The 204,939-nt window shown below is 46.1% G+C and overlaps 5 protein-coding genes, 2 long non-coding RNA genes and 1 other non-coding gene across 18 annotated transcripts; 4 read left to right on the top strand and 4 right to left on the bottom strand.

Moving 5' to 3' along the window:
• Window positions 1-9,479: 9,479 nt before the first annotated feature.
• CALB2 (calbindin 2) lies at window positions 9,480-42,561 on the top strand. Its single transcript, XM_003829487.4, has 11 exons — window positions 9,480-9,661; window positions 22,971-23,047; window positions 25,566-25,655; window positions 28,490-28,570; window positions 33,513-33,569; window positions 34,161-34,238; window positions 34,766-34,821; window positions 35,138-35,177; window positions 36,905-36,958; window positions 37,701-37,772; window positions 41,877-42,561. Exons 1-11 carry the CDS (start codon window positions 9,568-9,570, stop codon window positions 41,991-41,993), a joined length of 816 nt encoding a protein of 271 aa, XP_003829535.1. The 5' UTR covers window positions 9,480-9,567; the 3' UTR covers window positions 41,994-42,561.
• Window positions 42,562-51,062: 8,501 nt separating this feature from the next.
• LOC117976291 (uncharacterized) lies at window positions 51,063-68,166 on the bottom strand. Its single transcript, XR_008621425.2, has 3 exons — window positions 67,757-68,166; window positions 66,701-66,831; window positions 51,063-62,360 (listed from the first exon to the last, which is right to left on the bottom strand). It is a non-coding gene; the product is annotated as an uncharacterized LOC117976291 (long non-coding RNA).
• Window positions 68,167-78,345: 10,179 nt separating this feature from the next.
• On the top strand, window positions 78,346-78,418 carry TRNAM-CAU (transfer RNA methionine (anticodon CAU)). The gene has a single exon. It is a non-coding gene; the product is annotated as a tRNA-Met (tRNA).
• Window positions 78,419-81,841: 3,423 nt separating this feature from the next.
• TLE7 (TLE family member 7) lies at window positions 81,842-94,058 on the bottom strand. Its single transcript, XM_034940647.2, has 10 exons — window positions 93,808-94,058; window positions 84,872-85,278; window positions 84,729-84,751; window positions 84,524-84,582; window positions 83,969-84,184; window positions 83,620-83,861; window positions 83,280-83,421; window positions 82,980-83,133; window positions 82,527-82,600; window positions 81,842-82,225 (listed from the first exon to the last, which is right to left on the bottom strand). Exons 2-10 carry the CDS (start codon window positions 85,180-85,182, stop codon window positions 82,121-82,123), a joined length of 1,326 nt encoding a protein of 441 aa, XP_034796538.2. The 5' UTR covers window positions 85,183-85,278; window positions 93,808-94,058; the 3' UTR covers window positions 81,842-82,120.
• A 5,353-nt stretch (window positions 94,059-99,411) lies between these two features.
• On the bottom strand, window positions 99,412-114,135 carry ZNF23 (zinc finger protein 23). Of its 5 annotated transcripts, XM_057300070.2 has the most exons (5): window positions 114,060-114,135; window positions 108,593-108,657; window positions 105,873-105,999; window positions 105,071-105,178; window positions 99,412-101,705 (listed from the first exon to the last, which is right to left on the bottom strand). In XM_057300070.2, exons 2-5 carry the CDS (start codon window positions 108,623-108,625, stop codon window positions 99,913-99,915), a joined length of 2,061 nt encoding a protein of 686 aa, XP_057156053.1. In that variant the 5' UTR covers window positions 108,626-108,657; window positions 114,060-114,135; the 3' UTR covers window positions 99,412-99,912. The 5 variants fall into 5 exon arrangements, with proteins under 5 accessions (XP_057156053.1, XP_034796535.1, XP_034796534.1 ...); XM_034940644.3 differs by lacking the exons at window positions 108,593-108,657; window positions 114,060-114,135 and adding an exon at window positions 102,421-102,542 and having other exon boundaries at window positions 105,873-105,895; XM_034940643.3 differs by lacking the exons at window positions 108,593-108,657; window positions 114,060-114,135 and adding an exon at window positions 102,421-102,542 and having other exon boundaries at window positions 99,412-101,702; window positions 105,873-105,895.
• On the bottom strand, window positions 112,537-136,544 carry ZNF19 (zinc finger protein 19). 5 transcript variants are annotated; one of them, XR_010110291.1, is made up of 9 exons: window positions 136,385-136,522; window positions 133,902-133,963; window positions 130,712-130,838; window positions 130,061-130,174; window positions 126,884-128,105; window positions 115,396-115,498; window positions 114,060-114,998; window positions 113,719-113,854; window positions 112,537-113,118 (listed from the first exon to the last, which is right to left on the bottom strand). XR_010110291.1 is itself a non-coding variant. In XM_063597735.1 (5 exons), the coding sequence occupies exons 2-5, from the start codon at window positions 133,932-133,934 to the stop codon at window positions 127,003-127,005; spliced, it is 1,377 nt and encodes a 458-aa protein (XP_063453805.1). In that variant the 5' UTR covers window positions 133,935-133,963; window positions 136,385-136,544; the 3' UTR covers window positions 125,417-127,002. The 5 variants fall into 5 exon arrangements, 2 of the variants coding, with proteins under 2 accessions (XP_063453805.1, XP_054956230.1); XR_008954933.2 differs by having other exon boundaries at window positions 112,537-113,854; XR_008954934.2 differs by lacking the exons at window positions 112,537-113,118; window positions 113,719-113,854; window positions 114,060-114,998; window positions 136,385-136,522 and adding an exon at window positions 134,062-134,173 and having other exon boundaries at window positions 115,395-115,498.
• A 28,985-nt stretch (window positions 136,545-165,529) lies between these two features.
• LOC130540900 (uncharacterized) lies at window positions 165,530-169,727 on the top strand. Its single transcript, XR_008954935.1, has 3 exons — window positions 165,530-165,824; window positions 166,590-166,711; window positions 169,486-169,727. It is a non-coding gene; the product is annotated as an uncharacterized LOC130540900 (long non-coding RNA).
• Window positions 169,728-177,238: 7,511 nt separating this feature from the next.
• CHST4 (carbohydrate sulfotransferase 4) lies at window positions 177,239-190,413 on the top strand. Of its 3 annotated transcripts, none has more exons than XR_010110292.1 (2): window positions 177,239-178,153; window positions 178,939-185,110. XR_010110292.1 is itself a non-coding variant. In XM_003829489.6 (2 exons), the coding sequence occupies exon 2, from the start codon at window positions 188,501-188,503 to the stop codon at window positions 189,659-189,661; it is 1,161 nt and encodes a 386-aa protein (XP_003829537.2). In that variant the 5' UTR covers window positions 177,239-178,153; window positions 188,483-188,500; the 3' UTR covers window positions 189,662-190,413. The 3 variants fall into 3 exon arrangements, 2 of the variants coding, with proteins under 2 accessions (XP_003829537.2, XP_003829538.2); XM_003829489.6 differs by lacking the exon at window positions 178,939-185,110 and adding an exon at window positions 188,483-190,413; XM_003829490.6 differs by lacking the exon at window positions 178,939-185,110 and adding an exon at window positions 188,483-190,413 and having other exon boundaries at window positions 177,239-178,336.
• Window positions 190,414-204,939: the final 14,526 nt, after the last annotated feature.

The following is a 204,939-nucleotide window of genomic DNA, read 5'->3' as shown; positions in this document are numbered from 1 at the left end:
CCAACATGGTGAAACCCCGTCCCTACTAAAAGTACAAAAAATTAGCTGGACGTGGTGGCACAAACCTGTAGTCCCAGCTACTTGGGAGGCTGAGGCAGGAGGATCACTTGAACCCAGGAGGCAGAGGTTGCAGTGAGCCAAGATCGCACCACTGCACTCCAGCCTGGCGACAATGCAAGACTCCATCTCAAAAAAAAAACAAAACAAAACAAAAACAAAACAAAACAATTATCCCTTGAGTGCATATGGGCCATGAATGGTGCTGCAAGCTGAGAAGAAAAGTGATGAGCAAAATAGACAAGGTAGACAAGGTCCTACATACCTCCATTCTAGCTGGGGAGACAAATAAGACTGGGCACAGTAGGGTCACAGATTCACTCCGTTAGACGTGCAAAGAAAAGATCGTTCCTTTGTTTTACTGTAATTGATCTGATCTTCCTCAAGGGAAGGGCAGATGGGGTGAAGAAATATCTTAAACTTACCCATTTATGTTTCTAGCCAACATGTCCATCTTAGAAGGAACTACTTTCTCTTTTAGTGAGACTCATGGATCTGAAACTTGAAGAGCAAAGCTACGGACACCTTCAACCTTGGAGCCATTGCCTCTGCCCTGAGTGGCTACTGAGCATGGGAGCAGTGGGAAATGGGCTTGGAGATAGCACCCGAGGACCCCCGAGGTAAAACCAGCCAAGTGTGTAAGGCTAGGCCAGGTGCAGTTTCAACACCCAGGGGTTCTCAAATTTACCTCTCTAGCCCAGACCTCTCCTCCAAACTCTGGGTCCATAAATCCCCCTGCCTGGTCTATGCATTCCCTTAGATGATGTTGTAGTCAGCTCAGACTTCTATAACAAATATACCATAGACTGGGTAGCTCAAACAACACAAACTTATTTCCCCCAATTTTGGAGGCTGGGAAGTCCAATTTCAAGATGCCAGCAGATCCAGTGTCTGGTGAATATCCACTTCCTAGTTTGCAGATGACCGTCTTCATGTATCTTCATATGGCAGAGGGCACAGAAAGAGATCCCGTGTTTCTTCCTTTTTTTTTTTTTTTGAGACGGAATCTAGCTCTGTCACCAGGTTTGAGGGCAGTGGCATGATCTCAGCTCACTGCAACCTCCGCCTCCCAGCTTCAAGCGATTCACCTGCCTCAGCCTCCTGAGTAGCTGGGACTATAGGCGTGCACCAACAAGCCCAGCTAATTTTTGTATTTTTAGTAGAGATGGGATTTCACCATGTTGGCCAGGCTGGTCTTGAACTCCTGACCTTGTGATCCGCCCACCTCGGCCTCCCAAAGTGCTGGGATTACAGGCGTGAGCCACCACGCCCGGCCTTTTCCTCTTTTTATAAGGGCATTAAGCCTATTCATGAGGGCTCCACCCTCATGATCTAATCATGCCCCAAAGACCCCACTCTGAATACCATCGTATCAGGGGTTAGGCTTTCAACATCTGAATTTTGAAGGGATACAAACATTTGTCCACAGTAGATTGATTCAAAGACAACTCAAACTCAACACATCCAACAAACGCAGGGTGTATCCTTCTCAAATCTAGTCCTCTGCCAGCATCGCCCATCTCAGTCAGTGTCTGCTTTTCTCCCAGGTGCCAATACCAACTGGGAATCGCCCTCTCCCTCACTGTCCATATCCAACTCATGGCCAAATCCTATTTTCTGCCTACAAAGTTCCTGATCACTTTGCTCCATGACCACTGCCCCTCTGGAGGCCCAGGTACGGCCGTGTTTCCCAGACAGCCTCAGGAGTCACCTGATAGGTTTCCCTGTGTCCACTTAGACTCCTCGCTAGTCACCCCCTACACAGGAGCCAGAGGGAGACCATAATCCTGGTTATGTTTGTTGCTGGCAGAAAGCCCTTTGATAGCTCCCAGTGCTCTAGCGTCTGGCCCTGCCAACCTCTCCAGGGTCACCTCCACCATGCACCCCCTCGTCCCACTGATCTCCCATCCCTCTGGCTTTCTTACAGCTCTGCCAGCACGGAGCCTTGGTGCATGGGGTTTAAATCCAGGAATGCTCACCTCCTCCCTCCTCCTGGTTAGTTCACTCTCAGGATGGCTTCCTACTCATGCTAGATACGGTCGCTCCCTGATATTCACTCTGTTTTCACTTATATGTGTGATTGTGTGGTTTGATCAATGTCTGTCTCCCTCACTGGACTTTAAACTCCTGAAAGGAGGAATCATTTCTGTTTTGCTAACCACCGAATCTCTAGGCCCTAGCACAGTGCCTGGCACAAAGTAGCTGGCTAATCAATATTTTTTACACAGCATGAATGAATAAAATTTGTAATGAATTCATGAGTGAATGAAATGCAGCCCTTATCTTTGAACATCTCATTCTCACATTCCTGCTGCATTCTGGCGAATCCTGGAAGTGGGACACTGTCCCTCTAGGGACATTTTTCCCATCCTTAGTAAAGGAGTCCAAATTCCTGGCCACCTGGAAGTCCTGTTCTGGCAGGAAATAGAGCAAATTTGTTTGCAAATCAAGCCCAGGGCTCCCTGCCAGGCCCCCAGGCAGAGCCAAGCCCGCCTCACACGGACGCCCTGTGGATCTGGACTCATGCACGCTACATTTCCTTTTGTCCTCCTTGCCTGCACCTTTCTCTTCCTCCTCCACCTCCTTTCCTTAGAAATCCCATCTCACTATATGGAGTGATGTGATCAACTTCCAGCTCAGCTCAGAGAAGATGAAGGGACTCTTCTAGATTAGCCAAGCACATTGGTGGATCTGGAACCCAGTTATTCCGAGAGCCCACTCGACAAAAAAGAGAACAAAAACAGCCAACACCATCGACCCTGTGCCAATCACTGTGCTAGGTAATTTGCATAGATTATTTTATGGAATCATTACAACAATCCTTCTACATAGGTTTCATTAAGATTAGAGAGAACCTAGAATTCATTTACTAGATGAGGGCCAGTAAACTATGTCCCACAGGCCAAATTAGGCCCACCAAGTTTTTATTATTATTATTATTACTACTACTACTACTAAAAGAAGTATTATTGGAACAGAGTCATATTGCTCTGTTTACATATTATCTATAGCTGCTTTTGCACTATAATACCAGGGTTGAGTAGTTGAGACAGAGAACCTACGGCCCACGAAGCACCCCCCCTCAAAAAAAATTCCTATTTAGCCCATTACAAAAAAAAAGTTTGCCAACTCCTGTTTTAGATGACACCCTTCCCCCAGACTCTCCCTTTTATATTTGAATTCGTTTGGCCGAATGTTTTTTTTTCACCCAATGTTAAAGCAAACATGTTCCGCAGCTTGTTTGAATTTTCTGTGTTGAGCACCCAACACTAGAGGTGTCAGTTACTTTCACCATGCCCACAGATGTCCCTAAGGGAAATAGGCCCCTATCTGTGCTGCCCACTGCCCTTCTGAGACTTGTCCCCAGCCACAGCTGATTGGACTAAGAGATGGGTGTCCAACCCTAGGCGGCCTTGCAAGGCAGGACAGCAGCCGATGATTTGAATGGCTTCACATGAAAAGATAAGCTAGACCAACCAGATTCTTCTCTCGGGAGTCTGGAATATGGAAACAGAGGCGAGGCTGTCAGGGGAAATGGAAGGTAGAGGAGTCTTGGGGACAAGTTGTGGCTGGTGACTGTAAAGGGCAAGGTTGTAAGGATGCCTGCTGGGAGGGAGAGAAGAAAATAGAGGCACAGTGCACACAGAGACAATCTGTGAAGGAGTGGCCCTGTGCTCTAAGAGAAAGAGGGACAGAGAAATTTGGTTCCAAAAGGTTGCCTGTTTCCAGCTCCCATGAGGACAACTGTCCTCTTCATGGATTATCAGTCAGGTCTTTTAGGTTGCAAATGAAAGAAAACCTACCATAAATGGGCTTGAACACTAAAGGGTATATATTGACTCATGCAACTGAGAAGTCCAAAGGTACTTCAGGCTCAGCTTGATCCAGCAGTTCAAATGATGTCACTTGTGACCTGACTTCTTGCAGTCTCTCTGCTCTGCCTTTTGCAACATTGGCTTCAACCTCAGTGTCTACTCTGTGCTCTCTCCAATTTCCCTCACTCCAGGCTCTGCACTCATGGTGTCAAGATAGCTGCAGTGATTCCAGACCTCACAGCTTCACACCAGACTGTCTGCAAATAGACAGGAGGTCCCAGTAGCTCCTTTGCATTCTGGGATATGATGTCTCATTGCCTATCCCTGAACCAGTTGCTTTGGCCAGGGTGGAGATGGGTTGCATTCATTTGGATTAAACTCACCATCACTTGCCTTCGGTTTTCTCCCCTGTAATAACATTTGAATGCTTATTTTGTTCCAGGCCTTGCATCACCCTTAACATGCATTACCTCTCTTAATGCTCACAAAGCCTGTGAGGCAGTTACTAGGATTATTCCCATTTTACCAATGAGGAAATACAAGCTCAGAGAGCGTAGACACCTTACCCAGGATTACAAAGCCAACACATAGTAGAACTGCCGATAAACAGCAGATCCAGGAGCTGAAAGGGGCCTGTGGAATTCTGGAGCCTGAGCCCCCAGCCCCTGTGTCCCTGCTTGCGGAGGATCACCCGACAGCCCCCAGCTACTGCTATTTCACCTCCTGTTGCTATCCTGGTGACCCAAATCCTTTGCACAGAGGGAGCTGTCCATAGATCTCAAGTTTCAGACCGGGTTATTCACAAGTCCTGCTTCCACCTCTGGGTTCCTCTGGTTTCTCTATTTTCTCCACCACCTCAGTCCGTTTCCATGGAAACTGCTGGGCTCCTGCATCCCTTTCATCCTCCTTTCTGGGAAGCAAGGCCAGCTCTCCGGCACTCCGGTAGCCAGGCCTGACCATTATAAAAACCAAAGAAGCAATATCTGGAAGAAACACTTCTAGGCATAGGGAGGTACCAGGTCAGGCTTCGTATTTTTTCCTTTGAAGTGCTCCAAAATAACACCAGGTGCTCCAAGGAGCTCAGCCAATTACCGAAGCCCAGTGGATCCTGGTTGGAAAGTTGTTTGTCATCTGTCCTCTGACATCTCACCACTTCAGTCACCAAGCCTCCCTCCCTTCTTGAGGGAGTGATTCTAGGGTCCTGGGGCAGAGGGACAGTTGGGCAAGTCTCCCTGCCAATCCTTGGTGTCAGATCACAGCACTCAAATGAGCTGGTGGGCTGGGGATGCAAAAGTGAAGGTGGTCCCCAATTTGCCCTTCTGGTGGAGGGAGGAACCAGCCATCAGAGAACTGGTGGGTAAACAGTGGGCTTGGCATTACTCCTTAACGCTGGGAGGGGCCCTGTGGCTCCAGTGGCCAGGGTCCGGGAAGAACTTTATACATAGTGCCCAGGAGCTTGGCACCTGGTCCACAAAGACTCCATATACCATGGAAACTGGAGGGGACAAAGTGTTCTTGATACCCCACCCCTCCCAGGTCTTGGTTGGGTGTTAATCTCTCTGAGCCTTGATTTCCCTATCTTTGGAATGGGTCAAATTCTTGCATTGCACACCTGATAGGGGAGTTGTGAGGACCAAACAAAGCAAGACACATCAAAACCCTCTGTAAAGGCATTTAAAGGTATCCTCATGGTTATCGCCATCATTGTCGTCATCATCGTCATTATCATTATTGTAATAAAACTCGAGGGGAAGTCCTGGAAGGGAAGCAGAACCCCAGACATCTGAAATTACTTACAAGAGCCTTAATTTACGGAAATGTGCTCATAAATGTTCCGTCTTTACCGACACTGCTTTAAAATACGCTCATCGAACCTCTCTTTCCTATCTCTGAATGATTTCTTATCTGAGTCCATGTTTCTCCTCACACATTTGGTTATTGAAACTTGGACCAGTCCAGCTAAGACTCCAGTCTCTTCTCCAATGCAAAGCTCTTCTCCTTTCCCATTGCAAACTGGACAAGGAGCTTGGGTCTGGAGCTGAGCCTGGAGAGAAGGGATGGCTGGCTCTAAGACATCCCCTCCTGGTAGGGCAGAGGGAGCTGCAAGGAGAGATGAGGGGTGGGAGGTCTTCCTACCTCTCTGGTCGCTTGCAGGTTGTAGGAGCATCACAGGGCTTTGGCTCCCGCTGCTGGTCTCTGAGGAATTTGAGGGCCTGTGCATAGTGGAGTGAAGGTTTTTTGGAGCGGTCTTCAGCTCCGCACTAGCTTCCTAAACACCGAGGATATCATAAACACCAGCAGGTATCTGGCTTCGGCCCCCTCTTTAAACTATATGCACCTTTCCCAGGAGCCATAGCAACCCCCAAGGGCTGCAGAGAACCATGGTGGCTCCCATCTTCCTTCTAGATGCAGGACAGGGCAGTCTAAGCTGCTTTCATAGGCCATCAGACAGCTCTGAGTCAGAAGCAAGCGCCAGTCCCAACTCCATATGTGGCCCAAACTCCAGAACACTGCTTACCCCAGCCCACTCTGGAGCCAGGTGACATCTCCAGTTCCTCCTTGCTGCTGAAATCCCCCACAACCTGGAGAGGATTTCTGGGGGTTCCTCCAACAAAACTTGACTTCAGGACAGCCACAAATGCTGCACTCCCAGAAGGCCAATGCTCCTCTCTCCCGCACCCAGACATCTCCCCTGATAATCCCTGGCCTTGGTGGGTGGTGGTGGGCAGGCTGAGCAAGCCAGGAAGACACAAGGCATCTGATTGCTGTGATTCCAGATGTGGCCTAACTGCCACTATTTCAGAACAACAAGAAAAATCCCTCCTCACATCCTTGCATTGGTAAGAATACCTGCCTATTAATTAAGCACTTACGGCTGCTGGGGTTCTTGCTAGCTAACCCCTTGATTACATTCTTTTTGGTCCTTCCACTGACTTTGTGAAACTAATTACCTTGATTTTTAGAAAGGTTCAAAGAGGTTAAATAGCTTTGCCCAAGGCCTCACAACCAGCAAGAGGGTTTTGAGCCCATATCTATCTGACTCCAGGGCAGGAACTTGTAACTGCTCAATGTGGCTGTTTCTGCAGGACTCAACTTGGAGATAAACCACAAATGCACCAGCTTGGGCTCCTCAGTCCTCCAGGAATGGGCCTCCCAGAAACAGACCAACTGTGCATCTGAAATGAACGAGGCAAGACTGTCCCAGTAGACAGTTTAAAGGTCACTGTGGCCACCCTACTGTCATACCCAGAACCATGTCCCCCTGATCTCAACAGCTCTGGAAAGCAGGAAGTAGGAGCTTCACTCTTTACTCCTCACCAGGAAAACCAAAGTAGCACAGGGACACTGGCTTTGCTTCTTGGAGAAGCAGGGATGAGCTCTCTCACCCAACACAGATTTGGGACAGGGGCCTGAATGACAGGTGTCAGAGCCCACAGGGCTGAGCCTGGCCCCGTGGGGGGCTGTGCAGCGCAGTGGTTAAGAACTTGTGTTCTGGAGACAGTATCTGTCTTAGCCTTTCCCGTTGGCCTCCCGTTGGGGTCAGCCCCTCCAGGATCCATTCATTAGCTACCCCAGGGGAGGTGATGCTGACTGAGAAATTTCTTGCCAAGCCAACCACTGATCGCTGGCTCCATGAAGGGCAGCAGGAGCCCTAACTCATTTAACCCTCAGAACAATTATATTATTATTATTATTACTATTATTAGAGACAGAGTCTCGCTCTGTCGCCCAGGCTGGGGTGCAGTGGTGCGATCTTGGCTCACTGCAACCTTTCCGCCTCCCGGGTTCAAGCGATTCTCCTGCCTCAGCCTCCCAAGTAGCTGGGATTACAAGCATGCACCACCACACCTGGCTAATTTTGTTTTTTTTTTTTTTTTTTTTAGTAGAGACTGGGTTTCACCATGTTGGCCAGGATGATCTCAATCTCTTAACCTCGTGATCTGCCCACCTCGGCCTCCCAAAGTGCTAGGATTACAGGCATGAGCCACCGCACCCAGCCAATAATTCTAAAAGGCGTATGCCCACATGCCCATTTTGCAGAAGAGAAAAACTGAGGCAGAGACAGGTTATATAATTTGCTCAAGGTCACACAGCTTATTCTGGGATTCGCACCCAAGCAGCCTGATTCTTCAGTGCCTACTCTTAACCACTGAGTCATCCTGCCTCCCTAGGGGCTTTGGTGAATCTCTCAGCAAGGTGGATGGGTACCTCTAAAGCTAGCTTTTGATGACTTCTCTCCCCAGTCTGTTCCTGCAAGTAACTCTAAACACATTCACCCTAGGCAAAGAACAAGTGGTTTTGGAACCTGCATTCTCTATTGCCCCTTTGAGACTTGCTCTGGGCTTGGCCCTCTCTCCAAGGGACAACCCTCTCTCTGTCTCCTCCTGGGTTCCCCTCTCCCCCAGCGACCTCCTTTTCATTCTCACTTACCTCCTTGCCTTTCACTCTCCTCTTGGAAGGTGGTTCAGCTAACACTCATTAGCACATGTTAAAGATCGCCAATTCATGTCTCAGTCACTCCGTGGCAGGAGAGGGGAGAAAGGAGGGATGATGCTGTCACTCTGTGGGTAAGGTGTCTTACCTTACCACAAGGCCAGGACAGACCCCTAAGGGCTCAGACCGCAGGAGAGAATGGGGAGAGGGCCCAGCTCCCTGCTGGGGAGTCCTGTCTGCTGCCCTCGGGATGTGCGCTCAGTAGCTGCGTCTATTTTCTCTGAGACCAGCTCAGAACATCCCCAAGACAGAGTTGGACGTTGTTCTCTGTCCACTGGAGCAGGCACATTCCCACGATGTCCCTAGGTGGGCGTGGTTAAGACCTGGTACGGGTTGATCTAGTTCTGCCACCCCCTGGCCAAATGTCTAAAAGACCCCCAGAGCATGGCCAGCGTGAGGCAGGTACCAGGGGTGGAGGGAGGCTCCGAGGGGACGGATATACCAGGACCCAAACAGACAGTGGAAGCCCCCCACCCCCACCCCACGCCACTTCCATCGGAATCCTCCCGGGGCACTGCTGATTCCAGCTGCTCCCCACTAAAGCCTTGAGAACTCTTGGCTGCTCTGCAAGACTGAGCCCCATGAAGGAGCCACGTGCTGCGTGTAAAGAGTGCTGAGTTCAAATTCTAGCCCTGCCACTAATTTGCTGGGCCAGTCACTTAATCATCTTAAGTCACAAGTACCTCATCAGAAAAGTGGTCCCAGCTCTTCCTGCTGTGGAAGGATCAGAAGAGAGGAGGCACAACAGAGACCTAGTGAACTCCGAAGCCCGAGTGCTAAATATTTGTCAAGTTTGTGTTAGTATTACTATTAGTGTTGTTACTGCTGTTATTATTATTGCTATTGCCAACAATAATAAGTGGTGGATGTACTCGAGACGGTCGGGAGGGAAGGCAAGGGCAGCCTCTCCCTCATTTTCACCGAAAATCCTCCGGGTGTCCCTGGCCCGGCGCCGAGGGGTCTCAGCGCAGAGGTAAGGGCCCTCTAGGAGTCCGGGCCGAGCCTCTCGCGCCGCCGCCCCCGCCGCGCCGCGCCCCGGTCGGATTCCCTGAGCGCGCGCGCCCCCTGCTGGCGGCCGGGCGCAGGCGCAGGCTCCAGAGCGTATATAAGGGCAGCGTGGCGCACAGCCACAGAGCGAGTGCCAGAGCCCAGCCGGCGCGGAGCGGGAGCGGTGCAGGCTGAGGTCTCCGAGCGGCTCGCCATGGCTGGCCCGCAGCAGCAGCCCCCTTACCTGCACCTGGCCGAGCTGACGGCGTCCCAGTTCCTGGAAATATGGAAGCACTTTGACGCAGACGGTCAGTAAAGCTCCCAACTTCTGTGCCCATTGGCACCCAGGGGATCTGCGGTGAAGGGGACAGGGGGCGGCGCTGAATGCGGGCAGGTGTACGTTTGCCCTCAGGAGGTGGTCTGGTCGCAGAGCCTGCTGGGGTAGGGGTCCCGGGTTTGGGAGACATCCGGCTGCTCTGGGCACAACTGTCAGTAACTTTCTTCCCTAACATAGATGACCCAGAGCCCACCCGCATTTGCACCTTTATTCTGAGCAAGTGGGAGCTTTCTCAGAGAGGTGGCCTGGGCTGGGAAGGCCTCCAGGTTCCCCCTGCCATCTCCCCCACCTCCCCTGCCTTCAGCTGCTCCAGCCACAGGTCTCAGAAGACCACTCATTTCTTTCCTCCTCTTCCCCTTTTGTTGAATGCTAGGTTAGCCCCCTTACCCTGCTGGAGGCTGGGATAAATTAGGGGATCCTGAAGGGAAACGTGGCCTCCCCAGCTTGATTGGCTGGGAGCAGGAGTGGAAAATGGCACTGGGGGCCCTGAACACCCCCCTGCTTCCTTTGTCCATTTTCCAGCCGCCGTGGGCATGTAGGTTTCCCAATACAGCAGCAGTGGGTGTGGTGGCGGGCAGCGTTGGGGTGCCAGTCCCAGACCTGTTCCCTCATAGTGATAATCCTGGGTACTCTTGGTGACTTCATCTCTGGGTAGGGGGAGGCACCACCCTAAGTGCCTCAGTGACTAACCCTCTGCTCTGTGTGGTCTGGACACTGACTCACCCAAAAAGCAAGGGCCAGACCAAATGACCTTTGGAGGTAGCCCCCAGCACTGGGATTCCAAGTGTCTGTGGTGGTCTGACTCAGGCATAAAGGGTGGTCCCCCTTTAGAGGCTTTTGATATCACTAGAGACTCTGTTTCTGTTACTCCGAAAAAATAAGTGATCGGATTTCCCTCTCTATGCACAGACCTGGCTAAGACGAGCATCCAAAATATCCTGGCATCTCAGACATTTTGTGGTGTCTGTAGCTACCCTCCCCTCGGGTAGCTAATGGCTCCTGGAGGGGCTGACCCCAAAGGGAGGCCAACGGGAAAGGCTAAGACAGATGCTGTCTCCAGAAGACAAGTTCTTAACCACTGCACTGCACAGCCCCCCAGGGGGCCAGGCTCAGCCTTGTGGGCTCTGACACCTGTCATTCAGGCCCCTGTCCCAGATCTGTGTGGGATGACAGGAAGTTTATCCTGGGGTCTGAGAGCAAGGGGGATGGAAAACAGAGGGGCATCAGGTGTGCCTCACTCCATTCTTCCCTCCTCCCTTCCTCGCCTTGGCAGGGTGTGGAGGTGGCTGAACAGAGATCCTCTGCCCAGAGTGCTATGGGGAGGCAGGGGTTAATGTCTGGGGATGCTAATGGGTGAAATTTTGTTTCCTTGGAGCCAACTGAGAAAGCTAGAGCGGTAGGGGACTAGGCATTTGAATACCTGAGTTAGGACTGTGCTCTGCCTATGAATTACTGACGGAAGTGGGTAGATGGTTAAATCTGTAAAATGGGGCTAAGGAGGGATTGTGTTTCCAATCCCCAGCTCCTGCCATAAAATTCCCTTGGTACAAAGTGCTCTCCTCAGAGAAGTGCAGGCTTTTAGTATTCCAGATGACATGCACATTCCCTAAGGAGGCTCCTGCCAGTTTATCTGCACCAGACTTGCATGATTCAAGGAAAGTTACCAAGCAGCCAAGGTTACACCACTGGCTTCCTGGTAGATGAGTCAGCTATAAACAGAGGACTCTATAGTTCTACTTTCCCCCATTCTCAGAGGGACAAGCAAGAGCACTGTCCATAACCACGCAGATCCTTACGTTGATCTGAGACATTGTACTTAAGCACAATGGCACTTTCTCAAGGTGTGAGGCTGCTGGGCAGACCATGACTCCCCTTATACAGATGAGGAAACAGACACAGGGGTTGACTTTTCCGAGGTCATGGAGCAAGTTACTGGTGGGGCTGGTTCCTGGCCAGCGTTTATTCTCCCACTCTGGTTCCTGAACACCTGCTTGGTTTGGAAGAGGGTTTTTTTCCATGATGATAGGTATAAGTCTCCCTCCCATTCCCCCAAAGAAAAGCCCCCAACCCACCCTTGGGGGTGATGGGCAGTTTCGTGTATCCCAAAATGGGGTCCTTGGCTTGGCTAGAGTGTAGTTAAGCTACCACCAAACCCATGATCTTCAAAGCCTCCTAAAGCCATTGTGCCTCTGGCCCCTCCTGCTCCGGGGTGAAGGGGGAGCTTGATGCTTGCACCTTCTTCCTTGTCCATCAGACTTCCACTGCCATCTCTACATCACAGCCTCAGGGAAGTCCCAAGGAAAGGCCATGGACCCGACAGAGAAGGAGGGCAATGAGGATTAAAATACCAGAGATGAGAGAGAGGTGACTTAGGAAGATATGTATACAGCCAAATCGGAATTCCACAAAAGGATCCAGAATTAGGCTTTGGGTGATCTTCCTCCCCTCCTGAACACCCAAAGGCTGCAGGTGAGCCCAACACCGCAGTGCCTGAGGCACTCCCAGCCCTGTTTAGGCCTCTCTCCTACCAATTCTGGTTTCCATTTTCAACATGGGGTTTCTTCCCAATTCTAAGAGTACCCCCTACCACTCACAATCTTAAAAACACCTGAGAGAACTCTCCCTTGCAGCTCTCCAGGTCCCTGGAGTGGGCTCGCTGGAGCCCAATTAACCACAGCCCCCAGAGAGTTGGAGCCACCTCCCCACCCCTTCTGGATGCTGGCTGGTAGTAAACAAAGACAAAGAGATCTTAGGAGGCAGCTGAATCCCAACGAGAGGGAGGATGGGGGCAGGAGGACCCTTAGCCCATTCCAAAACAGAAAAAGCCACCATCACCCTAAAGAGTTGGATTATTTTCAAAATTCTTATTAGCTTTGTGGTAGAGAAAGGAAGAAGTGTATGTTTGGAGAGTGAGAAACTAGGACTCAAAGAGGCAAAATTCTTTTCACAAGATCACACAGCAAAGCAGGAAGAGGTGAAGGGGGAACCAGGAATCTGGTCTCCTAGTCCGCAATACCACTCCACCAACTCTGCCTCAGCAGTCAGCCAAGAGCATGCGTTTGGGAGGGTTCCAACGTTGTCTCTCAAAGGCTGAGGTAGGGAAGATGACAGCCAAGCCCACCCAATGACCCTGGTGGGGTCTAGGGCTCTTCCGAACATCACCTCCATGCTCCGAGTGGCCCTGACATGGCCTTACGTATCTGAGCCCATTGCTCTGTTGCTTCCTGGACACTTCTGTATCAGGAACTTTCCCCCTCTAAAGGATCCAGGTGGCTGAGGGATGCACAGTTCAGAGTTCACACTGTCCTTTATCTGTGGTTCTGATTAGACAGGCCACCAGGCTCCTATTTTACTGACCATCTGCGAGCAGCAAAGTTGTGGCTCCAAAGAGAAATGCCTTAGCTTTTGCTACCCCTTTGAAAGCAACTAAGAATGTAAAGATAAGATGAGTTCTCTTCCAGGGGCAAGCGGACATTCATGGGGCCAAGGTGAACATCCTACTCCCTTCCAAGAATCTAGCCTACATAGATATACTCGTATGTGCGCAGAAAGTTATATGAACAAACATGTCTATTACAGTGTTCTTTGGAAATACTAACAATTTCAGTGGGTGGAGGGGAGAATGTGCTTCACTGGGGGACAGAAAAATAAATATGGTCATCCCTATGATGGAGTATGATAGAGCGAAGTGAAGCTTTTGTAGTGACATGGAAAAATGTCCAAGATGTATTATTAAGATATTGTTTAAAACTGTAGCAGAACGCTATTATGATATAAGCCCATTTTTATTATGAATGATATATGTATGTTGCAGGATATTTAGAAAAATACAACTGAATAATAGTGGCTCTCTCTGAAGAGTGGATGAGCCAAATGAAAGGGGATTTTCTTTTACTAAGTTAATTTCCATAGCACTTGAAAATTTTACAAGAGCATCTATTTCCTGTGTAGTCAGCAAAACAATAAAGATATAAGAAGGGAGGCCAGGCACAGTGGCTCAGGCCTATAATCCCAGCACCTTGGGAGGCCGAGGCAGGAAGATCACTTGAAGCCGGGAGTTCGAGACCAGCTTGCGCAATACAGTGAGACCCCCCTCCCCTGACTACAAATTTAAAAATTAACCAGGTGTGGTGGCGCATGCCTGTAGTCCCAGCTACTTGAGAGGCTGAGGCAGAAGATGGCTTGAGCCCAGGAAGTCCAAGGCTGCAGTGAGCTATGATTGCACCACTGCACTCCAGCCTGGGCAACAGAGCCAGACCCTATCTTTAAAAAAATAACTAACTAAATAAATAAAGATATAAGAAGAAAACAATGTGATAGACACCTTTTCTTCCCTTGTAAGAAATACGTATATGTCTCCAGGTGGGGGGATCTGCCTATACTCTTCTGGGCTTCTGTCCACCTCCAAGTGGCCCAGGTGACGTAGGGGGTGCTCAAAGCCTCTCACAGGGACTGAGTCCTGTTCCTTATCTATGTGGACCCTGAGGATTTTGAAAATAACAACAGAGGCCACAAAGGGCTGAGGATGGCTCTACGCAGGCTCCCATCCTCGCCCTCTGAAACCCAGTGACCTGGCAGAAGTCTTCTCCAAGCCCACACAACACTGAGGACCACTCAGGGCCAGACTGCAGTGCCCAGGCAGGCTCTTCCAGGGCACGGGTCACTGCTCGTTTGTTTGTCCCTGGTTTAGGGAATGGGGAGGAAAGTTAGAACAGCAGCACCTCTCAGAGATGAACGGGAACCTGGGCAACTGGCCTTGGGCGGCTGCATGAGAGGTCCTGCAATACCAAAGTGAAACACATGCTGAAATAGGGTCACAAAATATGTGATGTATATTAAGTGTTTATATAAATGACACAACAGTTACAATGCTATAAGGTAATCATAGGATTTCTCAAAACGATTGGGTCTTGGCCCATTAAAATCAACAGGGTCTGACACTGGGAACCAAGATTAAAGTTGTCAGAGGAGAGCTTTCTCTGAACCCTGTTAGTGAACCTCTGGGGGTCTGTATACCTCTCAGCTGGGCGTGGCGTGATGTCAGGATATGAGGCTCTCAGGGAACAGCCGCCTGACCCATCTGGGGTAGGCCCTGGAAAATGTCCCCCACTCCTGCCTCTGCTCCCACCCCCAACTCCCCAGTTGTTTCACTAACAGCGTCCTTGGGTTGTGGAGTGTCCACTTGCAGCAGCTCTACGCTGGGTACCTCCAGGTGGGCTCTTGCCTGCTATGGCTCTGCTTCTCAGACTGATTGCACCAGCCGGCAGCGGGGAGCAGCCGGTCTGTGAAGAGCTGGGGCTCCCCGGGGAAGCCCGCCTAAGGGACCCGTTTCACAAACAAGATGCCAGCCCTGCATTGCCAGGGCAGCTACCAGCCCAGCCGGGCCGGCTGTCCGTGCCCTCTTCAGCTTGTATATTCCCCTCCAGACTTCAGCAGCTTTACCAGCCAAGCCCCTGAGGGAGGTTTTCAGGGCTAAGGAGACCCCTCAGGGAAATCAATTCCAAAACCAAAGGAGCCAGAATTAATAGAGCAGGCCTGAGGCTCTTCAAGAACAGTGCCTCTCCAGCCCCAGCCTGCCGGCGGATTGCATCCCAGGCCCTCCTTTGCCAAGCCGGCCCATCTGGGGCCTCTGGCTTCAGCCCTCCCCCTGTCCTTGTTGGCTCTCCACTATCTCCCCTCTCACCCAATCTGCCCTATCCTTCTGGCCTCCCTCATGCCTGGGACTCAGCCCAGCATTAGGCTGCCAGATGTCCACAGGTTCAGGGGACCCAGCCCAGCTCCAGAGCCACGGGTCCAAAGCAGCACAGCCCAGAAACACAGATTGAAATTCAAGTGCCCAAGCATTCAGCTGGTGGCTGGTAGCTCTTCACTCTGGGGCTTATTCTTTTTTCCAGAAGCCACTGGAAGAAGCGTGTGTGTGTGTGTGTGTGTGTGTGTGTGTGTGTGTGTGTGTGTGTGTGTGTGTGTGTGTGACAGAGAGAGAAGCCAGGACAAATGCAGATATGGACAGACATTGTCCCTGGGACAAATAGAAGGAGGCCAGGACCTCTGTCAGCTGTGGCTGAATCTCCTTCCCCCTCCGATTCCTCCTTTCTAAGATGGGGTTGATAACTGCTTACCTGGCAGGGTCGTAAAGAACAGATGAGGTGGGAAGCAGAAAGCTTTTTGGGAATGGTGCGCACCATGCAAAGCAGGATTAATACTGGGGCAGAGCCTGGGGAAGCCAATTTCTTACCCCAAAGGGTAGGATTTGACTGTCCCAGAGGGTGCTCCAGATGGAGGTTAGAGGACTGTTTGCCTTCGATAAATCTGAACTCCAGATAGACCGACAAGTGGCCTGGCCTCCTGGATGCCTTCTGGTGCAGCTTAACGAGGAAATTCCTTAACGAGGAAATTCTGGTGCAGCTTAACGAGGAAGGTGCGAACCTTCCCTCCTTTGACCTCTCTAATCTATGGACTGCGAGTGCTACACAGACTGGTGCACTAGAAGCGACTGGACGCAACATCTTGAGTGTGCTGAAGGGCTGGTTAGAACACAGGCTTCTGCACCCCATCCCCAGAGACTCAGATTCTGTAGTCCTTAGAATTTGCATTTCTAAGAAGCCCCCAAGTGACACTCATATGTCTGGCCTAGACCAAAATTTGAAAACCACTGAGCAAATGCGTCTCAGATTTTAGCACACTGATGAATCACCAAGACAGTGTGATCAATAGATTGTTGGGCACCACCCCCCAGAGAAAGATTCAGTAGGTCCAAGGTGGGCCTGGGATTCTGCATTCCTAACAAGCACCCAGGTAGTTCTAATGCTACTGGTCCACAGACTGCACTTTGAAAAGCACGCCGTTATGCTCCAATCCTACTGAATTAGGATCTCCACTTTAATAAGATCCCTGGGTACTTTTTATGTACCCTAAAGTTTGAGACATGCTGCTCTGAAGCGGTTCCAAGCCTTGACTGTTCTGAGCTTTAGAATCACCTGCAGCGCTTTGAAAACACCCCCTTCCCCCCATCCATTAAATCAGAAATTCTGGGGATGGGGCCAAGGCAACAACGTTGTTTTCAAATATTCCCAGGTGATCCTAATACACAGCCTCAACTGAGAACCGGTATTCTTTTTTCTTTCTTTCTTTGTTTTTTTCCCTCTCTCTCTTTTTTTTTTTTTTTTTTTTTTGAGATGGAGTCTCACTCTGTCACCCAGGCTGGAGTGCAGTGGCACGATCTTGGCTCACTGCAAGCTCCACCTCCCAGGTTCACGCCATTCTCCTGCCTCAGCCTCCCAAGTAGTTGGGACTACGGGTGCCCGCTACCACGCCCGGCTAATTTTTTGTATTTTTAGTAGAGACGGGATTTCACCGTGTTAGCCAGGATGGTCTCAATCTCCTAACCTGTGATCCACCCACCTCAGCCTCCCAAAGTGCTGTGATTACAGGCGTGAGCCACAGTGCCTGGCCTTTTTTTTTTTTTTTTTTTTTTTGAGAGAGAGAGTCTCGCCTTGTCACCCAGGCTGGAGTACAGTGGCACAATCTCACCTCACTGCAACCTCCGCCTCCTGGGTTCAAGCAATTCTCGTGCCTCAGCCTCCCAAGTAGCTGGGACTACAGGCAGATACCACCACACCCAGCTGATTTTTGTATTTTTAGTAGAGATGGGGTTTCACCATGTTGGCCAGGCTGGTCTTGAACTCCTGGCCTCAAGCAGTCCACCCACCTCAGCCTCCCAAAGTGCTGGGATTACAGGTGTGAGCCACCACACCTGGCTTGAGAACCAGTATTCTAAGGAAAGCAGTGGTGCTGGAACTCTTCAGGCTAACAGGTTTTCATCTATAAATTGATTTAGAGGAACTTAAGAGGAGGGAGTATAAATGGAAGGCAATATTTGTTCCTTCCATTTATGTGAGATTTTACATCTTCCAGAATGCTTCCACAACATTACCTTGTACAGCTCTCACCATAACTCTGTAAAGTAGAGAGGGCATAAATAGTTATGCCCATTTTAGAGATAAAGAAACTGAGGCTCAGAGAGATTGACTTGCCCAACATCACATGGACAGTCATAGAGCAGGCGGTAGAATTATTAATATTATACCTCTTACTCAGGTACCTCTTACCTGTTCAACTCCTAGAAAATCTGAATGTATAAGGCTCAGGGAGAACAAGGTCTCCCTGAGGTCTCTTTTCACTGAGGGGTGAAGCCTCCTCTAGGCATGGCTTCCCAAGTGTCTGTGGTCAGATGAAAGGTAAAGAAGTATTGTCTCACTTTAAATTGGGGGAAACTGAGGCACGGTAGTGGTGCGAAATGGTAGCAAGAGTAGAATAAGGAAGGATGCAGGGTCTCTCGCTCTCACTTCGGCTCTGCTCCCTCATGTTCACAGGACGTGGTTTGATAAGAAGTTAGAAGTGATGGTTGCCATGGTAACCACGTCTTTATCGATGTCTTTATCGATGCCCATCCGCATGAGCCTTGCTTGGTGACCAGTCACCCCACCCACTGCAAGAGGGTCATAGAAACATCAGATCATTCACTCAGTGCCGATGTCATCCTAGAAGGGTGTGCACCAGCCTTCCTCTACCCCAGCCTCTAGTGATAAGGGCTTCCTGCAGATGGATGGGGAGTTGCTTTGAGGGAAGCCAGAGCAGCGAAGGCCATTTTCCATCCACAATCGAGAGCTGGGTGTGGAGTGTCCCTTCTGGGCCCTGCAGTGCCACCTGCCGATCTCTCCTGTGTTCCTCACTGTCTGCCATCAGCTGCCTGTCTGCCTGCCTCTCCCAGGCTGACAACTGATGCTCTTGGGAAATGGGCCCACATCTAAAACTTGGTGATAGCTCCCTGAGCACCAGGCACAAAGTGGAACAGTGGCTCAGTTCAAAACATCAAGGCTCACTGCATTGAACCACATTTCTGCCTTTTGTTGAGGTGCCCAGAGGGAGGTAGTGGAATTCCTAGTGTGGGGAGGGGGGTTCCTCCTGCCCCGGGAACCTCCTGCTGCCTGTGCTGCACAAGCTGAATTCAGAGAGGCGGCTTCTCTCCACAGGGCTGCCCTTCTAGCTCCTGGACCCCTTTCCCTGCCTCCAGTTTTCCTCCTTCCTTTCTCTGCCCCCTTCCCAGAGGCTGAGGCTTCTTGGGAGGTCTTCCCTGCTCATCCTTTCCAAGAAGCCCTGGAAGTCGATCTCTACTCTATGACACCATCATTCTTTCATTGCTCTCGACACTGGAAACACCATGTTTAAATTCATTTCCTTGCTTATTATCTGTCCCCTGCCCCACCCACACCCCATTACAGCATAAGCCCCACCATGGCAGGACCTAGCTGGCCTTTGCACCTCCAGTGCCTGCACAATGCAGATGCTCAATAAAGATTCCTCCAATGGTCCAGGCACGGTGGCTCACGCCTGTAATCCCAGCACTTTGGGAGGCCAAGACAGGTGGAGGATTTAAAGACCAGCCTGGGCAACACGGCAAAACCCTGTCTCTACCAAAAACAAACAAACAAAAAATTATTCAGGCATGTGCCCGTCGTCCAAGCTACTTGGGAGGCTGAGGTGGGAGGACGGCTTGAACCCAGGACATTAGGCTGCACTGAGCCGTGATCCAGCCACTGCACTCCAACCTGAGTGACAGAGCAGACCCTGTCTAAAAATAAAATAAAATAAAAATTAAAAAATTCCTCAAATGAATGAATGAGTGAATTAAGCCTGGATCAGGAATTAGGACACTTCCGTTCTGGTCCTCCCTGGCTGTGTGGTCCTGAGCAAGTTGCTTGCCTTCTGTGTCCTGTGCCTCAGTGTCTTCTGTCACCAGAAAAGGATTCTACTCTGCCATGCCCGTGTGTCTGGAAAGATTATGTGTGGGTTCATTTCCCCCACAGCAACCCACACAGGCCTTACCCATAGTGAGGGCTCAAATTATCTGCTGGAGCAAAGAAAGACGGCAAAAGCGCTTTGAAAAGTTAAAGACATTCCACTGACCTTCAGCACTTTCCTGCTGGGCGAGGCACTGGATGATTGTCTGAGTTTCTTGAGGTTGTTAAACCTCCTTCAAACCTTTCTAGAAAAAAAGATGGAGTAAAAATAAATACTTATTCTAAGTTCCAGAAAAACTCCAAGGAAAAGATGGCCCCTAGAGATCTGTACTTTACTTCTTTGGGTTCAGAGCATTCAGTGGGGCGGGGCTCCGTGCTAGCCTTGCCTGCTCTAGCCTCCCTCTGCGCCCCTAAATCTTTCCAACCTGAAGCAAGCAGCCCAGGGCCAAGGTGTTTGCAGCATGGGCGGGAAGCACAAACAGCAGCCATAATGGCAGTGTCCGCCGGCATGTTTGAGGCTCGCTGCAGGCCAGCGCTGCGAGTGTATTATTATCCTCTTTAATCTTCATGGCAGCTGCATGAGGAGGGTGCTATCATTGTCCCCATTTCATAGGAGAAGAAACTGAAGTTCACAGAGGTGGTGTCCTCTAATCTGGGTACGACAGAGGGAGGAGAAGAACCAGGTGTCGGTGCCTCAGCAAGAAAGGCCAGTCACTCTGCCGCCCCCCAAATGGTAGGTGAAGGGGCCAGAGAAGAAATGGCAGAATATGAAGGACCTGGTGCAAAACAGGGCTCCACAGAGGGATGACGGACCCTGTTCAGAGCTAAGTGGAGGCGGCTCTTGGAAACATACCATGCTGCTCTGCGGGCTTCCCCTACCCAGTTCCTTTCAGCCACCTCCCGATACACTCATGAAACATATACTCGCTCCTGTGTCCGCCCAGCCCTGGCTCCAGTGGCCTCTGCTTCACTGAACCATGACATGCACTCGTGGTGCCAGCTCTGAGCCCCCACCTCCTGCCCTAGCCTCGGGCTTCTGGAAGCTGCAGATGCACCCAGGGCTGAGCTCAGCTTTCCACCTCCCCGTCTGACTCTACAAAGCCTCCGAGGAGAAGAATGTGACTTTGCCTTCTCAGTTGAGAAGAAATTGCACCTCAGCGATAGGAGAATAGCCAGATCGCTGCAGGGAGTAACCAGGAAGAGAAAAATTACTCATTCTTCCAACTCAGAGCATCATCAACTAGACGATGTCTTTTTGCCTAGAAAGCCCATCTCCCTCTCCCTCACTCCCCTACTTTAGCCGGCCTCACAGGAACCACACTCTTCTGAAATTCCAGTTCTCCTAAGAAGCTTTACAAACATCCTAGAAGGAAGATAACCACCCCATCCTAGGATAAAAGGGAACTCAAATCTCACTCTGCGAGCCCATTGCAATCATGTCTTTTCCCTGCAGACAAAAATACATAATTTATCTCATGTGATTCTTGCCATACAATATTTATTGTGGCATATTCTTCACTCGAGAGTGCCTCTAAGTTTATTCAGAATTTAAATTCTCAGGGGGCCCTAGGAGGAGAGGCTGGGAAAAGCCTCCCCCCACAACCCCTCACAGAGGCTGGGGTAAATGCTCCTTTATTTTCTCTGTTGCGTTTGTAATTCCATTTGCCCTTGGTGAAAGCTACCACCTCCCTTCCCATTCGAGTTGAATCTCCTCTATGGGAATCTTGCTCAAGGGCTTTAGATCAAATTTGGAACTTGATGTTAGGTCAGTGGTTTTCAAACTTTGCTGCACAGGAAATCACCTGGGAGTGTTAAAAAAAAAAAAATCATGGTGCTTAGTTCACACCCCAAACAAATTGCATCAGAAAATCTAGAGGTGGGGGCCAGCTATCCATTTTTTTTTTAAGATCCCTGGGGGCCAGGTACCTGTAGTCCCAGCTACTTGGGAGGCTGAGGCAGGAGGATCACTTGAGCCCAGGAGTTTGGGGCGGTAGTATGTTATGATCACACTTATGAATAGTGCTGAACTCTAGCCTGGGCAACAGAGCAAGACCCTGTCTCAAAAAAAAGGAAAAATCCCCAGGAGATTCTTTGCCACAGCAAAGTCTAGGAGGCACGGCCTGAGCCCTGCCTGATTTCCCACCCACAAATGCCTCCTTCCCCATCACAGCACTGACCAGTGACCTTGACCATGCATTCAGCTCAGTCCTGGTCTCTAGACCATCCGGGCTCAAGGCATGAGAGCCTAAAAGACCTCTCACTACTTATGTGATCTCGCAAGTGAGGCTGTGACCTCGGGACCTGGTTCTGATCACTGCACTTTTCCCACAGATTCATTCCCACCTTAGGCACGGGTTCTGGTAATGGAACTCAGTAACAACATTTATGCTGCACTCATAATGACTAGAGGATGGGCTTTCCATTCAAAATCCTGTTTAATTATAATAACCCACTTTGCAGATGAGATGGGTTCAATAACTGTCTCAAAGTCACACTATTGGTAAGCACAGCAGAACCAGGCTTTAAATCTGCATCCACAGGCCTCAGAGCCTCCTCTCTTCATTACCAGGTGGGATGCCTCTCCTACCCTTGATCCCTGTGACCAAGTCTCAGGTAGGGCAGGGGGTGGGAGGTGACATCCCATAGGACAGATGCCCTGTGGTTCTCTCTTTTCTGGGCCCTTCTGTTTTTGTTTCCTAGGACTGTTATAGCAAGGCACTACAAACTGGGTGACTTAACACAACAGAAATGTATTCTCTCACATTTCTAGAGGCTAGAAGTGTGAAATAAATGTGTCGGCAGGCTCTGCTAGAGCTCTGAGGGTGAATCTGCTCCCTGCCTCCCTCCTGGCTTCTAGTGGTTGCTGGCAGCCCACAGCGTTCCTTGGCTTGTACACACATCACACTGGCCTCTGCCTCCATCTTCACATGGTCTTCTTCCTGGGTCTCTGTGTCTCCACGAGGCCTTCTTACAAGGACACTGACCACTGGATTTAGGGCCCACCCCAATCCAGTATGACTCATCTTAACTAATGACATCTGCAATGACCCTGTTTCCAAATAAGGTCCCATTCTGGGGGAGCACTCCAACCCGCTACACCTTCTGAACTCCAGGGACCCCAGTTCTGCCTCTGACCAGGTCCCGCCACTTGCTGATGACCTGTCACACCTCTGCCACCTCGTGCTTGCCCAGACATTAACGACAGATTCGGAAGCTGCCAACTTCTGCTCTCCTCTGTCCTCTCGGACCCTGTGCTAGTTCCTCCCAGTATTTTCTAGCTGCTGAATGTATGTTGTTCATCTTGGATCTCTAGGTGCAAATGCCCTGAGGGCTGGACCCACACCCCTAGCTCCACTGGCCTAGACACCTGCCTGTTGGCCAGCTGGGAGAAGACATTCTCCACGAAGCCCCCAACATGCCCACCCCGTGCCCCCCTTACTATTTAGTGCTGAGATTGATTTTTTCTCTCTCTTTTTACAGGAAATGGGTATATTGAAGGTAAAGAGCTAGAAAACTTTTTCCAAGAGCTGGAGAAGGCAAGAAAAGGCTCTGGCATGGTAAGCCCAGCCCTGTCTCCGATTGTTTGGGATTTTCCTGACCTATGCCTTTCAGCATGCTGTGTCCCAGTTATGTATGCCATAAGCAGGCCTCATATCGCTGGTCTTGACACAGCATTTTATTTATAAGGATAAAAAATAGACTGTCCCCTAAGAGTACCCTATCTCAATATCCTTGGGTGTCTGGGATTGAGGGGTATTCATGAGTGGACACCAGGGGTTGATGAACCCTCCTGCAAAGCTGCAAAGCTTTGTCTGCGTATGCGTATATTAATATATATGTAGTATTTTTTTTTCCCTAGGGACAGAGTCCATAGCTTCCCTAAGGTGCTTAGGGGTCATGATTCCAGATTGGATGCCCAGGAGGTTTCAAGTGCCCTGATTCTAGACCAGAGTTTCTCAGCCTCAGCACTGTTGGCATTTGAAGCTGAATAATTTGTTGTAGGGGCTGCCCTGTGCGTTGTAGGAGTTTAGCAGCATCCCTGGATCTACCCATGAGATGCCACTATCATCCTCCTTCAAGCTGTGACAATCAAAAATGTCTCCAAACATTGCCAAATGTCCCCTTGGTGGGAGACTGGGGGCAGAATCGTCCTCAGAAGAGAACCACTGTTCTAGAGCAACACGGGCTAGAATCCCCAGCAAGGAACTAGAGGAAAATTGAGGATTGCTCTCAGCCAGTATCTGAACCAGACGGCACTGGCTGGCCTCATTTGTGGTGGTGTCACGACCTTCTGAGCCTGCCCAAAGTGACTCCAGATCACATCCCAGCCCCTTAGTGACAGGAGTGTTGCTTTCCCTGGTGCCAACATGGCACTACTGAGTTTGCTAAAGCCTTTTGGGGGAGGTATTTGAAATACTGCAAAGCTCAGGTGATTGGAACTAGTCTGCTGTGATTCCCGTGTCTGGTTCTGGAGTACATGGAGTCAGCCTCACACCCTCCCATCATCTCCCTCGGGTCCTCTGGAGGCGTCTCTACTCTCCCCTGCTGCGTGTCTGTTGGCCAATCCACTGTTTATTTGCAGCTCTTCAGGGAGCATTTGGGAGATGAGTCACAAATCCACCGGTGAGCTCCTGGTTCAAAGCTTGGCAGAGCGCCCCAATGAGGAGGTCAAAGTGATGGGCTTAAAGGGTTGGAGGCGATTCATGGGTTTGTTTATCAACAGTTCTCCCATCAATTCCTAGGATAATGAAGCCTGGATCACAGAAAGCATGGGCTTCAGGACTGACTCTGGGATCATGGGCTAGTCGGAGAAATGTGTTTTTATGAAGTGCTTTGCATCTAGAATCCTTCTCTTAGTCATTCCCTTCCTCAGATGTCATCCGGGTAATTTTCAAGTCTGTCAACAATCCCAACTGATGCCATCCAGGACTGGTTCTCAGAGCAGCTGTTATATGGTAGAAAGAATATTGGCCTTGAAAGCAAAAGCCATCAGTTCAAATTCTGGCTTTACTTACTGGGTGCCCTCTAGAGAAGTCATCTCGGCCTCCATTAGTGTGTCAAATGGAAGGGCTACTAACTTCACAGGAGCTACTGTACAACTTAAATAAGATGGCCACATTTGTGACAAGTGCCTGGGATCAGACTATGTACCTTTGTAAATATAAATAAATACTGATAAACAAATAAATATTGACAAATTGATACTAATTCCAAAAGTAAAAAGCAATCAGAGGGATTCAGGAAACTCTCAGAAGTGGCAGGATTTCCCTTGGCCCAATCCTGGGGAGCACACAATTCATGTGGAAGTCATCAGCTGAGTGAGGCAGAAACATCAGCCATGCAAGGTGGGCTCATCATTGATTAGGGAGAAGGAAGAGCTCCTTAATGCAAATAATTAATCAGCACTATCTCAAATCAGGGGAAGGTTCAAGAGCTTCAAGTCTATATTTAAGATAGGCAGCTGTGGGCTTGAAGGAATGTTTTAAGTTCTTTGCTTTCTAGTAGTCAGAATAATTGGGTGGACTGTTTAAATTACCCTTCGGCTACATGATGACCTCCTCCGCATGTTCCTCCTGATATGAAAATCAAGAGTGAAAATATTGTGGAATTGCCAGGTAGTCTTTAAAGAAGAAAATGAGCAATCTACCTTGCTGTAATGAAGTGCTTAGAACCTATTAGGGGGCACTGGATTAAGTTCAGTTTGATTACAACCTGCTTCAGTAAAATGTTGAGGCCTTAATTCTCACATCTGAGTGATGGGAACAAGTCCAAACCCTTCCTATAGAGTTGTAGCTTAATCCATCTCAAAGGCAGCAGGGCATGTTTGATTACCTGGTATGGAGCATGGCCACGTGTCCTTTGAAATTTATATGACTGAGCCTTGAAGAAGAGATGACTTAATTTGAAGGGGACCTGGAAAGGAAAACAACACAGCTCTGATCAATCAGAGCATCAGCACAACTTGGTTCTGCACCCACTTACCCAGGATGCAAATGATTTCCAAGCTTCCTGCTCTGAGATCATGGTTCACATGAGATACAGCAGCAAAAATCAGCCCCCTTTGTCTTTCCACAGATGTCAAAGAGTGACAACTTTGGAGAAAAGATGAAGGAGTTCATGCAGAAGTATGATAAAAACTCAGATGGGAAAATCGAGATGGCAGAGGTGAGCCCTGCCTCGCTGGTAAAGAGCTGTGTGGGAGGGGCCCTGGGTCCCTGTGCCTCTCCCAGGCATGAGCATCCTGCTGAGGATTGGAGTGAGGTGGGGGCCTCAAAGCTCCTGCACCCCCAGCACTTGGGCTGACCAAAGAGAACAGCAGGGACTTTTCTTGTGTGTCACCCAAGGAAGAAGGAAGTGACAAACAATGACCAAAGATAGGGGTGGAGACCTTAAATGCCCACAGGGGCCAACAGGTATTGTAACCAAGTGGCAAGGCCAGCTGAAGACACTAGGGAGGCTGAACACAGGTGAACAGGAGACTCCATGCCCCACCTAAAGCCATCCAAAGGCATAATTTTTAAAAGTTATATACATAATTTACACATATATATACATGATTCACATCAGTAATTTACATATATAAACATACATAATTTGCATATAACATAATTTACACGTATCCATGTATACATATATACATTCATATATGCACACATATATACACATACACACATACACTCACACATACTCATATACAGGTGCATGTCAAACACCTCTGGTAATCAGTGACCACAGTCAAGGGCTCAAGAGTGCTGGCCGGACTCTGTGGCCCATGCCTGTAATCCCAGCACTTTGGGAGGCTGAGGCGGAGGACCCTTGAGGTCAGGAGTTTGAGACCAGCCTGGGCAATATAACAAGACCCCATCTTTACAAACCATATAAATAAATAAATAAGAATGATGATGGCGGCACAGGCATTAGGGCACAGCTCCACCCAGGGTATATTGTTGGGATGCTGCTTTAGGTTGGGTGCCTGAGACAGAGATTTGAGTGGAAGTGGCTTACTGAGGCAGAACTCTCCAGAGAAGGACAGCAGGAAAAGGCAGGGGATAGTGCTGTGCAAGGATGCGGTCTCAACTGGAGCCTCGCCTTGGCTAGGCTTATAGGGACTCTGGAGTGTGGACTGTGCCACAGAGTGGGTCCCACCTTGAGGCAAGGGGGCTGGTCTGTTGTACTCCTGTGTCAATCAGTCAGTGGATGCAGGCTGCCCCTCTTTGGGCAAGGAGGGGACCTGTGGAACTTCCCCAGCGGGGCAGCTCTGGTCTGGCTGAGGGCAGTTCTTGTGCAGGGGCAGGGCTGAGCTGTTAGCAGTCTGACTTCATAGCAGCTGAGGGATGGCCAACAGCCTAGTTACAGAGGAGCAGGGAGAGGCACCAAGAATGGCCACTATAGATGCCCATGCTGATTCAAAGGGGCTTAAACCAAGGGTTGACAGGCTTTTTCTCTAAAAATACAGATTAAGGTAAGTGTGTTAGGGTTTGTGGGCCATCCAGTCTCTGCCACAGCTCTTCAGCTCTGCCACTGTAGCACAAAAGCAGCCACGGGTGGTATGTCAATGAGTGGGTGTGGCCACGTCTTATAAAACTTTACAAACAACTTCTGAGCCATACTTGGCCTGAGGGCCATAGCTTACCATGAGAGGCTTCTAACAGAAAGGCCAGGGTTAGGGTTTGTTCCAGGTGGAAGCCAGGGCTCCCGCTCTGCCTCCCTGCAGTTCTCTTGGTTCTGTTCTCTGCCCTCAAAATACCTTCATCCTCAGGCGGCTAGCAAGATGGCTGCCACAGCGCCAGGCATCACATCCACATACACCCACATGCATCCACATACATCCACATATACCCACATACAACCACATGCATCCACATTCAACCACACACACCCACGTACATCTACATGCACCCACATACATCCACATCCAATCACATGTACCCACATCCATCCACATGCACCCACATACAACATGTGCCCACATACAGCCACATACACCCACATACAACCACATACATTCACATGCAACCACATGCACCCACATACAACCACATACATCCACATTCAACCACACACACCCACATACAACCATATATCTACATGCAACCACATGTACCCACATACACCCACAAACATCCACATGCATCCACATACAACCACATGCACCCAAATACAACCATATCCAACTACATACATCCACATACATCCATATACAACCACTGTCTAGCTGCAGAAAGGACCCCTTTTAAGTGCAAGGAAATGTTCCCAGAAGTACCCACAGCAGCCCTTCCCCGACATTGCATTGGGCAAAACTGGGTCACGTGCCTACCTGTAAGCCAATCACTGGCAAGAAGAATGGGAGGCTCACACTTCACCAACGTAGACTCATCAGGATTGGCCTGTGACACAAGAGTTCCAGGAGCAAAAAAGGGGGTAAGGGCGGTTGGGTGGGCAGCCAGCAGTGCTTACTGCAAGAGGGTACCTGCATTTTTCAAAAATTGAATTATTGCAGTATCAATTTACATGCAATAACTGCATCCATTTGAAGTGTAAAATTCCTTGAGTTTAGATTTTAGGCCATGAAATTGCCACCCCAATGGAAATATAGCTTTTCTATTACCCCCTCCAAAAGGTTCCTCTAGCCTGGTGCAGGCCCTCTTACCCCAGGCAACCACCCATCTACTTAGATTAGTTTGCATTTTTCAGAATTTTACATACATGGAATCATCTATTAAGTATTCTTTTGAGTCTGGGTGCTTGCATTTTAAAGCAGCACCACTTTATCCCCCTCCAATTGCTCATCCCTTAAGGTTGGGACGACTCAAAAGCACTTCTCTGAACATCCTTCTTTCCCTTTGAAGGACTGCCAGCACCCGTTCTCAAGGAAGGAAGAAAACGCAATTCCCACACTGCCTCGCCACTGGCCCTTTCCATCCTTCTTAGGGGAAAATCTGCTCTGCTCCCTGGCAAGTCCCTCCATAACGTTAGTGTCGCTCTCTGTATCTTCACAGCTGGCACAGATCCTGCCAACCGAAGAGAACTTCCTTCTGTGCTTCAGGCAGCACGTGGGCTCCAGCGCCGAGTTTATGGAGGTGAGGCCAAGGCACCACCTTCTTTCTAAGCACTGGGACCTGCGTTCCTCCTGTGTTCAGAGCCAGGCCCACCCTCCTGCCTGGTAATGGTCCCTGGGAGATGCTAAACCCCTTAGAGCTCTGCTACTCAAAGTGTGGTCCGTGGACTGGCAGCATCAGTATCACCTGGGTGCCTGTTAGAAAAGAGAAAGGGGCCAGGAGTGGTGGCTCACGCCTTGTAACCCCAGCACTTTGGGAGGCCGAGGCAGGCGGATCACCTGAGGTCAGGGGTTCGAGACCAGCCTGGCCAACATGGCAAAACCCCATCTCTACCAAAATACAAAAAAGTTAGCCTGGCGTGGTGGCAGGCACCTGTAGTCCCAGCTATTCGGTAAGCTGAGGCAGGAGAATCACTTGAACTCGAGAGGCAGAGGTTGCAGTGAGCCGAGATAGCACCACTGCACTCTCAGCTTGGGTGACAGAGAGAGACTCCATCTCAAAAAAAGAAAGAAAGGGAGAAAGGCCTGTAATCCCTACTCAAGGAGGCTAAGGCGGGAGGATCTTTTGAGGCCAGGGTTTCAAGACCAGCCTGGGCAACACAGTGAGACCTTGTCTCTACAAAAATAAAAAGCTACCATAGTGAACAGGAATTAAAAAAAAAAAAAAAAAAAAAAAGATAAAAAACTTAGTGGGATATGGTGGTGCACGCCTGTAGTCCCAGCTTCTCAGGAAGGCTAAGGCAGGAAGATCAGGAATTTGAGGCTGAAGATCACACCACTGCCCTCCAGGCCGGGCCACAGAGCAAGACCCTATCTCAAATTAAAAACAAAAACAAAAAAAAGGTAGACAGACTCCCTGATCCAGTGACTCAGAAGCTCCATTTTAACAAGATCCCCAGATGATGTGTATGCACATTAAAATGTAGGGAATAAGATGAGAAGTAAGCTTGGGTCAAGTACGCTTGGGAAACACTGTGTACATGCATCTCTCATTTCGGGATTTGTTGTGGTCATTTGCATATCACAGGCTCTGAGAAATCAAGCAATAAAGAAAACTGTGCCACTCAGTTTGGCTCCAGGATCTCATGCCACTCAATAATAATGTTGTGTCTCTCGAAGTCAGAGTTCCAAGAAGCAGGCTAGAGAAGGATGGACTTATGTACGATTCTATAGCTACAAAAGTCCAGTGAGGATTCCAGTTTTTGGTATCTTCCACGTTTCATCTTTGACTATGATAAGGTTTCGGTTTTCCTTTTTAAAATTAGCATTCCCGGCTGGTCACTGTGCCTTATGCCTGTAATCCCAGCACTTTGGGAGGCCAAGGCAGGTGGATCACTTGAGGTCAGGAGTTCGAGGCCAGCCTGGGCAACATGGAAAAACCCCATCTTTACTACAGATGCAAAAATTAGCTGGGCATGGTGGTGCATGCCTGTAATCCCAGCTACTCAGGAGGTTGAGGCAGGAGAATCGCTTGAACCAGGCAGGCAGAGGTTGCAGTGAGCCAAGATCGTGCCACTGCACTCCAGCCTGGGCGACAAAGACTCTGTCAAATAAATAAATAAATAAATAAATAAATAAATAAATAAATAAATAAATAAAATTAGCATTCCCCTCTTGGCAATATAATTTCCTTGAGATCTTCATGTAAAATATGATGTTCAAATTCATGTCTCTTGAGTAATATTCATCTGATAAATTGAACCATATGAAATTGCTGATATTTAACGATTTTTTACTTACAAAAAGTGGAAATTCTATGTGGTTCAACCAAATATATTACTAATCCTGATGTCCAGCAAACTACCAATTATTTCTTGCTCTCTTTCTGGGACTCCACACTCTAACCATTCAGCATATGCATCCCTCAGAGTGAAATTCAACCCATACCCACCTCACGAACTGCCTGCTCTGATAAATAATAACTGGCCTTCGACGTGACTCTCTTTGCCATTCATTGGGGTTAAATCCATTTCCAGCCACCGGTAATCCCCTCTCTGTGATCCACTGCCTGTAACAACTGGAGAGCTGGCCCAGAAGCCTGTGTGGCAGCAAGCTCCCCTCCTGGGCAGACAGTCAGTGAGAAAGAACCAGTTCTCAGGGTGGAACAGTCATTTTTTAAGTGACAGCTTGCCGGAGCATCAGAGATGGATTTAATTTTATGGTGCCTTAAAAGATTTTTCTCCAGTTTTTTTCAAGATGGCAAGATTCCACAAGCTGATAATTGACATTCTAGCTTCTGTTCTTAGTCCTTCTCTAGCCTGCCTGGGAGAAAAAAAGTTCTGCGTATCCTTATAACTTGTCAGGGTGTTGCTTTTGTATCAAGTTTTCCAACTATAGAAAAGGGAGCATCATGCCTGACTCCTTTCCTGATAGAGAGACAGCCAAAAATTGGCCTCTATTCCACCTCTGGTCTGGAAACAGGGATGGTGGCAGCTTGTAGGGGGGCAGGGATGCTTACAGAGGAGCTAAAAGCATCTCCCCGGACCCTTTTCTCTTTCTCAAAATCATCAGTGGCTTCTCTCTGTGCAGCTGACAGATTTCTTTCTTTTCTTTCTTCTTTCCTTCCTTCTTTTTCTTTTTTTTTTTTGAGACGGAGTTTCGCTCGTTGCCCAGGCTGGAGTGCAATGGCGCGATCTCAGCTCACTGCAACCTCCGCCTCCCGGGTTCAAGCGATTCTCCTGCCTCAGCCTCCCGCCGAGCTCGGATTACAGGCAGGCACCACCACTTCCGGTGAATTTTGTACTTTTAATAGAGACGGGGTTTCTCCATGCTGGTCAGGCTGGTCTCAAACTCCCGACCTCAGGTGGTCTGCCCACCTTGGCCTCCCAAAGTGCTGGGATTACAGGCATGAGCCACCATGCCCAGCCTCAGGATTTCATATTCTTACATGTATTTGTCCTTCTAAGTCCCAGCATAACTGCAGAGGAGACATGCCCGCCAAGGTTTCTGGGACCCCCCCCTCCCACAGTACTGTCCCACTGTCCCCTCCTGGGGTCTGTTCCATTTGTTCCATTTTTACCAGCCAGAAGCCTGAAATGGTCCCTCAGTAGCCCTGAAAGGCTTGTGCTCTCAGGTAGCTCCCATCCCAGCACTCAGCACAACAACTCCTAATTTTAGTGATGCCTCGGGATTTCTTTGAGATTTCACAAAGCCCAGGTCTCTTGAACTCTTTTCCTTGAATGAGAAGAGAAAGGATGCACTGATGATGATGAGCACAAGTGCTGCATGGGGAGAGGAGGCACGTGGGGGAGCCCAGAGCTGGCATCCTGGGGGGGGTGCATGGTCGGAAGTGGACCCGCTGGCAAGATGGCTTGGGAAAGCAGCCGCTGGTGCTTTGCTCTGTGCAGGGACTGGGGTTCCTTCAGGTTATTGCCCTTTTAGGCAACTTGGAGGGGGTGTCTTCCTCTTCTCAGTAAAGACTCAACTTAGACAAACTAAACTGTAATGCACTAAGTGCCTGCGAGTTGTTGGTGAAGTCATATTTGGAAATCCTCACATATATTTTAGTGCCTTTTCAAGGGCAGACTTTCTGGCTATGGGAAGGAGTATTTCAAAGAGTCTAAGGCATTTTTCTGCAGAGAAAAGACACTCTTGTAATCAAATACCATCGACCTGAGTTGCATATAGTACAAATCTACCCTTTTCTTGGGATTTGCTCCTGTCTTGTAACAAAAAAAAAAAAAAAAAAAAATCAGGACCAAAATTTCTGAGCCCTGTCACCATGAAAATTACATAACATTGTTTGCTGGTGTTTAAGAAGAGACATTTTCCGTAAAATATAACTAAACTCTAAATGTCCATAAACTGTAACACTCCTGACAATAAAGGGGCACATGCAGTGGAGAAGTGGGGGAGGCAGGGGATAAGCTGTAGGAAAAGGATTAGTGGTTGCTGGCTCCCAGAAAATCAAGTGTTGCTGGTCTTCAGGTGTGTAGTTTGGAGCTGGGGGAGAAGCAAAGAAAAGTCAGGAGAACAAAACTTGAAAGAAAATCTAGGAGCCAGGCATGGTGGCTCATGCCTGTAATCCCAGCACTATGGGAGGCTGAGGTAGGAGGATCACTTGAACTCAGGAGTTTGGAGATCAGTCTGGGCAACATAGTGAGACCCCATCTCTACAAAAAAATAAAAAATTAGTTGCGTGTGGTGGTGCACGCCTGTAGTCCAAGGCACTTGGGAGGTTAAGCTGGGAGGATCACTTGAGCTTGGGAGGTAGAGGCTACAGTAAGCTTTGGACGCCACTGCACCACAGCCTGGGTGACAGAGTGAGACCCTGTCTCAAAAAAGAAGGAGGAGGAGGAGGAGGAGCAGGAGGAGGAGGAGAGGGGGAGGGGGAGGAAGAAAGAAAAAAGAAAGAGAGAGGAAGGAAGGGAAGAAAGGAAGAAAGAAAAAGGAAGGAAGGAAAGAAGGAAGGAAGGAAGGAAAGAAAGAAAAAAGAAAAAAAAACTTAGAACTATGTGGTGCCAAATAGAGCAAAGATATAGCGGAACATGGTTCTCCGGGCATCTTTGCCCCAGATGTGGGCAGTCCCCTCCCCTGCACCACTGCCCCTCCTGTGGCTTTCTCTCTTCTCCACCAGATGATGTGGTAAAAGGCAGGGAAGTCAGAGCAGTTGTATACAGGACCATTGGATGAGTTACTTATTGCTGTATAATAAACTGCCCCTAAAACTTAGCAGCCTGAAGCAACAAACATTGATTACATCCCACTTTCTATGGTCAAGAATTTGGAAACAGCTTAGCTGCGTGGTTCTGGCCCAGGCGCTCATGAGATCACCGTCGAGATACTTCCCTTCATTTCCTTCTCTGTGACCTTGAAGGGTCTGGGCTACATCATCTCCATGTCTCCATCCCATTCCGATATTCTTGAAGATCAAGACCCTGGGTGGCCCATTAAAGGGGAATGGAAGGGAGGTGGGTAGATTTTGATACGTCTTTGCAAAGAGGTTGACATTCCCGTTGTTGCAGGCTTGGCGGAAGTACGACACAGACAGGAGTGGCTACATCGAAGCCAATGAGCTCAAGGTAGGATGGGCCTTGGGGAGGGTGTGAGGCCAGAGTGGCGGTAGGCTTAAGGTGCCTGGGGAGGGAGGAGATGTTGGATGAGGGGCATGAGTTTGCGGGCTGCTTAGGAATACTCAGACCTGGCACTGAATTGTTGGACTTGTTTAGAGAAGTCAGGGGAAATCAGTAACATAGAGCTGCCAGGCTATAGATTTCAATGAAACCCAGCTCTTCTGCACCTCCATGCTCGGGACAGGCGTCCTCCAGGCAATTCCAGAAGATTGGCCTCTGGCTCCTAGGTCCACCTCCAAATTCCTCTGGCTATCACCCAGTGATTCCCCAGGCACTGCTTAGCTCCGTATACTGGGCTCCCAGGAGGCAGAGCCAATCTCTAGCACCTATTCTGTGAGGCAGGGTTGCACCACCAGCTAGTACAGCCTTTAAAGTCACTCCCCAAGAGTTAGGAATTATGAGGGCCCTGAGTCATAGAATTGGTAGACCTGAAAAACACACACACACACATTGAGAGACTGTCTGAATGAGCAAGTAAGGAAATGAATGAGGGACCGAATGCACGAGTCAGGAGTACTAAAGAGGCCTTTTGTGTTGCAGGGATTCCTGTCAGACCTGCTGAAGAAGGCGAACCGGCCGTACGATGAGCCCAAGCTCCAGGAATACACCCAAACCATAGTGAGTGAACAGAAGTGTCCCTCTCCCCCAGGGTGCAGGACTTGCGCCCCAAGCCACTGGGGCTCTGGTGTGCAGGGTCTCTTGTTTGCTGATTCTTCAGGCCCAGGGGAAGTGACTCACAGTGGCAGCTGGCAAAAAGGGATGCTACTTCGTGGCTTCACATACCCTTTGAAGTCCTGGGGGTGAGCTGACTCGTGGGCCAATGTGATTGTCTGTCTCCATGGCAACCTCTGCAGCTCTAGGAGAGGATGATCTTGGAGAGAGTGGGCCTTTAGTGCCGGCCTGCTGTGGCCCAGCTGCCCCTGTCCCTGAGGAGGGGAGAGATGAGCAATGAACGAGTCCCTGTGGTCCACCCAGGGGACCCCCGTGACTGATTTAGGCCATGTTGGTTCTTGGCCCCTACGGACCTCAGAGGAAGCATGAGCACGTGTCACCTGTCCTCCTTCCCATCCTCTCCAGTAAAAGGGGATGTCAGGTCAGAGAAATTCACAGCAAATAACCCAGGCACCTCTTTCTGTCCCCAACAGCTACGGATGTTTGACTTGAACGGGGATGGCAAATTGGGCCTCTCAGAGATGTCCCGGTAAGCACCTCACCCCCGGGGTCACTGATACTGGCTCCCACAGGTCATTCCTGTGTTATCTGTCTCTGAGATCCATTGGTGGGAAAGTGACAGGTGCGGGTGTCAAGAAGCTCAAGACAAAGCAAGATAGAATTGTGACCGTCAACACCTCACCTTGTCTGTCTCCCTCGTTTTTGAACTTCCCACTGATTCCTTATTATGTGTGAAGTGCTCGGAAATCATTTCTGTAACTGCAGGCACCGCCTCTGCCTTCCCCTCTCCCGCTTGCCCTTGCCTGTGCAGTCTCCTCATCTCTGCTCTAACATTTTCTCCCCAGACTCTTGCCTGTCCAGGAAAACTTCCTGCTTAAATTTCAGGTAAAACTTTGCTTTCCTTCCTTCCCCCTTCCCTCATCCCTCTGAGCCTGGCCCTGTACCCTCCTTCCCCCAACGCACCACTACACACACCCACACACACCACACACACACAAAACACACCACACACACAACACACACAGATCACACACACAAAACACACACAGACCACACACACCACATACACAACACACGCAGACCACACACACTACATATCACACACACACCCCACACACATACACAGAGACATCACACACACCACAGACCACACACCACACACACAACACACACATCACACATGCACACACCACACATACACAGATCACACACCAAAGACCACACACCACACACACATCACACACACACCACACACACAGACCATATACCACACACACAGACCACACACCACACACGTATACAGACACCCCACGCACACACCACACAGACACCACACACCACACACACCACATACCACACACACAACACACACAGACCACACACCACACACACCACATACACACCACACACACACAACACACACACCACACACAGACCACACACCACACACACCACATACACACCACACACACAACACACACACCACACACACACCACACACACAGACCATGTACCACACATACACAACACACAGACCACACAACACACAGACCACACACACATACACATCACACACACACCACACACATACACAAACACCTCATGCACACACCAGAGGCCACACACCACATACACACCACACACATTACACACATACCACACAACACACACAAACACCCTACACACAACACACACACAATGCACACCAAATACACATATCACATACACACAGGACACACACACCATGACACACACCCTACACCCACACACAACACATACACACAGACCACACACCACACAGACCACACAACACACACACAACACACAAATACCACACACAGACACCACACACACATCATACACACATCACACACACATCATACCCCACACACCACACATCATACATACCACTCACCACACATCATACATACCACTCACCACACATACCACACACAGAACACACAACACACAACACACCACACACACCGCACACACACCACACCACACATATGCACACCACACATCACACATACCACACACATGACACACACAACACACATGCCACACACACCACATGCCCACACACCACACAAATACCACACGCAGACCACACCACACACATCACACACACACCACACATCACACATATCACACACACACCACACATACACACAACGCATAACCACACACACACCACACTACACACACATCACACCACACCAAACACATACCACCCACACACACCATACCAAACACACCACACATATATACAACACACAACACATATAACCCTACACACACCATACACACCACACAACACAAACACCACACACACCACACACCACACATACCATACACACCACACACACACCAGCACACACACAGACCACACACACACCATACATACACACCATTCACCACAGACACACACCACACATAGACACCACATACACACCACACATCACACACCACACATCACACATATACACATACCACACACACACCACAAACACCACACACACACCACACACATAAACACACACACACAAACGCACACCCACACACACACCACTGCGCTTCTGCTTCTGTCTTTAATACCCTGGTTCTTGCAGGGCATGAAGCTGACCTCAGAGGAGTTTAACGCGATCTTCACATTTTACGACAAGGTAAGAGAGGGAGTTGGCATGGCAGGGAAAATCAGAAGCCCATCAGCCCGTCCAGAAGGGCTCAGCTTCATCCCTGGGAAGAGACAGCTTTCCAGGGGTGGCCTGGGCCGTGTGGTTTCTTCCTGCCGCATCTTCTGCTGTGTGAGAAGGCAAATGTCATTCTCCACCAGTGGCCTATGGAGCCCAAGGGGTTGGTTTCTGCAGAGTGCAGCCGAGAATCGTTGGGGGAGGACTATGCTTAGAACTAGGGTGTGACCACGCTGTCGGGAGCCAAAGGGAAGAGACACTCAGAACTGCCCTGGTGCCAGATCACAATTCTGCCCAGGGCCAAGTCTTTCTCTGGGAAGTTGGAAGTTAGATGACCTCCATACCCACCCCTCCCTGGGCTGTCCCCTGCCCACATGACTCAGGTGGTCTTCTTCATAACCAAAGTGTTGGAGGTAAACTTTAAATAGCCCCCAGACTCAGGGAGTTAACCAAATGCTTCTTGAACCTCACTTAAATTTTCAACGCACATGAAAAGCACCACAATGAAAGGCTACCCAAAGCTTGCACCCACTGCCACCTTCCTGCCATGACTGGTTAAAGCAGAAGGGACACATTATTTTGTCATTACACGATCTGAACACCCCCTTTTGCACAGAGTAATGGAGAGGCTAGACTCTTAGACATCCCTGGAATGGGTCGGGACAGCAGGGGCCCAGGCTTTAGAGCTCTGGGTTGACTCTGCTCCCATCCCCAGGATGGAAGCGGCTACATTGACGAGCATGAGCTGGATGCCCTTTTGAAGGATCTGTACGAGAAAAACAAAAAGGTGAGCAGCCAAGCCTGAGGCCCGGCCACTGTCCCCAGGGCACGGGAGAGGCTTCTGCGGGAGAGGAGGGGAGAGGTGCCTGGTCCTGCTCTCTACTCCCCTCTGATCTGCCACAGCAAGGCAATAGACATTTTGTGGGTTTGCTTTTGGTTTTTTGATTTCTGGTTGGTTGGTTAATTGATGTTTCTTTTTAAAATTTAATTGTGGCAAAAAACACAGGACAGAAAGCTTACCATCTTCACATTTTTAGTGTACAGTCCAGTGGCATTGAACATATTCATAATATTGCACATGCGTGGCCACCTTCTCATCCTGCAGCGCCAAAACCTGTACCCATTAAAAAATAACTCTCCATTCCCCTGTCCCCCATCTCCTGCCAACCACTCTACTTTCTGCCTCTGTAAATTTGACTGCTCTAGGTACCTCATGTAAAGAAAATAGTATAATCTTTCTGTGCCTGGCTTATTTCACTTTGCATAATGTCCTTGCAAGCTTATCCATGTTGTGGCATGTGTCAGAATTCCCTTCCTTTTTAAAGCTGAATAATGCTGCATCGTATAAATATACCACATTTTGTTTACCCATTCTCTTCTGTGGACGCTTGGGTTGCACCCATCTGCTGGCTGTTGTGGGGGATGCTGCTGTGAGGCCATGACAGTGTTGACGTGTGAAAGTGTTAGCCAAATTGCCAACCAAAAAAACACTTTCCACACAAAGAGAGATTTTGGAGGACAGAGGCCAGTGAGAGGTGAAGGGCTATTCTGGATTGATGAACTGCAGAATCGGGAGCTGGGGGAGGGGTTAAAAGGAGCCACTGAAGAGTTTGTTCCTCTCAAAGAAAAGGCAAAGAAGTGAACTCCATTATTTTGCCTGATGTTGCCTCCTGGGAATACCCTGGGAGACCCTCCCATGGGCTCAGTTTGGTGCACTGGGTGGAGGAGTCAGGTGGAACGGCAGCCAGGAGCCAAACCTTTGCAGCTGTCTTTGTTCACCGCCTGGAAAATGTCTTTCTCTGAGCAACTGGTTTTGCTGCTTTCTTTAATTAGACAATGAAAGCTCTACAATTCCTTGAGTTGTCTCACCGCCTTGGCTGACAAGCAAGAGCTAAATTTAATGCTCAATTTCAGGAAAAAATTATCTGCAGTCTCTATTCATCTCCCTTTCCAAGTGCTTTCTGATCTCTTTATCTTAAATATCATCCTTCATTTATTTCATCTTTTTTATTTAAATGTTACCTACAATTACTCTTGAAAGAGGCAGAAAATAAATGATAAGGAAGCAAATACTTCCTGGGAAGAAGGAAGTACTCACCAGGTGTTTGAACTTTTTTCTTGGCACTAAATTCTAGGAGAAAATTATGTATGTGCCCGTATGTATCCAAGGAATGTTGGGCACCATAGTGGAAAATACCTTTACGTGTAATTGTATGAATGAGGCATAGTTTGTCTTCATGAGACTCTGTCTTATACCTGAGGTGGATAAACCCTGAAGACATGCATTAAATCTCAGAGTGACCTGAATTTCCTGGTCATCAACTCACTAAGCTCTTCCTTGGTTCACACAAAGGACAGCTTGTGGTGCTGCACAGCTTGACTCCAAGTATGGAAACAAAAGTAAAGATTCTGCTGTTGGGATTCAGAAGCCACTCTGAAGGTCAGAGAGTAAGAATATTAACAAAGCTGTTTACCTGAGAGCCTTCCACCTGGACCAAGTTTCAGATTTGGCGCCTGAGGATTGAGAGAGTGAATGAGTAGAAAGGGAGAGCCGCGTGACTCTAAATCACAGCACCTATGCTGGAACGGAAGGGCCATTTTTTTTTTTTTTTTTTTTGTAAACCCACATAGATGCACGCATTCCATTTGGATGGTGCCTGCATGGAGTGTGATAAGGTTTCTGAGCAGATTAATGTTTGAGGCTCCTCGAGGGGACAGGCTGATGGGATTGAACTTCAGTATTTCTTAGCACTCCCAAGGCCATGGCAACTCGCTAGAGCCTTCCCCAGTTTTAAGTGAAACTTATAGGAAGTAAGCAGCCCCTCCCCCATGCTGCTAAGTCTCTCGCTGCCACAGATCACTGTGGAAGTTGTCCCAAGCTTGGGGTTGATAGATGAGGTCCCTTCCTTGGCTTCTGATAACTGGCAGATATCTCAGGTGCACGCCAGTGTTATGTGACATTTCCAAGAACATCACAACTTAGGGAAGGTGCCTCTCAAAGCTAGACATGCTTGCAAAGTGCCCTTGGGTTTTCATGGCACCAAACCAGAAATTAATGGCATAAAAAGAGAAGCCCCGGCACAATGGGAAAAAAAGACTGGCCCTTGAGCCCTGAGAAAGAGGTGACAGAATAGTGCACCAGTGAAATCATTAGACTTCAGGGCTCATGCTTGGATTACAGATATTCATGATTAGATTACAGATATTCATGAGCATGACTGTACCTCAGTTTTCTTATTAGCAGAATGGAGATAATGACCCATCAGCCTAGGAGGGAAAAAAATTTTAAGTATCTGCTAACATTTTCAATACAAAAGAATAAAAGTAAGAATAACTGGATGTAGTGGCGCCCACCTATAGTCCTAGCTACTTGGGAGGCTGAGGCAAAAGGATCGCTTGAGCCCAGGAGATCAAGGGTGCAGTGAGCTGTGATCACGCCATTGCATTCCAGCCTGGGTGACAAGAGCAAGACCTTGTCTCAAAAAAAAAAAAGAAAGAAAAAGAAAAAAGAGGGATGGAGTGGGGGAGAAGGAAAGAAAGAAAAGGTTGTTTAAGTGATTTTCCAGTGTTGATGATGACCTTGCTATATTTCAGACCCATTGGTTATTTGTATCCGAAGCAATCATTGTAAAGCATGTATTTAACATCAGGCATATCAGGTGTTGGTATTTAATATGGGTCTCCATTTATATGAGACAATGGGCATATGTTCATGGCTCACCTGTCTCAGTGGCCCCTGAACACAAGAAGCCAGTGAACAACAAGTAGGCTGGCGAGCTTTATTGCTGGAGAAGCTGGGATTTAGAATTCCTTGCTTAAATAGGGGCTGGGTGCAGTGGTTCACACCTGTAATCACAGCACTTTGGGAGGTGGAGGCGGGCAGATCACCTGAGGTCAGGAGTTCGAAACCAGCCTGGCCAACATGGTGAAACCCCTGTCTCTACTAAAAAAAAAAAAAAAAAAAAAAAAAGTGCAAACATTAGCTGGGCATAGTGACAGGTGCCTGTAATCCCAGCCCAGCTATTCGGGAGGCTAAGGCATGAGAATAGCTTGAACCCGGGAGGCAGAGGTTGCAGTGAGCCAAGATCACGTCACTTCCCTCCAGCCTGGGCCACAGAGCAAGACTCCATCTCAAAAAAAAAAAAAAAAAAGCAGACTTCCTTGCTTAAATAGGGGCCAGGTGCGGTGGCTCACACCTGTAATCCCAGCTACTTAGGAGGCTGAGGCAGGAGAATCGCTTGAACCCGGGAGGCAGAGGTTGCAGTGAGCCGAGATCGTGTCACTTCACTCCCGTCTAGGCCACAGAGCAAGACTCCGCCTCAAAATAAAAAAAATAAAAAAAATTAAAAAAATTCCTTGCTTAAATAGATGAGACTTAGGAAAGAGTGGTCCAGGAGGCTGGAAGGCAAGACCAGGGAGCTTTCCTGGCATTCTCTTCATCACCTGCAGGGAGCCAGTTTGGCCTTGAGTTAACGGAGGCCCAGTGAGGTCGAGGAAATATATACAAGTCATACATAGATCATGACTGTCACAATAGCTACCTTTTATTTTTCAAGTGCTTGCTGATGTGGCTTATATTCATTCCCTCACGTAATCATTGCAACACCTCCATGAGGCATGAACTTTTAGTGTACCCATTTTACAGGTGAGGCAGCTGAGTCTCAGGAAGGTTGACTACCTTCCCCAAAGCAATGCAGCCAGTAAGTGAAAGAGAGGCTTTAACCTCCGTCTGTCTGACTCCAAAATCCGTGCTTTGCATTCGTCTAAGCCACTTATCCTGGGATGAGATGAGAGAAAGGTGTGGGTGTTTGTGTTTGTGAATGTGGACGTGGGCTCCTTGCGTCGGGACCATCCCCTGAACCTGCTCTTACCCTCTCCCTGTATTTCCTAGGAAATGAATATTCAACAGCTCACCAACTACAGAAAGAGCGTCATGTCCTTGGCAGAGGCAGGGAAGCTCTACCGCAAGGACCTGGAGATTGTGCTCTGCAGCGAGCCCCCCATGTAAAGTGGGGACGGGGGCTGCTTCTCCACCTCCCCCAAACCCTGCTCCTGCTGCCCTGATGCGTCTACCCAGACCCAGAGACCGTGAGCGCCCCGCCCCCACCCCTGCAGCCTGCACACACCTGCCTGTAGAGCAGGAAACGAGAGATGGAGGATGGGCCGCTGGGGGGCCGTCCTGAGCCCCCTGCACCCACCCTTGCCCAGGCAGTCTATGCTCAGTGGATCACACACATGGAAGGTGATGGGGGCATGGGTGGAGGGTCCCTAATTCTCTTCGCTGTGATGCATGAGCTCCCTCGCTGTATGATTTAGGCTTCTATGTCCAACAGAGTGGACTCTTCCCTCTCGCTCCCCTCTGCCGGTCCCCCATGCCACCACCCACCCCAAACTTCCAGGTTCCATCCACCACCTTGCCAATGGTGTAGCTGTCCTCTCAGAACTCCTGTGTGTGGAAGGCACCGGCCCTTTCCTTGCCTTCTTTACTCGGCGTGCTCCTTTTCTCTTTGGGTTTCTTGTTTACCAAAGAAGAGTTTACAGACAATAAAATGGAAAGGTCCTGCTGTGGAAACTTACCCAATCTTGTCTAGTGGTCAACTTCTCTCTACAGTTAGCAGCTCTGCCTGACAAAGGGAGGGCCTATTCTCACGTGGATGGAGGAGGGTAATGGGACCCACCCAAGTGGGGCATAGGACCCCCAAGACTCTATGGCTTTCACTCACCATTCATTGCCTATCTCTTCACCAACCTGAGTCACTTCTTAGTTTCATGTTTCTTTCTATATCTCTGAGATTATAACATAGCTGACAAGTTCAATGAAGTCTTACTAAGGGTAGTATTAGTATTGTGCTCAACAGTTGACCTGGAGCATCTTTCTTAATCCTTTGAGAGGTGCTGTGATTGTCTCCACTGTCCAGGAAAGAAAACTGAAGATTAAAAAGGTTTTGGGCCTGGCATGGTGGTTCATGCCTGTAATTCCAACACTTTGGGAGGCCAAGGTGGGTGGCTCACCTGAGGTCAAGAGTTCAAGACCAGTTTGGCCAACATGGTGAATCGCCATCTCTATTAAAAATACAAAAATTAGGCTGGGTGCGGTGGCTCACAACTGTAATCCCAGCACTTGGGAGGCTGAGGTGGGCGGATCAAAAGGTCAGGAGATCAAGACCATCCTGGCTAACACAGTGAAACCCCGTCTCTACTAAAAATACGAAAAATTAGCCAGGCGTGGTGGCAGGCGCCTGTAGTCCCAGCTACTCGGGAGGCTGAGGCAGAAGAATGGCGTGAACCCGGGAGGCGGAGCTTGCAGATCGCACCACTGCACTCCAGCCTGGGCGACAGAGTGAGACTCCGTCTCAAAAAAAAAAAAAAAAAAGCAAAAATCAGCCAAGTGTGGTAGCACGCACCTGCAATCCCAGCTACTTGGGAGGCTGAGGCATGAGAATCGCTTGAACTCGCGAGGCAGAGGTTGCAGTGAGCCAAGACTGCACCACTGCACTCCAGCCTGGGCAACAGACTGAGACTCTGTCTCAAAAAGTAATTTAAACAAAATAGATAAGTAAATAAATACATAAATAAAAAGGTTTAGTAACAAGCCCTGGCCAGTTGGGGCAGAGCCAGGGTATGAATCCAGCAGATTGGATCCACTTTATACCAATGGGGTCCCTACCACTGGGACTAGGTGATCTCCACCAAGCAGGAAGGACCTCCAGCCAGAAGCTCTAGACCACCAGAACTTAACTTCTCCTCCTCAAAGTGCAAGTTACCCAACACCCGATCGCATGCCTCTTGGTGTAGGGCCAGCTTGGCCTTTGGGTTCACAGAGCTCTTAGATCCTACAATAGAGAGATGACAGATTTTTTTTCATGCTGTCACATATTGATTGTCTACAAGATGTATTTTAACAACACTACCTCATTTAATCTCACAACAATCCTACCAGACGGATACTATTTTCAGATAAAGCAACTAAGGCTCAAAGACATTAGGGGATGGGGTCGGGGGAAATTAGGGACTCAAATTTACTTGCCTCCCTCATGTCTCAGGGCCCTATGCTTTCTCCCACTGGCACCCTTACCTTGGGGCAGGAGCTTTGCCTCTGCAAACTTGCAGCCCTTTTCAGTTCAGCCATATCTGCCGTTGGACCACAGGAGACGAGGAACTCCTTCCAGGCCATCCTAGAGGTCTTCTTAATCTTCATGTATGCTCTTAATTGTATATTTGTAGTTTTAAAAATTCTCAGTTGGCCAAGGTGTCTCACATCTGTAATCCCAGCACTTTGGGAGGCCAAGGTGGGTAGATGGCTTGAGCTCAGGAGTTTGAGACCAGCCTGGGAAACATAGTGAAACCCCATCTCTACAAAATATACAAAAAATTAGCTGGGTATGATGGCATGCGCATGTGCTCCCAGCTACTCAGGAGGTTGAGGGTGGGAGGATTGCTTGACCTGGGAGGTCGAGGCGCTGCAGTGAGCCAAGATCACGCCATTGCACTCAGCCTGGGTGACACAGTGAGACCCTATTTCAAAAAATGTTTTTCCTTATGTGTACTCTCTAGAGCCACAAGAATGATCCAGATGACCCCAAAATCTTTACATTCCTTTTGCTTGCCATAGGAACTAAGTACCACAGCCATCTGAAGCCTCGGTCAGTGCTTTATCCTCTACCCACCTATTGTCCCTGTCCCTACCAGTGATCATTTGAGGATTTGTGATGCCACCACCTGTGATGAAAAAAATCCATGTTCTGTTTCCCTCTGACAAACAGGCAATCCCTGTCTTTCTTGAATAATTTATCAACCCAACCCCAGAATATCCAGATCTTGTTTCCTAGGGCCATCTCCAGTACCAGTTACTAATTCAGTATAGATCCCAATAGAAAACAGACAGCACCTTCCATTCATATCATTCAAGGAGGATTTGTTCACAAACATCTTTTATATGCATGTGAGTGAAATACAAGGGACTCATAAGGGATAGTGGTGAACCAGGGACTAGTGACAGGGAAGTTGCTGTTACCACACTTAGGCCCAAAGGAATGAGAGGAACCCAGAAAGGAAGAGTTGTGCAGGGAATGTCACATGTTCTGTTCAAGCACACAGCCAAGCCCAGATTAGCTCTTATGGAGTAAACACATGCCCCCTCCTCCCTGCTTCCTTCCTATCTCCTTCTAGGGTTCCACATTGCCTGAAGCCAGAGGGCCAGGAGCCTACTAATGGAATCCACACAGGCCAGGCTCAAGGGCAGAAAACAAGCGGGGAAGGGTGGGGAGTGATGAAGAGGTACAGCAAGGACACACCCAACACACTCAGAAACTAGAGACACCAGTGGGCACTGAATATGTGAACCTGAAGTTCTGGAAGATGTCGGGGCTAGAAATATGAATTTGTAAAACATCTGTGCAAAGATGGGTTTTAAGGTGGTGGGAATGGCATGAGATTCCCCCAGGAGATACTAGAAAGGAGGTCTGAGATAGGATCTCTGGGCCCTCCCATAGTGAGAGCTCTGGAAGGGAAGAGGGCATGGCCAGGCAGGCAGAGAGAAACCAGGAGGGTATGGTTTCCTGAAAGACAAGTGAAAAGTGGTGTCTGAAAATGAGGTAAGTGATCAAAGGTATCAGATACTGCTGAGATGTATGAGGGCTGAGATTTCAATGCCTGCTTATCTCCTTATCCAAGTCCTCCAAAAGGATAATGGGAACTCCTAGAGGTGGGGGCTGTGTTTTTTGAGGAGTGCATGGCCACAAGAGTGCACAAATGAATGAATGAGTGACTCCACCGTCAGGGAAAGAGGGCGGGTGTGAGTCTGAACTTAACTTGAGAAACCCTTTAGGGAATGATAAAATAATAACAGCTCCAAGAACCTCAGGACATGAGCCAGTCAGAATGTGTTACCTTTGCAGTAGTCAGGTCTTTGGAAAGTGACAGAAATCCAGGTACAACTGGCTCAGGCAAAACAGAGAATTAGTGGATAGAAGCTGGACTATCTCATATGTCTGGAAGGGCCTCCTGGACAACCTGAACTGGGAACACACATACTGCCAGGAGTCTTCTCTCTCTTATTTCTGCTTTGCTGTAACTGATGGCTTTATTTTCTCAGACTGATGTCTTCCATATGGCAGGAAACATGACCTTAGCTGGCTATATCCCCACCATCTAGAACGATGCCAAGCACACAGTAGGTGCTCAATAAACATTTGTCACATGAATTCATTGGCTCCAAGCTACACATTTGGCAAAGGACTGTTTCTCTTCCCTTAGTTCTAGTTCAAAATGCCACAGAGGAGGAGCTGTAATTGACCCACCTTTGGTCACGTGCTCACCTCTGACCAATCACTCATGGCCAGCAGGTGGGGTGACCCTCTTAGAATCAGACATGTGGGACAGGGGATGGGAATTCCAAAGAGTAGATGAGTGATCCAGTCCCCAGCAGGGAACAGTGGTCACCCAACAAATCCCCATTTTACAACTGAAAAAAATCGAGGCCATAAAGTTCTGGGGAAAGTATCTTTCCCCAGATCACAAGACCACCCAGAAGGAAAAAGTTGTACAGAGAATGCCACATGTTTAGCTCAAGCATTGGAGCCCAGGTCTTCTTCACTCTTGGCCCACTGACAGTAGGAAAGGATTGAAGGAAGAAAGGGCAAGACAACAGGAATTAACATGTTAGAACTTGAAAACTTGGGGGAATGGATGTTGGATGCATATGGAAGATGGGGTGCATATGTCAACACATGGACATGTATGTTAGTGAACCTGCAGGAAGGGACAGGATGCCTATGTCAACATGTTGGCATGTATGTAAGTGAACCTGCAAGAAAGGACAGGATGCATATGTCAACACGTGGGCATATATGTAAACGAACCTGCAAGAGGGCCCGGGACGCATATGTCAACGCGTGCACAGGTACACAAGTAGCCAACAAGGGGTCTGGGAGACCACGCAGGACTGACGGTGGATGTGGAGGGGCACGGGATTGGGTGTGACACATAGAGTGAGACTGGAACTTCATCCAGAAGAAACCCTTCTTCCCAAGGCATATTTGCATCCTGTTGGAGTCATAACAAATTAGAAACTTCTCAGCCCTCCTTCTTCTAGTTCTCGGTAAGGGTGAAGAGAGAAAGAGAGGGAACGGGGCTGTGTTTTCACTCTTATGGGCCCTGGGCACTTTTGCTTTGGTGAACACCTTCCTCCATAAAAAGTATTGTAACATATACTGTATGACTGCATTGGTATAAAGACGAATATGTTGATATTCTTTACTAAAACATTTTATTCAACCTAAGATGTCATCTTTCCTCAGCTTTTAAAAAGAAATTAGGACATTTTTGTGTGTTCCTTAAAGTGGCCTGGGTGCTGAGCACTGCACTGACTAGATCTGATGGAGAAGACAGACCAGAGAGGGAGTGGCCATCACATTTTCGGGTGGGCTTTGGGTCAGGAGCCACACACACATATAGGCAGGGGCTCTTGTTGTTTTGAAGGTATAGTGGCTAGATGTAGTTCCTAGCTAAAGCCAAGAAGAATATGTGGGGTGACGGCGTCTCCAAGTGTCGTATCAGGAAAACTGGTCAGGAAATAGAAAATGGCCCAGCACAGAGAACCATGGAATCCCTGAACAGGGCTCCTCTTCTGATGATCAAAGTATTTTGGACCTTGACTTCATGCCCTGTTTTGTTTTGTTTCAGGGTAATTGGTGGCTAAAAGTTGAGCAGGTAAAAGCACACACAAAAAATATTAAAAGACCAGTACAAGGTGATACCATTAAAACAGGTTTTGGGGTCACATACCCTGTGTTGGGTTCTCTCCTAAGCATATTCCTGGGGTTAGCTAGCTTGATCCTCATACCAGTCCTGTGGGAAAGGTACTACTATTGTCTCCTCTTTATAGAAACAGTGGCACAGATCAGCAAAGCAACTTACCTAAAGTAACACAGCAAGTCAGTGGTAGAGTCAGAATTCAACCAGAAGCAGTTTGATCCCATGACTTGTGTTCACAATGGCTATACTTTTCAGTACAGGGGCTGAATAAATAGTAGAGAGTGTTCATTCACCTCAGATATTCATTGAACATCTGCCACCATCTAGGCCCCAGGCTAGATGCTAGGGACACAGTAGTGAATGCAACAATCTCTGGCTGCTGGAAGCTTAAAGACTGAGAAGAGGAAACTAGAAACTCAGTGTGATGATACTAGTGGGTTCAAAGAAAGCCCAGGAAGAGAGCCCTAACCTAGATTTGGAGTTGGGCTGAAGTCTGGACGAGGTGAGGAATAACCAGAGACCTGGAAGTAATGTAGGATTTGGTCAGGAGAAGGGGTAAAAGGAAAGAAAACCATCTCAGGCAGTGATATGGTTTGGCAATGTTGCCACCCAAATCTCATCTTGAATTGTAGTTCCTATAATCCCCATGTGTCGTGGGAGGGACCCAATGGGAGGTAATTGAATCATGGGAGCGGTCACCCTCATGCTGTTCTGACGATAGTGAGTTCTCCCAAGATCTGATATTTTACAAGGGGCTTTTCCCCCTTTTGCTCAGCACTTCTCCTTGATTCTGCCATGTGAAGAAGGACATGTTTGCTTCCCCTTCTGCCATGATTCTAAGTTTCCTGAGGCCTCCCCAGCCACGACGAACTGTGAGTCAATTAAATCTCTTTCCTTTATAAATTACCCAGTCTCTCAGGTATGTCTTTGCTAGCAGCGTGAGAACAGACTAAATACAAGCAGGAAAAAAAAAAATAGCATCAACAGTGGCACCAAGGCCAGAGGTAGCCTGGCTCATGTCGGGGAACTGCAAGCCGCTCAACTGAGAGTAAGCTCGGAGGGAGAAGCAAGAAATAAAACTCAAAGGGTAGCCAGGACCAGCTCACGAAGGGCCCTGCAGGCCTGCTGGGTCTTTGGACTTTACTCTTTTCCCAGCCTGCAGCGTGGCTCCTTTTCTCCTTCCAGGCTTGGCTCAAATGTCACCTCTCTCATTGAAACCCGATTAGGCTGCAGCCTTCCACCACCCCCTACACTCTACAACCTCCCCGGCCATATTTTTCTCCACAGGACGTTGACCATGTGAGACAGGTTTTGGCGGCTCCCCCAGTAGAAGCCCACAAGGGTGGCTGACTCATGTATTGCTCTTTCCGCCTACATCCACTGAACCCACACGCCTAGGGGTACCTGCCCCTTTCAGGGCTCCTTCTCACCGAGTACCCCTCTCCTCTCCAGAACAATCAAGTCTCAGGGGCCAAGCAAGCTGTGGAGGGCTGAATAATCCCCACCAAAGCTGTCCGTGTCCTAATCCTGGGGCATGGTGAATACGTGATCTCACGTGGCAGAAGGGAATTAAGGTTGCTAATCAGATGACCATAAAATAGGGGGATATCCTGGCTTGTTTGGGTGGGCCAATGTAATCACAGGGGCCCTTCTGTGTGAGGGAGGGAGGCAGAATTGTCAGGGTCAGAGTGACGCAATGCAAGAAATCCTCCACCGGCCATAACAGGCTTTGAAGATGGAAGAGGTGGCGTCTAGAAGCTGGAAAAGGCAGGGAAAGAGATCCTCCTCTGGAGCCGCCGGAGGGAACACAGCCCTGCCAAGACCTTGATTTTAGCCAAGTGAGATCCAGTTTGGACTTCTGACCTCCGGATCAGAAGATGCTGCCTCTACTTCTGGGTGTATGTTCTGCAGCTGCCCCAGGGCTCACAGGAACTCAGGTACTTCCATGTTTGGAAGTCCTTAGACAAGGTGCCTACTAGGTACACTCTTTCCTGCTTAGCAGGTGTGAATCCTCCGAACTGTATGCCAAGGGAGCAGCTGTGCTGAGCTGACCTGCACATACCAATCCCACAGTGAGGCAGAAGAAAAGCCGAAGAGACGGGGGCTCCAGAGACTGCCCAGAGGCCTGGCTCAATGTGCTCCGTCCTCCCCACATCTGTCCTTGGTTTCCACTCAGAGACCACAGCTGGCTGTGGGAAAATGGCCAGACATCTCATTTTGGATCTCAAGTCCCCCATCTGTAGAATGGGGAGCTTGGAACAGATGGCATCAAAGTGCCCTTCAGAATCTTACTTCCTAGACCGTGCACGGTGGCTCACGCCTGTAATCCCAGCAGTTTGGGAGTCCCAAGGCGTGGATAACCCGAGGTCAGGAGTTCGAGACCAGCCTGGCCAACATGGCGAAATCCTCTCTCTACTAAAAATACAAAAAATTAGCCGGGTGTGGTGGCTCGTGCCTGTAGTCCCAGCTACTCAGGAGGCTGAAACAGGAGGATCACTTGAGCCTGGGAGGTGGAGGCTGCAGCGAGCCGACATCACACCACTGCGCTCCAGCCTAGGCAATAGAGCGAGACTCTGTCTCAAAAAAAAAAAAAAAAAAAAAAAAAGAATCTTACTTCCTAACCCTTCGATGAAGAAGATACATGAGTGGCAAACAAACACATAAAATATGATGAACATCAACAGCCATTAGGGAAATGCAAATTAAAACCGCAATGAGGTACCCCTGCATACCAGCCCGAGCCAAGTCTCATTTTAAAATGCTGTATTGCAGTATATAAAAGCAGAGTCCACTAAATTGTGGTGGGTTACAGAGAGCCAAAGAAGAGAAAAGGTTTCCTCTTAGAGCCTGAAAATAGAACATTGAAACAACATTAACAAGAGTTTAAAGAAATAACTACGATGAAATTCCCACAGCACCTCATGCAGTCCCGTGAAATAAATTCTTGTTCCACTGGATCTTGGATCTGCATTCTCTGCTTTCATGAAGTCGTCTGCTTGTGGATTAAAAAAGAGTCCTAGAACTTAGATCTTCGGTGGCCTCATGTAAACCCAGCAGCCAGCCTCTTCTAGAACCCCAGCCCAGGGACTGGAGCAGGAAAGGGACCTTCAAAGTGAAGACTGCCTTGTCCCGCAGCTCCTTCTGGCTTAGATTGAAAAACGGGCTTCCTAATGGGTTAAATCCTTTAAAACAAGGAGTTGTGGGGGAAGGGTGTCGTGCACTCCTAGAGAAAGGTACACAGTTGCCCGGCTGGGAATGTGCTTGGCGATGACCCTGTGGGCATCCAACTGGTCTTCCAGCTCAGGAAAAAGAATTTGAAAGAGGCTTAGCATGAAGGGGAATCAAACAGGAGGTTGTGATTTGGTCGAAGGTGCCTGGTTTAGTGCTGTAATTGTCTTATTATTTATATATATATATATATTTCTTGGAGTAAACATTTTAAATAAACGACATCATTGTCAAAAAAAAAAAAAAAAAGAGTCCTAGAAATCCTGATTCAGTCCACTGTTAAATCTGAGAGCTGCTTAAGTGATATCAGTTCAGATGCCTGTGCTCACGAGTCTATAAAATGCAGACAGTTGGAAGTATCTGGTCCAGTCATTTACCACCAGGCTCTAAAACTGTTCTTTTTTGTTGATGACACCAACTGCAGCCTGTAGCTTAGAGGAGAACCTTCAAGCAAGCATCAGAGAAAAGCAAACACTATCTGTAGATGACAGAGACTTCATAGCTGTGGTTTTCTTTTGTTTTTTGTTTTTTGTTTTTTTGAGATGGAGTCTGTCTCTGTCGCCCAGGCTGGAGTGCAGTGGTGCGATCTCGGCTCACTGCAAGCTCCGCCTCCTGGGTTCACACCACTCTCTGCCCCAGCCTCCCGAGTAGCTGGGTTACAGGCGCCCGCCACCATGCCTGGCTAATCTTTTGTATTTTTAGTAGAGACAGGGTTTCACCGTGTTAGCCAGGATGGTCTCGATCTCCTGACCTTGTGATTCGCCTGCATCAGCCTCCCAAAGTGCTGGGATTACAGGCGTGAGCCACCGCACCCGGCAGCTGTGGTTAATTGATTACTATAACCAATAATGTCAGAATGGAGGAGAGTAAACTTCTCTCTCAGGTGGTATCCATCAGTAAACAAGGAGGCAAGCAGATTTTACTAAAATGTAATACATTTCATAGTTTCTTTCCAGAATCAGGTATCATAAAACAACATCAATAAAATTCACTTTCCAAATTTTGTCCTTCACAGTGCCCTTTCATATTCTAAAACAAACTGACAATTAGGACAGGAATTCTGGGAGGTTGAAACAATTTTCATAATAATGCCAAAATATTACTTATGTTACCATGCAATGGGTCCATCACTGCTATTTTCAAAAGAATTCTTTTAAACTATTTCACAACAGTCTGGATCTGTGTTTTTCCTGAGGGTGAAGTTCTGGGCGGTGAGGGCATTGACAAATCGCCAGGGACTTCCCATAAAACACACATTTTCTAAAATATTTAATAATTCATTAATAACATTTTGTCTATATAACTTTAACCTGGGGAAGGCTGAGCATCTCTTCCAATCTGACAATTCTTCTCATGTAAATCTTATAATAGGAACGCAATCAAAGAAACCTAGCATCTCTCTTCTCATAAGGTGGAAGAACAAATCTTGGCGATTTTCCAAGGCTCCTCTGGGAAATTATTGTAGGTGTAAAAGATATCCCAAAAATTCCTTTTCATTTTTTTTTCCTGTCTAATTTCACAAGGCAACATCTAAAGAGTTGTCAGAGATTTAGATGCTTGATTAATATGTGCTCCTGGGTGGCTGAGAAACAATCTTTGGTGACTCATTTAATTAAGTGATAAGAAAGCATTTAAAAATGAACAGACCCAAGAGTATTGAAGATATACGTCCCCATAAAAACTCACACACCAATGTTCCTAGCATCATTCATGATAGCTACAAGTGGGAGCAATCTAAATGCTAATCACCTGATGAATGGAAAAACAAAATGTGGTATACCCGTACAATGGAGTGTCAATCAGCCCTAAGTGGAACGAAGCCCTGATACATGCTCCAACATGGATGAACCTTGAAAGCATTATGCTAAGTCAAAGAAGCCAGACATAAAAGGCCACGTATTGTACAATTCCATTTATATGAAATGGCCAGAATGGGAAAATCTATAGAAACAGAAAGTAGATCAGGGGTTGTCAAGGGGTTAGGGGTGGCGAGAGAGTAACAGGAAGTGTATGCTAATGAGCGTGGGCTTTCCTTTTGTAATGTTCTAGAAGTAAATGGTGGTGCTGTTTGCAAACCCTAGCGATATACTAAAAACCATTGACCTGTACTCTTTAAAAAGGCGAACAAGATCTCAATTTCTTAAAAAGCCTATGAACGCATGAACTGCAAAATAAGTAAAATAAACAAAGAAGCATACATATAGCTTGTTCATGAGCAAGGAAGTTTTGTTGTGTCCTATTCTAGGGCATTACAAATTAAACATAAAACACTATAAAGTATTCTGGTATGACACAGAATCTTTGCTATCCAGAATAACCGTTCCTGTTCTAGGCAGTGGTATCCATCAGTAACCAAGGAGGCAAGCTCATGAAACCACAGCAGATTTTACTAAAATGTAATACCTTTCATAGTTTCTTTCCAGAATCAGGTATTATAAAACAACAAGAATAAAATTCACTTTCCAATTTTTGTCCTTCACAGTGCCCTTTCATATTCTAAAACAAACAGTTAACTAGGACAGGAATTCTGCGAGGTCAAAACAATTTTCATAATAATGCCAAAATGTTACTTATGTTAACATGCAATGAGTCCATCACTGCTTTCTTTTCTTTTCTTTTCTTTTTTTTTTTTTTTTTTTTGAGACGGAGTCTCAATCTGTCACCCAGGCTGGAGTGCAGTGGCGTGATCTCGGCTCACTGCAAGCTCCACCTCCCCGGTTCACGCCATTCTCCTGCTTCAGCCTCCTGAGTAGCCAGGATTACAGGCATGCGCCACCACCCCCGGCTAATTTTGTATTTTGTATTTTTAGTAGAGATGGGGTTTCTCCATGTTGGCCAGGCTGGTCTCGAACTCCTGACCTCAGGTGATCCACCCGCCTCGGCCTCCCAAAGTGCTGGGATTACAGGCATGAGCCACCGCACCGGGCCCATCACTGCTATTTTCAAATGAATTCTTTTAAGTGTCTCCTTTCAATTTCTAATGCAGTAAACATCAATAGCATTAGCCCACATAAACAAAAGCTCTTTGGGTAATCTCAGTAAGTTTTTAAGACCGTAGAAAGGAAGGTCATACCTTAAAATGTAGCATTGATTGAGAAAGGAAGGAGGAGAATAAATAGCAGAATGATACCATCTATGTGAATTAAAAGTGCCTACATGCAAAACAGCCACAGTGCTTTGTTAGAGCATTTTTCTAAAGGCACCCAAGACAAAGAGGAACGACACCTGCAGTGGGAGAGGGAGGCCTAGGAGTGAGAAATCTCATTCAAAGGGAATAAAACAAGAGAGGGACCTCACAGAGACCCCCCGATCGTGACCTACCATGTACTGCGGAGTGTGCTTAACTCACCCTCTGCATCAGAGGCTTCCACCCTCCCTCCCACAGAACAACAGCCCCCTTGGTCCCCTGCCCTGCTGCAGCTGCAGTTCCCCAGGACAGAGCTGACGCCATCCAGAGACCCTCCCCTGGGCTCCCAGCATCATCTGGGAGGATTTTCTCCAGCAAACCCACTCAAGGTGAGGAGCAGGGGCGAGTCTGTCACCAAAGGAGCAGCACTGCAGGATAGGGAAGGCCAGTGGCGAGGCGAGCACACTGATCAGAGGCCACTGACATTGACTAAAGGACTGGGTCAGTTGCAGGCACAGAGCGGGAGCGCTGGCCAAATGGGAAGCACAACAAGCAATGCAGACACAGGCAGAAGGAGACAGAAGTGGATGGCAGGACTCACAACACCCTCTTCCTGGTAAGGGCACATGTTCAAGGTGCATGCGTTAGACAGCCCTGTACCCAGGGTGATGGGGAGGGAGGAACAATGAACTCAGCAGCAACACACGAAGAAGCCAGCATGAGGGGCCAGGAGCCCAGAGAAGAAGGTTCTCCAAAGGCACAGAGCAGTCACAGGGTCCAATCCCACCGACACTGACCGAAGGGCACATGCTCCTTCACTTTAAGCCAGCAATGGAGATAGACACTCGTCATCAACACCAAACGACTTCCCTGGTTTCTGTGTAACCAGCACTCCTGTCCAGAAACTTGCTGCTTGTCAAAGAAACACACCTTACTGTCATACGGTGTAGCTGTGACATTGCTCAGATGACATTTTTTTGTCACGAGCTGTCATATGACAACTTCTTTTTTTTTTTTGAGCGTTAGTACAGGCTGTGCATTGTGCTGTACTCACACCCAGGGGTAAGGTGAGGAACAAAGGCAGCCCAACCCCTGCCCGCACACATGAGCCCCGTCTGGCGAGATGGCAAAAAATCACAGCAATGCTCCTGCCCTCTGGAATCCCACCCAAAACGCCGGCCTCTCATCCTATCCATCCCCTTTGGTAAGCAAGCGCCTCTGTCTCCACTTTGTCATCTTCCCTCTATCCCCCTCTGCTCTCTCCTCAAGTCCAGCCTCTGTCTCAGCCAAGCTGGTCCCCGTGGCCTTCATGGCCCCCAGCAATTGGCCCAGGACAGGCTTCTGCCTTGGGACTGTCCTCTTTGGGACCAGGGAAATGATTTGCAAGTCCCAGTGCTGAGAGAAGATATGGGGCCTTCTTCTTCAAAAGTCATTAGACATTAAATGATTAATAATCATTTAATTAATAATTAAGGCAGCAGCAGAGCATTAAACCAAGCTCAGGGCCTGAAGCCAGCCCTGCCCCATCTTGAATGTGGAGACAAGAGTTTATCTCCAACCTGGGACCCATTAACATGTCCTGTTGTGAGCAGGGGATGTCGTCAGCCTCATCACTAACTGCTCTGAAAGCAACCCAGAATCTCATCAGCTTCCCCAAACAGCTTGCTGAAATTCATCAGAACAGAAATTGCAAACTGAAATGCAAGGTGAAGGAAAAGCAAGGGTTTTAGATATGAGTTTTAAAAATTAAAGTTTTAAAGAGTCCTGCCTGACCACAGAGCTACACCCTAAATCCCAAGAGCCCTTGGCCCTGCTGCAGTTGTCCTCGGTCACTCAAGGCAGGGACGGTGGGACAGGATGGAGGGTCAGCCAGGGCTTGCTGTGGCCACCCAGAGGGCAGAGGCCTAAGGGCTGTGAGCTGTGCCCAGAGACACCACCTTGGGGAGAGACGCCTCACTCACCAGGCGGCCCTGGGAGTCCTGGAGGAGGAGGCCGCAATGGACTCCCTTTCCACTGTGACTTTCCTTAACCTCTGGTTTTATGAAAATCACAGAAGTCAGGATATTTGCTCAGAAAACAGGATATTTAATCAAGAACCAAGTAGTTCAAAGCATGGCCACAGTCATTGTTAAGAAGCTGCAGAGACACAGGCAAAAGTATGGCAGGGGAAAGAGATGGCCCAAGAGGGCAGGGAGGCCACACATCCTGAAGAGGAGGCCCCCTCACCCAGAGCATGTCTCAACTGTAAGATACAATAAATCTTTCTGAGTTTCTCTTCAAAAGGTTTAGCCTGTTAACTTCCTTATCCTTTGTTCTCAAACTCAACTTTGTTTTTCCTTGGCCCTAGTTACCGTAAACAGCCTAATCCTTCCCATCAGCTCTAATCAATAACTCACATCTGTTCCTTTGGTTACCTGTACCAATTGTTCCCCAGAAACTGCACGTCTCACACGCTCCACCTCTGTACCTCATGTCCCCCTCCTCTGCTATATTTAGGAAAATATGTACAAGTAGCCAGTCGGGTCAGCTCAGATTGTGTGGTCCAACCCCAGCTCCTGGGGGAGTGACACAGAGATAGGGACTGTGTTAAAGATAAAAATCCCCTGGTCTTCTTTGTTCTGTGTGCACTTGGGATCTTGATTGACATAAGTGACACCCTTCTGCAGAAGTAAATTGCCTTGCTGAGAGGATTAAACTTTTGCCTGCGTGTGGTTTTACTTCCCGGCACTGAACATTTATTCCTGGAGTATTTTATATCCAACACAACCAATGAGAGACAGGAGCTGGTGGGTCAATACCCTAATTTTTGGTGCCATTTGCTATCACTCACTGCCCTCATCTTGCCTGCCTCACCCCCCCCCAGCATCCAAAGCACCACAAGTCAGAAAGCAGTTGAATCTCAGGGTGAGAACAAAGTCTGACACATCCATTCATGATGAACCCAGAGGGCAAAACACTGTCCACCGTGGTTTAAAAGAGGCAGTCCTCTTCCCTTCCAGATGGAAAGAAGAGGTGTCACTGAGCCACAGCCGGGAGAACAAGGGGAGGCCCAGGTACAGCCAACACTCTCCTGAAAATTCAAGAGGAACCTCACACAAGCCTTCAGGACGCCGTCTACAGCAAGTCATGGTTCTGCAATGCAAACAAAGTCAGGAAGAAAGAGGGAGGTTTGAAAACAATGCGGCCTTCCAGGCCCGAGTGAGAGGATGGGTCAGCCGGGCAGGAGTGACCGTGTAAGTATCGCAGCAAAGGAGGCTGAGTGCTCCCTGCATCAAATCAATTGCTCATCTGGATAATGAAAGTACACCCTCACAGGCCTCCAAGAAGGTCACTGGCAAAACGTCCCACTGGTGGACAGACACCTGATCAGCAAGGAGCAAGAGCAGAGGCTGCTTGAAGAATCTAAAGCAAACAAACAGAAAATCCATGACCTGGATAAAAAGTGAGAAATACAAGAAAGGCCTGACACAATTCCAAGTTGCATTCTGAACAAGAACGCCACAAACCCCTCTTCATGGCACAGGGTGTTAAAAGAGCTCTTGCCACAGAGTCACTTGAGACACATTTCTGGGCAAATACACAAAGGAAGAGAGACTCTTCAACCAACCATGTCCCTCCAAACAGCCCTGAGAAGTAACAGTCATCAGAGACTTCCCAGAAGATACCCTCGACCACCAGAGTTCTGGCCCTACACCCACATGGGTGAGGTCTTCCTCCCACCACAACAGCCAACCTGTGGGGTCTTTCTCTTTTTGCTGAAAGGGCCCAGTGTAGACTGGAGGCCTCAAGACTAGTTCCTAGGGCCATCTGAGGCCTCCAGTGCAGTACCTACCTCCTATTAGATACAGCTGAGGCCCCACCAATACATACAAGAGACCCTTCTCCTCTATAGAGCTGGGCATCAGAGGCTGCCCATGGTTTCCATGATTTCCATGATCACACCATGACAAGGGAGACCACCACCCACCAGGAGGAATTCCTAAGCCTCCTCTTCTTCCCACTTAGGGTTCTTCTTAAACCTTCTTGAAAAAAACACAATCTGTGCTTTCCCTAAATAAGGACTTCCTTTTGCCTGAGCAGGTATATGCAGACAATAATCTGAGGTTTGAGATAAAAAAAAAAAAAATCTTTTTGACCACTGTAAAAGACTGCCACCAAACTATTTCCTCCCACCACCAATCACGAGCCAAGCCACAAAGTCCTCATCCCTCACTGGGGAGCTCAACCTCAACTGGGGACTGCGCCTGCTGGGGAAGCCCCTCCACTTTGTCCCAGGGCTCACCTGGGGTCTCTCCTGACCTTGCATCTCTGCTTTGCTGCAACCTTCACTTCTGCAGGTAAGTACACAAAAGGTACCGTGTCAAAGTATCAAAGAGGAACCAACCCGGTTCCCAAAATGATGGCCAATCCAGCGTCAGCCCAATCAACAGCTCCTCAGCCTCCCTCCCTGGTTCTCCTGAGTTAGATTCAGGAGACTGGGGTCCCATCTGTGGAGGCTGGAGGCTGGACGTGCTTCAACATTGGCTATGCTGTCTGTATACATAGCAAATGAGAGGACTCAACACTGCTAGGATAATCCACACCACAATCCTCCGTGCAGTGTGCCTGGCTTTAAGAGAGGTATCCTTGGAGGCGTGTTTGCAATTGACTCCAAATCTGAAACCCCAGCACTGTGACCACAACACTCACAGGAAACCAGAATATCTGAAACGGTGATGACTTTCCACACTGATTTGGTCTCATCATGCTGCAACCGACATTCTAGTATCATTATTTAGAGAGTCCGGGGATAATAGCCACCTCTGCAGAGAGCTTCTTCAATGCCTTGAAAACAGCCAGCAGCATTTCTACGGTGCACACACCTCGCCCAATTCTGGACATCTCCACCTATGTTACCTTTTTCTGTGGCACACCCATGCTATCGCAAGGTGCTAATTGGAATCTTAAGCACCGAGTTCACAGGACCAGCTGCGCAAATGATGGCCCAGGTCTACATGATCAGAAAGGAGGCTCCGATGGCCATGCCCAACACCATTGAGACGTTTGTCCTAGAGCTCAACTCCATGCTGATTCTTGTAATAGAAAGATATTCCATGTGATACCTGGGGCCATCAACCAACTCAGGGCAAAAACTAGAACCTGCTTCTCTATGCCAAGGCATAGAGGCGCTCCTTGTTGTACCAGCTGTGTTTCCAAAGCTTGCTTCTGGTGCTCTGTGTCATTCCTGGGACAACCTCAGCAAGGAGGAATTATGATGCTGCTAAACTTGTGACTGAAGGGCTGCTCCGAAGCAAGCTCTGGAGACATTCAGAAAGAAAGTTTCTCCAAAATCTGGAGGAACATTTCTCACTCCAGAGCAGCAACACTTCTGTGAATTGTATGGAATTCCTGGGGAGATTTTAGAGCAGGTGTATAAGAAGTCAAACAAGAGAAGAGCCGAACCATCCATAGAGGATGGTGCAACAAAGCAGCAGCCAAAATCAGTGTTGGAGACCCTCCTCACATCCGGGGTGCCAAAAGGAGGTGCCCACCCACTCCCCAGGATCTTTTAGGCCACCTCCTAAATAGTGGATGCTTCAAATGCATCCAACTCTTCCACCTCTGTCTCCTGCTGGTCCTTCTCCATAAGACCCTTCTCTGATCTTTCCTCTGAATGAGGAACTACTAATTCTGAGGCTTGTGGTTAAACAGAAATGTATTCACCACAAATGAAGATTATCTCAAGATCTTGCTCCCCACAAAATTAACTGTTTCATTTTAATTGTAGCTCATATTTTAATAGTAAAGGACTGAAAGGTTTATGTTGCACTTAATGCTCTCAAAAACCTTTAGGGTGTTTGTTTGTTTGTTTGTTTAGAGACAGGATCTCACTCTGTCACCCAGGCTGGAGTGCAGTGGCACAATTATAGCTCACTGCAACCTTGAACTCCTGGGCTCAAGTGATCCTCCCACCTCAGCTTCCTGCGTAGCTGAGACTACAGGGGCATGCCACCGGGCTCTGCTGAATTTTGTTTCTTTTTTTTTTTTTTTTTTTTGTAGAGACAGGGTCTCACTATGTTGCCCAGGCTGGAATCCTTAAGGTTTGCATAACGAGAAACACAGTAAGAACCAAGTTCCAGTTGATCAGGCTGCCCCACCAGATTAAGGAACTAGTACTTTATATCCAATGGGGCTGGAGTTTGGAAGCCCTGTAGTCATCGACTTTCCCTTTAAGCAGTGCACAGAAATAGGAAGAGATCAACAAGGCCCAGAAGAGAAATCTTGCCAAACTTCAACACAGCAAATAACAACCACTTATCGAGGGCTCACTCCACTAGGAACATCACAAAGCAGCAGTTCTCAGTTGGGGGCAATTTTGTCCCACTCTCACCTCCCCAAAGACATTGAGCAATGTCTGAAGACATTTTTTATTGGTGAAACTAGGTGGGGATGGGGTGGAGGGTGCTACTGGTATCTAGTGGGTAAAGCCAGAGATGCTGCTAATCACCCTGCAATGCACAAGTCAGTCTACAACAACAAGGAATGATTTGGCCCCACATGGCAAGATTCCCCAGGTTGGGAAACTCTGGTATAAAATAAAGGCACCTGAAACACGCCCCTGACCCCAACCCCAGGCATCCAGTCTTTTTGTCATGATCCCTCTGAACATCTTAGTTAAGCTATTGCCTTTGCTCCTAAGGGAAAAAAGAATATTTATACATGCATACACAGAAACAAAGCTTTGCAATTTTGGGGGGCAAGGTGACAGAGCAGGGGCCTTGCCATTGTGGACAAGCACCTTATTTTAAAATTCATCTTAATCAAAAACCGCCTAAAGCCAAAAGGCATCAGCCTAATGGCTAAGGTCAGCATGACCAGAAACTACAAATAACATCTCCGACCAGAAATATTCCAAACTCCTCCCCAACCAGAGACATGCTAGCCCCAAGATAACCCCCCTCTGGCTGGGAAGATGCCAGCCCCAAGATAACTAACCTCCCTCCTGCCGGAAAGATGTCAGCCCCAAGATAACCTCCTCTCTGCCCAGAAACATTCCGACCCGGCTATAGACTTCTCCCTGACCCAAAAACATTCCAACCTTGTGATAAGACCCTCACCCTAAAACCAATATATACTTTTAGTCTGTAACAGAAAGCGCTCCTGACCAAAATCGGCCAGAAGCCCCTCCAGGTTTTATCTAAAGTAAACCTGTCTTTAAAAATGTCACGTTTCTTTCCTCTTTCTTTAACTCTTACACAAGTGTTCATCAATCCCTGATGCCCATTCAGGAACACTCCTCAATCCCAGACACCCAAAGATACTGAAGTCAGGTTCTTTTCCTTTTTCTTTTTTTTTTATCTCGCTCTGTCACTCAGGCTGGAGAGCGGTGGCGGGATCTCAGCTCACTGCAACCTCACCTCCTGGGTTCAAGCGATTCTCCTGCTTCAGCCTCCCGAGTAGCTGGGACTACAGGTCTCCATCTCCTGACCTCGTGATCCACCTGCCTTGGCCTCCCAAAGTGCTGGGATTACAGGTGTGAGCCATTGTGCCCAGCTGAGGTCAGGTACTCTTTTTAGTGAGTATTCCCATTTTAAAAAATCTTTTTAAATAAAAAGAACCTGGCTCCAAAAAAACCATTTGCATGTATGATACCTCATTGAAACCTCAGAGCCATCCAACCGGGTCAGGCCTACCCGAATTGCCATGGACAGAGAACAAGACTGGGGCACCGAGGGGTTTAGATGACTTTTCCGTGGTGACACAGCCAGTGAGTGGCAGAGACACAGGAATGCCACCCCACCCCTGCTTTGGCCACCACCGGCACTCCAGGTTCTGACACCCCATGCCGTGGAATCGCACGGTGGGATCCCAGCTGACCCAGGGTGCTCCGTCTCCACCCTGGCTTTCCATCTGGCCCACACAGGTGAAGTGCAAAGGCTGATCTCAGAGAAACCATCAGAGGTACTATCACACTGCCTCATCAGTGACAGTCACTCTCCTGGCCAGATGCATGGGCGTGGATGTGGATCACATCAGGTGTGGAACAGAGGCAGCGCACTCCTCGAGCCCCAGGTGTTTGTGGGAAGCCAACCATACCCTGAATCTCTCCTAGGTACAGGTAGGCCCAGGTGCAGCTCTGACAGGCTCGCCACTCCCAGGCAGGAAACCTCCCGGCCTCAGTCAGCTCCTCTTAATCAGCCCCTCTTCATCTCCAACCAGGATCACCAGTCTGCCAGGCCCCTTCCTGTGCTCCTCAGGAGGCCAGCAGTCTGCCAATATCTGGAACTTAATGAAATGAGAGTAAAAGTGAATCCCTGAGGTTGCCTTATTTTTCCTCCATTGAACCTCTTTCCAGTTCCCTCAGTCTCTCTCTGCCTTTGTTTTATAGCAAGAGGCTACATTTGGACCAGGTGAGCTACTGGTCACGCAGGAGTCGAGCTTGCTGTCCTCCTCTGGCTGGACACTATGGCCTGGAACTGACTTCCAGCTCAGGAGTTTGAGCCCAGGAAGCTTATCCTCTGTTTTCACATGCTAGTAGTCACCCTTTTGGTCTGATTGCTGTTGAAAACCACGCAATACAACACCTGCAACTCTGTCGGAAGCCTGTGACAATCAAGAAACTGCATTCACCCAGACTGTGTTCAGAGGCGCATATGTCTTAGAGTTTGCAAATGCATATATTCAAGTCTAAAATCTGTGTTTCAGAAAGCAACAGCCAACCAGATTTAGCAAGTCCCACCCATTTGCCGTAGGTACACCAGACCAATTTTTTAAATGAGTAAAACATTTTTTTTTTTTTGAGACTGAGTCTCACTCCATCGCCCAGGCTGGAATGCAGTGGCACGATCTCAGCTCACTGCAACCTCTGCCTCCTGGGTTCAAGCGATTCTCGTACCTCAGCCTCCCAAGTAGCTAGAATTACAGCATGTGCCGCCATGCCCAGCTAATTTTTGTAGTTTTAGTAGAGATGGGGTTTCACTATGTTGGCTAGGCTGGTTTCAAACTCCTGACCTCAGCCTCCCAAAGTGCTGGGATTACAGGCATGAGCCACCATGTCCAGCCAAAACATTATTTTAAAGCTAAGCTCCCCACCCTCTTGCTATTCCTTTGGGTCCCCTCTCTCCCCGGGACAAACCCCATTCAACTCTAACATGCATCCCATCTCTGGATATTTCTCACTGTTACAAGGCAGTCATGTAGCCAGGACCACCGTGTCCTGATGTCTAGTGTGTTTGACAACTAACAGAAAAGGGATTTGGTGTTTTTATTTTATTTTATTTTGAGACTGAATCTCACTCTATCACCCAGGCGCAATCTCAGCTCACTGCAACCTCCAACTCCCAGAGGCTCAAGTGATTCTCCTGCCTCAGCCTCCCAAGTAGCTGGGATTATAGGCGTGCACCACCACATCCAGCTAATTTTTTGTATTTTTAGTAGAGAAGGAGTTTCACTGTGTTGGCCAGGCTGATCTCGAACTCCTGACCTCAAGTGATCCTCCCACCTCGGCCTCCCAAAGTGCTGGGATTACAGGCATGAACCATGGCGCCCGGCTGGAAAAGAGATGTCCTGTCCACAGCTGGGCCCTATTCGGGATCATCTCTTAGAAGGGCCCTAGCTCCTTTCCTGGACTGTATCTTGTCCCCATGATTGAACAAGGGTGGCTTTCAGGAAGAGGATGGGGAAAGTCCAGCCCAGAACCAGGCCCTACAGCAGAAGGCAAAAAAAAAAAAAAAAAAAAAGGTGATTCCCTTGACTCTGGCCCCCTAAGGGCAATGTGAGCCCCCCAAAACCATGAGTCCAACTCCCTGTTGTCTGGGGAGCAGCACCACAGCCCAGGATGGCTTGGGGGATGCATTGGATGAGGGAGAAGCAGGCCCACAAAGGGGAGATCAATGTGTCAAGATCACACAGCCAGGCAGGGCACGGTAGGGACTAGACCTGTGCTCAAGGTACTGGGCCATTTTGCATTTCTGAATGGGCAGCAGCATCAGAACCTTCCTACTCCTCATCCCACTGACGGCAGGCTCTGTGCATGGGGATATCCTTGACCCTGCACCTGGCACAGAGGGAAGCCAGCCAGCTGCGGACAGTCACGCCCTGGGGCTCTGAGCTGCTCCACTGCACCTGGGGCATCCTGCACCGGGGTGGACAGTTCCCAGTCAAGACGACGAAGACTAGGAGACCCGACCTGGGAACTCTACGTGGCGCCAGAGTGCCCCCTGCTGGCTGACCGCCAAGCAACCCAAACCTCACGTCTGCATCTAAGACTTCTCTTGACTCCCGCCCAGGAGAGCTGAGGGTTGGGTTCAGCGCCCACCTTCTCCTAGGAAGTTTCTCCTGGACCTGCTCTATCCAACCTCTATCTCAGCTGCCGACTACAGGGCCCCCTGCTGTTTCCAGTTCCTGGCCCACCCAGAGTTTTTCCTACTCATGTGGGCTACCCCCAGGACACTGGGAGCGAGGCCCTTGTTTAAGGAATCGTCTTCAGCATCACGGCAGAGGAGGAGCCCACCCATGTCAGGGTGAGTGCTGGGGTCTCAGGGAAGCCCGTCCACCATGGGCAGCGACATTATTTTCCCAATTGTTCTGCGATTCCCATCTCTCTTGGGAACAGGGCTTGCGCTCTGACTGTGAGTGAACAAGATGACCACAAGGGGGCAGCAGAGACAAAAAGCTTCGCCTGAAAACCATTTGCTAAAGTTCTCCACCCAGGAGGTAGATCAGTTCCCAGTCCTGGCTGCACACTGAATTCACCTGGTGAGCTTTAAACACTACCGATGCCAAGTTCCCACCCCTACAAATGCTGAGTTAATGGCCCTGGGGTGCCATCCTAACATCTTTTTACAATCTCCCAAGGGAAACTTTAATTTAAAATGCAGAAGAGGGTGGAGGAGGGAAAGAGCGACCTTTCAGGCCATTCTTCTATCGGGCTAGGGCTGAGGATCACTGGGTTAGACCCTTGTTAATGCAAAGCGTGGCTCACGGACCACCAGCATCAAGGTCACCTGGGAGCTTGTTAGAAATAAGGACCTGCCCCAAACCTACTGAGTCAGAATCTGCAATTTAACAGATTCTCCAGAGAATTAATCTGCATATTAAAAGTCTAAGAAACTTATGGTCCTCTTTACCAAAAAGGCACTAGGGAGGTCCTGGTCCAATGCCATATGTACAGTCTGTGGATGCACAGATTAAAGCCCCGAGGCAGGAGTCCCTTTGCCCAAGGTCATTGGCCATGTATTCAGTGGGATGGCACAAACCTGAAGGCCCTGACTCCAGGATCAGTGCACCTTCTCCCACAGCACCCTGCTCCTCCAACCCAGAGGTGGGCCTGGGCACAAGAGGGCAGGAAATGGTGGCAGGAGTTTGGTGGGGTCTTTGAATTTCCCTGTTAGCACGTGTCCTGTGGGGATCCCAGGGATGGCTAAGATACCATCCCTGGCTCAAGGAGCTTCTATCCTCATATCTAACTCTGGACAGACGCACTTGGTATCAGTCAAACACAACCTCTTACCTTGAGTCACGTACTAGAACCATCTCTAAATCTAGCAAAACAGAGGAGGGAGAAAAAGACTAGTTTGGATACGTAGCCTGGAAAGGTTTCCTGCAGTCCAGGCAGTGCAGGAGGAGGGTGGGTTAGGTTTCAGGGGCCAGTGGAGGAGGGGGCTGCATTTCAGACCAAAAGACCAAGATGAATGAAGGGTATAGATATACAGGAAAGGATCCACATGACCAGGGCATAGGTAAGGGCTGGGAAGTTGTGGGAGATAAAGCTGGGATGGGACAGGGGCTTGCGGCACAGACCAGACCCTAAAAGCAGGCAGAGCACTTGGCCAGGTAGAACCAATTCAGACCCTGGGCTGGAGGCCACAGAGAGCCATGGAAAGTGTTTGAGCCAGGAGAGGAGTCTGGGCCTTGGAAAGACCTTCCAGCATCAGTCCTGTCAGGTTTTGGAGATGATGCAATGAAGAGAGAGGCTACAGGAACCCTCATCCTGAGAGCTCACTGAGTACACGGATCAAGGCTCATTCATCTCAAGGTCACCAGCATTTGCCAGAGTATTAGCCCCTGGAAGGTGACCTGCAAACAACCATCTCTAAGGGAGACCAGCCTTTAACCCAAGGATGATTTCATTCTTAAGGTCCAGGCTGGGCACGGTGGCTCACACCTGGAATCCCAACAGTTTGGGAGGCCGAGGCAGGCGGATCACTTGAGACCAGGGGTTTGAGACCAGCCTGGGCAACCTAGTGAAACCCTATCTCCACAAAAAAAAAAAAAAAAAAAAAAAAATATATATATATATATATATATATATCCGAGTGTGGTGGCACATGCCTGTACTCACAGATACTTGGGGGGCTGAGGTAGAAAGATTGCTTGAGCCTGGAAGGCGGAGGTTGCAGTAAGTCAGGATCGCGCCACTGCACTTTGGGCTGTGTGACAGAGCAAGACCTCATCTCAAAAAAAGTAAAATAATTAATAAATAAATAAAACTTAAGGTCCAGAACAGGAAACGTAGGTCATACTCTTGGGACCTTGAGCTTGTTACACTGTGGGGTGGGGATGACCATAGAAATTCCCTTGTGAGATTACAGTGAGACTCACCTGTGATAATGCGTGTTACCTACCTGGCATCTAGATGAGGCTCAATGTCATGGCAACTCCATTCTACCTGCTTTTCCCAGGGCTTCTGTGACTTTGCACCATCGTAGTAGTCTCTGGAGCCCCTTGAGATTTCCCTTCAATCTCTTCTTGCCTCCTAATTAACAGCAGCATTTATTGAGTGCTTTGACCATATTAAAACACTTTGCATATGTGAACTCGTTTGGTCCTACAGTCATGCCTTGATTCATTCTCCAAATTTTTATTTATTTATTTATTTTTTGAGACAGAGTTTTGCTCTTGTTACCCAGGCTGGAGTGCAGTGGCGTGATCTTGGCTCACTGCAACCTCCCCACCTTCTGGTTTCAAGCGATTCTCCTGCCTCAGCCTCCCAAGGATTACAGGCGCCCGCCACCATGCCTGGGCTAATTTTTGTATTTTTAGTAGAGATGGGGTTTCACCACATTGGCCAGGCTGGTCTCAAACTCCTGACCTCATGATCCACCCACCTTGGCCTCCCAAAATGCTGGGATTATAGGTGTGAGCCACCGCATCCGGCCCCATTCCCCAATTTAAAGATGAGAAAACTCAAGGGCAGAGCTGGCACATGAGCATAACAGGGACTTGAATCTGATTATTGGCTCAAGCACCCCTCTCCTAACTACTCTTTCTCATGGCCTCCAATGTGTGACTGACCAAGAGTCTCCCCTGGCCACTCCATGACCCTCAGGCCACGATCTCCCTCCATAACTCCTTCTCTGACAGTTGAGGGGGCAAATCTCAAGTCTTTGTTCTGAGCCTTGGTCTTCTCCTTTGACCAACATAACCACATGTCCAGAGACCAGTGAGCTAGATCCACATGGGCATCTGTCTTCACCTGAAACCCAACCAGCCCCAACTCTAGTCTGAGCCTTGGGCAGCTTGCCCTTGGTCCCTCCACTACAGTACTGAGTTCATTCTCTCCGGAAGTCTAGTTCATCAAGGCCCTGCTGGTTTCCACCCAGGACCGTGGGATCCTGGAGGGCAGGCATCTGTCCTCAGGTGCCTCTCACAGCCCCAAGCACAGTAAGTGCTGGACTTACCTCTTCTCTAGCCAGCATCCCTCCCAATTCACCTATGTCAGCTCACAGTGCTACCCTCCATCCCTTGACCCATCCCTCTCCAACAGCTGCCTCATCCCCCAATGGTCCTCTCTGCTCAGAACCACTTTCAACTGCCTCTTAGATTGTTCACTCCCTGACATTCCACCCCACCAACTGCTCCTCCCTGCCCTCCAGCAGGCTCAGGTGAAATCCAACCCCACCCGTTTTTATTTATTTTTTGAGACAGGGTCTCCCTCTGTCATCCAGGCTGGAGTGCAGTGGCACGATCATGGCTCACTACAGCCTCAACCTCCCTGGGTCAAGTGATCCTCCCACCTCACCCCCCCACAAGTAGCTGGAACTAGAGATACGCACTACCACACCTGGCTAGTTTTTTAATTTTTTGTAGAGATGCGGTCTTATCATGTTGCCCAGGCTGGTCTCAAACTCCTGGGCTCAAGTGATCCTCCTGGTTCAGCTTCCAAAGTGCTTGGATTATAGGCATGAGCCACCGCGCCCAGCCTACCCCTTGAAATTTAACCATACTCTGTCCCCATTCAAGTTAGTTTCTGTGACTTTCCCAGTGAACTGGAAACTCCTTGGGGGAAGGAACTGTGTCTACTTATTTTTGTCCCCACAACACGGTCCCAGTAACTGGCATATGTTTGAGGACCATTTTAATGTGTGTGTGAATTGTCCAAGTCTTTTCTCTTTTTTCTGTGGAGTATTTCATCCTCTGTCCCTCAATTTTTAAGAGTTCTGTATATATAAGGGAGATTAGCCCTTTGTCTGTGGTATGTGTTACAAATATTTTCTCTCAATTTTTCAGTTACTTTGGTTTCTGTGGTTTGGGTTTTTTGTTTTGTCTGGTTTGGTTTGGTTTGGTTTGCCATGTCCAATTTGCGAGAATTTTATTTCATTGCTTCTGGATTCTGAGTGATGCTTTCAAATCCTTTCCTTACACTGAGGTTAAGAGGAATTCACCCACGGACTTTTTCCCCCTAGTACTTACATGTTTTCATTTTTTACATTTAAATTCATGATCCATTTGAGTTTATTCTTATATATGCTGTGAACAATAGATCTAATTTTATCTTTTTTAAAAAAAAAAAAGACTACCCCATTATCCCAGTACCATTTATTAAAAAGTCTGGGCCAAGCACAGTGGCTCATGTCTGTAATCCCAGCACTTTGGAAGGTCAAGATGAGTGAATCACTTGAGGTCAGGAGTTTCAGACCAGCCTGGCCAACATGGGGAAACCCCATCTCTACCAGAATAAATAAATAAATAATACAAAAATTAGCCAGGTATGGTGGTGCACACCTGTAATCCCAGCTACTTGGGAGGATGCGGCACAAGAATCGCTTAAGCCCAGGAGGTGGAGGTTTCAGTGAGCTGAGATCGTGCCACTGCACTCCAGTCTGGATGACAGAGCAAGACTCCATCTCAAAAAATAAATAAATAAATAAATAAATAGTCTATCATTGCCTCTGAGATTTGACATGCCACCTTTATCATATACTAAATTCCCATTCGTACTTAGGTCTGTTCTGTACTTTCTATTCTATTCCATTGGCCTGTCTGTCTGTTCATGTGGTCAATGCCACACTGTTCTAATTACAGAGGCTTTATAGTTTGTTTTAACAGCCCATAGGGCGAGGCCCCCATTTTGGTCAGTTTTTCCCTGGCTATTTCAGCATGTTTATTTTCCATAGAAACTTTAGTATCAGCTTATCAACTCCATGAAACAAAGCTTATTGGTATTTTTATAGGAATGGCATTCAATTTATAAGTCAACTTGGGGGGAAATGGGCATCTTGATGTTGAGTTATGATAGCCAAAAACAAGGGATGTCTTCCCACTCCACGTGCTTTAGTGTTTTCCAGAAGTGTTGTAAAATTTTCCCTTTATAGATTTTGCACATTTCTTATTAAGTTTATCCCTAAGTATTTAATCATCTTTGTTGCTACTATACGTAGTAGGGTGCTGCAGGGACCACAGCCTTTGCCACTTCCCTCTGGAGGCTGCAGCTCACCCGGAAAAAGGCTAGGGACACAGGAGACCCCCACTTCAGACTCCTCTCCTGCAGCTGCTGCCCCTCAGGCCAAGGAACAGCCCTCTCTGTTGGAAGGGAGCACCCAGAACAGAGGCCATCCAAACCTGAGGCAGAGGGGGACCATATCCTCCTCACCAATCTAAGAGGCTTCCCCAAAGACCTCACCCCCAGCTTTTGCAGACCCAGCCTAGTGCCTGGGCTTCAGCTGAGAGGCTGGGGGGATGTTTTCCTTCCTGCCCCAGAGACTGTCAACTGAATCCTCAAAATGTATCTGAAGGAATGGGAGACATTCTAAATATACTGTTTGACTCTGAACAAAAAGATCAAAAGTTCAGGGACATTCTTTGAGGCCATCAGAGTACAAAACAGAAATCAGTCAAAGGAAGAGTCTGGGCTTCAACAGATCAAATTAAATTCTAGTGAGGAAACTGCTTGTTAATTTGGAGCCAGTTAACAAGAGAAAACAGAGACAATGTGAAATATTACAAAACCATATGTGAGATTTAATAACACTTTCTAAGGTAAGAAGAGCTTTAAAGAACTTAAATGCAAAGGAGACACGTGGATCTAACTTCTGTCTGGCTCGGGAAGAACATATGAGGCTTCAGAATTCCTACAGGAAAAAGAGAAACAGAGAAACCAACATGCTGCCTTTAATGACTTCATTAAATGCCATGAGCAATCTCAGAGAGTCCTCCATGTCCTTTTTTGCAAGACACAAGAAAACGCCCATCTAAAAGATCACATTACACCATGAGAAGCGCCGGCAGGCCAGTAGAGCGATGAGACACAGTTTCGGACAAGTCAGACGGCAGATGACTTCGACAGAGTCTTCGTTAACCATGATGGGGAAAAGCACAGACTACTTCCAGGCAACACAGAGGGAGGTTGTATCAGACAAGCAACATCTGGAAGAATAGTAAATCCGCTGAAAGAAGGTGACTATCCACTGCATAAGGCCAACACTCTCCTGAAAAGATCAACGTGCATCTGCACAGCCCACTCATGCAGAGCATTAGCAGAAAATCACAGCCCTTAAGCAAGGTGACTCTGGAAGAGAAAGAAATGGAAGCGAGACGCAGCCTTCCAAATGCACTTCGGAAGAGCATCCGCAAGACAGGGGCTGGGAGAGCAACTGCCATAGTGAAAAGTAACATTGACTTACTTCATGGGACCAAGCCTCTTCTGGAACATCAATCTAAAAACCACAGAGCCTTAATGAAAGCTGTTAGCAAACGGAATCTCAAAAACCAGTTTGCTTAGCAAGGAAAAGAACAGGAAGGGAAGTGGCAAAATCTTTCCCCCAGAAGAAAATAACCAAAACTCCAAGACCTGGATTAAAAATGAGAAAAACAAGAAAGGCCTTATACGATCCAGAGTTGCATTCTGAACAAGAACACCCATGAACTCTCCTTCATGGCATAGTATGTTAAAAGAGCTCTTGCCAGCCGGGTGCGGTGGCTCACGCCTGTAATCCCAGCACTTTGGGAGGCCAAGGCAGGCAGATCACCTGAGGTCGGGAGTTCAAGACCAGCCTGACCAACATGGAGAAACCCTGTCTCTACTAAAAACATAAAATTAGCCAGGTGTGGTGGCACATGCCTGTAATCCCAGCTACTTGGGAGGCTGAGGCAGGAGAATCGCTTGAACTCAGGAGGCGGAGGTTGCAGTGAGCCGAGATCACGCCATTGCACTCCAGCCTGGGGCATAAGAGCAAAACTCCATCTCAAAAAAAAAAAAAAAAAAAAGGAGCTCTTACCACAGAGAAAGTAGGTGCTACCAACTTGAGACACATTTCAGGGTAAACATACAGAGGAAGGGAGAGTCTTCAATCAACTTGTTCCTCAAAACAGCCCTGAGAAGCAACAGTCATCAGAGACTTCCTGCAAGACACCCTCAACCACCGGAGTTTTGGCCCCACCCCCATTCCCACACCAGGTGAGGTCTTCTTCCCACCACCACCAACCAGTCAACCCATGGGGGTCTTTCTTGCTGGAGGAGCCCAGTGTACACTAGAGGCCTCAAGAATAGTTCCTAGGGCCATCTGAGGCCTCCAGTGCAGTACGTACCTCCTATTAGATAGAGCTGAGGCCCCACCAATACATGCAAGAAATCCTTCCCCTTTGAAAAGTTGGTGTCACAGGCCGCCTGTCATTTCCATGAGTTCTATGATCACACCAAGACAAGGGTGTCCACCCCACCAGGGAGACCACTGCCCTAACCAGAAAGACTTCCCATGTCTCCTCTTCCTCCCCTCTGTGGTTCCCTTTAGACCCCCTCAAGATAATACAATCTATGTTTTCTCCAAGTAAGAACTACCTTTTGCCCAAGAGGGTATATGTAGACAACAATCTAAGGTTTGGAGTTTTAAAAAACTCTTGACCACTACGTAGACTACTCCCCAAACTATATCCTCCTACAGAATAACCTGCATCTTAGTTTAGCTCCTATCAGCTTTGTAAGCATAAATGACTTAGAAATTAACAATAGCTTTCCATGCAATAGGGCTCCCACAATGTGGTGCACGTTCCTAAAGCCTTCCAGACTTTCTATAAGAAGTGTGGCAAGCACCAACCCCACAAAGTGGCACAGGACAAGAAGGGCAAGGATGCCATGTATACGCGGGGAAAGTGGCGTCATGACAGGAAGCAGAGCAGCAATCTTGGGCTGAGTACTCAGGAGGCTGAGGCATGAGAATTGCTTAAGCCCAGCAGGCGGAGGTTGCAGTGAGCCGAGATCACGCCACTGCACTCCAGCCTTGGCGACAGAGCGAGACTCCATCTCAATAAATAAAAAATATAAATAAATAAGTATAAAAAGTCCATCACTGCCTCTGAGATTTGACATGCCACCTTTATCATATACTAAATTCCCATTTGTACTTAGGTCTATTCTGTACTTTCTATCCTATTCCATTGGTCTGTCTGCCTGTTCATGTGGCCAATGCCACACTGTTCTAATTACAGAGGCTTTATAGTTTGTTTTAATAGCCCATAGGGCTAGGCCCCCATTTTGTGTCAGTTTTTCCCTGGCTATTCCAGCACGTTTATTTTCCATAGAAACTTTAGTATCGACTTACCAACTCCATGAAACAAAGCTTGTTGGTATTTTTATAGGAATGGCATTCAATTTATAAATCAACTTGGAAGGAATGGGCATCTTGATGATGAGTTGTGATAGCCAAAAACAAGGTAGTCTTCCCACTCCACGTGCTTTTGTGTTTTCCAGAAGTGTTGTAAAATTTTCCTTTTATAGATTTTGCACATTTCTTATTAAGTTTATCTCTAAGTATTTAATCTTCTTTGTTGCTATTATACATGGGGTTTTCTTAAGTCCTCTAACCTAAGTATTGTTTGTGTATATCAAGGCCACTGATTTCTGTAAGCCGATTTTCCAGAAAAAGGCTAAAACTACAAAGGAGATGGTGCTGAGGCTTGAGCGCTGAGCCCAGCTACAGATCTAAGACGATGCGGGCTATGAGGACATGCAAGCATTTTGAACTGGGAGGAGATAAGAAGAGAAAGGGCCAAGTGATTCAGTTCTAAATTTCATCTTTTGTTTTATTATGAAGACAATAAAATCTTGAGGTTATGTTCACTTCAAAGAAAAGAAATGTATGATAAATTTTATACTGTAAATAAATCCTTTTTTGTGGGTGAGTGGCAGGCATTCCTCAGTTATCCCGGTGGGAACCGGGGGAATATAACAGACAGGCCTGAAATTTGGCAGCTCTGGAAGCCACTCCTACTTCCTAGCAGAAGGTCTTGAGAATAACTGGACCCATTCCACACCAGGTGGTGAGGAGAGAGGGCTCAGCCAGGCCAGGAGGGATCCTCCATCTCTAAGTGGCTGCAAGTCAGTAATCAGTGACAATCAGTGATCAGCCAGCCACTGCCTTCCCGTGCTAGGCACGTTCTGTCCACTCTATAATATAACCTCCCTTCAGCAGCCCAGTGAAGTAGATTCAGGTATGATCACCATCTTATGGGAACAGAGAGGTTAAGATACTTGTCAAAGGTCTCACAGCCAAGCATGGCAGACCTGGGGATAAATAGATCACTCCAGCAACCGCGCACAGTGGTTTCCAGGACTGACCCATCATTCACAGAGGAGAAACAAGCCCAGAGGGGGAAGAGACATTCTCAAGGTCACGCAGCCAGTCCAGGTCTCCTGCACAGGGCCCTTTGCATCCATGGCCACGTACTGGGGTGTAAGATGCAATGCAAGGCTTCCCCCTGGAGGAAGGGCCAGAAATTGCAGACAACCCTACCAGAGGCCCTGGGCAGCTTCACTCTGCATGATGGTGGATTTAGTGACCTGCCCCAGGAGGTTCTCCTTTCTTCTTCTTTTTTATTTTATTTTATTATTTTATTTTATCGCCCAGGCTAGAGTGCAGTGGCACCATCTCAGCTCACTGCAACCTCCACCTCCTGGGTTTAAGTGATTCTCCCTCCTTGGCCTCCTGAGTAGCTGGGATTACAGGCATGCATCACCACACTCCAGCTAATTTCTTTGTATTTTTAGTAGAGACAAGTTTCACCATGTGGGCCAGACTGGTCTCGAACTCCTGACCTCAGGTGATCCTCCCACCTCGGCCTCCCAAAGTGCTGGGATTACAGGTGTGAACCACTGCGCCCAGCCTTTATTTTTTGAAACAGGGTCTCTGTCACTCAAGCAGGAGTGCAGTGGCATGATCTTAGCTCACTGCTGCCTCAAACTCCTGGGCACAAGTGATCCTCCTGCCTCAGCCTCCCAAGTAGCTGGGACTACACGTGCATGACACCACATCCAGCTAACTTTTTTTTTCGTAGAGATGGGCGTTTCACTTTGTCGCCCAGGCTGGTCTCAAACTCCTGGGCTCAAGCAATCCTCCTGCCTTGGCCTCCCAAAGTGCTGGGACTACAGGTGTGAGCCACTGTGTTGGGCTCCTCTCTTATTAGTGCCCCACTGTGGAATCTTCTGGACCCTGTTGGTGAAGTCATATCAGGGGCCCCGTATACACAAGGGAATTTTTCCTCTCACTGCATGATGAAATCATTGACTCTCTCAAGATTCAAGTTCCAGGAAGCCCCTAACAAAAAAGAGGAAAGAAAGAAAGGGCCAAGTGCCATGGCTCATGCCTGTAATCTCAGCACTTTGAGACCCCCTGTTGCTACAAAAAAAAATGTTTTTAATTAGCCAGATGTGGTGGTGTGCACCTGTAGTTCCAACTACTCCAGAGACTGAGGCAGGAGGATTGCTTGAGGCCACGAGTTCAAGGCTGAGGATTGCCCAGGAGTTCAAGGCTGCCGTGAGCAGTGATCACTCCGCTGCACTCCAGCCTGGGTGAGAGAGCTTGAGAGCCTGTCTCTCAAACCAAAAAAAAAAAAAAAAAGCCACACCTAGAGAGAGATGGCTTTCCATGTCAGAGACACTGGGATGGATACAGTAGAGACAAAACCTGAGTGGATGGTGCTGTCTGTCCTCACAGAAGTGATGACTTCTTGGATGTCTCAGATGCACAGTCTGGTGAGCAGAGAGCTGGGGTAGGCCAGGGAAAGGACCAAATGCCAGCCAAAGACGGGCGCAGTGGCCACCTCTAATCCCAGCACTTTGGGAGGCTGAGGCGGGCAAATCACTTGAGGTCAGGACTTCGAGACCAGCGTGGCCAATGTGGTGAAACCCCATCTCTACTAAAAATAAAAAAATTAGCCAAGAGTGGTGGCACATGCCTGTAATCCCAGCTCCTCAGGAGGCTGAGGCACAAGAACCACTTGAACCCGGGAGGCAGAGGTTGCAGTGAGCTGAGATCATGCCACTGCACTCCAGCCTGGACAACAGAGCAAGACTCTGTCTAAAAACAAACACACAAATGCCAGCCAAAGAAGTGAGGGGACTCCTCACAGTCGGGATCATATCTGAGCTGAGTGTGAAAGGTGAATGGCTTCAGGCATAAAGAAGACAGTAAGAAATGCCTGGGGAGACAGAGAAGGCTTGGCTGGTGCCTTTCTCACTGGTCCCTGGTCCTGCTGCCTCCCCTCCGCTCCTCCCTCCCTGCGCACCAAAGTCCTGGGGCTGCTCCAATGGCCGACTCCTTCCAATCTTCTATTGCTTTCTCCTCCCCGCTGGTCATGCCAGCCTCATCTCATAGCCACCCCTGCCCCTGGCGTTGTCCATGTCTCTTGTTCTCACCATGCACCCAGCCTCACACACCCACCCCTAACACTGAACGCTTGGATCTCTGCTTCCTACGTAGAACTGTCTACAATCTCGACATTTCACAAATCAATATGCAAAAACTTCTTCCTGCATACCTGCTGCAAGGAATTCAGAAAACTCCATACCAGCCTCTGCCCCTAAGAAAGAGAAGTCAGCTCACGGAAAGAGGAAAGGCACAAAGAGGTAGCAGAGAAAGAACATTCCCTGCTAGTTCTGGGCCACTGTGGCAAGGGGATCCCAGAAGGAAGGGGTCTTGTGGACCACGGATGCTGGGGTAGGACTGGGTAAGTGGGAGGATGGCAGGAAGGTTCTGCACGGGTCCGTGGAAGTGGGTGGCCCGTTTCATCCAGGTGGGAGAGTGTGGGTTGGCCTTGTCCTTGCAGGGCCCTGTGGAATATTTCCCCAAAGGCTGGGAGAAGCCACTCAAGGTTAGGAGCGGGACATCTTGAAAAATATGTTTAAAGTGATTGCTAGAACAAACTATGTTCCTTCCCTCTATAGCTTCTCTGGCTGAGCAGCTCTTCAGAGCATCTGGGAACCACCCCAACTGGGGATGCTGCCTGTCCATCAGCTCCCCGGGGCAGAGTGTGTATGGCCCCAAGATGAACATGAGGGGAGCCCCAAATTCAAGGCTGGCTGGTGGCAGAGAGAAACGCACCCAGGACACAGACTTCGGGCAGTGCTCTTTCCTCCCTTCACACTCTCCCTCCTGCGCTGAACCTGGAATGGAGAGAGCAGCAGAGGGCGGCTTGGGGGTGGGATCCTGAGCCCCCCTTTCCCCACACCTCTGGGCACGTGCAATGTGGCCCACCCAGGGGTGGCTCAGATCCTGTCTCTGGATCGCAGAGGTCCCAGCCTAATGGAGAAGGCAGGACTAACACACAGAGAACAACTGAGAACCCCCTCAAACCCTGGGATGTGCTAGTCACCAAGTGCCCTAGGAGATCAGAGAAGGAAGAATCAGAGTGACCACTGTGCAAGAAATCACCGGAAACCAGTTCCCAAAGGAGCACCGAAACCCCGATCAGAAGAGCAGGTGTGTGCGTGGGGGATGGGGGGTAGAAGAGACTAGTCCTATCAGGTATTGAAATATATGATTGGTTACCTGGTAAAAACAAGCAAAAATGCCACAAGGTCTTAGAGAATGAGTAAGCTGGCAAGTTCAAGGTCGTCATCTTACCCAAAATGGTTTTTGGGCAATGGGATGGGGTGAAGACTCCCTGGGGCAGTAACATCCCTGAAACAGTGAGGAGGGAATCTTGAGATGGGGAGAGCTCCCTCCACCCACCCATCCACTCGCCCATCCCTCCCCGCACCCTTTATTCCTGTCATCTTTTCATGTGACAATAAATTGGACAGCCCTGCTTGGAGCCAGCAGTGCGACTCTGCTGCCCTTCATAGACCCTCTGGGCCTATGTGTAACCAGGAAGCAAGATTATTGGAGAAAGAAGAGAGAAAAAGAAAAACGCGGGATGCAAAATAAACAAATAAATAAATAAATGAATTGGCAAGTCCAAGGCAACCATAATTTCTTCCCTCCATTTTCCGACTGAATTCACGTCCAAGAATCTTCTGGAACCTTCCCTCCCTGCTTCCACCTCACCCCCACCTCGACTCCAGGACCTAGACCTGGGCCTGGAGATTTCACACCCCACACCCCTTCTCCGCCCTCCTGCCCTCCTGCCGCGCTCTCCTGCTCCCCAGGGCCCTACTCACCCCTCGCTCCGGGGTCGCCCCTGACGCCCACCCGCGGCTGACGTCGCACGCTCCAGCCTCAGTCCACCCTGGAACCCTGCATTTGGCAGCCACGCGAGCCCATCTCCCGCCCAATCAAGAGGCCGTCGCTCTGGAGACGGAGGACCCCAGCTGGGGTCACCCCTTGCAGCCTCCTCTCCCGTGCTTGCCAGTTCTTGCCACCCTCCGCCGCTTGCACCGGGCCCAGGCGCTCGTCCCCCGCTTCCCCCGCGCCCCAGCCCGGTCACGCCTCGGAGCTTGTCCCCACCTGGCCGTGCTCAGAGTCTGCCTGCCGGGCGTCCCACACGCACCGCAGGGCCCCACCGCCTCTTGGTGAGCCGCGGTGGCTCGGGTCCCGGGTCCCCAGTAGGCTGCGCTCCCGGCAGGCAGCTTTCTTCCCGGCGCGGGGCTCGTTCCCTGAGGCCAGGCCGCTCAGTGGCCGCAAGAGCGCCCTTCCCACATGTCCCCAGGTGTGCGCACAAGCCCGGGGTGAGACCAGAAGCTGCTGCCTGCAGAGCCCGACCTTGCGTAGATGACTCCGCGAGTGCAAGGGGCTGCAGGCATTTTCTTATAGGAGGTAGCAAGCTCGACTAACTACAGGCCCTCTTAGCGCAGTGGGCAGCGCGTCAGTCTCATAATCTGAAGGTCCTGAGTTCGAGCCTCAGAAAGGGCAGCTGTTTTGTTGTGCTACGATTGCAGCAAATGTTCGGATGTAACCCAGCAAAGCACTCTGAACTATGGGCAAAGAGTAGGTGTGTCCTTCAAGGACCAGAGGGTAACAATTGCAGCAAATATGCGGATGTCACCCAGCAAAGTGCTCTGAACTATGGGTAAAGAGTAGATGTGCCCCTCGAGGACCAGAGGGTAAGGATGTGCCATCACCTGACAGCCAGGTGTACAGGAGCAGGGGACCCCGCCACAGGGCCGCGTAAATAAAATACATGGTTAGGTCAACTCGCGAATGATTCAACCTTGCTCATAACGAAAAGAAACTCAGATCACAGCCACGGGAACTGCTATTGTCCCCTCTCCCAGGAATTAAAATCCACAAATGAGGCCAGGTGCATTGGCTCACATCTGTAATCCCAACACTTTGGAGAGCCAAGATAGGAGAATAGCATAAGCCCGGGAATTTAGAGACCAGCCTGGGCAACATAATGGGACCCTGTTTCTACAAAAAATAAAAATAGCCAGGCGTGGTGGCAAGTGCCTCTAGTCCCAGCACCTCTGAGGTGGGAGGATCGCTTAGGTCGAAGCTGCAGTGAGCCCTCATCACACCATTGCACTCCAGCAGTTTTAAAACAAAACAAAACAAAAACCTCCACAAATGAGAAAACACGCACTGTTGGCGTGAATGTAGGCAAACGGACACTAAGCGTTGCTGGTGAGAGCTAAATTGAGTCAATTCCTCTTGCAACATCTATGAAAATCAGCCTCCTAGACCACTTCCAATCTCTTTTTTCCTCGACCTTCCTCTGCTAGGAGAAAAGCCTTGTCTCCACCCTCGCCTCTATCCCAGACCCAGCTTCCAAGAGCCAGGAAGACCCAGGCAGTCAGCGCCCAGCCTCAAGAGATCTAGGAGAGGGGGATGGGGCGTGGCTTGAATGACAAGCTCTGATTCTAGCTCTAGCTGAATCCTTCCATATTTTTCATTACAATACCTTCTATTTATTTTGTAGTTTATTCTCTATTAGTTATTTAGAAGCATATTTAATTTCCAAAATAGGAAAATTCTAGTTTTATTTTTATTATTTATATCTTAATTGCATTGTGGTCAAATAATATATTCTGTAAAAGTTAAATCCTTTGAAATTTATGGCTCAGGTATATGGTCGTTGTAAATGCTGTGTATGTGGGTGGGGTGGGGGTGTGTTCTGTAGTGGTTGTGTGCCTTGTTCTAAGTTTTCTTTTCTTTTCTTTTCTTTTCTTTTTTGAGACTGAGTCTCGCTCTGTCGCCCAGGCTGGAGTGCAGTGGTGCGATCTCAGCTCACTGCAAGCTCCGCCTCCCGGGTTCACGCCATTCTCCTGCTTCAGCCTCCCGAGTAGCTGGGACTACAGGCGCCCGCCACCACGCCCGGCTAATTTTTTGTATTTTTAGTAGAGACGGGGTTTCACCATGTTAGGCAGGATGGTCTCGATCTCCTGACCTCGTGATCCACCCGCCTCGGCCTCCCAAAAGTGCTGGGATTACAGGCGTGAGCCACTGCACCTGGCGCCTTGTTCTAAGTTTTCTAATCATGTTATTCAAAGCTTCTGTACCCTTATAAATTTTTTATCTGTTTGAACTGCTGGTTACTGTGAGATATAAATTTGTCTAATTTGTTGATTTTTCTTTTTGTATTTTGAGGCTACAATAACAACTACGTAAAAACAGAATTCTTGTGCTTCCTGATGAATTGAACCTGAATTGAACACTTATGAAATGTTCCCCTTTATCTCAAATATTTTTTGTTTTCTAGTATGTTGTCTAATATTAATATAACATCAACTTTCTTTGATTTATGCAGAAAGTATCTTCTTCTATTATGCTGTACTTTCTGTACCCTTATGTTTTAATGTATCTTTCAAACAGTTATGATTTTTTGAATTGTTATATGATCTCTACAGATTAATAGGAATATTTAGTCCACTTACATTTAATATAATTACTGCTATATTTGGTTTTAAATCTATCATTTCAGTAAGCTTTTCCTTTTCTGCTTCTTCTTTGTTCTTTTTTTCCTTTTCCCTCTTTTCTTGGATTATTACTATATATTATTCCAGTATTTTCCCTCTTTGCTTGGAAGCTGTATACTTGTTTAATATTCTTTTAGCAATTAACCTAGAGATTACAATGCTACTCCTTGATTTATCAACACTGCTATTAATTAGGACTCTTATTTCCAGAAAGCATTTTAAAATTCTTGTACTCCCACTCCCAATTATTACCCTTCCAACTTGTATGTCTTTATTTTTAATTCTCTTGGACACATACTTAGGAGTGGAATTACTGAATCATATGGTAACTCTGTTAAGCATTTTGAAGAACTTCCAAACATTTTCAAAGTGACGGCAACATTTTGCAATCCCACCAGCAATATATGAGGATTCCAATCTCTCCACATCCTTGTCAACACTTGTTATTGTCTTTTTTACTCTAGCCATCCTAACAGATAAGTCATAACTCCTTTGGGTTTGTTTTCTTCCATGCAATAGTCCAAAGTGAACAGCTTATCTCGATGTCTGACTCATGCACACAGGATGCTTCTATCCTGTGGTTCTGCAATGCCCTGGGGCCTCCACATCATTTGCCTTGAGCTGGTAGAAGTGGAAGGAGACCCTGGAGGGAACAGTCCTACTTCTTTAGCCTAGCCCAGAGCTGACACATATTATTCACTCATGATCCACTGGCAAGAACTAAGTTCCTGACAACGTCTACATGTTGCAAAGGATGGCATACTTGGCCCTTGGCATTGCAGCTTCCTCCCAGGGAAAACTCCAAGCCATGAACTTCAGTGGGCAGCTGGCAGTCTCAGCTATACAAACACCAAGCCAAAAAGAGGACCCTGATGGAAGAAGACTAGAAAGCAGGCCTATATGGCTTTTTTTTCAGGAGCTGGGCCCTTTCCAGCCTGGTGAAGCCCAGATATATAATACTACATTGTCACATTTTCAAACGTGAGGAAACTGTCCTGAAACAGTGAGCTAGGTAGCTTTGATTAGCACCAAACACCAGAATTAGCATCAGGACTTTTAAAGAGTCAAATAAAATGATGTAGCGTGAAGCAGGGAGCTTCTTCATCACTGAAGTTAGGCACAAAAAGGGAACCTGTCCTCAGAACATGGCTAGACCAGCTCTAGGAGTTCTACCTGAGTCAAGAGTTGAGCGTTATTGGTCTATCTATCAACTCCCTGATACAATCTGAAAGTTGGTACGTGGACTTACATTTCTTGAGCTTTAAGATTCCAAAAATTCCTGCTTAAAAAAAAAAGTTTACAAACAAAACTAAGTCTGGTCTAAAACTCCTTCCCCACCTTGAAATTTGCTGAAGGCATAAGCAATCTATCACAGTGAGTTTGTGACTTGAAAGAAAGGGACACATATCCAAGCCACTTTGCTTTCTGCTTTGCTATTTTATTCATTACAAAGGGATCTCAAGTTTCCTGCCAAAACCCAGAAATCAGCGGTAGGAAGATAACAAAGGAAAACGCTCCAAGCCATCTGATTAAAATCTGGGAGTGCAGGCTGAGAGCGGGCTACTGGAGGGGAGGGATGACCCAAGCTAAGGCAGAGGAGATGGCAGGTGTTAGAGGTGTCCAGCACTCTGAAGCCATCCTCACAGCCACACCAGCCCAAAGACTGGGTCTTCACTGGCAGGACCATGGCATGCCACCTTTAATACAAGAGCTGGTAGATGGTGGCACTGCTGCTGGAGCCCATGACCAGATACTGGTTGTCAGAGGACACGTCACAGCACAGGATACCTGAAGACTCCTCTATCTAGATGGACGGAAGGGCCAAAACAGGGATCACATTTGGGGCCAGACACGAAGGCTTCATTTAGGGCTGTTTCAAGGCTCAGTGTTGACCTAAGGCTCAGGTGGAGGACAGGGCCAGGTCTCAGGGATCAAGGTGACTTGGGAGTTCATAGGATGTGAAGTCTTTATTTCCCCTACTCTGTAAAATGGCCTTGGCTGCCATCTCAGAGGTGTTTTCCAACACCCACTGGAATCCAACCAACTGGGACCTGGAGCTACAAGCTCCCAGTGCCTGGGTTCGGGCATCCCTCTGTGTCCAGTACCTGAAACAACTTTTGTAGAGAAGGTGCCTCCAAGCCACTGAGGCGCGTATCTATCGCGGTCACAAAATAGCTCCCTGGTGAAGGAACGAACAGGTGAGAGGCCAGAGACCAATCCTGCATTCTAGTTCCAGCACTGTCCCCAACCAGACTAAGGGCAAGTCTTTCTCTGCCTGTTTCCCTATCTATGAAAATCAGACACACAACCCAAGCCATTCCCTTATCTGCCCCCACCCTCCTACCACACACAAGATCATGGTTATCACGGAACAACAGAAGGACAATCAGATAGGGTTCACGCCTCTTCAGTCTGCCTGCGTCTTCAGGCTGTCATTCTGTGCAGGATCTCCCATTACGGAGGGAGCCAGAAAAGGAAAGGGGGGTGAACAGAGAAAGAAGAGACGACAGCAAGTTCAAAATCGGACACCCAGAGGTGTCACCTGGCTTCTCACTCACCACAGGAGGCAAACTTGAGGCTGTGGTGGCGGGTGTATTTTTTCATGAGAGCCTTAAACTGCTCATTCCGACGAGTGTGAAGGAACACGATATCACTCGTTCTCAGGCCCGCCAATACCCATTCTTCACCGGGGTCGTGGGTAATGCTGAGGATCTGTTCGTGGAAGCAGGTTTGAGGTCAGCACTCAAAGTTGCCAACGCCATCCTTTGTGCCCACCCCTCAAGCTCACACTCCCACCCCTGCCTCCATGCATGGCTCCACTGCAGGTGGCATTCTGCCAGTGGTGGCCAGCCGGGCACCTCATTCTGTAAGTTGTGTTGGTGCAGCCTCTGGTAGCTCCTCAGGTCCCAGGAATACAGGGTGGTGTCTTCACCTCCTGTCCAGAATATATTGCCGGTGATGTCCACACATCGGGACCCGTATACAGGAACTTCGTGCTTCCTGGTGGGTGGGAAAACAACTCAGAGGGTCACTGAATGGTTTGGGCCCCCGGGAAGTTTCAGGGTCAGGAAGCCCCTAGGAGTACCCCAGATATATCTTCTACGCTGACTCGCCCAGCCCTAATGCAAAGAGGGGAAAGAGCCTCACTGGCAAGCCCTCCCCCAGGTACACCTGAGTGGCTCTGGAGAGAGGTCATACCTGATCAAGATTTGGTTCTGCAAATCCCAAATCTCAACAAATCCATGGAAACAAGCCAAACAGATATGGGCATCAGAGGACACAGCCAGAGAATAGCACGTGGGGCCCGTCGAGGTCAGCTGTGCCCTGACCTGGGGGGTGGGTGCCAAGTCCCAGAGAGTCACGGCCTGGGACGCACCCCCTGTGATCAGGCTCCGCTCATCAGGGAACAGCTTGCAGGTAACAACACGGTCCTGGGGATGCTGTAAGGAAGGGTTCACACACTGGTTTCCCCTTGGGGCACCGAACCTGGGTCTCACGTCAGAGGCCCTGTCAGAGTTCCCTGAGTCCTGCTTTGGATCTCCCTCACCTGCAAGTCCAGCTGGGCCCGAGGGGCCTTGTCCCCCGCATGCAGTGCACTCTCATCCCATACCCTGATGTAGCCGGAGCCACACGTGTACACGTGGTGGGTTGAGCCGCTGATGGCCACAGCGTAGACTCTCTTTCCATGGAAGAGTGTGCCAACCTTCCAGGAGCCCTGTGGGGCCCTCTTCTGCCTGACCACAACTTCATCTGGAATGGGGGGCTAGGCAAGGAGAGGGTGGGTAGCAGTGGCCCTGACCTGCTATCATTAATAGGACAGTCCACCCCGTCTTCCAGCTAGATTCTTAACCACCCACCCATCCACCCACCCAACCGCAGAACCTGGCCCCTGGTTCCCAGGGTCACAGCTCTTGAAGAAATGACACTGTGAGCTGAAGACCCTACTTCTCAGGATGGGGGAACAGGGAACATAGCTCAAAAGGAGCAGGAGCCCAGGACACCCCCCTACCTATGGGAGAGAGAGTGAAAGTGTGGACACATGGTTTCTTGATTGGGGGTAGGTGGGAAAGGAAGGATCCTGAGTATGAAGTTGGACACTTACAATTGCTCTGAGCAATGAGAGGACTTCTTCACTGGGAGAGGAAGAAGAGTAAGGCTGGCCTGCAGGGAAAGAGCAATGCCCACCTGCTCACAGAGTCCCACGCTTCAGGGAGAAGCCTGCTCTGTTGACACCAGGCCCCCGTTCCTAGTCCCCCATCTGGGGCCCAGCTTGGGCGACCACACGCACCACTATGACTGGTACTCACCAACCTCAGAACCCAGTAGGAAGCTACAACACATGGAGAGAGGGAGGGAGGAGACAGAGTGTGAGCCACAGAGCTTCCTCTGGGATGCCCTCTCCCCAGTCCAGTTTGCCACCCCCACTGAGTCAGGTTCAAGCAAGACCTGCCTTGGGCTGGACTCTGCTGCTTCTCCTGGTTGTGCATCAGGGAGCCCAGCGGCCTGGAGCTCAGATCTACCCAGGCCCTGGAGGTGCCACTGCTGCTGGGTCACCATGCTTGTCTCTTGATCAGCAGGGCTGTGCTGTATTGGGGGGCCCGGGGGCTGCCAGGGCACTCCAAACAGACTGCCCAGTTGCTGCTGCACTTGTGGCTCAGGCTGAGAGGAAATGCCAGAGCTTTCCAGCACATCCCTCCTCTCCTCTGGCTCACCATAAGCCCCGAACATTCTGAACGATGCCTCTTCCTTCTCTCCACTCATGTTCTTAGATCAGTGAGGTGTCTGGACCACCTGGTTCTAGGGCTTGATAAATAGACCCGCCAAACAGATACCAGGTTCCCAATGTGTCCTGATCCCCTGTAAGGTGAAAAAAAAAGAGATGCAGCTATGCACATGTGCTCTGTAGGGTCTCTTTAGAAGGGGCAGAGAATGTCTCCTTTGGTGAAAAGATTCAAAAGAGTGGTTGCCAACTAACTTTTTATATTAGGTGTTGGCGGCAATGTTGTCAAGGGTGAAAGCGTCACACAAGCACTTTGAGATGTTAGTGCCAGGCATTGTATTTTTCCTTTTATGCAAATGGACTGTATTTCTGGTCATTTAAAAATCAAACTCACCTGCCTGGCACGGTGGCTCACACCTGTAATCCCAGCTCTTTGGGAGGCCGAGGCAGGCAGATCACAAGGCCAGGAGTTTGAGACCAGCCTGGCCAACATTGTGAAACCCAATCTCTACTAAAAATACAAAAATTAGCCGGGCATGATGGCACGTGCCTGTAATCCCAGCTACATGGGAGGCTGAGGCAGGAGAATCACTTGAACTGAGGAGGCGGAGGTTGCACTGAGGTGAGATCGCGCCACTGCACTCCAGCCTGGTCAACAAAGCAAGACTCCGTCTCAAAAAAATCAAACTCACCTTTTCATCTGGCTGTACATATTTCAAATGAGGGCTCATACCTAAGCTAAATAAAATATAAGGCAACAGGAAACTCCACATACAACATGTGTCTCTCACCTAGAGGGGTTGGAGGAAACCCCAAGAGATCATAAGAATATAAGGTGTCCTACTTGGACGGGGCAAGGCTATCTAATGATGAAGTTGGCTTGGAGGTGATTACTATTTCCTACCCTATGGGATAATTCTGAGAACTGGATGCAATCACTCAAGTAGAATACTCGGCATTGTACAAGGCTAGTGGTAAACAATCAATAGAAGATAGTACACTTATTTGAGGCCTGTGTCAGGGACCAGAGCTCTGAGGATTTAAGTAGACCAAATACCCTCCTTCAGGAAGGCTCCTGCCCAACAGCCAGCCCTAGGAAGGCCCTGGAGAGACCCAGGGTTCTATGAACAGAGCACATCAGGAGCCTTAGGGATGGGACAAGACAATGCGTGGGGAAAGGATCTTCAAGTGAGAACCACCAGCTTGACAGCCAGGCTCAATAGCTGGCTCTCAAACACCCACGAACTCTATGGCAAGCACCAGGATGGGGGCCCAGGCTACCTGTCCTTGGGAAGATGCAGGGGAGAGTTTTACTTCTCTGTGTGTTTGGCCCTGAACTAAATGCTTTACATAGCTGATCTCATTTTATGCTCACAACTATATGGGCCCCATTTTATAGATTTTTTAAAACTGGAGCTTGGAGAGCACTGGGTCCATGATCAAACTGCTAGAAAACACAGAGAGGAGGTTCAAACCCTGTCCTGCATAGCTCTAAACCACCTCCTTTCCTACCTCCCTATTAGAAGGAAGGCAATATCCGCCATTATTACCAATGCAGTGACCTTTAACCTAGTACTTCCACTTCTAAAAATGTACCCTAGAGGTGCACTTGGATATATGCAAAATAATAGATGTGACAATGTTGGGACATTGTTTGTTATAACCTTTGCAGAGCCAAGATTGCACCACTGCATTCCAGCCTGGGATTTGGCAGATGTCTGGCCAATGCCCAAATGACCATGGGAGGAGACTGGTGCAATAAGTTAGAGTATAGCCATATGGTAGAATGGTATGCAGCTATTAAAAATAACAAGGACATGGCTAGGCATGGTAGCTCACGCCTGTAATCCCAGCACTTTGGGAGGCCGAGGCAGGCAGATCATGAGGTCAGGAGTTCAAGACCAGCCTGACCAACAAGGTGAAACGCTGTCTCTACTAAAACTACAAAAATTAGCCAGGTGTGGTGCCACGAACCTGTAATCCCAGCTACTCAGGAGGCTGAGGCAGGAGAATTGCTTGAACCCGGGAGGCGGAGGTTGCAGTGAGCCGAGATCACGCCAATGCACTCCAGCCTGGGTGGCAGAGTGAGACTCTGGCTCAAAATAAATAAAATAAAATAAAATAAAATAAAATAAGGATGCATACATTGATATGGAATATTCCAAGGTATATTAATAAGTGGGTGAAAACTGCAATGTTCAGAAAAATGTGCCAAATATGCAACTTTTATGTAAAAGAAAAATGGAAATTAAATTTATCTTTGTATATAAGAAATTAGAAACAGTGGTTGCCTTTCAGAGATGGAAATTGGCAAATAGGAAAGAAGAATGGTAGGGAGATTTGTCACTGCATAACTCAGTACCTTTTCTGCATATTTCTGGACATTCAAACCTATGTTAAAAATGGTTGGATCTGGAGCCTTTCTCATCTCACCCCAAATGTTGATCCTCCTGATTCTTAGTTGTTTAAATAATTTAACACACTCTCCCTGACTTGCCTCAGGCTCCTCTAATTGGAGACACCAGGGCTGAGCTTGGAGCATGGAAACTCCCAGCAGAGACCACCACTGCTCAGACCCCCTTTTGGGGGCTACGTAAAGTTTGAAAGCAGTGAAACTATTTAACCAGGGCTTCAGCCTCCAAATTTGCCAGAATTTCACCCTAAGAATAAAACAAGGCTTTCTAGAAAGAGCAGGAGGAAGAGTCAGTATCACCGATTCCCTTCTCTTCTCTCTCCCAGAGCTAGGAACACAGAGCTCCCCACCCCCTTACCAGACAACTCTCTTTCCAAAGCCCCCAAAATGCTGGTCTGGGGGCTCACTCAAACCCCCATGGCAGGAAACTCACCTCTGAAGGAAGAAGGTCAAACCCTAGACATGGGAAGTCAGCCAAGCTAAGACCCAGCCAGGCATAAGAATCCCCACATCCTCTCCCAGCCCCAGACCCTCCCTTCCACACCCAGGTGCTGCCCCTATCCTGCGGTGCTGCTGCTTTTAAACGTGAGCCTAATGGATCATCAAGCCCTGGGTCAGAATCTCGGTCAGGTATCCTGGCCCTGAATGGCTGTCAATCAATCACCAGACGTGGCCACACAACCAACCCGGCTGAGCCAAGCTGCTGCTGGCGGTATCTCAGGTTAACCTATGAGCCCTTGAGTTGGGGGTAGTAAGACAGGGATCCGCCAAGTATTTTCATGGCAGGAGTTAAGATAGAGGGAGACATTTTTAGGGGGATATGTCTTTGGACTGGATTCAAACCACCCTACAAGAGCCAGCGTCTGTGCAAAGATGGGGAGTTGAGTTGAGCTGTTCGCCAGAGCCAAGAGTCAGAGTCTCAGCTCCAGGTGAATCTCCTTTGCTTGAGAAGGCTGATCTTGGCCTGAAGCCAACAGTGGGTGACTGTGGGAGGGACATGGGGCCGCTTTCCTCTTCCTCCCCTGCTGTGGCCTGAACGTGCCTGGCTCTGGGCCTCTAATCTTTTACCAGTGTCCCTGAAAGCAAAGACTGAGGAACACTCTCTTTTTCGTGGCTGTCTCAGCCAGTGGTTCTTATATTGGAGCACACATCAAATCCCCTGGAGGCCTTGTTAAAAGTGTGGTGGACCCACTCCCAGAAATTCTGATTCAGGGCTGGGCACAGTGGCTCACACCTGTAATCCCAGCACTTGGGGAGGCCGAGGCGGGCAGATCACTTGAAGTCAGGACCAGCCTGTCCAACATGGTGAAACCCTGTCTATACTAAACATACAAAAATTAACTGGGTATGGTGGTGCACGCCTGTAATCCCAGCACTTTGGGAAGCCGAGGCAGGTGGATCACCTGAGGTCAGATGTTTGAGACCAGCCTGGCCAACATGGTGAAACCCTGTCTCTACTAGAAATACAAAAATTAGCTGGGCATGATGGTGCGTGCCTGTAATTCCAGCTACTTGGGAGGCTGAGGCACAAGAATTACTTGAATCTGGGAGGTGGAGGCTGCAGTGAGCTGAGATTGCGCCACTGCATTCCAGCCTGAGTGACAGAGTGAGACTCTGTCTCAAAAAAAAAAAAAAAAAAAAAAAAAAAAAAGGAAAAGAAAGGGAGGGAGGAGAGAGAGAGAGAAGAGAAGAGAAGAAAGGAAGAAACAAAGACGAAGGAAGGAAGGAAAGGAAAGGGAAGGGAGAAGAGAAGAGAAGAGAAAGAAATTTTGATTCAGTAGGCATGGGTGGGGCCCAAGACTGTGTTTCTAACAAGTTCCCGATGTGTTGGTGATGCTGTTGCTGCTGCCACCAGGCTGGGGACCAGCATCTGAGAGGCACTGGGGGAACCCTTCGGTCTGAGGATCCCTTTCTGGAAGGAGAGGAAGGGGTGATGAAGCTGGACCCCTTTCCTCCTTCACTCCTTGCTTTTGCCTCCATTCCCTGATCACCCCCTTTCCCCCACTGAATCTACTGTCTCATCTCCTCTGGCTTCTTTCTCATTCATTGGCTCCCTTCTTTTGAAGAAATCCTGAGATGGCTGCTACTTACAGAGGAATCTTTTACCACCCCTGACCTCCAGTCTCCAAAGCTCTCTGTCTCTCCCTTCTCCCCTCTGCCTCACTTACACACCCCTTGTCCCCAGAACGTCTGTGGCTGCCTATTGCCTTCAAGATAATGTTGCTGGAAAGAGAGGGTCCTGATCCAGACCCCAAGAGTCTTGGATCTCACGCAGGAAGGAATTAAAGGCAGGTCACAGAGTGCAGCGTGAAAGAAACAAGTTTATTAGAAACTACTCTGTTGTAGAGTGGAGCATCCTCAGAAAGCAGGAGGAGGAACACACCATCTTCTGTTAGTGTCTCTACTTATAAGAAACCACAAGGAGTGGCCGGACACAGTGGTTCACAGCTGTAATCCCAGCACTTTGGGAGGCCGAGGCGGGTGGATCACCTGAGGTCACGAGTTCGAGACCAGCCTGGCCAACGTGGTGAAACCCGTCTCTAATAAAAATACAAAATTAGCCAGGCATGGTGGCATGCCTATCATCCCAGCTACTCAGGAGGCTGAGGCAGGAGAATCACCTGAGCCCAGGAGGCGGAGCCCTGAAGCAAGATTGCGCCACTCCACTCCAGCCTGGGTGACAGAACGAGACTCCATCTCAAAAAAAAAAAAAAAAAAAAAGAGAGAGAAAGAAAGAAAAGAGAAAAAAGAAAAGAAAAGAAACCATAAGGAGCTGTAATTAAACTTAGAATGTGCAGATTGCTCGCTAAAGGTAAGGGATATTGGTGGGCGGCTGTAATCCCAGCTATTCGGGAGGCTGAGGCAGGGAGAATCACTTGAACCTAGGAGACAGAGGTTGCCCTGAGCCAAGATCGCACCACTGCACTCCAGCCTGGGTGTCAGGGCGAGACTCCATCTCAAAAAAAAAAAAAAAGTGAAAATAGGGACAGCCCGAAGAGTTGCAAGAGTCAAAGAGAGCCGTGGTTCTTATACCCAGAGGCAAGTTAAAGGCAATTGGTGCTTTAGAAATAACCGGATGGACAGAGAGTGCATCCTGTTGTCCCTCAGCCGTGGATAGAGGGACCCAGCTTGAGCTCAGGATGTGCCATAGTTGAAATTCAGGTGTATGTGGGCAACAGGTGGGACCCCCTTGACCAAAACTGTCAGAACCAGGGTAAAGTTGATTCCACGCAGAGAAAGCAAACAGGGCTGATGATAGTAATCAAACACACCTGTGCCCCTTCCCCACCACCTTTCCATCCCTGTGGCCAGTTGGCACAGTCTTACTGACCCCTGCTGTGCTGGGCACTGAGGAGATGAGGCTGGGCCCACAGAGCTGACCATGACCCATGTGGAATTCCCTCTTTGAAGGGAAACTGACCACTGAACTGGAGATTACAAGTCAGAGTGGAAAGTGACATGGTGGAGGAGGAGGGCTGTAAAGGGGTGGGGTGTGTGTGCCCAGAGAAACTCACATAACCTGGAAGTGAAAGGTGATAGGGAGTAGGTAAGGTCAGAAGGATGGAAGGACTCAGCGTGGGAAGCAGGGTAGCAGAGAGCATAGGAGAATGTTCCAGACAGACAGAAGGGCAGAGGCAAAGGATTGGATTTTAGCAATTGGGAGAATTTTCTAGGGGCTGGAGCACAGAGGGTGTGTGTTTTGGAGGCAGGGAGGGCAGGAATGTGTCCTCCTTTCCAGAGAGAGTTGGAAGGCATTTAGGGGTGGTTCTGAGCTGGGGGAGACATAATCAGAGTTGGGTTTCAGAAGGAGGACTCGGCCTGTTCTTCTAGGGATAGACTGGAGGGAAGGGACAAGACTGGAGGCTAGGAACCAGCTAAAAGAAAAAGACACTCCACATCACCAGTCATCCGGGAAATGGAAATCAAAGCCACATGTAATAGATCACTTCACACACCCTAGGATGGCTATGACAGCCACCAAAACCACAGAAAATAACAAATGTTGGTGAGAATGTGGGGAAATTGGAACCCTCCTACGTTGCTGATAGGAATACCACGGAGCAGCCACTGTGAAAAACAGTTTGGCAACTCCTCAGAGTTAACATGTGACCCAGCAGCTCCACTCTTAAGTATATGCCCCCAAAAATGGAAAACAGGGACTTAAACATTTCTTGGACACCAGTGTTCACAGAAGCATTATTCACAATAGCCAAAAAGAAACAACCCAAGTGTCCCCCAATTGAAGAATGGATCAAAATGTGGTGTAACTATACAACGGAGCATTACTCAGCCATAAAAAGAATGAAGCTGTGATACACACTACCACATGGGTGAACCTGAAAATATTATGCTATGTGAAATAAGCCAGACACAAAAGGTCAATACTGCATGATTCTATCTACATGAAATATCCACAAAAGGCCAATCCTTAGAGACAGAAAGCAGGTTAGTGGTTGCCAGGGACTGGCAAAGGGGAATGGGACGCCACTTCTTAATGGGTCTGGAATTCCTTTTGGGATGACAAAAAAGTTCTGAAACTAGAGGGTGGTGATGGTTGTGCAACATTGTGATGTACCTAATGCCACGGAATTGTACACTTTAAAATAGCTAAGATGAGCCGGGCACCTGTAATCCCAGCTACTCGGGAGGCTGAGGCAGGAGAATCACTTGAACCCGAGAGGCAGAGGTTGCAGTGAACCGAAATCGGGCGACTGCACTCCAGCCTGGGCAACAGAGCGAGACTCCGCCTCAAAAGAAAAAAAAATAGCTAAAGTGTTAAATTTCATGTTATGTGTATTTTACAAGAAAGACCCAAAACCAGACATGGGGTCATGAGTTAGGGGTCCTGCAAATCCCAACAGCATTTTTCCTTCTTCCCCTTTAGCCAGCAAACTCCAGGCAGTTTAGCTGGTGGTTTTCTTCCCTTTGCTCCCCTAGAAGAGCCACACAGCTGCAGGTGCCCCAGTCCGGAGGCTATGGGTAGCTGTCGTCAAATGGCTGGTGGGACCCCAACACCTAGTGGGCCAACACAAAGGCCAGAGATGGGGTCATCTGGGCAGAACTGCGACTGTGAGCCTCCAGATCTTTATTTGAGGGCTGACGCGCCCTCTGGCGGGCACCTGGAAGGGACAATGCACGGCCAGGCCCCTCCTCCCACCTCCTCCCTCACTGTCACGGGGAGCCCCAACTCCCCATTCCTTGCCAAGGCCCCTTCCTCCTAGCATGGTGGCGCTGCCCTTCCCACAAGCACGGTGGCGTCTCCCGCATCGTACATTGCTCTTCCCACCCACCTCGCGTCCCGTCCCTGCCATGGGAAGTTTGCATTCCCAAGTCCTGCATTCCGATTTCTGTCCTGGGTCCATCTCTTATCTCCCCAGGGACCTGTTACCAAAGCCCCCTGCTCAGTCACTCTCAGGAGCCCGCTGGCAACTTTCCGCCTCCCCCACAGTCCTCGACAGCAACTCTACAATGTGGGCCTCGCAGCAGGATTTCACTCGATTTGTTTTGTAAGAAAAGTTTACTTTTTGTTGTTGTTGGTAGAGACAAGGGTCTCACTTTGTTGCCCAGGCTGGTCTTGAACTGCTGGCCCCAAGCAATCCTCCCGCCTCGGCCTCCCACAGTGCTGGGATCACAGGCGTGCGCCACCGCGTTGCAATGGCTGCACTAACCACTCAGAGCGCCCTTGGGGTTCTGGCCTGCAGGGCGCGGCGTGCGCGGCCGGGCTTGCTAGGTTAGGGACCCGCTGCCCCAGGACTCCGGCCGTGGGCAGCTGTGACAGGGCTACTCCTCTGGGTCGGGCAGGGTCCAGCCCTCGCTTGGCCGGCGCCCCAGGGCCTGGCTCTTGGATTTTCCTCCCGCGCTCCCGGAAAGCGGGCAGGGGTGCAGCGAGCGCGCCGGCCGCCAGGGGGCACCAAGGGCCGGGGGCAGCAAGGACTCCTCGTGGCTTCTCCGCCCACCGCGCAGGGCGCAGACTTCCGGACGCAGGGCCCCGCTCCCCTGCCCCCTTCCAGACCGAGGCCAGAGCCGAGGCCCGAGCCGAGGCCCAGGGTCAGAAGCGCTGGCCCACGGCCGACGCATAGGCAGACAGGCCCTCGGGCGCTCACGCGCAGTCTCCAACTCCAGCCGGCGTCGCCGGCGCCAGCACCTCCGCGGGCGGCCCCAGCCTGGGAGCACGTGGGCCGCGGGGCTGCGGGCCGATGGCGGGGTGGGGACCAGCAGACGCGCGGGGATCCACGGCAGAACAGCCCCTTACCGTGGCGGGGGCGCTGAGGTCCCTCGGGGCAACCAGAGGACGGAGGCTTGGTGCCGCAGGGCAGTCGGGAAGGCTTCCTGGAGGCTGGGCTTGAGCCGAGGGTGGGTGGGATTTCGGTGGCTGGCAGGGGGTGGGGGCCACGCCTCAGGAACACTGAAGCCACCTGGGGAACAGGCGGCACAGTGAGAGATCCAGAAGGAGGAGAAAGCCGGAAAGCGAGCAGAGGTGGCCCAGACCGTGCAGGGGAGGCCCCTGAGACCCTGCCCGGTACAGGATGTGCTAAAGGACCACCTGGTCTGTAGTGGGTCTCCGGGCCTGCGAGCTAGGGGAAGGGGCTACAGGGGTCCTCGCCTTCCCCCAGGCTGCGGCGTTCCCCAGGAGAAGGCCAAGGTTGACCCACGTAGGATTCCCCAGCAGGTGGTCAACCCCTGGCCTGTGGAAGGGGCCTGCGGACAGTGCTGGAATGGAATGGAGTGCAATGGAATGTGTCGGAGGATGTCGTCATCCTCTCCAGGCCAGAAGATAACAGATGTGCAGGAGTGGAGATTTCAAAGGCAGAGAGAACGGGAGAGAATCCAGAGCCTCTTCCCAGAACCCCCAGCCCCTGCAGAGAGAGGGCCCCCAGGCCTCCGGGAGACTGTGCAGATGACACAGGAGCTCTGCTCCTCAGCGCATGGACGCCCTGCTTAGGCCTCGCACCAGGCTCTCCCCTCTACCTGCGGGTGCCTTGAGACAGGACAGCCATGTTTTCCTTTGAGCTTCTATTTCCCCTCCTGACCTGGCCAGAGCAGGCCCAGGTGTTCTCTGAGCTCCCTTCCAATGTGACAGGCCAAGGTGGGTGTGTGCACCTTGCACTGCAGGGACAGAACATGCAGATCCCGACTGAAGGAGAAAGACTTTAATCCTCCCCCTTCCAGGCCCAGGGCTCCAGTTAAGACAAGCAGAAGTGCTACTGTGCTCAAGTTTCTTGCTGTCCTGGTAAGGCCTCCACTGCACGCACATGGCTCAAGACTGGTGTGGTGAACACCGAGGCTACACAGTCTCCTGGGTGGTGGGATCATGTGACTTCACGAGGCTTTGCAGGTGTCTGACTGCCTTCTTCACCCTCCAGTCGTTGAGGTCTGAGCAGATGACCTGCCCTGGACAGTAACAAGCCTACGGAGAGGGAGAAAACCATCAGAGTCCTGGGACCATCCCCACCCTATGCTGACCAGGAGCCTGAGGCTGAGAGGCCCAGGGTCACATGGGACATTGGTGGCAGATCTGAGATATCAGGTTATGTCCTCTAGGATTCTCAACCTTCCATGAGTCCGAGCCTTGATCCTGCCACTGCAAAGAAACTGTGGACCCTGCGGGAAGCCAGGGCTGCAGGACTTCTTGTCCCCCTCTACGGACTGCCATGTCTCAGAGACCTGCAGAGGCTGTCCATCAACTGGGAGGGCTGGGGTGAGCCCTGGCCTTCTAAACTCTCCTCTGGCCCCAGTGAGAGACCACATCAGCCCCTGGTTTGCTGCATGACCAGGGGGTCGTCCCATCCATCTCTGGGCCTCAGTTTCTCTAAATGTAAATCCAGGACTTGGACCCCTCCAGGGTCTCAGTGCTTGGTCTGGAACAGCCCAGAGGAACAGGGCTGGCTGGTCAAGGAGAAGAAGGGTCCTGCTCTCCCCTCTCCCCAAGGTGTGGTCTGGGGGCTCCGGGGGCTGCCTCCTCCCATGCCCAGCTCCTAGGATGCCTGGGGTGGGGCAGACTTACACGATGGCATCCCTAGGACACTCGACCAAGGTCCCGTGCCACGTGACAAGCTTTTGGACAGGAATGGCTCCTTTGAAATACTCAAGGCAGCACTCCTGGCCGACACCAGCCCTTGAGCTACAGAGAGCCGGTGCAGGAGTGTCTATGTGAGGGTGTGGCCTGTAGGGTGTACCATGTGTACCACTAGGTGTGTCTGTGGATGTGGGGGTCTGTGGGGTACACCGTGTGTGTGTGTCTATGTATGTGAGGGGTCTGTGTCTTTGTCTATGTGTGCATATGTGTCTTATGTGTGTCTATGGGTGTGGGGGGAGTCTGTGTGTCTATGTGTGTATGTGTCTATGTGTGTGGGGGGTCTGTGTGTATGTCTGTGTGTGCATGTGTCTGTGTGTGTCTATGTATGTTGGGGGAGTCTGTGTGTGTCCTTGTGCGTTGGCTATGTGTGATGGGGTATCTGTTTGTGATCTATGCGTGTCTGTGGATGTGGGGGTCCGCAGGGTGCACTGTGTGTGTGTCTATGTATGTGGGGGGTCCATGTGTGTCCATGTGTGTCTGTGTATGTGGAGGTCTACGGGGTACACTGTGTGTGTCCCTGGGAGGGTGTGTGTGTGCATCTTGCTTGTGCCTATGGGAGAAGGATTTGGGGGCTTCCTGCATGTGTGCACCTGTGCATGACTGTACATCAGATGTGCACACACTCAAACCACCACCCCCTTCACCACCTCTGGGCCAGGCTCTGGCTGAGCCTTTCCTGGAAGCAAGTAATTCAGGCCTCACAACCGTATCTGGAAGGCAGGTTCTCTGTTACCCCATTTTACAGATGATCAAATGGAGGCCCAGAGATATGAAGACACTTCAGACCTGTTTTCTCATCTGTGTGCAAAAAAAAAAAGATATCCAAAACTTGGAAATGGGCAAAATGATGATTATGTGTCTTTTAAAAGTATATATTATGCATTTTCTAGGCATTTCTCCCCCAGCTGTCCTTGGACTCTCCCGGGGATAAAATTCAGTTTGACTACCTCTGATTGGGGCCCTACCCTTTCACAGTCCTGTGAATGTAGAGCAGACTTACAGCAAACTTAAGGGTGGGACCACGTCATTTGTCTGAGTGAGAAGATAACCCAACCTCCAGTCCTCACCCTAAGTAATTCTTCATCTGGCTGTTCATTTGTATCCTTTACAACAAAATGGTAATAGTAACATGTTTTCCTGAGTTCTGTGCACTGTTTTAGCAAATTACTGAACTGGAAAAGGGGGTCATGGGAACCCCCAATTTGTAGCCATATCACACAGAAGCATGGGTAACCTGGGGACCCTCTACTTATAACTTGTGTCTGAAGTGCAGGGCAGTCATGTGGAAGTGAGCCCTTAACCTGTGGTGTCTTCACTTACTCTGGAAGTGTCAATTGTTAAAATTGTAGGGCCGGGCGCGGTGGCTTACGCCTGTAATCCCAGCACTCTGGGAGGCCGAGGTGGGCGGATCATGAGGTCAGGAGATCAAGACCATCCTGGCTAACACGGTGAAACCCCGTCTCTACTAAAAATACAAAAAATTAGCCAGGCGTGGTGGCGGGTGCCTGTAGGCCCAGCTACTTGGGAGGCTGAGGCAGGAGAATGGCATGAACCCGGGAGGTGGAGCTTGCAGTGAGCCGAGATCAGGCCACTGCATTCCAACCTGGGTGACAGAGCGACTGTCTCAAAAAAAAAAAAAAAAAAATTGTAGGACACCCAGTTGGTGTCTGCAGAGAATTGGAGAATCGTGTGAAAAACCGACACATTTGGTATCAAAGATCTTGTGAAAAGCAGCGTTTCTTTACTACCAATAACAGGTGATGACCCTATTTTCTCCATACTATTATACTGTCCTGGTGTACACAAATAGATTCTGCTGTATGATTGAAGAAAACCACCATCTAGAAATGGACTTTTACTAAAAATTGTTCAAGGATTCTGGGACAATAACCTTCATCTTAACAAGCAAAAAGAGGGACAGAGAGAGATTTCGGATTTTTTTAAATCGGATTTCTAACTTTTTGAAGACCCAGAATATTTGGCATTACTGGAACTGCCTTGCTGCCTACCCAGAATTTGCTACAGCTGAGTTGAGGCTGCCTTCTTTAGGTAGGGGACGCACTCTTCAATTCTCCACCCTCCCTACTCCTTGTCACTCTGTGTAGCCTCATTCGTCTGTCTGACTTTGAGGACACTTGAGTATCTGTGGGCCTACAGCGATGTTTATGAGGATTTGGAGTTTGCTGGTGATCGTTAAGTCTCATTTACTAGCGATTGTTTTTCTCCTGTTTTTATCTGTGGCATGTCAGAAGTCCTGGAACATGAGGATCTGAAGGAAGAGTGATGCTCCCAGTCCAATTATCTTAAATAACTGTCCCACATTCAGAAAACCTCCAGTGGTTTTGAACCTCATTCTAAACTAAATGCAGACTAGCTTCTGTTCTAAGGAGCCTGGGGGCCAGAGACAGCATATGCCTTACAGAGCTCACAGGTGGGCATGGTAAGGAGACGGTGTGTGGCACTTGGGGGATGGCAGAAGTTATCATGTCCCTTTCTTACTACTTACTATTGGGCCTGCTGTTCTTCAGCTTCCTGATAGTTAGCTTGCCTGCTCCTACTAGTGCTTAGAATTTTTTTTTTTTTTTTAAGACAGAGTCTCACTCTGTCGCCCAGGCTGGAGTGCAGTGGCATGATCTTGGCTCACTGCAGCCTCCGCCTCCTGGGTTCAAGTGATTCTCCTGCCTCAGCCTCCTGAGTAACTGGGACTATAGGCACGCACCACCATGCCTGGCTAATTTTTATATTTTTGGTAGACACGGGGTTTCACCATGTTGGCCAGGATGGTCTCAATCTCCTGACCTCATGATCCGCCCACCTCGGCCTCCCAAAGTGCTGGGATAAGAGGCGTGAGCCACTGCGCCCAGCCTATTGCTTAGAATTTTTTAAGGTGTTGAGAGATTCCCTTCCAAAGAGTATCTTGAGGCTTCCAAGATCTTCATCAGAGACCTTGAAAACCACCGAGACTGGGAATCCAAGGTAGCCACCTTCCTTCAGGACCTGAAAAGCCATGTGTTTATGCAAGAGTTCCAGTTATTACAAAATAGAAACCCTGTAACATGCTATCTTGTTGACTACATTTTATACTTATATAAAGGGCATCTATAGTAAATGTCATTTTTGACAGCTGCATAGTATCACATGTATGCATATATAACAATGTAATATGCAAAAAAACTTACTAATTTTCACACCTTAGAGTACTGAGATTGAATACCTCTTCTTACTTTAACAGTCATTTTTTAGTATCTGTTTAAAAGCTGCCTGTGTGTCTAAATTATTTATCTTTAGATATTAATGTTTTAAGAGACAGGGTCTCACTGCCACCCAGGCTGGAGTGCAGTGGTGGTCATAGCTCACTGCAGCCTCGAATTCCTGGAGTCAGGTGATCCTCCTGCCTCAGCCTCCCAAGCAGCAAGGACTGCAGGCACATACCACCACGCCTGGCTTTTATTATTTTTTGTAGCGATGGGATCTTGCTATGTTGCCCATACAGGTCTGGAACTCATGGCCTCACGCAATCTTCCCGTCTCAGCCTCCCAAAGCACTGAGATTACAGGTCTGATCCACCATGCCCAAATACTACACTTTTATATCACAAATTTTACAAAAGTATTTCCCCATTTTGCGCTTTATCTTTTAAACTTTAAAACAAAAACATATAGGAATATTTAGTTTTGAGTAGTCGATTTATCAGTACATACCCTGTGGATAGTTTCTAGCTTTCATCTAATACTTAGAAAGGTTTTCTCAATTACATGAAAATTAAAAATGTACTCATACTTTTTTCCTTTTTTAAATAAATCTTTATTTTTCATCTTTTCAAAAGTAATACATGCTTGTTGTCAAAAATTAAACAAATAAATTAATGTAGGTAGAGTATCTTTAGTACGGGTTTTCCTATCCAACAACAAAGCTTCTCTCTCTCTCCACTTATTCAAATTTCCTTTGTAAAGTGGCCCTCAGTGAAGACTTAAATTTCTCCATACAAGTCCTCCATAACTGTTTATTTCTAGAAAATCTACTTTTCTTGATGCTGCTGGGAACGAAATCTTTTCATTATATTTTCTAATTCCTGTTGGTACAAAACAAAGCTATTTATTTTTGGATGTTTCTCTTTAACTGGTCATCCTTTCCTGATTAAAACTGAATAGAATAAAAACTGTTTCCATATGAAGACTCTGCCATATTCATGCCCTCTTGGAGGTTTTTCAATGGATGAATCTGATGATACTTGATCCATTTTGGCATTAACCTTAAGAGTTTTCTATATCTTTCTCATCATTAGGATTTTCCTTCACTATGGACACTCTGATGCTGACTGAGCTGGAAGCTAAACCTGAATGCTTTCCCACACACACTACACATATAGGGTTTCTTCCAACTGTGGACTGTCTGATGTATAATGTAGTCAGAACTAAAGCTGAAGCCTTTGCCACATTCCACACATCTGAAGGGTTTCTCCCCAGTGTGGCTTCTCTGATGCCGAATTAAATGGGCATTAACATGGAAGGCTTTTCCACACTCCTTACACTGAAAGGGTTTCTCTCCTGTATGGATTCTCTGGTGCACAATATAGTTAGAACTACAGCTGAATGCTTTCTCACATTCCATACATTTGAAAGGTTTCTCCCCAGTATGTATCCTCTGATGCCTAGTTAGTTTGGCATTGATACTGAAGGCTTTCCCACATTCCTTACATTGATAGGGCTTTTCTCCAGTATGGATTCGGTGATGATCAAGTAGGTTTCTTTTAGAAGTAAAGCATCTCCCACACTCATTACATTCAAAAGGTTTCTCCCCAGTGTGAATTCTCTGATGCCGCATTAGTTTCCCATTAACGCTGAAGGCCTTTCCACACTCATTACACTCATAGGGCTTCTCCCCAGTGTGAATTCTCAGATGCTGCCGAAATTGGGAGTTACATCTGAAGGCTTTCCCGCATTCATTACACTCATAGGGTTTCTCGCCTGTGTGAATTCTCTGGTGTTGGATTAACTTCCCTTTGACACTGAAGGCTTTTCCACATTCAGTGCATTCATAGGGTTTCTCACCTGTGTGGATTCTCTGATGCTGAATGAGTTTTGTATTATTATTGAAGCCTTTTCCACACTCTTTACACTGATAGGGCTTTTCTCCTGTGTGGATGCTCTGATGCTGCCTAAGCTGGGAGCTGCACCTGAAGCCTTTTCCACATTCATTACATTCATAAGGTTTCTCTCCAGTATGGATTCTCTGATGTTGAATTAATTTTGCATTAACATTGAACGCTTTCCCACAGTCATTACACTCATAAGGTTTCTCTCCAGTGTGGACTCTCTGATGTGTAATATATGCAGAACTACAGCTGAAGCCATTTCCACATTCCTTGCACTGATAGGGCTTCTCTCCCGTATGGATTCTCTGATGCCTACTTAGGCTTCCATTAACACTGAAGGCCTTCCCACACACCTTACACTGATAGGGCTTCTCCCCACTGTGGATTGTCTGATGTGTGATATAATGGGAACTGTAGCTGAAGCTTTTCCCACACTCCACGCATTTGAAGGGTTTCTCCCCACTGTGAAGTCTCTGATGCCAAATTAATTTCTCATTAATGCTGAAAGCTTTGCCACACTCCGAACACTGATAAGGCTTTTCCTCAGTGTTGTTCTCTTGATGTTGAATAAGTTGAGAGTCACACCTAAAGGGCTCTACTAATTCTTCACATTTGAAAGGTCTTTCCTCAGAATTAATTATTTCATGCTTCACGAGTTTTGTATCAAAGCTGATGGATTTCCCCAATCCTGTACACCCAGAGGGCTGCTCTCCAGTGATGGTATGACACTGATATGAGTTTGAACTTTGACTAAAAAAACACTCCTCCACGGGGTTTGTCTCATCTTTCACTGTTCCATCAATGGTGTTGCTCTTCTCCTTCTTTATATTTCCTGCTGAGTGGACTTCCTGTTGTTTCTCTAGAAGAGAGGCTTCTGAAAAGTCTGTTTCCTGGGAAAAGTCTCTTTGAAGTTCAAATGATACATTCTCTTTTCCTTCATGCATTTCCTTTGTCAAATCATTGTCAGTCTGAATATCTACTATAAAAAACAGAAAACATAAAATGTCATGTAAGAACCATGTTAGGAAAAAGAAGAGAACTGTGCTATAAAATATAAAAGACCATAATAATCAGGGGGCTCCTTAAAATCACCAGACTAGGTCAAAAAACATAGGGTTTCTCCATAAGGTGGGATAAGTAATTTGTAACTAACTAGTAAAAGAATACAATAAATCCATATATGCTGATGTAAAAAGACATCCAAGATACAATCAAATGGAAAAACAAGTTGAAAAAACAGTATATAGAATAGATTTTCAGCTGTGTAAAGAAAAATATAAAAGACAGATATATAGATTTGTACATACCTAGAAAACTTCTAGAAGAATCCATAAGAAACTAAATAAACTGGCATAGGAAGTTTGGTGGACTTGCTTCCCTACTTTATACACTTTCTGTACTGTTGAATAGGTGTCAATATTATGAAAGTAATGAAAAGCAATGAAAGTAATGATAAAAAAAAAAATCACCATTCCCACTGTGCCACTACAAGGCCACTGTAGAGAACATAACCAATCACATGAAGGTTAAAAGTGACAGCTGGGCACGGTAGCTCACACCTGTAATCCCAACACTTTGGGAGGCTGAAGCAGGCAGATTGCCTGAGCTTGGGAGTTTGCAACCAGCCTGGGTAACACAGTGAAACCCCGTCTCTACTAAACCACAAAAAATTAGCCGGGAGTGGTGGTACGTGCCTGTAGTTCCAGCTACTCGGGAGGATGAGGCAGGAGAATTGCTCGAACCCGGGAAACGGAAGTTGCGGTGAGCCAAGTTCTTGCCACTGCACTCCAGTTTGGGCGACAGAGCGAGACTCCATCTCAAAAAAAAAAAAAAAGTGACAGTAGTGGAATAAAATTCTAGGTCTTGTCCACCAGCTCAGCATTCTTTTAATCACACCATGCTTTTCTACACCCTGCAGTTTCTTCTTAGTTGTTCCTATAGCACTCAGTTCCTTACTTAAAAAAAAATGGAAAATGCTGAAGAAGGAAAAGGCACAGGATCCAACAGGATATGGCAACTTGGAAGATGACAAGAGTCAGCAGCACCAGGGAGCAAAATGGAAATAATTTTGTTTCTTTCCTTAGAACATTAACTGTGGGCTTTCCAAAATTCGTCCTTCAACTTCATTTCTACTTTAGACAGGCTCTATTTGAGGTCCATCTCATCCCCTTTCTTCCCATTCCCCTCCAAATACTGCTGCATTAACCTTGCCTTTTCCTTTCACTTCTTCCTCTAATCCTAAACTTGATCATTCCCTAAAAATCTTTTTATAATCCCAATAGTCTTTAGAACTAGAACTACTCATCTCTGCATTTGTTCCCAACTTTCTCAAAAGCTGAGTCCCAAAATGCTGCCTCATATTTTTTCATCTTTCATCACTCCTCAACCACATGTAATATGCCCCCTGCCCCAGTATTTCATAATTGCCCTCAATAAGCCCCTCCAATTGCCTGGATTCCCCAGCAAGCACTTTCTAAATAATACTGGTCTCTTCCCAACTAAAAAAATAATACTCATCTGTTGCTATAGACTGAATGTTTGTCCTCCCCACAAATTCATATTCTGAAATCCTAACCCCTGATGTGATTGTATCAGGAGGTTGAGCTATGGCAGAACCCTCATGAATGGGATTAATGCCCTTAAAAAACAGCCCAGAGAGCTCCCTTTCTTGCCACCATGTGAGGATACAGTGAGAAGACGGCTGTCTATTAGCCGGGAAGCAGGCCCTTGCCAGACAGAACCTGCCTGAACCTTGATCTTGGACTAGAACTGTATGAAATAAATTTCTGTTGTTTATAAGCCATCCAATCTATGGCAGTCTGTTATTGTAGCCCAAACTGACTAAGACATCTATACTATCAGATGTCTAGTCATCCTCTCCAGAAGTCTATTCCTGCTTTGCTGCACTCTCACCAACATTGAATATAATTTAATTATTCTCAATATGATAGGTGAAATATCTCTTGTTTTCACTTTCCTCTCTTGCAGTGAGGATGGCCATTTGACACAGTTACAGCAAATGAGTCTTAAACAGGTATCACTGACTGGGCTTCTGAAGATTTTTAAAAAGAAAGTCAACACTGCTGCCATGGGCCTCATGCCCTTTGCCCTCCCTTCTGCCTGCCTAGAGCCTGTTTGATTCCTCATCCCAATTAACCCACACACACTGACTACATTAATGTTTCTATCACCAGCTAGGATCATGATGGGTTTCCTGGAAAAGTCAAAGACTTCAGGACAGTCAGCTGTCTACAGAATAAAATACAGGGTCCTTTGATTAAGACCTCACAATATCACTTTTTTTCCTGTATTTGTCAAGGCCATTATACGGCAAACTCCATTTCCAAAACATGCCTTCTTTGGTCAGATATCGTCTAATAGAATGATCAAAAGGAATAAAAACCTACAGAAACCATCTAAGAAAAATGAAGACTCACTGAAAAAATTCAAGAGAATCTCACAGACCCTAAATATAAGAAATAATGGGGGGCCTCGGGGGGAATGAGAAGTCATTTGGCAGCTACTCTGCTGGCACCAATTGGAGCCCTGCTCCTTCAAGTGTGGTCTGGTAACCAGAAGTACTGGCATCGCCACATCACCAGGGAACTTCATAGAAATGCAGACTCCACACTTACTGCATATCTGTAAGACCTCAGGATTCCTTTACACATTCACATTTAAGAAGCAAAAATTAAGAGCACTTCCTCCCTTCCACATTACCTTCCCTGTGTACAGCTGTATCCCCCAAAACCAAAATAAAAATACTGAACTGAGCACACATTATAAGCTAGGTATTTGATATGTGTTATCTCATTTAAACCTCAACCCACAAGATAGTACTATTACCTCCTTTCATTATTAACCCATTTTCAGAGATGAGAACACTCAAATAACCTACTCAAAGTCATGCAAATTAGGAAGCAGCACAGTTGGGACTGGACCTCAGAAAAGTCTCCTCTAAAGACTGTGCTTTTAAGCACTTCTATCTGTGTGAAAAGGCTGTTAATTCTGTATCCTCCACACTATGTGAATAATGCTTAGAAATGGCAAGGAACCCCCAAACTACTGAGTCCCTTAATTTTGTCTGAGAAAGGCAGGATTCCAAAATTAGCATTGAAGAGTCAGAATGAAGGGTTTGAAAAAAGATCTGTTCTTGGAATTAGACACAACAAACTTTGAAGACAGAAAGATAAGGACTATCTATCTCTAGGAATCATCAAAATTTACTCAAACTTCACTCTGTATGACTGGCCAATAAACACAGTATGTTTATATGTTGCTAAAGCTGGCTTTATGCCTAAAGTGCTAAATTCCAACAGAGTGGGAAATATGTACCTCCCTTACCAGTCTGGAGGCCCTGGAGGCCTGTTCCTGCAGCCAGTGGAGATGGGCCCCCCAGCTCACCTCCTCCCTCCAGTTGTGAGATCACAGCAGGTTTGAGAAGTGGAAATCCTGGTTTGGGAGAGGTAAATAGGAGAGACAGATGAATAAACTCCCACAGACAAATTCCTAAGCCTCTTCTCAGACTGTCTCAGCAATGGGGAGGGAAGGTAAGAACCCCAGGAGGTCCCAAGCCTCAGGACTACGGGAAAGTACTGTGGGGCTTAGGAAGGACTAGAGAGACCTTGGAGACTTCCAAGGGCTTTGGGAGGCAAATGTGGGGGTTGGGGGTGAAGGCTTGGGAACGTGTGGGAGAGCCTGGGAAGGGCCCAGACTGTAGGCCTAGGAGACCTCATGCAGGGCAAGCAGGGAGATTCTGCCCAAAGGGATACCACTTTTTGACCTTGGCCTGAAATAATCCAGAGTACACTGAGATCCTTGAAAAGACTCAAGACAGGTAAGATGAGGGGGCAACTGAAGATGCCACTGTGGAACAGGAAGCAACTGGATTCCAGTGTTTCCAAAACATAGCTTTCATGGGTTGGATCAACAGTGCATACCAGTTCCAAGCAAAGTCCTATATAGGCCTACAAAAGGCTTGGCATTTGCACCTGCCAGTAACCTCTAAGTCTAGGAGATTAGGAACAGCTCTGGGGTTCTCACTCAGTAAAGGATTACCAGAGATCCCCTCAGTAACCTGTAAGGGAGAAGCAAGCCAGGAACCCCAATTGGCAGATTCCAGGTTCCCAGGGTAGAGAGGTCTTACCCAGGGAGGCCACATTCCCATAATTCTCCAGCATCACATCCCTGTACAGGGTCCTCTGTGCAGGGGACAGGCCATCCCATTCCGCCTGGGTGAAGTACACAGCCACGTCCTCAAAAGTCACCGACTTCTGAAACAATAGGTTCCTGCTGCCCTAGGGCCAATTCCATGGCTCAGGCCCTAAGTGAGGGGCAGAGGGCAGTATAAGGGCTTGGGGAGGGTGCTTGTGAGAGCACAAAATTAGTATTAACAACAAGGGGAAGATCTCAGAAAAAAAATATCGAGAAAGTAAACTACAAAGTATCCACCTTCTCCCACAGCAGGGAAACCTCATGCCATTTTTCACACAAATAAGAGGTCACATAAGACAGGCTGAAAGAAAAACAATTTCCATAAGCAAATTCTCTAAAGCCAACTCCACTCTTTTAGATAAGCTGCTCCCTCCCAGCAAACTCGGGGCTGATCCACCAGCAGGTCCCACACCACTCCCTGCGCCTAACCTCAGCCCTGTTCTGCTCCCCACCCATCGCCCTCATCCTCACAGCTCAAGCCACCCCCAAAGATCATCCACGGCTTCTGTCTCATCCAGCCCCACCAGATTCCCTTCACAGACCCCCCAACAAGGGGCTGTGCAGCCTCTGCTTGAGCACCTCCAGCCAAGGATGCTCCATGCTGCCCAGGCTGCGGGGTCTTCCTGGAAAGCCAGAATTTTCCTTACCCTCTCCCATTCAAGTCTCATCCTTTCCAACTTCTCCGAAAGCTTCACTGTTTCTCCAAGAACATTTGGGAAAGCAGGGAGACTGGCCTTCCCACTGGCCGGCTACTCTCCCCTTTGCATCACTAAGCTATGTGGTTGGCACAAGCTCCACCACTCAGGGACGCTTCGTGTCACTCCCAGGCCCAACCACCCCTCCTGGGCAGCTGCAGCCTCTGGGAGGCTCACCCTCTGCCCACCTCAGCCTGCTCTAACAACCATGGGGGCTCACTGGCAGGGATCTGCTGCTCAACTCCTCTCTGCTAGGATGTGTCTTCCTGGAGTTTACTGACCTCCACCCATCAGCAATTCTAGTCCAACCTTTAGGTGTTTCTGTGAGTCTTCTTTGTGTGACCTTCAACAAGTAACTTCTCTGCACAAAATATAATGTCTTCACTGTGTGCCGCCACCACCACCCTGGTAAGTTGGCACTTCCTTCTGAACTTACACCTCAGCTGGGGTCAGAATCACCCTCACAAGAAACCTCAGCCAGAAACCTGGGGATTGTTCTTGACTTCCCACCTTCCTTATCACCACAAATCCTTTGAGTCTCTATGTCCGAAAGATTTTTTTTTTCTTTGAGTTGGAGTCTCGCTCTGTCACCCAGGCTGAAGCGCAGTGGCGTGACCTCGGCTCACTACACCCTCTGCCTCCCGGGCTCAAGCAATTCTCCTGCCTCAGCCTCCTGAGTAGCTGGGACTATAGGCATGCACCACAAAACCCAGCTAATTTTTCTATTTTTAGCAGAGACAGGGTTTCACCATGTTGGCTGGGCTGATCTTGAACTCCTGACCTCAAGTGATCCAACCACCTCAGCCTCGCAAAGTGCTGGGATTACAGGCGTGAGCCACCACACCCGGCCATGATTTTTCTATCTTAAGCATTACTTGAATTGGATCCCTCTTGAATGATGGCTTTCCTTGATGAAGCCCATGTCACGGGACCAGTGGGACTCTTCTTTGTGAAGTGGTCACCATGCTTTTGAATCTTCCTTACGAATTATTCCATACACATCACAAATCTGACCAAGTTAACATCACTGGTTCCACAGCTGTCTTATGGCTAAGCAGTTCTGAATCACACAATAACTCTGTGATCCTGGGCAAGTTACTCTACTCCCCTTTTGCCTTTTCTTTTTAGGTGGAAAGAGTACAACACAGCACTTATCACAGAGGCGGTTGTCAGGACCAAACGACCATACAAAGGGCTTAGCATGGCTCCTGGAGCATAGTAAGCCTCCAAAGATACAACTGGTGTGACTGTGGACTGTTCCCAACCTGTAGTCCATGGAAGTCCATGGATGAGCTTCAGGGGATCCGTGAAGTCCCTGAAAATGTATGGAAAATTTGGTTTGCAGGTTTATGTTCTGCAGGTTCCCCGCACAACACCTCTTTCCTGCAGGACAGGGTGGAAAGCTCTTCTCAGAGACCTAAAGTCTGCATCCTAAACTGTGAAAGCTTCACAAGCACAATGAGACATTCCGTCCCATGTGACTGTCTTCCCCCTCCCTTGACTCCACTCCCTGTGACCTTCCCTTACCCCTGAATTAGAGGCACGGCCATCCTTCTCTGACCAGGTCCTGCTATTCCTCTTCTCTACATCCCCACCACAGATAGTCCAATCCTCTGCGACTGTGCTCCACTGACACCCCTGCACAGTACATCCCACAGGGGCGGTTTCCACGTCCCCATTCACCCAGAGCCCTGTGCTGGGGGTGCTCCTGTAGAGAGGAGCAGAGACCCTCAGTGTGCAGAAGACCACCACCCTCCTGCTCTCCTGCTCACTCTCCCGCTGCCTCCACTCGCTACTGTCCTGGTCTCTGCCGCCCTCCCCGCACAACACCTCTTTCCCACAAGTTCCAGTCCAGCAGGTGGAAGCAGCTGTCATCCCGAGGCTCACCAGCTCCCCTTCTCAATGTTTTTCTATCTGAAACTGCCCAGAGGAAGAGCTGAAGGACCCCACAGCTCACCTGGGGCCAGGTTGTCAGGTGCATGGCTGCCATCCCCTGGTCCCCGTCTCAGAGAAGGGCTGGAGCTAAGGAGAAACACAAAGAGAGACAAGTGTGAGGCAAGCCACCCCAACCAGAGCAACATAGCCCCTCACAGAAAATGCAAGACACAGGCAGCTTGCATCCAAATAGGAGTGCGAACAGGAGCTGCCCAAGAAGGGAGTGATCTGTTCACTGGCTCAGTGCCTAGGACTCCAGGCTATGACACTGAAATTCACTGCCAGGAACCCTAGGACTTTACAATTCTGATACATATCACACACACAGAAGAGTATATATATAAAATTTAAAAATAAACAAATAAAAATAAAAAATAAAAAGAAGAAGAAGAGTGCATATAAAACCTGCTGGGCACGGTGGCTCGTGCCTATAATCCCAACACTTTGAGAGGCCAAGGCGGGTGGATCACTTGAGCTCAGGAGTTCGAGACCAGCCTGGACACATGGCAAAACCCTGTCTCTATAAAAAATACAAAAATTAGGCTGGGCGCGGTGGCTCAAGCCTGTAATCCCAGCACTTTGGGAGGCCAGGGCGGGTGGATCACAAGGTCAGGAGATCAAGACCATCCTGGCTAACACGGTGAAACCCCATCTCTACTAAAAATATAAAAATTAGCCGGGCATGGTGGCGGGTGCCTGTAGTTCCAGCTACTCGGGAGGCAGAGGCAGGAGAATGGTGTGAACCCGGGAGGCAGAGCTTGCAGTGAGCCAAGATTGCGCCACTGCACTCCAGCCTGGGCAACAGAGCAAGACTCCGTCTCAAAAAAAAAAAAATTAGCCAGAGGTGGTGACATATGCCCGTGGTCCCAGCTATTCGGGAGTCTGAGGTAGGAGGATCACTTGAGCCCGGGAGGTCAAGGCTGCAGTGAGCCAGTATCACACCACTGCACTCCAGCCTGGGTGATGAGAGTGAGACGCTATCTCAAAAAAATAAAAAATAAAAATAAAATAAAATGTATGCAGAGCCTAAAAAATAAAGCAAAGAGTCATGTATCCACAATTCATTTCAAGAAATAGGACAATACCAAGATCTTTGACTTATTTCTCTTTCTCAACACAAGCATTATCTTCAGTATCACAGCAGGAGAAGCTGGACTGGCTGGGCTGCAGCCCCAGTACACAGGCCTGGGAAGTCAGACCCCAGGGAGGCAGCGCCTGGAGAAGGCAGCTGCCCCCCAGTATCCTGCCCCATTTCCTCAGAGCTCTGAATGTCCTCAAGAATCCTAACACCTCTGGAGAGGTCTTGAGAGGTCAGTCCTCCTAAGGACAGCACAGGCTGTCCTTAGGAAGCTGAGCTGGAAGTTAGGAACCAGGCTGTTTCCCAAACTTTCCAGTCTTCTGATAGTGAATGAGCCAAGGCCTACACTTCTGCGTCAGCTCCTGAGAGAGGAGATCACTGTAGCAGCCAGTCCCGTGACCCAGAGCCTCTTGTTCACTGTATTCAAAAACATATGGACTAGTGATTTTCTGACTTTTACTGCCCCTAAAGTCAGTCTTGAAATTACATTTTCCTAAAATATCATCCATTTCTTCCAGGATTTCAACTTTACTAGTACAGAGTTGCAGAAAATACTGGTTCATGATTCTTTCCATTTCCTCCATATCCAGAGCTAGTTTGCTTTTCCCACTTCTTCTTTTGAATATACGTGCTTTCTAGACCTTTTTCCCAGGGTTAGAGTTAGAGACTAAACATTTATGTCCCTGCCAAATTCATATGTTGAAGCTCTAGCCTCCAATGTGACTGTATATGGAGACGGGGCCTGTGAAGAGGTTACAAGGATAAATGAGGTCCTAAGGGTGGGACTAAAGGTCCTAAGGTTAAATGCGGTCCAATAGGGGTGATGCCTTTACAAGAAGAAGGAGAGACCCAGAGCCCACGAACCCACTCACTCCCCGCCTCCCCCATGTGAGGACACAACAAGAGGGCTACTATCTATAAGCCAGGAAGACAGCCCCGGCAGGAGCCAAAATCAGCTGGCACCTTGATCCTGGACTTCCAGTCTCCAGGACTGTGAGATATAAGTATGTTGGTGAAGCCACCCAGTCTATGGTATTTTGTTATGGCAGCCCAAGCAGACTAATACAGTTAGGCTGAGCAGTGTTTTACTTATTTTAATGTGGTTTCCTTTTATTTTCAAAGAACCAGCTTTTCTAGTTGAGCAACACTACTTTCTTCTATTTGTTTTAAATTCACTAATTCTGCTCTTAGTTTGTTCCTTCAGCTCTGTAAGGGGCAGTGTAAGCACCACTCCAATCCTCTTATCCCATCCTCAGTCCAGTTCTACAGAGGTTAGTCAGCTTTGTGAAGCTGCAACCTACCAGAACCTTCACAAGGACCTACATCACCTATGCCTGGTTCCTGCCCTGGGGCTTCTCTGGTGTCCTATGTGGGACACCTGTGGACACCTGCTGGGCCCTGAAGTGCAGAGGCATTAACACCTGTGGGACCCCCTTGACCAATAGGGGAGAGAAACCAATGGATAAATGTTTTCCCCGTCGATCCCCCAGCGGGGCAGCCTTAAGACTCCAAGGCTCCTCAAACGCCCTGCAAGGCAGAGCCTGTTGAGGGCCGAGCATACCAATGCATCCTCGTACCAGTTCTCCCATCTCTGTTTCACTCCCCTTGTCTTTCACTCTGCCCCTGTGACCATATTCCTAAATAAATTCCTACATACAAATCTTTGTTCCACGTTCTGCTTTTGGGGAAGCTTAGACTACAAAAGGCTTTTTTCCCATCTTCTTGAGGTTGCATGACTTATTCATTTATTTTCATTCTTCCTATTTGGCAATTAAAGCCTATAAGGCCACAAATTTTCCTCGGGATACACTGTTTGCCACATTCCAGAGGTTTTTATATTTCATGTTTTAATTACTGTTTTATAGTCAGTCAGCAATTCTGTTTTGTCTCTGACCTAGTAATTGCTTAGGATAGTTTACTGTTGCTAATTTCTTCTGTTTATAAGTTCTGGCTTTATTGCATGATGGTTATATAACCCAATCTACTAACTTCTACTTTACACATTTTTCAGGGTTTTTTTGTGACTCGTGTCCATTAAAAAAAATATATTATCTGGTGTTTAAAGAGAAAACTTATTCTGTGATGGGAGAATATACAACTCCATTTTTAGATAATAAACCAACTCTACCAATTACATATGTAGTGTGATAGCTACCCCGCTCAGCTAGTCAAGGGTGTATACCTGCTGCCTGAACCTTGAAGGCCGGGCAGTGAGTCAAGACCATGGGGCTCAGCAGAGGAGCAGGTGTTTGCAAGAACGTAAACATCCTAGAAAGTATATGAGAACCTACCAAGAAAAGTCTCATCGTTTAAATGCAGTAGGCAAACAGCCAGAAAATTCTCTAAAAAGTACTTAGAGACGAGGGGCATCACAGGTCTCTAAAGCTGTCCTGCTGCCATCCAGGAGTAAGTATGTAAGTCCTAATAAACTCATCTACTTGCCAAGCTGGACTCGTCCAAGGCATTCTTTGGTCTCTTGGCTCCCTCCCAAGGGGATAGTTTTTTTTAAAATACGATTCCAGGTTTTTTCCTGTTATGACATTATATAGATTTTCTACATAATCCTTGATTACTTTTACCTAATTAAACCAAGATGGCCAGTGAAGAACTAACTCTCACAAAACACTGAGCTCAGATGTGTCATGAGCAAATTCTTTCAATGTTTCGGAAATGAGTAATTCTAACACTATGTAAACCGTAGCAGAGCACAGCAAAGTAAGTTTCCCAATTCTTTTTATGGTGCCAGCACAATACTGATGCAAAAACTACAGACCAGTCTCATTTATGAATTCTAATGCAAAAATTCTATCAAGGAATAGACTCCAATAGTTCATTAAATACATCATGAGTAAGTAGGATTATCCCACGAAGATAAGCAAAGCTCAACGTCAGGATACTAATTAGTATATTTTTCACATTAATAAATCAAAGAAAGATAAACACACTGTCCATCTCAACAGATGCCAAAGATGTTTAACATAATTCAACATTTGTGCCTAATTTTAAAAACTTACACACTAGAGAAACTCTCATATGTAGGAGGTACGTACAAAAATATTATCAGCACATTTTAATAACAAAACACTGAAAACAACCCACATGTCCATTGAAAATACATCGATAAATTTTCATACAGTTTTTACAATGGAACATTACCCAGAAGCTACACACAGAATGAATTTGGAAACTTAACATTGAATTATGCGAGTCCCAGATGACTTATACACACAATGGTGCCATTTATATGAAGCTCAAAAAAAAAAATTTAAGTACATTGCTTACAGATACATGCATATGTAATTATTTTTTAAAATAACAGAGCTACAATTAACACAAAAGTCAATATAACTGTTACCTCTAGGGGTTGGAGGCTGGGAGTTGGGTTGAGGAGGAGGAACACATTGATAAATTCAGCAGTACTGGCAATCTTCTCTTTCTTAATTGGGTGGTGTGTTCATGGATGTTTACTACTATATATGTAACATATAAATATATATTTTAAATAAATATATAAACCAGCAAGGATGGGGTGCAATTGAGGACCCAAAATGTAATACAAAGAACAGCCAATGTGCTTAACTATACTACAGTGAACATAACCACACTTAAGTGGTAGGAAAGAAAAGGGGTAAGCAACTTTGGAAAACAGTATTTTGACTAAATACCATAAGAGTAAAGACAAAAAGACCTGTATCCAAGTACTGTACTTTAGGTAGTAAATTTGCTTTTCATGGGGGTATGAATTAGCGATTCTGAAACTACTAAATATATTCTAAAACTGAGTGAATTCGTAATTACGTTGTAGAAGTCATTCCCAGGTCATTGTCAACCCTGAGCCGAGAGAAGCAGGGCTGAGTTACCTTTTGGGACTGACACTGCTCCAGGAGACAATGTCCTCCAAAAGCCGGGCTGCTTCTGCTGCCGGGTGACTGGGAGGGGCTCTGCGCTCCCACTCGGCCCTAATTCATGACCCTATGTCAGGAGCCTGGGAGCACACGGTCCATACTCGGGATGCACATAGGTTAATGTTCCTGCCAGACCTCAGCATGTCAAAAGACTTGTGGTATCACCTCAGGCCGCTTCACGCCCGCAAATATTCCATCTTTTAGCTGCACCGACACATCTTCCCCCGTCGATCAAGTGCTAAATTCTCAGGGCCTCGTGGCTGGGACAGCAACGTGCGTTTCCCCTTCCAATGGGCGCAAGCTATTGAGCCACAAAGACCAAAGCTGGAGTCGAGGAGCGCGGAAGAGCACCCCGGGCCGCCGCCCTGCTCCCTCTCCCAGCCTGGGCCTCCTGGCAGCGTAGGCCACGGGAGACCCTGCAGCACCCAGGGTGGGAGTGCGTCTCAACCGGACCCAGAGCCTGGGGGACAGGGCACGGCACACAGCGCCCGGAGCCCCGCACTCACCTCCGTAGCGGGCTGCTCCCCGGCGCTGCCGGAAGTGCGTCACCAGGCGGCCGGGCCTCTCTAGGAGCAAGGTCGCTCCGCCTCGGTGGTGGTCACGCCCGGCCAGCTGTGGCCGCATCCCTGTCGGCTAGCTCGAGTCTGGCCCACGGTGACTGTTACCCCTGGGGAATAGGGCAGGTAAGAATCAGAGCCAAGCGGGGACCCAGCCCGGGGAGGTGAAGCTGCAGGTGCAGCCACGTGTGGGAGTCTTGGAAATGGACCAGTGGATGGCGCGCTGTCACACCCAATGCCCCCTTTTTCTAACAAATAGTTTGTAATGTCCATCTTATTCTCCTGACCTGATATTCATATATAATGGCCTAGAAAATCATACATAACATACACACCTACATATTAAAAACTAATGTTATGCCTTAAGTGTAATGAAAGAGAAAAAAAAGAGGACCGTCATCTGTCGTTTAAAAACACATACTTCAATGTGTTTGGTCTTGGCTGCTGCAGGAGACCTAATAAGGTGGTCGCCTTTACACATAGACGTTGTCTGAGTGCCACAGCCACAAAGCTGTGACTTACATTGTTACAAAAGTCACAAAATTATTATCCAAAATGGCAAACATGTTTTGGTGAAGTTGTGAATGAAACACAGGACAATCGTCTCTTGATTATACAATAATTACATTCCTGGAAGATCAGTGTATGTTAAAACTGTGCAAAAATACATGTTTATCCAGAAAACAGGTTTAGATTCAGATAATTTAGAAATAGAATTTTCACCTACCTGAATGTTCAGCAAGACATTTGAAAGTGTGAACATTTTTTCAATGGGCAGGACTGTCCTGTACATTGCAGGATCCTGGCTCCTATCCACAACGCTAGTAGCAATGTTACCACTGACACCAAATATAACAAAATACCTACCATAAAATTCCAAAATGAGCCCTGGGGGAAGGGAGACAGTAGTAAATGCCACTGGATTGGACGACCCTTAAAATCCCCACCCCCTCACACACCCCCCAACCCTGGTAATGTAGGCTTTTCTTCCTTCCAGCTCTGATCCATCCAACGCTGCTGCACTGGAGACTGGTATTTGGCTCCCACTTGCCTCTGTGGCCTCTTATCACTCCCATTCATTCCCTGACTCTACCTCAGCCCTACGTGCTAAAAATGCTGTTCTCTAAATCTAGAATGCCCTTCCCTTCCCATTCCTACCCTCCATCTTGACTATTACTGGAAGTGTGAGCTCAAATCCCATTTTGCATGGGAAGCAAGCCTTCCCTCATCACCCAGAATAAGGCAGGACACTCATTTATGTGCCATCACAGCACTGTGTACTTACTTAATGGTGATAGTTTATTTATATGTCTGTCTTCTCTGGTGGCTCCAGGGAACAGACACTGTATCTATCTTGTTCAACATCATCATCCTCAGCTAGAGAATAACTGGCAGAAAGAAGGAGAGCAATAAACATTTGTTGTTGACAATGGTCCAAAGGCTCCAGCCCTAACTCTTAGGCAGAAGCCTACTTTGTGTGTCCCCAAGGGTAGGATATGTCTTATGCCTTGGACCTTGACAGTGACCATGGCCAGGTGCCCTTCTCTGCCTTGCCCTGACCCTGATCTTCACTGTTTTCCAAAATGAGTTCATTAAGAAAATGATTGGGCAGAGTAATAGCTGGGGATTACGTTGCTCTTGTCAATAAGTTCTGGTTTTCACTTCTTTCTAGGGTCAGAAATCAGGAGTGAGGACTTGTTGAAAGAAATAGGAAGGAATCAGATCACATAAATGCTGGCCCCAAATGTTTGCATCATAAACCCATTGCCTAATTTTACAGATGAGAAAATAAAGCTCTCTAAATAACCACAAAGCTCCTACTCCTACTTCAGACATATCAGAAAAATGAGATAATAATGCACAAACCAAGTTTCAAAAGCTCTATGGTAGGTCTGGAGAGATGGAGATCAGTTCTTGTCTGTCAGCCCCTGTTCTTCCATTCTTATAAGGTTACAGAATCTCTAGCAAGGGACATGACAGCTCAGGGAAAAAGCACACATTTCCCAGCATTCTTTAAGGCAAAGTGTGTCCATGTGACCAACTTCTGGCAAACAGGCTGTAAGAAAATGTGATGCTGTGTCCTTAAAGACAAGGGACATGCCCTCCCTGCCCCCAAACCTTCATCGACCAGGTGGAATGTTGACAAGGGAGAGCATCAGAGCATCTTGGACCATGTGAATAAGGGTGTGGCTGCTGGGGATGACAGAGCAACTAAAAGGAGGAGGCACAGAGCTGCTATATCAGCCCCAGATGGCTTACTTTCTGATGATACATGAGAGAGAAATAAACTTTCATCAAATTTAAACCACATTTATTTGGGTTCTTCAAATTAATTTCCAAGCCCATAGCCTAACTAATACCCCTAGAAATGAGGAAGGATGGAAGAATCACACAACACAAGAGTTAAAAAATTAAGCTGGCTCTTCGACTACAGCATTCTAGAAGTTCACTTCCATGCTGGGCCTGCAGCCATGTAGTGTCAGTTTCCTCCTGCTCAGCTCTAAGGCTTCTTCTCCTGCACCCTTTGTCCCTGCAGCCCCAAGACCTCTCTAAAGCCCTTCCTCTCTGACCACCAGGGAAAGCTGACAATCTTCTCATGTTAAAAAAAATCTTTTTTGTTGGCCAGGCGTGGTGGCTCACACCTGGAATCCCAGCACTTTGGCAGGCTGAGGTGGGGGGAATCACCTGAGGTTGGGAGTTCGAGACCAGCCTGACTAACATGGAGAAACTCTGTCTCTACTAAAAATACAAAATTAGCCAGGCGTGGTGGCGCATGCCTGTATTCCCAGCTACTCGGGAGGCTGAGGCCAGAGAATCGCTTGAACCCAGGAGGCGGAAGTTGTGGTGGGCTGAGATAGCGCCATTGCACTCCAGCCTGGGTGACAAGAGCGAAACTCCGTCTCAAAAAAGAAAAAATATTTCTTGTTGTTTCCAGTTTTAATAGGACAGAGTAAAGATGGCTTTGCCTGCTTCTTCTCATGAAAACTGTGGCAAAACAACTGTCTGGTTGATGTTCATTCCAGGAGTTCAAGGCTGTTTTCAGGCTACAAAATTTTTACCTACTTATTGATGTTGTGAGTTCTGTGAATAAATCATTTAATCTATGTGGAGAAATGTACTAGGGTAGGGCAAGGTCTTATTCTCAAAGCAACCAAACATATATAGGAATAAGTTTACTAATAAATGTATAAGACATATATCAAGAAAATTTTAAACATTTGGGGACTAAACCAATGAAAACCCCTTGTGTAAATGGAAAGGCACAGGTAATCCTTCACTAGGAAGTGTAGTTTTCTTTATTTAATCCATAAGTCCAACGTCATACCAAATAAAACCCCTATAGGATTTGTTTTAAAACTTGTGAAAATGATTCTAAAATTTACGCAGAAAAAAATGTTAGAAGTGACTGGACAGTGCCTCATGCCTATAATTCCAGCACTTTGAGAGGCCAACGTGGACCGATCACCTGAGCTCAGGAGTTCAAGACCAGCCTGGCCAACATGGTGAAACCTTGTTTTTACTAAAAATACAAAAATTAGCCCAGCGTGGTGGCACACACCTGTAATCCCAGCTACTGGGGAAGCTGGGGCAGGAGAATTGCTTGAACCTGAGAGGCGGAGGTTGTAGTGAGCCAAGATCATGCCACTGCACTCCAGCCTGGGTGACAGAATGAGACTCCGTCAAAAAAAAAAAGAGAGAGAGAAGGAGAGAGAAAGAAAGAGAGAGAGAAAGAGAAAGAAAGAGAAAGAAAGGAAGGAAGGAAGGAAGGAAGGAAGGAAGGAAAGAAAATGTTAGATGCTTATAAGGTACTACTGAAACTTAAGAAAGCACAAGTATTGAAAGTCAACGAATGGAAAATAGATATATCAGACAAGTATTAAGTTAAAGGAAAAATGGCATAGCTATATTAATATCTCACAACAATAAGTTTAAGACAATAAATATTACGCAGAATTCAGTTGAGGGCAACGTAGCAAATAATATAAACTAGAATCTAGAAATTTAGAATAAGATATAATATTTGACATCATTTTAAATACTTAACTCACAGGAAAGTGTACCCACGTACCAAAACCAAACAAGAAACTAAAACCAGAGGGGTTGGTTTGGACTGAGGACCTCAGCTGATGCTTTGGCCAACAGGGGTGGGAATGGTGAAGAGTTGTAAGTCTTGATATCTGAGAAAGCAGAATTATAATATGCAGGAGGCATATTACAGGAACAAGGAATAGGAACAGAGACTTTTCTCACACACATACACTCATCCAATCATGAAAGGATAAATTTTTTAAAAATCTCATGAACAAAGAGAGATAACAAAGAATCTTATGGTCCTTGCCTAAGCTTTGAAGTGGTAGTAGAAATGTCTTCTAAAAATTTATAATCATAGTTTGCATCATTAAGTATAGAGTTTAAATTAATACTATCTACTTGGACCAGTAATTCATAATCTAAGAAATTACATTAAAAACTAATCCTGATAGACTTCTGAAATAGTCACAACAGAATTAGTAGGCAATGACATTTAAAAGTTATTACAACCATATCTGATACATCTAAAAGTTTGGTGGAGAAATGAAACATATAAAAAAGACCCAAATCAAACTTCTAAAGATAAAAACCTATAATGTGCAATAAAAATACATTGGATGGGATTAACGGCAGATTAGACATTACAGAAAAAAGATGAGTGAATTTGAAGACATAGCAATAGAAACTATTCAAAAACAAACACAGAGAAAAGAAAATTAAAAATAAATGTGCAGGACTGAGAAGTCCTGATTTCTTCACCTACTAGCTATGAGACCTTGGACAACCACTTAGCTTTTCGGAAATTCCATTGATTCATCTGAAAAATGAGATAATAGTTCACAGTTGTTGTAAATACTACACATAATGTTTTGCTTAAAGTACATACAACAGGGACCAGGATTCAGTAGTTGCTCAATTAATGTTAACTTTTCCCCTCCTCTAAATTATTTGTGGACCTGATTACACTTTTTTATTTGTCAGTAATGAAGTTAGTAATGCATAAGTTTGTAAACATGACATATTATAAGTAGGAGAAAGGCCTACAGTGCCAAACTCCTTCAAAGTTTTTTGTGCATAACCTCACAGAAACATGCTAACAACAATCAAGTTCAGAAGATTTTTACCACAGAGAAAGCAGATCCAATCCATTGTATGTTTCTGAAAATAGGTTAACAGGTGGGGGTTAGCATGTGAGGAGAGGGCATGAAAAAGAATCAAGCAGCCTGTCTCCAAATGAATACAACATACCTTCTTTCTCACATGTATTGCCTGATAATTTGCTTATATGTGCCTAGGAAGAGCCCTGAGCATTCTTCCTTACATAGTATGACCAGGTATTACACATTTTCCCCTAACTTGAAGGACGTTGGCCTCTGGCATAACACAATGATACTAGGTACCAATCCCATAGACCTCCCAAGGGAATCGGTCCAATTATCAGCTCTGATGCTGAAGTTTCTAGAAGGAAGAGAAAGAATCTCAACCCCCACCTTGTCATAAAGAACCTTGTAAAAGACTGCTGATTTTAGAGGATTACAATTGCCAGGTACACCGGAGTGGAAAGCCCCAAGAAATTAACAGTGACCACTATAACCTGTGTTTAGTGTCATCCAGGTACAAAGGACAGCAGTAGAAAACAGAGAAGCCGTGGTGCTGTCCAAGGTGCTAGCTCCGACTCAGTGGGGTGTCTGTGGCGCTCTCCAAGGTTCTGGGGCTGGCCTCAGAACCATTGTCCTCCAACCTGGTGTGTTGGTCCCCTCTGACTATATACATGTGTGTGTGTGTTTGAGGAGTCTCACTCTTGTCACCCAGTCTGGAGTGCAGTGGCACGATCTCAGTTCACTGCAACCTCCACCTCCCGGGTTCAAGCGATTCTCTGGCCTCAGCCTCCCGAGTAACTGGGATTACAGGTGCCCACCACTACACCTGGCTGATTTTTGTATATTTAGTAGAGATGGGGTTTCACCATATCGACCAGGCTGGTCTCGAACTCCTGACCTCAGGTGATCCACCTGCCTTGGCCTCCCAAAGTGCTGAGATTACAGGCATTAGCCACCATGCCCAGCCTCCCTCTGGCTATATTTTAAGCCTGATATCCAGATACTTAATCTCACCCCATTCCTTTCTTTGAATTCATTTGGTCAGAACCTCACACATATCACCCAGTGCCCCAGTTCCTACTTGTCTTCTCTATCACTCTGCCTCAAAATCCAGAGATTCCAAGGATGATAATTTATTGTGGACCCAAATGGCTAAGAGAGGCTCTTCTGGGAAGCTTTCTTACATCGTATAAATTTTTGTTAACATAAATTATTTGTATTTGAAAGATTTAAAAGACAAGGAAGCTATGTATTGTTCTTGTTGTTAACAATAAATTACCTCAACACTATTTGAACATAATAAAAATGTAATAAAACCTGAAACTTCGTGTGTTCCAATTGCTTTATTCAACTAACTTACACTCCTTTCCTGGTGAGTTACCTTGCATTCAGGTGTTCTGAGCCATGAAAACATTTTTCTTTCTTTTCTCTTTTTTGTAGAGATGGGGTCTCACTATGCTGCGTTGGCTGGTTTGGAACTCCTGGCCTCAAGTGATCCAACCATTTTAGTCTCCCAAAGTGCTAGGATTATAGACATGTGCCATGATGCCTGGCCCGAAGACATCTTTAATCTGAATTGCACTTCATTAACTATTAGACACATTTATGTTTATTATGTAATGCTTTCTTCACATCCATACTGAAGAAGATCCAGAAGGTATTATATCTATTTTATAGATGAAGAAAAACAAAGCTTACATGTTACAGTCTTTGTAGAACATAGACTGTAGTGGGGGACACAACTTTTAAGTAAATCCACACCTGGATAAATATATTATTGTAAACTTTCATTCGTGTGAGGGAGGTAAAGAGCAAGGTGTTTAGGAGATAATATCAAGGGAATACCATTTTAACTTGGAGGTAAGGAAAGGCCTGAGGAAGTGATCTTGATCTTGGGCTGAGACCTGAAAGATAAGAATGAACTATCTGGGCACATAATCAAGGAGACAGCATTCCAGGCAGGAGGAATAGCATGTGTAGGCCCTTCAGTGGAAAAAAAAAAAAAAGCTTGACACATCATGGGGAGAGAGGAGGGAGGAAGTGCTGCGCCATGAAGTCATTAGAGCTTTGCAGGCCATGTTAAAGAGTTTGGATTTTATTCCAAGGTCAATGGAAACCCATTGAAATGTTTTAAGAAAAGCATGTTATGTTCCATATTTTTAAAAGCACACCTGGCTGCTGACTGGCAGATAGATTAGAAGGATTCAAGAGCAGAAGTGGGGAGACTACTTAAGGAGCAATTGTGGTAGTCTAGGAAAGATATGTTGGTGGCTCAGAACAAGGCAGTAGCACCAGGAACTGGAGAGAAGCTCCATGTTGCTCATCAGTAACATGTTCTGTCATCATGTGCTATCATCTAGCATGTTGCTTAGCACACAGAAGTCACTAAATAAATATTTATTGCCAGGCACAGTGACCCATGTCTGTGATTCCGGCACTTTGGGAGACCAAGGTGGGAGGATTGCTTGGCCTCAGGAGTTCTAGACCAGCCTGGGCAACATAGTGAAATCTTGTCTCTATAAAATATATATAAATTGATGGGCACAGTGGCTCACACCTGTAATCCCAGTACTTTGAGAGGCTGAGGTGGGCAGATCACAAGGTCAGGAGTTCGAGACCAGCCTGGCCAATATGGTGAAACCCCATCTCTACTAAAAATACAAAAATTAGCCAGGCGTGGTGGCGCTTGCCTGTAGTCCCAGCTACTCAGGAGGCTAAAGCAGAAGAGTCACTTGAACCCAGGAGGCAGAGGTTGCAGTGAGCCGAGATCATGCCACTGCACTCCAGCCTGGGCAACAGAGCGAGACTCCATCTCAAAAAAAAAAAATCTATCTATATATATAAACTGGGTGTGGTGGCGCATGCCTGTAGTCCCAACTACTAGGGAGGCTGAGGTACGAGGATCACTTGAGCCTGGGAGGGCAAGTCTGCAGTGAGCCATGATCGTGCCACTGCACTCCAGCCTGGGTGGTAGAGCAAGACCCTGTGTCAAAAAAAAAGTTGAGTAATTAATAAAATCATTTATTGTATGTGGCATACTTCTAAGGATTCTTTTATTTGCATGGCTCCAAGTGCTTGTTTTAGTTGATAATCTGAGGGACATGCATTGCCAGGTCCTCCTTACAGGCTGATAACTGTGATATTTACCATGTTTTACCTCCTGGCCACACATAGCTACAGTTATATAAACAACTTAGTCTATCTAAAATTAGGCACTTCAGTGACACACAAAAACTTTGTGCCCCACAGCATAGTTGCTCTGAGAGGAAGCTTCTTTGAAGTAGAAATGTGCAGCCACCACTGAAAACAGAATGGGATTTCATCACAAAAATGCTCATCTGGGCCATCCTCTAACATCTAAAGGATTTCAGTTGAGTAGACTACTAATATTCACTACTAGAATATAAGACACATTCTCATTGCCTGAAAGTTCTGTCTCCCTCTCTTTAGTTTGGGTTTCCCTGAAGGCAGGGCTTGAGACAAGGACTCGAATGCACATTTATTCAGGAGATGATCCCAGGAAGCAGTACTAAAAGAACCCAAGGAGTGAGACAGGATAGGAGGAAATGACAATATGAAGTGTTCTAAAGGTTGATGCTATGAGCACTGGGACCTCCAGGAAAGAGTAAAGAATTCCTCCTCTAATTGTCCACTTGAAAGATGGAAAACTGGAACCTTTATCCTCAAGCTCTTGTCCAGCATCATTAAGGGTTTTTCTGGGATTGCTAACTTGCCCCGTGTATTCGCAGGCTGTGCTTCCTAGTTGAGTGAGCTCTGGAAAAGTGCCTGAGGCAGAATGTCAGAAGGCATGTGGAGTGTTTGAGCAGTGCAAAGGGAGCTCTAAGTTCACATACAACTGTTCACCACAGCTACAGCGAAAGCAAGAGGTGTGCCAAAGTGATGTGCGTGCATCTCAGAGGTATCTGCTCTATTCTCCCATCAATCTACTAGATTTCACTATACCCAGCCTGTAAACTGGGGATAAATATAGCAACTATCCTAGAGTTGTTATGCACATTGAAATTCAAATACCAATTTTTTTTTCCTTATCCAAAGCTTTTAGACATGTAGAATACAATGGCAGTCATGCGCCATGGCAGAGGCTGCTAGCTATCCACTCAAACACTTGTTCTCCTTCCTCCTCCTAAACAAAATCTCGAAGTTATTTGATGTAGTACACTGCCACTCAACTGAAGGATATAGTGTCCTCGGGAGCCAGGTATAGTCAGGTGACTAAGTTCTTGAAATAAACATTTAACTGGAAATGTTCTATGGTACTTACAGAAAGTCTTCCTTAAGGCAAAGTGCCATGCTCTTCTTCCCCTTCCTCTACTGTCTGGAACAAGCTCTTGATGGTTGGAGTTCTAGCAGTCACCTTGGACCATGAGGATAATAGCCCCATTGAGGATGGCCAAGTGGTACTTTGGAAGGAGATTCGGTCCCCACTAACATTGTAGAACTGCCTTAGCTGCCCTGGGCTATCTCCAGACTCCTAAGAAAAATTCTATCTTGTATTAGGGTGTCTTGTTTAGGGGTTTTCTGATATATACAGATGAACCTCAGTGACAGTGGTGGGCTGAATGATACCCATCCAAAGATACCAGGTCCTGATTCCTGGAACGCATGAATGTTGCCCTAAATGGCAAAGTTCTTGCAGTTGTCACTAAATTAAGGGTCCTAAGATAAATAATTATCCGGGACTATTTGGGTGAGTCCTAAATGCCATCACAAATGCCCTTATGAGAGAGAGGCCAGGGAGATTGGACACAGAGAAGGTGATGTGAAGACAGCAGAGATTGCAGTGATGTTGCCACTAAGGAATGCCGGCAGCCACCAGCAGCTTAAAGACCAGATTCTGCCCTAGAGCCTTCTGAGGGAGTATGGCTTTGCTGACAAACTGTTTCTGCCCAGGGAAATTGTTTTCAGACTTCTAGCCTCTAGAACTGTGAGAACAGATTTCTGTTAAGAAGCCAAAGAAAACGAGTACATTAATCATAACTGATTCAAAGACAGTTACTCAATTGGAGGCGGCTTCCTGACAGTGGCACTGGGGTCAGGGGCCAAGGGAGCTAACTACTCAGTAGTGAAGAACAGAGAAAAGGAAACAAACCTCACTCAGCTATCCCTACACCTCAAGGCTGAAGTTAGGGGGCCTTACTTGGACCTCAGTCGGGCCAGCTCTCTGGTTCAGGTACATGATATGAAGACACCCATTTTCAGATGCTGTTGAGAGGTACACAGCCAATAAGACAGGGAGGCAGTGCTAAGAACCAGATCCTCTCCCTACTAGAGGCATGCTACCTCCCTCATGACAACTCTCCTGGGACAGTTTGTACTGGACATACTTTATGATTCTATCTCAACCTATGGTTTCCTCTTTGATGCCAATTCTCCACCTCCCATTGTGTGAAGCCAAGCACAGCCTCCCCATCTTGACTTTATCCTAATATTCTCCTCCACCCCTAAGGACCATATCTGTTTCTTCCAACAATCTCTCTTCTGTTACCAAGACACAGTGTCACATACTTTACATACAACTTCCATAGGGCCATACTGTGCAACAGCTAGAACATGAGTTCTGAAACCAGACTGCCTGTATTCGAATACCTACTCCACTACTGTGTCCTTAGGCAACCTAATTAATGTCTTCCCAACTGTAACATGGAGTTAATTATAGCACACTCTTCATAAAGTTATCATATTGAGTAAATCTGTGTAGTGACTAGGAAAGTATCTGTCACATGTTAAGTGCCAAAAAAAATTACTGCTGTTATCATTTACTACAGGGCAGCTGGGCTGATGCAGCAGCATTTGAAGCAGTCCCTGACCATGGTTACTTTAACCAGTTTTTTTTCTGAGTGGCTTTTAGGTTTTCTGCCTTCAAAAAGATCCCCCTGGAAATAACCCAAATGCCCACCGACAGTAAGCAATAAATTGTGGTATATTCATGTAATGGAATACGACATAGCAATGAGAATGAATCTGTACTGATGATTCTATTGACACAAAAGAACAAAAACAGGCAAAATAATTTCTGGTGATAGAAGTCAGGGTAGAGGTTCCATAAGGACTCTAACAAGGTACAGGAGACTTGTAAGGTCCTATGTTCTATTTATTTATCTTGGTGATTATAAGGCTATGTTCTTTGTAAAAATTCAAGTTGTACAACCATGATTCATGGTTTTATTTTATTTTATTGAGGAGTCTCACTCTGTCACCAGGCTGGAGTGCAGTGGCATAATCTCAGCTCACTACAACCTCCGCCTCCCGGGTTCAAGCAATTCGCCTGCCCCAGCTTCCTGAGTAGCTGGGACTACAGGCATGCACCACCATGCCCAGCTAATTCTTGTATTTTTAGTAGAGACGGGGTTTCACCATGTTGGCCAGGATGGTCTCGATCTCTTGACCTGATGAATCACCCACCTCGGCCTCCCAAAGTACTGGGATTACAAGTGTGAGCCACCACGCCTGGCTGACTCATGCATTTTTATGTTTGTGTTATACTTCAATTAAAAGGTCTACTTAATTCCCCAAGTCTATCATTCATTGGTCAACTCAAGCACATGATACAACTGCTCATTCATCTGCTGACAAGTAAGGAAGAGGTGGTGAAGCCACCCAGGTGCTAGACTCAGTAAGCAATTAAGTCTGGAATTGGGTAGGGAGATTCCAACACTGGCTGGCAGCAGAAGGACACATGGGAGAAAAAAAGGGTGCAGTTTATGTTCATCACCAAAGAAAAGGGCCAGCTCTGTTTTCCTACTGAGAGATCTCTGCAGTGTGTCTTATGACCGAGAACCATGGCATTTCCTTGGCTCCCTAGCCAGGTCAAAGGGCAAAGCGGGCGTGCTGTCCTAGGAATTAAAATGGCAAATACCAAGATATAATAGCTACAATAGCCTGGCATTTCTCAGTTTAAGGCCTAGACTAGCATCCATTCCAAATAAAAAACTGAATAAACAGAAAACGAAAGCTTTAAGAGTGAAAGCTTTTAGTTTCCTAGTTAAGACTTTTCTTGAGAATGGATTCACTGGTGCAGACATAATTTTGTAGTACAATGAGATTTTTGTTACAGAGCTCAAGTTGTTAGAACTTCTATCTACTGGTGGTGTCTGATATAACCTGGGCTCTCCAGTGTTACAATGGGCTTCCCAATCTCATCACAATCATGGGGTTTAGGAGCTGCCATGACTATAACTAAAGACTTTCTCATATATCATACACACAAAACATTTCTCCATCGGGTATGTTATCCCTGAAAACTTCAAACAACTGCTACACTGACAACACTGTTCAAGTCAAAATTCTGTTCCAAGGCAAGAAAACCTAACTCAAGTGTGCCAAAGCCAAAACCAACCAAACAAAAATGGAATTTATTGGCTGCTGCAATTCAAAAACCCGTATATATTTTTAGCTTCAGGCATGGTGTATGTGGCTGTTCAAACATTATCTTCAGTCTTTTACTGCTCTCCAATTCTCAGATGCATTTTTGCTGTGTGGACTTCATTCTCACCTCTGTAAGAGTCTAGTTCTTCTTCTCAGCATTAAAACCAATGGGGGTGGGCGGGGGGAGAGTATTTGTTCCTATTAGCTCTTGCAATCCTGGGACTCTAATTGGACCATCTTTGGTCATCTACTCACATCTGAATCATTAACTGTGGCTTGAGGGATGGATCAGAGGCTGAGTCAGGCCTGTGTCACACATTCCATTCCTGAGTAGAAGATGGAATCCACTCAGTACATTTCACTGGAGTGTACTATTACCAGTAAAAGGGGGTAAAAAATTCTGGGAGGCCAAAACGACAAATGTCCAGCACAGGCTTTTCTCCAGAGTGGACATGCTCAAGGTGACCTAGCTGGGAAGAAGTCCCAAAGGCCTTCTCATACTTGCTACACTCATAGGGTTTCTCTCCAGTATGGATTCTTTGATGTTGATGAAGATTTCTTTTGCTAGTGAAGGTTTTTCCACACTCATCACATACATAGGAAGACTCCTGAGTATGAATTCTCAGATGCCTTTTTAATTGTTCCTGAGCACTGAAGGCTTTTCCACAATCTACACAGTCAAAGGGTTTCTCCTCACTGTGAATTCTCTGGTGCCGAGTTAGTTTTGTATGAAAATTGAAGGCTTGTCCACATACTTTACAAGAATAAGGCTTTTCCCCTGTGTGAATACGCTGATGTTGGCTTAGATGGGAAGTCCTTCCAAAGCTTTTGCCACACTCATTACACTCATAGGGTTTCTCTCCAGTGTGGATTTTCTGATGCCGAAGTAGGGGTGAATTACCAACAAAAGCTTTGCCACACTCATTACACTCATAGGGTTTCTCCCCAGTGTGGATTCTCTGATGTATAACAAACTCGGAACTACTGGTGAAACTATTCCCACACTCTGTACAGTAATAGGGTCTGTCCCCACTGTGGATTCTCTGATGCCTGATCAGATTTGCATTATCATTAAAGGCTCGCCCACACTCCTCACACTGATAGGGTCTCTCTCCAGTGTGAATCCTCTGGTGCCGAATTAACGAAGAATTACCATTAAAGGCTTTTCCACACTCACTACACTCAAAGGGTTTCTCCCCAGTGTGGATTCTCTGGTGTCTAGCATAGTAAGAAAAGTAGCTGAAGGATTTCCCACACTCCTCACATATGAAAGGTTTCCTTGCACAGGGGATTCTTGGAACCTTTCCTCGGATATTTTTCACTGTGGGGATGTCCTGGTGCTTTTCCACATTACGTGTTTCTGGGAAGACAGTTCTCTGAGGGACACTCTTCAGCTGACCATGTGACATCATCCCATCTCTTTCTTCAGAAATTCCCTGGATTAATGTGGACTCACTGTCAATGTTGGTCTCAACATCTGACATAAGAGATAGAAAACACAAATAATGCCACCTGAGAACTATACTAGAAATAATAGAGCATTGAAAATGATAAGGCTTTAAAAGAGATCATTTCAACTTTCACATCAGCATGCTGGGAAGAAAAGGCTGTTAAAGTGAAAGTGCCAAATATCACACAGGCGGAGAACATTGAGGTGGAACAGGGTATCAGTGGACACAACACACGAGACTGCTTCCTAAGCTTTTCTACTCTAGTATTTGAATGACGTCTGGTCATCCCTGGCATGAGCTAGTATCTTTTGAATTGATGCTACTTACAGCCTACAAAATGCCAAAGAAGGCACAGGTCTTAAGAACAAGTAGTGACATCGGGGCTGGCAAGACTTAGAATCAGAAAGTGAAACAGAACAGTATCAGAAAGCAAAGGCAAAGGATGAATTGTTGTTCTTTTTAAAAACTCATACCCTGCAGATGTCCCAAAAGACTTAAGACACTGAACATTACAGACACTGGGTTGTGGCAAGACAGAGAGAAAGAAAATCACAGAAGTGCTTAGAGAGCATTATTCCCAATATGTTGTAAGATTACCTAGTCCAGAGGTTCTTAACTGCAGAACCACACATGGACTGTAGACGATGAGGAAACGCCCTAAAACTGCTGAACCTCAAACATGCAGAGAAACTACTGTCCTAGACTCTCTATTTGAAAAGGGATGAACAGTTTACTTAGACACACCCAGACTGAGAGTATTCTTTCTCCTATCAGCAAAAAGGACACAAACAGCCCATAAAATGGCATTTGTGTTCCAAAAGATTGGATGACATTTTAAATGAGTTAAAGTCAATCCATTTTATATGAAATGATGGGCTTGGTTTTAACATTAATGTGGGTTACCTGGGACTCATGTGATGGTTAATCAAGTTCATCCTATGAGTGTGAGTTAAAGGAGTAAGGGAACTCCGAAGGAGAATGTTCAGAGAAGAGTAATCTGAGATTGAAGTAAACAAGGTAACCAAGAGTCTGAAAAAGAATAATCACCAGAGAGAGGAAGCGTGTGAGAACAAACCAACAGGTTCTCAATTGTCTTGATGATTCTTTTTCAGATTCTTAGAATAAGAGGCTGAAGTGCTGTGCTAGCTTCATTATTTTCCACGTATTTGCTCTCTGCAAACCACCTGCACTGAAACTCCTGCCTCTGCCTTCAATTTCACTGTTTGCTCTTGGTGGCCCCCATCTATTTGACTGTCTACTTTCTCTTCCTTCTCTCACTGAAATTAAATATCCCTTAATGGTTAAGATTCAGCCTTCATTTTTTCTTCCTGGGGGTCGTTTCAACCCAGCTGTGTTAGAGTACCGTTTCAGACCTGCCTTTTATCTCAGACTCTCCACCCACCTTCTCAATGGCCTGCTCTAGCCATCCACTTGCCTATTCTAAAGGCACCTCACGCCCTGTGCTCAGCTCTGAATTCCTATGAATTCAAAAAGCTCCTCCCATGCCATGACTTCCTAGTGTTATCTGACTCAACTCTCCCCATTTATGGCCAACTTTTGGGAAGATCTGGCCCATTTTACCTTCACATTCTCCGTCCCATTCCCAACAGCACTTAATACTTTTCTTTTTCGCTTTTTATATCTGTCTCCATAACTTGTACCTGCCAGAACTTCTTAAACAATGTTCAGCACATGGCAAGTTGCTCAAAAACTGCTCCTGAATAAATCCATCCCAACCAAGGAGGACAACTAAGGTAGGCAATGTTGAAACTCAGAAAGGAGCAATGGATTCAAGGATTGCAGATGAGACGTACTGAGTGATAACATGTTGGTAAGAGTTAAGATTGGTGAGAAACGTTTCATATTTTACCTATCAGGTGAAATCATCTATTTTATTTAAATCCTGCCCAGCATGATTCATTTTCAAATACAGTGCTCCATAAAACTCTACAATTGTTGGTTCTAAATCTGCCTCACCTACCTTTACAGACGTTTTTGGTCCTCTCTGCTGGGGGATCATCCTGTGCTTCCAGGCCCCAAGCCATGTCCCCTCCCTCCAAAAGTGAGATCAGTGCAGGTTTGGGAACTGGGTACCCTGAAAACAGGAAGAAAATGGTACTTTTCAGCCCTGTGTCTGCTGTGTCAAAAGAAGGAAAACCCCAGGAGTCTCAGTAAGAATAAGACCCACAGAAGAGGGTTCTCGACTGGAGAAGGCCAAAGAGATTCTGATCAACAGGAAACTGAGCATTTGTGACTTCTTCCTAAAAAAAACACTCAAGGATAAGTAAGTCAGTGAGATCCACAAGGCATGAGCAAACACAGGGAAGGGGACATGCCCTTCCCCAGACAACAACTACTACTTATTCCTTACTGTGCAGAGCCTCTTGGAAGATGGAACATACTCTTACCAGGGGACAGTAATTCCCTTCATTGGGAGACCAAAGTGACCCAAGACCTCTCCCTACCCAGCAATCTTTGAAGTTGGTCACTGAGCCTCAGCTCTGCAGTCACTCAGTGGAGGACACAAGAGACAACCTCTCCTCTCCACTCCACACTCCTGCCCCCAGGCTGTAAAAGAAGGAAGGAAACTGGAAAAGTACAGATATGAGTCCTAGGAGGAAAATGGCCTTACCCAAAGCAGTCAGGTTCCCAAAATTCTCCAACATCACACTTCTGTACAGGGCCCTCTGGGCAGGAGAAAGGCCAGTCCATTCTGTCTTGGTGAAGTGCACAGCCACATCCTCGAAGGTCACCATCTCCTAAAACAACAGGTTCCTGCTGCCCCAGAGCCAATCCTCTGGCTCCGGGCCAGAGTGTGGGGCAGAGGGGACAGGTAGGGACTTGAGGAAAAGTCCTGTGAGGGATAGGTAATGAGAAAATGTGAAAGAACTGGATATTAGACCATTATATGACTATTTTTACAACAAAAAATCTGGAACTTCTCTCACTACCAGAAGAGATTCCATTAGGATATAAAATTGACTGTCATAAAATGTGATTTAACATTTTTTAAACCCTAGGAAAAAAAGTCTCTTATTAGTTAACCTTCCTAGGGCAAAAATCTCTTTGATTTAGTAAATATTTTCAGTCTTTTAGTTTTGTACCTACAGGTGGACAATTTGCTTCAAATGGTATCTCAGGACCCACCTATTCCTATTAGGTACTCCCTATTCTCAGCCAATCTATCTGTTCCCCACGTGTTCACCCTGCCCCAAACCTTATGCCCATGAAACAAGCACAGAGTCATGGTTTGCACTGATGGGCCTATCTCATCCGACTCCCATTCGATTCTTGTATAAAGGGCTGCGCTGCCTGTGCTCAAGAGCATCCTGTAGAGGGAGCTCAGAGTCTCCTGGCACAATCCACTCTGCTCCTTGATGGCTTTTCCTAGAAAACCATGCTTCTAGAATTAAATTGCTGCTGCTGGGTAGCTCTTTTAGCTTTATAGCTCCAAGACAATCTGTAATAGCTTCTGCCAACCAAGCCTCATGCTTCTTGGGTTTTTTTTCTTTCTTTCTTTCGGTTTTGGTTCTTTTTCTCTTTTTTTTCTGTTTTTGACAGTGTCTTGCTCTGTCACCCAGGTTGGAGTGCAGTGGCACAATCTCAGCTCACTGCAGCCTCCACCTCCCAGCTCAGGTGATCCTCCCGCCTCAGACTCTTGAGTAGCTGGGACTATAGGTGCACACCACCATGCCCGGCTAATCTTTGTATTTTCTGTAGAGACAAGGTTTTGCCACGTTCCCCAGGCTGGTCTCAAACTCCTGGACTCAAGAGATCCGTCTGCCTCGGCCTCCCAAAGTGCTGGGATTATGGGAATGAGCCACCATGCCCAGCCCCTCATGCTTTTTCAACAGACACCCTTCTCCCTCCCTGCTGGCCTCAACTCTACCTTTCCACAAAGTTCTGGCATCTGGTTTAGAGCCTCTATTCACTCCTCAGATGTTGGTATTAAACTTCGTTACCGGAGTGCTCAGGGAATACACTCCGACCTTCCAATGCCTCAACTGATTTTGCACATATCCACATCCCCCTCATCCCAGCACTGCCTCAGACTCTCTGGATGACCCAACACACTGACTCACCAAGCAACCCCAAACTCATCTTCCCCAAAATGGCTTCCTTTCTAATTTATATAAACTAAGTGGCAGTGTGACAATATTTTTCCCTCTCTGTTGATAACACCAATTTCAACCCAGTCTCTAATGCTAGAACTTCAGATTAATCCTAGACATTCTAACCCCCATCATCGCTCATTGCTGACAGTTAATACTCAAGTCCTGCCAATTTTATCACCTACGTTATTTCTGGAATCTGACTCTTCTTCACTGTGGTACAATCAGTAAACTAGGTCAACAGCTGGGGACACTTTAGCTCTACTTCCAGTCTTGTCCCACACTGAATCTATCCTCTGCCCAGCTGACAACCTGACTTCATCAACTCCTGAATGAACCTCTTGAATGAATCACCACTAACTAGAACAGTGGTATTCAGAGTGTGGTCTCCAGACCACCACCAGTAGCGGATGCAACACTTGGGAATTTGTTAGGCAAATTCTTGGGCCCCACTCTGAGAGAAGTCCATACTTCAGTGAGCCCTCCAGGTAATTCTGATGTACACTGAAGTCTGAGAACCCTGGATTGGAGGATAAAATCCAAACTCAGGAAACTGAGCTGTATTAGGTGACAAGGTGATGGAAAGGTGCACAACTATACACAGAGAATCTATCTGGGAAGCGCTGCAAACAAAATTCCAGAGAAGGAACAACAAACTCTAAATGTAATCTGAAAGATGGCACAAGTGGCAGAGAGAGAAGGAAAAACAACAAGACTTTGTGTCTCTCTGGAAATGGTATCGGGGAGAACATAGTCAACAATTACACAGCAATTTAGAAACTGAGTGATCAGGACTGCAATATAGTGTGATGTCAGACACTTGTGGAAAAACCAGAAGAGGGTGGGAGCTCCAAGGAAGCTGATATATCAGTGACACAGTCAGGTAGAGAAAACTGAAGGATGTGAGAAATATGAGATTGGGATTTGGGATATGGTTCATGGATACTAAGTTACTGGATAAATAAGTGCCAGGAGAAAAGAAATGACAAAGCAGCAACTCCGTCTCAAAAAGTGAAATGTAATTCAAGAAATCAATTCTCTGTCCCAAAAATGTAAGGTACTTATGTTCACCTTACAAATGAATCCAGTTAAGATGCAAAGCAATTATGTGACTGGCTCAAGGCTATGATGCCACTGAGGCCTAACAGATCCCTAACTTCAGGTGTCCTGTTGGAGTGTAGACTTTTCCTATCACAGCCCACTGCCTCACTTCGCCAGCAGTACTGACCTCAAGGACATATATTTCCTGATTCTGAAGCCCAAACGTCCTCCTTTCTTTTGGAGGACAAATTAGATAGGCCCCCTCTTTCTTGTCTTCTCCCTGCTGTCCCTCTGCTGCTACTTCCCAAAAACCTTGTGCCCTTGCTGATCTTAGTCACTTCCATCCTATCCTGGATCCCTACATCACCAACCTGAGTCCCTCGTTCTCACAATTCCCTCTGCAGAGGGACAGCTACTGAACCTGGGGATCCTCTGGCCCAGGAGAGATTCTCAGTATTCAGGAGGCTGTACTTCAGCTTTCCAGATCACTCTCTCCTGTTTCCATCTTCACTGCCCCTAGCTCTTTCCCCAGCACCCAGTCCTACTGGAGGGAATCAACAGGGGTTTTCCTACTGCTTTGGCTCTAAGACTTGCCAGAATCACCTTGATCCACCTCATTTCCTTCAACTCAGACCTCCATACAGCTGACCTCAGGGATCCACAGCTCACCTGGTATTGAGCTTTCAGAGGCATGGCTGCCATGACCTGGTCTCCCTCTTAGCAGGCAAAGGCTGAGGGAAGAAACAGAGAGAACCAACAGTGAGCTCAGCCCAGTAAAATGCTCTCTTTAAAGCAATAAATTTGCCAATAACAAGCAGCATTCACTTACTAAATGCTCACTGGGTTAGTGGTGCATAAATATGTACTTTTTAATCCACATCATACCATGAGGTTTGTAATTCTGAGGAAACAGATTTTGAAAGAATAAGTAACTTGTCCTAGGACACCAGAGCCTGTCCTCACCAACACCAAGCTAAATGAAGAGCAAAACAAGCAAAAGACACCAATAAACTCAGAGCGAAACCTAACAAGAAGAATCTCAGACCTTTATTTTTAAAAATAAATTTGACTGAGAATATAAAAGGTTAAAAATAGCAAGTATCATGCTTTTGGATGAAAAATACATATTCTCTTATTTAGTCCTCACAACAATCTTTTGAACCTTTAATTTTTCCCAAATGAGAAGACAAGGCTAAGAGAATAATTTCTTCTACCAAGATCACTCAGCTGGTGTATGGATGAACTCAGATCCCACACTAGATCTGCCAGGCTTCAAAGGTCATGTTTTTGTCTGTTTGTTTGTTTGTTGAGACAAGAATCTCACTGTCACCTGGCCTGGAGTGCAATGGCGTGATCTCAGCTCACTGTAACCACGGCCCCCCAGGTTCAAGCAATTCTCCTGCCTCAGCCTCTCAAGTAACTGGGATTACAGGCATGTGCCACCACACCTGGCTCATTTTTGTAATTTTAGTAGAGACAGGGTTTCATCATATTGCCCAGACTAGTCCTCAAACTACTGGCCTCTAGCGATCCACCCACCTCGGCCTCCCAAAGTGATGGGATTACAGGCGTGAGGCACCGCCTCCTGCTTTTAATAACTACACTAAATTCTTTCCAATAGTAATCCTAACAGGAATGCTTTTAGAACTGGCAAAATGATTTTAAGGTTAACATAAAATAATAGATAAGAATGGCCAAGAAAACTCAGGAAAAAAATCTCAGAGCAAGTCTTCCTTTACTTGGACCTGGAGCAGGCATCTTTTTTGTTCATTGTCCCACTCAAGGGCCATGAAAACCAGAAACTGATTACCAAAGGACCCTGAAGGGCCAACTCAACACACTAAAACATCTGGGTTATTGTTTTAACTATATCATCTCTTACAGACACTTTGTATTCTAGTTAAACAGCAATATTCTATAAAAAGCCAGCATCTTCCCTACAGGGACTTAATGCATGACGCTGTTTTCTGCGAGCCTCGTCTTGTGCCGCCACCCTCTTTTCTCTTAGTTTAGCTACAATGGCCTTCTTTCAGTTTCCTCTGTGCTAACTCAGGACCTTCATACCTGCTGTTTCTTCTGTATGAACTACTCTTCTCCAACCTCAGAACCATTACAACTGAGATTCTCTGCCTGCCATTCTCTCCAGTAATCTAGCCACCCTTCACCTTCAGATCATGATCGCTCTACAGACCAGGTCAGGTGTCTCTGTTAAACACTCCACTCGCACCGTACTCCTTTTCCTATATACCACTTAATCCAGTTTGAAATTATATATTGATTTGTGCTTTCTTCATTCGACAAATATTTATCTCATACATATTTCATGCAAGGCCACGTGTGACACACAACAGATGAAGTAGAGAGAGAAGGGGCACGATCCCATCCCTCGCAGAGCTTAGTCTAAAGGAAAGACACATTAATCAAGATTCTCTCAAATAACTTTTAAGTTCACAATTTAAATCACTGCCAGGGGAAACTAACGTGGATGGGAAGCTTAAGAAAATAAATTAACTAAGGTATGAAGGAAATCTTTACAAAAGTAACAGCATACGCAAAAGCCATGTTCTAGTAGTGAACGATCAAGAACACTGTAGTAGCAGTCAAAGGAGAGTGTGCTGTTAGATGATGCTGAAGAAGTCACAAGGGACAAAGCCACACTTTGTGCACGTCAAGAACTTGGTCTTCGATCTACGTGCACTAAGTCACGGGCAGGTGGAGTGAAATAACCAGATTTGATTAATACATGACTTTCCCATTGGGCGGAAAGCTTCCTGGGGGCGGGGCCCACGCCCCGCCTCATTCACCGCTGCATCCCCGGAATCTAGAGCAGGAACTGGCACATAGCTGCTCAGTAAGCAGCTGTGGCCCAATGAGCAGATGGGGTTTGGGCGGCGTCGAGAACAGAGGCGTCCCTTCCATCCAGCCGCCCATATCCACAGCCTCCATTTCCCAAGGCGCCGATGCAGGCGTGGGGGAGCGAAGGCACCAGAGGGAGACCGGGACCGGCCCGCGAGCAGCCTCCGCTCCCCGGTCCCGGAGGGGCCGCCCTGTCTCCCTCCACTGAGGCAGCAGGGACGTAGCCGACAGCCTTCTCTAGAGGTGCAGTGCCTGAGCCTAGCAATGACTCCTAGGCGACAAACCCCAACACTCACCTCAGGAAAAACAGAAAGCGGTGCCTGAACGGAAGTGCGTCACTACTTTGGCCTTGCACCCAGGCTCACACGCGTCCTCTCTAGGATGCCGGAGCGGTCTTCTCAGTGGTTGCGTGGTTTTACTCCCGGGAGGAGTTTCCACCCGGGGATCCTCAGAGACCTTGAATAGGAAAGAAAGTATATCATTGTTTTCGCTAATCTCTAACCGAAATTTAGCATTTTCTTCTGTTATATGTTGGCAACAAACTACTGTAGTATCAGCCGTATCTGTGACTGTCACCGATAGAAATCACAGATATTTTCATATCACATTACAGTTGATGCAGATCTCAGAATATGGCTATTCTCGTCACTAATTTGAAATTGTCCTTGTTGTTATCGGGCCCACCTCAAGTCTTGTCATTACATTTCATCACGTTGGTAAAGCTGCACTTATATTTCTGTATCACAAATTCTAAAAAACTGTTTAATTGTATGTTCATTGGTTTTGAAGGTGTCACCAGATTGCCAAAGGGTCGTTGCACAAAAAAGCTGTCCTCCTTAGAGGTAAAGACCCAGACACGTTAAGAAAGACCAGGTCAGCAGGCCAGGCGCGGTGGCTCACGCCTGTAATCCCAGCACTTTCGGAGGCCAAGGCGGGCAGATCACCTGAGGTCAGGAGTTCGAGACCAGCCTGGTCAACGTGGTGAAACCCCGTCTCTACTAAAAATACAAAAATTAGCCAGGCGTAATGGCGGGCACCTGTAATCCCAGCTACTCGGGAGGCTGAGGCAGGAGAATTGCTTGAACCCGAGAGGCGGAGGTTGCAGTGAGCCGAGATTGTGCCATTGCACTCCAGCCTGGGCGACAAAAGCAAAACTCCATCTCAAAAACAAAAAAACAAAAAAAAACAAAAAGAAAGAAACACCAGGTCTAAGGAGGGATATATTAAGTAACTATTTAGGAAGTGAAAACGGTGGACATTTTTTTTTAATGACTGAATACAAGGCAGCCAGAGCAATCTATAATAGCCATGAATTTTGGATGACCTGATAGATGAAGGTGCCATTAGCTGAGATCAGGAATTGAAGAAGAGGAGCTGGTTTCAGGCAAGAAGGTGAAAGAATTTAGTTTTAAAAATACTGAACACACACACACACATACCTGCCTTATTAACATTTAATTCACACACCATACAATTCATCCATGCAGAGTACAAAATTAAATAGGTTTTAGTGTGTTCAGAGACTTGCGCAAGCATCACCACAATCAATTTCAGGACATTTTCATCTCCCCAAAGGAACCTCATAACCATCAGCAGTCACTCTCCATTTTCCCTCTGGTAAGCAGAATGGTGTTTTGTTCCCCTCAAAGATGTATATGTCCTAATCTCTAGAACCTGTGAGTACATTAAGTTACATGACAAAGGGAAATTGAGGTTGCAGGTGGAATTAAGATTGCTAGTCAGCCAACTTTAAGATTATCTTGGGGCTAGGCACAGTGGCTCACATCTGTAATCCCAGCACTGTGGGAGGCCCAGGTGGGCAGATCACTTGAGCCTGGGAGTTCAAACCAGCCTGGGCAACATGACAAAACCCTGTCTCTACCGGAAAAAAAAAAAAATTCCAAAAAGGAACAAAAATTGGCCAGGTGTGGGCACACGCCTGTAATCCCAGCTACTAGCTGAGTTGGGAGGATCACTTCAGCCTGGGAGGTCAAGGCTGCAGTGAGCCTTGATTGAGCCACTGCACTCCAGCCTGGGCAACAAAGCGAGACCCTGTCAAAAAAAAAAAAAAAAAAACAAAGATGATTATCTTGGATTATTCAGGTGGGCCCAGTGTAATCATAAGAGTTCTTGAACTTGAAAGAGGGAATTGAAAGAGAACCACAAAAATGACAGCACAAGAAGGACTTGGCCCAACCTCACTGGCTTTGAAGATGGAGGAAGGGGCCAAGGGTCAAGGAAAGTGGGTGGCCTCCAGAAGATGAAAAAGGCAAGGAAACAGATTCTCTCCTTAGTCTAAATCCTGAATTTATACCAGTGAGACCCATTTTGGATTTCTGACCTCCAAAACTCTAAGATAAATTAGTGTTGTTTTATGCCACTACTCATGGCAATTTGTTACAGCAGCAATAGAAAATTAATAGACACACATGTACATACCTCTCTTCTTCCCCCAATTCTAGACAACCACTTTCTTTACAGATTTGCCTATTCTGGATATTTACATTACATAAATGACCATTAAGTCTGGATATAAAACAAAAACAAGTCTTTATTGTTAATTTTATCGGTTTTTAGAAACATGGGAACCCGTATGTTTACTTGGTGAAGAGTTGAGTATATTCTTGGCCAGAAGATGGGAGCACTAAAATTAAAAACAGTTGGGAATAACTTATTTTTGTTTTGCAGGGAGTGGGAAGGAAGAAAATTTCCACTCTCATTTGTCTGGAAAGTCTCCCGGAGAGTTTTCAAGATCATTAATAATAATAGCTAATTCACACTGACCTGTCTTCCCAGCCAATGTATCACCTCTAAGGAAATGTATACTTGATATGTTTTGGCTCTGTGTCCCCAGGCGAATCTCATGTTGAATTATGATCTTCAGTGTTGGGGGAGGAACATGGAAGGTGATTGGATCATGGGGGCGGATTTCCCCCTTGCTGTTCTCGTGATAGTGAGTTCTCATGTGATCTGGTTGTTTCGAAGTGTGTTGCACTTCCTCCTTTGCTGTCTCTCTCCTGCTGGCCATGTGAAGATTGTGCCTGCTTCCCCTTTGCTTTCCACCATGATTGTAAGTATCCTGAGGCCTCCCCAGCCATGCCTCCTGTACAGCCTGTGGAACTGTTAGCCAATTAAACCTCTTTTCTCCATAAATTACCCAGTCTCAGGTATGTCTGTATAGCACTGTGACAACGGACTAATACAATACTCATACTCATGTCTGTCACAGTCTCTACCATCAAACATAATTACTTTCAAGCTTTGACCATTCCTTAGATTCCAATGGGAACCACCTTTCTTTCTGGTTACCTCACAGCCTAACTATCCAGCTCTCCCTCTAACTCCTACAGTATCTTTAACTGAAGCTATAAGTAATATCAGATCATGATACCCAGAGTATGGTGTATGATCATGGCATATTTACTGTTACTTACTCCTGACTTGAAAATACTAACTTCTCTCCCATATCTCTGAAAATCCCAGCCACAAATAGGCTGAGGCTGTGGTGGAACTTAAGTTTCATGCACAAAGTCATTTTTGCCTTGGCTGCAAAAAAATATGTAGTTAAGCTAAATATTGTGCTGCAGTAGCTATACTGACATATAATTCAATATTATTCTCTCCTTGCAGCTGCAAACATACTTAATGATGAAAGACAGAATGTCTTTCCCTCCAAGATTGGGAACATGGCAGGTATGTCTGCTCTTACCACTACTATTTAACATCATATTGGGAGTCTTAGCAAGAGCAAGGCCAGAAAAAGAAATAAAAGGCACATAGGTCAGACACAGTGGCTCACACCTGTAATCCCAGCACTTTTGGAGGCCAAGGTGGATGGATTGCTTGAGGCCAGGAGTTCAAGACCAGCCTGGCCAACATGGAGAAATCACATCTCTACTAAAAATATAAAAATGAGCCAGGTGTGGTGGTGTGTGCCTGTAATCCCAGCTACTCAGGAGGCTGAGACATGAGAATTGCTTGAACCCGGGAGGTGGAGGATGCAGTAAGCTGAGAATACGCCACTGCACTCCAGCCTGGGTGACAGAACGAGACTATCTCAACAAAAAAAAAAGAAAAAGAAAAGAAATGAAAGACACACAGATTCGAAACTCAGAACAAAACTGTTACTATCTGCAGGCGACATGATTATCTGTATAAGAAGTCCCAAAGAATCTACAAAACAAGCTCCTAAAATTAAAAGTGAGTTCAGACTGGTCACAGTGGCTCACGCCTGTAATCCCAGCACTTTGGGAGGCTGAGGCAGGCGGATCGCCTGAGGTCAGGAGTTTGAGACCCGTCTGACCAACATGGTGAAACCCCGTCTCTACTAAAAATACAAAAATTAGCCGGGTGTGGTGGCAGCCACCTGTAATCCCAGCTACTCGGGAGGCTGAGGCAGGAGAATCACTTGAACTCGGGAGGCGGAGGTTGCAGTGAGTAGAGATGGTGCCATTGCACTCCAGCCTGGGTGACAAGAGCGAGACTTCGTCTCAAAAAAACCAAAACAAACTAACAAAAACATAAAAACACTATGGGACAATGACATTTGTTTGGACACAGGTCTCCAAATCTGCCTCTTCAAAAGAAACGGACACTGCAACAGCCTTGGTTAAAGACTTAAGCCGGCCCCAACTAAGAGTGGGGATGGCTTCCCTAGGAGGTAGGAATCAGCTGGAGTCCTTGCCTCTCCTGGTGCCCAGGCAGTGCCATCTGCAGACACTTCTGTCATCCTCCCATCCTTGGGGGGCTCTTTCTCCAGCTCCAGTTCGTGAGCGGCAAAGCTTGCAGCTGTACAGCCTCCAAGAGCAAACAGCCCAGGTCCCACCCGGCCACAGTTGTATAGTGACGCCCTCCCCTGTCCCCTTCTTTGAGCTGCGCTCAAAGGACCAGCCTGGACTGCTATGCTGTCTCACTCCCAACCCAAGCTCCGCCCAACTGTGGGTCCTTGCACTTTGGCACCTTTGAGCGCGGACTCAAAACAGGCCAGAAGCGCACCGCTAGCGAGAACGGCTCGGAGGCCGGAAGTGCGTCACGCTTGTGGGGCGCTTGGAGGCCAGAAGTGCGTCATGAGCACGGCTGCTCTTTCTACGGTGCAACTTTTCCGCATCTCGGTGTTTCCGATTGGGAGACATCCTCTTCCTTTCCTTGTACACACTTTTTTCTCTCCTCAGGAACCTCACGCCTGGGTCATTGTCCATTTGGGTGGGTCAGGAAAGCGATCGCTTCTGCCCGGGAGCAGTTGATTGTCAGGAAGGAATTCGTGATAAAACCGCCATCACCACAGGCCTAGATGGTGGCCGGTGTTTCCTGGATGCTTACTGGTCTTTCTGAGTTCTGGTTCACTCGCAGTGAATCAACTTCCTTTCACAAGCTCTGCCACTCACGGGCCATTGAGGAAGACCCTTGTGTCTCTGAGCAGCTTTTGTCTTCTGTAAAATGAGCCAGTCAGATTATACCATTCAAGCTGTCTTTAATTCCATGCACTGTAACCTCCAATGTTTTGCCACTACCCCTGGAGTCCAAGTCAGCATTCAAGGCTCCTCAGACCCTTGCCCTCCTTCCCCTCTAAATGATAAAGAAAATGCCAAAAGCGCAGGGCATATGGGCTAAGAGAGATAGCTCTAAAGTGTTAGTGCCTGTGGCTTTCTGGGTCCACAAAAGAGAACTCTGGCCAGGATTTTGCTGGACTGTCAAAACGTTTGTGATCACTGTCACAGAATTACAAAACAAACAGGGGACTTAGAGCTTCTTAGTCCCATCTCCTTTACAACAGTATGACATAGTGGTAAGGAGCACAGCCTGGCATCAGGATGCTTTGTTTCAAAGGCCAAAGGACCACTCTGTGACCTTTGGTGCATTACTTAACCTGTAAGTGTCACATTTATTTCTAAAACTAGGATAATAATAGTATTTATTCCCTGGATTGTTGTGAGGATTAGATGTTAGTATATGTAAATCAGTACAGTGTCTAGCACATACTAAACACTCACTAGATATTAGTAATTATTACACTCACTAGATATTAGCGATTATTAATAGCTTAGGAATTGAGCCTGAATAGGCTCTGGAGTTAATCCAGTGTTCAATCTTTTTATTAAAACCTTTGAAAATGGTTATAAACCTCAGTGGGTTTGGGCATCTGTACACTTTTTACTACCAGAATAGATAGTATAAGCAAAGCCTGGTGGCAGTTCAGGGTTGGTTCTTAGGAGATCAGAGTGCTAAAATGGCTAGCTCATCATGAGCTGAGGACTTCCAGGATGACTAGTTGGACTTGCTGTTCAGTTGGGACTTCAGCAACACAAGTCCAGACAAATGGGACCATGACCCAGGTCTTCAAGAGCAACCCTCAGGCTTTCTGCAGAGTGTAAACTCCTCAAGAAAGAGGCTTTTCTATCTTGTCCATGACTGTATCCCGAGTTTCTAGAATAGTGTTTATAACACAGTTCATGATCAATAATCATTTTTTGATGAATAAAGAGTTGGATATATATGATTATACTCCCTTACTATAAGGGAGAGTGGGACAGATAATACAAGCACTCAACGCAGAATGAATCATGAGTAAGAGAAAATCAAGACTCAAAGAGTTTCAGTAAGGCCACAGCATATAATAGGTATCAGAGTTAAGATTTAAACCCTAGATTATTTCCACCATGTCAAACTGGCTTTCCAGAACAATATACTAAGTGGTATTCCAAGTCCCAATACGCCTTTCTATGCTCTCACACCGTGGACACAAGCTTTCTGACCTCAGTCCCTTCAGGAAGAGAGAGAGAGAAGAGCAACAGTAACTGTAAGAGGAAAAATCATCAAATTCTGAAATAAGGGCCAAAGAACCATATAAGATGACACCAGTCCCATTTTACAGATGAGGAAACTGAACACAGAAAGATTAAATAACGTGCTCAAAGTCATGCACAGCTCCTATGTGGCAGAGCCAGAATTCAAACCATGATAGTTTGGCCTCAGTATACACACATAAGCACTCTATCACTGCCTCAGATACGTAGTTCTGTGTCTCATAGTGAAGAAGAAGTTGAAATATGTTAAGCCAAACTAATGTTTCCAAGCCTCCATTTATGAACTGTGATTTGGGGCAAGTTACCTAGATTCTCTGTGCCTTCAATTTTCTCACCTATAAAATGGGTACAATATTAATACCTACTTTGTAGGCTGTTGAGAGGATTAAACAACATGTGAAAACCATTTATTTTCATGTCTAACTTATTGTAAACATTCGCTACATTTCTAATTAATTGATTGTTTCATTTTTATTTAGTTTTTTTTTTTCTTTAGAGTAGGGGTCTCTCCATGTTGCCCAGGCTGGATTTGCACTTCTGAGCTCAAGTGATTCTCCCCAATCAGCCTCTCAAATAGCTGGGTATATAGGCATGTGCCACTGTGCCCAGATAAGGTATAATTTAAGTTCAGTAAAGAGTACAAATCTTAAGTGTAAAACTTGATGAATATTTATATATGTAACTTCAACCTGATCAAGATATAGAATGTCCCCAGCACCCCAAAAACCTCTCTGTTATACCCCTTCCTAGTTGATAGCCTCCCCAAAATAATCACTATTCTGACCTCCATCACCTTAGCTTTACCTGTTTTTAAACTTTATATAAATGGAATCATATTGTAATAGAACCATGCAGCTCATTTCTTTAATCTAACGTAATATCTTTGAGATTCATCTATTGGATATAACTATAGTTCATTCATTTTTATCATTGTTTAATGGTTCATTGTTAAATAAACCACATTTTTTTACCCAAAAAAATCTACTGTGATGGACATTTAGTTTTTTTTTACTTTTTGGCTCTTATGAATAACCTTGAAGATTATTTATGAATAACTGCAATAAACATTTTCACACGTCTGGTGAACATAAGCTCTTATCTTTCTTAAACATACTTAAGAGTGAATTTGCTGAGTCATTGGATATCATACATTTCGCCTCAGTCAATAACTGCCACCAGACCAGGTGGTATAAGCAAAAAGATAACACAACTTTATTACTATTAATAATTTTTTCTTTTTTAATGTTTTAGAGATGGGGCCTTGCTATGTTGCCCAGGCTGGTCTTGAACTCCTGGGTTCAAGAGATCCTCTGCCTCAGCCTCCCAAAGTGCTGGGATTACAGGCATGAGCCACCATGCCCAGCTAATAACAATTCTTAATATCCTTTAATACCCAGCCATAATCCATTTTCCCTGATTGTCTCAAAAATGTCTTTTTACAGGTGGTTTATTCTAATCATGACCTAAACAAGGTCCTTACGCTGCATTTAACGATATATCTCTGAAGTCTCTGTGTAAAATGCAGTTTTTCAGTGTGCTTGTACCAATTTCCTGTTTAGTAGCAGCATATGAGAGTACACTTGTTCTACATCACACTCAATAAATGTGAACCATTATGAGAATTGTAACTCTAATTATTTGGTGAATCAGAGGAGGAAGGCTAAAATTATACTGGGTTTTGCCTGGGGTAACTGAGTAGGTGGTGAGGTTTCAGAGGGAGAGGCGGACAAGCAATAATGAGTTTTTGGTGTCTGCATGGAAATACATCTAGTTGGACATGTCATCTGAAGCCCAGGGGAAAGTGCAGGGCAGAGGTAGTGATATGGGTGGATAAAGATGTAAGACCAGAAGGGATCACAATGAGCCGACAGAGAATTTGTAACCAAACAGCCTAGCCTGAAAATGCATTTTAAAACCTTTTTCTTTTTTCTGTTTTTTCCCTAGTCTCAAGATATAACCTTGAAGCTTACTGCATATATCATTGTTTTCTTCTCCTTAGTCTTAAAGTACAGCCTTGAAATTTACTTTCTTTGAAACACCAAGTCCCTCCCTTTCTTACCATACACTTCCTTACACCATGCACATTTTTATCTAACTATATGCTGGTATCTAATTATGTGATTACTTAGAAATTCCAGGGGCTAATCTTGAAACAGACCAAGCATAGGGACCCAGCTGCAAAATTCCAGAAATTCAAGGCAGTTAGAAAATAACCTGGCCATTGTTGAGATGATGCCAGCCCACACTCTAAGTGGACCACAGCTCAAGATAGCCACTGGAACAAGACACGCAGACCTTGTACTCAGTACCCCTCTCACGTGCCTCCCATTCCAAGTTCCCTTTTTTAAGCCCTTCTCCTCAGCCTAAAATTTGAAGTGGTTACCTTGGATGTGAATCCGGCCACTTCCCCACTGCAAGTTTTGGTAAATAATAATGTCACTTTCTTTCTATCATAGCTCGCTCTTGTTACTGGATTCTGCAAGCAGCAAGCGGCCAGACCTGCCTTCGGTTACAAGTTCAAAGGCCCAGATGGTTCATTTAAATAGAATAGGGGCCTAAGTTTCTGTATTTTTCACATGTCCCCTGGATGATTATGACACACATTAATGTTTGAGCACCACTGATGAAAGCAGTGGGTTAAGGAAGGAACCCTAGAAAGCAATGACATTTTAGGAGGAAACCTCTCATGACATAGGTTCAAATTAAGAGAGGATGTGGAATCTTGGAAGACACAGAAGTAGGGTTTTATGGAATGGGAGTTCAACTGTGTCAAACCAGCAGGGTTTTGTTTTGTTTTTTGAGACAGAGTCTCGCTGTGTCGCCCATGCCGGAGTGCAGTGGCGCAATCTCGGCTCACTGCAAGCTCCGCCTCCCAGGTTCATGCCATCCTCCTGCCTCAGCCTCCCGAGTAGCTGGGACTACAGGCACCCACCAGCACGCCCGGCTAATTTTTTGTATTTTTAGTAGAGATGGGGTTTCACTGTGTTAGCCAGGATGGTCTCGATCTCCTGACCTTGTGATCCGCCTGCCTCAGCCTCCCAAAGTGCTGGGATTACAGGCGTGAGCCACCGCTCCCGGCCCAAACCAGCAGAGTTTTAATAAAAATTATATTAATAAAATAAGGACCACAACAGTACCACCTAGTGGAAATTTCTGGGAGACGTAATCAGCCGTCTTTTCTCTTGCTCCTCTTGCCTGTGTTCTTTGACCTTTCACAACTGGAAGCTCTGAGGCCACACTTCTGTCTCTTTCTCACAAATATACACACGCCCACGTTTAAAATATGTACATTTAAATATAGTTCTGTGTACATTCTTATTATTTTAGAGTTGCCTGGAGTTTTTTTCTTTCATGTTTTCCTTATTTTTTAAACTTTTTTTTTTTTTTTAGATGAAGTCTCGTTCTTGTCCCCCCATTGCTGTAGTGCAGTGGCGCAATCTCGGCTCACTGCAACCTCCGCCTCCCGAGTTCAAGCGATTCTCCTGCCTCAGCCTCCCAAGTAGCTGGGATTACAGGCGTGTGCCACCACACCCGGGTAATTTTTGTATTTTTAGTAGAGATAGGCTTTCACCATGTTGGCCAGGCTGGTCTCAAACTCCGGACCTCAGGGGATCTGCCCGCCTCAGCCTCCCAAAGTGCTGGGATTACAGGCGTGAGCCACCGCGCCCAGCCCATATTTTTTAAACTTTTAATTTTAGGTTTTTAAAAGTTACTCTGTAAAGTAGTATAATGGACCCCCAGTGCCCATCCATCATCACTAGCTTCAATTCCATCTCACTGCATCTGCTCCTACAAACACACACGTAAACATGTGCACACACACTTTTGCTGTTATTGTTTACCTGTTTTGCTGGAGCTGAACTCAGACATCATATCGTTTCTACTGTCAGTACTTCACTGTGTTTCTCTAGGAGATAAAGATAAGGGGATAAAGATAACACAATTATATTACCATTAATAAAAGTCTTAATACCCCCTAATACCCAGCCATATTCAATTTTCCCTGATTGTCTCAAAAATGGCTTTGTACAGGTGGGGTTTTTTTTGTTTGTTTTTTGTTGTGGTGGGGTTTTTTTTGTTTGTTTGTTTGTTTGTTTTGAGACAGAGTTTTGCTGTTGTTCCCCAGGCTGGAGTGCAATGGCACGATCTTGGCTCACTGTAACTTCAGCCTCCTTGGTTCAAGCAATTCTCCTGCCTCAGCCTCCCAAGTAGCTGGGATTACAGGCATGCGCCACCACACCCGGCTAATTTTTTTCTATTTTTTTAGTAGAGACGGGGTTTTACCATGTAAGTCAGGCTGGTCTCAAACTCCCGACCTCAAGAGATCCACCCACCTCGGCCTCCCAAAGTGTTGGGATTACAGGTGTGAGCCACCTCGCCAGGTCTACAGGTGGTCTTTCTAATCATGATCCAAACAAGGTCATCATACTTCATTTAGCAATATGTCTCTTAAGTCTCTTAAGTATATATAACAATTTGTCCTCCTTTTAAAAATGACATTTGTTCTTTGAAGACGTTGGACTATTTGTCCTACAGAATTTCTCCCATTCTGTGTTTGGCTGTGGTGTTATTTAACATCTTGACTTGCTCCCCACCATGTTTAGTGTGAGTTGGTAGTGTGATCCAGGAGTTTGACTTTATTTTATTCAAGTCCAACTCTAGTGGCTCCTCGCACACTCTTCCTAAACATCTTTGTTCTCCCTTTTCTCTTTTTCAATATTTACTCAATATTCTCAGAAAACTCAGTCTCCCTCTCTGCCTCTTCATTAAATGTGTTGGAAAAAAAAAAAGACCTTGGTAATGGGTAATTATAGTAGACGAACTAGAGATAAAACTTGAATGTGGAATGGAAAACTCTATTTTTTGCTTTTATTAGTTTTAATTAATAATAATAACTGTACATACCTATGGGATACTGTGTGATATTTCAATACATATATACAATACATAATGATCAAATCCACATAATTAGCATATCCATCACCTCAAACATTTATCATTTCTTTGTGCTGGGAACATTCAAAATCCACTCTTCTAGCTATTCAAAATACAATAAATTGTTGTTAATTATAGTCATTCTATTGTGCTTTAGAATGCTAGAACTCAGTCCTGCTATCTAGTTCTCCTTTTGTATCCATTAACCAAATTTTGGCTCTCTCTGTATTTTGTTTTTAATGACCATAGTTTTAAGAGATCAAGTTTTAAAGCCCTTAGACATTCCCAGGAGGCCTCCTCCATAACATCTTCAATAAACTCCTAATTCTCCAACGGCTATCTATTCAGCAAATATTTATCGAGGTTTTACTGGTTATGTGCCAGGTATCATTCTGGGGATAGAGCAGTGAATAAAATAGACAAAAAATATTTACATTTATAGAACTTGCATTATATTGTAATTAATTTCTCTCGCATTATACCTGCTGTCTTAATAAAGAGAATGAAATGGAAGAAATTTTTTATTTGGTATTTGCTAATATTGTAATTGTTTTGTTGCACTGACATATACATATAACAAAATTGCTCCATTATGGAAAAACTGATTTTCATTTCCAGGTAGTGACTTAACCACCACTTAAGATGCTAATTCACTTGGAAATAGCATTCTGGGGTGCAAAATTAATTTCCAAATTAACTTTGGAAGATGACTGTAAGTTTTATAAAATTATGGAAGTTTATGAAAAACTAACACTTTTTAACAGCTAAATAAATTATCAAGGTAGGCTTAAATGTAAAAAATGAAATCAGACAGTATTAGAAAAATTATTTTCTCGTTCTTCTGCTTATACCAGTAAAAGCCTCTATTAAAAAGTAAGAGTTGATTTGGGAGGCCGAGGCGGGTGGATCACCTGAGGTCAGGAGTTCAAGACCAGCCTGGCCAACATATAGTGAAACCCCATCTCCACTAAAAATACAAAAATTAGCTGGGCAGAGTGGCACACGCCTGTAGTTCCAGCTACTTGGGAAGCTGAGGCAGGAGAATTGCTTGAACCTTGGAGGTGGAGTTTGCAGTGAGCTGAGATCGCACCACTGCACTCCACCCTGGGCAACAGAGCGAGACTCTGTCTCTCAAAAAAACAAAAACAACAAAAAAGTTAGAGTTGAAAACCCTAGACTAGGCCCTTCAGCACTGGAATCAGATCTAAGTGTATTAGAACAGAAATTTACCAAATAGTTTTCTTCTGATTCCAAGATGATCCTTTGAAATAATTTATCCTCAGGATTTGGCTTACTCACAGAGAACATCCATTTCCTACAGTAAGGTGACTCTCAAATAAAATGAAAGTGAGCTACAGGAATCTAACAACCCCTCAAAAATCTTCTGGAATCTAATCAACACCAAATAGGAGGAAAGGCCATTGGTCAGTTCATTTGCAGAGATTTTATTACATATCTTTGTCCTACAAGTTTCAGATTGGCTGGGCGTGGTGGCTCATGCCTATAATCCCAGCACTCTGGGAGGCGGAGGCAGGTGGATCACTTAAGGTCAGGAGTTCAAGGCTAATCTGGCCAACATGGTGAAACTCCATCTCTAATAAAAAATATAAAAATTAGCTGGACATCGTGGTGTGCACCTGTAGTCCCAGCTTCTCAGGAAGCTGAGGCAGGAGAGTCACTTGAACCCGAGAGATGAATGCTGCAGTGAGGCAAGATCGTGCCACTGTACCCCTGGGTACAGTGTCTGGGTAACAGAGCAAGACTCCATCTCCAAAAAGAATAAAAATAGAAGTTTCAGACCAAAGTGCCACCTTGATTTTTAGTTCTTTGTTCTGAGCTAAGCATATTAGCTTTTATTTTTATACGTTCTTGTTTATCTTCTACATTTCTTTTTCATGCTCCCATCTTGTGGAAGATCCCTCTTGTGCAGATTTGGATGCTAGACCTGCAAGCGAGAGAGTGAGTGGCTCCTTGAAGATATTGGCAGTCCATGGAGAGTTAGCATGTGTGGAGTTTGGGCTCTAGTGCCTTGTTTTCTAAAGATGGTGTTTGGTATAGTTTGGATATGTGTCCCTGCCCAAATCTCATGTTGAAATGTAATCCCCAGTGGTGGAGGTGGGGCCTGGTGGGAGGTGACTGGATCATAGCGGTGGAGTTCTCATGAATGATTTAGCACTATCCCCTTGGTGCTGTCCTTGCGATAGTGAGTGAGTCTTCCTGAGATCTGGTTGTTTAAAAGGATGTGGCTCCTCCCCGCTCTCTCTCTTGGTCCTGCTCCTGCCATGTGATGTGGCTGCTTCCCCTTCAACTTTGGCCATAATTGTAAGTTTCCTGAGGCCTCCCCAGAAGCTGAGCAGATGCCAGCATCATGCTTCCTGTACAGCCTGCAGAACCATGAGCCAATTAAACCTCTTTTCTGTATAAATTACCCAGTCTCAGCTATTTCTTTACAGCAAGGCGAGAACAGCCCAACGCAGTGTGCCAGCACTGTTCTCTTCCCCTCTTTTCACTCTGCACACAAAAGTTCTGCAATTCTGTGAATTTACTGTGTTTTTGTTCAAGTGTCTTAGCAACTTCATTCCGAATTTCAACATGCCATTTTAATCTGCTTCTCCCTCCCAAGCCTGTTACCTTGAAGTAGTAATTAACTGTCCTCATGCTTTTTCTTATTTTACTTGCTTGTCATTGATGGTGTTCTGAGCTACTCTTCCCTTGAGCTTCTTTGTTCATTCCTGAGGTCTTTCTCTTCCCTCTTCTCCCCGAGTACACCCAAAGTTTGCATCTAGTTAGTGATTTGCAATGTTATGCCCTACTTCATCTTTTTTTTTTTTTTTTTTTTTTGAGACGGAGACTCACTCTGTCACCCAGGCTGGAGTGCAGTGGTGTGATCTCGGCTTACTGCAACCTCTGCCTCCTGGGTTCAAGCGATTCACCTGTGTCAACCTCCCGAGTAGCTGGGACTACAGGCGCCCACCACCATGCCCAGCTAATTTTTGTATTTTTAGTAGAGACAGGGTTTCACCATGTTGGTCAAGCTGGTCTCGAACTCCTGATCTTGTGATCCACCCACCTCGGCCTCCCAAAGTGCTGGGATTACAGGTGTGAGCCACCGCGCCCGGCCTACTTCATTTCAAATATTTAATTTTGGGTCTTTTCCAACATAGATTGAACCTTTTTTGCATATTTAATAGCTTTAATAATGTAAATGTGGTCTCATACTGGGTAGAATTATCTTATTTGTTGCTCCTCGTACAAACTTCTCTGATCCCTGCCAGGCGAGGTATCAGAGCCCCAGCAATGGAAAGTGGCTGGCTTGCAGGTGGTAAAAAAGAATTTACAGTATAGGTTTGAAAAGGAAAGTTTTATTAGATAGAAAGAACACTGCAGGAGAGGGCAGTGAGGCACTTCAGCAAGAGAGGACTGAGCGAGCTGGTGGATTTTCCTTAGGGGTATTTATGGACCTTAAAGCAGAAGCTTAAGGGTAATGTGGACCACATGAGCAACGTAGGTCATGAAAAATGATCACATTTGTAGACGTTTTAGTGCCTTGATGTCAGCAAGGGATGCACAGTGAGTTTCAACGTGCATGGATTTCGGAGATGTATAGAACTCCTAGTTACTTATAAATTTAGGGGGAAGAAGTCTGGTACCAGATGCCAGCTTTAGATAATAGGCAAGTCTAATTACTTCCTAATTCCTCAGACAGGGAGTTTTGCCTCCAGATGGTCTGCTTGATGGCCACCAGGTGATCTTTGCTCTCCTCCATCATTATTACTGTCGTCATTTTTTAACCAGACCATATTCTGGCATCAAGAGGGAAGAAAAATTAACAATCTCCAACCATTTGAAGAGCCTGACTCTGTCCTGAATATTGAACTGCACTCTGAACAGCAGTTACATTTACTTGGCACAATGGTGACATCTAGTGTCAGCGGGATAAATTTCAGCTAGCTCTGCAATTTACCAGAAATTTAAGCACAGGGTCTCAGTGCCTCAGGATCCTCACCTCAACTTCCTTCAGGGCCAAGAAAATGTTTCCTTCCAATTTGTAATTTGCCTTTGGATTTTCTTAACAATTGCTCTTTAATTTTATACATTATTGGGTTTAAAATTAATGTACAATAGACCAGAGATGTTTAGAGTGTACAATATGATGAGTTTTGACCAGCAGAGAACAAAATAGAAAAATAAAAAAAACCCTTGTCCTCATAGAGCTTACATTCTTAATGGCCAAAATTATGTCACATGGCTGCTCCTAACAGCAGAGGAATCTGTAAGGCAAGTTTTTTTACTTTCTTGCTTCCATAGTAGGAAGAAGATGGAAAGGGGGGGTTTGCGTGAGCCCATCTACAATTCCTGCCACAGTGAGACAGAGAAGCACTCAAATTACATAAGTGCTTATATACAACAGCTAAGGTTAAAGCATGTTTCAGAAGTATCGACATGCGTGTTCTTTACATCAGCCCTATTTATTATTATTACTACTATTATTATTCACTTAGATGCCTTCTTATGTGATGACATGTAAATAGATCCTCTAGCACAAGACCTTGATCCACAGAGGACCTCCAGTCAATGATAGACATTATCTTAGCACCAATAACGTACGCCCTGTGGTTTTCTAATTGCTTAGAGCTTTCATGAGTTTGCATACCTTGTTCGCTGTAAAGGTTCTCTGTCTGCTATAAGCTCATCTGGCTCATGACACCCTTCATCTGGCTCATCAAGGTGTTCACAGCCTGTTTGTTTTCCAAACTCCCCTTGATGGAGAGAAACAGATGTCTACTAGACAGGATGAGTGGGTCCACTCATCTGGCTCAGAATATATCCATTCTTACTGAATCAATATTATATCACAGTTTATAAAAATATACTCCAAAATTTCTGGGACTTACCACCAGGCTACGCTTTCCAAGGGAAAATCCATCAGAGCACTGGTTCTCAAACTTGGCTGCACATTGGGATCACCTAGGAAGTTTTTTAAAAAAACATAGTGCCTAGGACCCACCCCGCAAAACAGTGATTCTCAACTAGGTGGTTTGCCCCACTACTAGAAATACATGGATATGTCTTTTGGTCAGTACAACTAGGTAAGTGTGCTACTGGCATCTAGTGGGTAGAGCCCAAGGGTGCAGTTAAACAACCCACAATGCACAGGACAGCTCCTATAGCAAAGAATTGTCTGGTCCCAAATGTCTATAGAGCCAAGGTGGAGAAACCCTGTCCAAAGATACAAATATCCGTATGCATTCAGCCTGGGTGTGGGATTTTTGAAACCTCCCCAGGTGATTATTCTAGGCAGTAAAGCTTAAGAACCACTGCTAGAGACATGTTCCTAGAGAACATTCAATCATATGGCTAAATTCCTCTCAACCCCTTGCCATTGAGCTTGAACTGAAAATTTTCCATTTCTTCTTGTTTGATTTGGGAGTTGTTTGTTTGGGAGGTGAGGGTGGTTGGAAGGAGGAAGAGCTAGTTGCTTTTGTGAGAAAGCCTAGGTTTCCCACAACATGCTAGAATGGGTATCTCTGTAAATAGAAGTCTAGCTGTTATTATTCACCTTGTGAGTTGGCCTCCCTGGCATAGCTCAAGAGGATCATTAACCACTGTCAAACACACATGTCCTGGGGTACGGGTCACTAGGAATTACATGTGGGAGAAGCAACTCCTTTGCAAATGAGCACTCCCTAATGTTTCACAGAATGACAGCTTCTCCCACTGGGGACCTCCCAGGAAGGGCCACTGCAGTTGTGAAACTCTAGGGGGAACCAGTCACATAGAACACAATGTGAACGATGCTCCCAGGCTTCATGGCCCTCAAAGTTAATTTTACATTCACCAGAATGCCTAGTCTTTTAAATCAGTCCCATATATACATACAAAGAGAGGGTGTCTCACTCTATTGACCAGGCTGGAGAGTGGTGGCACCATCACCGCTCACTGCAGCCTTGACCTGCTGGGCTAAAGCAGTCCTCCTGCCTCAGCCTTGCGAGTAGCTGGGACTACAAGTGCATGCCACCATGCCTGGCTAATTTTTTAATTTTTCTGTAGACCCAGGGTTTCACCATATTGCCTAGGCTAGTCTTGAACTCCTGGCCTTAAGTGATCCTCCCACCTCAGCCTCCTAAAGTGCTGGGATTACAGGCATGAGCCACCGTGCCTGGCCCAGTCCAGGCTACATGAAATATTTAAATATTTTGCCTACGTGAAAATATTCCACTAGCTCTCCATATGTAGTTTGACATTTATTTATATTATCTCAGATAATGCTAGGATAATATATGTTACTCTCTATATATGTATATATACACACTATATGTATACATGTGTATTTATAGATAATATTTAAAATTTGTAATGCAAATAGTGTCGTATTTTACAAGCCAACCTACAACTTGCTTTTTTCACTTAACACTCTATATTACCCACTTAGCACGCCCAGACATGTAGATGTATGTTATTCCTCTAACAGCTGCAGAATATTACACTGCATGGACTTGATTTTAAAGAATAGTTGTATATTAGATGTAAGTGGAATGAACATGGGCATTTCCTGAGCCCCAAAACATGACACTTAAAGGACAAAAAGGCTGCAGATTCACAAGGACAAGAGAGTGAGAAAGGAGACAAACGCGGATGAGAGATGTTCACAGTGTTTCGGTGATACCAGGAAGCAAGCTGACTCACCCAGTGGAAAGGCTCAGGGATCGGGCATCAGAGACTTCACAAGGCAGAGGCGAGCCATGTGACAGACGTATAAGGATCAATTGGATCCACCGATCTCATTCCCACCTGCAAAGCCCAAAGACCTCTCCTCCCAAACTTTGCAATATAGGAGCTTTATTCTCTGGGGAAAACACCAGCAGAGGGCCAGATGGAGACAGTGGATTTAAAACAAGGAGGTGATTAAAAGTGTGCATGCTGAACAAACATCACAAGGCATTGCCACTGCCCCAGCTCCATTCTCCCACCTGGCTCTCAAAACATTATCAAGCAGGCTTATACCGTCTGCAGAGGAGCCTTAGAAGCAGTGAATAACCCCAGATAAACCTACAAAACATCTGGGGTAAGGGTCTATCAGCGAAAAAAAAAAATGCCATAGTCTCACAATTTCTTCTTTACCACAGAGGACTGGGTGTGATTCTAGGACCCCAAACACAGCCATGCCTACAGGTAGCACAAACATAATAGAAATGACAAGGAAGAAGAGGATTTCTAGAAATAATGATCAAGAGCATCGGGGATATTTAGCACTAAAACTAGTGATCCAAGGGACATGCTGGTAGGAGGTCATGGGGAACCATGGGGAATGTCAGACTGAGATGGGCAGGGATGAGGGCAGAGCAGGAGCAGCACCCAAGATGTCTACCTCTTAATTCCATCAAGGAGACAAAGAGGGACTTGACAGAGCCATCATGGGACAGAGATCAACAGTGACCAACCTGATTCAGCAGCCATCTGGTGTACCTACTATGGGACAGAGATCAACAGTGACCAACCTGATTCAGCAGCCACCTGGTGTACCTACTATGCGCCAGATTCCATGTTAGGGAGCACGTACGGATATGGGAGTAGGATGCTATCCAATGATCTAACAATGCACCTGTGGAGATTGCCACTCACGGTGTTCTCCGCTTTCCTAGAGTCTGGAGACTCTCTCTTCTTACTTTCACAGCTCTTTGGCCAGCCACAAATCCATTTGCCCACACGCTTCCTGGTTCCTTCACTTTCCTCCAGCCTGACACAGACGTGTCTTTCCCGGTGCACTCCCACTAAAGAATGTCTGCGAGGATAGAAGGTCCCTTCTGGTTGTCATGACAAACCAACAAACTAGCATGGGAAACACTCACTGTGTGCAAGGGACTCACTTTGGCATTCAAATTTCATCGTACAGAATAAAGAAAATGTGGTTCATCTATGCCACGGAATACTACACAGCCATAAAAAGGAATGAGATCATGTCTTTTGCAGCAACATGGGTAGAGCTGGAGGCCATTATCCTAAGCAGATTAACACAGGGACAGAAAACCAAATGCCACACGTTCTCACTTACAAGCCATGGTCTGCAACCTTTTTTTGCTTTCACACCCATTAAAACAGTTTCATTAAAAAATTAGTTTAGGTAGTCATGGCCATCAAACACATGAAAAGATGCTCAATGTTGTTAGTCATCAGGGAAATGCAAATCAAAACCAAAACGAGGCTGGGCGCGTTGACTCACTCCTGTAATCCCAGCACTTTGGGAGGCCAAGGCAGGTGGCTTCCCTGAGGTCAGGAGTTCGAGACCAGTCTAGCCAACATGATGAAACCCCATCTTTACTAAAAATACAAAAAAAAAAAAATAGCTGGGTGTGGTGGCAGCACCTATAATCCCAGCTACTCAGGAGGCTGAGGCAAGGGAATTGCTTGAACCAGGGAGTGGAGGTTGCAGTGAGTCAAGATCATACCACTGCACTCCAGCCTGGTGACAGAGCGAGACTCTGTCTCAAAGAAAAAAAAAAAAAAGAGATACTATTTCACACCCACTAGATCAGCCATAATTAAAATGGAAAATAACAAGAGTTGTGGAGAATGTGGGGAAATTGGAAACCTTGTGCATCGCTGGTGGAAACATAAAATAGTGCAGTCACTGTGGGAAAGTTTGGTGGTTCCTCAAAACGTTAAGCATAAAATTACCAGCAATTCCACTGCTAGGTACATAGTAGTTCCCCCTTATCCTCAGGGGATAGGTTCCAAGACCCACAGTGAATACCTGAAATCATGCATCATACCAAATCCTATGTACACCATGTTTTTTTCCTATACATACATACCTACAATAAGGTTTAATTTATAAATTAGGCACAGTAAGAGATTAACAACAATGATAAAATAGAACAATAATAATAATATGCCAGTATCACTACTCTTGCATTTTGGGGCCATTAAATAAGGGTTACTTGAATACAAGCTCTGCAATGTGATAACAGTTGATCTGATATCTAAAACAGCTACCAGGTGACTGACAGGTGGGTAGCATCGACAGTGTGGAAATGCTGAACAAAGGTGTGACTCACGTCCCAGGCAGGACAGAGCGGGACAGGGAGAGGTTGCATCACACTACTCAGAATGACATGCAATTGAAAACCCAGGAATTGTTTACTTCTGGAATTTTCTGTTTAATATTTTCGGGCCATGGATGACCAAGGATAACTGAAATAGCAGAAAGGCGGAATACTGTGTACCGAAAAGAAGTGAAAACAGGTATTCAAACAAACACCTTGTAGAGGAATGTTTGTTGCAGCAGCACCAGTCTCAATAGTGAAAAGATGGAAACAGCCCAAATGTCCATCAACTGATGAATAAATACAATGTGGTGTATTCCTACAATTGAATATTATTCAGCCATAAGAAGGAACAAAGTACTGAAACATGCTACAATGCAATGAACCTTGAAAACATTATGCTAAGCGAAAGAACCCAGACAGAAAGGGCCACGTGCTGCATGATTTCACTTATACAAAATGTTCAGAACAAATAAATCTATAAAGATAGAAAACAAACAAGCAGTTGCGGGGTGGTGGGGGGCTGTGGCAGAATGGAGAGTAACTGTTTCATGGGTACAGAGTTTCCTTTTTAGGTGATGAAAATGTCTCAGAAATAAGAGATCGTGGTTGTACAAAGTTGTGAATGTACTAATGTCACAAATTGTAAACTTTGAAATAGTTAATGGTTAATTTTATGTTATGTGAATTTTACTCAATTAAAAAAATCCATAAAAGAAAATAAACCCAGATCCCCTAATATGTTTTTAGCTAATATTTAATATTTTCAAACATAAGTGTAAATAGGTGCAAAGGATGCAATTTAAAATAAAACTGTTACATCAATCTTTTAAATATAGCCGTACAATCTTAATGCACTATTAATTTCAGACTTGATCGCCTATTTTAAAAAATATATGAACAATCTTTTCTTTAACTGTCGTTTTAACTTGTCATTCCTTTTCCTCCTTGAAATTATGTTTCCATTACACTTCTCCACAAACTTTCAAACTTGTATAATTTTTTAGGTTTGAAAGTCTTCTCCCAATTATCTTATCATATATAAAATATGTATGTAATTTAAATTAGAAACTTTAAAAAACTCTACTGACACCAAAGTCTTCAAATAGTGGAAACTTATTCTGGGTTGGTTATTATTATTGCTATTAGTATATAACTGATCAAAACAACATAAATATTACAAGTTTTGATAAATAACATAAATAATTATTAAACACAAAAATAAAAAATTTGTTAAAAATACAGATGTTTTAATAGATTGGGTGGGGCTTTTTTCTGTTTATTCACACATTTGTGGATAAATATTACACTAGAATGAGAGTTCAGCATAAACTCTATTTTTAAATTTTGTTTCTAGAAATATAAGCACTGTTTACACAAACAAGAAGATAGAAATTGAGATATCAGTGTCAGTCACTCAATCCTTTTTGAGTTTTATGCCCCAAATCACACAGTTGTTAACCATTAAAAAAAAATCTCTTTTTTTAAGACAGAGTCTCTCCTGCTGTCACCCAGGCTAGAATGCAGTGGTGCTCACTGTAACCTCAAACTCCTGGGCTCAAGCGATTCTCCCATCTCAGACTCCCAAGTAGCTGGGACTACAGGCACATACCACCATGCCCGGCTAATTTAAAAAGGTTTTTTTGTAGAAACAGGGGCCTTACCCAGGCTGGTCTCCAACTCCTAGCCTCAAGTGACTCTCCCACCTCCACCTGCCAAAGCACTGGGATTACACGCCTGAGCCACCACACCCCTCCTCAAAAATTTATCTTTAGTGATCTATCAGCTCATGGCTAGGTTAGGTATGCTTTCAATGCATTAATTTGTTTTTTAGGTTTGTTTTTACTTATTCTTTAATTTTTTATACTGACAAGCTCAAGTCTACACAAATATAGAAGAATAAAAAGAATCCCTATGTGCCCATCACCAGCATCAACAATGATATCATCAACCCATGGCCAATCTTGTTTCATCCCTACCTTTCCCATCTCCTCTCCACCCCACACCACTTCATCACTGCTGGACTGTTTTGAAGCAAATCCCAGGTTACACATCTTTACTTCACCTGTAAATAATTCTATATATATCTCTCTTAAAAATAAGGATGTTTTGAAAACATAACTTATAAACCAGTACACCTAAGAAATGCAAGTCGTTCAATATCCATCTAATGTGCAAATTTCCCCTAATTGTCTCACACATATTTTTGTTTTGGTTTGGTTTAGATTTTAGTGTTGGTTTTTCTTCTCTTTCTTTTCTTTTCTTTTTTAGTGTTGGTTTTTTAACTCAAGATCCTAACGAGGCCCACAAATTGCATTTGGCTGATATTTCTCTTAAGTCTCTTTGCATCTCCTTGGCTTACTGTTTAACATGCTCTTCTGGCCCCTGAATTTCCTGAAAATTGATCTTTAGATCTCAAGACTTGGTCAGATTCAGATTTTATACTTTGGCAAGAATCCTTCACAGGTGGTATGTGCAGTGGGTTCAGTGTTATTATCTTTCCATCTAATGGTTTTAGCAGCTATCAATGACACAACCTGGATCCATCATTATGAAATGGAGTTCCTCTTCAATTTTAATGAAAGCCAGTAAATGGAAACCTGCAAACGAATTTGTTCCCTAGTTGTCAGAGTCACCACTCTCTTAATTTTTAGAAACTAGTATACTCAACTTCAGAAATTATCATTATTATATTAATTAATTATTGATTTTGAGACTTATTTTATTATTTAGACTTATTAATTATTAATTTTGAGGCAGGTAATTATAATTAATTATACTGGTTATTCTTTCTTTTTTTTTTTTTGAGACAAGGTCTTGTGTATCACCCAGGCTGGAGTGCAGTGCAGTGGCACAATCATAGCTCACTGTAGCCTTGAACTCCTGAGCTCAAGCGATTCTCCTGCCTCAGCCTCCCAAGTAGCTAGGACTACAGGCATGCACCACCATGCCCCATTAAATTGTCTTATTTTTATTTTTGTAGAGATGGGGTCTTACTATGTTGTCCATGCTCACCTTGAACTCCTAGCCTCAAGCAGTCTTCCCACCTCAGTCTCCCAAAGCACTAGGATCACAGTGCATCAGCCTGCTATTATTCTTTCACTTAAGATACACCTTGTTTAACTTGTTGATAATACTCAAAAACTATTGGAAAATCAAAATGTTTATATCAAACCACCATCACCAATTTAATATTTTTTCAATAAAAATATTTTTATCTCATCCTATGTTTTAAATACATTCTTGTTAAAAAGCCTTGGAAATCTATTTCATTTCACCTATGAAAAATACCCACCATATAACCTAATTGGACACTCTGATCCTCATTTTCAAACCAATAAAATAATCAGAGTTAATTTCTCTCTGAATTTTTTTTTTTTTTTTTTTGAGATGGAGTTTCAGTCTCGTTGCCCAGACTGGAGTTCTAGTTTGATTGCACTGTGGTCTGAGAGACAGTTTGTTGTAATTTCTGTTCTTTTACATTTACTGAGAACTGCTTTACTTCCAACTATGTGGTCAATTTTGGAATAAGTGCGATGTGGTGCTGAGAAGAATGTATATTCTGTTGATTTGGGGTGGAGAGTTCTGTAGATGTCTATTAGGTCTGCTTGGTGCAGAGCTGAGTTCAATTCCTGGATATCCTTGTTAACTTTCTGGCTCATGGATCTGTCTTATATTGACAGTGGGGTGTTAAAGCCTCCCATTATTATTGTGTGGGGGTCTAAGTCTCTTGTAGGTCTCTAAGGACTTGCTTTATGAATCTGGGTGCTCCTGTATTGGGTGGATATATATTTAGGATAGTTAGCTCTTCTTGTTGAATTGATCCCTTTACAATTATGTAATGGCCTTCTTTGTCTCTTTTGATCTTTGTTGGTTTAAAGTCTGTTTTATCAGAGACTAGGATTGCAACCCCTGCCTTTTTTTGTTTTCCATTTGCTTGGTAGATCTTCCTCCATCCCTTTATTTTGAGCCTATGTGTGTCTCTGCATGTGAGATGGGTCTCCTGAATACAGCATAGTGATAGGTCTTGACTCTATCCAATTTGCCAGTCTGTGTCTTTTAATTGGAGCATTTAGCCCATTTACATCTAAGGTTAATATTGTTATGTGTGAATTTGATCCTGTCATTATGATGTTAGCTGGTTATCTTGCTCATTAGTTGATGCAGTTTCTTCCTAGCATCGATGGTCTTTACAATTTAGCATGTTTTTGCAGTGGCTGGTACCACGTGTTCCTTTCCATGTTTAGTGCTTCCTTCAGCAGCTCTTGTAAGGTAGGCCTGGTGGTGACAAAATCTCTCAGCATTTGCTTGTCTGTAAAGGATTTTATTTCTCCTTTTCTCCTTCACTTATGAAGCTTAGTTTGGCTGGAGATGAAATTCTGGGTTGAAAATGCTTTTCTTTAAGAATGTTGAATACTGGCCCCCACTCTCTTCTGGCTCATAGAGTTTCTGCTGAGAGATCCACTGTTAGTCTGATGGGCTTCCCTTTGTGGGTAACCCGACCTTTCTATCTGGCTGCCCTTAATATTTTTTCCTTCATTTCAACTTTGCTGAATCTGAAAATTACGTGTCTTGGAGTTGCTCTTCTCGAGGAGTATCTTTGTGGTGTTCTCTGTATTTCCTGAATTTGAATGTTGGCCTACCTTGCTAGGTTGGGGAAGTTCTCCTGGATAATATCCTGAAGAGTGTTTTCCAACTTGGTTCCATTCTCCCGTCACTTTCAGGTACACCAATCAAAAGTAGATTTGGTGTTTTCACATAGTCCCATATTTCTTGGAGGATTTGTTTGTTTCTTTTTACTCTTTTTTCTCTAAACTTCTCTTCTCGCTTCATTTCATTCATTTGATCTTCAATCACTGATACCCTTTTTCCACTCGATCGAATTGGCTACTGAAGCTTGTGCATGTGTCATGTAGTTCTCATGCCGTGGTTTTCAGCTCCATCAGGTCATTTAAGGTCTTCTCTATGCTGTTTACTCTAGTTAGCCATTCATCTAATCTTTTTTCAAAGTTTTTAGCTTCTTTGCAATGGGTTCGAACATCCTCCTTTAGCTCGGAGAAGTTTGTTATTACTGAAGCCTTCTCTCAACTCGTCAAAGTCATCCTCCGTCCAGCTTTGTTCTGTTGTTGGCCAGGAGCTGTGTTCCTTTGGAGGAGAAGAGGCGCTCTGATTTTTAGAATTTTCAGCTTTTCTGCTCTGGTTTTTCCCCATCTTTGTGGTTTTATCTACCTTTGGTCTTTGATGATGGTGATGTACAGATGGGGTTTTGGCATGGATGTCCTTTCTGTTTGTTAGTTTTCCTTCTTACAGTCAGGACCCTCAGCTGCAGGTCTGTTGGAGTTTGCTGGGGGTCCACTCCAGACCCTGTTTGCCTGGGTATCACCAGCATAGGCTGCAGAACAGCAATTATTGCAGAAAGGCAAATGTTGCTGCCTGATCCTTCCTCTGGAAGCTTCATCTCAGAGGGGCACCCAGCTGTATGAGGTGTCAGTCAGCCCCTACTAGGAGGTGTCTCCCAGTTAGGCTACTCAGGGGTCAGGGACCCACTTGAGGAGGCAGTCTGTCCGTTCTCAGATCTCAAACTCCATTCTGGGAGAATCACTACTCTCTTCAAAGCTGTCAGACATGGACATTTAAGTCTGCAGAAGTTTCTGCTGCCTTTTGTTCAGCTATGCCCTGCCCTCAGAGGTGGAGTCTGCAGAGGCATGCAGGCCTCCTTGAGCTGCAGTGGGCTCCCCGCAGTTCAAGCTTCCCAGCCACTTTGTTTACCTACTCAAGCCTCAGCAATGGTGTACGCCCCTCCCTGAGCCTTGCTGCTGCCTTGCAGTTCAATCTCAGACTGCTGTGCTAGCAGTGAGCGAGGCTCCATGGGCGTGGGACCCTCTGAGCCATGTGTGGGATATAATCTCCTGGTGTGCCGTTTGCTAATACCATTGGAAAAGCGCAGTATTGGGTGGGAGTGTCCCGATTTTCCAGGTACCGTCTGTCATGGCTTCCCTTGGCTAGGAAAGGGAATTTCCCAACCCCTTGCGCTTCCCGGGTGAAGCGATGCCCCGCCCTGCTTCAGCTCACATTCTGTGGGCTGCACCCACTGTCTGACAAGCCCCAGTGAGATGAACCAGGTACCTCAGTTGGAAAAGCAGAAATCACCTATCTTCTGCATCGCTCATGCTGGGAGCTGTAGACTGGAGCTGTTCCTATTCAGCCATCTTGGAACCTCTCTCAGAAGAGGTGAAATAACTTCTATTCCACTATTCCTACTCCACAATATTCAATTCAGAATATCCATTTGCAGGCCAATTCCTCCCAATAGGAAAATGTTCAAGACAACGGAAGGTAAACGGTAGGCAAGTTTTTTCCCCCCTTCCCCTTTGATTATTAAAAGAGCCTTTTCAGAAGTCCATATTTGAAAGTGTTCCTTTGTTTGGTGCCCCAGAGGTTTTGCCTCCCAGGGGCAATTCAGGGCAGATTAAGGGTATGCATTCCTTTTGCAAAGCAAGAGAAGAATAGATTATAGGAGGCGCTTGGGAAAGGAGCATCTGCGCAAGCAACCAGGGCCATTCCCAGAAGACCACACATGAAGCTGAGGATCTAAAACTGGAGTCCCCTAGAACTGTCCACTTTACTCTTCCCACTTTGAAGACCACTGACTGCTGACCCCTTGCTTTGAGAATATTTCCTCAAAAGACTGGAAAAAGGCAGATAACAGTGGTCTCAACCGTTACTGACTTGCTTTGAAACTTGGAGAACATTCCTTAATGTCTTACTGTGCTAATCTGAAATTGGAATCAATATCTAGTTTCCTGTTTCCTTCTCATGGTATTTTGAGAATTAAGCATTGTCAACACAAAGAGTCAAAACTCTGTAAAATATTTGAAGAGATTTATTCTGAGCCAAATATGAGTGACCATGGCCCATGACACAGCCCTCAGGAGGTCCTGAGAACATGTGCCCAAGCTGATCGGGGCACGGCTTGGTTTTATATATTTTAGGGAGGCATGAGACATCAATCAAATACATTTAAGAAATACATTGGTTTGGTTCAGAAAGGCAGGACAACCCAAAGCGGGTTGAGAGGTGGGAAGCTTCCAGAGTATAGGTAAATTTAAACATTTTCTGATCAACAATTGGTTGAGTTTGTCTAAAGACCTGGGATCAATAGAAAGAAAATGTTCAGGTTAAGACAAAAGACTATGGAGACCAAGGTTCTTTTGAAGTCTTATAGTGGCTGCCCTTAGAGACAATAGATGACAAATTGTTTCCTATTCAGACCTTTAAAAGGTGCTAGACTCTTACTTAATCTCTTAAAGATTGGGAGGATCTGGAAGAAAAAGATCTAACTACGTTAATAGAGATTCTTTAGATGCACATTTCCCCCCACAAAGGACAGCTTTGCAGGACCATTTCAAAACATGGCAAAGAAACGAGTTTTGGGGTAAAATATTTTGACTTTCTTCTTTGTCACATAATGTTATGCCACAGTCAGATTGGAAAGTAAGTCATGATATATGAAGTTAAATAAAACCCATCTGATGAGAATTTATGGTTTGTAGAGCAGATTCTCAGAACCCTTAGATAGGAATTTGGCCAAGATTTAAAAATCAGAGTTTAGTCTTCAGCATGAAGGTTAGCAGTACTACTTAGGTTTTGAATAGCACTTTTACCTTTCTGAATGACTTTGCTGCCTGGATCTTCTGTTTCCCTCTCAACTGTCCCTCAAAGGCAAGTCTCACCTTTGTGCAACAGGTGTGGGTCACAGAGGCCCAGGGCGAGACTGGCCAAAGATCACACAGCAAATAGGTGACCTGGTTGGGAATAGAACCTGCATTTACCTCCTTTCTCCAAATGCATCAGCACAGGAAAATACGGAGAAAACAATAAAGCAAAACCTGAAGAAATCACTGATTAAATTAAACACCAGCAAATAAATAAAAAGTATAAAGTAGATTCAGTATGTATACTATATATAATATATAGTACTGTTTATATCTAAGTTTACACTTGATGTTAGTCAAAAGGCCAAGAAGCAATTGTATATCTAAGTTCATAGTACATCAACTTTTTTTTTTTAGACGCTCTGTCACCCAGGCTGGAATGCAGGGGCATGATCTCGGCTCACTGCAATCTTGCTCTTACGGGTTCAAGCGATCCTCATGCCTCAGCCTCCCGAGTAGCTGGGACTACAGTCGCACACCACCACACCTAGGTAATTTTTTCTATTTTAGTAGAGATGGCTGCCCAGGCTGGTCTCGAACTCCTGAGCTCCGACAATCCGCCTGCCTCGGCCTCCCAAAATGCTAGGATTATAGGCGTAAGCCACTGTGCCTGGGCAAAGATTTTTTAAAATAATGTTCATAAAGAGAGGCCAATTCATATTCTTAGTTTATTCCAGCAAACTATGATTCAGATATCTGAAGGGGGAAAAAAAACCCAAAACCTGAAGTTCCCAAAGACAGTCTCCATTCTAAACTGCACCTCCTTCTTCACAGTCCAGTGACCTATGACATGCTTTCTACTTCTGAATCCACCCTGTAAAATGATCCTCTTCTGAAAGGAGTTTCCCGCCAAACAAGGAAGTTCTAGACATAATCACACTTCAGGAGATATTTGTGTATGGTTTGCTTTTTGTTGTTTTGTTTGTTGATTTTGCTTTGCTTGGAGCAAAGTTTTAAATTTAATTTCTGTACAAAAGCTATTACAAAAGAGGTAAGATTTCCTCCTACTTCTTTTCTCCTGCCACCCAGTTCCTTTTCCCAGAGGTAATCAATGAGAAATAATTTAGAATGTAAGATATGTTATAATTCTGTACATGCCATGGCAACAGGAAATAAGCCATTCAGGGCTCATCCGGAATCCAGGAAGTGTTTGGATATTGGAAAAACAAAAACAAAAAAAAACCTTTGTTCTGTAAGACAGTATAGAAAGTTGGGAGAAAGGTCTACTCCAGGATCAAGGTAAAATCTGACATGCCACATAACCATAAAAGAGAATGGGGGATAAAGGAATGAAATAATGAGTCTACCTGGGAGCTATGTGTGAGCCCAAGACAGGAATGGGAGTTTCCAGAAGTTCACAGAGCAGTTAAGACCAGAATAAATCCAGGTAGCCAAGACCAGTCAGGACCAGGCATGGAGATAGACCCCAGGGCTGCCTCTCTTTTCCAAGCTGATCTGCAGACTGAAAATTTAGACCAGTTACAAATTATCTAAACTGCCCCAGGAGCTGAAAACCTTTAAATTTTAGAGCTGCAAGGAAACAAATATTATCTAATACATCTACTCTCAAGCATTTTGGTCTCAGGGCCCCTTAACACTCGGAAAGATACTGAGAATCCCATAGTGTTTTTGTTTATATGGGCTCCTCTCTATAGATATTTACCATATTAGAAATCAAAATTGATAAATTTTTAAATATTTATTTATTCAAAAATGACAATTATGAACATATTACATGTTGACAAAAATGCTTTTATTAAAAATAAATATATTTTATTTTTTAAAAATTAAGGGGAATAATTAGCATTATTTTACAGTTTTGAAAATCTCTTTAAAGTTTGCCTTAATGGAAGACAACTGGATTCTCCTTTCTGCTTCTGCATTCAAGGTGATTTGATATCACATGACACATAGCCTTGGGAAAACCACCATACACACACACACGAGAATGAAGACGGCAAACGATGTCCTAGCATGATTATTAAAATGATTTTGCATCTACAGACCTCCTGAAAGGGTCTCGAGGACCCCAATGGTTCCTGGACCACACTTTGAAAACTATGGATCTGAAAATAATTTAGGATTGCATTTTCCTGTAATGCCGCGTCTTAGCAATGTGACCTTGGGTGAGCTACTTAACTTCTCTAAGCCTCAGCTTCCTCCGCTGTAAAGCAGCACTAAGAATAGAAGGCTACGTTTATGGCCGCATGCCTTCCTATAATCTGGGTATCTTCATGGTCATTATATATATAAGTGAGGTAATACTTATAAATATTTAATACAGTACTTGGCCCCTAGTAATCACTCAAGTAACAACTCTTCCTACTATTATTGTTAATATTTGCTATTACTACATATCAAGCATTGTGCCAGGCACAGCAGGGGTCATATCACAGGGTGTAAGAGGCCTCAAGTTGCTTAACAGTAGGGGACATAGGACAAATACCTAATTATAGAACAGAACAGATTTTGTCCGAATGATACAAACCAGGAAGAGGTCACATTCATTCACTCATTCAGCAAATATTAATCGATTTTCTCCAGTGTGCCAGGAACAACAGGGAGGAAGAGGCCAAGGTTTCAGAGCCTCAGGAACGAGGAACAGCAGGAGGTGAGGGAGTCAGTGAGGGATGGGATGGGCTGGGCGTGGCCAAATCAGGTAAGGCTTTGTAGGCCTATGTAATTGAGGATATAAGGAAATGTTTTATGAGAAGGCTGCATTTGAGTTAGAACTTCAGAAGAGGCAGGATTCGGGATAAAATTGATGTGCACATTCTTTTATGCACTTTCAACAGATATTTGAGATTTCCGCCAAGTCTGCTGCAAAAACAATCCCTACTTCCAAAGAAGATATTTTTGCATTTAATGGTTTTTATCACATAAGAAATACATGCGCACTTTTAAAAATTAGAAAATACAGGAGTGACCAGCCTGGGCAAACATAGCAAGACTACTACATCTCTACAAAAAAAAAAAAAAAGGTGGGGGGGCCAGGTGTTTCTTCTAGAATGTTCTTGCTAGTTGTGGTGCACACCTGTAGGCTCAGCTACCTGAGAGGCTGAGGCAAGAAAATCACATGTGCCCAGAAGTTCAAGGCTGCAGTGAGCTATGATAGCACCACTGCATTCCAGCCTGGGCAACAGAGCAAGACCCTGTCCCCGCCGTCCCCCAAAAAATACAAGTGAGCAAAAATAAGAAAATAAAAACATTCTTCTGGCATGGGTTGTGTGTGAGACCCCAGGACTATCCACCTACAGGATTCAACCCTAAGCCTGTGGGACCAGTGGTTTGTCTGCAAGGAGCTAGAAGCAACTAGAAAAGCCGGCCTGCCTGCCAGGGTAGACCTCCACCTCGCCCCCTAACCAAATTGTGCTCACGTTCCTTGAGTCCTCACCGCCCGATTGCGCACTGGAGAAGTTGGAAGGAAAAAGCCTCGTGCAAGAGGAAGCGCAGCCCAGGGCTCAGAAGCCCCCTCCTGGCGCCGCAGCGGGGCTCTGCCAGCTCTCCAGGGAGGCGCTGGGTGGAGGATGTGGCCAGAAAGGCAGATGTCCTCTAAGGGGGAAAACAAAGTTCCTGGGCGAAGGAAACGTGAGAAAAGGACAAAGAGGAGTAAAGAAGAGGGTGCATCAGCTTGGGAAACGCAGCAAGGCGCACAGTGCATGCGCACTATGTAGAGCGTATGGGCTGCTGGGCGGTGTGGGGAGAGGTCACGGCCACCGTGCGTGCGAGGCCGGGGAGGCTGCGGGGGATCGCATGGGAGCCCCCGAGGTGAAGCCGGGAAAGCGGCCCCACGACGACCCCCTGACGGCTGCGGGAGGGCTGAGAAGCCTCCTTCCCTAATGCGTTAAAGAAAAAAAAAATTAGGCCGGGCGCGGTGGCTCACGCCTGTAATCCCAGCACTTTGGGAGGCCGAGGCTGGTGGATCACGAGGTCAGGAGATCAAGACCATCCTGGCTAACACGGTGAAACCCCGTCTCTACTAAAAATACAAAAAATTAGCCGGGCGTGGTGGCGGGTGCCTGTAGTCCCAGCTACTCGGGAGGCTGAGGCAGGAGAATGGTGTGAACCTGGGAGGCGGAGCTTGCAGTGAGCCAAGATCGCGCCACCGCACTCCAGCCTGGGCGACAGAGCGAGACTCTGTCTCAAAAAAAAAAAAAAAAGAAAAAAAAATTAATCCAAGTGGGGGTGGTTTTAGGTGCTGCCTCTTTATCTTTTGCTTAGATTTTGGAAGGGTTTAAAATTTCCCTCCTTGCCTTTAGATTCTCTCCTCTTGTACCCGACATTAATTAAGCACCTACTGTGTACTAGATGCTGGTGCTGGGGGCACAAAATGGAAGACCCCTATAGTCCTATAGGGAGGCATATATGTAAACGCATGTGCATCATTACAGAGGTTTGTACAATTTACTTTGGGGGGCGAGGAGAAAGAACTGGCACGGGGAGAAGGGAAGGTTGCACAGGAAAGGCATATCTGAACAGGGTTTAGAAGGCTGAATTTTTGGCAGATGGAATGTGAGTAAGGTGGGGAGGAGAACATTCTAGAAGAAACAGCAGGTCTTAGAGAGGCATGGAGTGTGAAAAGACGTGCTTCTGTGACTAACATAACAAAATAATTTGGACAAACTTATTTATCCTTCCTAACTCTAAGTTCCTCTTGAATAAAAAGAAATAGTGACAGCAATATAGCAATGTGTCCAATCAGTGGATTATGAAACACACTTCAAAGGCAAAATGATATCCTCACACCCAAAAGGTAAATGCTATCATAACTCGGGTGAACTGTGTTCTTGGAAAGGGAGCTTAGAACAGTTTATCCCAATGTTGATTCTGGTTTTGGCTTTATGGAGTCTCATTCATTCTTACCTCTGACCTCTACCCCGACTGTAATTATTTTTTCAAGGAACTGGACCAACAGGACCCAAGGGAGAGTATCAAAGGCAAAACAAAGGAAAATGAGGACAACCCAATACTCAGAAAAAAAAACGAGTAATTCATGGATTCACAACGGGCAACAAACTAGATGACTATTAGGAAGAGAAGAGCAAACCTTATGATCTCAAAATGACTTCTTGTTCATTTGCATCCTCGCATCAATCTAGACTTTAAGAAATATGTGATTTTTAAATAAATGGGTATATCTGCATAATAGTGTTTTGGCATTAAATTATTTGATATGACTATTAAACATGTTTCTGCAAAAACCACTTCACCATACTGCTAGAATCTAGCAGCTAGATTGACCCAACACTTCATTATGTCATTCCCTTGCTCAAAGGTTGAAAGCAACCAGATGTGGTGGCTCACACCTGTAATCCCAACACTTTAGGAGGCCAAGACAGGAGGATCACTTGAGCCCAGGAGTTCAAAACTAGCCTGGGCAACAAAGTGAGACCTTTTCTCTACACAAAATAAAAACAAATAGTCCCAGCTATTTGGGAGGCTGAGGTGGGAGGATCGCTTGAGCTCGGGCGGTCAAGGTGGTAGTGAACTGTGATTGCACCACTGCACTCCAGCCTATATAACAGAATGAGCCTGTCTTAAAAATAAAAAATAAAGTTGTAACTATTCTCTGCTAAGTAGAATATAAAAATGCCCTAACCTTACACTCAGATTTCCACAATTAAGCTCTATTCTGCCCTCTATCCACACCCTTTTTCACTATTGCTCTACAGAAACCCTCTTCTTTGACAAAACTAATTTTCTTAGTGTGCCTCAAACACACAATCCCATGTGACCACTGACCTTTCATAAAGATGATATTCTCGCCATCCCAACCACATACTTAACTAGGCTACTAGATACATGTGTCCTCTGTGGTCTCCTAGTGGAAATTCTGTTTTTAATGTTAAATACAAATAATTTTTTAAGCAATGCAAGTTTCTTGACATTGTTTAGGAAACGTCAGTGGTTAGAGTGATTTAGTATTGCGTACTGAAAATAATAGAAAAAATATCGACACTGAGTCATATCTACTTCTTTACCTTCGACCTTTTAAAATGTACTTGTGGGATTTAGATTATCTTTGGATTGAACTATACAATACAATAAAATGTAAAATTAAGTGCCCCATGTTTGAGAGACAATCATTGTACTTGAGGTAGAAAAGTGCTTTAAAGTGATGAGACTTGGTTTTATATTGTCGCTTCACATATGTTTGTTGGACCAGGTTTTCTGTGGGTGCATGTATTTGATTACATTGTTTAGTTATGGGGAATGTGCACCTGTTTTTTGTTGTTGTTGTTGTTGTTGTTTTCAGCTGGGCGCAGTGGCTCACGCCTGTAGTCCCACCACTTTGAGAGGCCAAGGTGGGCAGATCACTTGAGGTCAGGAGTTTGAGACGAGGCTGGGCATCATGGCAAAACCTTGTCTCTATTAAAAGTACAAAAATTAGGCCAGGCACGGTGGCTTACGCCTGTAATCCCAGCACTTTGGAAGGCCAAAGTGGGTGGATCACCTGAGGTCAGGAGTTCAAGACCAGCCTGACCAATATGGTGAAACCCCATCTCTACTAAAAATAGAAAAATTAGCCGGGTGTGGTGGCAGGCACCTGTAGTCCCAGCTACTCAGGAGGCTGAGACAGGAGAATCGCTTGAACCCGGGAAGCGGAGATTGCAGTGAGCCAAGATCACGCCATTGCACTCCAGCCTGGGCGACAAAGCAAGACTCCATCTCAAAAAAAAAAAAAAAAAAAAAAAAAAGCTGGGCAGGGTGGTACACGCCTGTAATCCCAGCTACTAGGGACGCTGAGGCACGAGAATTGCTTGAACCCAGGAGGCAGAGGTTGCAGTGACCTGAGATCATGCCATTGCACTCCAGGCTGGGTGACAGAGAGAGACTCTGTCTCAACAACAAAAAAAAAAGTTCCTTTTTAAGGTTGAACAAAGGCTCATTCATTCCTTCCTTTCCCAGACTTTCACCAAGCGCCTTCTATGGGCCAAGCATTGTGCTACGTGCTAGGTATACACAGGCAAGAGGTGATATACACAGATAAAAGGTGATTCTCTCCCAACGTGAGTTGGGAAGACAGACATGGCTAAGGCTTGTGGCTATGCTGAAGGGACTCTGCAACAATTTTCTAAGGCTACCATAATGCTGAGTAACAACCAGCCATGAAACTTCAGTGGTATACAATAAAACCTCATTTCTCGTGCATCTAGGGTGGTCGCTTAGGTAGTTCTGCTGATTTGGCTTGGGTTCACTGAAGTGTCTGGTGGTTAGCTGCCATTGGCTGATCTAGGATGGCCTCAGCTAGGACAACCATGGTAATCTGGATGTGCTTCCCGTGCCTTTCATCCAGCAGGCATGATCTCACGGCAGTGACTAAGACACAAGAGCAAGAACATGTCCAACTGCACAAGTTACTTTAAAGCCTCTGCTTAAAAACATCCCAACAGGCCAGGCACGGTAGCTCATGCCTGTAATCTCAGCATTTTGGGAGGCCTAGGCAGGCAGATCACTTGAGGTCAGGAGTTCAAGACCAGCCTGGCCAATATAGTGAAACCCTGTCTCTACTAAAAATACAAAAATTAGCCGGGCATGGTGGCACATGCCTATAATCCCAGCTACTGGGGAGGCTGAGGCGGGAGAATTGCTTGAACCCTGGAAGCGGAGGTTGCAGTGAGCCAAGATTGCGCCATTACACTCCAGCCTGGGTAAAGAAGCGAGACTCCATCTCAAAAAAAAAAAAAAAAAAAATCCCTACAATCAAAGCGAGTAGCATAGCTGAGACCCCAGGCAGAGTTATATGTCATAGGGCATGGATACAAAGATGGGAGAATGGAGGTCATCATGGCAATCTGCCATGAGCTCTGAACACACAGACCAGGGAACCTAACTCAGCCTAGGGACATAAGGAATGGTTTCCCAGAGAAGGTGATGCTGACTTGAGTTGAATCTTGAAAGAGAAGATGCAAGTTAACCAGGCAATAAAGCAGAGAGGGCGCTTTAAGCAGAGCAACCCACATGAACCAAGAGCTTTGGAGACTGAAGTGCTTCCACGTCTTTACTTTATGTGATGCATATGCCCTGCAGCTATTAACCTTTCTGCAGTTTCCTGTCTGGAATGTAGATGTGAGCCCTAGATGTGCACAGCTGTCTCCTGGCCATGAGGCAATAAGCATGAAGTTGATGGTCTGTAGAAATAAGTCACCCAATGGCATTCTTGAGCCACTGTATCCACCCCAACTGTATGACTACATGACTTCATGTCACACAGGTCAGCACCCAGGAACTCCTGTGATATCCCCTGGAGAAATACCTAGTCCCTCAGTGCTCCGTGATCTATCTCTTCTTTCTCCCTCAATCAAGACTCTTTCTCTCTCTCTCTCTCTCTCTCTGAGACGGAATTTCACTCTTGTTGCCCAGGCTGGAGTGCAATGGCGTGACCTCAGCTCATCACAGCCTCCGCCTCCCAGGTTCAAGCGATTCTGCTGCCCCAGCCTCCCGAGTGGCTGGGATTACAGGCATGCGCCACCACACCCAGCTAATTTTGTATTTTTAGTAGAGATGGAGTTTCTCCATGTTGGCCAGGCTGGTCTCGAACTCCCGACCTCAGGTGATCCGCCTGCCTTGGCCTCCCAAAGTGCCGGGATTACAGGCATAAGCCACCATGCCCAGCCCAAAACGCTTGTTCCTTCAACCAAGCTGACTCCAGATGCTTTGCATTGTTTGGAGAAGTGGTGATGCAGTTTCTCAATGTCTAGAGTTTCAACAACACCCCTACCCTGGCCTCCACATCACCATTGCCAAGAGTAAAGAGAGAGCACCCCAGTCTCTTCCAGCAGGTACTTCACACTGCCCTTCCCCAAGTTTTCAGTTTGGCCACCACTATCTTCCTGGAGGCCATCATTATCTGTTATTATTTCCTTTATCCTGGTTTATGCCAGTCACACAAGTAGCCCAGGATCCTCAGTTGTTCCTTATCCCTTGTGTTTCATCCCAAATGGCTCCAAATGTCTCATTTTCTGACCCCATTTCCCACCCTCCCCATCCCGACACCCTTGTTGGGATCCACAAAATCCATCTTTTCTCGAAGTGTCTTAATTTCCTCTTCACTTTCTTGCTCTAAAGGAAACTAGGTCTCCCTTGAAGACACTGCTTTCTCTGCAGTCCTCTCAAGTGGTGGCTGTTTCTTACACTCCACAGTGGAATAGGTTTTCTTGTTCCTCATTGCGGCTTCCAGATTATTCTGGCTCCCTCCTTCCTAAACATTTCCAGCTTTCACTCTGATATTAACCAGACTATACTGCCCTCATTACAGTCATATGACCCCTGCCACTCTCCAACTCTACTCCTGGGACAATTCTACATGAACTCAATATCCTTAGAGATGATACTTTCAAAGCCCTGATGTCTCAAATCCTTGACCTCCTCACTCCCAAAAAACTTGCCCTCCAACTTAGTTCAGCTATAATCTTTCTGTCCTTCTTTCTCCTCTTAACCGGCTTAGATTCCATGGTTCATTATCATAATTACACCTTTGAATATCCCCTAGGCTCCCTTGCCTCTCTAATACTTCATTGTACTCTTCCAGAAAAGCAGAGGTCTTACTTAAATCTAACTCTCCACCTATCCCCACACAAGTAGTAGTAGCCGAACAGGGCTGGAAAAACTACACACCTCTGCTATCTGCTTTCATTTTAAGTTTATGACCACTCACCTTCGGCTTCACTCATCTATCTTACCTCATTACCCTAGCACAGTCACTAACGTATCCTCACGGGTGGCCATTCCATATCTTCCTTTCTCTTCAGGCTTCCATTAACTCCTTCCCCATCCTCAGACTCAGCTGACAACCTTATCCCCTCACTCACTAGGAAAATAAAAGCAATAAGAAGGGAGTTTCCACAAATTCCCAGCACATCATCTACCCACCTACCTGCAACCTCCACTCCCTGAGTTCAAGCTATTCTCCTGCCTCGGCCTCTTGAGTAGCTGGGATTACAGGTCTATGCCACCACACCTGGTGGATTTTTGTATTTTTAGTAGAGACACAGTTTCGCCATGTTGGCCAGGCTGGTCTCGAACTCCTGACCTCTGGTGATTCACCCACCTTGGCCTCCCAAAGTGCTGGGATTACAGGCGTGAGCCACCACACCTGGCCAAGAGACACCAGCTCTTAAAAGGTGCCTAACTAAGCATCTCGAGGAATTTGTACTATGTCTCTAATGAGCTCTTTTGTAGCATTTTCATCAGGGAAATGCTGGGGATCAGATCCATCCTAGGAAAGATCACTCTAGCTGCAGCATAGAGTGGGAAGGCTGGAGGGCGTAAGATTGGGGATATGGGAAAAAGTGAGAGACTGTTGGCAGAAATTCAAGCAAAAAAAAATTGAAAGGCAGACTGAAGACAGGGGCTGTTGACATATAAAAGAGGGCAAATTTGACAGGTATTTAAGGTTATTTTACCTTTAGACAGACATTGGTGATCAATGTGATACATGAGGTGACAGTCCACCGGAAGACACACTGATAGTCTCCCCAGATTTCACCCCCAGAAACTCCCTGACTAAATCATCACGGGTCACCTGAAGCAGTCTCTGACAGTTTTTGGAAGACCAGAGGTAGAATTTCAGGAGCCTGATTCCAGATAAAGCCACAATGATGCAGCAATGTTATGTTCCTGAACCATCAAAGACATATAAGGGATGCCGGAGTTTTACTAGGAGCTCCTGGCTCATTATTTCCTATTTTCCCATCCCCTCTGCCCTTCAAGGGAGCAACAAAAAAGCAAGAACCAGTGAAAAACTTAAAACTGTGTTCGTTTTTTCCCTAATCTTATCTATTCTAGTCCAACTTATTCTCCCACTGTTGAAACAAATATTTCTAACACAGATAAGGGACATCGTATTGCTGGGGACATCCCTGCAGATGTCCACCACCAGGGCCCAGCTCAAGGAAGCAAGTTCTACTGAAAGCAATTACCCATTTGATAACAGGATTTACAGCAACCAAGATTTCCTTCCTGGCTTGCAGACACTTCTTCCGAAGGCGCTGGCTCCCTGTGATGCTAAGATCCAGTCTCTATAGACTTCAGAAACTTAGCCAAACTACAGAGCCCTCCAGAATCTATTCTCTAAACTCAGCCACTTAGCCAGTGACCTACTCAGGCCAGACACTGGCTTTGGTAAGCAAAACAGGGCTGGTGACCAATGTAGGGAGTGACATGTTCCTCAACAGTTTCAGGCCTGGACATCTGCATTGCAGGCTGATGCTTAGCGTAAAAAAATGAGGAATGCTAGAGCCCCCACAAGAAAAGAAACTCAAGGAAGCATCACTGTCCTTTCAGTGTCACTAGGGACAGAAAAGATATGTAGGTAAGTGTGGAAGTGAAGAAACTGCAATCTCATTTGGAGTGATGGTCAGGGTAAGGTAGCAGGAGTAGGTAGTATAACCAGCAGAAAGATCCTTCTGACCCCTGAGAAAATCAGAGTCTAGGTCAGTAGCTGACCCCAGGTCTCTTCACCACTCAGGTGGGTCCCCAGACAGTAAAGATGGTAAACTTCCAAGGGCAAAGATGAGATCAGCCACTCCGCTGAATAGTGGTCCCCAGGAGACAGTTGTCTAAATCACTTCAAGTACACACAGCCTTTTGTACGGATTTTAAACTTGGGATTCCTTGGCATTGCACATGATTTTGTGTTTGTATATGAGCAATTGTACGTTTTTCTACAGAGGTCTATATGTGTTATCAGATTTTGGAGACTCAAAAAAAAAAAGATTAGATCTTTTACTTGACTGCACGATCCAATATGGTAGCACTAGCACGTTTCAGGTGGACAGTGGCTACTGTACAGTGCAGATATGGAACATTTCCATCATCACAGAGACTGTTATTGGACAGTGCTGCCTTAGAGACGTGGGCTGCAGGACTTCCACAAGAAGGCCTGGATATCAGACACCAGCATTCAAATTTCTTCCCAGTGCTGTGGAATGTGGTAGACCCTTGGAAGTCCAGTATCTGAACATGCTGGTCACCACCGTATACTAGTGACCAGAGGATGCCTTTCTTCAGCTGCTTGGCATTCTGCCAGCATGAATTCCTAGCACGGGAAAGATGGCAGGTGATCTGAATTACTTGGGGTTATGGTGTATTTGAGTGACCTCACTATATTTGGGAAGGCGCTGGAAAAACACGAAAAGAATGTTAGAAAGGGCTGGAATAAAACTACAGGAGTCCCCTCTTTATCCACGGTTTTGTTTCCCAGTTTTAACTACTCATCATCAACCACGATTTGAAAATATTAAATGGGAAAATTCCAGAAATAAACAGTTCATTTATTACGTACTATTCTGAGTAGCATGATGAAGCCTTGTGCCATCTCGCTGTGTCGTGCCAGCACCTGAATCATCTCTTTGTGCATAAAAGCAAAACTACCGACTGCCCAGTTCTAGTGCTTCCAGTTACACCTCTGCCCAAAGTCCTTCACTGGAGGAAGAGAAATTTCTCTTCTCTCTGCCAGAGAGAAACAGGAAGGGAGGAAGAGCCACACAATTGAAATCAAGTCAAGGCAAGCACCACAGGTTCTTGTCATTTGTGCTTAGCGGACTTAGCTGATGGAAATCGGCAAAGATCATCCCAAAGCTCACACAACTCCCTGCCTGCTCTCTCTCTCTTCCAAGGTCTGGAAAAGGAAGTGGCAGCTGAGTTGCGGGGGTGGGTGGCGGTGGGAAGGTATTATTATTCAACCACTTTTTAACTCTTATATTGTCATATTATTGTGTTAGGAGCTTCATACGCATTAATCCTAACATTCACAACAATACTGTAAAATAGATATTGTTACCCTTATTTAACACTGATGATATTCTAGGGCTCAAAGAGGTGGTATGACTTGCCCGGCAAGATCTTGGACTTGAAAGTCTGAGGCTTCCATTCTCCACCACAATTTACGTTTATTCACGGGCATCCATTGTTTCAGACTCATGACAACCGTGTAAAGTAGCACGGAGTAGGTAAGTGATTTGCCCAAGGGCACACAGCAAGGGAGAAGTTGTAATCTTTAATAATAATTTGTTTTTTTTTTTCTTAAAGGGGACTTTTTTTTCTCCTGTACCACCAAGCCAGTACATCTATGTCCTCCCAGAAAATATTTATTACCTCTTGTAGCAAGGGTGAAGATATTGAATACAACACAGAGGCTGAGAAATGTTACCTCCCTAGACCCAGGGTGGAGTGAGCAGGCAGGTGTAATGCAAGAAATAACTTTCACATTTTCTCCTTGGAGATAAGAACAAGGTCTAGGAATCAGGTTTGAGATTTTGTAGCCTTTCGGCTTGTAAGTGTCATGAAATTTCCCTATCAGCCTCATCTACTAGCTCCCTGGGTCTCTCTCTCTCTCTTTCTCTTTTTCCCCACCTCCCCACTCTGCCCATAGGGAGTTGACCTTCACAGTTGCCTTTCAGTAGTCAACATTCCAGGATGCCTCCAGTCTGGGGGAAAATGCTTCCTCATTTGCTTCTCCCAGCCCACCTCAAGCAGTGTTCCCACCCCTTGAGTCTCAGCAGTGTTAAAGCTGTTACTTTCACAGCTTCCTGGGAGCGAGTGCTTTCTCAAGCCCGTCTTGCAAGGTGGGTCCTTTTTTGTTTTTGGCAGAAGGGAGGGACAGTGAAATGTGCTCTGAGTAGGGACGGTTATGCAAAAGCAAGTAGGAGGAGGAAGCCAAGAGGGGAGTTGGTGAGTCAGAGGAGAAAAGCGCATGGCCCGGCTAGCAGTGAGCCTCTCAAAAGCAGCAGGGAAGCCCAAGCCACAAGGTAAGAAGAGAATTTCTGTGTACGACTCCAATGCAGAGCCATTACCCAGAGCTGCTGGAGCAAGAGTATCAGATAACCTCTGGCAGCTAAGCTAGAGATTACAGTGGCGAAGGCGGTTTGCGCAGAGGGGATAAATCAGATCACCTGGGGAATTTTCTGGGTAAAATAAAACACAAGCTGCTTACCAGCAGCCCCCAAGCCCCACTAGCTCTATCCCTAAATGGATCCAAAAGAGCCCAGAAAGCAGATCAGGCTGTTCTGATGTATATTTTGTAGATGGTCCCCTAGTGCCAACTGACTCGTTCAGATCCTGGCTTTGGAGCTCAAATTTCTGTACTTCCTGCAGCTTCTCCTCTGTTTTCTGCTGGGGAGTGGAAGACAGGAGGTGCAAGGAGCTGTAGGTTTTCTCTAGCTCAGGAGAGGGACAGTGTGATCATTGAAAATTCTCAGCCCTGGGATCCCCAAAACCTGGGTTCTGATCCAGAAAAGGCTGTTTATACCAGATGAGCCAGTCAATTAAAGTTTAGTTTATTTATTCTGAAAAATGAAGAAATGTCTCATCACTGTCTAAAATATCTAACCGATCATTATCATAATTGCAGCTAAAAGGGCTTTAAAAATGTGGAACACCACGCACATGTGCAATATGATTAAGTTATGGTGCCAACATATCAGCTATGGTAGAAGATACGTCTATCTTGCATGGCCTTGGACAAGTTTGAAACTTCTCATTGGAATTGAAATACTTTTCTATGTGTAAAATAAATGTAATATTGTCGATGAAAAGAGACTCTGTGACATATTTGAAGAGATTTATTCTGAGCCAAATATGAGTGACCATGGCCCGTGACACAGCCCTCAGGAGGTCCTGAGAACATGTGTCTAAGGTGGTCGGGGTGCAGCTTGGTTTTATACACTTTAGGGAGACATTAGACTTCAATCAAATACATTTAAGAAATACATCTAGCCAGGCGCGATGGCTCGCGCCTGTAATCCCAGCACTTTGGGAAGCTGAGGCAGGTGGATCACCTGAGGCCAGGAGTTCAAGACCAGCCTGGCCAACATGGCGAAACCCTGTCTGTACTAAAAATACCAAAAAAATTAGCTGGGCATGGTGGCAGGCACCTGTAATCCCAGCTACTCAGGAGGCTGAGGCAGGAGAATCACTTGAAACCGGGAGGCTGCAGTGAGCCGAGATCCTGCCATTGCACTCTAGCCTGGGCAACAAGAGCAAAACTCCATCTCAAAAAAAAAAAAAGAAAAGAAAAAAGTACGAGTCTGTCGCCCAGGCTGGAGTGCAGTGGCGCGATCTCGGCTCACTGCAACTGAGAGGAAGCCTTCAGATAGCAGGCTTCAGAGAGAATAGGTTGTAAAATGTTTCTTATCAGACTTAAGGTCTGTGTTGGTGTTAATGCTGGAGAGGTATAATGAGGCATGTTAGATCCCCACTTCTTGTCATGGCCTGAAACAGTCTCTCAGGTTAAATTTTAAAAAGACCCCTGGCTGGGCACAGTGGCTCATGGGTGTAATCACAGCACTATTAGGAGACTGAGGTCACTTGAGGTCAGGAGTTCGAGACCTGCCTGGCCAACATGGCAAAACCATGTCTGTACTAAAAATACAAAAAATTAGCCAGGTCACTCGGGAAGCTGAGGCAGGAGAAGCGCTTGAACCTGAGGAGTCGAGGTTGCAGTGAGCCGAGATCGTGCCACTGCACTCCAGCCTGGACAACAGAGCAAGACTTCATTTCAAAAAAAAAAAAAAAAGAGTCCTGGCTGAGGAGCAAGTCCTTTCAGATGGTTGGGGGGCCTTAGAATTTTATTTTTGGTTTATAATATCTTGCTCAATCTTCCTTTCTGGGTCTCATATAGTAAAAAAAACACTGTACAAATATATGTTCACTTGTCATTTGTTGAAAGATGTTCCTTGAGCACCTACTATGTGCCGTGCACTGTCCTTGGCACTAGTGACACAGCCCTGGCGGGACCCAGGTCCAATCCTCCTGACACTGTCTAGGGAGAGTTTGTTATATGGACACCCTTTACCCAGGTGCCTAGCTTCAGAGGTTTTCCAGGTCTTCAGGCTGCTTGTGAGGATGCCAGTTTCCCCAATCCAACCCCATTCTCTCTCTCTTTGCTCAAGGTATCTTCTGCTGTATCTAATTTCTACTTGTAAGGGGCATAATCTCATGGGAAGTGTAAGTTAGGAATGCATCCAGTGGCTGGAACCCAGACTCCTTAAATTAGTATCTAACTGTTTTTTTTCCCCCTCAGAATTTCCCATTTTGTCTCTACAAGGCTACATGGTACCGATTTGGGGGACATCTATAATTCAGCCCTCTCTAATCAGCTGCTGCTTGAGGTCACCCATCTGGCACCTTCGTGGTTCCTGTGCCAAACATAGATTCTCCCTTCTCACCACCCTTTGGTGGCGTTTTCAAGTTCCTAAGGTTCTCTTGACTCCTCAGAAATGGCTGTCCTTTGTGTTTTAAGATGATACCGTTCACCCATCGTTGGGGCAACATTTTTTTAAATTAATTTTTTGGGGTGGTGATGATGGAATGTGCTGAGTTTGGGTTTTTTGTTTTGTTTTTGTTTTTTGTTTTTTGTTTTTTTTGCTTTTGCTTTGTTAGCCTAGTAACTGAGCTGATTCAAGCAAGGTAGCCTATCACCCAGCAATGAGGCTTTTATTTTTTAAATGTTTTCTAAAACTAATTTTCATACAGGAAGGGAAAAATAATTTCCCTCCTGGTTTAATTAATGCATGCTTGGTAAAGTAACTGTTTTTTGCACCAAGGGTTACTGTGCCACACTGCATGTAACCCATGCCTCTGACTTTATTAGTAGCTTGGTCCAAGTAACTGAGACGGCATGGGTAATGTGCTCACTGTTCCATGCAATCACCTAAATTTTAGTCACTGATGCTGAAGAGTGTCCGTGTGCATTTCAGAAAAGGATACTTATGTTTCATTCTCTTGAAGGAGCTCCTTTGGTTTTCTGCTTTCTAGCAATTACTGTGCCTCTTCCCATGCTCATCTATTTTTTTTTTTTTTTTTTTTGAGACCAAGTTTCGCTCTGTTGAGCAGGCTGGAGTGCAGTGGTGTGATCTTGATCAGGAAATCAAGCCCACACTCATCTATTTACTCACTTACTCATTTATTTAGCAAGTGTTTAATGAGCCGAGCCTTGATCATTTGTAGAATTGTTATGTACCTGTAAGTAAGATAAGATACAGCCTTTCCCTTAAGCTATAGTGGCCCAGAGAAAAGAGAGGCACCCATACAGGCTTTTACTGTCAAAAGGGATGGCTGCTAACAGAAGGTCTGGGAAACAAATTAATCTCAAGAGGGGGCTGGGCGCGGTGCTTCACACCTGTGATCCCAGCACTTTGGCAGGCCGAGGCGGGCGAATCACCTGAGGTCAGGGGTTCGAGACCAGCCTGACCAACATGGCGAATCCCCATTTCCACTAGAAATACAAAAATTAGCTGGGCGTGGCTATAATCCCAGCTACTGGGGAGGCTGAGGCAGGAGAATCGCTTGAACCTAGGAGGCAGAGGTTGCAGTGAGCCGAGATCATGCCACTGCACTCCAGCCTAGGCAAAAGAGCAATACTCTGTCTAAAAAATAAAATTAAAAAAAAAAAAAATCTCAGGAGAAAGAGACAGAACTTCTTTCAGGGAGAAGGCAGGCTCTCCCTTTCAGGGAGAAGGCAGGTCAGATTCTTGAAGGAACAGTAGCTGTCCTGCAAAAATCTCAGGGCTTTTAAATAACAGGGCAAGTTTGGAAGAACTGAAAGTCGGGAGCCTAAGGCACTAAAACAGAGGGGAGTGACAGGAAATCAAGACCAGGCCATGAAGGACCCCAGGTGCAAGGTGTGGGGATGTTTATTTAATCCCATATACACTGGAAATTTATTGAAGGATTTTTAAGCAGGAAGTTGATAGACTTGTGCTTTAAAAAGATATTTTGGCCAGGTGCGGTGGCTCACACCTGTAATCCCAGCACTTTGGGAGGCCAAGGCTGGAAGGTGGCTTGAGGTCAGGAGTTTGACACCAGCCTGGGCAATATAGTGAGGGCCAGTCTCTAGTAAAAAATGAAAAAATTATCTGGGTGTGATTGGACACACCTGTGATCCCAGCTACTGGGGAGGCTGAGACAGGAGGATCGAAAATCACTTGAGCCCAGGAGTTCAAGGCTGCAGTGAGCTATGATCACGCCACTGTACTCCACCCTGGGCAACAGAGTGAGACCCCCGACTCTAAAAAAGGAAAAAAAAGATTTTGGGCCAGGCGTGGTGGCTCACACCTGTAATCCCAGCACTTTGGGAGGCCGAGGCAGGTGGATCACTTGAGGTTAGGAGTTTGAGACCAGCCTGGCCAACATGGCGAAACCCTGTCTCTACTAAAAACACAAAAATTAGCTGGGCACGGTGGTGGGCACCTATAATCCCAGCCACCTGGGAGGCTGAGGCACAGGAATCACTTGAACCCAGGAGGCAGAAGTTGCAGTGAGCTGAGATCACTGACAGAGTGAGACTCTGTCCCAAAAGAATAAATAGTAATTTTTAAAAAATGAAAAAGGTAGTTTTTGGCAGCAGTGGGTCATGGGGAGATGCTGAGAGACAGAAGAGAAAGGTCGATGTCAAAGGCCACCCTAGACCCAAGCAGCTGGGAATTCTGGCAATGGGAGAGTGGGATTCGAGGACACTATTGAAGAGTCTCCTTCCATGAAGCGCCCTGGTGACTCGCATCACCTCGCTTCTGCCAGGGCCCAGGAGCATCTGCCTCTGCTGCTCATTACAGTCTTCAGAAATGAGTTTTGCCCAAGACACATCCTAAAGTATCCCCTGGCTCTCTGGTCAGCCCATTGTGTGTCGTCTAGATCCAGATGTGTCTTGGGGCTCAGTGACAAGGGATGGGACTTGCTTCACAAAAGCTACGCTTTCTACCCAGGGCAAGTGCTCACAGAAAGAAAAAGAAGTCAGAGGATTTCCATGGGAGTTCCTGAGAACCGTGGACAACTAACACCTGGGAACAACTGGGGGCAGTTAGGAGGCCCAGCTCCAGCTTGGGGAGGAAACGGGCTTCAGGCCAGCAGCAGTTGGCAGGCAAGGAGGGCCCAGAGTCACCAAGCCCCGCACAGGACACAGAACTGGCCCCAAGCGGGATGGAGGGAGGGACGGTGTCACTTTGAAAGGTCTATTCTCCTAATCCCTAGGAAATGTTAGCTTTTTCCTAATTATAAGCCCTGCTTATAAAATTCTATCACCATTTCCTTATAACTGTATACAGGATAAGTTCTTCTCATTTTCCTCTCTTTTTGGTTTTGCTCCATTGCTTCCTATTTTTGTTCCAAACTTTTTCTCATACTCACATTGCCCTTAGGAGAAGCTCTTTTGCTAAAGTCACCTCTTCAGTCTTTGCGGGGAGGGAGGACATCCTTGGGCCATGATCAGTAATAGCCTAGTTTCTAATCATCTTCCTCTTGCACTCAAGTTTTAAGAACTAGGAGCACATCTTAGCTGGTCCTGTTCTTTTTTTTTTTTTTTGAGATGGAGTCTCGCTCTGTCGCCCAGGCTGGAGTGCAGTGGTGCGATCTCGGCTCACTGCAAGCTCTGCCTCCCGGGTTCACGCTGTTCTCCTGCTTCAGCCTCCCGAGTAGCTGGGACTATAGGTGCCCGCCACCACGCCTGGCTAATTTTTTGTATTTTTAGTAGAGACGGGGTTTCACCGTGTTAGCCAGGATGGTCTCGATCTCCTGACCTCGTGATCCACCCACCTTGGCCTCCCAAAGTGCTAGGATTACAGACGTGAGCCACCACGCCCGGCCTAGCTGGTCCTGTTCTAATCTGCAGGGCTAAGACTACAGGGCAGGAATTACCAGTCATTGACATTTTCTGCCGTACAGCAAGTGATTTTCAGCCATGATGATGAGATGATCCTCATTGGATCTTTTTGGCACATCCAGAGGAAAAGCACTGTTATTATGAATGGAAGATACGGGGTTTTTCTGCTATTGCCACCCAAGGTTTGGCTTGAGTCATTCCATACTTCCCAGAAGGTTCAGGGGACTTCCAAGGAAAACCCACGAGCTGGCAAAGCATGCTTTCCCTTCAGGAAGAAAGCTATAAATGCCAAGAGTCTCCTTTGTGGCTGCCCAATTTCTCTCCTAAAATCTACTCTCACAGGTCTCTGGAGCCCTGGACGTAGAGAATAGTTTCTGATCAGTATGAAGGCTACCTTCATACATGTGTGATCTTACATACATGTGTGACGGTGTGTGAACATAAAGGTCATCACTGAAGCATTTGAAATGGCAAAAGATTGGAAACAACTCATAAGCCCATCCATCAATGAGGAAACTGATTAAATAAACTGTGGTTAATCCATATAATACTTCTTCGAAGCAACAAGGAATGAGGAACTACTTTACGAACTGCCCTGGAATGCTCCCTAAGACATATTGACAACTAAAAATAAAGGGCAGCACAGAACAGATAACTTGAAATTTTTTTTTTGATTTTTTTTTTTTTGCATTTTAAAGAGGAAAAAAATTAAGAACACATACACATTTGAATGTTCTTGTGTACACATAAAGCAACTGAAAAGACACACTAAAAATGAACTCAGGCCAGGCACAGTGGCTCATGCCTATATAATCCCAGCACTTTGGGAGGCTGAGGCAGGCAGACAACTTGAGGTCAGCAGTTCGAGACCAGCCTGGCTAACATGGTGAAAGCTCGTTTCTACTAAAAATACAAAAATTAGCCGGGCGTGGTGGCACGCGCCTGTAGTCTCACCTACTCAGGGGGCTGAGGCAGGAGAATCACTTGAACCCGGGAGGCGGAGGTTTCAGTCAACCGAGATCGCACCACAGCACTCCAGCCTGGGCAACAGAGCAAGACTCTGTCTCAAAAAAAAAAAAAACAAAAAACGTAGTTGCTATGTGCAGCAAGTTGAGAAATGGGCAGGTGAGGTCAGGTGCTGGAAGTAGACTTTTCACTGTACATTGATGACAAAACACCAGCTAGCAGATAAATAGCAGCTGTCAGTACGTAAAGAAGAGGGGACTGATTTGTCAGCTAGTAAAATTCTTAGGTTTTCTTTCCTCTGGAAAAATACTATGACCCCTTTAAAGATATGTCATTACCCATGTTTACAAATAGCTCTAGAAGTTTCCTAATTTCTGACTACAGTCCTCCCTCACAGGCACAAGCGCTTGTCATAAGATTTCCCCTCTCGGCTGGGCATGGGGGCTCACGCTTGTAATCCCTGCATTTTTGGGAGGCTGAGGCAGGCGGATCACAAGGTCAGGAGATCAAGACCATCCCAGTCAACATGGTGAAGCCCCGTCTCTACTAAAATACAAAAAATTAGCTGAGCCTGGTGGCACGTGCCTATAGTCCCAGCTACTCAGGAGGCTGAGGCAGGGGAATCACTTGAACCTGGGAGGAGGAGGTTGCAGTGAGCTGAGATCACGCCACTGCACTTCAGCCTGGTGACAGAGCAAGACCCCATCTCAAAAAAAAAAAAAAAAAAAAAAAGATTTCTCCTCCCCAGTGACATATGTTAAAAGCCTGGGGTGTGTCAGGCTGGCTGCAGGCTGGCAGGCACTCCTTTCCCTCCTGCATACAGAATCTGAGAAAACGCTTGTTTTAAATTCTGAGTCTGTAGATACTTTTCAAAACAATTTGAATCATGTGACTATTACCTATTAAATACTTTTTAGGCTGAGCACGGTGGCTCATGCCTGTAATCCTAGCACTTTGGGAGGCTGAGGCAGGAAGATTGTTTGAGGCCAAGAGTTCAAGATCTGACTGGGCAACATTTGTTTCTTTCTTTTTTTTTTTTTTTTCTTTTTTGAGATGGAGTTTTGCTCTTGTTGCCCAGGCTAGAGTGCAATGGCACAATCTCAGCTCACTGCAATCTCCGCCTTTCTGATTCAAGTGATTCTCCTACCTCAGCCTCCCAAGTAGCTGGGATTACAGGCACCAGCCAACACGTCCAGCTAATTTTTGTATTTTTAGCAGAGGCAGGGATTCACCATGTTGGCCAGGCTGGTCTCAAACTCCTGACCTCATATGATCCACCCGCCTCGGCCTCCAAAAGTGTTGGGACTACAGGCATGAGCCACTGTGCTCAGCCATGAGCAACATTTCAAGACCTTGTCTCTGCAAAAATAAATAAATAAATAATAAAAACTTTTAAAATAATTGGTATAAGACCTGCCACCACAAAAACAGCTGACCCCCAAATCCAGCCCCAGTTACCATCTGGAAATCTAGCCTCTATTTTTTACTAAAGCTGGAAGGGAGAATTTCTTGTGTACATGGTGATATACAAATGAACACCTTACTACTACTATGAATATTTTACAATGTGCAATAGCTATTCTCTCTCCCAATAGTTATTTATGTCAGAAGGTCACCCAGAATGACAAAGTCATGTGGGAAGGAGGTTAAAATATCCTTTGGAATAACATTCTAGCATACCACTGGGAACCGTGGTCCTTTCACACGAAGCAAGCCCTGATTGCAAAATGTTGCCATCAGTCAGTATGAGACAGTACGAATCACAAAGTGAGACCCTTTCTCTAGATATTTACTGTCTATCAACTGGAAAACCATCTTAATATACTTATTTTTTGTTTTATTTTGTTATATTTGTGGGTTTTTTTGGAGATGGAGGCTCTGCCTTTCACCCAGGCTGGAGTGCAGTGGCGCGATCTCGGCTTACTACAACCTCTGTCTCCCAGGTTCAGACGATTCCCCTGCCTCAGCCTCCCAAGTAGCTGGGAGTATAGGCGTGTGCCAACACACTCAGCTAATTTTTGCATTTTTAGTAGAGACAGGGTTTTGCCATGTTGGCCAGGCTGGTCTCAAACTCCTGACCTCAAGTGATCTGCCCAGCTCAGTCTCCCAAAGTGCTGGGATTACAGGCATAAGCCACTGCACCTGGCCTTAATATACTTATTTTGTTGGACCAAGATACTTTACTATCACCTACAAAAAACATTTTGAAAATAAATATCTAAATTCTTGATGGGATGGCACTCCCTAGGGTTGTGTGATACACACTTGCCCAACTGCACTGAGCTGCCTTGAGTAGGTTGTCCCACGTAATCAAGTATGCCTCAAGCAGCAGTGTGGGAGTCATGGGCCACAAGTGTCCCCAGTGAGAGTGATACAGTTCTGAGATCTGTAGCACTTAGGTTGGCTTGCCACGCTTTCTTAGAGTTGGCAGGTAAGGAGACACTAATAGCTCAAATAACTCTAATTCAGCTCAAATAGATTCAGATAGTTTATTACCTACACAGATACAAGGTCGACATTGGATCAACTCCCCATGGCCTTGGTCCCATGGGATGACACCAAATCAGAAGGATTTGCTATCTAGGGCAAGGTGAGAAATGGGCAGGTGAGGTCAGGTGCTAGACGTAGACTTTTCACTCTACACTGATGGCAAAACGCCAGCTAGCAGATAAATAGATGACAGGCACCATGAGCACCTGGCTCTGCCTTTGAGGAGACAATTCCAACTAAAGCCAAGCAGTTGTACAGCCTGCAGCCCTATCTTTTGAGGGACTGGAGTGGAAAGTCCTGTGCTTAACTGCAGTGAGGGAGGGAGATGAGACACAGTCTTGGTTGCAGTCTCCCTTATGATGGAGGGATGGCTAAGCAGTGGCTTCGAGGCAGTTCTTCACTAGGTAGCTTATCTCCCTCTGTCTCTGCAGGAATCACAAGCCATTCATCCAAGACTTGAGTCAGACTGAGGTGAAGCCTCCCCTGTGTGGCCTGTCTGAAGACATCCTTGTCATCAGGGCACCATGATGGAGACATTTCCTTATGTTGATTAAATATGGTTGAGTTCAGATATTTTTGGTAAACCAATGGGCAACGTGGCTTGGTTTAGAAAGACCAGGAAGGAGGAATTAAAGACCCTGAAGGAGAACATATCAACACACTAAGTGTAAGGGACAGGAAATGATTTGGAGAAGGACTGGTGCCATTGTTGGCACGAATCCTCTGGCTTTCCATGTTGCTCCTTGGTAGGGGGTCAGAGAGCAGGTGGCTTTGGCCAGAAGGGGAATAGAAGGCAAACAATAAAACAGCAGCCCAACTCACCCTTTCTGTTTGTTCCTTAAAGGTCTTCCACTTCAGCACAATGCTACTGCCTAAAAAAATGAAGCTCCTGCTGTTTCTGGTTTCCCAGATGGCCATCTTGGCTCTATTCTTCCACATGTACAGCCACAACATCAGCTCCCTGTCTATGAAGGCACAGCCCAAGCGCATGCACGTGCTGGTTCTGTCTTCCTGGCGCTCTGGCTCTTCTTTTGTGGGGCAGCTTTTTGGGCAGCACCCAGATGTTTTCTACCTGATGGAGCCCGCCTGGCACGTGTGGATGACCTTCAAGCAGAGCACCGCCTGGACGCTGCACATGGCTGTGCGGGATCTGATACGGGCCGTGTTCTTGTGCGACATGAGCGTCTTTGATGCCTACATGGAACCTGGTCCCCGGAGACAGTCCAGCCTCTTCCAGTGGGAGAACAGCCGGGCCCTGTGTTCTGCACCTGCCTGTGACATCATCCCACAAGATGAAATCATCCCCCGGGCTCACTGCAGGCTCCTGTGCAGTCAACAGCCCTTTGAGGTGGTGGAGAAGGCCTGCCGCTCCTACAGCCACGTGGTGCTCAAGGAGGTGCGCTTCTTCAACCTGCAGTCCCTCTACCCGCTGCTGAAAGACCCCTCCCTCAACCTGCATATCGTGCACCTGGTCCGGGACCCCCGGGCCGTGTTCCGTTCCCGAGAACGCACACAGGGAGATCTCATGATTGACAGTCGCATTGTGATGGGGCAGCATGAGCAAAAACTCAAGAAGGAGGACCAACCCTACTATGTGATGCAGGTCATCTGTCAAAGCCAGCTGGAGATCTACAAGACCATCCAGTCCTTGCCCAAGGCCCTGCAGGAACGCTACCTGCTTGTGCGCTATGAGGACCTGGCTCGAGCCCCTGTGGCCCAGACTTCCCGAATGTATGAATTCGTGGGATTGGAATTCTTGCCCCATCTTCAGACCTGGGTGCATAACATCACCCGAGGCAAGGGCATGGGTGACCACGCTTTCCACACAAATGCCAGGGATGCCCTTAATGTCTCCCAGGCTTGGCGCTGGTCTTTGCCCTATGAAAAGGTTTCTCGACTTCAGAAATCCTGTGGCGATGCCATGAATTTGCTGGGCTACCGCCACGTCAGATCTGAACAAGAACAGAGAAACCTGTTGCTCGATCTTCTGTCTACCTGGACTGTCCCTGAGCAAATCCACTAAGAGGGTTGAGAAGGCTTTGCTGCCACCTGGTGTCAGCCTCAGTCACTTTCTCTGAATGCTTCTGAGCCTTGCCTACATCTCTGAGCCTTAACTACATGTCTGTGGGTATCACACTGAGTGTGAGTTGTGTCCACACGTGCTCAAGCAGAAGGACTTTTGTGTCCATGCTTGTGTCTAGAAAACAGACTGGGGAACCTTATGTGAGCAGCACATCCCACCAGTGAAACAGGGTATTGCTCTTCTTCTTTTCTTGATCTTCCTGTCTGGGCAGACTTCAGAGACTTTGTGGCCTGGAGGCCTATTAAGCACGACACAGTATCAGTGGAATTGATCCATAAACCTCCCTGTCCACATCTTGCCCAATGGGGAATGGATCTTTCACCAAAGAGCTCACCAGCATTTTCCACAGAGATGCAAATTCTGAGCCCTTGGAGTTCCCAGTGGATTCAAGGAAGGAAGTGGGAACAAGGTTGGATGCCTACTTATGAGCTTGACCATCACAGCTATCGGTAATCAGAAATATGAAACAAAATCTCTGCACAAAAGAGCAAGCTCTTAAGTTCACAGGGTGCCTGGGCTGCATTTGAATATCACTTCCCCTCTGCATTTTCCCATCACATAGAAGACTTTGACCTGTGAAGCTGCCATCTGTTAATACTAAAATTCCCAAATAAGGTTCTGTTTAGAATGTCCCTTTTTATGCTTCTTAATTATTAGCAGTAAATGTTCATTTTTATGGGATCCTAAGCTAAGAATAGATATAATCATCTTTATTGGTTTTTTAAAACACCTTTGCTATTATCTATCACCCATTTATACAGAAAATTGCTAAGATAATATTTGGTTTCAGATGATGAACTAAGTCTATACCCTCTTAAGAATTGGTGGAAAATAGACAATTAGTAGCTAAGCCCTTTCTTTCTTGTGTGAGGTATAAGTTGTGATAACGCCATATGTGTCACCCTAGGGTCTGGGCAGAGAGTTCTTTTACTCTGATCCCTCAGCCAGAGGACCTCAGTTCTAGTATGACTGGTGCTATTTAGCTCCTCCTGGCCACTTCTCCTAATAAGAAAAGTTGTTACTCCCAATCTTGGCAGGAGCCCCCAGATCTAGTTTTACAATAGAATTTCACCTGTTAAAAAATGCAGATTGCCAGGCACCACAAATCTGCTAGAATCAGAATCCCCCAGTATGGGGGCTGGAGTTCTGGTGACTCTTCCATGGCTAGCCTGGCACTAGTGCACCTTGCACCAGGCAGCAACACTGTTCGCCTTCTTGCTCCAAGAAAGGTGATTCTTCCACAAATGCAGAGTATGTATGCCACTTGCTCTTGCCACTGGTGCTGTCCTTGGGTTGGAAAGAATAGAAAGAAGCTCCCTATATGTCTGGAATTCCGTGGACCTCTGAGTCCTGACTTTTAAATGTTTCACTTTGTCCAAGTCTGAGAGATTGTGTCATTTTCTCTTTCTTTTTGTTTCCACCTTTTGACGAGCTTCATAAAGCTTCCTGGATGTCAGGTCAGAACTCCCGCACTCCATTCGGCCGAGTAGTGATTGAGCTTCTCCACTGCCTGAGATACTTGAGTAGCTACTTTTCCTAGCTCGGTCTGTTGAAGTTAATTTATATTTGGTTCAAAGAAGCTAATTTTCTAATGTCCAAATCTTTAAAAACTCCTAAGAGCCTAGGATCTCCCAGGCAAATGCTTGCCTCTACAAGGCAAATGTTTACCTCCTAAACAGTGTCAGAGTAAAATTTCCCAGCATTGAAAATAAGACCAGAACAGCAGATGACGGTGTGAACAGAGTGAAGAGGGCCATTGAGGGAACAGACAGTGGTAGACTCAACCACCTCTGATTTCCCTTCTGAAAGTCCAGTGTCTGTCTGGATTGTTTTAAAGTTAGCAACCTCTTTATGAGCCATCCCTATGTGATGCCTGCTTGTCCTTCTCCAAAAAAATCACCCCATCCTGATACAAGAAAAGAGACTAGCCACACAGAAGTCTCAGAGTCTTATTCAAGATCCACTTAAGAACAGCTTTAAATTTCCTGCATTCCAAGTCTGAGATATCCAATGAGGTCCAGAATCTAAGAGCCACACCCTTGAAGAAAATATCTGTGCTCTCTGATAGAGTAGCCACTAGCCACCAGTAGTTGTTTAGATTTAAGTTAATTAAAATTTAATAAATTTTTAGCTCCTCAGTCACACTAGCCACATTTCAAGGACCCAATAGCTGCGTGAGGCTAGTGGCTACTGTATTGGACAGCATAGATATAATGTCCACCATTGCAAAAGTTTGATTGGACAATTCTGGTCTAAATTCATTTTTATATGTGTATCATCTAATCCCTAATTCAGCCCCATCCTCCTAGGCCAAAAAGTTTAAAGAATATATAATATCATGGCATTTTTATATAGCATAGAGTGCATAATACAAAATCATGCTATATAGGCTGGGTGTGGTGGCTCATGCCTGTAATCCCAGCACTTTGGGAGGCCAAGGTGGGCAGATCACTTGAAGTCAGGAATTTGAGACCAGCCTGGCCAACATGGACAAGCCATGTCTCTACTAAAAATACAAAAATTAGCCGGGTGTGGTGGTGCACACCTGTAATCCCAGCTACTCGGAAGGCAGAGGCAGGAGAATTGCTTCAACCCGGGAGGCAGAGGTTGCAGTGAGCCGAGACAGTGCCTCTGCACTCCAGCCTGGGTGACAGAGAAAGACTCTGTCTTAAAAAAAAAAAAAAAATGCTATATAATCTTAAAAGCCTGACCCAGTGTTGAACAAGGCTGCAGTGAACAATGGCACAGTCTCTTGTTGAAGTGTTCAGGAGGCTGGAGCTGGGATTCAGTGGTGAGAATGGCAACACTCAATTGAGATATGAGGCATCTGGGGACATGAGAACTGGTGACAAGCATAGAGGATGGTGTTCTGCAAGACATCCTTCCTAATTCAGAGGCATCTGTTCCACCCCCAACCCCCAGCAACAGAAAGGTGTTTCTTTCCACCTCAGCCTGTCTAGCTGCATAGGGTCTGTGCATGAGTTTAAACCTAGATTAGGGGTGAATTGATCATATTTCTCAAAGCTGATTTTTAGGGTTTAGGGAATGAGCTTCTCTCAAGTCTAATGTAACCATAACAGCCTGAATTGCCTAATTGCAATACAGCAATAGATTTCTTTACAAAATGCCAAACTAGGCAACTGCTCCAAGTCCTATGTTTGCAACTGGGAGTCGGGGGGTGGAGGTCTCAAACTTTATAAATAATTATCTGGATGGTGAGAAGGGAATATGTTTGAGGCAAAGGGGTGCCAACAGTAACTTAACTACTTTTCTATCTATAGTTACTATGTGGCTCCATTTTATTTGTTTTTTTGTTTGTTTGTTTGTTTTTTGAGATGGGTTCTCACTCTGTCACCCAGACTAGAGTCCTGTGGCACGATCTCTGCTCACTGCAACTTCTGCCTCCTGGGCTCAAGCAATTCCCCCTGCCTCAGCCTCTCGAGTAGCTGAGATTACACGCGTCTGCCACCACGCCCGGCTAATTTTTGTATGTTTTAGTACAGACGGGCTTTCGCCATGTTGGTCAGACTGGTCTTGAACTCCTGACCTCAGGTGATCTGCCTGCCTTGTCCTCCCAAAATGCTGGGATTACAGGCATGAGCCACTGTGCCCAGCTGTGGCTTCATTTTCTATAGAATGAGAGCAGTTGCTAAGTTTTTAATACATTTTCATTAAAACTACATTTTTTCAACTTACGAATAGTGGTTATGGAGAAAGATAGAATCAACTTCTGTTAATTTTTATGCAAAAATATGCCATTGAATTGTCCATAATATGTTTCTCAAAATATCATTTATAATTTATTATGTGATTTATACCCAAACTAAATATAAATTAACTTCATTAACTATGTACTTTATCATGACTCTGTTGAATTACTTTCACAGACTGACAAAGCAAAATTAAAAATAAACTCTGTAAGTGACCTAGTCCAGTTAACAATAAACCTCTGACAGGCATTAGTCGAGGATCCCCAATCCATTGCCCCTTTTGTCAAGGGTTATGCCCCACTTCTGGATAAAGGTGCCTGGTCATTCAGAGAAAGGTTTTTTTGTGTGTTTTTTGTTGTGTTTTGTTTTTTTCAATGCAGTGATGAGGAAAAGTAGTAACCAATAACCAGAGTAAGGAAATTTGAATATAGCACTTGGCTAAGGGATGTATTCATTTTTTCCACACACTTAATGGGCATCTACTATATGTCTAGGAATGTTCTAGGTGCTGTGGATACAGCAGCAAACACAACAGGCAAAGCCTCTCCTTTCACACAACAGACATTTTAGTCTGTTGGGGGCAAGAGAACAAAAAATATATGTCAGATGCTAAGTACTATAAAGAAAAATAAGGGGAAGGGGCTTGGCAGTAAAGGAGGGTGCTATTCTACAGAGGCAATAGGAGACTTCTTCGCAGAGAACGTGAGATTGCAGCAGAGACCACCTCCAAGTAAAGGAGGTTGCCATGCAGAGATCTGGGGGCAGAGTGCCCCAGTAGATGCCAATGTCAGTATGGACAGAATCAATGAGTCTAATGAGAACCTATTGTGTGCTTGGTACTGTGCTGCGTGCGCCCCCTGGAGGATAAGGAAGTAGAACCGTGACGGTAAGACAGAGAGGTTATGCACTCCCGAGCGCTGGGGCACTGGAACCGGGCTGCCTGGGTGACTCCACTATTACCAGCTACGTGACCTCAGGCAAGTTCCTCAACATCCCCATGTCTTAAATCCCTCAAGTATAGAGTGGGTGGAAACAGCAGGACGACTCCTTGGAGTTACTGGAAGGGCTAATGAGTCAGTGTGTGGAACGTCCTTAGCGAGCACTCACTCAGCATTAGCTGTGAATATCATGATTGCAATGCTTTTCTCCCATTTCTGATCTGAACCCTTCTATGGCATTTCTGATCATGCTGAAATGATGAGATTTATACTTCCTGATCTTCTAGGTTCTCTACATGAGTGGTTCTCAACTGGAGGCAATTTTGTCCCACAGGGAACACTTGACAATGTCTGGAGACTTTTTTATTTTTTTATTATTATTATTATTATTATTTATTTTTGAGATGGAGTCTCACTCTGTCACCCAGGCTGGAATGCAGTGATCTCGCCTCACTGCAACCTCCGCCTCTCGGGTTCAAGCAATTCCCCTGCCTCAGCCTCCTGAGTTGCTGGGACTACAGGTGTGCACCACCATGCCTGGCTAGTTTTTGTATTTTTAGTAGAGACGGGGTCTCACCATATTGGCCAGGCTGGTCTCGAACTCCTGTCCTCAAGTGATCCACCCTCCTCACTCTCCCAAAGTGCTGGGATTACAGGTGTGAGCCACCATGCCCAACTATATTTTATTTTTAATTGACAATAATTTTATCTATTTATCTGTAGACATTTTTGATTGTCACAACTGGAGAGCGGGGGATTCAGTGTTACTGGCATCTACCATGTAGGGGCCTGGGATGCTGTTAAATAACATGCTGCAAAGCACAGGACAGTTTCCTATAACAAAGAATTATTTGGTCCAAAATGTCAATCGTGCAGCTGTTGAAAACCCCCACTCTACACCAACCAGGGATAAGGATAAAGAGCTGATGACTCAAATGGATTTCCCTTTCATCTCATCCAACCTCATTCAAACGCATGTGCCACCAGCCCAAATGTCCTGACTGGGGAGATATAACCAGGGCTTTTTGATACCCACTCCATTAGTAACCATCTCAAAAGGAGAGTGGTAGAGTAGCTGTTACAAAACTACAGAGCTGCGTCACACGAGGTGAACCAAGAAAAGACTCAGGAGAGGAAGTGAGGTGCAGCCAGCCTTCCTGGGACCAGTCACTCGCTGTGCCTTAACTAGTCATGGCTCATGTCCACCCTAATTCAGGCACCTGTGGCCAGAAGAGGAAAGGGTTTAAAGAGGCAAAACATGATCATTTAGGGCCTCGGGTAAAACGGGCAGGATGAATGAAGCCTGAAGCAAATGTGCTGGACAAACATGTGTGACTGGAAACAGAGACACCATTCATGAACGCCAAAAAGCTCTGTAGGCACCGCAAGATTGAGATCAGTGTTTCTCAACCTTTTTTTATTTTTTTTCCTCATTATCATCCCCAACCACTACTCCAGCGAGCCTTGTAGACATTGTTTTCCTAATCGCCACCTAATCGCCACCCCCATACAAAATTTTAATATCACAAATATACTGTTGGGCCCAGCTTTGGCTCACGCCTATAATCCCAGCACTTTGGAAGGCTGAGGCAGGTGGGTCGCTTGAGCTCAGGAGTTCAAGACCAGCCTGGGCAACATGGTGAGACCCTGTCTCTACAAAAAAAATACAAAAATTAGCTAGCAGTGTTAGTGCACATTGTAGTCCCAGCTACTCAGGAGACCGAGGAGGGAGGATCTCTTGAGCCTGGGAGGTCGAGGCTGCAGTGATCCGTGATTGTGTCACTGCATTCCAGCCTGGGCAACAGAGTGAGACCCTGTCTCAATACAAAACAAAACAAAACAAATATACTGTCGATTTGTTTATGTATTGTAGCCCTTTGAAGGACTACAAACCATTGTAATATCTAAGGGTTCTTGCCCCCTGCCCAAGAACCAACTTTTACCACTCCATGGTCACTTCCCTTGAGAATGTATGATTTAATCCACTGTCCCTAATTTTTTCAGCTCCTTCCCCAGCCCCTCTCTTTTTTTCTCGACATATCTTTTCATCTGTCAAACCCCCAACTATGTTCCTTGCTCAACAATAATTAATTGTGATTAAGCAAATCACACATAGGAGAGCAATTTTCAAACTGTAAAGACCTATGACAATGTCAGTTAGTTGTAGTAGTAAAAAAATAATACAAGTGGCTAGGTATGGTGACTCACGCCTGTAATCCCAGCACTTTGGGAGGCTGAGACGGGTGAAACACTTAAGATCAGAGACCAGCCTGGCCAACATGGTGAAATTCCGTCTATACTAAAAATACAAAAATTAGCCGGGCATGGTGGCAGGCACCTGTAATCCCAGCTCTTCGGGAGGCTGAGGCAGGAGAATCGCTTGAAACTGGGAAGCGGAGTTTGCAGTGAGCTGAGATCGCACCACTGCACTCCAGCCTGGGTGACAGCAGGCGACTCTCTCTCAATAATAAAAAAAATAATAATAACACTACAAGTAACTATGACTAGTGTCCTCTCCCCATCCCCAACCCTCAACCTAACCGTGTGGGATGGGCATTGGCCCTGCTTTCCTGGCTAGTTTTCTTTTTTTTTTTACTTTTTTGTAGAGATGGGGGAGTCTCCCTATGTTGCCCAGGCTGGTCTCGAACTCCTGAGCTCAAGTGATCCTCCTGCTTCAGCCCTCCAAAGTGCTGGGATTACAAGCTTGAGCCACTGTGCCCACCCCCTGACCAGTTTTCAAGCGGGCTTCTTATGGACCTAAAAGGGCAATAAGGAGGCTAGTTTATTGTTTGTGTTTTAATGACAGAAACGTACATTTCATTAAAACACATGCAGTAAGCACATGATGCTGCTCTTCATGAAGAACGAGGTACAGGCCAGCACAGTGGCTCATACCTGTAATCCCAGCACTTTGGGAGGCTGAAATGGGTGGATCACTTGAGGTCAGGAGTTCAAGACCAGCTTGGCCAACATGATGAAATTCCAACTCTACTAAAAATACAAAAATTAGCTGGGCATGGTGGCAGGCATCTGTAATCCCAGCTACTCAGGAGACTGAGGCAGGAGAATCGTTTGAACCCGGGAGGCGGAGGTTGCAGTGAGTGGAGATCGCGCCACTGCACTCTAGCCTGAAGGAGAGAGCGAGACTCTATTTCAAAAAAAAAAAAAAAGAGGCACCTTTCAGGGTTAGCTCTTGCTCTGCCCTAAATCAGTGTGGATTTCGATGGCTAAGTGCTGAAGATGGAAACATGTTAAAAGGAAAAAAGGCCCCCTGTTCTTTTATGATGCATCATAAACCAAGCTATGAGGCCTTTACAGATGCAACACACACAAAGCAATCTGGATGCAAATAAACTTGAAAAACTTGATTATATTAAATTTAACTGGAGTTATATTAAGAAAGGAGTAGAGTGGCCGGGCGTGGTGGCTCATGCCTGTAATCCCAGCACTTTGGGAGGCCAAGGCAGGCAGATCACAAGGTCAAGAGATTGAGACCATCCTGGCCAACATGGTGAAACCCTGTCTCTACTAAAAATACAAAAATTAGCTGGGCATGGTGGCACGCACCTGTAGTCCCAGCTATTCGGGAGGCTGAGGCAGGGGAATCGCATGAACCTGGAAGGCAGAGGTTAAATACAGAGACCCACATGCTAGGGAAGTTTACTTCACATGTAGTTTATAATCACCTACCTCACTTTATGGACCACCTCATTCCTCATCTTCTGACCACATTTCTTCTCCTCCTTCCTAGTGGGGAAAAAAAAGTTAACAGACAGCAACTTCTTAACTCTCCAATGCCAAACGTATAAATTCCCTTCATAGCCCGTCTTTCCTCTTCTATCACATTATGGTACAGATGTTCCATATGCTGTTGGCGGCCAGTCCCACCATCACGGCTTTGCATTCCATCCTCTCCCACCTTCTCAAGAACTGTACATTTTTAATATTCACTTCTTCTTTGCTGAACTTCTCTTCCACTAAATCCTTCTCTTTGGCTTTTTTAACCTAATGATCTTCCTTCTTGAAAAAAATCCCCCTCGTTCCTATATCCTGATATAGCTACTAGCCTCTCTCTCTTCACCTTCACGACCAAACTGCCCTAAAGTGTTGTCTACATTCATGGGCCTTATTTTCTACCTTCCATTTCCTCCTCAACCCACTCCAATCTGGATTTTGCTCCCTACTGTCCCCTGAACCAGCTCCAGAAAACAATAAAAATTATATTCCATGGTGCCCACTCACTCCAACAGATATTTTCCAATTCTCTTTTCACCTGAACGCTCGGCAACAATTAACCTTATTGACCATTTTCTCCTTAAAACACTGTATCCCAATTTTTCTTCCACTTCTCTGGACACTTCTCAGTGTTTTATAGAAGATTCTCTTCTGCATAGCTATTAAAAATTGGAGTTCCTCAAGGCTCAGGCATAGAACAGCCTCTTCTTTTTCACTGTAGGCTTTCCTTTTAGACAATCTCACCCCTGCCCACGATTTTGAACACCACTTGTATGTGGATGACTTGCAAATGTATATCCCCAGCTCAGGCTTCTCTGAGTTCCAGATCTGTATATCCTATCACTGATTTGACATCTCAGAAGACCCTCAGATTCAGTGTCCAAACACTGCATTCATGATTTTCCCCCTCCTCCAGACTAGACCATGCCAAGCGTCCTCATCCTTCCTGGGTCTCTTTCCCACCTTTCAACTTGTTGCCAAATCCAAAACCTGGATTTTTCCCTTGACTTCTTCCCCCAGTCATTCACCAAGAACTGTTGATTCTACCTGGTCAGCATTTAAGTTCATCTGCTTCTCTTTTTCCTCAACCTCCTCCTCCCTGCCTTGTTCCTGCCACCATCACCTCTTCCCTGAACCACTGTCTGTCATCCTGCCTCCAAACTGCCAACATCAATCCAGTATCTACACTGTCTTAAAAATTCAGAAAGTCTAAATTGCTTAATGTCATTTAGAAAGCTGCATTCATTATCTGACCCTTGTCTCCCTCTCTTATCCCTCCTTCTTAGACTCTACTTTCTACCCATCTCATATTTGTAGATCTATCAAGTTACCACATACACACCTTCCTCTGGATTTTATATCATGCTATTTCTCCTACCTGGAGTACCCTACTTTGTCCCACTCCTAACTTCTCTGGCTAATATTTTTGATCCTCCAAGTTTCAACATCTCTGAAAGTCTTGCCTGCCTTGCCTCCCAACTCCCTGTGGGAAGCCACTGCTGTGTGATTTCTATAATCATAGCATTTACCACACTGTTATAAAACCATTCAATTTGCATGTTCTTTGAACTCTCTGAGGGAAAAGACTGTCTTATTTGCTGCGGTATAATCAATGCCTAGCATAGTACCTGGCACATAGTAAGCACTCAATAAATGTTTGTTTAATGAATGAAGACCTTGATTCTATCTGCATTATATGTAAAGGGCTCATCCTTTATATAGTATTTAGGGGGAAAAAAAGCATATTCAGCCAATAACAGAAGCTTTTACTCTGAGAAACACAGTGACATCCTTACAGATCCAGATAAGACAGAGCCACCATTTAAAAGTTTCCTCTTTGAGAGAAATAAGGGAAGCTGAATCTTAAAGCCAACAGCTCAGAAGTGCTGGGTCGAGTAAGGTAGCAGGTGAGGGGGTGGGCAAAGCAGAGATTCAAAAACTGAAGTTGACTTGTATTTTTAATAGTAATATTATTGTGGCAAGACAGGCTGAAAATTATGGCTGGTTTTCTGAAGAGCTGCATGGGTCAGAGGTGTTTGAACCAGAGTGACTCCATCTTGAATAGGGACTGGACAAAATAAGGCTGAGACCTATGGGGCTGCATTCCCAGGAGGTTAGGCATTCCTAGTCACAGGATGCGATAGGAGGTCAGCACAAGATACAGGTCATAAAGACTCTGCTGATAAAACAGGATGTGGTAAAGAAGCAGGCCAAAATCCACCAAAACCAAGATGGTGATGAAAGTGGCCTCTGGTCATCCTCACTGCTCATTATACATGAATTATAATGTATTAGCATGCTAGAAGACACTCCAACCAGCATCAAGACAGCTGACAAATGCCATGGCAACACCTGGAAGTTGCTCTATATGGTCTAAAGGGAAGAGGAACCCTCAGTTCCAGGAATTGCCTGCCCCTTTCCCGAAACACTCATGAATAATCCACCCCTTGTTTAGCATATGATCAAGAAATAACTATAAGTATACTCAGTCAAGCAGCCCATGCCGCTCTTCTGCCTACGGAGTAGCCATTCTTTTGTTCCTTTACTTTCTTAATAAACTAGCTTTCACTTTGCTCTATGGACTCACCCTGAATTCTTTCTTGCATGAGGTCCAAGAATACTATCTTAGGGTCTGGATCAGGACCCCTTTCCGGTAACACATGTGTTCACAGGGTGAAGCTTATGAACTAATCGATTGCCACCTGCAAGCATTTGGCAAATACTTGCTGACTGATTGCTTTACAACCTGGTTTTTAGCCAAATCTCCAAGAAGAAAGTTTCTGGCTTGTTTTCTTTCTCCACTCTCATAATGGCCAAGTATGATTAAAGGAATGGCTTGGGGGAATAGTCATCTTTGATCTTTTCTCTCACCTTCTACATTCTATCCATCAGCAAATCCTGTGAGCTCAACTTCCAAAATATACCCTGAATCAGACCACTTCTCACCATTTCTACCGCTACAGTGTTAATCCAACCTCAAATCCAAAGCAACCTCAAATCTCTCTTGAACTTCTACAAGAGCCTCCTAACTGGTCTCTCATCTCTTTTCTTTCAGCATACTTCACCTTCCATTACTATTCAGAAGCTCTTTTACTATTCAGAAGTTGAGGCAGGGAACTCAACTGGGGTTTCCTTCCAAAACCCAGTCCCCACTTGTATGGCAGAAGCTATTCCTAGGCACAGAAGGCTCAGAAAATTGTCTCAATTACCTCCACACCAGCTCACTCATAGGTTTTATGCCAGGAGGCGCAGGCTAGAAAGACTAGGGGCTACCATCCAAATCCAAGGCTCCACTTGTGGAGCAAGGCAGGTGTATCATTTCAGAAGAAGTGGACCACATTCCTTGTCTCCCCAACTCTGATGTAGTGGCAGAGATTCTGTCCAGGGGGAGAGAAGGCCATAAGAATAGAGAGCTCAGAGACTCAAAAAGGACTTACCGAGCTGGGTGCGGTGGCTCATGCCTGTAATCCCAGCACTTTGGGAGGCCAGCGGGGGTGGATCACCTGAGGTCAGGAGTTCGAGACCAGCCTGGCTAACATGGCAAAATCCCGTCTCCACTAAAAATACAAAATTAGCCAGGCATGGTGGCACACGCCTGTAATCCCAGCTACTTGGGAGGCTGATCCAAGAGAATCGCTTGAAACCGGGAGACAGAGGTGGCAGTGAACCAAGGTCGTGCCACTGCGCTCCAGCCTGAGCAACAGAGCAAGACATTGTCTAAAATAAAATAAAATAAAATAAAATAAAAGGACTTACTGTACCTAGAGGAAAATGTGAGGAAGTTCATGCCTAAGTGTGCTGTCAAAAACTGGAGATTTTGGTGGTAAACAATTAGGAGGAGGCTCTTAGCTCCATTAAACTACTAGCAACAAATAAAATGGTAGACCAGCTAGAAGTTTAACAGAGAACCAGGGAAAGAGACAGCTAAGCAGAGCCCTCCTGGGCTCGAAGCAAGCCTCAAAGACCGCCCCAGCAAAGGGACCTGACTAGCTGAATCAGGTGATGGAGCAATTTATGCCCCAGACATTGTTACAAAAAAAAAAAATAGAGCAACCAGCTAGCAGTTATTGGTAGCTAACAGCTGGATATGTTACCGATAAAGTCAGACCAGAAAGAAGCTTAACAGGGGACCAGAGAAAATATAATTAAAGAGAACCCTGCTAAAACTCCAGTAATCTCAGCTCATCAGAGGGACTATGTGCATGGCCAAGGCTTCACTCTCTAAGGAGCAACATTACACTATGAGGGAAATGGATTTCAATAATCTGTTCCAGCCAAGTCACTAAAGAAATAAAAAAAAAAAAGCAAATAACGGGCCCCAGATGAGAGGGTGATTAATATTCAGAATCTATAAAATTTATCTGAAATGCATAATTTTCAACAAAAATTATGAGATTTGCAAAGACATAGAAAAGTGTGACCCAAAAACAAAAAAGGGGAAAATCAGGCAATAGAACATGCCTTTGAGGAGCCCAGATGTTGGACTTAACAAAGACTTCAAAGCCCCTGTTATAAATATGTTCAAAGAACTAAAGGACACCATGCTTAAAGAATTAAAGGAAGGTATGTTGACAATGTCTCATCCAACAAATATTATCAATAAAGAGATAGAAAATATTTTTAAAAGAATGAATGAAAATGAAGATATAACATACCAAAACTTATGGGATAGAGCTAAAATAGTGCTTAAAGGGAAATATTTAGCTGTAAATATCAATGTTAAAAAAGGAAGAAAAATCTCAAATCAATAACTAAACTTCCACCTTGAAAACAGAAGAAAAGAAAATCAAACTCAACCCAGAGCAAGAAGAAAGAAAGAAACAATAGGCCAGGCATGGTGGCTCATGCCTATAATCTCAGCACCTTGGAAGACTAAAGCAGGAGGATCACCTGAGCCCAGGAGTTTGAGACCAGCCTGGGCAACATAGTGAGACCCCATCTCTAAAAAAAAAAAAAAAAATTTAAATTAGCAGCGATGGTGGTGTGCACCTGCAGTCCCAGCTACTCAGGAGGCTGAAGTGGGAGGATCACTTGAGCCTGGGAGGTCAAGGATGCAGTGAGCCATGATTGCACCACTGCACTCCAGCCTGGGCAACAGAACAAGACCCTATCTCAAAAAAAAAAAAAAAGAGAGAGAGAGAGCAAGAGAGAGAAACAATAAAAATTAGAGCAGAAATAAAGGAAATAGAGAGTGAGAAGAGGGAGAGAGAAAAAAATCAGTGTAACCAAATTTGGTTCTTTGAAAAGATCAACAAAATTGACAGTTTTAGCTAGACTGACCAACAAAAGAAAACAGACTAATTACTAAAATCAGAAATGAAAGCGGGACATTATTACTGACCTTACAAAAATAAAAAAGAATTATCAGGGAATACTAAAAACAACAAGTTAGATAACTTAGATGAAATGGACACATTCCTAGAAAGATACAAACTACCAAAACTAACTCAAGAAGAAATAGAAAATCCAAAAACACCTATAACAAGTAAAGAGATTAAATTAGTAATTTAAAATTTCTCGCCTGTAATCCCAGCACTTTGGGTGGCCGAGGCGGGCAGATCATGAGGTCAACAGATCGAGACCATCCTGGCCAACATGGTGAAGCCCTGTCTCTACTAAAAATACAAAAATTAGCTCGGTGTGGTGGTGCGCGGCTGTAGTCCCAGCTACTTGGGAGGCTGAGGCAGGAGAATTGCTTGAACCCGGGAGACAGAGGTTGCAGTGAGCCGAAATCACGCTACTGCACTCTAGCCTGGTGACAGAGTGAGACTCCGTCTAATACAAAAAAAGAAGCTCTCATAAAGAATAGCCCAAGCGACTTTGCTGGTGAATTCTAACAAACATTTAAAGAATTTCTATGAATCCTCTCAAACTCTTCCAAAATACAGAAAAATAGTACACATTTCCCAATTCATTCTAGAAGCCAATGTTACCCTGATACAAAAACTAGACAAACATATCACACAAAAAACTACATACCAATATATCTTATGACTATGGATGTAAAAGCAACAAAATACTAGTCAATGGAATCCAGTAACATGTAAAAAGAATTATACACCATTTTCAACTGGGAATTGTCCAGAAATGTAAGTTGGTTTTACATTGTAAAATCAATTAACACAATACACTATGTTAATAGAATAAAGGATAAAAACCACTTGACCCATCTCAATAGATGCAGAAAGACAGTTGACAAAATCCAGCAACCTTTCATGATTTAAAAATCAACAATAGAACTTCCTCAAACTGATAAAGAGCATCTATTAAAAACCCACAGCTAACATCATACTTAATGATGAAAGAATGAATGTTTTTCCCCCAAGATCAAAAATAAGACAAGGATGTCTACTCTCACCTTTGTAGTCAATATCATACTGGAGATTCTATCCAGGGAAATTGGGCAAGAAATAAAAGGCACCCAGATTGGAAAGAAACAAGTAAAATTATCTCTATTTTCCGATGACATAATCTTATGTGTAGAAAGTCCTAAGGAATCTTGTTGCCCAAGAAGCAGTGGCCAACAGACAGGTGCCTGGAGGGAGCGTGGAAATGATGAATTGGTGGAACTTTAGCGACCTCTAAGTGCAGATGGGAGAAGGCAGTTGGATGTGCAAGTCTAAAGTTCAGAAGGGAAGTCTAGACTAGAGACACACATTTGAGAGTTGACAACTTATGTTTACTGAAGCACGGTTAAGATGGTGTTGGAAAGGGAGAATTTGGTCCATGGGAACCTCTGGGATTCATTGGTTCTTAAAAAGAAGGTGGTAGTTAATGCAGAAACACTGGAAATAAGAAGTAGAGGGGTTGAGTGAAGGCCTGAGAGGGAAGTGGT

This window comes from Pan paniscus, chromosome 18, assembly GCF_029289425.2.
Source record: "Pan paniscus chromosome 18, NHGRI_mPanPan1-v2.0_pri, whole genome shotgun sequence".
NCBI lineage: Eukaryota > Metazoa > Chordata > Mammalia > Primates > Hominidae > Pan > Pan paniscus.
The sequence above is the reverse complement of the archived record's forward strand: the minus strand, read 5'-3'. Positions and strand labels throughout refer to the sequence as shown.

Coding starts and splice junctions, on each gene's coding strand:
- CALB2 (XM_003829487.4), top strand. CDS start 9,568: ATGGCTGGCCCGCAGCAGCAGCCCCCTTACCTGCACCTGGCCGAGCTG. Junction 25,656..28,489: donor GGAAAATCGAGATGGCAGAG/GTGAGCCCTGCC, acceptor GTATCTTCACAG/CTGGCACAGATCCTGCCAAC. Junction 36,959..37,700: donor TCTTCACATTTTACGACAAG/GTAAGAGAGGGA, acceptor TCCCATCCCCAG/GATGGAAGCGGCTACATTGA.
- TLE7 (XM_034940647.2), bottom strand. CDS start 85,182: ATGAGTGGAGAGAAGGAAGAGGCATCGTTCAGAATGTTCGGGGCTTAT. Junction 84,583..84,728: donor CCTACTGGGTTCTGAGGTTG/GTGAGTACCAGT, acceptor CTTTCCCTGCAG/GCCAGCCTTACTCTTCTTCC. Junction 83,862..83,968: donor GGGCCCAGCTGGACTTGCAG/GTGAGGGAGATC, acceptor CCTTCCTTACAG/CATCCCCAGGACCGTGTTGT.
- ZNF23 (XM_057300070.2), bottom strand. CDS start 108,625: ATGGCAGCCATGCACCTGACAACCTGGCCCCAG. Junction 106,000..108,592: donor ACCTGACAACCTGGCCCCAG/GTGAGCTGTGGG, acceptor CTATTGTTTCAG/AAGTCGGTGACTTTTGAGGA. Junction 101,706..105,070: donor CCTCCAGGGCCTCCAGACTG/GTAAGGGAGGTA, acceptor TGTTTTTTATAG/TAGATATTCAGACTGACAAT.
- ZNF19 (XM_063597735.1), bottom strand. CDS start 133,934: ATGGCAGCCATGCCTCTGAAAGCTCAATACCAG. Junction 130,839..133,901: donor CTCTGAAAGCTCAATACCAG/GTGAGCTGTGGA, acceptor CTGTTGTTTTAG/GAGATGGTGACCTTCGAGGA. Junction 130,175..130,711: donor TGGGAACCTGACTGCTTTGG/GTAAGGCCATTT, acceptor TCCTGTTTTCAG/GGTACCCAGTTCCCAAACCT.
- CHST4 (XM_003829489.6), top strand. CDS start 188,501: ATGCTACTGCCTAAAAAAATGAAGCTCCTGCTGTTTCTGGTTTCCCAG.